The 288,358-nt window shown below is 45.9% G+C and overlaps 3 protein-coding genes across 6 annotated transcripts in view; all 3 read right to left on the reverse strand.

Moving 5' to 3' along the window:
• Positions 1–11,690: 11,690 nt before the first annotated feature.
• On the reverse strand, positions 11,691–220,708 carry LOC136626390 (alpha-2-macroglobulin-like protein 1). Of its 4 annotated transcripts, none has more exons than XM_066601391.1 (38): positions 220,484–220,708; positions 207,909–207,984; positions 206,825–207,008; positions 206,460–206,625; positions 186,781–186,833; positions 179,349–179,369; positions 176,946–177,099; positions 170,602–170,686; positions 170,280–170,403; positions 161,930–162,044; positions 155,917–156,029; positions 155,469–155,636; positions 152,103–152,321; positions 151,424–151,481; positions 151,193–151,335; positions 140,714–140,863; positions 132,541–132,711; positions 126,299–126,362; positions 105,464–105,526; positions 78,293–78,410; positions 77,817–78,042; positions 76,903–77,029; positions 76,344–76,465; positions 75,760–75,811; positions 72,099–72,182; positions 69,830–70,006; positions 49,252–49,333; positions 34,162–34,318; positions 27,152–27,226; positions 24,933–25,095; positions 24,536–24,747; positions 20,156–20,371; positions 19,940–20,049; positions 19,608–19,698; positions 18,749–18,817; positions 16,002–16,104; positions 15,487–15,528; positions 11,691–11,824 (listed from the first exon to the last, which is right to left on the reverse strand). In XM_066601391.1, the coding sequence occupies exons 2-37, from the start codon at positions 207,980–207,982 to the stop codon at positions 15,488–15,490; spliced, it is 4,350 nt and encodes a 1,449-aa protein (XP_066457488.1). In that variant the 5' UTR covers positions 207,983–207,984; positions 220,484–220,708; the 3' UTR covers positions 11,691–11,824; position 15,487. The 4 variants fall into 4 exon arrangements, 3 of the variants coding, with proteins under 3 accessions (XP_066457488.1, XP_066457489.1, XP_066457490.1); XM_066601392.1 differs by lacking the exon at positions 105,464–105,526 and adding an exon at positions 112,765–112,827; XM_066601393.1 differs by lacking the exon at positions 105,464–105,526.
• Positions 220,709–250,682: 29,974 nt separating this feature from the next.
• LOC136626394 (pancreatic triacylglycerol lipase-like) lies at positions 250,683–271,168 on the reverse strand. The gene is made up of 13 exons (XM_066601398.1): positions 271,150–271,168; positions 268,994–269,042; positions 263,556–263,710; positions 263,072–263,197; positions 262,857–262,991; positions 260,167–260,275; positions 254,562–254,681; positions 254,333–254,452; positions 254,117–254,235; positions 253,655–253,781; positions 251,835–251,946; positions 250,976–251,143; positions 250,683–250,773 (listed from the first exon to the last, which is right to left on the reverse strand). The coding sequence occupies exons 2-13, from the start codon at positions 269,040–269,042 to the stop codon at positions 250,710–250,712; spliced, it is 1,404 nt and encodes a 467-aa protein (XP_066457495.1). The 5' UTR covers positions 271,150–271,168; the 3' UTR covers positions 250,683–250,709.
• A 17,113-nt stretch (positions 271,169–288,281) lies between these two features.
• The window catches only part of LOC136626393 (pancreatic triacylglycerol lipase-like), a 20,821-nt gene continuing 20,744 nt past the window's right edge, over positions 288,282–288,358 (reverse strand). The window contains exon 12 of the mRNA XM_066601397.1: positions 288,282–288,358. This exon is cut by the window's right edge and continues 10 nt beyond it. Within this exon, the coding sequence (XP_066457494.1) occupies positions 288,305–288,358 (54 nt within the window). The 3' untranslated portion in view covers positions 288,282–288,304.

The following is a 288,358-nucleotide window of genomic DNA, read 5'->3' on the forward strand; positions in this document are numbered from 1 at the left end:
AGAGAACTATGCAAAATGGTGAACATATGTTTTTCCTCAGTATCTCTAAAGTAACCACGACTTCATAAGATTTTCCGTGTGAACACCAGATAAACACCAGCACCAAATTAACTCGGGCGAAGCCGGGTATATCAGCTAGTCATTAATAAAAATAACAGAATAACATGTTTAGAGTAACACATTTCTGAATAGAAACTGGCACAATTTGGGCGTAAGTAATGGTGTTTGGAAACTGGCGCATTTTGTGGTGCAAATGCATCATCAGGACAGGGTGGGGTTTTTTTCATGTTATTGCCCCCATTTTTGTGTTAAAATCAGTAATTAGACTGCTCGCTAATTTTATATGTTGGTAAATAAGGCAAAGTTTAATTTGTGGTGCAAAACATATTTTGGAAAGCTGATAAGTGCGTTTTTAGTGCATGCAGCCAAATTTACAAATCCATGCGCCACTTTTGTGAACTTGGAGGAATATATGACTGTTGAACACTAAAAAGAACTGCAGCAATATATGCCAATATTCATACATAAGGGCCGATGTGTTGTAGAAGGACTTCAGTCCCCATCTAATAGCAGCAGAGCTCCCCATTAGCCCTGCACAGGTATCTCAGAGCTCAGGCCAGGGGGTACGGGTAAGATCTGGAATCATTCTGGTCCTGATGAATTGCCTGCAGGCCAGAAGACATCGGTGAAGCCGTATTTACACGACCAATAAACCCGTACAACCCGTGCGTTTTGTGCATTGCGATACGCACGTAAATAGACCCCATTGTTTGCAACGGGTGCATTTACATGGGCAGTTTTTCTCTCAAGATGTCGCAAGATGGAAAGTTCACAGCATGTCCTATTGTTATGTGAGTCTTGCAGGAGAGTCATACGTGCAAGTGTGCAGTGTCCCGCTCATCACATGGATGGGGTGTCTGTGTGCTGTGAGCTGCAGGCGAGAGTCTCAGGCACGACCAGCTATCAGTCATGTAAAAACGGCCTCATTTATTGGGTTCATTTACATAGGCAATTTTCACAAGATTTGGTAAAAAGAAAATGCTGCATGCTTCTTTTTCGTGCAAGAATCAGGTGAGAATGCGTCATGTAATGGGTGGTGCCCACATTGGGTATGGACTGGGTGTTCGTGTATTATGCAATCTCGGTTTTCCCCAAAACTCACAATCCTCATGTAAATATTGCCTAAGGCTACATTCACACGGGTCGGCACAATATCTCTCCAGAGAAACTCGGAGCGATGCTGTGCTTGTAGTCCTGTAATCTTTCTACGCAAGTGCGTTGTAATTTGCAAGAAAATCGCATCACTGAACATGCAAATTTCACAAAACTTTCTTATGCATGAAAATCGTGCGCATTTTCAGTAGATGGAGAAAAAAAAGATTGTATCTCATTCACATGTAAATACGAGAGCTATGGGATTTTTTTTCACGCACGCTGGAAATAACGGTCGGGATTCTTATAAACTTGCAGAATAGAGCATTTCTCAGCATCGCTAAGAGAAAAATCGCCTGTGGAAATACACCCACCGCAAACAATGGATTATAGTTTTGTGCTTCTTGCAACACATAAAACTCATACGAGGATATCTGCCGTGAAAATCTGGTTTAAGGTGACTGCCCACTACAGTTTCTTTTCACTGCAGGGGTCTGTGGGACTTGTAATGTTAAAATCGCGATCGCGCAAAATCGCGGTACATTGTAAGGGGAGTCAGGTGTCTTATACCATCTGGTAAGAATTTTGAAAGAATTTTCCTGAATCCGGACACACCAGGAGAAACCATGTGAGTTATTAAAAACCATCTGAACCTCCTTCTTATTTAGAGAGATTTTTAGTTCCCTCTCCCATTCCCTAATGAGCCAAGGCTTCTCTGAGGACTGATTAAGTAGTAAACCTTTGTACAAGAGGCTCATGTTTTTCTTCGGAAGAGGAGTGAAAGATCAATAAGCCTCGGACCAGAGAGGGTCTCTTAATTTGTTGCAAAAAATTGATTGAAAACTCTTAATCGAGTGAACTACGTCTAGGGTCTCGATAAAATTGAGTGATTTATCTGGTAGCAATACTTTAATCTGAGATGGGTTGGTAAGGCGGCTACCTTTCAATATGTCGAAGACATGGAGCTAAGGTGTGTCCAGGCTCCTGATATCTCCATAGGTTTATTGGCTAATATAGCCGGAATTAGTGAGGCTGGAATCATTGGAGCTAGGTTTGCCTGAGGTTCTGTAGCGGGGTGAAGGGAGCGGGTTACCCTAATAGTACCTCTCCGAGTTGGGCTGGGATCTGAAAAAGTGGTTGTAAGGGGACCATCTGACCAGAAGAGACATTGAGCTTTGGACTGCAAGGCAGCTTTTTTGAGCCTTGTGTTGGGTGGGTTTGTGTATAAGTTAGACAATGATAACCATCTGGCTAAGTGTATGGCCTTGTAATAAACTAGGATATTTGGGAGGTTGAAGCCGCCTTGCGCTCTTTTCTGGGTTAGGTATGTGAAAGCTAAACGAGGTTTATTCCAAATAAAGGTGCTGAAGGTTTGGTTGAGTTTAGTGAAGAAATGTAGCGGTATTTCTATTGGCACTATCTGTAGGGTGTAAAGAATATGGGGTAGGATGTAGGTAGAAATTAGGTTTTTCCTACCCATCCAAGAAATGGAATATTAAATTGATGTAGCTGAGAATGGTCTTTTTAAGAAGAGGGATATAGTTAGCTTTGAATAGAAGGGAAGGGTTTCGGGTCAGGATGATACCTAGGTGTTTTAATCCCGAGGAGGGCCACATGATGGGGTGTTGTTTTTTTAAGGAAGTTTATTATGTTATTTGGGGATGAAATATTAAGGGCTTCAGATTTACTCTAGTTTGTTCTCACCCCAGAGGCGTAACTTGAAGCTCCCGGGCCCCAATGCAAAACCTGTAACCGGGCCCCCAACTATAATGCTTTATTCATAGTACTGGGCTAAGAGAGGTCTTATGGGCCCCTAAGGCTCCTGGGTCCGGGTGCAACCGCATCTCCTGCATCCTCTATAGTTACACCCCTGTCTCGCCCCCTTCGTCAGGCTAACGAATGAAACTAGTTTGGTTGGCACATAATTATAATATACAGATGCAGAGGGGAGGGGGGGCACTTCTCTTCATCTAAATAAATGTTCACACACAGACGGTTGAGACTGTTTTGCACTCAAAACTTAAAACAACTAACAGAGCGGAGACGTAAGTCATAAATCAGTCCACTTTTTATGATGTGTCTTATCTCTCCTTCAACCTGCACATGGAAGGAGATGCAGCACCCCCTAGTGGATGGCAACAGTGGACTGATTTACGTCTCCGCTCCGTTAGCTGTTTTAAGGTTTGAGTGCAAAACAGTCTCAGACTTCTGTGTGAACATTTATTTAGATCAAGAGAAGTGCGCCCCCCCCCCCCCCCCTCTGTATCTGTATGTTATAACTATGTGCCATCCAAACTAGTTTCATTCATTAGCCTGAGGAAGGGGCTAATGAATATCCCCAAAAGCTCGCTGTAACATCATGTATTTTTGTTAGCCATTAAAAGGGTCTCATATCTACAAGGTTACTTGGTTTCTCTTACTGGGAACAATCACACATTGCTCTACTGGCTAACACCGGACCAAAACTTTTTTTGGTTTTACCTAATTTCACTAAACACACATTAACAATGTTTTATGAGCTTTTACATTATTTCTATTGTATATTAGTTATTATGCTTTATAAATGTGATGGATTTTATGAGGTATGAATTTTATAGGGTTTTAACATAATTGAAAATATTCATTTTTAGTATTTTAATTTATTGTTTGACGTTTTGTAGTCATAATCCGGGTCTTCACCATCTGTGCATCATAATACAGTAAAAAAAAAAGCATTACAACTAGAGATGAGCGAGCACCAAAATGCTTGGGTGCTTGTTACTCGAGCCGAGCTTTTTGTAATGCTCGAGAGCTCGTTTCGAGTAACGAACCCCATTGAAGTCAATGGGAGACTCAAGCTTTTTTCAAGGTGACCCATGCTCCACATAGGGGAGTTTGTGTGAATCACCTGAAAACATCAGAAAGTCATGGAAACACCACAGAAACGGATAGGGAACAGCAGGAGCAGCATGCATGGGTGCATCTGAGGCTCCCAGGTCACACTATTAAGCCAAATTGTGGGCAAGAGCCTGGCGGTCACCCTCCTAACAATTTAGTTGGGCCAGACCATAATCAGCAAGGCACATGCGCTGGCACATCTTAGCTAAGCACCACATTAGGTGGAATGAAGGCCAATCACCGCCTGCAGGTGACAACACTGGCTCTTCTCCTGTGTTATATGCTGGCATTGCTGTCCAATCCCCCCAGGATGCAGACATGAGCCTGCATCCACAGTGTACTCAAATTTTTCCCAGCGCAGCGTCCAGCTGTCTCTATCCCAGACGGAGTAAAGCGCACCCCTTCGCCTACTCAGTAGTCCACAGCGTACTGAAATTTTTCCCAGCGCAGCGTTCAGCTGTCCTCATGCCACAAAGTTGCTTGATAGCCACACCACCATCATGTCTATTTATAAGTGCGTTTTGTATGAGGAGGAACAGGAGACACACACTGCAGAGGGTTGGCAGGGCCAGGCAGCGACCCTCTTTGAAATTGTGGGCGATAGCCCACAATGCTGATGAGAATTGCTGATAAATTAAGGTATGATCATAATTCCAATCCCATGCCACCTCCGTCACAAAATTTCATGAGCCACAAACGTGGGTATAAAGGGGACTCAGGGGACTCAGATGCCAGTACTTCTCCACAATTCAACAACCCATTCTCAATCAAAAGATTTGTTTATTAAGAGTATAGGCGAACCCCTGAAAGATTTGTTTATTAAGAGTATAGGCGAACCCCTGAAAGATTTGTTTATTAAGAGTATAGGCGAACCCCTGAAAGATTTGTTTATTAAGAGTATAGGCGAACCCCTGAAAGATTTGTTTACCAAGGGTGCAGGTAAAAACCTGAAAGATTTTTTGAGCGACAGCTTGTACTTGCTTAATGGGGTTCATGTGGCGGTCCACCGACAGGCAAGCTACCGCCTGTCCCAGCCCCTGCCTCTTCCCGAGGGGCTTGTAAACCAGTGCCCCAGGGAAAGACAGCATGAACTGTAAAGAAATTAGTGGCCAAAGATGGACACCGCGCTTGGAAAATTGTGCTTCATAGCTGACAAATCGCAGACAAATTAATGTATGATTGTAAGTGCCATCCCATGTCACCTCCATCGCAGCATTTCATTAGCCTCAAACACCAGCATAGGGGGACTCAGAGGCCAGTACTTCTACATTTTTAATGAGGAAAACAACCAATTTTTTTTTACTAAGATTGCAGGTGAGAACCTGAAAGATTTTTTGAGCGAGAGTGCAGGGTAATTGTTTACCAGGAGTATAGGTGAACCTTTGAAAGATTGGTTTACCCAGAGTGCAGGTGAACCCCTGAAATATTTTTTTAACATAGAGCTCATACGTGCTTAATGGGATCCAGGTGGCGGTCCACCGACAGGCAAGCTACCGCCTGTCCCAGCCCCTGCCTCTTCCCAAGGGGCTTTTGAACCAGTGCCCCAGGGAAAGACAGTATGTACTATGAAGAAATTAGAGTGGCCAAACCAGAACAATTCATTCTGTCTCGGTGTCAGATATCTGGACACTGCGCTGGGATACATTTGTGGACTCTGTGGGTGTATGAAGCTAGAACCAGCATGTTTGCTGAACTCTAGTGGTGAACCTCTTCACAATTAGGGGCAAGACCTGGAGGCGGCCCTCAGAAAAAAATGGCGACGTATTGTCATCCCCCATCTTCTGTTTTATGCACAAAGCGTCGGCCTTAATGCTTAGCAGCGACCTTCTCAGCAGGCACAGCAGCAGGATGGTTACGCTAAAAATGGCGGCATCACCGCTCACCATTTGTGTTGACTCCTCAAAGTTTCCTAACACCTGACAGATGTCAGACATCCATGCCCACTCCTATGTGAAGAAGTGCGGATTCTGACTAGCACTCCGACGGGCATGTTGCAGCTGGTATTCAACAATGGCTCTGCGCTGCTCATAAACCCTGGCCAACATGTGCAAAGTTGAATTCCAGCACGTGGGCAAGTCGCAGAACAGTCAGTGAACTGGCAGCTGGAAGTGATGTTGTAGTGTCCTGAGCGTGGCAGCATTTGTGATGGACTTTCTCAAATGTGCGCACACGTGACGCATCTTTCTGAGCAGCTCAGACAAATTGGGGTAGTTTTTAAAAAAGCACTGAACCACCAGCTTGAACATGTGGGCCAGGCATGGCACGTGTGTTAGTCTGCCAAGCTGCAGAGCCGCCACCAGGTTACGCCCATTGTCACACACGACCATGGCTGGTTGGAGGTTCAGCAGCGAAAGCCACAGATCTGTCTTCTCCGTCAAACGATGTAAAAGCTCTTGGGCAGTCTGCCTCTTGTCACCTAAGCTCAGGAGTTTCAGAACGACCAGTTGACTCTTCCCCACCGCAGTGCTGTAGTGCTTTGAGCTACCGACTGAAGGCGACGTGCTCACAGATGGTAATTGAGAGGTGGAGGAGGAGGAGGAGGAGGGGGAGGTTGGAAGAGGTGGCATAATAAGCAGGAGAAACCATGACTGAGGTAGGACCCTCAATCCTTGGTGTGTGTAGCACGTGAGCAGACCCAGGGTCAGACTCAGTCTAAGCCTCCACCAGGTTAACCCATTGTGCCGTCAGTGAGATGTAGTGTCCCTGCCCTCCAGCACTTGTCCACGTGTCGGTGGTTAAGTGGACCTTCCCAGTAACCGTGTTGGTGAGGGCACGATTGATATTCCGTGACATGTGCTGGTGTAGGGCGGGGACGGCACAGCAGGAAAAATAGTGGCGACTGGGGACCGAGTAGTGAGGGTTGGCTTCCACCATGAGGTTTTGGAAAGCCTCAGTTTCTACCACCCTATATGGCAGCATTCCCAGGCTCAGCAGTTTGGAGATATGCATGTTCAGCGATTGTGCATGCGGGTGGGTGGCTGCATATTTGCACTCTAATGTTTGTGTTATGGACTGCTGAATGCTGCGCTGGGACACATTGGTGGAGGCAGTGGAGGACTGTGCAGGTGAAGGGGTGGATGCAGGGTGGGAGACGCTCGTGCCTGCGTCCTGGGAGGGGGATTGCATCTCAGTGACACAGGAGAAGAGGCTGTGGTGTGACCCGCAGGAGATGAATGGCCTTCATTCCACCTCGTCGGGAGCTTAGCTATCATATGCCTGCGCATGCTACTGGTGGTCAGGCTAGTAGTGGTGGCTCCCCTGCTGATCTTGTTGCGGCACAGGTTGCACACCACTGTTTGTCGGTCGTCCGCGCTCTCATTAAAAAACCTCCAGACCTTCAAACACTTAGCCCTCTGCACGGGAGCTTGCCACGAGAATCTGCTGTGGGGAACAGTCGGGGAATTACTTGCTCTGGCCCTGCTTCTCCCTCTGGCCACCTCACTGCCTCTTCCAACCTGTCCTGTTGCTGCAATTGCCTCCCCCTCTGAAGCCCTGTCTTCAGTAGGCTTACCAACCCAGGTCAGGTCAGTCACCTCATCATCCACCAGCTCTTCCTCTGAATCCTCAGTCTGCTCCTCCCTCAGACTTACTGCCCTAACAACAACCTTACTGACAGACAAGTGTGTCTCATCATCGTCATCAACAAATACCTCTTGAGACACTACTTGAAAGTCCCCACCCTCATCACCCTGAGACTGTGAAATGTCCAAATTTCGGGCATTGGTCACGACAAACTTCTCAGGTGGCTCATGAACCGTTGTTTGCCACTCAGGGAAGGGACCTGACAACAGTTTCTGTGAGTATGCCTGTTCTGAATCTCTCCTTTTCCTGGAGTGACCAGGCTGGGAGGAAGGAGTATCAGCGTGAGGATTCACAGGTCTAGTTCCTTGGCTAGCGTGAGTGGACTGCGTGGAAGACTGGATGGTGGATAAATTACTGGACGCCTAATCCGCAATCCACGTCATCACCTGATCGCACTGTTGTGGTTTTAATAATGATGTACCACGCGGAGCTGCAAACTGTGAGGTGAAGCTAGGGAGCATAGATACACGGTGTTCTACTTTTCCCTCAGCAGCAGGCACTGTTTCACCGCGCCCAGGACCTTGGCCTCTGCCCACACCCTCATTCGGACGCCCACGTCCACATCCTCGACCCTTACCCCAGTGTTGATCATGCTGTACAATGCACTGCGTCAAAATGCTATGCAAACTGCGAGGTATTTTGTGTATGCTTTAAGCAAAAAATAGACAGTGTAAAATGAGTACAGTCTTGTTATATAGTGCGGATTGGCAGGACACACACTAAGGGCATTTTATATACGCTTTAAATAAAAAATAGTGTAACATGAGTACAGTCTTTTTATACAGTGTGGATCAACAGGACGCACACTTTGGCCTATTATGCAAATGCTTTCAGCCAAAAACAAATAAAAGAATGAAAAATGTGGAGTTTTGTTAGTTCCTATATAGTCTGTGTACACCAGTAGCAGCATACAGGATAGAATCGTTAACAGTATGCAGTATACAGCCAGGATGCTTGTGAATGCTTCGTGCGCACTACTGGTTCCAGGCAGCCAAACTGATGATGCACAAAAGTGGAGTGTTGGGTTCTTTGAAGATGGATCCCTGCCTAAACGCTCCTTCTAACCTACACTAATGCTCTACCTCATTCACAGCAGCTCTGTCCCTCAGCTAATCCAGCCTCCGTGTGAGGCGAGCATCAGGTGACCTGAGTTTTTATGGACCTAGGTCACCTGATCCGGCCAGCCAATCGCTGCTACAGACGTGCACAGGGTTGGCACGTCATAGCAGGAGGTGCCAAAGCCTTCCCTGCATGTTCATTGGCTAAAAAGGCCGCTAAACATGTGGGGAGGAGAAGGTGAAATTTTCTCGAACAGCACGTGGTGCTCCCTCGAGTAACAAGTACTTTCGAGTATGCTAATGTTCGAACGAGCATCAAGCTCGGACAAGCATGCTCGCTCATCTCTAGTTGGGACACCCCCCCATATGACGCGTCGCGCATATGAAGCGTTATGACGTCAGCACATTACCCAGCAACGCCACAACTCTCGGTTGAGTCCAGCTGTGTGTGTTTTTTACTACGACACATCTATTAGTCCTGGACATACATCGGAACGATCAGATGCGTGTTGGGTGACAGGAATCCCTTTAAGTTGGCAGCGATGAAAGGTTGGTATCATTTATTTTTCACTTTGTGATCACACACCAATGGATGGGAATACCTGGTCTTTGTGATCCACTAGCCACATCCCAGTTAGGGATGGGCTAGTTTTGGTGCACCATCTGATTGGCCTAGGATGAGATACACCCCCGGGAGGTGGAGACCATCCAGGGCATTTAAGAACTGACTTGGCAACATCCTGGTCATTCATCTCCAGCCTACCTTCAAGGCTGGTGATGCGCTGAATTTTTTTATTTTTGGTACTGGGAGGATGTGGGATAGAAAGGGACTAGACTAAAGCATTTTGCATCTAATGGTTCCTGAACCAAACCTAGTTACCTATTCAACTCTATTGATCAAGCATAACTGGATAAAAGCTCTTCTCTTTAGAACTTATCTATTTTATTTTGTTACTTTGGTTCCTGATGAAACTGTGCTACTACAGTGGAAACGCATTGAACCACTAGACCATTCTCAGTTAGAATGAGCGCACTGCCGCTCTACCAGTCACTACTATCTGCATGGTGACTGGTTTCCCTTCCCTGTTCAGCCCTTGAAAGGTTCTCTTTCTTTTCTGCTTCTTTTTTTGCAGACTTGCATGCCAGACATTAGGAACCACTGCATGTCTGTAGGCTATACGGGGATCATTCTCTAATAGCCGATTTCTTATTGCACACCCAGGTGTGTTATGGTACAATTTATGTCTGTTAGTTCTAGTCCAAACAATTTTTGGTTTTAGTATTGCCCTTAATAAAAGTTATATTTTAATAACAGAAAGAAAATCATCACAGTGAAAATTTCCTTTGTTAGACATTTACAATTGATTCTTCTGCTACAGTGAAAAGACTGAACACTGAGCACTTTTTCTGCATTTATACTGCACGATTATCGTTCAGGTTTATTTGTTTGAACTAATTTTGAGTGATACTTGTCCCTTGTAAACGGCCCGTTACATCATTCATTTGGTTTAAACTGGTTTTCCTTTGAAGTATAAAGAATGGTCATGTTCTGATGACTCATCTCTATACTGGCTTCATTGTGTTAATAGTCATTTCGTTTTTCTTGTCCCTTGGTGTCTTTTTGTCTCAGGTGATAAACATCATTAACATAATGTAAGGTAAAACTCGCCTGCTGTAAGCTTATCCTCAGTATATCTTTATGTCTAAATCAAGCATTACGCAGACAATTGTAAAATATGCCAGTTTATTGAATAGCTCATGCTTGATGATAAATCTTTTGCATGTTTAGACAGTCTAGTCTTAGTTTATACAAACTATTAGTTGGTTTAATTTTTCGATAGATTTTGCACCAAAATGAGTGCATTTTGACAGGAAAAGGAGCAATTAACCCATGTCCCTTTTCTGGATGCCACACCTTTGGGGTGTTTGCAGATCCCTGTGGCACAATAAGGATCTGTCACATCTGTCTCCTGAGACTTGTGGTTCTGCAGGTGCTCTGGAGCTTGCATGCTCAGGTGTAGGGGATTGTGCTGACTGGGCATGTATGTGGCTCCATTCAGCCAATCACTTTAAGTCAGAACACATAAAAGCAGTCTTCCCAGGTGTGGGTATGGTCAGCAGTCTTCCCAGGTGTGGGTATGGTCAGCAGTCTTCCCAGGTGTGGGTATGGTCAGCAGTCTTCCCAGGTGTGGCTGTGGTCAGCTTTCTCTGATCCCATTTTTATCTCTGTGTGGTGTGAAAAGGTTCTATGTGTGGTGTCTGCAAGAGAGGTTTGTGGTTTAGTTTGGTTATATCGCTGGACTCCTGTTTAGTGTAGAGACTAGCGATATTTCAAGGAGGCGTGATGTGACCTGCTAGCTTCCATATGTTGGCCAATACGTCAACAAATGCCTGGCATTTATATCATTAACATCTGCTACTAGTGATTGTGTGTTGGCTGCTGTAAGGTGTGATGATGGCTTATCCTGTTCAGTTGTTTCTGTCGGTGGTGGCATGTTTATGCATTCTAGCTTGGGTGCCTGGGCTTCTAGGGGCATTAAGGGCCCAGATCTGAAGCCCGCTGGGCCGCCCTTTATTAGGACGACCCCGCTCAGGTAGGTCCTTGATCATCTTCCTGTGTAGAAGATATATCTATAGTTAGAGGTATCAATGGTAAATCAATGGTTGTTTCACCCGGCCTTCCCTATTCATGGTAACGTTCATGTGGGATCCTAAAAACTGTCACCATATTTATCAATGTTTTGGCGCATAGTAGCTGTGATTCTCTGTCCTGTTGTTACTAAAATATGGCAGTTTTCTTTCAAAGACATCGTCATTTCAGTGCCAAGGTCGTGTGCGATATTGCAGCTCAGCCTCATTTACTTCAGTGGAGCTGGAGCACAATCACAGACCCGACTCAAGGACAGGAGTGGCGCTGTTAATGGAAGAAATCTGTCATGGTTTTTTTATTTAATTCTGGACATAATCTTCAAGGTCTACAAAATGCGTGTTACTTGCTGTCCCATTAATAAGACACAAGGGTGGATGAAGCACAGAAGGTTTATTCATGAACAGTAAATATGCAGCAGGTACATGAGGACAACACTCTGTGAAAAAGGGTGTGAAAGCTCTTCAGGGATGACTCTGATCCTAGAATCTCCCCGCAGGGAATGTCTCTGGGAATAAAAAAGATTAAATTAGAAGCTGTAGTACAGACAAGGTGATGAGTGCCCTCCGAGAGTGCTGCAGGGACTAGAGCCAGATTCCCCCACACATTATAGATCACTGGAGATCCAGCAGCAGGACACCCTGCAATTTGTCTGCTTTTGAGGCACCTTTCTAACAAAAAGGGATTGTAGAGTCCTATAAACTTTTTAAAGTCTTAATTTCTGTGAAGCAACAATTGCATGCATCCCTGGGGATTTAGAGAACTGAAGAGACATTCAACCCCCCAGACCTAGGGAACTAATTAGACACAGATCCCCAAGGACTTAGGGAACTGAGTAGGAATACATCCACCATCTCTGGGAACTAAATAGACAGTCAGCCCTAGTGACTAAGAGAATTAAGAAGACATTCATCCCTGCGGACCTAGGGAACTGAAGAGGCATTTACCACTGGAGATATTCATCCATGGGGACTTAGGGAGCCAAGGACACATTCACCACTGGAGATTTAAGGAATTGAGCAAACATTCATCCCTGAGGACCTAGATCCCTACGTAAACATTCATCTCTGGTGACTTAGGAAACTAAGTTGACATTCATTAACTTTATAAATTAAATAAGCTTAACAACTGAATAAATTCCTGAGGATTTAGAGAACTACATAGATATTCATTCCTGGGAACTTGGGGAACTGAGAAGACCTTCCCCCACAGGGACATAGGGAACTGTGTGGACATTCATCCTTGAGGACTTAGATCCTTAAAGGGGTTGTCTCGCGAAAGCAAGTGGGGTTATACACTTCTGTATGGCCATATTAATGCACTTTGTAATGTACATCGTGCATTAAATATGAGCCATACAGAAGTTATTCACTTACCTGCTCCGTTGCTAGCGTCCCCGTTGCCATGGTTCTGTCTAACTTCGGTGTCTTCTTGCTTTTTTAGACGCGCTTGCGCAGATGCATCTTCTCCCTTCGGCTGGTCTTGGGAGCATCGGCGTTTTGGCTCCGCCCCCTTGTACGCATCATCGCGTAGCTCCGCCCCATGACGTGTGCCGGTTCCAGCCTCCTGATTGGCTGGAATCGGCACATGACGGGGGCGGAGCTACGCGATGACGCGAAAAGGGGGCGGAGCCAAAACGCCGATGCTTCCAAGACCAGCCGAAGGGAGAAGATGCATCTGCGCAAGCGCGTCTAAAAAAGCAAGAAGACACCGAAGTTAGACGGAACCATGGCAACGGGGACGCTAGCAACGGAGCAGGTAAGTGAATAACTTCTGTATGGCTCATATTTAATGCACGATGTATATTACAAAGTGCATTAATATGGCCATACAGAAGTGTATAACCCCACTTGCTGCTGCGAGACAACCCCTTTAAGCAGACATTCAAAGCTGGGGACTAAGGTAACTGATGAGATATCTAGCCCCAGGGTTAATGGGAACTGAGAAGACATTCACCTTGAGAATTAGGGAACTGAGGATTTAGATCCTTAAGTAGATATTCATCTCGTGGGATTTAGGGAACTGCGTCGACATTCATACCTGGGGACATAGTAAAGAGAGGGGACATTCACTCCCAAGGACAAAGAGAACTAAGTAGACATACATTCCTGATGACTTAGATACCTAAGCAGACATTCACCCCTGAGGCATAGGAAACTGAGGAGACATTCACTGCTGGGGACTTAGGGAACTAAGAGACATTTATCCCTGAGGACTTAGATTCCTCAGTAGACATTCATTTCTGGGGACTTAGGGAAATAAGTCAACATTGATTTAACCTTATCACTTCAACTGTAATGAGACTATGCGATAAGAGTGTGTAATTGGGTGATGCTCAAACCCCAAGGTGGGTCTATTACAAGCTATAAACAACTTTGGTAAGTTTTTAAAAATAAAAAAAAAGTAGATTTAGGAATAATTTTTGTATTGCTCATTTTGGAAACAAGGAGTGAATCAATTTGTCTCAGTGGAAAATTCATTTGCTCATCATAAATAAATGTTTTTAATTATTGTCCTGTTTTGTAATAAAATTAATTTGCTTTAACTATTCTAAGCTCTGTGTGGATCATTTTTGTGTTCTCAAAGCTGGGAAAATGTGAGATTACATACCATTTACTTAAATAACTGTCTATACACATATGTCCTTCCTTAGAGGAGTTTCCAGGAAGGGAAAATACTCACCTGGTCCAGTGGTGTTGGAAACTCCAATCCTGCCTTTGTTGCAAGAGCAGGTCATGTGATATGGCCTTTTGTTGTTTGTAATGTCAACACAGAGGCTGGCTGTTCAGCTGTTACCTTTTGTCTCTGCTAATGCAGAGATAAAGAAGGAGGTTGGCTTAATTATTCAAATGAGTCAAACCAACCCCTTGTGATGACATCACAGGCAATGTAAGGTACTACATGACCATGTGTAAGAACTGGGCTGGAAGTGGAGGTTCCGACACCTCTAAGAGGAAGAGGGGTCCTCCTCCCTGGACAATGTCTTTAACTTACATCTCCCAAGAGGTCTTGCATAGAATAAAAAAAACAAAAAACTAATCTGTCTCCATAGGCTCCCATATAAAAAAGTATACTTTTTGGTTTTGTAGAGGTAACATGACAAATGGAGGGGAAAGAAGTTCAGAATGGAAGATGTTGAGATGGGTGAGATGTGAGAATGGAAATTGGGAAGACTCTGGTTAGAATCTGAAGAACAGTGAGCATAGGATTTAAAAGGATGCATTTCAGGTTACTAAATATAGAGTATCATGTGTCCAAAATGGAGAAAAGCATGGAAGTGTATTCAGACTGAAGGATAATTAAACTTGTATATCTGAATGGCCATTGTTGATATCACAGAGGTGATGTGAAAGAACTAAAGGTCAATCACAGTGGAGAACAGCACCCCCTATAGTTATACTTCCTGGTTGCCACCTCTGCCACTACACAAACCCTTCCATCAGCTTGAAACGATTGGTACCATTACTCATTGGACCACGCCACACCATGTCGGAAGTCCTCTAGGGTCCAATTAGTAACTTCACTAGCTCAACTGAGGCCCTGTAATTGATGTCATGGTGATAACAGAAACACTCTGGTGGTCTTCTGCTCCTATATCCCATGGAAGGTAAAGAATGCTGCACTGACCTGTGGGATATACGTGTGGGGTCTTCTGCATTGAATGTGAATTTGATTTCTGCTGGAGTTGCTTGTCTGCTCGAAAGTACAATTCTAGCAAGATGCTGCCAGTCATGATCACTAAGCACCCGTGGGTGGCCATTGTGGGTAGTAATGCCTTCAATGACATATTCCTGATACACAAGTGACACTGCGGGTCAAGGAATGTTAAATGCCCGCATAACTTCAGAAATTGAAAGTCCCATCTCTCTGGCCCCTACTACCATGCCTTGTTGGAACTCGAATAATTCACATTGCCTTGCTATGAGAACACTGGCCAGTGTTCAACTCCACTCACAAGATAACACCTCACAACTTACACAGGTGTGGGCGTTCCCAAGCTATCCAATGAGGTAATTCCACTTCATCAATTTACATACATTTATTCCAGGACTTCTGCCATGCCCGTGTCATGGGGAGATAGAAGGAAATGTGCCAAGAATGGAGGACAGTGAAGATGAAGAGCAGAAAGAACAGATTTGGAGAATGGAGGACCATGGATCCCACTCTCACCTCATTCACAGGTCCCCAAGTAGCTGATCGTCTTCTCCTCTTCTGCAATAAAACAAAAGAAAACACAAGTTAGAACACTGGGACCAGCAAAGCCGCAGAAGGCACCAGGCATGTCTAATGGACAGGACTGACATGACTATGGACTCCTCGTGGGCAGTGCCCAATAGTGCATCTCATGGTAAAGTCAGGCTACCTTCACACTATCATCATTGTGATATACATATATAGACCAGAACTCTGACCACTCCTGTTAATCTTGCAGGTAAAAAGGTAGTTCCCAATGGTGGCTGATGTTCATAGACACCACAGAGTGGGTACAGCAGTGTTAGCAAATAAGGGCAGCATGATCGTCCACTTGGCTCTTCCCCTAGATGGAATTGGGGTGGACAAACACCAGGTCCTTCATGGCTAACATAGTTTGTATATTGTGGGGTCAACCAGCTCTAGAGTGATGCCCCATAGATGCCAGCTAGGGGTCTCTCTAGGGTATGAATGCCTCTGCGGGTCTATGTTACCTTTCATGTAGTAATCATAGATTCTAATGATGGCTGGTTTCAGGTCGCTCACTGGAACCTTCCGTTCTGCATGAATCTCCAGGGTCTGTGTCTGATTGGTGACCTGAGAAAACAGGAGAGAGATGCTGAGGATTTACATGACTATACATTATTGTATCAGAAGACTTGGACATATCTGCCTCATGTTGTTCTGTTTATTGTCCTAGTTGCTACGGCGATACGATACGTGATATTTCCCTACATTTAACTTATATTTTATATCCTTTAGCGTTGATTGCTGTTTTTTCCTCTGTAGTCCAGGTGCACTTACAGCATAACAGAAGTCACTCCTGGTCCCCTGGAGAGCCAAAGATTCAGGCAGCAGCAGAAGAAAACCCCAACACAGATAAGTGGAGGGGTAATAATCCGAAAATACAAAAGTGAACTGCCTAGGCAGTAAAAAAATACTCCAGCGCTCCCGACTAAAAGCTTGAAAAAGGCACCATTGGAATGCAGAAACACGTTGCACCTGTACCTTTCCCTCTGTTCACATCCCGGCAACTTTTTTATGTCATTGTACTAAAAAATGGGGAGCGCAGAGGTTTTTTTTTTTTACTGTCTACGCAGATTTGTCCTCCTCGTACAGTGTTCTGTATGTCACACATAGAGAAAAGGAGATCCTGCTCCCCTATCTCTATTTCTCCCATACACCGTACACAGAGAAGAGGAGATCTTGCTCCACTATCCTTATCTCTGCCATACACGGCACACACAGAGAAGAGTAGATTCTTCTCCCGTATCTCAATCTCTCCCATACACAGCGTACAGAGGAGATCCTGCTCCCTATCTCTCCTATACACAGTACTTAGAGAAGTGGAGATCCTGCTCCCTTATCTTTATTTCTACCAAAAGCAGTACCCAAAGTAGAGGAGATCCTGCTTCCCTATCTCTATCACTCTCATGCTGCCCTTACTCTATCTCTCCTAAACACTGCAAACAGAAGAAGAGATCCTGCTCCCCTTTTTCTATCTCTCCCATACACTGCACACAAACAGAAGATGAGATGCCGCTCCACTATTTCCATCTCTCCCATACACTGCACACAAACAGAAGATGAGATGCCGCTTCACTATTTCCATCTCTCCCATACACAGCACACACAGAGAAAAGTAGATTCTTTTCTCTTATCTCAATCTCTCCCATACACTTCACAGAGAAGAAGAGATCCTGCTCCCCTTTTTCTATCTCTCCCATACACTGCACACACAGGAGAGGAGATCCTGCTCCCATACTCAGCACCCAGACAATTGGATATCCTGCTCCCCTTTGTCTTTTTCGCCCATAGACGGCACACACAGAAGAGGAGATTCTGCACCCCTATCTCTATCTCTCCTATACACGGCACACACAGAAGAGGAGATTCTGCACCCCTATTTATATCTCTCCACACACACATCACACAGAGGAGATCCTGCTTCCCTATCTCTCCCATACACAGTACACAGAGAGAAGAGAAGATCCTGCTCCCCTATCTATCTCTCCACACACACACATCACACAGAGAAGATCTAGTAGCATGAGACAACAGTAATCAATGACAGGCGGAGGGCCTGCTTCTGGTAATCTGTCTTGGTTGCCTGCTGTTAGAGACAGACTACACAAGGCAGCAGGCAGTAGACATCAAGTTATAGGGAACCACCCTAGAGAGATTTTTCAACACAAAAAATGTAATTTTAGGCAAGTAAAGGGATTTGCAGTTTTGTCTATTATCACATTGGCTATTATATAAGCACAGGTTTATTTACAAGTTAATGACCATTTAACGCATTTGGGAGCAGGCACAGTAAATATATGGTGCCTGGTCCTGGGTTTAAAGCCCAGCCGTATGTAAAATTATGGTGGGGATTTAAGTCTCTTGCTCTGCAATCAATCAGAGGTAGGACGGGTTGTTAGCTGTTAGATACAGCTGATAACCCAGAGGAGAAGGCAGGAGGGGTTTTCAACCCTTTCTGCCTTTTCTTTCCCAGAGTACACAGCGCTCAATGAGCACTGTGTACTGAAAAGTGGAAGTGTAGCTTTCACTACAGGAGCCAATGGGGTCACGTGATCGCCGGGATTCCCTGCTAAAGTAGAGCTGCAGGGTCGTACTAGACCCCGACCAGCTCTGCCAGTGACTGATGTTTTTCCCTGTAACTGGGGCTCCTATGGATGCCCCAGCTACAGTGGGAAAGTGTCAAATACAAAAAAAAAACATGTGAATGTCCCCCAGAGGTCTTATATGATGTCATGGGGGACATAGATAGTAAAAAACATAATTACATAAAAACAAAATTACAGAATAAAACAATATATACATAAGAAAATAACCCAAAACCGACGCTATAAGCGCACTGTAATCCAAAACCATACATATTATATATCAAAACATCCGGAACAAATAGAGGAACCCGTTCCCATACTTTATTTTAGCATACATATACTAAATTTTAAAAAAAAGAAATGCTAAAAATAATTTTTAACCCCAATAAAAATAAAACGAAAAAAGTCAGTGAAAAAGATATTTTTAAAAAATCACCCCATATGTCACGGGGAAAAAAAACGCAGTAAAATAATTTTGATAGCTAAAAGGAAAAAAGGGGGCAGTAAAACCACCAAATGGGTAAAATCCCTAAAGTACCTGGTCCTTAAGGGGTTAAAGTGACAAGGTGGAGTTTTTCTTTAAAAGTAACCTCCGGTTCTGCTGCTCCAGCATCAGGACAACGTCTCACCTTTTCTATGTAGATGGACACACAGTCTTCACCCTTCTCCACTCTGTTCACCATCGGAAGTTTCTTCAGCTGCAACAAATGACCAAATATTACATCTGAGATTGAAGAACGAGAGCTGCAGATACTGAAGTCTCCATGGTTGTTCATTAAAGCCTCTCCAATGAGTGGACATTATAAAGAGTGGCATACGTGGGCACTGTATATATGTGTAGGGGTGGGGTAGGCAGAGCAGAGAGGGTACATTCTAATACCCCTGCTTTGGTTACCAATGGAGTCTCCCTCACCCTGTGTAAGCCAAGACCAACTACACAAGTTATAATGGCTCCAGCATTCTATTCATGAATAAGGTAGCCCTGGATGATCCAAACTACAAATGATGAGGACCTGCACAGCTGGGAATAGTGGGAGGAGGCGGTGACTATAACCCCTGCGGTGATCATCTCTGGCTGGGATTCAGGGGTTGTAGCACTGGGATGACAGTCATAATGACTGAGGAGCGGAACCTAAAATATATATTATCACATCAGTTTATAGGTTGAGCAGGGAACCGGAGACCAAGGCTGCAGCTCAGGAGATATCAGACACAACCCAATCCTCCGGCTTCTGGATGAATGTGGACAGATTTGGAGGAAGAACCAAAGTTTAACTCTTCACACTGGGCCATTGTTAGCACCTAGCAAATGCGGGCAGATGCTGGGGCCCAGTGAACCTGGGGGCCACTGAGGGGTGGGATCAATCCGGTCTTCATTCTTTGAAATCAATTGTATGCGTCTGTAGACCACAGATACAATGGATTATGACAGAAGCACTGCAGGAAACCAACCACTTCCCGTTCTGCTACCCGACACCTTGAACTTACATCACTTGTCGACTTCTCCGCCAGCCCATAGCCAGACAAGAATTTGGCTTCCAGAAGAGCCATGTTAGTACACGGACGTCCTCCTTTATAGCTGCGGAATCAGATGAGAACAGGAACAGACTTATATACAACAATATCTGAAGGCCGCACTGACTAAAGGCATGAATGTAAGGAAAGGATTGTGTCTGCAGCTCTCGGTGTGATTGGAGTATATGATAGCAAGTAACTGCAAAATTATGATTGCAGCTCTGGATGTGACTGTAAGAGCTGATATAACTGGGTGGGCTGTGACGGTCTATAATATGGTCTTCCTTATAGATGACGTCTCTTACCTGAACTCCACCGCTATCACCATTTTGTCACCTTTCATGCACTGAGGTTTCGCTGACATGTCAAAGGCATCTTCCTTGGCGGCAGGTAGAGTGTTATGTACCTGAGTGACCTGTGCAAACGTAACAACAGGAGAGACCCAACAGGTAAGAAGAAGAGACAACATCCGACTCCCCCTCCCCAATTATATGAAGGGGTGGTCACTGCACAGTACGTACCTGCGCAATTACGGTTCCTCTCCCAGTCGCGGTTATCGTGTACTCTCCGGGGATTTCAGGTAGCTGAATCTTCTGCTGGAGCAGGCGGTTGTCGTCATCCACATGGAAGCGGTGGTGAAAGCCTTTCTCGTTCGTCACTTCTATGGTCGTTTTTCCACCTTTCACCATGGTACGACTTGCAAACATTGACATTGCTTGAAGAGCGACCACTGTGTCCTGAGGACGAGAGACGGGCGAAACGCTCAAACGTGAGGTGTGGGGAAAGAGTGTGAAATACACGGACTGTACGTCACTAATGATACTCACAGATGTAGGGCACTAAACACATTAAAGGGGTATTCTGAGACCAAAGTCAGATTCATAAATAACCATAAATCATCTCACAGGGCTCCAGTAACATAGTATGTAAGGCCGATAAAAATCCTATGTCCATCCAGTTCAGCCTATTACCCCCCAATGTTGATCCAGAGGAAGGCAAAAAATGATAGAAGTCAACTTTTGCCATTTAAGGAAAGAAAATTCCTTTCTGACTCTAATCTGGCAATCTGAATAATCCCCGATCACCGACCCTTCTGAAGTTATTAATGAATATGACATATAATATTGTATCGCTCAAGAAAGAGGTCCAGACCTCTCTTGAACTCTTCGAATTTGCCATCACCACGTCCCCACTGCTCTTACAGTAAAGAACCCTCTTCTTCGTTGATGTGGAAACTTCCTTTCTTTCCGTAAAGAGTGCCCCCTTGTTACAGTCACAGTCCTGGGTATAAACAGATCATGGGAGAGATCCTTGTATTGTCCCCTGATATATTATACATAGTTATTAGGTCGCACCTGAGCCGTCTTTTTTCTAAACAAAATAATCCCAATTTTGATAACCTCTCTGGGTATTGTAGTCCGCGCATTCTACTTAATACTTAACTGCCCGCCATTGTACCCGCTCAAGTTCTGATATGTCCTTCTTGAGTACCGGTTCCCCAAGCTGTCCACAATATCGCATGTGTGGTCTGACCAGTGACTTGTAAAGAGGAAGAACAATGTTTTCATCATGTGCCCCTGGACCTCTTTTGATGGACCCCATGACTGGTTGCTCCATTTAAGCTTACAGTTACACATTGGTGTTGGCCAATCAGAGAGCAGTGCACAGTGTACAATAGCTAGCTAGAAAATTGTGGCAGCCATCTGGTATGGCTGAAAAGGGACCCAGATTCGGTCAATCGAGGGACATTGGCATACAAGAAAAACAGCAGCTAATTACCTCACCCTTACCCCCCACAATGTCCAGTCCTGCGAGAGAGTTGATGGGAGCATTATCAAGGCCTCATACTGTAGTAGGAGCACTAGGGAGGCCTCATACTGTAGTGGAGGCACTAGGGAGACCTAATACTGTGAGGGAGCAATAGAGAAGCTTAATACTCTGGTAGAAGCCCTAAAAATGCTCTACACTATGGTGGGAGCACTAAGGAGGTCCCATGCTTTGGTGGGGGCACTAGGGAGGTCTCATACTTTGGGGGCACTAGCGAAGTCTCATAATATAGAGGGAACACTAGGGCGGTCTCATACTATGGTGGAAACAGTAGGCAGGCCTCATCCTTTGGTGAGGGCATTTGAAGGCCTCAATGTGGTGAGGGCACTAGGGTAGCCTCATATTATGGTGGGGCAATAGGACGGCTTCATACTCTGGTGGAGGTACTAGGGATATCTCATACTGTGGTGGGAGTACTAGGGACACCTGATACTGTTGTGGGAGTACTAGATACACCTCATACTGTGGTCGGAGCATTAGGAAGGCCTCATACTATTGATTGAGGCCACTAAGGAGGCTTCATATTGTGGTGGGAGCACTAGAAAAGTTTCATACTCTGGTGGGGGTACCAGGGAAGTTTTATACTGTGGTGGGGGCACAGAAGAGCACTCATACTGTACTGGGGGCACAACAGAGGTCTCATACTCTGGTGTGAGAACTAAGAAGGCCCTACACTGTGCTTGCGCCACTAGGAATGCCTCATATTATCGTGGGTACACTAGGGAGGCCTCACCCTTTGGTGAGGACACTAAGAAGGCCTTAACGTGGTGAGGGCACTAGGGAAGCTTCATATTATCGTGCAGCAATAGGGAGACTTCATACTATGGTGAGGGTATTAGAAACATCTCATACTGTGGTGGGAGCACTAGGGAAGCCTCATACTGTACTGATGGAAGTAGGGAGGCCTCATAATGTACTGAAGGCAGTAGAGAGGCCTCATAATGTACTGAAGGTAGTAGAGAGGGCTCATAATGTACTGGAGGTACCAGGGAGGCCTCATAATGTACTGTAGGAACTAGCTAGGCCTTATACTGTAGTGGGAGCATTAGGGAGGCTTCAGACTGTAGTGCAAGCACTAGGGAGGCCTCATACTGCAATGCAAGCACTAAGGAGGCCTCATACTATAGAGGTGCACTAGGGAGGTTTCACTCTAGTGGCCTCATACTCTGTTGGGAGCACTAAGAAGGTCTTATACTGTAGTGGAGGCACTAGAGAGGCCTCATACTGTGATGGGCCACTAGAGTTGGCCTCATTTTGTCAAGGGGTCACTATGGTGAAGGCACAACGAAAGTCTCAGTTTGGTGAGGTACACTAGGGAGGTTTCATACTATGGTGGCAGAACTAAAAATGCCCTACACTGTGGTGAGGGCACTAGAGAGGGCTCATAGTATGGTGGGAGCATTAAGAAGATCTTAAACTGTGGTGGTGGGGCACTAGGGAAGCCTCATACTGTCTTATCAGGCCACAGGGGGGACTTCATACTGTGGTGGAGGTGCCAGAGAGGCCTCATACTGTTGTGTAGGCACTAAACAGGTCTCATACTGTAGTGGGAGCTCTAGGAAGGCCTCATATAATAGAAGGGGCACTAGTGGGGTCTCATACTATAGAAGGGGCATTTGGGGGGTTGCATATTCTGGTGAGGTGCACTAGAGGCCTCATACTCTATTGGGAGCATCAAGAAGGCCCTATACTGTGGCAGGGGCACTAGGGAGGTCTCATACTGTAAAAAGGCCTCAAACTGAACTGGGCACTAGGAAAGTTTTATACTGTGATGGGAGCCCTAGGTAGGCCTCGTACATATAGTAGGGTCACTACTGAGTCCTAATACTGTGGTGGGAGCACTGGGGAGGCTTCATACTGTGGTGGGTGGTGGGAGCACTAGGGAGGCTTCATATTGTAGTAGGGATACTATGTAGGCTGGAAGGCCTCATACTGTGTTAGGGATAATAGGGAGGCTTCATACTGTGATGGAGGTAAGAGGGAGGCCTCATACCAAGGTAGGCATACTAGGGAGTTCTCATACTGTGGTGGGCACACAAGGGAGGCCTTAAACTGTGGAGGGGGAACTCTGAAAGGCCTCATACTCTGGTGGGAGCACTAGAGAGGCTTCATACCCTGCTGGAGGAACTAGAAAGGCTTTATACATTGGTGAGTGCAATAAGGAGGCCTCATACTGTGGTGGAGGCACTATGGAGGCCTCATACTCTGATAAAGGGACTAGCAATATAGAGGAAGCACTCCCCACTCCCTCAACTGAATGGACAGGGCGTCTCCTGCTACCAGGACTAGGATCCTCTCCCCGTCAGTGGCTTGGTCCAGAAGGAAGAGAGGACTACTGGTGCTCCTTGTGTCGGACTTAAGCACAACCAACCATTTATGATGCAATCGGGAAAGGGACTGTCAGACGCTTCAAGTGCTGAAGAGAGGAGGCTCTGCACCCCCGAGGATGTTGTGGTGACAAACTCGGGGAACTATTACTGTGTGCCACAAACAGAGCACTATGAAAATGTGTTGGCCAATAAGGGGACTGGGCAGGATTGCACATGGCTTAACGCAAAAAAATTGCCATGGTGAGCTATTCTCTGTTTTTTTATGCTCCGAACAGCCAGGTATAACAGCACCTTGGCGGCGTCACTGGCATGCATTCCTGGTCTAAATGGTTAGTGATAAGTTGCAGTTTCTGTTTATGGGAGGAAGAAAAGACACGTGGGACCATGTGTGCTATTTTCCTGTTACAGATGTAGCAAACGTTAACTGGTCACTTAAAAAGGAAAAGCCACGGAGAGTCAATGTATTGTTTGCTACCTCTAGAAGCATCATCCATCGGTTCTACTACATATATGATGTGCAGTATTCATGTCAGAAGAGCCACATTTTGCATTGAGAGATTTCAAAATGGAGTATGAAAAAAATGCTTTAATGAGGTCAGAGAGGTAGAAGACCAGTGGAGAAGGGGCTGCGATAGCCCCAACAGGAAGCATCAGGGTGCGAGTTGAAGCTTCGGTCTCTGCTTTCTTGCTTATTGTCAAGGTTTACTGAAGTAGTTTAATAAGATTTGATTCGCTGCCTCGTACCTGAGTGGAGCTAAAACCGCCTCTTGAGTTCTGTTGTCTGGATAACCAGCGGTTGATCGCCGCCATATCTCCGAGCTGCTGCTTTGTTGGGTTTTTAATAGAGGCCAAGCTCAGGAGGGCATAGGACGTCATCTCCACATCCACAGATTTTGGCTTTGACCAATAAGATTCTGAATCGGATTTGGTCTCCTGCGTCCAGTACAGTAAACCATCTGCAAAGAAAAATGGAAATACTCCTGAGGATACATGGAGGGGCACAGGCTAGACTGCAGGAACCACATGTGTCCCTGCAGAGACTGACCCAGCAGTGGATCTATGCCAGGAAGGTGGCGCTATGTCACTGCAGATCTAGAAGAGATGAATAAATGGGATCAGATGTAGAACATTTGCATTTTACCTGCTTTGCTGGCTTTTTCGTACAACTTCTCCATGACAGCAGCTCTGTTCTCCTCATTGTCAGCCAGTGTGTACGCATACGCCTTTAGTGCCAGCTTGTAGGTGGTGGCGTTCTGTAGAGGCTCATTCTGAATACACTTCAGTCCCTTCTCCACAACAGGATCCTACAGCAGAACACAAACAGCATTATTGATTGGGATGGGTAGAATTTTGCAGTGTTGTTCGGCAGATTACCCTCCAGCCGCGGCACACCTTGTTTCATACAATAAGGACCCTGTGATGTGATGTTATGAGGTGAGATCATATATGCCAGGATAATCCACGTCTGAACCAAGTTCAACAAAAGCTTCCATCATTAAAAAAAAAACCCTTTACTCATCTGACGCGTTTCCAACTAAAATATTTCCCTAATCATAGCACGTCATATCACACAGCGTACTGACTGGATGTAGATTCTCCCATTGAGGTCATTGCTTCCAACTTAGCTGCGTCACTCTTTCCAAACCAATACATCCACATCAAATAATTGATAATTTGTTATACAGTGAGTAGAGAAGGGCCAATAACAGGGGCGTAGCTAAAAGCTGATGAGCCAAAGTGCGAAAGTTCAGCTTGTTTCCCCCCCCCCCCCCCCCCCCGCCCCCCCTTCACAACTTCCCTTCATGGCTGCTGAAAAACTCTGCAAAGAACTTTACGCTGCGTCACTGGGTCTTTTAAGTGACATATCAATACAGTGCAGCACTAGCAGCCAGGGATGATACTAGCGGTATCACTTAACCCCCCGAAGTATAGTTCTAAATAATGCAGTCACCTTATAATAGTCAGATACCAGTTCTACGCAGTGATAGTGATTACAGTGCAGTTACCTCCAGTGATCACACGCGACGACAACTTTCCCTTCTTGTAAAAATGATTAATTTCTGCGCACCATCCTCATCCTGCCGCTCCCCCTGACACCCCTCTCAGTGCCTCCTTGTAGTAATAATTTTTGCATTTGTATCCCAAACTGTACAAGTGTCCGCAAAATAATAGTGCCTCGATACAGTAGGGCCTCCCTCACACAGGTGTTAGATACAGCGCTGCGATTTTGATCGTGGTGCTTTGCTGGGATTTACCTTAGTTTTCACTGACTTTTATCATTGATGAGGAGCGCTAAACAGCGAAAAATAGAACAGACTCTGCTCCAAAATCAGGGCACTGAAAAGTGGCGCAATCGAGCGGCTGTCTAAGAGGCTCCATTGAAAACAATGGGAGCGTTGTACCGCGATTACCGTGGCGCCAAAAGTGCCATGTTAATCTGTGTGAAGGAGGCCTTAGAGGGTGTTCAAACCTAGCAGAATTGTGGAAAATCACCACCAAAATCTGTGTCAATTTCTGCGTAAAAATCCACTACATGTTAACGTACCCTTATGTTTATTCCCTAGTACCAACCACAAGAACTAATTCCGCTCCTGAGTCTTCATAATGGTCGTAGTGTCACCCCTTGTGCGCCCCTTCATGCTGAGTGTGAACTGCCATCTGCAACCCTCCATGCCCAGTGTGGCCTCCCTTCTGTGGCCCCCATCACGATGAGTGTGAACCGCTTTCTGCAACCCCCCATTATGCTTAGTGAGCCTTCTCTTCTGTGCCCCCCCCCCCTTTTGCTGAGTTTAGACCCCGTTCTGCAGCCCCACATGCAGAGTTTGGCCTCGCTTCTGTGCCTCCACCATGCTGCTTGCGGTCCCACTTCTCTTCCTGTAGTCACACAGCCCCCTGTATCGCTCGGGTCAGGAAGATTACAGGTTACTGCATTACTCACACTGCTGCGTTGCATCTATCACAGCATCTCTGGGAGCATAGCCCGGATTGGCTCCTCCCACTCTCCACAGCATATGCACTGCACTGACAGCAGGAGAGGGGGCGGATCTAGTCCTCCAAGATGCTAGGACAGACTATGGCACAGAAGCGTGAGTAATGCAGCAACCTGTAATCTTCCTAATTGGAGCTTCGGGGGGACCTGTAACTAAAGATAATTGTTGGGAACTTGGTTCACATATGAATTGTCCAGGTCAGTGCAGCAGGTTTCCCCCTTGCACTACTGCTTCCCATGGGAGGATCAGAATATTGAGCAAGTCTCCAGGTGAGCTGGAATTGCCTTATATGTTATCCGTGAGAACGTGTATACCTAGTGACCTGAAAAGGGGAAGTCAGTAATTGTAAAATGAGCAATCGCACACTTACACTAAGATCTGAGCCAGACTCCAAAAAGGCAGCTGTAACATAGGAAGTTAGAGAAACCTCATCATCCACACCGCCCTGAGGAATCCGAAAAAGATATCATGTAAGTAAAGTATGCAACACTACAAAACACTGTACACCAGTAAGAATCAGCAGTGATCACCATGGGAGAGCTTCTTTACAGTAAGAGCGGGATATGTAACTCATATGGGCAGGATGCATACCTGATGATGAATGATGATGATTATGACATTAATACAAAGTATAGAGTTCTATATATTTTTAAAAACCATCCCCTACCCTCTCCCTGCAGACTGGAATCAGCCAGAAATGTTGTTTGTAACCTGCAGATTTGGGGTATTTCTCCTTCCTTCTGCTGCTTTCTGTATATTTTCTCTCTCCATGTGTTGACATCTTTTCTCTGCTGCTCTTCTCCTCTCACAGCAGGAGTCACAGATAAAGAGAGGAAGAATCTGCATCCCCCTCCTCCCCGACTACTATTTATAGTATTAAGATGGTCATACACATGATATAATGGTTGACCAAAATAGCCATTTCAGGTAACCATCATTAAAAAGAGGAATGCCAATGAATATTTACAATGGACGATAGTTGACAATCATTGTTTGCTTTAGACCTCATCCATCCTGTTGGCTGACCAAAGCCAAAACTGCAAGTGTACAGTATGGTATGATCTGCCGAAACCTTGGAGCTCACTTGCTATACTGGTCAAATCTCTCTCTAATAACATAAAAGTAGTAATACTCATGTGTCCCCACTCCCCCAGCACACTTGCTCCTCCAGTGGTTGGTCATCCGCTAGTCTTTACTTCCAGGCAAGGGCATGCATACCCTTATTAGAAAGTAGATGTTACCTCAACTGATCTTCCCTGTGCTATTGCGGGAATAAAAGGATGCAGGCTATCTATAAGCAGAGGGATGGTGAGGGAACACATAGATAACTTAAATTAATTCAAGTCTCAAGGCCCAGATGAATTATATCCTAGGATACTAAAGGAAGCAGCGGAGGTAATTGCTGAACCACTCGCCATAATCTTTGAAAATTCCTGGGGGATAGGAGAAGTCCCAGAAGATTGGAAATGGGCAAATGTTGTCCCCATCTTCAAAAAAAGGAAGAAGGTGGATTCAGGAAACTACAGGCCTGTGAGCCTGACTTCTATACCAGGAAAGATCTTTGAACAAATTATTAAACAGCATGTATGCAAGTACTTGGATAAAAATGGAGTAATTAACCAGAGCCAGCATGGTAACAAACAAGTCATGCCAGACAAATCTAATTTCCTTCTATGACAGAATTACTGACTGGGTTGATCTGGGAAATCCGGTGGATATAGTATATCTTGAATTTAGTAAAGCATTTGATAAAGTATCTCATACCATACTTATTGAAAAAATGACCAAATATGGGATTGACAAGGCAACTGTTAGGTGGATTCACAACTGGCTGAGTGATTTACTCAAAGAGTGGTCATAAATGGCTGCACATCCAAGTGGACGAATGTATCAAGTTGGGTACCACAAGGCTCTGTCTTAGGCCCAGTGTTGTTCAACATTTTTATAAATGATCTAGAGGAGGGAATTGATGGGAAAATGATCAAATAACACTATGGAAGAGAAAGCAAGTATTCAAAAAGAGCTAGAAAACCTTGAACAGTGGGTGGCGATGACAGAATGGTATTTAACAAGGAAAGTGTCATGTCCGTGCGGCACACAAGCACATGCTTAGCACGGACGCAGGGTGATGTTCATGACTACTATAGGACATAGGCTTATGCACCATAGAGCAGTGCGCACCACAACTGAAATACGTAGCCCAGATGAAAAGCCAGTGCGACACAAAAGTATTACACACCGCACGGCAACAGGGAACGTACAAACAGTTGGAAAAAGCCACACACCACGCTATGCAGGACAGTAGCACCACTCCAGGGAGAGGGAAGGAAGCCTGGCCCTAACCTAGCAGGAAGGTGACAGGTTCCTCCCTAAAGCAGAGTCATTGCCTCGATAAAGGCGGCCCCACTGGTCTTCTTTCTGGGCCCTGGAGAGATAAACTGACATGCAAAGCAAAAACAGAAATGGAAAGGCAACAATACAACTGCAAAAGAACGTGCAGAAACTTATCTGCAAGTAGGAAAAGACACCCAGCACAGCAGAGCTCTAAACACCAACTTTTCCACTATGAAATGGAATAAGCAGCACTGCTCACCAGGAGGGGTGAGAATATATAGCCACTCTGCACCTGAAACAATTGCAGAGTGCAAAAAAAAAACACACCTCCATCCTACTCTCAGGCATGGCTAATCCAGCATGCATCCATGCAGCAAGGCAGACAGCACCAGCAGACTCTGCACATGATGCATTAAACCTTGACCTGCTTAACCAGGCAACAGGTCTTTGCCTGTGTTGAAGCCACCATGCCACAACGTTATTGAACCAACAAGCCATGTAGGAAAGATGCAAAGTCCTACATCTGGGCAAGAAAAATGAAAAAAGCACATACAGAATGGGAGGAATTGGGCTAAGCAGCAGCACATGTGAAAAAGACTTGGGTATACTAATAAGTCATGGACTGAACATGAGTCAACAATGTGATGCAGCAGCCAAAAAGGCAAACACAATTCTGGGATGTATTAGGAGAAGCATAGAGTCTAGATCATGTGAGGTAATTATCTCCCTCTACTCTTCCTTAGTCAGACCTCATCTGGGATACTGTGTCCAGTTCTGGGCACCCCACTTTAAAAAAGACATAGACAAACTGGAGCACGTTCAGAGAAGAGTTACCAAGATGGTGAGTGGTCTGCAAATCATGTCCTATGAGGAATGGTTAAAGGATCTGGGAATGTTTAGCTTGCAGAAGACAAGGCTGAGAGGAGACTTAATAGCTGTCTACAAATATCTGAAGGGCTGTCACAGTGCAGAGGGATCAGCCCTATTCTCATCTGTACAAGGAAAGACTAGAAGCAATGGGATGAAACTGAAAGGGAGGAGACGCAAATTAGATTTTAGAAAAAACTTTTACAGTGAGGGTGGTCAATCAGTGGAACAGGTTGCCATGGGAGTTTGTGAGTTTTCCTTCAATTGAATTGTTCAAACAAAGGCTGGACAAATATCTGTCTGGGATGATTTAGTGATCCTGCATTGAGCGAGGGGTTGGATCCAATGACCCTGGAGGTCCTTCACAACTCTCCCATAATATGATTCTAGGTATGCCCTATTTCCTTGTACAGTGCATCAGAGAAGAACATAAAATGGAGCAATTAGGTCTTGCTCCAGGACTCTCATGAAGGGAAGTAGCTCAAGAGTTTTATTGTAAAAAAAACTCCACATAATACAAGGCGGAACTATGTTATAGCAAATCACTCGAAAACAAAAGAGCGTTGGCTGGGCATGTTAACTAACCAAACTGGGTGTGCTGTCCAATCATATACTAAGAGAAAGAAATGTATCAAATATATTTCTGGGATGATTTAGTGAATCCTGCACTGAGCAGGGGGTTGGACCTGATGACCCTGGAGGTGATTTCCAACTCTACCATTCTATGATTCTAGGATAGCATTCTATGTATACCACAGAGGTGACCATGTAGCTGCTATGGGGTTTATGGAGAGAGAGGGGCCCAGCATTCTTCGGTTCCATGCACTTTTCTACTGGGTGGCTGAAGCCAATGCAGAACACCCCTCTCCAGATGAACTTAATGCCTTAAGAGTCATGGAAAGGGAGTGGAGGGAGAAAAAACAAACAAACACCCGACCCTGGTGTCCTGGGCACCAAATTCCAGCACCTTAATAAGGGGCACATTTGTTTTTTTATGCATGTCCTGACATTGAGTCATGTGATCTCTGCAGCAAAACCAGTGACTGCAACAAGCACAAGATTATCAGGAGGAGCACCAGGAAGTGAAGACCAGTGGCAGTCTGGCCACCAAAAGAACAGAAGCAGTGGGGGGGCGGAGCAGGGACAGGTGAGTATTATCTCTTTTATGTTAATCCACGACTCTGGAGCAGTTTATTTCCTCCCCGGATAACCTGCTTCACTGTCGTTCCTGGGATCGTTGATACAAATGTTCCCATGGACAATCATGGTCTTAAATGTATGGCCAGCTTTATAACTATATGCATCTTTTTAGAATTGAAGTGGCTTGTAAATGTTTACAGAGATGCTGCAGGAAAATGTGAACTACAGTCTGATGGGAGGGGAGGAAGATGTCACCAAGGTAGGATTGGTACACTTCCCAAGAAGCACTCTACCCACAAGCCAAAACTAGCACAGGTACCAGAAGCCTCTATTTTACTTCCCCTGAAATGAATGGCCAGAAGAGGGTGAATGAACATAAGGTCTATCCTGTAGCTACATTGAGATTATTCTCAGTGAGAGAAACCACGTAATCTTGTAGATATATCTTTTAATGACTAACAAAAATACATGATGTTACAGCAAGCTTTTGGGTGGTTATTATCGACCCTTCGTCAGGCTTATGAAACTGGTTTGGATGGGGCACAAATATAACACAAACGCAGAGACGACACCCCTCTTGATCTAAGCAAATGTTCGCACACAGAAATTTGAGACTGTCTCGCACTCAAGACTTAAAATAACACTAAACAACCTGAGAAAAGAGATAAATAATCAGTCCACTGAGCTAAGGAATGTGACAGTTTTATGATGTCTGTTATTTCTCCTTTAAAGTCCAAACATAGAAAGAGATGGAAATACCAGCCCTGCATCACCACCTATTGGATGGCAACATGCTTACAAATCAATTCCCGAAATTTTATGAAGTTTAAATAAAACAAAATAAAAAACAATGATTGGAAAGAGGACACCCTTCTTGACCTGCATCAGACCTTTCATATTCTCCACTTATGCAAGAATCCCAGGCCGAAGTTGATTTCATTCTTGAGGGCATCAAACATGGCCATAAATTTTTGCTCCCAAATTCTTCCGTGACTTGAAGTTGCTCATCAGTGTGATAACTCTCATTTGCTCGATGCCATGTCCGTGACCACAAAAATGTTTTGCCATAGGTAATTCCGTCTTTTCCTCTCTAATTGAGTGGCGATGAGATCTCTTCCTGGCTCTCAGTTTTTGTCTTGTTTCCCCAATATAAAGCCCCTCAACAGAACATTCCCTGCACAGGATCAGGTACACAACATCGGACATGGAACATGTGAATGTCCCAGGGATCTTACAGTCCTGCTGTGTTGGGGATCCATATCCTGTTCGCGGTCAGTATATATGAGCAGATCTTGAAGTTCCTTACATTACAGGGATAAGTTCCTATTTGTGTGTCCAAGGGAATGCACCTGTAACTTAGGAGGGGAGGTTCCGGGAATATGGTTTTCAGATGGTCATCCTTGTGTAGGGTATGATGGAGTTTCTTTGCAGTCTTACTTAGAACCGCTAGCTGTGAATTGTAGTTCACTACTAGAGGCACATGTCTGTTTTATTCTTTCTCCTCGCATTGAAGTAGTTGATTTCTGGCTATCCTGATGCCTCTGGTGATTTGGTCATTAATTCAGGGGGGATAGTAGCCCTGATTTAAAAATGTTTTTTGTTTTTTTTAGATTGTGTAAATGTTCCTCTCTGTCTGTTGGGTTAGAGCAGACCTGGTTATATCTCATGGCCTGGCTGTAGACAATGGACTTTTGATGTGCTTAGGAATGATCAATGCATTCCACCCCACCATAAACCTTACATTAAGCTACCCATATACAGAAATCAACTTCTTGGACACCACCATAAAAAATTCAAACAACTCAATACAGACATCCCTATACAGCAAACCAATTGATAGAGCAACATACCTCAGATGGGATAGTTACCAGCCTAAGCATTCTTAGAGAATCCTAAGGGATTCTTGCATAAGTGGAGAATATGAAAGGTCTGATGGAGGTCAAGAAGGGTGTCCTCTTCCCAATCATTGGCTCTTTTTTTTTTTTTTTTTTTTTAAACTTCATAAAAATTCAGAAATTGATTTGTAACAATGTTGACATCCAATAGGTGGTGCTGCAGAGCTAGTGTCTCCATCTCTTTCTAATATGAAAAAAAAAAGATTGGTACCATGTTAGCCAGTAGAGTGTGAATGTTCTCAGTAAGAGAAACCAAGTAATCTTGTACATATAATACCTTTTAATGGCTAATAAAAATACATGATGTTACAGCAAGCTTTCAGGATATCGTCCCTTCCTCAGGCTAATGAATGAAACTAGTTTAAATGGCAAACAATTATAACATACAGATACAGAGGGGGTGGGTGGACACTCCTCTTGATCTAAATAAATGTTCACACACAGAAATTTGAGACTTAAAAAACAGAAGACAGTCTGAGCAGAGAGAAAAATACTAAATCAGTCCACTGAGATTAGGAATGTGGCAGTTTATGATGTCTCTTATCTCTAATGCACATAGAAGAGGGAAATATTACCTCAGCAGCACTATCTATTGGATAGAAACATTCTTACAATCAATTTCTGAATTTTTATGAGAGAAACAAACAATGATTGGGAAGAGGACCCCCATCTTGAACTCCTTCAGACCTTTCATATTCCCTATTTATGCAAGAATCTTTCTATGTTTGGACCTTAAAGGAGAGATAACCGACATCATAAACTGTCACATTCCTTAGCTTAGTGGACTGATTAAGTATTTATCTCTTTTCTCAGGTTATTTAGTGTTATTTTCAGTCTTGAGTGTGAGACAGTCTCAAATTTCTGTGCGCGAACATTTATTTAGATCAAGAAGCATTTGTGTTATATTTGTGCCCTATCCAAACCAATTCCATTAGCCTTACGAAGAGTCGATAATAACCACTCGAAAGCTTGCTGTAACATCATGTATTTTTGTTAGTCATTAAAAGATATCAAATCTACAAGATTACTTGGTTTCTCTGACTGAGGACAATCTCACTTTACCGGCTAACATGGTACCAAACCTTTTTTTCATATTCCTGTAGCTACATTATATTCTCCACTATATTGAGCTGTTGTTCCTCACCTTCAAGTCATTGTGTAGCAGACGACCTCTGGTGTTGAAGCAGCCGTTAGGCTTCTGTTGTTTTTTTAGCCAGTCCATGCTTTGTATTATAACCTTGTCATCAATATAGATAGTAGAAGTAATCTGGAGGAAGCACTTCATAACAAAAGCTGTGAGCCTGGAAATGGGACAGGCATAGTAATAGTCAGACAGAACAACATTAAGGAGATTCTAGCACTAAATTCAAGGTTATATCCCCCTCCGGGGTCCATTTCATACCACCACAACTCTCATCTTTGGACAGAGAGGAAGAAAAGTTATGTTAAGTGTTCACAACCTACATGTAATAAGGAATAGGTCACCTATATCTATAGGTCCATAGAAGTGGAAGATGTACAGAAGCCCATAGACAGACCAAAAGAAATGTGGTGCATTGGTGACCGATAGGAATAGAGCATGATATCTCAGGTCCTCTATGTTCTTGGGGTCCGATGCCATCCATTATCCAGAAAATGGGTCAGTGCCAGTTCGGCTCATCCCTGGAGTAGTGGCTACCCATGAATGAATGCATATGAGAGCTATGGAAATGTCCATGTGCCTCTGCTCATAGATTTCCATGACTTGTATTTTCATACTTCTTAATTGATGGCTGGACTGGCAGCATCTGCCAGGGAAATAATTTTTTTGGTAGAAGCACAAATACCAAAATATTTAGTGGAATGATTTGTAGAATTTGGGCAACATTGGAGTAGGATGAGGACTCTACCCTACAGGGAATAAAAGCATATGGTTAAGCATATGCAGATTTTATATATAACATACATACATATATATATATATATATATATATATATATATATATATATACACATATATATATATATATACACACACACACACACACACACACACACACACAAGCACTCACTGACTGACTTGCCACTAATTCTCTAACTTCCTGGTGTTGTACGGATGTGAAATTTGGCACGACCATTCTTTAGGTCCTAAATAGGAAGAGTAAAGGAGTCACAACTCGATTATTCAATGCTAATTGCAAAAGGAAGTGCACCCCTATGTAACTTCCCAGTGTCCTACAAGCGTGAAATTTGGCACAAGCATTATAAATAGGAAAAGTAAAGAGGTCAAAACGCGATTATTCAATGCTAATTGCTAGAGTAAGTATACCACTATGTAATGTCACTTCCTGGTGTCATACAAGCGTAAACTTTGGCACAACAATCTAACTAACCTCTATGTGTATATACGGAGGAGAATCTACCTCACCTCTATGTGTATATACTGAGAAGAATCTACCTAACCATTATGTGTATATACTAAAAACAATCAAACTGACCTCTATGTGCTTGTACTGAAAGGCTGTAAAGTACATAAGGCAGCGGCCATGCACTGAAGGGATGGAGCATGCCTTTAAGGCTAAGATAGGGCTGCAACCTCCAGTCTGGGGTTAAATTAGAATAAAAGGGTATTACCTTTAAAGGGTAAAAAGTGAAGAGAGTGGGAGGGGTGGCACATTCTGCAGAGGGACATCGGTACATGCAGCCTGAGGAGAATCTAACACTTCTCTATGTGTATACATCTTTTATTTCTCGATTCCTCTAAAGTAACAACAACTTCATACCATTTTTTGTGTGAACAACAGGTAAACACCTGTACCAAATTAACTCGGGTGAAGTCGGGTATATCAGTTAGTGTATAATTATTTATATATATATATATATATATATATATATATATATATATATATATATATATATATACACACACACATATATATATACATACATTATATATATATATATACACACATATACACATACATATACATACACCTGTTTTTTTGTTTTATCGTGCTATTCAAACTCTGTGCCATAGCGTGCGAACTTGAAAAAACCTGTGGGAAGATAGTAAATGCAATGTGTGGGAAAGATAGGGCAAGTTCTATGTTTTCTCGCCCATACTATTAACGAATGCCAATATTGCTAATATATACTTAATAGAGATGAGCGAACATACTCGTCCGAGCTTGATGCTCTCTCGAGCATTAGGTTACTCGAGACGAGCACCACGCGGTACTCGAGTCAATTCCATTTCCTTCCCTGCATGTTTAGCGCCATTTTCTGACCAATAGACATGCAGGGAAGGCATTACCATTTCATCTTGTGACGTGCCAGCCCTAGCCCACCCCCCTGCAGTGAGTGGCTGGCGAGATCAAGTGACCGCCGAGTAATTAAAGCTGCTCGCCTCAAACACACGCTGGCAGAGATTAGGGAGGGTGCTGCTGGTGCTATAGTGAGAGTGTTGGCATCTCCAAGAACCCCAACGGTCCTTCTTAGGGCCACATCTGACCATGTGCATTACTGTTGTGGCTGCTGGGAGCAGTTTTGCACAAAAATTTTTTTTTTTTCATCTCGGGCTGTGCAGGCCATTACAGCTATAGCGTTCTCAGTCTGCAGTCAATTATACAGAGTATAGGGGCAGTACTGGTGAGGCAGGGACAGTGGTAGTGTAGAATCCTGTCTAAAAGAACCCCAACGGTCCTTCGTTGGGCTACCTGTGGCCGTGTGCATTTTACTCCGTGGCTGCTGGGAGTTGTAGTGCCTGACTATTACCCAGCTAGGCCTTTTTGCAACCTTGCATATAATTATTTTCTGGCTGCAGTATGCTTTACATAACCACTGTCAGCCTCCAACTGCACGCCAATAATTCCATAATTTTTTACACCGCTCTGTGTGTGCTCTATTCGTAATACACCATGCTGAGGGGTAGGGGTAGGGCTATAGGACGTGGACGTGGACGTGGGCGAGGACGCAGAGGTCCAAGTGAGGGTGTGGGCACAGGCAGAGTTCCTGGTCCAGGTGAATCACAGCCAGCTGCTGCGGGATTAGGAGAGAGGAACGTTTCTGGGTTCCCCAGCTTCATATCACAATTTTTGGGTTCACATGGTAGACCTTTATTACAAACAGAGCATGGTAAGCAGGTCCTGTCATGGATGGCAGACAATGCATCCAGTGATGTATCGACCACCCAGTTTTCTACGCCGTCCACTGCTGCAACTCTGAATCCTCTCGCTGTTGCTCCTCCTTCCTCCCAGCCTCCTCACTCCATGAAAATGACACATTCTGATCAACAGACAAACTCCCAGGAACTGTTCTTGGGCCCCTGCCTTGAGTGGGAAAAAATGGTTCCTCTCTCACCTGAGGAGTTTGTCGTGACCGATGCCCAACCTTTGGAAAGTTCCCGGGGTCTGGGTGATGAGGCTGGGGACTTCCGGCAACTGTCTCAAGAGCTTTCGGTGGCTGAGGAGGTCGATGATGATGATGAGACACAGCTGTCTATCAGTGATGCAGTAGTAAGGGCAGTAAGTCCGAGGGAGGAGCGCACAGAGGATTCGGAGGAAGAGCCACTGGACGATGAGGTGACTGACCCCACCAGGTTCACTAAGCCAACTGAGGACAAGTCTTCAGAGGGGGAGGCAAGTGCAGCAGCAGGAGAGCTTGGAAGAGGCAGTGGGGTGGCCAGGGGTAAATGCAGGGCAAGAGCGAAGACTCCACCAACTGTTTCCCAAAGCACACCCTCGCGCCAAGCCACCCTGCAGAGGGCTAGGTGTTCAAAGGTGTGGATGTTTTTCAGTGAGAGCACGGACGACTGACGCACAGTGGTGTGGAACCTGTGCCGCGCCAAGATCATTCGGGGAGCCACCACTACCAGCCTCACCACCACCAGCATGCACAGGCATATGATGGCCAAGCACCCCACAAGGTGGGACGAAGGCCGTTCACCGCCTCCGGGTCGCACCACTGCCTCTCTCCCTGTGCCCCAACCTGCCACTCAGATCCAACCCCCCTCTCAGGACACAGGCACGAGCGCCTCCCGGCCTGCACCCACACCCTCACCTCCGCTGTCCTCGGCCCCATCCAGCAATGTCTCACAGCGCAGCGTCCAGCTGTCGCTAGCGCAAGCGTTGGAGCGCAAGCGCAAATGCGCCGCCACGCACTCGCACGCTCAAGCATTAAACGTGCACATTGCCAAATTGATCAGCCTGGAGATGCTGCCGTACAGGCTTGTGGAAATGGAGGCTTTCAAAAACATGATGGCGGCAGCAGTCCTGCGCTACTCAGTCCCCAGTCGCCACTATTTTTCCCGGCGTGCCGTCCCAGCCCTACACCAGCACGTCTCCCGCAACATCAATCGTGCCCTCACCAACGCGGTTACTGAGAAGGTCCACTTAACCACAGACACGTGGACAAGTACTGGCAGGCAGGGCCACTATATCTCCCTGACGGCACATTGGGTGAATTTGGTGGAGGCTGGGACTGAGGCAGAGATTGGGACCGCACACGTCCTACCCACACTCAGAATTGTGGGTCCTTCCTTGGTTCTGGTATCTGCGGCGGTCTATGCCACCTCCTCTAAACCCTCCCTCTCCTCCTCCTCCTACGCAACCTCTACCTCTCAATTAAGAAACGTGAGCAGCACATCGCCAGGAGTCGGTGTGGCGCGGCATGGCAGCACAGCCGTGCGCAAGCGTCAGCAGGCCGTGCTGAAACTACTGAGCCTAGGTTACAAGAGGCACATGGCCCCAAAGGTGTTGCAGGGTCTGACAGAGCAGACCGACCTCTGGCTTTTGCCGCTGAGCCTCCAACCGGGCATTGTCGTGTGTGACAATGGCCGTAACCTGGTGGTGGCTCTGCAGCCTCACACACGTGCCATGCCTGGCCCACGTCTTCAATCTGGTGGTTCACCGGTTTTTGAAAAACTGCTCGCACTTATCTGACCTGCTCGGCAAGGTGCGCCACGTCTGCGCACATTTCCGCAAGTCCACCACGGACGCTGCCACCCTGCGGACCCTGCAAAATCAGTTTAATCTGCCAGAGCACCGGCTGCTGTGCGACGTGCCCACACGGTGGAATTCTACGCTCCACATGTTGGCCAGGCTGTATGAGCAGCGTAGAGCTATTGTGGAATACCAACTCCAACATGGGCGGAGTAGTGTGAGTCAGCCTCCCCAATTCTTTAATGAGGAGTGGGCCTGGATGGCAGACATCTGCCAGGTCCTTAGAAACTTTGAGGAGTCTACCCAGATGGTGAGCGGCGATGCTGCAACCATTAGCGTCACCATTCCTCTGCTATGCCTGCTGAGAAGTTCGCTGCAAAGCATAAATGCTGACGCTTTGCGGTCGGAACAGGAGACAGGGGAAGAGAGTATGTTGCTTGATAGTCAGAGCACCTTCATGTCTATATCTCTGCGCGTTTTGGAGGAGGGGGAGGAGCAGGAGGAGGAGGGGGAAGAGACAGCTGGACCCACTGCAGAGGGTACCCATGCTGCTTGCCTCCCATCTGTTAAGCGTGTATGGCCTATGGCCTATGGACAAGGAGGAGGAGAATCCTGAAAGTGATCTTCCTAGTGAGGACACCGATGTGTTGCGTACTGGTACCCTGGCATACATGGCTGACTTCATGTTAGGCTGCCTTTCTCTTGACCCTCGCGTTAAGACGCATTCTGGCCACTACGGATTACTGGGTGTACACCCTTCTCGACCCACTGTATAAGGAGAACCTTTCCACTCTCATTACCGAAGAGGAAAGGGGTTCGAGAGTGATGCAATACCACAGGACCCTGGTGGACAAACTGATGGTAAACTTCCCATCTGACAGTGCTAGCGGCAGAAGGCGCAGTTCCAAGGGCCAAGTAGAAGGGGAGGTGCGGAGATCAGGCAGCATGTTCAGCGCAGGCAGGGGAACACTCTCCAAGTGCTTTTGCCTGCTTTATGGCTCCCCAGCAAGACTGCGTCACCACTCCACAGTCAAGGCTGAGTCAGAGGGAGCACTGTAAAAAGATGGTGAGGGAGTACGTAGCCGATCGTACCACCGTCCTCCGTGATGCCTCTGCTCCATACAACTATTGGGTGTCAAAGCTGGACACGTGGCACGAACTTGTGCTGTATGCCCTGGAGGTGCTGTCTCTGACATTACTCCTCCTCCTGCTACTCCTTCTCCAGCAACAACATGTCATCGCGCTGAACGGCCAATTTTTCTGCGGACCAAAAGGCTTATCTACATCTACCAATGTTTTCACAATTTTTCAAAGTAACATGAACCAATTTCTTCAACAGGGCTGCCTACAGGCTCTGTTACAAATTAAGCAACAGTGAGCTGTATCTTTAAAAAAATATTTATGGGTTTCACCTGCCCTCTCGGTTGATAAATTTTTCAGGGGTACACTTGTACTCTTGGTACACTAATTTTTGGGGCCCACGCCTACACTCTTATCCAACTAATTTTTCCGGCCTTCGCCTACGCTCATGGTATCCCAATGTTTCAGAGGTTGGCCTATACTATTACTACAGAAATTTTACTTGGCTCTGTCTATACTGTTACTATTACAGAAATGTTGCTGGGGTCTGTCTATACTGTTACTACTGAAATGTTACAAATACTGGGCTCTGCCTGTACTTCTGCTACTGAAATGTTACAGGGGTCTGCATATACTGCTGCTACACAAATGTTATAGGGGTCTGCCTATACTGCTGCTACAGAAATGTTACAGGGGTCTGCCTATACTGCTGCTACAGAAATGTTACAGGGGTCTGCCTATACTGCTGCTACAGAAATGTTACAGGGGTCTGCCTATACTGCTGCTACAGAAATGTTACAGGGGTCTGCCTATACTGCTGCTACAGAAATGTTACAGGGGTCTGCCCATACTGCTGCTACAGAAATGTTACTAGGGGGTCTGCGTATACTTCGGCTACTAAAATGTTACTGGGGTCTGTCTATACTTCTGCTACAGAAATGTTACAGGGGTCTGCCTATACAGTTACTACAGAAATGTTACTCGGCTCTGTCTATAGTGTTACTACAGAAATGTTGCTGGGGTCTTTCTATACTGCTACTACAAAAATGTTACTGGGGTCAGCTTATATCTTTGCTACAGGAATATTACAAGGGTCTGTGTATACTATGGGTGCACTAAGTCTTCCCATCGCAGTGTTCTACCTATCCGGCCACCCAAAAAACCCAGACTGACTAGGGCATGGATTGTGGGCCGAGGCCAACATGTATTTTCTCTCACGTAGCCTCAGCTATCCGGGGCACTGCAATGGGATTTCTTTATGTACCGTCTGTGGGTTCCTGGGAGTCACCCATGCTGTGGGCGCACACAGACTTGCCATAGTGGAGTTGTACCTGCCTGGCACTATTAAAAAAACCCAGACTGACTAGGGCATGGAGTGTGGGCCAAAGCAACTTGTATTTTCTCTCACGTTACCTCAGCTATCCGGGGCACTGCAATGGGATTTCTTTATGTACCGTCTGTGGGTTCCTGCTAGCCACCCATGCTGTGGGTGCACACAGACTTGCCATAGTGCAGTTGTACCTGCCTGGCACTTAAAAAAAAAAAAAACAGACTGACTAGGGCATGGAGTGTGGGCCAAAGCCAACATGTATTTTCTCTCACATAACCTCAGCTATCCGGGGCACTGCAATGGGATTTCTTTATGTACCGTCTGTGGGTTCCTGGGAGCCACCCATGCTGTGGGTGCACACAGACTTCCCATAGAGGTGTTTTACCTGTCTGTCCCCAAAACACTGACAGACTTGGGTAGGGTGCAGAGTGCAGATGGTTTACCCCTTGCGTTGTCGATGAGGTATCCGACACCCAAACAGAATGAGTAGTGTGTGGACACATGGATTCCTCATTGCTATGTCACTCGCAGCACCTTGGGCCACACAAGGTGTTTGCTGGACAGAGGCTGACCCAGGGCCCACTCACATACTTCCCACACTGAGTATTGCTGCATTGTGGAGATGTGTAGAAGTGCTGGGCTGGCAGTGGAGTCCCCTTTATGCCCGCGTTTGCAGCTCCTGACGGAGGTGGCCCAGGATTGGAATGAAGATCTAACATCTATCTATTATCAATTCTCAACACCATTGTGGGCTATCGTTCCCCCCCCCCCTCCCTTTTAAAGATGGTCGCTGCCTGGCCCTGCCAACCCTCTGCAGTGTGTGCCTCCGGTTCCTCCTAATGGCAGACGCACGTGGAAATAGACATGAGGGTGGTGTAGCTATGAAGCGAGCATGTGGCATGAGGGCAGCTGAAGGCTACGCAGGGACACTTTTGTGTGCGCTGCGGACACAGGGTCGTGCGGGGTTGGGGAGGTTTGGGCAGCATGTAACCCAGGAGAAGAGGCAGCGGTGTGACCCGCAGGCTGTGATTGTGCTTGGTTGGAGGTAGTGTGGTGCTTAGCTAAGGTGTGCTTTGCTAATGAGGGTTTGTCCGAAGTAAAAATTGTTAGGGGGGGGGCACTCTTGCCACTATTGTTGCTTAATAGTGAGACCTGGGAACCTGAGATGCAGCCCTGCATGTTGCCCCTCGCCTGCCCTATCCGTTCCTGTGTCGTTTCCATCACTTTCGTAGGTTTTGCAGATTTTCACAAATGAAAACCTTAGCGAGCATGGGTCATATACAAAAATGCTTGAGTCGTCCATTGATTTCAATGGGGTTCGTTAATTGAAACGAACTCTCGAGCATCGCAGAAAGCTCGACTCGAGCAACGAGCACCCGAGCATTTTGGTGCTCGCTCTTCTCTAATACTTAATATAAACATCTGTATATATAAAGTATATATAAATGCGAAAGCCCACACTGATTCACTCACTCACTGACTGACTCATCACTTCTTCACAGTAACGCAGGCAAAGCCGGGTATGTCAGCTAGTACTGTGTATACACTATATTAACAAAAGCATTGGGCCCCTCACCAATCCTGTGCTGTCAGATAAAGGGGATAAGCAAATCGAATGTGTGAGCATTAGGTATAAAGGAGAGCATCACACAGGTATATCCCAGTACAGAAACCGTCAGATGTAGAGCTGACAGTGAGGTCTGCTGGTGGGATGTCACCAACCAATCTGTACGGGATATGGCAGCACTTTTGGACCTTCCAGAGTTCCCCGTTGGTTGTGTTATTGGGAGATGGAAGCCATCCGGTGTGTGTGGTACAGCCATGTTCAGAGGGACCTCGTAAACTGACAGAACGTGGATAACGAAGCCTTGTACCAGCTGTGAGGACATCACACACATCATCTGCCCTCGTTTAGGAGGTCTCACAGGCCATAGGACATCCACCAGAACCCTCCGAAGGGTACGGCATGTGATGGGTTACCATGGATGAGCGGCTGCATACAAACCCAACATAGTAGCAGTGAATGCATAGAGGCGCCTGCGATGGGACTTGGAGCATTGTTCTTGGACTGTAAATGAATGGAAGCAAGTATTGTGGACAGATGACAGTACACCAATCAGACAGCTGCACTTGGGTGTGGAGGTTGTCTGGAGAGCAGTTTCTATGTGACTGCATCATCCCAACAGTGAAGTTTAGAGGAGGTTCTGTTATGGTGTGGAGGTGTTTCTGCTGGGCAGGCCTAGGGCCATTATAGTGACGTCCACCTTCAACACCATTGCATACAGAGACATTCCAGACAATGGGGCATCACCTACCTTGTGGCAATACTTTGAAATAGTTCCATGTCTCTACCAACACAACTGAGCACCATGTCATATGGCACGCTGTATGGGGGAGCAGAACGTCTGCAGACTTCATTGGCCAGCCCAAAGTCCGAATCTCAATCCCATCATCTTTGGACAAACTAGAACACCATATCTGTGCACGCCCAACACGCTCATCATCCCCCGCATCACTATCTGTAGCTCTCCTAGAGGAATGGAGACAAATTCCTCCACACAGTTATGGAAATTTGGTGGAAAGCGGCCGTGGAGGGTTACTGCAGTCATTGAGGCTAAAGGCAGCCCAACACTGGACTGGAAAATGTCAATAAAATTGAATTTCATCATCTTTTATATGTGCCCCAGTACTTTTGTCAACATAGTGTATTGCTTATACTGGTGGTCCTATCAAGATAACCTTTTCTATATGTCCTGTTAGTGCACATAGTTGTCACATGGGGGTAGAAAGAATGATTTGACTGAGGAAGAGAGGCCGCTGCGCTTTTGGACAGGCCCCAGCATCAGACTCTTCCCAGTGACGATGGCCAAATGTTAGAGTGGCTTCATCCACAGTTCCATCACCCAAGTAATACGCATAGAGGCTTGTCTTTTGAGCCCACCGGGTCCTGTATATTACACACAACTCACTGATGTGAATGTTCTCTGTATAATATTTCATTACCCTTGTCGGGGTGCTGCAGGGAAATTGATGGACACTGTGGTCATATGAAAGGTAACATCAAAAAGGTGACCCATCACTGCAGCCGATTCCTTAAATGGGTGGTGACAATATGCAGAACGCTTTCCAGAATGTAGAGCAACATCATGCAAGCGATCATCTCAGGCCCCACTCTGAGCACCCTCTTTCAAACATCCGCAGAGTGAGCCAGCTGTCACTGATAGCCGGGGTCCTGATGCAGATAGAAGAGAGCTCCAATCCCTGCCTAACCTCTTACATGCTGTGATCAATGTTGTGGTGTGTAAACAACCTCCCACTGTGACATCATGGGCTATCCAACTCTGGAGGGCCAATGGATTGCCATGGACACAGGATGCCTAGCAATGGCCTCCAGCTTCGCCATGGCTTTGATGGAAAACATAAGATATAATACATTGTAGTACTTCTGTATGGCCGTCTATTATCTGAGTAATTATAGGATGGCAAGTTCAAGTCCCCTACAGGGACAAAAAAAAAGGCAAATAAAAAATAGTCAAAAAAATATCTGATTGAAAAATAAAAGTTAACCCTTCCTTCCCCTTTTCTAGCACAAGTTTGGTATTATTACATCCGTATGACTTGTAGACCCGTACAAAAAAATGTGACACACTTTACTTTTTAATACGAATGGCAAATGTAACAAAATAGTGCAGCATCCGAGGAGCGGCCCTCAGCCTAGGAGACAGCGGGGTCGAGTTTGAGCCTTGTCACGGGGCTCTACCATCTCCCACTCTGAGGGTAGCATGGGTCCCGTCCAAGCCACTGAGGGGAGGTCTTGCACGAAAAGGGTAACCCAATATGTGATTTACCTTAACAGCCTGTTGTCACGGGTGACGCCACCGTTCCTTCCTCTGCAGTGAATTCGGATGATGAAATAAATGGTCCACACTAGAGATGAGCGAACGTACTCGGTAAGGGCGATTTCGCAATCGAGCACCGTGATTTTCGAGTACTTCACTACTCGGGTGAAAAGTACTCGGGTGCGCTGTGGGTGAGCGGGGAGTTGCAGAGGGTAGTGGGGGGCAGAGGGAGAGAGAGAGGGCTCCCCCCTGTTCCCCGCTGCTACCCCCCGCTCCGCCGCGCCTCCCCCTGCTCCCCGGCGACCCCGAGTATTTTTCACCCGAGTAGTGAAGTACTCGAAAATCGCGGTGCTCGATTGCGAAATCGCCCTTACCGAGTACGTTCGCTCATCTCTAGTCCACACACACACACGGAACGTTTAAATAGCAAAGCCGGGAACGGTCAGCAGTGCTCCTTTACAGTCCAATCACACGTATAAACTCACGTCAGCAGGAACACGGTCCATAAATCACAAAATGGTGTGACAGGGAGGAAATCACAAGTTGACAAAGAAATCTACAGTCCCAGTTATCTGCAGGGTTCTGTTCCCGGTACCAACTCCTTTTACTCTCACCGGCACTCTACCGGTCAGCACTCACAATCGGCAGGCACTCCATACTGCGATGGCGGCTCCACTCTCTCTCCATTCATCAGTGGCTTAGGGCACTCCTGAAATCTCCTGGGTAAAGCAGACCCAGGGAAGGCTGAGGATATCTTTCAGCCTCTAACATCCCAGACCACACAGAACTAAAGGTGTCCATGTGGGTCAATTGCAGCTCCACCAGCATTCCTCTCGCTTGCAAGTCCAGAACTAAAGACCCTTGCAAACACCTTACATTCACATATGTAAAGCAAGATCACGTGACAAACAACAAGATACATTTCTCAGACATCTCACATACCAGACAGTTGCCTCATTAGGTGCTGCAGAAGTGCAATACTCATCATATTCATGCGACATGAAAGACACTAGCAATACAAAGCACGAGACAAATGCATGCATAGATTATGGAGGAGCCTTGTTAACTCCGGGCCACTACAACAGCACCAATAAAAACTATAGCTTGTCATGCAAAAAACTCGATCAATAGAAAATTGTTAAAAGTTCTGGATTTTTGAATGCAAAATTTTTTGTTCAAAAGTGGAAAAAAAAAATTGTATTAATTTTATCATTTTAATCATACCGACCCGCAGAAGAAAAAGTTGTCATTTATGCTGCATTATGGACGCCGTAAAAGAAAAACACACAAACACACACACACACACACACACACACACACAATAGCAGAATTGCTACCTTGTCACTCACAAACATTAATAAAGGTTATGCAATAGATTATATGCACCCCAAAATAGTAACAATAAAAACTAGGTCTCGTCACACAACGAGCAAGTCCATATATGGCTATGCAGATGGAAAAACAAAAAAAGGTTTGGCTTTTGTAGATAAAGATGAAAATTGTGTCTAGATCTAGATGAAGATGAAGATGAAAATTGTGTCCTTAACCCCTTCCCGCTCCATGACGTACCGGTACGTCATGGAGTGGCGGGGTATGTATGAAGAGAGGTTGCGTGGCAACCTCTCGTCATACAGTGCGGGCGTCAGCTGTTTATAACAGCTGACACCCGCGGGCAATAGCCGCAATCGGCCAATCGCGTTTGGACGATCGCGGCATTTAAATCCCTCGAACATCTTCGGGGGTCCCGCACGCCTCCCCGCGGTGAGATCGGCAGCCGGGGGCCTAATGAAAGGCCCCAGGGCTGCCTTACCAGACTGCCTATCAAGCCATCCCCGTGGGGTGGCTTGATAGACTGCCTGTTAAATTGCAGTATGACGTAATGCTATAGCATTACATCATACTGCCGGAGCGATCAAAGCATCGCATGTTAAAATCCCCCATCGGGACTTCAAATAAAGTAAAAAAAAAAAAAAAATCAATACAGTTTTTTTTAATTGTAAAAAAAAAAAATCTAAATGATAAAATAAAAATATGTATTTGGTATTGCCGCGTCCATAAAAGTCTGATCTATCAAAGTAGGGCATTGTTTTTCCTGCACGGTGAACGTCGTCCGAAAAAAAAAATAAAGAACGCCAGAAATGCACTTTTTTAGTTACCCTGTCTCCCAGAAAAAAACTCAATAAAAATCAATAAAAAAGTCATATGTATTCCAAATTTATACTATCGGAAACTACAGGACATCCCGCAAAAAAAGAGCCCTTGCTCAACTACGTCGACGGAAAAAAAAAAGTTATTGGCGCACAAAATGACGGCAGAAAATAATTGAAAAAAATTAAATGACTTTGAAAAAAAAAAAGTGTAGTATAGTAAGAAAAAATCTATAGAAGTTTGGTATCGTAGTAATCGTACCGACCCATAGAATAAAGCTATCATGTCGCTTTTGTTACCGTTTGTGCACTGTAGAAACTAGACGCACTAAAAGATGGCGAAATGTCGTTTTTTTTTTTTTCATTTTACTCCACTCAGAATTTTTTTAAAGTTTTTCAGTACATTATATGGTGCTTTAAATAGCACCATTGAAAAAAACAACTTTTCCCGCAAAAAACAAGCCCTCATACAGCGACATCGATGGATAAATAAGGGAGTTACGATTTTTTTGAAGGGGGGAGGAAAAAACGAAAATGGAAAAAGAAAAAGGGGCCGCGTCATTAAGGGGTTAAAGTGGTTTTCCGGTGGTCTATCCTCAGGACAAGTCATTAACAGTAGATTGGGAGGGTTATGTTGCCTAGACCCCACCAATCAGCTGTTTGGTGGTGTGATGCACTCCTTTAGCGGAACTGATTTCTGCAGGTAGCAGACAGCTCTGCTCTCACTGCAGTGGTCATGCTTATAGTTGCAGGCCAAGTTCCTATGGAAATTAATGGGTAGTTTGCCTGCAATACCAAACGACCACTACAATAAAAAGGGAGCATTCTGCTTCCTGCAGAAATCAGAGCAGTGCACATGTATGCCTGCCTGGCAAACAGCTGATTGGTAGGAGAGCCTCGCCAATCTACTATTGATGACTTATCCTAAGGATAGGCCATCAGTTCATCGGCCCGGGCCCACTGATCAGCTGATCGGGCGCCAGCTTACAGCGCCGGTATACACTGAAGGTGGAGCAGAAGCCACTGCTCTCACTCCCTATCTAGTGGTCGGCACTTGTAATTGCAGCTGCAGAGCTCATTGAAATCAACTACAAGCTTCGGCCACTGTGCGGCAGCTGGAGCAGCGGCTTCCGCTCCGACCTCTGTGTATACCGATGCTGTCAGCCCGCGGCTCAGTACCTCAGATAATCAACTATCCTCTTTTCCTGAGGATAGGCCAACCCTTTAAAGGGTTAAAGGGGTTGTCTCGCGCCGAAACGGGTTTTTTTTTTTTCCATAGGCCCCCCCGTTCGGCGCAGGACAACCCCAAAGGATGTGTTAAAAAAAAAAATTCATTACTTACCCGAATCCCCGCTCTGCGACGTCTTCCTTCTTCCTTCTTCCTTCACCAAGATGGCCGCCGGGATCTTCACCCACGATGCACCGCAGGTCTTCTCCCATGGTGCACCGTGGGCTCTGTGCGGTCCATTGCCGATACCAGCCTCCTGATTGGCTGGAATCGGCACACGTGACGGGGCGGAGCTACGCGATGACGTGTAGAAGGGGGCGGAGCCAGAACGCCGCTCGTGCCGGGACAACCAGAAGGGAGAAGACCAGACTGTGTAAGCGTGTCTAAAAACGCCAGAAGACAGCGAATTTAGACGGATCCATGGCGACGGGGACGCTAGCAACGAAGCAGGTAAGTGAATAACTTCTGTATGGCTCATAATTAATGCACGATGTACATTACAAAGTGCATTAATATGGCCATACGGAAGTGTATAGACCCACATGCTGCCGCGAGACAACCCCTTTAATACAGCATATTCGTAGTATAATTCTGCTCTTTACTCTGAACTCTTGAAAGACATTTAGGACATTTTACCAAAATCCAATTTTGGGAAAATATAGGATGGAACGGACGTCACTCTCCACGCTCACCATGTGTTGCCATCTGGATCACTCTGTCCGAAGGCGCTGTATGACCCATCTGAGCGCTTATATGCCAGCTGTCGGGCGCTTCCTATGAAATAAGGGACAACAGTAGAGATGAATGAGCACACTCGTCCGAGAATTAGGGTACTCGAGATGCTCGTTACTCAAGATGAACACCATGCGGTACTCGAGTCAATTCCATTTCCTTCCCCGCATGTTTAGTGCCATTTTCTAGCCAATAGACATGCAGGGAAGGCATTACCACTTCCTCCTGTGATGTGCCAGCCCTATCCCACCCCACAGCAGGAGTGGCTGGGCCGATCAGGTGACCGCCAAGTACTTAAAGCGGTCCCGCCCGCCTCAGACACATGCTGGCAGAGGTTAGGGAAAGTGCTGCTGCTGATATAGGGAAAATCTTAGCGTAGGTCCTGTCTTCAAGAACCCCAATGGTCCTTCTTAGGGCTACATGTGACCGTGTGTATTACTGTTGTGGCTGGCTGGGAGCAGTAGTGCACCATTTTTTATTTTTTCATCTCGGGCTGTGCAGGCCATTACAGCTATAGCGTTCTCTTTCTGCAGTATATTACGCAGAGTATAGGGAAAGTGCTGCTGCTGATATAGGGAAAGTGTTAGAGTAGGTTCTGTCTTCAAGAACCCCAATGGTCCTTCTTAGGGCTACATCTGACCATGTGCATTATAGTTGTGGCTGGCTGGGAGTTGTAGTGCATCCATTTTTGTATTATGTATCTAGGCCTGTTCGCAGCCTTTCTGTAATAGTTTTTTCAGGCTGCAATACCGTACAATACCGCTCTCACCGTTAAACTGCACTTACATAATTCCTAGCCTGCTGCGAACGACTTCATTTATACAATTCTGTGTCTGCAGTGAATTATACGCAGAGTGTTGGGCCACAGCCACTTCTATAGGGAAAGTGATATACACTATACAGTCTGTATCCTCCGTGCAAAAAACCCAAAGCTCCTTTGTTGGGCTACAAATGACCGTGTGCATTATACTTATGGCTGGCTGGGAGTTGTAGTGCATCCATTTTTGTATTACGCATCTAGACCTGTTCGCAGCCCGTCAGTAATAGCGTTCTCAGGCTGCTGTGCCGTACAACCAGCTCTCACCGTGAAACTGCACTCAAATATTTCCTAGCCTACTGCAAACTAGTTCAGTTATACCGTTCTGTGTCTGCAGTGCATTAGACAGAGGTCAAACCGCTAAACAGTACTCTAATATTACCGGGGCCACTGCAAAGTATTTTAGCTCTTCCGCTGTGCAGAGCGTCTCACAATACCATTTCCGTTGGTGGGGTTGAGATCGCAGCAGTTACCAGCACTATCCACTGGCTTTACAGTCTTCTCCCACTCCACACAACCTCTATTATCTACAAGTCTCTGCGAGCGGTAAATTACCCCTAGGTATCAGCGCAAGACGGCGGGTTACTTTTTTCAAGTCACAGCATAGAGCCTCCACTATCTACAAGTCTCTGTGTGCAGTGAATTAAGGCCCAGTTGTCAGTGCTGTACAGTGGGGTAATTTATTTGGGCCCTGCTCTATTCTTAATCCGCCATGATGAGGAGTAGGGGTAAGGGTCGAGGACGTGGACGAGGACACGGACGTCCAAGTGAGGGTGTGGGCACAGGCCGAGTTTCTGGTCCAGGTGAATCACAGCCGGCTGCTGCGGGATTAGGAGAGAGGCAAGTTTCTGGGGTCCTCAGCTTCATATCACTATTTATGGGTCCGCGTTGTAGACCTTAATTGCAAACAGAGCAGTGTGAGCAGGTTCTGTCGTGGATGGCAAAAAATGTGTCCAGCAATGTATTGACCACCCAGTCTTCTACGCAGTCCACTACTCCCGGCCTAGGGACTGTAACTCTGAATCCTCTGGCTGCTGCTCCTCCTTCCTCCCAGCCTCCTCACTCCATGAAAATGACATATTCTGAGCAGGCAGGCTCCCAGGAACTGTTCTCAGGTCCCTGCCATGAGTGGGAAAAAATGGTTCCTCTCTCACCTGAGGAGTTTGTCATGACCGATGCCCAACCTTTGGAAAGTTCCCGGAGTCCGGGTGATGAGGCTGGGGACTTCTGGCAACTGTCTCAAGAGCTTTTTGTGGGTGAGGAGGATGATGATGATGAGACACAGTTGTCTGTCAGTGAGGTAGTAGTAAGGACAGTAAGTCCGAGGGAGGAGCACATGGAGGATTCAGAAGAAGAGCAGTTGGACGATGAGGTGACTGACCAACCTGGTTTGCTAAGCCTACTGAGGACAGGGCTTCAGAGGAGGAGGCAAGTGCAGCAGCAGGACAGGTTGGAAGAGGCAGCGGAGTGACCAGGGGCAGAGGCAGGGCCAGAGCAAAGAATTCCCCAACTGTTTCCCAAAACACCGCCTCGCGCCAAGCCTCCGTGCTGAAGGCTAGATGTTCAAAGGTGTGGATGTTTTTCAATGAGAGCGCGGACGACCGACGAACAGTGGTGTGCAACCTGTGTCGTACCAAGATCAGCCGGGGAGCCACCAGTACCAGCCTCACCACCACCAGCATGCGCAGGCATATGATGGCCAAGCACCCCACAAGGTGGGACGAAGGCCGTTCACCGCCTCCGGTTTGCACCACTGCCTCTCCTTCTGTACCCCAACCTGCCACTCAGATCCAACCCCCCTCTCAGGACACAGGTACGAGCGCCTCCCGGCCTGCACCAACACCCTCACCCCCACTGTCCTCCACCCCATCCAGCAATGTCTCTCAGCGCAGCGTTCAGCTGTCGCTAACACAAGCGTTGTAGCAAAAGCGCAAATACGCCGTCCCACACCTGCACGCACAAGCTTTAAACGTGCACATTGCCAAATTAATCAGCCTGGAGATGCTGCTGTACAAGCTTGTGGAAACGGAGGCTTTCAAAAACATGATGGCTGCGGCGGTCCCGCGCTACTCGGTCCCCAGTTAGTGTGTCCTACCTCGGTGCTGGTATCTGCGGTGTTTTATGCCACCTCCTCCAAACCCTCCCCCTCCTCCTCCTCCGCCCCCTCTACCTCTCAATTAAGAAGTGTGAGCACGTCGCCAGGAGTCGGTATCACGTGGCGCGGCAGCACAGCGGTGGGCAAGCGTCAGCAGGCCGTGCTGAAACTAATCAGCTTAGGTGACAAGAGGCACACCGCCCCCGAACTGTTGCAGGGTCTGACAGAGCAGACCTAGCCCTGGCTTTCGCCGCTGAGCCTCCAATTGGGCATGGTGGCTCTGCAGCTCGGCAGCCTCACACATGTGCCATGCCTGGCCCACGTCTTCAATCTGGTGGTTCAGCGGTTTCTGAAAAACTACCCCCACTTGTCTGACCTGCTCGGCAAGGTGCGCCGCGTCTGTGCACATTTCCACAAGTCCACCATGGATGCTGCCACCCTGAGGACCCTGCAACATCGGTTTCAGCTGCCAGAGCATCGACTGCTGTGCGACGTGCCCACACGCTGGAGTTTTACGTTGCACATGTTAGCCAGGCTGTACGACCAGCGTAGAGCAATAGTGGAATACCAACTCCAACATGGGCGGCGGAGAGATAGTCAACTGAGGAGTGGGCATGGATGGCAAATATCTGCCAGGTCCTCGGAAACTTTGATGAGTCAACCCAGATGGTGAGCGGCGATGCAGCAATCATTAGCGTTACCATCCCGATGCTTTGCCTGCTGAGAAGTTCGCTGCAAAGCATAAAGGCCGACACTTTGTGGTTGGAACAGGAGACGGGGGATGACAGTATGTCACTTGATAGCCAGACCACCCTCAAGTCTATATCTCAGCCCGTTTTGTAGGAGGAGGGGGAGGAGCAGGGAGAAGAGACAGCTGGGCACACTGCAAAGGGTACCCATGCTGCTTGCCTGTCATCTGTTTAGCGTGTATGGGCTGAAGAGGAAGACGAGGAGCCTGAAAGTCATCTTCCTAGTGTTGCGTACTGGTACCCTGGCACACATGGCTGACTTCATGTTAGGCTGCCTTTCTCGTGACCCTCGCATTAGACGCTTTCTGGCCAACACGGATTACTGGGTGTACACCCTTCTCGACCCACGCTATAAGGAGAACCTTTCCACTCTCATTCCGGAAGAGGAAAGGGATATGAGAGTGATGCAATACCACAGGGCCCTGGTGGAAAGAGTGATGCTAAACTTCCCATTTGACAGTGCTAGTGGCAGAAGATGCAGTTCCGAGGGCCAAGTAGCAGGGGAGGCGCAGGGATCAGGCAGCATGTCCAGCACAGGCAGGGGAACACTCTCCAAGGCCTCAAGGCCTTTGCCAGCTTTATAGCTCCCCAGCAAGACTGTGTCACCACTCCCCAGTCAAGGCTGAGTCGGAGGGAGCACTGTAAAAGGATGGTGAGGGAGTACGTAGCCGATCGTACCACCGTCCTCCGTGATGCCTCTGCTCCATACAACTATTGGGTTTCAAAGCTGGACACGAGGCACGAACTTGCGAGGATTGCCCTGGAGGTGCTGGCCTGCCCTGCCGCTAGCATCTTGTCAGAGAGGGTGTTTAGTGCAGCTGGGGGAATCATCACGGATAAGCGTACCCGCCTGTCAACTGCCAGTGCCGACATGCTTATACTCATAAAGATGAACAAAGCCTGGATTTCCCCAGACTTCTATTCTCCTCCGGCGAAAAGCAGCAGAGCCTAAAGATTCTTTTCGCTGCAACCGGAGAAAAAAAGCATTCTCTATCATCGGAAAAAAGGGGGAATTAGCTTTGTCAATCACTCTCGGATATTTTTACTCCTCCTAAAACAGCATGTCATCACGCTGAACTGCCAATTTTTCTGCGGCCCAAAAGGCTCTGCTTACAATTTTTTTACAATTTTTCAAAGTTTCAAAAGTATTGTATTGATACTTTAACCCCTTAGTGACAAAGCCTGTTTGCGCCTTAGTGACGGAGCCAAATTTTGGAAATCTGACATGCGTCGTTCAACGTGGCATAACTCCGTAAAGGCTTTACATATCCCAGTGATTCTGACATTGTTTTTTTGCCACATGTTGTACTTCATTTAGATTGTAAAAAGAGACCGATATAATTTGTGTATATTTATTAAAAGTACCAATATTGGAAAAATTTTGAAAAAATTGTCATTTTTTCACATTTTCAACCGTAATATCTCAAATATGTCCAAACATACTGTACAAATTTTTGATAAGATATGTATTTCCATCTGTTTACTTTATTCTGAATGCACACTTGAAAAACTTTTGTGTTTTTTTTAACCATTTAGAGGACGTACAAATTTAACATTACTTTTCAGCATTTTGAGGAGCACTTTGTTTTCCTGCACCAAGCCAAGTTTGCAGAGGCTCATAAGTGTCAGAATAATAGATACACCCACAAATGACCCCATTTTAAAAACTACACCCCTTAGTGTATTCACTGAGGGGTGTCATGAGTATTTTGACCCCACCAGTTCTTTTCAGGAATTAGTTCAATTTAGGGGACAAAAAATAAAATTTCATATTTTTGCAAATATGTCATTTTAAAGACATATTTTTTTCCTATAGAGCCCATGAAAATGAGGATTTACGCACCAAAATGGATACCCCCGTTTCTCCCGTGTTCAGAAACATACCCATTGTGGCCCTAATCTTATGTCTGGATGCATAACGGGAGTCAAAATGAAAGGAGTAGTCGGTGTCTTTCAGAACATAAATTTTGCTTGAAGGCGTTTTAGGCCCCATAGCACTTTTGTAGAGCTCTTGAGTGGCCAAAGCCAAAGAGAACCCCCACAAGTGACCCCATTTTGAAAACTAGACCCCTTAACGAATTTATCTAGGGGTGTACTGACCATTTTGACCCCACAGTTTTTGAATGAATTCAAGCCAAGCAAAAGGAAAAAATTGTGATTTTCATTTTTTTGTCAATTCTGTCATTTTAAAAACAGCTTTTTTTGTACAGCACACGCATGAATGAAGCCTTTCATCCCAAAATGGATACCCCTGTTTCTCCCGTGTTCAGAGACATACCCATTGTGGCCCTAATCTTATGTCTGGATGCACAATGGGGCCCAAAACGAAAGGAGTAGTCGGTGGCTTTAAGAACATAGATTTTCCTTGAAGGAGTTTTAGGCCCATAGCACTTTTGTAGAGCTCTTGAGCGGCCAAAATCAAAGAGAACCCTCACAAATGACCCCATTTTGAAAACTAGACCCCTTAATGAATTTATCTAGGGGTGTACTGCCCATTTTGAGCCCACAGTTTTTGAATGAATTGAAGCAAAGCAAAAGGAAAAAATTGTGATTTTCGTTTTTTTGGCAATTCTGTCGTTTTAAAAACTGCTTTTTTGGTACAGCACACACATGAATGAAGACTTGCACCCCAAAGTGGATACCCCTGTTTGTCCCGTGTTCAGAGACATACCCATTGTGGCCCTAATCTTTTGTCTGGATGCACAACGGGGCCCAAAATGAAAGGAGTAGTCGGTGGCTTTCAGAACAGAAATTTAGCATGAAGGTGATTTAGACCCCATTGCACACTTGTAGAGCCCTTGAGCGGCCAAAACGACAGAGAACCCCCACAAATGATCCCATTTTGAAAACTAGACCCCCTAACGAATTTATCTAGGGGTGTACTGTGTATTTTTACCCTACAATTTTTGAATAAATCTAAGCAAAGCAGTAGGAAAAAAATTACAATTTTCATTTTTTTGGCAGTTGTATCAATTTAAAAACTGTTTTTTGTACAGCACACATAGGGATGAAGACTTTCACCCCAAAATGGATACCCCTGTTTGTCCCGTGTTCAGAACCATACCCCTTGTGGCCCTAATCTACTTAAAGGACGCATGGCTAGGCCTATAATGGAAGGAGCACCCGTTGGATTTTAGGGTACAACGGAATAAATTCCAGGCCCTATTGCCCACTTATAGAGTCATTGAGCGTCCAAAACTATAAAGACCCCCACAAATATCCCCATTTTAAAAACTAGACCCCTTAACGAATTCATCTAGGGGTGTACTGCGTATTTTGACCACACAGTATTTGAATAAATTTCAGCAAAGCAGAAGAAAAAAATTACAATTTTCATTTTTTTGGCAATTTTGTCAATTTAAAAACTTTTTTTTTTGTACAGTTTACATAGGAATGAAGACGTTCACCCCAAAATGGATACCCCCGTTTGTCCCGTGTTCAAAAACATACCCATTGTGGCCCTAATCTACTTACAGGAAACATGGCAAGGCCTGTAATGGAGGGAACACCGGTTGGATTGCAGGGCCCAACTGAATAAATTCCAGGCCCCATTGCTCATTTGTACGGAATAAAAATTGACTCCCTAAAATCCCCCCCCCCCCCCTCCACGCCCTTTTCGGCGTTCCCCAAATCTTAGATAAAATTAATAATGTGAACTGTGTAGTATTTCCAAAGACGGGTAATTATGGAGGCTGGTTGGGATGGGCCCATGGGGCAATAAAACCGGGTATCCCCCCTCCTCTCATGCTTTTTGGGAGTCATTTTTTGACCTCAGTGGCGGGGATGGGGTGTAAAAAGTGGCGCTCGGTGAGTCTCCGTAAGCTTGACGAGGTGCGGCGGTCTCACACAGAAGGCGCTCAACAAGCTGCTCCTGGAACTGCATGAAGGCGAGTGTTCCCGGGGCTTCTTGTAAATTGCGTATTACAGGTAGCGGTCTGAATAACGCCGGGCTCACACAGCCGTAGGTGGATCCCGGCTGTGAGCCCGGCTGTGACCCTGCGTACGGCCGCGTAATGTACTGCGCATAACTGCGTACTTACACGGGCGGTCATGCGCAGTACACTTTTTTTTTGTTGTTTGTATTTCCCGCACCGTCGCTTAGCGATGACGCGGGTACCCGCAGCCCGTATGCAACGTAGTTGCGTATGGGCTGCGGGTATATCCGCGACCATGGAGCACAATGGGCTCTATGTTGCGGATATCCCCGGTAAAATAGAACCTGCTGCGTTCTCTTTTCTGCGAGTGGATTACACAATTCCAACCCGCTAATGTGAGCGGAATTGTGTAATCCAATGCGATTGATCTGCGTATTACCGCGGATCAGACGCATGCGGAATCCGTAATTCCTATCCGGTCATGTGAGACCGGCCTAAGGTAGATCGCTACCATTTTTTCACGTGACCGGGGACCGCTCAACGAGGCCACCCGTCACTGCTCCAGGCTCTCGGTGACCGTTGGTCGCTGGGAGCAAGGAGATATTAAGTTTCCTGGGCTCCCCGACTCCTGCGCATGTGTCCGGTGTTTTGCCAGCGGTCGCATGCGCAGAATACGGGAAAGTTCACGGAAGAAGATTGCGTCGGGGTGCAAATATGGAGGCCTCCGGTAAAAAATTTTATCTCCTCTCACCGATCGCATCAGTGAGGGGAGATGAACCTTCACCTTTTTTTAACTTTTACGTGATCGCCATTATTCTTTGGATAACGGCGAACACATGATCAGGAACCGCTCACCGCAGCCCCCGTGAAATCTCCAGGCTCTCGGCTAAGTTTTGTAGCCAGGAGCAGGGAGATTTTAAAAAACCACAGCTTTTGCGCATGCGCCTGCCACATTGGTGACGGGCGCGTGCGCAGAAGCTGGGGTGAGGTCCGCGGATAAATCCGCAGGCCTTAGGTACGTCATTTCATCCTCCCTCACGGATATGATCCGTGGGGGGAGATGAAACACAAGCTTTTTTTAACTTTTTAAAACTTTTTTTTTACTTTTTGCACTTTTTTTTTTTTTACCTTTTACCTTTTTTTTTTTTTTTTTTTTTTTTTTTACTTTTTGCACTTTTTTTTTTACTTTACATGATCACTGTCATCCATTGGATGACAGTGATCATGTCCCTGGTGACATCCCTCTGCTCTTGGCTACACATGGCAGCCAGGAGCAGAGCAATTTTGAATTTCCCGGGGCTCGAGCCCCTCTGTGCACGCGCCCGATGTCAATCATCGGGCGCGCATGCGCAGACGGGGATTTCGGGTCCCGGGACATCGGGACATCGCAGAGGACCGGGGGTGAGTATCTTCACCTCCCCTCATGGATCCGATCCATGAGGGGAGGTGAAACTTTACTTTTGTTTTACTTTTTAAACTTTTTCGCGATCACCGCTATCGCAATGGATAGCGGTGATCGCGGGCCCGGGGACCGCTCGCAGTGGTCCCCGGTAACACCTCCTGGTTCCCGGCTACCTTCAGGAGCCGGGAGCCAGGAGATTTTAAATTTGCCGGGGACACCCGGGCTTCTGCGCGTGCGCGTGACGTCATCGTCAGGCGCGCATGCGCAGAAGGCCGCCGGCGGGTCCGGGAGGACCAGATCTCCGGGGGACACCGCCGACAAGCCGTGTGAGTATTTTCAGCTGCCGTGATGGATCCAATCCATCATAGCAGCTGAATTACTACTTTTTTTACACTGTTTTATTTACTTTTTTGCGATCGGCGCTATTCATTTTATAGCGCCGATCGCAATGCCGGGGGGGACTGCCCGCATCCTGGGATGACAGCTCCATGCTGTCGGCTACCTGCGGGCACCAACAGCATGGAGCTGTCACGTCCTCAGGCCAGTGGGCATCAATCCAAAGAGGATGCATAAAACTACGTCCTCTAGGATTTAGGCCCACTTTCTGAGGACGTAGTTTCCCGATGGGGCCGTCGTTAAGGGGTTAAACCAATTTTTTTCACAGGGCTGCCTCCAGGCTCTGTTACAAATTAAGCAACAGCAAGCTGTATCTTTAAAAAATGTTTATGGGTTTCACCTGCCCTCGCGGTTGATCAATTTTTCAGGGGTAGACTTGTACTCTTGGTACACAAATTTTTCTGGCCTTCGCCTATACTGTTATCTAACAAATTTTTCCGGCCTTCGCCTACAGTCATGGTACACCAATGTTTCAGGGGTTCGCCTATACTCTTGCTACAGAAATGTTACAGGGGTCTGCCTGTACTTCTGCTACAGAAATGTTACTGGGATCCGCCTATATCTTTGCTACAGGAATGTTACAGGAGTCTGCCTATAATTCTGCTACAGAAATGTTACTGGGGTCTGCCTATAATTCTGCTACAGAAATGTTACTGGGGTCTGCCTATACCTTTGCGACAGGAATGTTACTGGGGTCTGCCTATACTTTTACTACAGAAATGTTACTGGGTTCCGCCTATACCTTTGCTACAGAAATATTTCTGGGGTCCGCCTATACCTTTGCTACAGAAATGTTACTGGTGTGGGAGATATCCTATATGTTCACCATTTTGTATGTATTTTCTGTTATCAACTGTGAATATACTGTATTTTGTCTATAATGGTCTGAACTTCTGGAGGAAGGGAACATCACCTCCCCCCCCACCTCCACAAGAATTGGAGGAGCTCAAGAACTGGTAAAACCAGTTCTAACTGGCCAAACCTTTTTAGGAGTGCTTTGTCTTGGACAGCAGAGAGGAGAAACAGGATGTTCTTCTCATGAGACCAAATTCAAGAATGAACTGAGCGTGCTCACTGAAGTTCCTCCCAGATGGATGACATCACAAGCTACCTCACAAATACCTCCCTCTGAGAAATGGCCTATCAGCTCACTGTAACTGCTAAATTGCCTGACTTCCTGTGTTGAAACTTATTTAAGTTTTACGCGCGCATAATAAAAGAAGACTCTTTTGGGAACACATGATGTAGGCTTGTGATCTTTGAAAGGCTCTCCAGGCCTGTACACATATTATTTAATTTGGAATACACGGTATATCTATAATAGCGAATTTGCACTAACAAATTTGGAGGCACCGCTGGGATAATGAAGATACAGAGATATGAAGATATTTCATCGTTATCCGGACACAAGGGGACTTCGAAGCAGAGACGGACAGATAATGAGCTCAAACAAGGTAATAAGTTATTCTTGTACCTGTCCCATCTCTCCCTCTCTGCTATGATCCGCCCCGGGCCGGGTGAGTTGAAATATGATAAGTCTATCAAAAGAACAATCAAGTAGATATACTGTGTGGTTTTAATGTTGTCTGTGAAGTATGTTCTGAGTGTAAGAAGGTGTGAGCTATGGGGTTTTATATTCTCTGTAGTAGTGAATGGTGTGAACAGACTGTGCAGGTTAATAAGGAAGAAAGAAAGTGTAGTATAACTTGTTAAAAGAAAGCAAAAAGGAAAGTTGATATAAGCAATTTTAGCTGAAGGTTATAGTAGTGATTCTGGTTAAAAACAGTAGTGTCCATGTGGTCAGAGAGTTTCCATTGTGCAACATGTGGCTGAAGAGGTCTCCCTTTGTTATGTGGGGGGAGGGGTTCACATGGAATGCTTGCATTTGCCATGTCTGCATACATCAACTCAAGGGAATTTGGGCTTGGAGTAGAGATGTGGGCTAGCCAGAGATTCTGCTCCGATTATGGCAGGCCAAACGGACTGTTGAGGTTCCACAATGTGGTGCCAAAAATACAGATCTGTGCCATGAGGTGCAGGAGTAGAGAATCTCAATTAATTAAGGATTTTTCCAATTACGACAAGATGGGCAGGGGTGAAATTGTAAGTGCTTATTAGTGGTAAGCCAGACCTGTGTCGTGAGGTGTGGGAAAAATCAATGACTCGCAAGCAAATTCAATGAGATGATGTTTGTAAACACAACTGGACACACAAAAATGGGTGAAGGAAAAAGCAAGTCAATGAGTTAAGAGAAAGGTAGAAGGTTTAACAATGAACGGTGATAATGGTTGCTATCTGGAGTGGTGAATATAAGTATGTGGGTGGAAATGGGCATAAGTTGTATTGTGTTTGTCATTGGATAGCCTATTCTGAACAAAATATGTAAAAACCGCGGTACATAAGAGTTTTTCTTATATATATACTTTGTTCAATATGGGGAGTTCTATGTACAGTAAATACAATCCCAGTTTCTACTTCACATGAGATACTTATCAGTCTGTATATGAGTGAGTGAAAAACCCCAGTGAGTGTGAATTTGTGTGTATAAATTGAAGGGCCCGTATGAGAGTGAAATTGTGTTATATGGTGTGTGTACTGTCCGGTGGCTAGAAACTAAATGAGGCAAGAATGAGCAAACGCTGAGCCAGACCACAGGGGGTGGAGCGAGGTGATGTAAGGAGATGGGAGGGAAGAACAATAGGAAGAGGTTTTGCTCCACCCTCCACACAGACCAGCCTAGGAGAGAAGTGTGTCTCCATTTAAGTGGATGTTGGTATAGATATGTATATTGTGGTAATGTATAGAGGGAAGGTCACTCTTAGACTCCATGTTAAGTCTCTCACTTGAACAAATGTAGGTGACTGTGTGAGATAATAGTCCAGGATTGCCACAGTGTATATATATATATAGGTTCTTTGAGTATGTGTAGAATTTAAAAATATTGAGTTGTATTTATTTTAAATATTATTGAATTAAGATACTAAAATGAGGTAATTGTGTACTTGAGACACCTGATAAGTACTTTAGTCAAATTAGTAACAAAAGTTCTATTTTATAATGTATCTCATTTTCAATTAACAACAGTATTTTACATGAAAATAGTTACATTTGAAAAATAAGTACATTTTTGATGCCAGTAATTGAGTATATCCCGAATGGTATCAGGGATACGAGTCCCTTAGTAAACCAGTAGTTAACCATCATTTGTGCAGTTGTTATGGTTGCAGATTGTAATAACAATATTTCCTCTCCTGTTTGCAGTATGTTTTCGTACAGGTACCAGAGATGGTGTGGGGCCCCTTAATATCATGCTCCCTCAAGTGGTCATAAAATACTGCATAGAGTGCAAACTAAACATCTTTCAGCTTCCAGGCTATGTATGAGACTGCCCTGCTAGCACCCTCACATATCGCAATCAAGAGGGGTATAGTTCCAAAATGCCATTTCATGTCTTTTACTGAATTCAGAAGGTTGAGAGGAGGGGCAGCAGGCTCAGACCATGACATTTAATAGCAGGCACATGATAATGATTGTTGGAAGATTAATGAAGAGAGAAACTAGGGGTTCTAACAATAATGTTGAAACTGCCATGATTAATGTAAATCTTGAGTTTTACCCATAGATGGTTCCAAATATTGTGGAAATGGACAAGCAAAACAGGCTATGCAGTGGTAACCGACAGAAAGAGGTAATTATACAAAAACCACTCTTTTCCTCATGAGACACTCAGTTACGCAGGAAATAGAGGTGATGGCGCTCACTGAAATATGTAAGCTGGCTGCAGGTAAGACAGTTTGTGTCTGCACCGACTTAAGGTACACATTGGGAATCGTACACGATTTCACATCTATGTGGCACAGTGGAAGTTTCATGGGGTCCTTGAGTAAGCCAATCCAGAACGCAGAAGAAGTGTTTTTGTTCTACAAGGTTTTAGCTCTTTCCGCACAGGTGACTTATCATCAGAGTCCAGGCTTATGCCACAGAGACAACAACTGAGGCTGAAAGGAACCAGAGAGCAGGCACCGCAGCAGCCTGACTTCCATTGAATGAGGTAACGGCTGGTAACCTGCTTGCACCTGAAACAGGTGTAGATATTTCTCTGTCGCTTGAATTACAGGAACAGGCCTCAAAAGAAGAAAAAGGAGGAGTGGAAAAGCGAGCGGAATGCTACTGGGGTCTGGCAGAAAGGTAAATGCCTGTGCCTCCCCTGCACGCTGTGCTCCATGATGTCACACCTGATCCCTGAGCTAACCCATTCATCCAAGGAGGTAATGTGTGGTATGGTGTCTTCTGCTTGGCTTACCCCAGGGTTCAACACTGCTGCAATAGGGTTTATACAGGGATGCATGATATGCGCCCGTTACAACCCAGGCCAATTTGTCAAGGTACCTTCTCGGTGCGAGCCAGACTATCTGTATCAGTGACTGCAGGATGATAGCAAACAGCTATCACAGGTAGGTGTTTGGAGTTGTTGGTTTGCATAGACCTCTTTTCATGTTATTTGGAGGCGTGGCTTGAGAAGAAAAAAAATAAATAAATAAATAAAAATAATTTTTAACACGCCAAAAATATGACCTAAGAATATGTTTTATGAAAGTAATTTTGAATATTTGGGTACACCAGAAGTAATAATAAATAATAAAGGTAAACATTTTATTAATCATCCACTCGGTTAGAACCACGCCCAAATGTAAGACTAAGTTGAGTCCCTATGAAGGTTTTGTTTGGTAATGCTGCTGTAATAGGCCTATGCTTATTCCAGGCCACAAAGGAGGGTCTCACCTCCCAAGTGAGTGCCTTATATCAGGAGTTATATCATCTGTCACTCATAAATGTGTATTCTCCGTGTTTCCAGATCAAAATACAAAGAACCCTTTCAAGTGCTGTTAACCACTACGATCACAGAAAAACCTCAAGAAAAGCTCATTTGGGTTCATGTCAGACATTGAATAAAGGTGATCAAGGGAGGAGACAAATGTGGCCCATATCCTTTGTTATGTAGGACCCTTGGGGTCATTGGGCTGTCATTTCTCTTCTTCCTCATAAGGGTAACAAAAGACGTACATCCTATGAAGAGGGTTATTACTGTTTCATATGTAATGTGTAGAAGCGTAACTTGAAGCTCCCGGGCCCCAATGAAAAACTTGGAACCGGACCCTGAACTATAATACTTTACTCATAGTACTGGGTTCCCTATATGAAGAAGAGAGGCCTTATGGGCCCCCAAAAGGCTCCTGGGCCCGGGTGCAACCACATCCTCTGTATACTCTATAGTTACGCCCCTGGTAATGTGTCAAAGATCGGAAAAATGTCAACAGATACAATAAGGTAGCAGTAAGTGTACCAATGTTTCAGCCATATTGTGTAATCAGACCAATGTTAACATGTAACAAACAATATAACCTGAGATCACACTTGGAAAGCCAGTCACATTCAACATGTTGTATGTCATTTAAACTATGAACAAGGTGGCTTATGCAGAAAACGTGAAATAAAGATAAATCTTTCAGGAGCCATCTACCTAGAATACCGTTGGGAAACTGTAACGTGTTGTGAGGTATTTTCCTTATCCTGGATATCACCCAGCAGTAGGCAGGGATAAGGAAGGTGACAGCTAGGGTCCCCTGTAGGCCGTAGGGAAAGGCCCGAGAACACAAATAGGAAGGAAAAACTATCCAGGAGAAGGAAAATACGCACAACAAAGGAGGGAATTGTGGGAGATATCCTATATGTTCACCATTTTGTATGTATTTTCTGTTATCAACTGTGAATATACTGTATTTTGTCTATAATGGTCTGAACTTCTGGAGGAAGGGAACATCACCTCCCCCCCACCTCCACAAGAATTGGAGGAGCTCCAGAACTGGTAAAACCAGTTCTAACTGGCCAAACCTTTTTAGGAGTGCTTTGTCTTGGACAGCAGAGAGGAGAAACAGGATGTTCTTCTCATGAGACCAAATTCAAGAATGAACTGAGCGTGCTCACTGAAGTTCCTCCCAGATGGATGACATCACAAGCTACCTCACAAATACCTCCCTCTGAGAAATGGCCTATCAGCTCACTGTAACTGCTAAATTGCCTGACTTCCTGTGTTGAAACTTATTTAAGTTTTACGCGCGCATAATAAAAGAAGACTCTTTTGGGAACACATGATGTAGGCTTGTGATCTTTGAAAGGCTCTCCAGGCCTGTACACATATTATTTAATTTGGAACACACGGTATATCTATAATAGCGAATTTGCGCTAACACTGGGGTTTGCCTATACCTTTGCTACAGGAATGTTACTGGGATCTGCCTATACTATGGGTGCACAAAGACTTCCCATCGCGGTATTTTACCTATCTGGCACAAATACACTGACTGACTAGGGCAGAAATGTGGGCCGAGGCCAAGGTCCTTGGCGGGGTGAAACTATCCCATGTTTGGGCACTCTGATTTCTTCCTGTGTAATACCATCTTTGTGCACTGACAGCATAGGCGAACCCAAGGAACTCAAAGACTTCCCCTTGCGGTGCTGAGCTATCTGTGTGGAGACAAATGGATTTCCCATTGCTATGTAACTCAGGGCACCTTTGGGTCACACAAGGTGGAGGCTGAGACCGAGCCTGACCCAGGGCCCGCTCACATACTTCCCACACAGACTATAGCGGGTCCTGGTCATCTTTTTGGCCTTGTAATGCCACCTCCTCCTGCTTGGGGTCAGTGGATCAGCACTGGGCAACATGTATTTTCTCTCGTGTTACCACAGTTATCGGAGGCACTGGTTTGGGCCAAACAAAAGGAACGTTGCTGCATTAATGAGACATTCACTGCTGTACTAGCATCGGAGTCCACTTTATGCCCACGATTGCTGATGGTGTGGGCAGAGGTCGAGGTCCTCGGCAGAGTGAAAGTCTGCCATGTTTGGGCACTGTAATTGCTTCATGTTTAATATTTTCCTTGGGTTCCTCTGGCTCGCCTATGCTGTGGGTGCACAAAGACTTCCCATAGTGGTGTTTTACCTGTCTGGCACAAATACACTGACGGACTTGGGTAGGGTGCAGAGTGCAGATGGCTTTCCCCTTGCGGTGTTGATTGAGCTATCTGACACCTACACAGAACGAATTGTGTGGGGACACATGGATTTCCCATTGCTATGTAACTCAGGGCACCTTTGGTCACACAAGGTGGAGGCTGGGACCGAGCCTGACCCAGGGCCCGCTCACATACTTCCCACACAGACTATAGCGGGTCCTGGTCATCTTTTTGGCCTTGTAATGCCACCTCCTCCTGCTTGGGGTCAGTGGATCAGCACTGGGCAACATGTATTTTCTCTCGTGTTACCACAGTTATCGGAGGCACTGGTTTGGGCCAAACAAAAGGAACGTTGCTGCATTAATGAGACATTCACTGCTGTACTAGCATCGGAGTCCACTTTATGCCCACGATTGCTGGCCTTGTAATGCCACCTCCTCCTGCTTGGGGTCAGTGGATCAGCACTGGGCAACATGTATTTTCTCTCGTGTTACCACAATTATCTGAGGCACTGGTTTGGGCCAAACAAAAGGAGCGTTACTGCATTAATGAGACGTTCACTGCTGTACTAGCATCGGAGTCCACTTTATGCCCACCATTGCTGAGGGTGTGGGCAGAGGCCTATGTCCTGGGGGAAATGCAACTGCGCCAGGCTGGGCCTGTGGAACTTCTTCCTGCTTAATCCTGTCTTTGGAACGGTGAAATCAACCGTAACGGATTTAATGAGACGTTCACTGCTGTACTAGCATCGATGTCCGCTTTATGCCCACCATTGCTGAGGGTGTGGGCAGAGGCCTATGTCCTGGGAGAAATGCAACTGCGCCAGGTTGGGGCTGTGGAACTTCGTCCTGGTTAATCCAGTCATTGGAGCGGTGAAAGCAACCGTAACAGATTTAATGAGACGTTCACAGCTGTACTAGCATCGGAGTCCGCTTTATGCCCACGATTGCTGAGGGTGTGGGCAGAGGCTTATGTCCTGGGAGAAATGCAACTGCGCCAGGTTGGGCCTGTGGAACTTCTTCCTGGTTAATCCAGTCGTTGGAGCGGTGAAAGCAACCGTAACAGATTTAATGAGACGTTCACAGCTGTACTAGCATCGGAGTCCGCTTTATGCCCACGATTGGTGAGGGTGTGGGCAGAGGCTTATGTCCTGGGAGAAATGCAACTGCGCCAGGTTGGGCCTGTGGAACTTCTTCCTGGTTCATCCAGTATTTGGAGCGATGAAAGCAACCGCAACTAATTAAATGAGACATTCACAGCTGTACTAGCATTGGAGTCTGCTTTATGCCCACGATTGCTGAGGGTGTGGGCAAAGGCTGAGGTCCTCAGCGGAGTGAAAGTCTGCCATGTTTGGGCACTGTAATTGCTTCATGTTTAATACTTTCCTTGGGTTCCTTTGGCTCGCCTATGCTGTGGGTGCACAAAGACTTCCCATTGTGTTGTTTTACCTGTCTGGCACAAATACACTGACTGACTAGGGTAAAAATGTGGGCCAAGGTCCTTGGCGGGGTGAAACTCTGCCAAGTTTGGGCGCTCTGATTTCTTCTTGTGTAATACCATCTTTGAGTTTCTTGGGCTTGCCTATGCTGTCGGTGCACAAAGGCTTTCCATTGCGATGTTGAGATATCTAACACCTACACAGAATTAATTGTGTGGAGACACATGGATTTCCCATTGCTATGTAACTCACGGCACTTTGGGTCACACAAGGTGGAGGCTGGGACCTAGCCTGACCCTGGGCCCGCTCGCGTGCTTCCCACACAGAGTATTGCTGCATTGTGGAGATGTGTAGAAGTGCTGGCACCTGAGTCCCCTTTATGCCCACGTCTGCGGCTCCTGACAATTTTATGACGGAGGTGGCACGGGTTTGGAATGATAGTATTACCCATGGGAGAAAAGAAATAGATATGGGAAAAGGGAAAACACCACATTCCTTGAAGAAATATATGAATTGCAGCACGACTTATGTAATTTATCTGATTGAGTGTCCTTGCGGACTTAGGTTGTGGGCTGCACTATAAATGCATTGACGACTAGGGTAAACAAACATAGAACAAATATCAAAAACGGATTCACGAATCATAGCGTATCGAAACATTTTTGAAATCATCATAATAAAGATTTTACATTACTAAAAATCACACCGTTAGAGAGCATACAATCAGGGCTATTTTCAGTTTTAAAAAAATCGAGAGATGTATTGGATATTTAGATTGGGAACTATTAAACCGGGGGGTTTGAATGAAGTTTTAGAGAAAATTTAATATGTGAAATGTATATAATGTGTTAGTTGTATATAATTGATATATCAATTGATGTAATAATTTTTAGTATGTAATTGATATATTAATTTTTAGTATTTATTAGAGTATAATAATATGAAATTTAAATAAGGATGAGTGTAATATGATTATAAGTATTTCATTAGTGAAGCAATACTAGTTTTATTTTGTTAGAATGGATATTGTCCTTTACAATAGTGTTATATTGAATATGTGATTAAGAAAAGTTCATTTAGTAACACATTAACATTGATCCCAATAAGGGAATTTATATGGGAGAATACGCAGAGGAATGAGTATAGTTAGATAATAATTTAGAAGATTAGCTTGTAATACACATTCTAACAACATCCACATAGCGTTTCAGAGTGAAATGCACTTGTTTAGTCCGTATTGAGTGATACGTGATGATGTAGGGATGTTGTGTAATCGCCGACACTCCGGGTACCACGTGATGTGGGTTTGACCGCAAGAACGTGTAGACGCAGAACGTCGTGACGTTGCCTGCCACACGTGACCACGCCATCTAGGATTACACCACGCAGTGACGTGCACCCAAACGGGATGACGTCGTATGTCGGGCTTATCAGAGTCGCAGCGCATGACGATGGAAATGCGCCGATGACCTTTCAACCCCCCCCCCGGAAGGGTATTAGGAATCACCAACATCAAAGTGTAGAAGGTAATACTTCTCTATATAAATCGTCCATGTTTTAATGTATGTATAACTTGATAAGGGTACAGAGTGTACCGAAACGCGTTGTTATCAGATTGTTTGGTGGATGTGTCATACCACTATCGGGTTGACTTGTTACACCATTGTTTGGCTGAATTTTAATAAATTTAAAAGGAGAAAATTCTGGACTGGAAGATCCATCTTTTGCAGTCACTAAGACCGGTGGGACGCAGGAGGGGGAATATTGGGAATCATAACCCCCTCCTCCAAAGTAAGTCTCCTTCTTTTGAAGGATTTTTTATTGTATGTTTTTCTTTAAAGTTCTGTGAGTGCAGGAAAGAATTTTTACTTAATGAAAAATCTCTTTGGGATTGGAATGATGATCGTATGTCAATTTATCATCAATTCTCAACAGCATCATGGGCTATCGCCCACACTTTCAAAGAGGGTCACTGCCTGGCCCTGCCAACCCTCTGCAGTGTGTGCCTCCGATTCCTCCTCATCCAGTACGCCCTTATAAATAGACACGAGGGTGGTGTGGCTATGAAGCGAGCATGTGGCATGAGGGCAGCTGAAGGCTGGGCAGGGACACTTTTGTGTGCGCTGCAGACGCAGGATCGTGCGGGGGAGTTTGACAGCAATGAGCAATGCCAGCATGTAACCCAGGAGAAGAGACAGCGGTGTCACCCGCAGGCAGTGATTGTCCTTGGTTGCAGGTAGTGTGGTGCTTAGCTAAGGTGTGCCTTGCTAATAAGGGTTTGTCCGAAATAAAAATTGTTAGGGGGGTGACGCCAGACTCTTGCCCCCATTTTGGCTTAATAGTGGGACCTGGGAGCCTCAGATGCAGCCACGCTATCCGTTTCTGTGGTGTTTCAATGACTTTCTGATGTTTTCTGGTGTTTGACAAGTCATCAGCTATGCAGAGCATCGGTCCCATACAAAAATGCTCGAGTCGCCCATTGACTTCAATGGGGTTCGTTACTCGAAACGAGCTTTCGAGTATTATAGAAAGTTCGACTCGAGCAACGAGCACCCGAGCATTTTGGTGCTCGCTCATCTCTAGACAACAGCCAAAAAGTTTAGTGCTAATTTTTCATATGACCAAATTATGTTTTCCACAGAGCGTCGGTCCCTACTGTACTTCCGTATGCAACAGATATTATATGATACAGCTTGGTATACCATGGCATAGAACGTCACAGACTCCATAGAACAATGCCACGCACTCACCACTCTGCAGAAAATCTTTGGCCTTCGCTAGCACATCGGGGTTTATTAGATTCGATTTCTGTAAATACTGGAGGATGTAGACATTCGGGGCGAATCCAGCCATGTTCTGCTCACCGCAGCCATACGACATGGCCAGGAGATCACCGATGTTACTCATGGCCGGTCCCATGATGTCGCCTGGTCAACAGAAAAGACGCAGATAAAGCAGATGGATTTTTGGACATTTCACCTTGGTCCAGGTTGCCATAGAAGCGAGAAAATTCACCTCAGTTCTGCCATTTGTTTGGGTTTTTTACAGCGTTAATCCTGCATCAGATTTGAAAACGGTTACAACCAGGGAGGAGAAATTAACAAACAAAAAGCATTTGGGCTCAGTTTTTTTAATGTTTAATAACTTTGCCATGTACGATAAGAACGGTGTTCAATGTATTGTACAGGTCATTAAGGATGTGACAATGCCAAAGGTGTTTTTTTTCATTCATCTTTTTTAAACATAAGAGGGGAAGCGCGTAATTTTTTTAGACTTTTTTTTTACCTGATTTTTTTTCTGTTTTTATTTTTTTTGTACATTTTTTATGTCCCTGTAGGGAACTTGAATCTGTGATGTTATGATCGCTCTGATACACTGCAGTGTGTTTGTACGGGAATGCATTATCAATTACATAGTTGTCCCAGGCCATAGCAGACCTGGACACCATATTGACTGGTATTTGGTGCGCAAGGCAACCCATCCGCCCTCTGCGATTACATGGAAGAGGGTCGATGATGTCACAGAGGGAGCGCCCTTTTGTTTGTGGACCTTTACCATGCCACAAACAATATTGACCACTGCATGTAAGAGGTTAACAGGGATCAATGTTATCACTGATCCCCAGAACCCTTTCCCACCCAGATAAATAAAATATACAGAGGTCAGCGTAGCGCTCCTGCGGTCATATATAGTGAGATATAAAATTTTTTTAATGAGGACTTACCCGGTACTGCGCAGGGTCTTAATCCAAGACAGGCCCTGCCAGCACCTCTCGGTCCAAGATCGCCTTAAGATATTAGATAAAAATTCTTCCTCCACATCCACAGATTAGGAGAGCTGCAGGGTTCCTTGAGTATCCCAGGAAGGGGACCCAATAAATTCAGGAAAATGAAAAGAGAGAAAAATGGCCCCAGCGCTCGCTGGAGAGAAATATTCCAATGTATATGGAAATAACTAGTTTATTTTGCAACGCGTTTCAGCCACTAAACGTGGCCTTTTTCAAGCATGCTTGAAAAAGGCCACGTTTAGTGGCTGAAACGCGTTGCAAAATAAACTAGTTATTTCCATATACATTGGAATATTTCTCTCCAGCGAGCGCTGGGGCCATTTTTCTCTCTTTTCATTTTCCTTTCCCACCCAGGGCATACATTAATCCCCTGGGGCAGGAAGGGGTTAAAATGCATTCTAGTAAGACTTGCCAAAGGCATGCCTTAATAGGTAAGACTGCCATGACACATGTTTGTGTCAAAATGTTTGAGTTCTCTCTGATCGCGGCTGTTGCAGGCGAGTTAGTCTCAAGTCCACTCCATACTAGGAGGCCGACATGCATCAGATATGTACAGCTTGGGAAAAGAGTGATTCCTAGTAAGTGCGTGAATACAGTAATGAAGGAGAACAAAGTGTACTAGAAAGTGTTGCATATAAATGGAACTATAATTATACGTTATTCTTGGAAAGTCAAAATTGGAAATTGTGTGAGTAAAGGTCAACCGTGTACCTCCAGTTGTTTGAAAAGCTGTTTGAACTGTGGACCCTTTATTTCATGCGGGGTAACCGTACAACTCGGGAAGAGGTACTGGCGTCACATGAGAACCCCGTTTTCTGGCAGGGGACAGTGTTCAACCCGTTACTCCTCAATTTTGCACTGAATGCCACCGAGCTGGGCCATGCGTATGCTGCTGTCACGAAAAGTCACAGAGACGCCAGTGACAACCGCCATAATTTCTCCGTGGCCTCCCCCGCAACAGTAAGCCTCACTAATATATATATATATATTTAGATATATCAGTAACAGAAATGTTAATGTTGTGGTCCCTCTGGGTGACCTAAAATATCTGTACATTACATAGACAGTCTATTGATTTCAATGAGAACTGTGTAATGCTTTATTTCTCCTGTGGGGGAGCTACAGGAAAAAGGAACTCTCATTGCCTGGTTCTTCCACAGATTACAGCTGATCACTGGGGGTCCCTGCAGAAGAAACCCCCTTATAATTTTTAACCATTGCTCTGTGCTCACCGCAAACACTGATGAAGGCTTTCTGTGACCCCGGAACAAATGAGGACGGGAGCTCAAGAGTCACCTTCTCCGTTACAGAATTACCTAAAAAACACAGTCTTGTTAGGTTGCCCTTCTGGTTGATACAAATGTATCAGACTGCTGATGATCGACAGTGCGGATCTCACATTATGGTCAATAGGTGATGGACTAAGTACTGATTGTGAACAGGTTGGGTGTTGAATTCTGGTCTTGAGGGGGTCATATAAGATATTATTGACACTAAAGAGGAATCGGAGGAGGGGGGGGGGTGCCAGCTTCATTCCCATTGAAATCAATGGTAGTGCAGTGCTGCTTCCTGCTCCTCTCATTGTTAGAACGTCACATCCTGAGCAGGAAGTGTATGAGAAGCACAGCGATCCCAGTGATTTAAATGGGACTGAAGCTGGCACTCTTTGTTTCCTCTGACCATTGATGACGATCAACTAATAGACGGGGGTCTCGAGCAGCAGACCCCCATCCATCAACCATTGATGACTTATCTAGGGGATAGATCAGTTAAAAAAGACCAGAATACCCCTTAAGGTTCCCTTTTTAAACCCCAGACTGGAGCTACTACATGTTCATTTCAGAGAAGTTAGCTACTTCCTCCCTCCATGATGTCACCATGATGTCACCACTGCCCCTTTAACTCTCATAACATTCTAGGATAGGACTGAGGCGGAAGGCTTCAGCTTGTCTGACACATCCTCGATGGGCAAACAAACCAGATCATGTCACAGTCTACAGCAAGAGGTTCAATAATGCATGTGTCTGCATAGAAAGATGGACAGATCACTCTGATGGACTGCCAGGGAGAGGGATGACAGTGCTCTCTAACTGTAATTGGCTGCCAAGCAAAACCCAGCCTTCGGTACCAAGTGACAGAAAAAACAGACAGTCAGCTAAATTCTGTCCTAGAAACTGAAGGCAGAAGCACAAGCACATCAGCGTCCAGGAGGAAGAGACTGCTAAGCAAGAAGAGACTGCATAGAGCGTCTGTACAGGAAGAAAAGTCCAGGAAAAGCAGGATGCCAATTTATATGGTCCAATAGGAGGAAGAGAAGATAAATGGGCGGGTGTGCATGACGAGGTGGAGGCAGCCAACATTTCTACTACATACTTGTCGAACAATAAAAAAGAAAAAGTCAGTGTTACGTTCATGTGGGCAAGTGAGCACCGGGCGCACACAAATGTGACCCAGATTGATCGTTTCATCTGATGTTCCCTATCACAAATTAACACCTCTCCCTATCTTCTACTAGGGTTAGTGACACTGACCTACCTGAGCGGGGACATCGCCTCAACAAAGGGCAGCCCAGCGGTCTTCAGATCTGGGCCCTTGCTGCCCCTAGGAACCCACGCACCCTGGATAGGACACATACACATGCCACCACCGACAGGGACAACTGGAAAGAGTAAGACACACAGAGCCGGAATCACACCATACAGCAGCAAACGTGCAACCATTAGTAGCAGATGTAAATGCTATAAATGCCAGGTATTAGTTGACATTTTGGCCAAAATGTGGAAGCTAGCGCACCATGTCACGGTTCGCGGCAATACCGCTAGTCCCTACACTAACCAGGATTGCAGCGATACAGCCAAACAAAACACAAACCACAAACCTTTCTTGCAGCCACCAAACATGGAACCTGCTCACACCACAGAGAGAGAGAGAGAGAGAATGAGAACAGAGAAAGCAGACCACACCCACACCTGGGAAGACCGCTGACCCCACCCACACCTGGGAAGACAGCTGACCCCACCCACACCTGGGAAGACAGCTGACCCCACCCACACCTGGGAAGACAGCTGACCCCACCCACACCTGGGAAGACAGCTGACTCCACCCACACCTGGGAAGACAGCTGACTCCACCCACACCTGGGAAGACAGCTGACTCCACCCACACCTGGGAAGACAGCTGACTCCACCCACACCTGGGAAGACAGCTGACTCCACCCACACCTGGGAAGACAGCTGACTCCACCCACACCTGGGAAGACAGCTGACCCCACCCACACCTGGGAAGACAGCTGACCCCACCCACACCTGGGAAGACAGCTGACCCCACCCACACCTGGGAATACAGCTGACCCCACCCACAGCTGGGAAGACAGCTGACCACACCCACACCTGGGAAGACAGCTGACCACACCTGGGAAGACAGCTGACCACACCCACACCTGGGAAGACAGCTGACCACACCCACACCTGGGAAGACAGCTGACCACACCCACACCTGGGAAGACAGCTTTTATGTGTAGTGACATACAGTAATTGGCTGACTGGAGAAACACACACACACACACACACAGCCAGCACAATCCCCACACATGAGCAGGAGAACTCCAGAGCACCTGCAGAACCACAGGTCTCAGGAGACAGACGTGACATTACTCCCTCTGGACCCTTAAGGGCATAATGTTTTTTTTTAAGCAACTCCTCCAAACCACGTACATCTACAGGATTAATCTAAAAAGGCCCTGACACCAAGGCAAAGATGACAAATAGGAAGGAGTAACAAATTGTGCACCTCTAAATAGAACCTCTGCGCCTTATACAACCGGTCTCAGTCACAGAAGTCTGCAAAAAGAGTGCACAGCCCAGAGGGGAAAAAAATGGAAATCCCTCCTACTGACAGTGTGCACAGGACCTATCCATACAGGCCTAGTGCAGACGCCAGCCAGTCAGCAGGAGAAGGGAAAACTAATACAGACAGTGACATACCCAGGAGAAAGTCAGCACAACACAAAGACAACATAGTGCATAACATAACAATGAACACCACTCAGAAGTCATGCATGCCACCAATACAACCAAGGGAGCATGGAGCCACCAAACCCACCGTTCAAGGAGAAGGAGAACTTCAGAGCACCTATAGAACCATAGGTCTCAAGAGACAGACATGACAGTCAGCACTTCCATTAGAACCCATCTGAAAGCCTGGTCACCTGGACGTTGGTAGATGGACCAACATGATTTGATCAAATTATATACCAATAACCTTGCATTATTTAATGTGGTTAGAGGATTTATTATAGGTATGTATATTTCTGATAAAACACTTTTTGGTTTCTGCTTCTATAGTGATTGTTTCCAGCAAGAGAAACCAAGTCATCTTGTAGATATGATAGCTTTTAATGGCTTATAAAAATACATGATGTTATAGCAAGCTTTCCAACCTCCCAGTCATTCTTCCTCAGCCATTCTATAGAATGTTGCAGCCATAGGTTTAATGTGCACCTACAGATTTCTGGGAAGTATTGACTTTTTTCTTTTTTTATTGTACGACATGCATCGGAAGAAGAGACTACAGAGAAAGAAAAGACTGCACACAGTAACTGTACAGGAGAAAGAGACTGCACATGGCAACTACACAATAAGAGACTGCACAGAGCAACTGCACAGGGGAAGAGATTACACACAATGATTCTGCAGGAAGAAGAGACTGCATACAGAGACTGTACAAGAGAAAGGAACTGCACACAGGGACTGTGAAGGGGTAAGTGACTGCACCAGAGGAAGAGGCTACACATAGTGACCACATGGGAAGAAAAGATGACACAGGGGGAGGAGACTGCGCATAGTAACTGTGCAGGGAGAAGAGACATCTAAGTAGATATCTTCTGAGGATTACCATCCATGATCAGCAGAGAATTGTGCGTCTTCTCCACTGCAGTCCCCTCAGGCTGAAAGGAAAAAAGTTAAGTAATTGGTCTTTAATGATGCATTTTTGTGCCGGCCACCTCTGGAAAGTGACAACAGGAAGTGCGGCCATATTGGTTGCCCCTTTTGAATGCTATGTCAGAGTCTTCTAGAAGCACTATCTTTTTGTCAGCCTGTTTAATGTCCACCAAAGTGATAACCTACCAAGAAGGTAATTGATTAGTGACAACCAATATAGCCGCACTTCCTGTTGATACTTAAAAGTGGTCACTACAGCTAAATAGAAAAAATGCCAATAATGGACAACAACCGGAGAGTGGCTGCAACTGTAACTTCTCATTTACTGATATATGGAAGGTGACGGCTTCTCGTTGCGCTCTGTTAATATCTGCTGTCTATAGACACAAAGGGCAGCGGAGGGGTGACATGATGAAGAGGCGCCTCCTGGTGGCACCATCCGCTCATCTCTATGCCTGCACAGCATCTATGTGACTGCACAACTCCTTACTAGTCCAGCATGAGACTCGTCACGGCCATCCCCTCCCCAATACTCACCACCACCAGCACCGACTGGATTACTACATCCCTTTGGCCCTTCTTGGGGATCACCGTCTCCTTGCCCCCGCACAACTCCTGACTCTTCACAGCTTTAGCTATCACGGTAATATTCATGTGCCCTGAAATAAGAGCAAAGATCAGTGATATCATTACCAGGGGGCAGGGCTGAAATCAGTTATAACATCATCAGGGGCAGGGCTGTGATCAGTGATATTATTACCAGGGGGCAGGGCTGAAATCAGTTATAACATCATCAGGGGCAGGACTGTGATCAGTGATATCATTACCAGGGGGAAGGGCTGAAATCGGTGATATCATCAGGGGCGGGGCTGTGATCAGTGATATTATCACCAGGGGACGGGGCTGTGATCAGCGATATTATAACCAGGGGTTAAGGCTGTGATCAGTGATATCATCACTAGAGGGCGGGCTGTGACTACCTCTCCGACATGATACATAAAGGCTGGTTGTCAGCAGTAATAGATGTTGTCACTGTAGTATAAGATGTGTTGATTTCATGGACATCTTTGCACGGAGGAAATACCCGTATCCTTACCTATTACACTTGGAGTCACAACCCAAGAAACTGTCTTTTTCATCCCTCCGGGAAGACAGAGGATTTTCTTGCTGGTTTTGCTGTTCTCAGTCTTGAAATGCTCAGAAGATGGAAGAGAGGCTGCGATCTGAGGGGTAAACAGTCACATATGTGCAGTGGCCCAGGACGTCTATTCCTGGCCCCTCCATAAATGTCAAACATGTCATGTCTTTTGTGTAGATGCACTGTGCAAATTGTCTTGTCTGCTGTTATGTGTATTGCACAGGTGCAGGAAGTGAGAGGTTAATGTTTGCATGAGACTAGGAGATGCCAGCAAATGTATCAATTTATGTCCTGTAACGTGGTCTTCTAGTGACTATAAGTATAAATTCAGTTCAGTTCTTCTGGGTTTCTGAGTGAGAATGCCAGCCACATGGGAGTACCTTCAACCCTCATGCAGTGAAGAGGATGGAAAAGAAAGAGGTTTCCTGAGGTCCCCAATTCCAGGAACCATTAAGAGAGAGAGAGAGTGAAAGAGAGCTAAGTGAAGAACAGTGACAAGTCCACAGTACTGGGTGTCCAGAAGAGGCCCAGCGATGCTCTGGCCAAGGCAGCGTGTGTCCCTCTGGGGAGGAGTCTCGTAAGTCCCACCGTGTCAAGTGACAGCTTTACCCTCCCAGCTCCTCAGCGTGTGCCCCGTGTCCTGAGTTACCCTACGGGACGCTGCATTTGTACATTAATATAGAGTGATATAGGGTGATATTAGGAGTTACAGACTGCAGGAAACAGACAGTATTGTCAGCCATCATTAATAGTGTGGACACTCCTGGACAGAACCATCCTAATAGAGTCACACTCCGCATTCTGTCTCCTTGGCCCTGGTTTCCTTCACTTTCATGAAGTCTCCAAGTCTCGTACAACAGAAGAATACTTACCATCATCGGATCAGTCTGGTAGTTGAACACAGAGACTTTAAGATTAAAGCTCTCTCCTCGCTTCACGGAGTAAGGAAGGGTCATATCTACAAAGAACGGCTGGAAAGCTTTGAGAGAAACAGGCTGAGAGAGACCGAAACCTCCAGGTCCAACGCAGAAGGTCTGGGCGCTCCACTCCGTGATGGTGTGAGGGACGCTCACCGACATCTCAGCAGAACCATTATCCCTGCAGATAATGAAGGGAGAACATGAAGAACCATTAAATGTCCAGGTCTGATGCGACATAACTAGATTACGTGCTCAATGGACGTCTGGCAGTCATAGCTAACCCTGCATTATTTCTGGAGCTCCCTCTTGGGATAAGATTGGAGCCGCCACAGCAGAAAACCTAAATCATATTTCCAGGTGGTTTGATGATGAGAAATTAAAGAATCACATGATAATAAGAGGCAAACGTTTGGCTCTAACATACTCACGGCATTTTCTGCAGTCCCCACAGCCAAGTCTCCGGGAACAGAGTGCGAGGCTCCAAACTGCTTCCACCATCAACAGCAGATAAAGGGTCAATAACGGCTGGAGCTATATTAAAAGCAACTATACAAATAGAGAAGGATTGTCACTCATCAAAGGGAGATACACCAAGGTGCTCAGTGAGAAGGTAGTATGTAGAGGATATATCAGGAGGGTCAGTATATAGGATGTAGTGTGTGGAGGATATATCAGGAGGGTCAGTATATAGGATGTAGTGTGTGGAGGATATATCAGGAGGGTCAGTATATAGGATGTAGTTTGTGGGGGATATATCAGGAGGGTCAGTATATAGGATGTAGTGTGTGGAGGATATATCAGGAGGATCAGTATATAGGATGTAGTGTGTGGAGGATATATCAGGAGGGCCAGTATATAGGATGTAGTGTGTAGAGGATATATCAGGGGGGTCAGTATATAGGATGTAGTCTGTGGAGGATATATATAGAGGGTTAGTATATAGGATGTAGTGTGTGGAGGATATATCAGGAGGGTCAGTATATAGGATGTAGTGTGTGGAGGATATATCAGGAGGGTCAGTATATAGGATGTAGTGTGTGGAGGATATATCAGGAGGGTCAGAATATAGGATGTAGTGTGTGGAGGATATATCAGGAGAGTCAGTGTATAGGATGTAGTGTGTGGAGGATATATATGGAGGGTTAGTATATAGGATGTAGTGTGTGGAGGATATATCAGGAGGGTCAGTATATAGGATGTAGTGTGTGGAGGATATATCAGGAGGGTCAGTATATAGGATGTAGTGTGTGGAGGATATATCAGGAGGGTCAGAATATAGGATGTAGTGTGTGGAGGATATATCAGGAGGGTCAGTATATAGGATGTAGTGTGTGGAGGATGTATTAGGAGGGTCAGTATATAGGATGTAGTGTGTGGAGAATATCAGGAGGGTCAGTATATAGGATGTAGTGAGTGGAGGATATATCAGGAGGGTCAGAATATAGGATGTAGTGTGTGGAGGATACATCAGGAGGGTCAGTATATAGGATGTAGTGTGTGGAGGATGTATTAGGAGGGTCAGTATATAGGATGTAGTGTGTGGAGAATGTATCAGGAGGGTCAGTATATAGGATGTAGTGTGTGGAGAATATCAGGAGGGTCAGTGTATAGGATGTAGTGAGTGGAGGATATATCAGGAGGGTCAGTATATAGGATGTAGTGTGAAGGATATATCAGGAGGGTCAGTATATAGGATGTAGTGTGTGGAGGATATATCAGGAGGGTCAGTATATAGGATGTAGTGTGTGGAGGATATATCAGGAGGGTCAGTATATAGGATGTAGTGTGTGGAGGATATATGAGGAGGGTCAGTATACAGGATGTAGTGTGTGGAGGATATATCAGGAGGGTCAGTATACAGGATGTAGTGTGTGGAGGATGTATTGGGAGGGACAGTATATAGGATGTAGTGTGTGGAGGATATATCAGGAGGGTCAGTATATAGGATGTAGTGTGTGGGGCATATATCAGGAGGGTCAGTATATAGGATGTAGTGTGTGGAGGATATATGAGGAGGGTCAGTATACAGGATGTAGTGTGTGGAGGATGTATTGGGAGGGACAGTATATAGGATGTAGTGTGTGGAGGATATACTGGGAGGTCAGTATATAGGATGTAGTGTGTGGGGGATATATCAGGAGGGTCAGTACGTAAAATGTAGGGTGTGAAGGATATATCAGGAGTAGAGATGAGCGAGCATACTCGTCCGAGCTTGATACTCGTTCGAGTATTAGCGTGTTCGAGATGCTCGTTACTAGAGGCGAGCACCACGCGATGTTCGAGTTACTTTCCCTTTCTTCTGAGAAATTTGCGCGCTTTTCTGGCCAATAGAAAGACAGGGAAGGCATTACAACTTCCCCCTGCGACGTTCAAGCCCTATACCACCCCCCTGCAGTGAGTGGCTGGCGAGATCAGGTGTCACCCGAGTAGTAAAATCTGCCCCACCCGCGGCTCGCCACAGATGCATTCTGACAGAGATCAGGGACAGTGCTGCTGATGCCGGAGCTGCTATAGGGAGAGTGTTAGGAGTTATTTTAGTCTTCAAGAACCCCAACGGTCCTTCTTAGGGCCACATCTGACCGTGTGCAGTAGTGTTGAGGCTGTTGGGAGCAGTGTTGGACAATTTTTTTTTTTTTGTATATTGGGCGTGCAGAGCATTGCGTCCTCAGTCTGCAGTCATTTTACAGAGTATAGGGGCAGTACTGGTGAGGCAGGGAAAGAGGTATACTGGCTATATAGGCAGTGGGCTTTTTCCCAAAAAGTTAAAAAAAATACTGTATTTGGCCTGCCTGTCACTGCCTTCAGTTTACTGCGTCTCTGCTGGGGGTAGTAGTTGGTGAATACCCAGCCTTGCACATAATCGTTTCCTTCCTCTACAGTGCGTTACGTACGCGAAGTCAGCCTCCAACAGGGAAATCGAAATACAGTGTATATCACAGGCAGTGTGGTTGTTCCCACCAAGTTTAAAAATATGCAAGATTTGGCCTGCCTGTCAGTGCCTTCCGTTTACAGCGTCTCTGCTGGGTGTAGTAGTTGGTGAATTAATACCCAGCCTTGCGCATAATTGTATCCTGCCTCTGCAGGGCGTTACGTACGTGAAGTTAGCCTCCAACCACAGGCCAATAAGCAGCACATTTAATTACAGCGTTCTGTTTCTGCTAATCTTGTAATACACCATGCTGAGGGGTAGGGGTAGGCCTAGAGGACGTGGACGCGGGTGAGGACACGGAGGTCCAAGTCAGGGTGTGGGCACAGGCCGAGCTCCTGATCCAGGTGTATCGCAGCCGACTGCTGCGGGATTAGGAGAGAGGCAAGTTTCTCGTGTCCCCAGATTCATCTCACAATCAATGGGTCCATGCAGTAGACCTTTATTAGAAAATGAGCAGTGTGAGCAGGTCCTGTCGTGGATGGCAGAAAGTGCATCTAGCAATCTATCGACCACCCAGACTTCTACGCCGTCCACTGCTGCAACTCTGAATCCTCTGGCTGCTGCTCCTGCTTCCTCCCAGCCTCCTCACTCAATTAAAATGACACATTCTGAGGAGCAGGCAGACTCCCAGGAACTGTTCTTGGGCCCCTGCCCAGAATGGGCAGCAATGGTTCCTCTCCCACCGGAGGAGTTTGTCGTGACCGATGCCCAACCTTTGGAAATTTCCCGGGGTCCGGGGGATGAGGCTGGGGACTTCCGGCAACTGTCTCAAGAGCTTTCAGTGGGTGAGGAGAACGATGACGATGAGACACAGTTGTCTATCAGTCAGGTAGTAGTAATTTCAGTAAGTCCGAGGGAGGAGCGCACAGAGGATTCGGAGGAAGAGCAGCTGGACGATGAGGTGACTGACCCCACCCCACCTTGTTTGCTAAGCCTACTGAGGACAGGTCTTCAGAGGGGGAGGCAAGTGCAGCAGCAGGGCAGGTTGGAAGAGGCCAGGGGTAGAGGCAGGGCCAGAACGTATATTCCACCAACTGTTTCCCAAAGCGCCCCCTCACGCCATGCCACCCTGCAGAGGCCGAGGTGCTCAAAGGTGTGGCAGTTTTTCACTGAGAGTGCGGACGACCGACGAACAGTGGTGTGCAAGGTTTGTCGCGCCAAGATCAGCCGGGGAGCCACCACCACCAGCCTCACCACCACCAGCATGCGCAGGCATATGATGGCCAAGCACCCCACAAGGTGGGACGAAGGCCGTTCACCGCCTCCGGTTTGCACCACTGCCTCTCCCCCTGTGCCCAACCTGCCACTGAGATCCAACCCTCCTCTCAGGACACAGGCACAACCGTCTCCTGGCCTGCACCCACACGCTTACCTCCGCTGTCCTCGGCCCCATCCAGCAATGTCTCACAGAGCAGCGTCCAGCCGTCGCTAGCGCAACTGTTTGAGCGCAAGCACAAGTACGCCGCCATGCACCCGCACGCTCAAGCGTTAAACGTGCACATAGCCAAATTGATCAGCCTGGAGATGCTGCCGTATAGGCTTGTGGAAACGGAGGCTTTCAAAAACATGATGGAGGCGGCGGCCCTGCGCTACTCGGTTCCCAGTCGCCACTACTTTTTCCGATGTGCCGTCCCAGCCCTGCATGACCACGTCTCCCGCAACATTGTACGCGCCCTCACCAACGCGGTTACTGCCAAGGTCCACTTAACAACGGACACGTGGACAAGCACAGGTGGGCAGGGCCACTATATCTCCCTGACGGCACATTGGGTGAATTTAGTGGAGGCTGGGACCGAGTCAGAGCCTGGGACCGCTAACGTCCTACCCACCCCCAGAATTGCGGGCCCCAGCTCGGTGCTGGTATCTGTGGCGGTGTATGCTTCCTCCACTAAACCACCCTCCTCCTCCTCCTACGCAACCTCTGTCTCGCAATCAAGATGTGTCAGCAGCAGCACGTCGCCAGCAGTCGGTGTCACGCAGCAGGGCAGCACAGCGGTGGCCAAGCGTCAGCAGGCCGTGCTGAAACTACTCAGCTTAGGAGAGAAGAGGCACACGGCCCACGAACTGCTGCAGGGTCTGACAGAGCAGACCGACCGCTGGCTTGCGCCGCTGAGCCTCCAACCGGGCATGGTCGTGTGTGACAACGGCCGTAACCTGGTGGCGGCTCTGCAGCTCGGCAGCCTCACGCACATGCCATGCCAGGCCCACGTCTTTAATTTGGTGGTTCAGCGGTTTCTGAAAAGCTACCCACGCTTGTCAGACCTGCTCGGAAAGGTGCGCCGGCTCAGCGCACATTTCCGCAAGTCCAACACGGATGCTGCCACCCTGCGCACCCTGCAACATCGTATTAATCTGCCAGTGCACCGACTGCTGTGCAACGTGCCCACGCGGTGGAACTCTGCGCTCCACATGTTGGCCAGGCTCCATGAGCAGCGTAGAGCTATACTGGAATACCAACTCCAACATGGGCGGTGTAGTGGGAGTCAGCCTCCTCAATTCTTTACAGAAGAGTGGGCCTGGTTGGCAGACATCTGCCAGGTCCTTGGAAACTTTGAGGAGTCTACCCAGATGGTGAGCGCGATGCTGCATTAGCGTCACCATTCCTCTGCTATGCCTCTTGAGAAGTTCCCTGCAAAGCATAAAGGCAGATGCTTTGCGCACGGAAACGGAGGCGGGGGAAGACAGTATGTCGCTGGATAGTCAGAGCACCCTCATGTCTATATCTGAGCGCGTTAAGGAGGAGGAGGAGGAGGGGGAGGAGCATGAGGAGGAGGGGGAAGAGACAGCTTGGCCCACTGCTGAGGGTACCCATGCTGCTTGCCTGTCATCTTTTCAGCGTGTATGGCCTGAGGAGGAGGAGGATCCTGAAAGTGATCTTCCTAGTGAGGACAGCCATGTGTTGCGTACTGGTACCCTGGCACACATGGCTGACTTCATGTTAGGATTCCTTTCTCGTGACCCTCGCGTTACACGCATTCTGGCCACTACGGATTACTGGGTGTACACACTGCTTGACCCACGGTATAAGGAGAACCTTTCCACTCTCATACCCGAAGAGGAAAGGGGTTCGAGAGTGATACTATACCACAGGACCCTGGCGGACAAACTGATGGTAAAATTCCCATCCGACAGCGCTAGTGGCAGAAGGCGCAGTTCCGAAGGCCAGGTAGCAGGGGAGGCGCGGAGATCAGGCAGCATGTACAGCACAGGCAGGGGAACACTCTCCAAGGCCTTTGACAGCTTTATGGCTCCCCAGCAAGACTGTGTCACCACTCCCCAGTCAAGGCTGGGTCGTCGGGAGCACTGTAAAATGATGGTGAGGGAGTACGTAGCCGATCGCACGACCGTCCTCCGTGACGCCTCTGCTCCCTACAACTACTGGGTGTCGAAGCTGGACACGTGGCCTGAACTCGCGTTGTATGCCCTGGAGGTGCTTGCTTGTCCTGTGGCTAGCGTCTTGTCAGAGAGGGTGTTTAGTGCGGCTGGGGGAATCATCACGGATAAGCGTACCCGCCAGTCATAAAGATGAACAAAGCCTGGATTTCCGCAGACTTCTCTTCTCCACCAGCGGACAGCAGCGGTACCTAAACAATACGTAAGCTGCACCCGCGGATGGAAGCATCGTTCCCTATCACCATAAAAAACGGGGACCTTTTAGCTTCATCAATCTGTGTATTATATTTATCCTCCTTCTCCTGAAACCTCACGTAATCACGCCGAACGGGCAATTTTTCTTAGGCCCACAAGGCTCAGTCATATTACTTTAGTAAACGATGTTTATACGTTTCAATTCTCATTAAAGCGTTGAAACTTGCACCTGAACCAATTTTTATTTCAACTGGGCTGCCTCCAGGCCTAGTTACAACTTAAGCCACATTAACCAAAGCGATTAATGGGTTTCACCTGCCCTCTTGGTTGGGCATGGGCAATTTTTCTGAGGTACATTAGTACTGTTGGTACACCAATTTTTTTGGGCCATTGCCTACAGTGTAATCCTACTAATTTTTATGGGCTTCGCCTGCACTCATGCTACAGCAAGGTGTGTGGGGTTGGCCTACACTTTTGCTACATAAATGTAACTGGGGCCTTGTCTATACTGCAACTACTGAAATGTGAAAGAGACTGTTATCTCCCTAAACTGCTGCAACGGGAATGTTACTGTGGCCTGTCTTGACTGCTACTACTACTGAAATGGAACTAATACTGTGCTCCCCCTATACTGCTGCTTCGGAATTGTTACTGGGGCCTGTCTGGACTGCTACTACTACTGAAATGGATCTAATACTGTGCTCCCCCTATAATGCTGCTAGTGATATGTTACTGGGGCCTGTCCCTAATGCTACCGCTGAAATGTTACTAATTCTGGGCTCTGCCTATACCGCTGCTAATGCTATGTCACTGGGGTGTGGACGGAGGCTTCCCAAAGACATGATGGTGGCGAGGCCATTTCCCACCAACGCGGTTACTGTTAAGGTGCATATAACCACGGACACGTGAAGAGGACACGTAGTGCCTCAAAAACATCCTGCTCCTCCTCCAACAATGAAAACATTCTTGGCAAATACCTTTGCATTGGTCCGTCTGGTGGCAGTCCAAGAATTTCACCTTTACCGACACAACAAGAGAGCCCCCTCACCATCCCGCCGCCACGGCCCACTTAATCCTAGCCACATTCCGAAAACCAACTAAATAAAACCGCGCTACTAGGTCCGCAGTCGCCACCACATTCCCACCAACGCGGTTACTGTTAAGGTACATATTACCAGTCTGACTGGGGCATGTACTGTGGGCCGAAGCCCACCTGTATTGTATGTGACGTTAGCTCTGCTGAGCAGGGCTCTGCAATGGGATACATTTATGTACCGGCGATGGGTTCCAGGGAGCCACCCATGCACAAGGACTTCACATTACAGATTTGTACCTGCCAGTGTCTATGTATTAAAAACCCCGGTCAGACTGGGGCATGCAGTGTGGGCCGAAGCCTACCTGCATTTAATCGGACGTTACCTCAGCTGTGCTGGGCAATGCAATGGGATTTATTTATGTACCGCCGGTGGCTTCCTGGGACCCACCTATGCTGTCGGTCCACACGGAGTTGTAACTGCATGTGTCTACTTATAAAGAACCCCAGTCAGACTGGGGCATGCAGTGTGGGCCGAAGCCCACCTGCATTAAACCTGACGTTACCTCTGCTGTCCAGGGCACTGCAATGGGATATATTTATGTACCGCCGGTGGGTTCAAGGGAGTCACCCATGCTGTGGGTCCACAGGGCCTTCACATAGGGGAGTTGTACCTGCCTGTGTCTACTTATAAAAACCCCAGTCTGACTGGGGCATGCAGTGTGGGCCGAAGCCCACCTGTATTTAATCTGACGTTAGCTCTACTATCCAGGGCACTGCATTGGGACAAACTACAGGAGCAATACAGCGCTAATGCGGCGTGCACAGCTACGCTAGCAATGGAGTCTGCTCTTGGCCCACGATTGCTGAGGGGTTGTGCAGAGGCCTATGTCCTGGGTGCAGTGAAAGTCCGCTTCCTGCCTACGATTGCTGAATCTGTGGGCCGAGGCCTATGTCGTGGGCGCGGTGCAAGTCTGCCATGTTTGGACGCTCAGATCAATTTTTTGTTCATGTCTTGGACTTCCTAGGACCCACCTATGCTGTTGGTGCAAACATAGTTCCCATCACGGTGTTTGACCTGTCTGGCACAATGGCACTGACTGACTTGGGTAGGGGGCAGAGCGCTGACGGCTTTCCCCTTGCAGTGTGGATTGGGATATGCAACACCTTGACAGAATGAATACTGTGTGGCACATGGATTCCCCATTGCTATGCCCACGTTTGCAGCTCCTGATGGAGGTGGCACAGGATTGGATTTCTCATTGCTTCTGTATAGCATTGTGGGCTATCGCCCCGCCCCTTTTAAAGAGGGTCGCTGCCTGGCCGTGCCAACCCTCTGCAGTGTGTGCCTGCAGTTCCTCCTCATGGCAGACGCACTTATAAATAGACATGAGGGTGGCGTGGCATGAGGGCAGCTGAAGGCTGCGCAGGGACACTTTGGTGTGCGCTGTGGACACTAGGTCATGCGGGGGGGGGGGGGGGGGGTGGGCAGCATGTAACCCAGGAGAAGTGGCAGCGGAGTGTCATGCAGGCAGTGATTGTGATTTGTTGGAGGTAGTGTGGTGCTTAGCTAAGGTATGCCATGCCAATGAGGGTTTTTCAGAATTAAAAATTGTTGGGAGGGGGGGGCACTCTTGCCGCTATTGTGGCTGAATAGTGGGACCTGGGAACTTGAGATGCAGCCCAACATGTAGCCCCTCGCCTGCCCTATCCGTTGCTGTGTCGTCCCATCACTTTCTTGAATTTCCAAGATTTTCACAAATGAAAACCTTAGCGAGCATCGGCGATTTACAAAAATGCTTGAGTCACCCATTGACTTCAGTGGGGTTCGTTACTCGAAACGAACCCTCGAGCATCGCGGAAAGTTCGACTCGAGTAACGATCACCCGAGCATTTTGGTGCTCGCTCATCTCTAATCAGGAGCGTCAGTATATAGGATGTAGTGTGGAGGATATATCAGGAGGTCAGTATATAGTTTGTATTGTGTGGAGGATATATCAGGAGGTCAGTATATAGTTTGTATTGTGTGGAGGATATATCAGGAGGTCAGTATATAGCTTGTATTGTGTGGAGGATATATCAGTAGGGTCAGTATATAGGATGTAGTGTGGAGGATATATCAGGAGGGTCAGTATATAGGATGTAGTGTGTGGAGGATATATCAGGAGGGTCAGTATATAGGATGTAGTGTGTGGAGGATATATCAGGAGGTCAGTATATAGCTTGTATTGTGTGGAGGATATATCAGTAGGGTCAGTATATAGGATGTAGTGTGTGGAGGATATATCAGGAGGGTCAGTATATAGGATGTAGTGTGGAGGATATATCAGGAGGGTCAGTATATGGGATGTAGTGTGTGGAGGATATATCAGGAGGTCAGTATATAGTTTGTATTGTGTGGAGGATATATCAGGAGGGTCAGAATATAGGATATAGTGTGTGGAGGATGTATCAGGAGGGTCAGTATATAGGATTTAGTGTGTGGAGGATATATCAGGAGCGTCAGTATATAGGATGTAGTGTGTGGAGGATATATCAGGAGGTACAGTATATAGGATGTAGTGTGTGGGGGATATATCAGGAGGGTCAGTATAGAGGATGTAGTGTGTAGAGGATATATCAGGAGGGTCAGTATAGAGGATGTAGTGTGTGGGGGATATATCAGGAGGGTCAGTATAGAGGATGTAGTGTGTAGAGGATATATCAGGAGGGTCAGTATATAGGATGTAGTGTGTGGAGGATATATCAGGAGGGTCAGTATATAGGATGTAGACTGTGGAGGATATATCAGGAGCGTCAGTATATAGGATGTAGTGTGTGGAGGATATATCAGGAGGTACAGTATATAGGATGTAGTGTGTGGGGGGTATATCAGGAGGGTCAGTATAGAGGATAAAGTGTGTGGGGGATATATCAGGAGGGTCAGTATAGAGGATGTAGTGTGTAGAGGATATATCAGGAGGTACAGTATATAGGATGTAGTGTGTGGGGGGTATATCAGGTGGGTCAGTAAAGAGGATGTAGTGTGTAGAGGATTAATCAGGAGGTACAGTATATAGGATGTAGTGTGTGGGGGATATATCAGGAGGGTTAGTATGGAGGATGCAGTGTGTAGAGGATATATCAGGAGGGTCAGTATATAGGATGTAGTGTGTGGAGGATTAATCAGGAGGTACAGTATATAGGATGTAGTGTGTGGGGGATATATCAGGAGGGTTAGTATGGAGGATGCAGTGTGTAGAGGATATATCAGGAGGGTCAGTATAGAGGATGTAGTGTGTAGAGGATATATCAGGAGGGTCAGTATATAGGATGTAGTGTGTGGAGGATATATCAGAGGGGTCAGTATATAGGATGTGGTGTGGAGGATATATCAGGAGGGTCAGTATATAGGATACAGTGTGGAGGATATATCAGGAGGGTGAGTATATAGGATGTAGAGTGTGGAGGATATATCAGGAGGGTCAGTATATAGGATGTAGTGGGTGGAGGATATATCAAGAGGGTTCAGTAAATAGGATGTAATGTGTGGAGGATATATCAGGAGGTACAGTATATTGGATGTAGTGTGTGGGGGATATATCAGGAGGGTCAGTATATAGGATGTAGTGTCTGGAGGATATATCAGGAGGGTCAGTATATAGGATGTAGTGTGTGGAGGATATATCAGGAGGGTCAGTATATAGGATGTAGTGTCTGGAGGATATATCAGGAGGGTCAGTATATAGGATGTAGTGTCTGGTGAATATATCAGGAGGGTCAGTATATAGGATGTGGTGTGTGGATATATCAGGAGGGTCAGTATATAGGATGTAGTGTATGGAGGATATATCAGGAGGGTCAGTATATAGGATGTAGTGCGTGGGGGATATATCAGGAGTGTCAGTATAGAGGATGTAGTGTGTAGAGGATATATCAGGAGGGTCAGAACATAGGATGTAGTGCGTGGAGGATATATCAGACGGGTCAGTATATAGGATGTAGTGTGTGGAGGATATATCAGGAGGTCAGTATATAGTTTGTATTGTGTGGAGGATATATCAGGAGGGTCAGTATATAGAATGTAGTGTGGAGAATATATCAGGAGGGTCAGTATATAGGATTTAGTGTGTGGAGGATATATCAGGAGGGTCAGTTTATAGTTTGTAGTGTGGAGGATATATGAGGAGGGTCAGTATATAGGATGTAGTGTGTGGAGGATATATGAGGAGGGTCAGTATATAGGATGTAGTGTATGGAGGATATATCAGGAGGTCAGTATATAGGATGTAGTGTGTGGAGGATGTATCAGGAGGGTCAGTATATAGGATGTAGTGTCTGGAGGATATATCAGGAGGGTCAGTATATAGGATGTAGTGTGTGGAGGATACATCACGAGAGTCAGTATATAGGATGTAGTGCGTGGGGGATATATCAGGAGGTACAGTATATAGGATGTATTGTGTGGGGGATATATCAGGAGGGTCAGTATAGAGGATGTAGTGTGTAGAGGATATATCAGGAGGTACAGTATATAGGATGTATTGTGTGGGGGATATATCAGGAGGGTCAGTATATAGGATGTAGTGTGTGGAGGATATATCAGGAGGTACAGTATATAGGATGTAGTGTGTGGGGGATATATCAGGAGGGTCAGTATATAGGATGTAGTGTGTGGAGGATATATCAGGAGGGTCAGTATATAGGATGTAGTGTGGAGGATATATCAGGAGGGTCCGTATATAGGATGTAGAGTGTGGAGGATATATCAGGAGCGTCAGTATATAGGATGTAGTGTGTGGAGTATATATCAGGAGGTACAGTATATAGGATGTAGTGTGTGGGGGATATATCAGGAGGGTCAGTATAGAGGATGTAGTGTGTGGAGGATATATCAGGAGGGTCAGTATATAGGATGTAGTGTGTGGGGGATATATCAGGAGGGTCAGTATATAGGATGTAGTGTGTGGAGGATATATCAGAGGGGTCAGTATATAGGATGTAGTGTGTGGAGGATATATCAGGAGGGTCAGTATATAGGATACAGTGTGGAGGATATATCAGGAGGGTAAATATATAGGATACAGTGTGGAGGATATATCAGGAGGGTAAATATATAGGATGTAGAGTGTGGTGGATATATCAGGAGGGTCAGTATATTGGATGTAGTGTGTGGAGGATATATCAGGAGGGTCAGTATATAGGATGTAGTGTGTGGAGGATATGTCAGGAGGGTCAGTATATAGGATGTAATGTGTGGAGGATATATCAGGAGGTACAGTATATTGGATGTAGTGTGTGGGGGATATATCAGGAGGGTTAGTATATAGGATGTAGTGTGTGGGGGATATATCAGGAGGGTCAGTATATATGATGTAGTGTGTGGAGGATATATCAGAGGGGTCAGTATATTGGATGTAGTGTGTGGAGGATATATCAGGAGGGTCAGTATATAGGATGTAGTGCGGAGGATATATCAGGAGGGTCAGTATATAGGATGTAGTGTGTAGAGGACATATCAGGGGGGTCAGTATATAGGATGTAGTGTGTGGAGGATATACCAGGAGGGTCAGTATATAGGATGTAGCGTGTGGACGATATATCAAGAGGGTCACTATATAGGATGTAGTGTGAAGGATATATCAGGAGGGTCAGTATATAGGATGTAGTGTGGAGGATATATCAGGAGGGTCAGTATATAGGACGCAGTGTGTGAGGATATATCAGGAGGGTCAGTATATAGGTTGTAGTGTGTGGAGGATATATTTCAGAAGGGTAAGTATATAGTATGTAGTGTGAAGGATATATCAGGAGGGTCAGTATATAGGATGTAGTGTGGAGGATATATCAGGAGGGTCACTATATAGGATGTAGTGTGGAGGATATATCAGGAGAGTCAGTATATAGGATGTAGTGTGTGAGGATATATCAGGAGGGTCAGTATATAGGATGTAGTGTGGAGGATATATCAGGACGGTCAGTATATAGGATGTAGTGTGGAGGATATATCAGGAGGGTCAGTATATAGGATGCAGTGTGTGAGGATATATCAGGAGGGTCAGTATATAGGTTGCAGTGTGTGGAGGATATATCAGGAGGTCAGTATATAGGATGTAGTGTGTGGAGGACATATCAGGAGGGTCAGTATAGAGGATGTAGTGTGGAGAGGATATATCAGGAGGGTCAGTATATAGGATGTAGTGTGTGGAGGATATATCAGGAGGGTGTATATATAGGATGTAGTGTGTGGAGGATATATCAGGAGGGTAAATATATAGGATGTAGTGTGTGGAGGATATATCAGGAGGGTCAGTATATAGGATGTAGTGTGGAGGATATATCAGGAGGGTCAGTATATAGGATTTAGTGTGGAGGATATATCAGGAGGGTCAGTATATAGGATGTAGTGTGTGGAGGATATGTCAGGAGGGTCAGTATATAGGATGTAGTGTGTGGAGGAGATATCAGGAGGGTCAGTATACAGGATGTAGTGTGTGGAGGATATATCAGGAGGTACAGTATATTGGATGTAGTGTGTGGGGGATATATCAGGAGGGTCAGTATATAGGATGTAGTGTGTGGAGGATATATCAGGAGGGTCAGTATATAGGATGTAGTGTGTGGAGGATATATCAGAGGGGTCAGTATATTGGATGTAGTGTGTGGAGGATATATCAGAAGGGTAAGTATATAGGATGTAGTGTGAAGGATATATCAGGAGGGTCAGTATATAGGATGTAGTGCGGAGGATATATCAGGAGGGTCAGTATATAGGATGTAGTGTGTGGAGGATATATCAGGGGGGTCAGTATATAGGATGTAGTGTGAGGAGGATATATCAGGAGGGTCGGTATATAGGATGCAGTGTGAGGAGGATATATCAGGAGGGTCGGTATATAGGATGTAGTGTGTAGAGGATATATCAGGAGGGTCAGTATATAGGATGTAGTGTGTGGGGGATATATCAGGAGGGTCAGTATATAGGATGTAGAGTGTGGAGGATATATCAGGAGGGTCACTATATAGGATGTAGTGTGGAGGATATACCAGGAGAGTCAGTATATAGGATGTAGTGTGTGAGGATATATCAGGAGGGTCAGTATATAGAATATAGCGTGTGGAGGATATATCAGGATGGTCACTATATAGGATGTAGTGTGGAGGATATATCAGGAGAGTCAGTATATAGGATGTAGTGTGTGAGGATATATCAGGAGGGTCAGTATATAGGATGTAGCGTTTGGAGGATATATCAAGAGGGTCACTATATAGGATGTAGTGTGGAGGATATATCAGGAGGGTCAGTATATAGGACGCAGTGTGTGAGGATATATCAGGAGGGTCAGTATATAGGTTGTAGTGTGTGGAGGATATATTTCAGAAGGGTAAGTATATAGGATGTAGTGTGAAGGATATATCAGGAGGGTCAGTATATAGGATGTAGTGTGTGGAGGATATATCAGGAGGGTTAATATATAGGATGTAGTGTGTGGAGGATATATCAGGAGGGTGAATATATAGGATGTAGTGTGTGGAGGATATATCAGGAGGGTGAATATACAGGATGTAGTGTGTGCAGGATATATCAGCAGGTACAGTATATAGGATGTAGTGTGTGGGGGATATATCAGGAGGTACAGTATATACGATGTAGTGTGTGGGGGATATATCAGGAGGGTCAGTATATAGGATGTAGTGTGGAGGATATATCAGGAGGGTCAGTATATAGGATGTAGAGTGTGGAGGATATATCAGGAGCGTCAGTATATAGGATGTAGTGTGTGTGGGGGATATATCAGGAGGGTCAGTATAGAGGATGTAGTGTGTGGAGGATATATCAGGAGGGTCAGTATATAGGATGTAGTGTGTAGAGGATATATCAGGAGGGTCAGTATATAGGATGTAGTGTGTGGAGGATATATCAGAGGGGTCAGTATATAGGATATAGTGCGTGGAGGATATATCAGGAGGGTCAGTATATAGGATGTAGTGTGTGGAGGATATATCAGGAGGGTCAGTATATAGGATACAGTGTGGAGGATATATCAGGAGGGTCAGTATATAGGATACAGTGTGGAGGATATATCAGGAGGGTAAATATATAGGATGTAGAGTGTGGTGGATATATCAGGAGGGTCAGTATATAGGATGTAGTGTGTGGAGGATATATCAGGAGGGTCAGTATATAGGATGTAGTGTGTGGAGGATATATCAGGAGGGTCAGTATATAGGATGTAGTGTGTGGAGGATATATCAGGAGGTACAGTATATTGGATGTAGTGTGTGGGGGATATATCAGGAGGGTTAGTATATAGGATGTAGTGTGTGGAGGATATATCTGGAAGGTCAGTATAGAGGATGTAGTGTGGAGAGGATATATCAGGAGGGTCAGTATATATGATGTAGTGTGTGGAGGATATATCAGGAGGGTGAATATATAGGATGTAGTGTGTGGAGGATATATCAGGAGGGTAAATATATAGGATGTAGTGTGTGGAGGATATATCAGGAGGGTCAGTATATAGGATGTAGTGTGGAGGATATATCAGGAGGGTCAGTATATAGGATTTAGTGTGTAGGATATATCAGGAGGGTCAGTATATAGGATGTAGTGTGTGGAGGATATGTCAGGAGGGTCAGTATATAGGATGTAGTGTGTGGAGGAGATATCAGGAGGGTCAGTATACAGGATGTAGTGTGTGGAAGATATATCAGGAGGTACAGTATATTGGATGTAGTGTGTGGGGGATATATCAGGAGGGTCAGTATATAGGATGTAGTGTGTGGAGGATATATCAGGAGGGTCAGTATATAGGATGTAGTGTGTGGAGGATATATCAGAGGGCTCAGTATATTGGATGTAGTGTGTGGAGGATATATCAGAAGGGTAAGTATATAGGATGTAGTGTGAAGGATATATCAGGAGGGTCAGTATATAGGATGTAGTGCGGAGGATATATCAGGAGGGTCAGTATATAGGATGTAGTGTGTGGAGGATATATCAGGAGGGTCAGTATATAGGATGTAGTGTGGAGGATATATCAGGAGAGTCAGTATATAGAATGTAGTGTGTGAGGATATATCAGGAGGGTCAGTATATAGAATATAGCGTGTGGAGGATATATCAGGAGGGTCACTATATAGGATGTAGTGTGGAGGATATATCAGGAGAGTCAGTATATAGGATGTAGTGTGTGAGGATATATCAGGAGGGTCAGTATATAGGATGTAGCGTTTGGAGGATATATCAAGAGGGTCACTATATAGGATGTAGTGTGGAGGATATATCAGGAGGGTCAGTATATAGGACGCAGTGTGTGAGGATATATCAGGAGGGTCAGTATATAGGTTGTAGTGTGTGGAGGATATATTTCAGAAGGGTAAGTATATAGGATGTAGTGTGAAGGATATATCAGGAGGGTCAGTATATAGGATGTAGTGTGTGGAGGATATATCAGGAGGGTGAATATATAGGATGTAGTGTGTGGAGGATATATCAGGAGGGTGAATATATAGGATGTAGTGTGTGGAGGATATATCAGGAGGGTCAGTATATAGGATGTAGTGTGTGCAGGATATATCAGCAGGTACAGTATATAGGATGTAGTGTGTGGGGGATATATCAGGAGGTACAGTATATAGGATGTAGTGTGTGGGGGATATATCAGGAGGGTCAGTATATAGGATGTAGTGTGTGGAGGATATATCAGGACGGTCAGTATATAGGATGTAGTGTGGAGGATATATCAGGAGGGTCAGTATATAGGATGTAGAGTGTGGAGGATATATCAGGAGCGTCAGTATATAGGATGTAGTGTGTGGAGTATATATCAGGAGGTACAGTATATAGGATGTAGTGTGTGGGGGATATATCAGGAGGGTCAGTATAGAGGATGTAGTGTGTGGAGGATATATCAGGAGGGTCAGTATATAGGATGTAGTGTGTGGAGGATATATCAGGAGGGTCAGTATATAGGATGTAGTGTGTAGAGGATATATCAGGAGGGTCAGTATATAGGATGTAGTGTGTGGAGGATATATCAGAGGGGTCAGTATATAGGATGTAGTGCGTGGAGGATATATCAGGAGGGTCAGTATATAGGATGTAGTGTGGAGGATATATCAGGAGGGTCAGTATATAGGATACAGTGTGGAGGATATATCAGGAGGGTAAATATATAGGATGTAGAGTGTGGTGGATATATCAGGAGGGTCAGTATATAGGATGTAGTGTGTGGAGGATATATCAGGAGGGTCAGTATATAGGATGTAGTGTGTGCAGGATATATCAGCAGGTACAGTATATAGGATGTAGTGTGTGGGGGATATATCAGGAGGTACAGTATATAGGATGTAGTGTGTGGAGGATATTTCAGGAGGGTCAGTATATAGGATACAGTGTGGAGGATATATCAGGAGGGTCAGTATATAGGATACAGTGTGGAGGATATATCAGGAGGGTAAATATATAGGATGTAGAGTGTGGTGGATATATCAGGAGGGTCAGTATATAGGATGTAGTGTGTGGAGGATATATCAGGAGGGTCAGTATATAGGATGTAGTGTGTGGAGGATATATCAGGAGGGTCAGTATATAGGATGTAGTGTGTGGAGGATATATCAGGAGGTACAGTATATTGGATGTAGTGTGTGGGGGATATATCAGGAGGGTTAGTATATAGGATGTAGTGTGTGGAGGATATATCAGGAGGGTCAGTATATAGGATGTAGTGTGTGGAGGATATATCAGAGGGGTCAGTATATTGGATGTAGTGTGTGGAGGATATATCAGGAGGGTCAGTATATAGGATGTAGTGCGGAGGATATATCAGGAGGGTCAGTATATAGGATGTAGTGTGTGGAGGATATATCAGGAGGGTCAGTATATAGGATATAGAGTGTGGATGATATATCAGGAGGGTCACTATATAGGATGTAGTGTGGAGGATATATCAGGAGAGTCAGTATATAGAATGTAGTGTGTGAGGATATATCAGGAGGGTCAGTATATAGAATATAGCGTGTGGAGGATATATCAGGAGGGTCACTATATAGGATGTAGTGTGGAGGATATATCAGGAGAGTCAGTATATAGGATGTAGTGTGCGAGGATATATCAGGAGCGTCAGTATATAGGATGTAGCGTTTGGAGGATATATCAAGAGGGTCACTATATAGGATGTAGTGTGGAGGATATATCAGGAGGGTCAGTATATAGGATGTAGTGTGGAGGATATATCAGGAGGGTCAGTATATAGGACGCAGTGTGTGAGGATATATCAGGAGGGTCAGTATATAGGTTGTAGTGTGTGGAGGATATATTTCAGAAGGGTAAGTATATAGGATGTAGTGTGAAGGATATATCAGGAGGGTCAGTATATAGGATGTAGTGTGGAGGATATATCAGGAGGGTCAGTATATAGGATGTAGTGTGTGGAGGATATATCAGGAGGGTGAATATATAGGATGTAGTGTGTGGAGGATATATCAGGAGGGTGAATATATAGGATGTAGTGTGTGGAGGATATATCAGGAGGGTCAGTATATAGGATGTAGTGTTTGCAGGATATATCAGCAGGTACAGTATATAGGATGTAGTGTGTGGGGGATATATCAGGAGGTACAGTATATAGGATGTAGTGTGTGGGGGATATATCAGGAGGGTCAGTCTATAGGATGTAGTGTGTGGGGGATATATCAGAAGGGTCAGTATATAGGATGTAGTGTGTGGGGGATATATCAGGAGGGTCAGTATATAGGATGTAATGTGGAGGATATATCAGGAGGGTCAGTATATAGGATGTAGTGTGGAGGATATATCAGGAGGGTCAGTATATAGGATGTAGAGTGTGGAGGATATATCTGGAGCGTCAGTATATAGGATGTAGTGTGTGGAGTATATATCAGGAGGTACAGTATATAGGATGTAGTGTGTGGGGGATATATCAGGAGGGTCAGTATAGAGGATGTAGTGTGTGGAGGATATATCAGGAGGGTCAGTATATAGGATGTAGTGTGTGGAGGATATATCAGGAGGTACAGTATATTGGATGTAGTGTGTGGGGGATATATCAGGAGGGTTAGTATATAGGATGTAGTGTCTGGAGGATATATCAGGAGGGTCAGTATATAGGATGTAGTGTGTGGAGGATATATCAGAGGGGTCAGTATATTGGATGTAGTGTGTGGAGGATATATCAGGAGGGTCAGTATATAGGATGTAGTGCGGAGGATATATCAGGAGGGTCAGTATATAGGATGTAGTGTGTGGAGGATATATCAGGAGGGTCAGTATATAGGATATAGAGTGTGGATGATATATCAGGATGGTCACTATATAGGATGTAGTGTGGAGGATATATCAGGAGAATCAGTATATAGAATGTAGTGTGTGAGGATATATCAGGAGGGTCAGTATATAGAATATAGTGTGTGGAGGATATATCAGGAGGGTCAGTATATAGGATGTAGTGTGGAGGATATATCAGGAGAGTCAGTATATAGGATGTAGTGTGCGAGGATATATCAGGAGCGTCAGTATATAGGATGTAGCGTTTGGAGGATATATCAAGAGGGTCACTATATAGGATGTAGTGTGGAGGATATATCAGGAGGGTCAGTATATAGGATGTAGTGTGGAGGATATATCAGGAGGGTCAGTATATAGGACGCAGTGTGTGAGGATATATCAGGAGGGTCAGTATATAGGTTGTAGTGTGTGGAGGATATATTTCAGAAGGGTAAGTATATAGGATGTAGTGTGAAGGATATATCAGGAGGGTCAGTATATAGGATGTAGTGTGGAGGATATATCAGGAGGGTCAGTATATAGGATGTAGTGTGTGGAGGATATATCAGGAGGGTGAATATATAGGATGTAGTGTGTGGAGGATATATCAGGAGGGTGAATATATGGGATGTAGTGTGTGGAGGATATATCAGGAGGGTCAGTATATAGGATGTAGTGTTTGCAGGATATATCAGCAGGTACAGTATATAGGATGTAGTGTGTGGGGGATATATCAGAGGCGTCAGTATATAGGATGTAGTGTGTGGGGGATATATCAGGAGGGTCAGTCTATAGGATGTAGTGTGTGGGGGATATATCAGGAGGGTCAGTATATAGGATGTAGTGTGGTGGGGATATATCAGGAGGGTCAGTATATAGGATGTAATGTGGAGGATATATCAGGAGGGTCAGTATATAGGATGTAGTGTGGAGGATATATCAGGAGGGTCAGTATATAGGATGTAGTGTGGAGGATATATCAGGAGGGTCAGTATATAGGATACAGTGTGGAGGATATATCAGGAGGGTAAATATATAGGATGTAGAGTGTGGTGGATATATCAGGAGGGTCAGTATATAGGATGTAGTGTGTGGAGGTTATATCAGGAGGGTCAGTATATAGGATGTAGTGTGTGGAGGATATATCAGGAGGGTCAGTATATAGGATACAGTGTGGAGGATATATCAGGAGGGTCAGTATATAGGATACAGTGTGGAGGATATATCAGGAGGGTAAATATATAGGATGTAGAGTGTGGTGGATATATCAGGAGGGTCAGTATATAGGATGTAGTGTGTGGAGGATATATCAGGAGGGTCAGTATATAGGATGTAGTGTGTGGAGGATATGTCAGGAGGGTCAGTATATAGGATGTAATGTGTGGAGGATATATCAGGAGGGTCAGTATATAGGATGTAGTGTGTGGAGGATATATCAGAAGGGTCAGTATATAGGATGTAGTGTGTGGAGGATATATCAGGAGGGTCAGTATATAGGATGTAGTGTGTGGAGGATATATCAGGAGGGTCAGTATATAGGATGTAGTGTGTGGAGGATATATCAGGAGAGTCAGTATATTGGATGTAGTGTGTGGGGGATATATCAGGAGGGTTAGTATATAGGATGTAGTGTGTGGAGGATATATCAGGAGGGTCAGTATATAGGATGTAGTGTGTGGAGGATATATCAGAGGGGTCAGTATATTGGATGTAGTGTGTGGAGGATATATCAGAAGGGTCAGTATATAGGATGTAGTGCGGAGGATATATCAGGAGGGTCAGTATATAGGATGTAGTGCGGAGGATATATCAGGAGGGTCAGTATATAGTATGTAGTGTGTGGAGGATATATCAGGAGGGTCATTATATAGGATGTAGTGTGTAGAGGATATATCAGGAGGGTCAGTATACAGGATGTAGTGTGTGGAGGATATATCAGGAGGGTCACTATATAGGATGTAGTGTGGAGGATATATCAGGAGAGTCAGTATATAGGATGTAGTGTGTGAGGATAAATCAGGAGGGTCAGTATATAGGTTGTAGCGTGTGGAGGATATATCAGGAGGGTCACTATATAGGATGTAGTGTGGAGGATATATCAGGAGAGTCAGTATATAGGATGTAGAGTGTGGTGGATATATCAGGAGGGTCAGTATATAGGATGTAGTGTGTGGAGGATATATCAGGAGGGTCAGTATATAGGTTGTAGTGTGTGGAGGATATATTTCAGAAGGGTAAGTATATAGTATGTAGTGTGAAGGATATATCAGGAGGGTCAGTATATAGGATGTAGTGTGGAGGGTATATCAGGAGGGTCACTATATAGGATGTAGTGTGGAGGATATATCAGGAGAGTCAGTATATAGGATGTAGTGTGTGAGGATATATCAGGAGGGTCAGTATATAGGATGTAGTGTGGAGGATATATCAGGAGGGTCAGTATATAGGATGTAGTGTGATGGATATATCAGGAGGGTCAGTATATAGGATGCAGTGTGTGAGGATATATCAGGAGGGTCAGTATATAGGTTGCAGTGTGTGGAGGATATATCAGGAGCGTCAGTATATAGGATGTAGTGTGTGGAGGACATATCAGGAGGGTTAGTATATAGGATGTAGTGTGTGGAGGATATATCAGGAGGGTCAGTATAGAGGATGTAGTGTGGAGAGGATATATCAGGAGGGTGAATATATAGGATGTAGTGTGGAGGATATATCAGGAGAGTCAGTATATAGGATGTAGTGTGTGAGGATAAATCAGGAGGGTCAGTATATAGGTTGTAGCGTGTGGAGGATATATCAGGAGGGTCAGTATATAGGATGTAGTGTGGAGGATATATCAGGAGAGTCAGTATATAGGATGTTGTGTGTGAGGATATATCAGGAGCGTCAGTATATAGGATGTAGCGTGTGGAGGATATATCAGGAGGGTCACTATATAGGATGTAGTGTGGAGGATATATCAGGAGAGTCAGTATATAGGATGTAGTGTGTGAGGATATATCAGGAGCGTCAGTATATAGGATGTAGCGTGTGGACGATATATCAAGAGGGTCACTATATAGGATGTAGTGTGAAGGATATATCAGGAGGGTCAGTATATAGGATGTAGTGTGGAGGATATATCAGGAGGGTCAGTATATAGGACGCAGTGTGTGAGGATATATCAGGAGGGTCAGTATATAGGTTGTAGTGTGTGGAGGATATATTTCAGAAGGGTAAGTATATAGTATGTAGTGTGAAGGATATATCAGGAGGGTCAGTATATAGGATGTAGTGTGGAGGGTATATCAGGAGGGTCACTATATAGGATGTAGTGTGGAGGATATATCAGTAGAGTCAGTATATAGGATGTAGTGTGTGAGGATATATCAGGAGGGTCAGTATATAGGATGTAGTGTGGAGGATATATCAGGAGGGTCAGTATATAGGATGTAGTGTGATGGATATATCAGGAGGGTGAATATATAGGATGTAGTGTGTGGAGGATATATCAGGAGGGTAAATATATAGGATGTAGTGTGTGGAGGATATATCAGGAGGGTCAGTATATAGGTTGTAGTGTGTGGAGGATATATTTCAGAAGGGTAAGTATATAGTATGTAGTGTGAAGGATATATCAGGAGGGTCAGTATATAGGATGTAGTGTGGAGTGTATATCAGGAGGGTCACTATATAGGATGTAGTGTGGAGGATATATCAGGAGAGTCAGTATATAGGATGTAGTGTGTGAGGATATATCAGGAGGGTCAGTATATAGGATGTAGTGTGGAGGATATATCAGGAGGGTCAGTATATAGGATGTAGTGTGATGGATATATCAGGAGGGTCAGTATATAGGATGCAGTGTGTGAGGATATATCAGGAGGGTCAGTATATAGGTTGCAGTGTGTGGAGGATATATCAGGAGCGTCAGTATATAGGATGTAGTGTGTGGAGGACATATCAGGAGGGTTAGTATATAGGATGTAGTGTGTGGAGGATATATCAGGAGGGTCAGTATAGAGGATGTAGTGTGGAGAGGATATATCAGGAGGGTCAGTATATAGGATGTAGTGTGTGGAGGATATATCAGGAGGGTGAATATATAGGATGTAGTGTGGAGGATATATCAGGAGAGTCAGTATATAGGATGTAGTGTGTGAGGATAAATCAGGAGGGTCAGTATATAGGTTGTAGCGTGTGGAGGATATATCAGGAGGGTCACTATATAGGATGTAGTGTGGAGGATATATCAGGAGAGTCAGTATATAGGATGTAGTGTGTGAGGATATATCAGGAGCGTCAGTATATAGGATGTAGCGTGTGGAGGATATATCAGGAGGGTCACTATATAGGATGTAGTGTGGAGGATATATCAGGAGAGTCAGTATATAGGATGTAGTGTGTGAGGATATATCAGGAGCGTCAGTATATAGGATGTAGCGTGTGGACGATATATCAAGAGGGTCACTATATAGGATGTAGTGTGAAGGATATATCAGGAGGGTCAGTATATAGGATGTAGTGTGGAGGATATATCAGGAGGGTCAGTATATAGGACGCAGTGTGTGAGGATATATCAGGAGGGTCAGTATATAGGTTGTAGTGTGTGGAGGATATATTTCAGAAGGGTAAGTATATAGTATGTAGTGTGAAGGATATATCAGGAGGGTCAGTATATAGGATGTAGTGTGGAGGGTATATCAGGAGGGTCACTATATAGGATGTAGTGTGGAGGATATATCAGGAGAGTCAGTATATAGGATGTAGTGTGTGAGGATATATCAGGAGGGTCAGTATATAGGATGTAGTGTGGAGGATATATCAGGAGGGTCAGTATATAGGATGTAGTGTGATGGATATATCAGGAGGGTCAGTATATACGATGCAGTGTGTGAGGATATATCAGGAGGGTCAGTATATAGGTTGCAGTGTGTGGAGGATATATCAGGAGCGTCAGTATATAGGATGTAGTGTGTGGAGGACATATCAGGAGGGTTAGTATATAGGATGTAGTGTGTGGAGGATATATCAGGAGGGTCAGTATAGAGGATGTAGTGTGGAGAGGATATATCAGGAGGGTCAGTATATAGGATGTAGTATGTAGAGGATATATCAGGAGGGTGAATATATAGGATGTAGTGTGTGGAGGATATATCAGGAGGGTAAATATATAGGATGTAGTGTGTGGAGGATATATCAGGAGGGTCAGTATATAGGATGTAGTGTGGAGGATATATCAGGAGGGTCAGTATATAGGATGTAGTGTGGAGGATATATCAGGAGGGTCAGTATATAGGATGTAGTGTGTGGAGGATATGTCAGGAGGGTCAGTATATAGGATGTAATGTGTGGAGGATATATCAGGAGGTACAGTATATTGGATGTAGTGTGTGGGGGATATATCAGGAGGGTCAGTATATAGGATGTTGTGTGTGGAGGATATATCAGGAGGGTCAGTATATAGGATGTAGTGTGTGGAGGATATATCAGAGGGGTCAGTATATTGGATGTAGTGTGTGGAGGATTTATCAGAAGGGTAAGTATATAGGATGTAGTGTGAAGGATATATCAAGAGGGTCAGTATATAGGATGTAGTGCGGAGGATATATCAGGAGGGTCAGTATATAGGATGTAGTGTGTGGAGGATATATCAGGAAGGTCAGTATATAGGATGTAGCGTGTGGAGGATATATCAGGAGGGTCACTATATAGGATGTAGAGTGGAGGATATATCAGGAGAGTCAGTATATAGGATGTAGTGTGTGAGGATATATCAGGAGGGTCAGTATATAGGATGTAGCGTTTGGAGGATATATCAAGAGGGTCACTATATAGGATGTAGTGTGGAGGATATATCAGGAGGGTCAGTATATAGCATGTAGTGTGGAGGATATATCTGGAGGGTCAGTATATAGGACGCAGTGTGTGAGGATATATCAGGAGGGTCAGTATATGGGTTGTAGTGTGTGGAGGATATATTTCAGAAGGGTAAGTATATAGGATGTAGTGTGAAGGATATATCAGGAGGGTCAGTATATAGGATGTAGTGTGGAGGATATATCAGGACGGTCAGTATATAGGATGTAGTGTGTGGAGGATATATCAAGAGGGTGAATATATAGGATGTAGTGTGTGGAGGATATATCAGGAGGGTGAATATATAGGATGTAGTGTGTGGAGGATATATCAGGAGGGTCACTATATAGGATGTAGTGTGTGCAGGATATATCAGCAGGGTCAGTATAGAGGATGTAGTGTGTGGTGGATATATCAGGAGGGTCAGTATATAGGATGTAGTGTGTGTAGGATATATCAGAGGGGTCAGTATATAGGATGTAGTGTGTGAAGGATATATCAGGAGGGTCAGTATACAGGATGTAGTGTGTGGAGGATATATCAGGAGGGTCAGTATATAGGATGTAGTGTGGAGGATATATCAGTAGGGTGAGTACATAGGATGTAGAGTGTGGAGGATATATCAGGATGGTCAGTATATAGGATGTAATGTGTGGAGGATACATCAGGAGGGTCAGTATATAGGATGTAGTGTGTGGAGGATATATCAGGAGGGTCAGTATATAGGATGTAATGTGTGGAGGATACATCAGGAGGGTCAGTATATAGGATGTAGTGTGAAGAGGATATATCAGGGGCTCAGTATATAGGATGTAGTGTGTAGAGGATATATCAGGGGCTCAGTATATAGGATGTTGTGTGGAGGATATATCAGGAGGTACAGTATATAGGATGTAGTGTGTGTAGGATATATCAGAGGGGTCCGTATATAGGATGTAGTGTGTGGAGGATATATCAGGTGTGTCAGTATATAGGAGGTAGTGTGTGGAGGATATATCAGGAGGGTCAGTATATAGGATGTAGTGTGTGGAGGATATATCAGGAGGGTCAGTATATAGGATGTAGTGTGTGGAGGATATATCAGGAGGGTCAGTATATAGGATGTAGTGTGTGAAGGATATATCAGGAAGGTCAGTATATAGGATTTAGTGTGTAGAGGATATATCAGGAGGGTCAGTTTATAGGATGTTGTGTGGGGAGGATATATCAGGAGGGTCAGTATATAGGATGTAGTGTGGAGGATATATCAGGAGGGTGAGTATATAGGATGTAGTGTGTGGGGATATATCAGGAGGGTCAGTATATAGGATGTAGTGTGGAGGATATATCAGAAGGGTCAGTATATAGGATGTAGTGTGTAGAGGATATATCAGGAAGGTCAGTATATAGGATTTAGTGTGTGGAGGATATATCAGGGAAGGTCTGTATATAGGATGTAGTGTGTGGAGGATACCTCAGGAGGGTCAGTATATAGGATGTAGTGTGTGGAGGATATGTCAGTCGGGTCAGTATACAGGATGTAGTGTGTGGACGATATATCAGGGGGGTCAGTATATAGGATGTAGTGTGTGGAGGATATATATGGAGGGTTAGTATATAGGATGTAGTGTGTAGAGGATATATCGGGAGGGTCAGTATACAGGATGTAGTGTGTGGAGGATACATCAGGAGCGTCAGTATATAGGATGTAGTGTGGAGGATATATCAGGAGGGTCAGTATACAGGATGTAGTGTGTGGAGGATACATCAGGGGGGTCAGTATATAGGATGTAGTGTGGAGGATATATCAGGAGGGTCAGTATACAGGATGTAGTGTGTGGAGGATATATCAGGAGGGTCAGTATATAGGATGTAGTGTTTTGGATGAGATATACAGGAGGGTAAGTAGGGATGATGTAGTGTGCGGAAGATACATGTTGCATGTATATATAATAATAAACCTCCTGATCCAGGCGCATTTAGAAATTCATACTTTAGGACTACTTCAAAATCTGTAGTGAAATCTAGACAGAAGGAAATACTGCGGTTACCATACTGATTATTTCCAGGAATATAGTGATAATGTAACACACTGTAAATTAACCACACTTAGGCCAGTAATAGGTGCCAGATAAAGGCCCATTTAAACACAACGATTATTGCTCAAAATTCGCTCAAAAGCCGTCTTTTGAGCGATAATCGTTGTGTGTAGCTGCACTGACATCGCACAGTTTTCGTTATCCTGTCACTCATCGTTGTCTGTCAGCGTGCTGACGATGATCCCCATCAGGGATTCACAGCAGGATACAGCTGATAACATTGTTTCTGCTCTCTGATAACGGGCTGGGTATGAAGAACAGAGCGGTGCAGCTCTGTTCTTCATACCTGGCACAGAGCGCTGGGCTGTATAACAGCCGGGTGCTCCCTGCAGAAAACATCGGGATGCAGAAGACAAGCACAGACACCACGCTTGTCTTCTGCATCCTCCGCTCCGGGTGCTCGGCTGTTTAACAGCCAGGCGCTCGGAGCAGAGAACAGCTGTATGCAGAAAACAAGCGGGGACACCCTGTTTGCCTTCTGCATCCTCCTCTCAGAATGCTCGGCTGTATAACAGCTGGGCGTTCAGAGCGGGGGAACAGCTGTATGCAGAAGACAAGCAGGGACACCCGCTTTATATAGTGTGCGGAGGATACATTTTGCATATATATATATTTATATATACACATATATATTAAAATAAACCACCTGATGTAGGCCAATTTTGTGATTCACTCATTGGGATTACTTTAAAATCTGTAGTGAAATCTAGACAGAAGTAAATACTGCGGTTACCATACTGATTATTTCCAGGAATATAGTGATAATCTAACACACTGTAAATCAACAACACTGACACCATTAATAGGTGCCAGATAAAGGCCCATTTAGACATAACGATTATCGCTCAAAATTCGCTCAAAAGCCGTCTTTTGAGCGATAATCGTTGTGTGTAGCTGCACTGACATCGTACAGTTTTCGTTATCCTGTTGCTCATCGTTGTCTTTCATCGTGCTGACGATGAGCCTCATCTGGGATTCACAGCGGGATACAGCTGATACCATTGTTTAAGCTGTATCCTGCTCTCTGATAACGGGTTGAGTATGAAGAACAGAGCGGTGCAGCTCTGTTCTTCATACCTGGCACAGAGCGCTTGGCTGTATAACAGCCGGGTGCTCCCTGCAGAAAACATTGGGATGCAGAAGACAAGCAGAGACTCCCTGCTTGTCTTCTGCATCCTCCGGAGCACAAGGTGATCGCTCATCTTGAGCTCATCTTGAGCAATCATCTTGCGCTGTAAATGACACAACGATGATCGCTCAAAAGTCACTTGAGCGACATCTTTTGAGCGATTATCGTTGTGTCTAAATGGGCCTTAACATGAGCGCCTTGAGCTGACATATTTGCTGAGAACAAACAGACAGAATATGCATGGGTTAATGTTAATTGCTTATATGCTAATAAGTTAAATGCTAAATAGATGGATATGAATACAAGTTGCAAGTAATGCAGATTTGGAACTTTTTGTTGATGGTTGTATCATGAAAATGGACAAGCAAAACCGGCTAGTCAGCAGTAACCATCAATGAGGTAACTCTACAACAACCACTCTGTCCTGGGAAATCTGCTCAGGAAGCAGAGCTGATGGCGCTCGCTGAAACATGTAAACTGGCTGTAGGTAAGACTGCTAATTTCTATATTGCCTCAAGGTTCGCATTTGGAATCACACACGATTTTGCACCTTTGTGGCACTGGAGTAATTTTATGGGGTGCTTGGATAAGCCAATCCAGAATGCCGAGGAAGTGTTTTGTTGCACAAGGTGTTAGCTTTTTCTGCACCAGTGGCTATAATCAAAGTCCAAGCTCATACCAAACAGACAATTCCTGAGGATCTAGGGAACTGGAGAGCAGACGCAGCAGCCCAACACCCTTGAATGAGATAGCGGCTGTTAACCTAGTTGCACCCGGGGCGAGTGTGGATATTTTTCTGTTGATTAAATTGCAGTTTCAGGCCACAAAGGGAGAAAAGGAGGAGTGGGAAAAAAGAACAGAACGCTGATAGGGTCCGGAGAAAGAGGAAGTTCCTGTGCCTTCCCTGCTCTACACCATGATGTCACACCTGAACCATGGGCCACCCCATGAATACAAGGAGGTAATGTGTGGTATCGTGTCTTCTGTTCAACACTGCTGCAATTTGTACATAATATGTGCCCTTCACAACTCAGGCCAATTGGTCAAGGCAGCTTCTCGCTGCAAGCCCCGGCCAGACTATCCATTTCAGCGACTCAAGATTGACTAAATACATAGGTAGGTGTTTTAGAGCTTAGGTTGGTTTTGCATAGACCTCTTCTCATATTATCTATAGGCCTGGCTTTTAAAATAAAATAAGTGAAAATGTCAATGCCAAGACTACGGTTAAGAAATTGCTGAACAAAGTAATTTTTACAAATAGTGTACCAGGAGTCATAAAAAATAATAGGTACACATTTAATTAGCTCTCTACTCAGTCAGAACCCTGCCTAATCATAACACTAAGTTGAGTCTCTATGAAGTTTTGTTTAGTAGGGCCCCTGTAACAGGCCTATACTTTCTCCGGGCTCAGCATTAGGACCGCACCTCTCACATGATTGCCTTATATAAGGAGTTAACTGTCACTCATAAATGCGTATTTTCCTCAATTCCAGATCCACACTCAAAACGGAGATTGGATAGTTTGCTTTCAGGTGACTCGGTTGTCCCCCTGGACATATCACGAAAAGTTTGGAACCAAAATTTGATGGAGCATACCATATGTTTCTGACAACCTCCACTTCTGTAAAGCTGGTAGGGAAACAGAATTGGGTCCACCACAGCAGTTGTATAAAGATCTTCACCCCAGAGAAAGAATCATTTTAGCAGCAAGAGCTAGATCTTCAGCAAGCCGCACCAGACCTAGCTAGGGAGCAGCGGAAAAGAATGTGGTTGTCACGGTGGCGCCGCTGCTCCTTTCCACGACTCTGGTGTGGTTCTTCAAAGGGCAATTGTCAATTTTGTGATTCCAGTCTGTATACAGGCCAGGGCCTGTACCGGACACAAAAAAATATAAAAATTAGAAAAATAAAACAAAACATTTCTTTCCCCTGAAGTGAAGGACCTTTCTTGCAATTCTAGGTTGTCTTTCTCTTGTTATCTGACTAAGGCTGCCTGCAATTGAACAGATTTGCATTGCAGAATCCACGGTCGGCGTCCGCACCGTGGATCAGCAGCAAATACTGTTCATAGCATGCGAAGGGAAAACTCTTCTTCCTGCACACTCCTGGCTGACGTTCTGGGACGTTCCTGACCCACATCACAAGCCTCTCACTAGCCACAAACCTACTACACACTGATAAGGGGCAAACACCCCAAAATAGATGTCTGTATATGGTATTCTGGCTTGGAATTCAATTCCCAGTCATTGTTATAAGGCTTGTACAAAGAATCTAACGTTGACTTGCAGGAAAACTGCCTTCCAATAGGTGGCGCTGCAGAGGTATTATTACATCTTTAAGTCATACCTCAGTTACAAAACCACCGAGAGGGGATGGCAACGACATAAGAAAAGGAGGAATGCTAATGAAAACGAGATCCACGAACCACTGAATTTCAGGAAGAACTAAATAGTAAAGACGAACTTGTGTTAAATATATCATCTAGGCCGCTGACAGTGAGTGAAACATCTGTGCCGTCAAAGGGTTTATCCTTCTGCCCTACTAATGAGATTGATTGGTTCCAGCTTGACATAGATCTAGTGAGATTTTTCAGAAATTTGCGCCTGAAGGCTAGGTTTTTGGGTGAATTGACTGTGTGTGCGACTGGTGCGCAGTCCAACCTGGTGAGGGTTTTTCCTTGATGCTGGTTGGACTGCCCAACAGGAGTCATTTCCAACCGCCCAATCACAGTGTGGAGTACATTGATTTTGTCAGAAAAGATGTTTGAAAAATTCGAACATTGCACCAAACAAAACCATGAAAAAGGATAACTTGAATCGAGATGAGAGAGCAGCCCTGACGTCATTAGCTAACGATAGAAATATTGTAATTAAACCAGCCTATAAGGGGGAGGGGTTGCCATCATGGATGAGAGTACATACTCCGCTGAAGTTATGATACAACTTAATGACCCAAATGTTCATAAGAGACTTAACTCGGATCCGACAACTAGATTTCAAACTAGTTTGAGGATTTTGTTTAATGAGCCTCTCGTTGATGGGATCATAGATGAGGGCCTTTTGAGATAGTTGGATATAGAATACCCTAGGATTCCTACTATGTACATCCTTCTAAAAATCCATAAGGATTTAATAAATTCACCCAGGAGAGCTATCATCCCCGGGTGGGATTCACTATTCAGCCATATCTCTATCTTTCTCGACAAAATACTGAGGACCTATGCAGTCAATGCGACATTGTATATTCGACACACGAGCCATTTCCTGAATACTATTACTGATTGTAAGGTTGCCGAATCTATGATATTGGTGGCTTTATACACTCTATCAAACACTTTATACGTCTATCAAACATTCTTCAGGCCTTGAAGCCGTTGACCATTTTCTCTGTGACTCTGATATGTCCTCGGGGTGCGTCGCCTTTGCCCTGTCACTGCTGAAGTACATTCTCATCAATAACTATCTTGTTTTTAGTGGGGTTTACTACCAGCAGCGACAGGGTACGGCGATGGGATCTAACGTGGCACCCACATATGCAAATATTTTCATGCAGCAGTTCGAAGAACATCATATATACACTTCTGGGTTTCATCGCAGCATCAAATGTTGGCTTCGATATATAGACGACATCTTTGTTGTGTGGGTTGGCTCTGAAAATGATCTCCATTTGTTTAGGGATTTCCTTAACGGCATTGACCCAAATTTACAATTTTCTCTAACCTACTCTCATAATAATCTACAATTTTTAGACATAATGGCTATTAAACATCTGTGTAAGCTTTCCATATCAGGAGGGTCAGTATATAGGATGTAGTGCGGAGGATATATCAGGAGGGTCAGTATATAGGATGTAGTGTGTGGAGGATATATCAGGAGGGTCAGTATATAGGATGTAGTGTGTTGAGGATATATCAGGAGGGTCAGTATATAGGATGTAGTGTGTGGGGGATATATCAGGAGGATCAGTATATAGGATGTAGTGTGCGAAGGATATATCAGGAGGATCAGTATATAGGATGTAGTGTGTGGAGGATATGTCAGGAGGGTCAGTATATAGGATGTAGTGTGTGGGGGATATATCAGGAGGGTCAGTATATAGGATGTAGTGTGTGGAGGATATATCAGGAGGGTCAGTATATCGGATGTAGTGTGTAGAGCATATAGATGGAGGGTCAGTATATAGGATGTAGTGTGTGGAGGATATATCAGGAGGGTCAGTATATAGGATGTAGTGTGTGGAGGATATATCAGGAGGGTCAGTATATAGGATGTAGTGTGTGGAGGATATATATCAGGAGGGTCAGTATATAGGATGTAGTGTGAAGGAAATATCAGGATGGTGAGTATATAGGATGTAGTGTGGAGGATATATCAGGAGGGTCAGTATATAGGATGTAGTGTGTGGAGGATATATCAGGAGGGTCAGTATATAGGATGTAGTGTGTGGAGGATATATCAGGAGGGTCAGTTTATAGGATGTAGTGTGTGGAGGATATATCAGGAGGGTCAGTATATAGGGTGTACTGTGTGGAGGATATATCAGGAGGGTCAGTATATAGGATGTAGTGTGTGGAGGATATATCAGGAGGGTCAGTATATAGGATGTAGTGTGAATGATATATTAGGAGGGTCAGTATATAGGATGTAGTGTGTGGGGGATATATCAGGAGGGTCAGTATATAGGATGCAGTGTGTGGAGGATATATCAGGAGGGTCAGTATATAGGATGTAGTGTGTGGAGGATATATCAGAAGGGTCAGGATATAAGATGTAGTGTAGAGGATATATCAGGAGGGTCAGTATATAGGATGTAGTGTGGGGAGGATATATCAGGAGGGTCAGTATATAGGATGTAGTGTGAAGGAAATATCAGGATGGTGAGTATATAGGATGTAGTGTGTGGAGTATATATCAGGAGGGTCAGTATATAGTATGTAGTGTGTGGAGGATATATCAGGAGGGTCAGTTTATAGGATGTAGTGTGTGGAGGATATATCAGGAGGGTCAGTATATAGGATGTAGTGTGAATGATATATCAGGAGGGTCAGTATATAGGATGTAGTGTGTGGAGGATATATCAGGAGGGTCAGTATATAGGATGTAGTGTGAATGATATATTAGGAGGGTCAGTATATAGGATGTAGTGTGTGGAGGATATATCAGGAGGGTCAGTATATAGGATGCAGTGTGTGGAGGATATATCAGGAGGGTGAGTATATAGGATGTAGTGTGTGGAGGATATATCAGAAGGGTCAGGATATAAGATGTAGTGTGTGGAGGATATATCAGGAGGGTCAGTATATAGGATGTAGTGTGGGGAGGATATATCAGGAGGGTAAGTATATAGGATGTAGTGTGTGGGGGATATATCAGGAGGGTCAGTATAGAGGATGTAGTGTGTAGAGGATATATCAGGAGGGTCAGTATATAGGATGTAGTGTGTGGAGGATATATCAGGAGGGTCAGTATATAGGATGTAGTGTGTAGAGGATATATCAGGAGGGTCAGTATATAGGATGTAGTGTGTGGAGGATATATCAGGAGGGTCAGTATACAGGATGTAGTGTGTGCAGGATATATCAGGAGGGTCAGTATATAGGATGTAGTGTATGGGGGGATATATCAGGAGGGTCAGTATATAGGATGTAGTGCCTGGAGGATATATCAGGAGGGTTAGTATATAGGATGCAGTGTGTGGAGGACATATCAGGAGGGTCAGTATATAGGATGTAGTGTGTGGAGGATATATCGGGAGGGTCAGCATATAAGATGTAGTGTGTGGAGGATATATCTGGAGGGTCAGTATATAGACTGTAGTGTGTGGAGGATATATCGGGAGGGTCAGTATATAGGATGTAGTGTGTGGGGGATATATCAGGAGGGTCAGTATATAGGATGTAGTGTGTGGGGGATACATCAGGAGGGTCAGTATATAGGATGTAGTGTTTTGGATGAGATATACAGGAAGGTAAGTAGGGATGATGTAGTGTGCGGAGGATACATGTTGCATATATATATATATATATATAAATAAACCTCCTGATCCAGGCCCAACTCCTAATGGACGTATTGCGATTACTTTAAAATCTGTAGTGAAATCTAGACAGAAGGAAATACTGCGGTTACCATGCTGATTATTTTCAGGAATATAGTGATGATGTAACACACTGTAAATTAACAACACTGACGCCAGTAATAGGTGCCAGATAAAGGCCCATTCAGACAACGATTATTGCTCAAAATTCGCTCAAAGCCGTCTTTTGAGCGATAATCGTTGTGTGTAGCTGCACTGACATCGTACAGTTTTCGTTATCCTGTCGCTCATCGTTGTCTTACAGCGTGCTGACGATGAGCCTCATCAGGGATTCACAGCGGGATACAGCTGATACCATTGTTTCAGCTGTATCCTGCTCTCTGATAACGGGTTGAGTATGAAGAACAAAGCGGTGCAGCTCTGCTCTACATACCTGGCACGGAGCGCTTGGCTGTATAACAGCCGGGGCGCTCGGAGCAGAGAACAGCTGTATGCAGAAGACAAGCAGAGACACCCTGCTTGTCTTCTGCATCCTCTGTTTTGGGTGCTCGGCTGTTTAACAGCGGGTGAACAGCAGGATGCAGAAGACAAGCGGGGACTCCTCCGCTAGCATCTTGAGCTCATCTTGAGCAATCATCTTGCGCTGTAAATGACACAACAATGATCGCTCAAAAGTCACTTGAGCGACATCTTTTGAGCGATTATCGTTGTGTCTAAATGGGCCTTAACATGAGCGCCTTGAGCTGACATATTTGCTGAGAACAAACAGACAGAATATGCATGGGTTAATGTTAATTGCTTATATGCTAATAAGTTAAATGCTAAATAGATGGATATGAATACAAGTTGCAAGTAATGCAGATTTGGAACTTTTGGTGATGGTTATATCATGAAAATGGACAAGCAAAACCGGCTAGTCAGCAGTAACCAACAATGAGGTAACTCTACAACAACCACTCTGTCCTGGGAAATCTGCTCAGGAAGCAGAGCTGATGGCGCTCGCTGAAACATGTAAACTGGCTGTAGACTATTAATTTCTATATTGCCTCAAGGTTCGCATTTGGAATCACACACGATTTTGCACCTTTGTGGCACTGGAGAAATTTCATGGGGTGCTTGGATAAGCCAATCCAGAATGCCGAGGAAGTGTTTTTGTTGCACAAGGTGTTAGCTTTTTCTGCACCAGTGGCTATAATCAAAGTCCAAGCTCATACCACACAGACAATTCCTGAGGATCTAGGGAACTGGAGAGCAGACGCAGCAGCCCAACACCCCTTGAATGAGATAGCGGCTGTTAACCTAGTTGCACCCGGGGCGAGTGTGGATATTTTTCTGTTGATTAAATTGCAGTTTCAGGCGACAAAGGGAGAAAAGGAGGAGTGGGAAAAAAGAACAGAACGCTGATAGGGTCCGGAGAAAGGGGAAGTTCCTGTGCCTTCCCTGCTCTACACCATGATATCACACCTGAACCATGGGCCACCCCATGAATACAAGGAGGTAATGTGTGGTATCGTGTCTTCTGTTCAACACTGCTGCAATTTGTACATAATATGTGCCCTTCACAACCCAGGCCAGTTGGTCAAGGCAGCTTCTCGCTGCAAACCCCGGCCAGACTATCCATTTCAGCGACTCAAGATTGACTAAATACATAGGTAGATGTTTTGGAGCTTAGGTTGGTTTTGCATAGACCTCTTCTCACATTGTCTAGAGGCGTCCGCACCGTGGATCAGCAGCAAATACTGTTCGTAACATGCTTAGCGAAAACTCTTCTTCCTGCACACTCCTGGCTGACGTTCTGGGACGTTCCTGACCCACATCACAAGCCTCTCACTAGCCACAAACCTACTACACACTGATAAAGGGCAAACACCCCAAAATAGATGTCTGTATATGGTATTCTGGCTTGGAATTCAATTCCCAGTCCTTGTTATAAGGCGTGTACAAAGAATCGAACGTTGACTTGCAGGACAGCTGTCTTCCAATAGGTGGCACTGCAGAGGTATTATTACATCTTTAGGTCATACCTCAGTTACAAAACCACCGAGAGGGGATGGCAACGACATAAGAAAAGGAGAAGAGGGATTAAGCACAACCTGAAACGGAAAAGAAGGAATGCTAATGAAAACGAGATCCACGAACCACTGAATTTCAGGAAGAACTAAATAGTAAAGACGAACTTGTGTTAAATATATCATCTAGGCCGCTGACAGTGAGTGAAACATCTGTGCCGTCAAAGGGTTTATCCTTCTGCCCTACTAATGAGATTGATTAGTTCCAGCTTGACGTAGATCTAGAGACATTTTTCAGAAATTTGCGCCTGAAGGCTAGGTTTTTGGGTGAATTGACTGTGTGTGCGACTGGTGCGCAGTCCAACCCAGTGAGGGTTTTTCCTTGATGCTGGTTGGACTGCCCAACAGGAGTCATTTCCAACCGCCCAATCACAGTGTGGAGACGTACATTGATTTGGTCAGAAAAGATGTTTGAAAAATTCGAACATTGCACCAAACAAAACCATGAAAAAGAATAACTTGAATCGAGATGAGAGAGCAGCCCTGACGTCATTAGCTAACGATAGAAATATTGTAATTAAACCAGCCTATAAGGGGGAGCGGTTGCCATCATGGATGAGATTACATACTCCGCTGAAGTTATGATACAACTTAATGACCCAAATGTTCATAAGAGACTTAACTCGGATCCGACAACTAGATTTCAAACTAGTTTGAGGATTTTGTTTAATGAGACTCTCGTTGATGGGATCATAGATGAGGGCCTTTTGAGATAGTTGGATATAGAATACCCTAGGATTCCTACTATGTACATCCTTCTAAAAATCCATAAGGATTTAATAAATTCACCCAGGAGAGCTATCATCCCCGGGTGGGATTCACTATTCAGCCATATCTCTATCTTTCTCGACAAAATACTGAGGACCTATGCAGTCAATGCGACATCGTATATTCGACACACGAGCCATTTCCTGAATACTATTGCTGTAAGGCTTGAGGGACAGTTAGGAGGGAAAGCCTCGTGGGATCTGGGAGCTTTATGTACATGATGGATGGATGATATGTCACTCTCTATGGAGCCTCATGGGATCTGGGAGCTTTATGTACATGATGGATGGATGATATGTCACTCTCTATGGAGCCTCATGGGATCTGGGAGCTTTATGTACATGATGGATGGATGATATGTCACTCTCTATGGAGCCTTATGGGATCTGGGAGCTTTATGTACATGATGGATGGATGATATGTCACCCTCTATGGAGCCTCATGGGATCTGGGAGCTTTATGTACATGATGGATGGATGATATGTCACTCTCTATGGAGCCTCATGGGATCTGGGAGCTTTATGTACATGATGGATGGATGATATGTCACTCTCTATGGAGCCTCATGGGATCTGGGAGCTTTATGTACATGATGGATGGATGATATGTCACTCTCTATGGAGGAGGTTTTCTGGTTAACCAAGATATGTTACAAAGGTCATTACTGGGTCAGATGAGATGGCAGAGAATGAGTTTTGCCCAGTGATGGACTGGTTGGCAGCAGCAAATGATTGGCTGTAGAAAAATGGCGGTAAATGCCTGTGGTTGTCAGCCAGAATCTGGTGGCCTGACAGTGGCTGGTGATTGGCCCAGAGGAACAAGCTGAGAGGAGCAGCAGTGAGATATAGAGGTGCAGAGATGTGGGCCATCATCATCTGGAAAGGAAGCAGCATGCAGCATCCAGGTGACAGCTCCCTGTTCCTGTCAGGTCCCCTCACAATTCCTGTCACAGCTTCAGATCATCTGTGAAGATGGAAGACCTTCTGCAGCGGCTGATTGTCGGCGAGGATAAAGTGGACGGTGAGGAAAAGCTGCGCAGATGTCTGGAATCCCCTGCATTTCAGCTTAGCACTTGTCAGAAGCGCAGGCCAGGAGGAGCAGAAAGGGCAGAGGACATAGCCGCAGTTACCAGCACTATCCACTGGCTTTCTAGTTTTCTCCCACTCCATACAGCCTCTCTTATATATACAAGTCTCTGTGAGCGGTAAATGACCCATCCGTATCAGTGCAAGACAGTGGTTTAATTTTTTCTGGTCACAGCATAGAGCCTCCGGTATCTACAAGTCTCTGTGCGCGGTGAATTAGCCACAGTTCTCAGCGCTATACGGTGGGGTAATTTATTTTGGCCCTGCTCTATCCTTAATCTAACATGATGAGGAGTAGGGGTAAGGGTCGAGGATGTGGACGTGCACGCGGACGTCCAAATGAGGGTGTGGTCGCAGGCCAAGGTCCTGGGCGAGGTGCATCACAGCCGGCTGCTGAGGGATTAGGAGAGCGCCAAGTCCCTATGCTCCCCAGCTTCATGTCACAATTTGTGGGTCTGTGTGGTAGACCTTTGTTACAAGCACAGCAGTGCGAGCAGGTCCTGTCGTGGATGATAACGCGTCCAGCAATGTATCAAACACCCAGTCTTCTACGCAGTCCACTACTCCCGGCCTAGGGACTGCAACTCTGAATCCTCTGGCTGCTCCTCCTTCCTCCCAGCCTCCTCACTCCAGGAAAATGACAGATTCTAAACAGGCAGATTCCCAGGAACTGTTCTCGTGTCCCTGCCATGAGTGGGAAAAACTGGTTCCTCTCTCACCTGAGGAGTTTATCGTGAGCAGCCTCATACACGTGCCATGCCTGGCCCACGTCTTCAATCTGGTGGTGCAGCGGTTTCTGAAAAACTACCCTCACTTGTCTGACCTGCTCGGCAAGGTGCACCGTGTCTGCGTACATTTCCGCAAGTCCACCACGGACGCTGCCACCCTGCAACGTTGGTTTCAGCTGCCAGAGCACCAACTGCTGTGCAACGTGCCCACACGCTGGAATTCTACGCTGCATATGTTGGCCAGGCTGTACGAGCAGCGTAGAGCAATAGTGGAATACCAGCTGCAACATGGGCAAGGTAGTTGTAGTTAGCCTCTGCAATTCTTTACTGAGGAGTGGGCATGGATGGCAGATATCTGCCAGGTCCTCGGAAACTTTGAGGAGTCTACCCAGATGGTGAGCGGCGATGCGGCAATCATTAGCGTTACCATCCAGCTGCTTTGCCTGCTGAGAATTTCGCTTCAAAGCATAAAGGCCGCCGCTTTGCGGCTGGAACAGGAGACGGGGGATGACCGTATGTCGCTTGATAGCCAGATCACCCTCATGTCTATATCTAAGTGCATTTTGGAAGAGGAGGAGCAGGAGGAGGAGGGGGAAGAGACAGCTGGCACACTGCAGAGGGTACCCATGCTGCTTGCCTCTCATCTGTTCAGCGTGTATGGGCTGTAGAGGAGGAGGATCCTGAAAGTCATCTTCCTAGTGAGGACAGCGATGTGTTGCGCACTGGTACCCTGGCACACATGGCTGACTTCATGTTAGGCTGCCTTTCCCGTGACCCTCACATTAGATGCATACTGGCCAATACGGATTACTGGGTGTACACCCTTCTCGACCCACTGTATAAGGAGAACCTTTCCACTCTCATTTCCGAAGAGGAAAGGGGTACAAGAATGATGCAATACCACAGGGCCCTGCTGGAAAAAGTGAGGCAGAAGTTCCCATCTGACAAGGCTAGTGGCAGAAGACGCAGTTCCAAGGGTTAAGTAGCAGGGGAGGCGCGGGGATCAGGCAGCATGTCCAGCACAGGCAGAGGAACACTCTCCCAGGCCTTTGCCAGCTTTATGGCTCCCCAGCAAGACTGTGTCACCACTCCCCAGTCAAGGCTGGGTCAGAGAGAGCACTGTAAAAAGATGGTGAGAGAGTATGTAGCCGATCGTTCCGCCGTCCTCCATGATGCCTCTACTCAATACTACTATTGGGTGTCAAAGCTGGACACGTAGCACGAACTTGCGCTGTACGCCCTGGAGGTTCTGGCCTGCCCTGCCGCTAGCGTCTTATCAGAGAGGGCGTTTAGTGCAGCTGGGGCAATCATCACGGATAAGCGTACCCGCCTGTCAACTGCCAGTGCCGACATGCTTACACTCATAAAGATGAAGAAAGGCTGGATTTCCCCAGACTTCTCTTCTCCACTGACGGAGAGCAGCAGAACCTAAAGATTCTTTTCGCTGCAACCGGAGAAAAAAGCATTCTCTATCACTGGAAAAAAGGGGGAATTAGCTTTGTCAATCACTCTCGGATATTCTTACTCCTCCTCCTCCTCCTCCTAAAACAGCATGTCATCACGCTGAACTGCCAATTGCTCTGCAGCCCAAAAGGCTCTGTTTAAAAGTTTTTAAAGTTTTAAAAGTTAAACTTAAATCATTTTTTTCAAGAGGGCTGCCTCCCAGTGGAATTTGGGGGAATTAGCTTTGTCAATCACTCTCGGATATTATTACTCTTCCTCCTCCTCCTCCTCCTCCTAAAACAGCATGTCATCATGTTGAACTGCCAATTTTTCTGCGGCCCCAAAGGCTCTGTTTATAATTTTTTTACAATTTGTAAAAGTTTCAAAAGTATTGATACTTTAACAAACCAATTTTTTTCACAGGGCTGCCTCCAGGTTCTGTTACAAATTAAGCAACAGCGAGCTGTATCTTTAAAAAATGTTTATGGGTTTTACCTGCCCTCGCGGTTGATCAATTTTTCAGGGGTACACTTGTAGTCTTGGTACACCAATTTTTCTGGCCCTTGCCTATACTGTTATCTAACTAATTTTTCCGGCCTTCTCCTACACTCATGGTACGCCAATGTTTCAGGGGTTCGCCTATACTCTTGCTACAGAAATGTTACAGGGGTCTGCCTAAACTTCTGCTACAGAAATGTTACTGGGGTCCGACTATACCTTTGGTACAGAAATGTTACTGGGATCTGCCTATACTTTTACTACAGAAATGTTCCAGGTGCTCGCCTATGCTGTGGATTCACAAAGACTTCCCATCGCGGTGTTTTACCTATCTGGCACCAATACATTATCTGACTAGGGCAGAAATGTGGGCCAAGGCCGAGGTCCTTGGGGGTGAAACTTTGTGCACTGACAACATAGGCGAGCCCAAGGAACTGAAAGACTTCCTCTTGCAGTGTTGAGCTATTTGACACCTACATAGAATGAAGTGTTGTTACGGCACTCTGCCCCCCGAGCGCCAAGTGGGATGCCCTGATCTTCCCGCACCCCACTGTCCCTGCCTACTTGCCTCGGCCCTGGCTAACCCCAGGCGGACAACTGGACGGCGGTCCCTGCCCTGGCTAGGGACCTGGCGGCTGACAAGCAGGAAACTACCTAATGGGGGGAACCGCAGACAGACTGGCTAGGTGCATGCAGAACCAATAACTGGCAATGAGCTCAGTTCACTGCCAGTCTTTTAACCACAAGGTTCCGCCCAGGGGCGGAGAGTGGGAGGAGGCAACTCCACCCACTGCTGTATAAGAAGCACAGAGGAGTGCGGGCGGCACCCTACGGGCGGGCACGCCCACGCTGCTGGGATGACCTCGACACAGGGCTCCAGGCTGCTGGAGCCGACGCCGGAGCGACGCGCGCCGACCGCGGGACCCCGTGCCGCGCTGTATGGTAACATTACCCCCCCTCTGACGGGGGACCTCCGGGCCCCCGGAAACTCGACCAGGCTTATCCAGGCAACGGCTGTGAAAATGCTGTACCAACCTGAGAATGTGACCCTCCTGAGCGGACACCATGGACTGATCCTCAGGTCCATGACTTCGGTAGTCTGTGGCTGCCCCATTTCCTTCAGGGCCAACCGTTGACATATCGTCATGTTTCAGGTCGTCTTCCGAGTCAATGTCCAACCATTCGCCACTGTCTTTTGACCCATCCTCGCTACCAATGACGCTGCCTTCAAAATCTGAGGCATCTCTAACTTTAAAATCACTGTCATCTGAGCTATCATACTCCAAAAAACTCTTCCGGGCCCCCAAATATTGTACGGTTCCTGGACCCCGGCAAGAATCCAGGACCTCCTGGGCCCTGTGTTCAACTTCATCACAGACCAGGGTGGGCGGCGGGGGACCGGAGGTGGGCATCACCGAAGAGACAACAGGTTTCGACAAAGACTTATGGCACCCCGTGCGACCCCTCCTTTTGCGATTTCCAGAGGACCGGTACCCCTTCTGTCCCACCCTGTACGGCTCAAATACCGACCGACTCTCCTCACAATGCAACTGCATACGAGACCCCACCCCTTTCTTCCGTCCCCCCTGCAGCGCACCGGCGGCGACATCAGCAGCAGGACGGGCGGACGGGGTGTGAGGGTAAGTGATACCTCGGGGACTGAGTGCGGTATCGACTGAGCAGGGAGGAGGGGGAGCGCGATGGCTATGGCAGGACGGCCCCCACTGGGTTAGCTCCCCAGTGGCCCAATCGAATTGGGGGTTGTGCAACGCCAGCCACGGCATCCCTAGTACCATGTCTACCGACATTTTCTCCATCACCAGGAATGATAGACCTTCCGAATGGCGACCCCCCACCGTGAGTTGTAACACTGGGGTCCTCCATAGTACCAAGCCCGAAGCAAGAGGAGTAGCATCAATGCTAGCAAAACGAATTGGCGTCTTCAGCGCCACAAATTCAGCCCTCAGGGGCTCAACGAGACGCATGCTTATCAGGTTAGCAGCTGCTCCGGAATCAATAAACGCCTGCCCTAGGCGGGAGAAGTTCCGGAATCTAACCTGGCAGGGTATCAGAAGTCTAGGACGTACCTGAGGTCCTAGGCGACCCTCCCTGCAATCGCCTAGGACTGGAAGTCTTTCTGCCGATTCAGACTGTGGACGCTGAGGCCTCCCGGGGCAAGTTATCACCCGATGTCCAGCTTTCCCGCAGTAGAGACAGAGATGATGTAGTAACCGAATCCGGCGTCGCTCCTTGGGGTCCAGCGGGTCCAGTTCCATAGGTTCGGGAACAGAGACTGGTACGGACGGGGAGGGAACAGGACAAATGACCTCCCTGACTCTATGGGTCGGTCTGTCTTGCTTCCCAGCCCTGAGCCTCCTATCTGCCTTCACTGCTAACTCCATAGCCTCCTTTAAGGACCCGGGAACGGGATGGGAAATCAACAGTTCTTTGACCGCGTCCGAGAGACCTTGCATAAAAACGTCTTTCAGGGCGCTATCGTTCCATGCAGTATCGCCCGCATAGTGTCTGAAATTGGAGCAATAATCCTCCACACAAAGCGACCCCTGGTGCAACGCCAGCAACCGCGAAACCGCCAACCCCACTCGGTCCGGTTCATCGAAGATACCCCCGAGTTCCTGAAAAAAGGAGTCCACCGACTGTAGGGAGGGGGAACCCTCGGGAATGGAGAAGGCCCAGGTCTGGGCAGAGCCCCGCAGCAGGGACATTATGAGCCCGACCCTCTGGACCTCCGAGCCGGAAGAATGGGGACGCATCCGAAAAAACAGGCGACACGCCTGTTGAAAAACAAAAAACTTGTTCCTCTCCCCAGAGAACACCTCAGGAAGAGGGCACTTGGGTTCGGGACAGGTAGAGGCGTTCTGCCCCTGCGACAACGCCCACTGCTCCTGGGCCACCATGCGAGCTGACAAATCCCGGATCACCGGCACCAGGTCTTGCAGCTGGTTTGCAAGGGCGCTGATCGCCGCCATGAAAAGAAAAACAATATTTTAAGGGCCAGTTATTCTGTTACGGCACTCTGCCCCCCGAGCGCCAAGTGGGATGCCCTGATCTTCCCGCACCCCACTGTCCCTGCCTACTTGCCTCGGCCCTGGCTAACCCCAGGCGGACAACTGGACGGCGGTCCCTGCCCTGGCTAGGGACCTGGCGGCTGACAAGCAGGAAACTACCTAATGGGGGGAACCGCAGACAGACTGGCTAGGTGCATGCAGAACCAATAACTGGCAATGAGCTCAGTTCACTGCCAGTCTTTTAACCACAAGGTTCCGCCCAGGGGCGGAGAGTGGGAGGAGGCAACTCCACCCACTGCTGTATAAGAAGCACAGAGGAGTGCGGGCGGCACCCTACGGGCGGGCACGCCCACGCTGCTGGGATGACCTCGACACAGGGCTCCAGGCTGCTGGAGCCGACGCCGGAGCGACGCGCGCCGACCGCGGGACCCCGTGCCGCGCTGTATGGTAACAAGTGTGTGGACACATGGATTTCCCATTGCTATGTAACTCGCGGCACCTTGGGTCACACAAGGTGGAGGCAGGGACCGAGCCTGACCCAGGGCCCGCTCACATACTTCCCACACAGACTTTTACAGGTCCTACCTCGGTCATGGTTTCTTGGCCTTGTTATGCCACCTCCTCCTCCTGCTTGGGGTCTGGGGATCAGCACTGGGCAACATGTATTTTCTCTCGTGTTACCACAGTTATCTGAGACACTGGTTTGGGCCAAACAAAAGGAGCATTACTGCATTAATGAGATGTTCACAGCTGCACTAGCGTCCGAGTCCGCTTTATGCCCACGATTACTAAGGGTGTGAGCTGAAGTGGAGGTCCTTGGCAGGGTGAAACTGCCTTGCTTGGGCGCTGTGATTTCTTTATGTGTAATACTTTCCTTGGGTTCCTTTGGCTCGCCTATGCTGTGGGTGCACAAAGACTTCCCATAGCGGTGTTTTACCTGTCTGGCACAAATACACTGACTGACTTGGGTAGAAATGTGGGCCGAGGTCCTTGGTGGGGTGAAACTGCCATGTTTTGGGCGCTGTGATTTATGTATGCGTATGTTACCATGCAGGGCGGCGCTGGGTCCGCGGCCGGCGCGCGCCGCTCTAGTGTCGGCGTCCCAGAGCTCTGTAGTCGGGACTCTCCCGGTGGCGTGGGGCAGCCAGCGTGCGGCGGCGTGGGCGTGTCCGCCCGTAGGGTGCCGCCCGCTCTCCCCCACCTTCCTTATGCAACAGTGGGAGAGTCAGCTCCTCCCACTCTCCACCCCTGGGCGGAGGCTTGAAGTTAAAAGGCTGGCAGTGACCTGAGCTCACTGCCAGTTATTGGTTCTGCTTGCATCTAGTCAGTCTGTCTGCTGCTAGTCTCAGCCAGTCCCTAGTTGTCTGTCAGCTTCCTTCTAGTTGCCTGTTGCGCAGTCTGTTCTCTGTTGGTCTTTTCCACCTGCCTCCTCTGTCGGCACTCTGTCCCCCCATTAGGTAGTTTTCATCTTGTCAGTCGCCAGGTCCCTAGCCAGGGCAGGGACCGCCATCCAGTTGTCCACCTGGGGTTAGCCAGGGCCGAGGCAAGTAGGCAGGGACAGTGGGGTGCGGGAAGATCAGGGCACCCCACCTGGCGCTCGGGGGGGTCAGAGTGCCGTAACAGCGTAATACCATCTTTAAGTTCCTTGGGCTCGCCTATGCTGTGGGTGCAGAAAGACTTCCCATTGCGTTATTTTACCTGTCTGGCACAAATACACTGACTGACTTCGGTAGGGTGTAGATGGCTTTCCTATTGCAGTCTTTTACCTATCTGGCACAAATACACTGAATAACTAGGGCAGACGTGTGGGCAGAGGTCCTTGGAGGGGTGAAACTCTGCCATCTGTGGGCACTCTGATTTCTTCATGTGTAATACTGTCTTTGAGCCAAGCATGAACCAAGGCGAGAGTCCTTTGGGGCTTTCTTGGACAGTTTAGGGCATAATGTCCCGAGCTCCCACAGTAGAGGCACAGATTTTTAGCCTGGCACCTTTCTTTTTCCATGATAGAGAGAGGTCCGAGGATGACGTCCACCTGCATGGGTTCAGGGATGGCTTCAGTCCTTGGGTGTGGACTAAATGTAGGTTGACTAAAAGAGTACAGGGTGCTGGTGCCTGAACCTCACGATCTCTCCCTTTGCCGCTCAGAAAGTCTCTGGTCAATCCGGATGCATAACTGGATGAAGTCCTCCAGGTTATCGGGAGTCTCCACTCTGGCAAGCTCGTCTTTTACCCACTCAGATAATCCCCAGCCAAATTGGCTCTGTTGTGCAGCAGCATTCCAAGTGGTATAATTGGCCCAGCAACGAAATTCTTCCATATATTCTGCAATGGAATGTTGCCCTTGTCATAGGCTATGCAACCTCCCTTCAGCTGTGGCATTAATTTAAGAAACCCCAATATTGGCGACTGTCACCTGCAAAATTCGCTGGCATCAGTATGCAAACATGGAGCACAGAGTTGTGCATCTCCAAGAGCTGTCTCTGTAGCCCTTCGATCCCCCGTTGCATAGCAACAACCTTCTCTTCATAGGAGGCACAAAATTCCTGAAGTTCTGTGACTTGTTTCCTGAGTGTGGTCACTACGGACTCCATTTTTGGACGTGATTATTTAAGTCTTACCGGTGCTGGATTGGAGCCCAGGTGTAGTAGCCAAGCCGAAGTGGAGAGTAGTCAAGTGGAAGCCAGGTCGTTTGCAGAGGGTCTCAGTTGCAGTACAGAGGATGAGGTAGCATTGGCGCTTGATTACAGGCTGGGGGCTCAATAATCACACACTGAAGGAGTGGCAGGGCAAGGCTTATATAGGAAGTGCAATCAGGAACAAAGGCGGGGTCTGGACCAAGAGGCAGGAACTAGGTAACTGGGAAATAAAGAACAAGGCTAGGTTTCAGCAATGAAACTGTCCAAGTCCTGATACCCTAACAGATAGAGCTCTCAACTGGCATGAAAGAGGTCACGGATGGGCCATTATGCTCACCAATAATTCCCTTTTATTACAGGGTTTAAAAAAATCTGGATGACTCTAAAGAGAGCAAAAGTCACTGGAGAACCCACCAGGAACACAAATGAGAAAAACGCAAGTTACAGCAGAAATAAGCCAAAATATCCTATACATTGTCCTCGAGATAATATCTTTTGTCCATATCACATATGGCTCCTATATTACACCTCCCCTTAATAAATGGAGTTTTAGCACAGAATCATGAGCAGTGATAATCTCTCATGTAATACTGCTGATAGTTTCTGTCTTTTCAGAAGTTTACATTTTGCCCTTTATCGCTCAAATATTCTTCTGGAAAGCTTTTCTCCAAGCTGCAGAGCATCTCCCCCAGTCCACAGCTTAATAATGTCTCTTTCTGCGACAAACCGTGTCCTCATTATTGCCCCTACCCACCATATTAGAGCGGATGTATGTGCTAATGCTTCCTTCAAAGATCGAAAATGCCTTTACAGCGCCACCTATTGGAACACAGCATTCCTGCAAGTCAATGTCAGACCTTTTAACAAGCGTTGCAACAATGACTGGGAATATGAGCCAAAGCCATAATCTTCTCCAGAAAAAGGTTGCTGACTTGGCTAGTGAGAGGCCCATAGATGTGGAGAAGTAAGGGGATGGTTTCCCCCCAAGGAGAGCACCTAGATGACTTATAAACACATCTATGGGCCTCTCACCAAGCCAAGCCAGCAACTTAATGCACAATGATGAGAGGCAAAAACTCCAAAACAATCTGTACATGGTTATCTCTTCCTTCTGGAGATACTATGGTGATACTGTAACATCACGACCACGGACAGCGATCAACTCACTTACCTAGTGATGACAGGAGAAGAACCCCACCGCCTCTGTTCAGTGCATCGCCATCAGGATCAGTCAGTGGAGAGATCAATAATATTATCCGACACATACAAAGATTACTTACAGTCAAATGTACAGGTGGTCGGAGCAACAATGTCCCAGCTGGTCAAAATGTGGATACCATTCTCCTGGTGAGAGAAGAAGCAGATCTCCATCATTGATATATAAAGACGAAGACCGGGAGAAATGTTGTGGATTGTTTTCCACTTGGAAATCACCAAGCTTAACAAAAACTGTAATGCACCAACGTTCTTCAAGTTTTTTCAGTCACTTTGTCAGAAGAGAAAATGAGACGACGTTCACTTACACTTCCTCACTCATTGGTTATCTGCTGGCAGGAAAAAAATTCAAGCATGCACCTGACGGTCGCCTAAATACGTGCTCCAAACCCCACCTCCCTAGCTTCATTTGTTTATGCACAAAAAATTAGGGTTGGATACTTTTTGAACATATCTCGTAAATATACTAGCTGTTATACCCGGCTTCGCCCAAGTTAATTTGGTACAGGTGTTTCGCCTCAGTATATACACATAGAGGTGAGGTAGATTCTCCTCAGTATATACACATAGAGGTGAGGTAGATTCTCCTCAGTATATACACATAGATGTGAGGTAGATTCTCCTTAGTATATACACATAGAGGTGAGGTTGATTTTCCTCAGTATATACACATAGAGCTGAGGTAGATTCTCCTTAGTATATACACATAGAGGTGCGGTAGATTCTCCGCAGTATATAAACATAGGGCTGAGGTAGATTCTCCTTAGTATATACACATAGAGGTGCGGCAGATTCTCCGCAGTATATAAACATAGGGCTGAGGTAGATTCTCCTCAGTATATACACATAGAGGGGAGGTAGATTCTCCTCTGTATATACACATAGAGGTGAGGAAGATTCTCCGCAGTATATACACATAGAGGTGAGGTAGATTCTCCTCAGTATATACACAAAGGTGAGGTAGATTCTCCTCAGTATATACACATTGAGGTGAGGTAGATCCTCCTCGGTATATACACATAGAGGTGAGGTACATTCTCCTCAGTATATACGCATAGAGGTGAGGTACATTCTCCTCAGTATATACACATAGAGGTGAGGTACATTCTCCTCAGTATATACACAGAGGTGAGGTAGATTCTCCTCAGTATATACACATAGAGGTGAGATAGATTCTCCTCAGTATATACACATGGAGGTGAGGTAGATTCTCCTCAGTATATACACAAAGATGAGGTAGATTCTCCTCAGTATATACACACAGAGGTGAGGTAGATTCTCCTCAGTATATACACAGAGGTGAGGTAGATTCTCCTCAGTATATGCACATAAAGGTGAGGTAGATTCTCTTCAGTATACACAGATTGAGGTGAGGTAGATTCTCCTCAGTATATACACATAGAGGTGAGGTAGATTCTCCTCAGTATATACACATAGAGGTGAGGTAGATTCTCCTCAGTATATACACATAGAGGTGAGGTAGATTCTCCTCAGTATATACACATAGAGGTGAGGTAGATTCTCCTCAGTATATGCACATAAAGGTGAGGTAGATTTTCCTCAGTATACACAGATTGAGGTGAGGTAGATTCTCCTCAGTATATACACATAGAGGTGAGGTAGATTCTCCTCAGTATATACACAGAGGTGAGGTAGATTCTCCTCAGTATATACACAGAGGTGAGGTAGATTCTCCTCAGTATATACACATAGAGGCGAGTTAGATTCTCTTCAGTATATACACAGAGAAGTGAGGTAGATAATCTTCAGTATATACACATAGATTCTCTTCAGTATATACACAGAGAAGCGTTATATTCGCCTCAGTATATACACAGAGAGGTGAGGTAGAGTCTCCTCAGTATATACACATAGAGGTGAGGTAGATTCTCCTCAGTATACACATAGAGGTGAGGTAGATTCTCTTCAGTATATACACATAGAGATGAAGTAGATTCTCCTCAGTATATACACATAGAGGTGAAGTAGATTCTCCTCAGTATATACACAAAGAGGTGAGGTAGATTCTCCTCAGTATATACACATAGAGGTGAGGTAGATTCTCCTCAGTATATACACATTGAGGTGAGGTAGATTCTCTTCAGTATATACACATAGAGGTGAAGTAGATTCTCCTCAGTATATACACACATATGTGAGGTAGATTCTCCTCAGTATATACACATAAAGGTGAGGTAGATTCTCCTCAGTATATACACACAGAGGTAAGGTAGATTCTCCTCAGTATATACACATAGAGGTGAGGTAGATTCTCCTCAGTATATACACATAGAGGTGGGATAGATTCTCCTCAGTATATACACATTGAGGTGAGGTAGATTCTCTTCAGTATATACACATAGAGGTGAGGTAGATTCTCCTCAGTATATACACACATATGTGAGGTAGATTCTCCTCAGTATATACACATAAAGGTGAGGTAGATTCTCCTCAGTATATACACATAGAGGTGAGGTAGATTCTCCTTTCGCATAGTTTTTAATGCTTAGAATGAAATATTGAAGTTGGGACCCTTTTACTTTTCCTATTTAGACTTAAAGAATGGTTGTGCCTAATTTCACATTTTGTGCGGTACAGATTTGTGTTATCACTTACATTACATAGGGGGTCACGTACTTTCACGCTTAGAATTGAATTATAAAGTTGCAACCCCTTTTTTTTTTCTATATACAACCTAAAGAATGGTTGTGCCAAATTTCATGTTTGTGATAGTCTGGGGGGCCATCACATATAACAGTCGGTCACCCCTAGTAGTGGTACAATGGACAAAGGCGGCTTCCAAGAGGCAGCAGGATAATGCTCGGCCGCACACATAAAGGAGTCACAGGAAACCCCCACAAGAGTGTCACACTTCTGTGGCTGCCCATTTGCCGGATTTATCACCAATAGAACATGCATAGGACCATCTGGAATGCCAACTTCTACAGCCTACGAGTTTGCACAATCTAGAGACTCCGTTATAGCAAATATGGAGAGATATGCTACAGGATACAATTGAGAATCTATATGCCTCCATGCCTGCCCGTATGACATCTTCTATCCAAGCTAGAGGCCGTACAACAGAGTACTAGAGCCTCCATGCCCACCCATATCACATCTTGTATGTGAGCTAGAGGTGGTACAACAGGGTAATAGAACCTCCATGCACATCTGTATCACATCTTGTATCCAACCTAGAGGTAGCAGAAGAGGGTACTAGAGCCTCCATGCTCAAATGTATCACATTTTGTATCCAAGCTAGAGGCGGTACAACAGTTGAAGCACCTTTGGCAGTGATTACAGCCTCTGGGTATGATGCCACAATGTTTGCACCCCTGGATTTGGGGATTTTCTGCCTTCTATCAGATTTGATGGGGGCCATCTGGGGACAGCCATTTTCAGGTCCCTTCAGAGATGTTCCAAATGGTTCAAGTCAAGAGTCTGGCTGGGCAACTGAAGGACAATCACAGAGTTGTCCCTAAGCCTCTCCTGTGTTGTCTTGGCTGAGGTCTTAGGGTCATTGTCTTGTTGGAAGGTGACTCTTCTGCCCAGTCTGAGGTCCCTTGCAGTCTTGATCAGGTTGTCATTATTTCTGTACTTTGCTTCATTCAGTTTAACATCAGCCCTGACCAGTCTCCCCTCCCCAAGCATGATGTTCCACCACCAGGCTTCACTGTAGGGATGGTATTGGGCAGGTGGTGAGCGGCGCCTGGTTTCCATCCTCCCTGACTGGTCATCCGTCCCCCACATGATACTCCACCACCAGGCTTCACTGTAGGGATGGTATTGGGCCAGTGATGAGCAGCGCCTGGTTTCCATCTACCCTGACCCACCTCCCCTCCCAGCATGATGCTCCACCACCAGGCTTCACTGTAGGAATGGTATTGGGCAGGTGTAGAACGGCGCCTGGTTTCCATCCTCCCTGACTGGTCTCCCCTCCCCCAGCATGATGCTCCACCACCAGGCTTCACCATAGGGATGGTATTGGGCAGGTGTAGACCGGCGCCTGGTTTCCATCCCCCCTGACAGGTCTCCCCTCCCTCAGCATGATGCTCCACCACCAGGCTTCACTGTAGGTATGGTATTAGGTAGGTGATGAGCGGCACCTGGTTTCCTCCAGATAGAACGCTTAAAGGCCAAAAACTTCCATCTTGGTGTCATCAGACCATAAAATCTTTTTTCTTGCAGTCTGAGGGTATCTTTAGGGTCTTTTTGGTAAACTCCAGTTGGCTTTCATATGTCTACTGAGGAGAGGCTTCTTTCTAGCCCCTCCGCCATAAAGCCCAGATTGGTGGAGGGCTGTAGTGATGGTTGACCTTCTGGAAGTTTCTCTTATCTGCACACGGGATCTTTGGAGCTCAGCCAGAGTAACCATTGGGTTCTTGGTCACCTCTCTTATGGAGACCTTTCTCCTGCAATGACTTAGTTTGGTGGGTCAGCGACTCTAGGAAGAGTCCTGGTCGTTCCAAACTTCTTCTGTGTAAGAATTATGAAGGCTGTTGTACTCTTGGGTACTTTCAGTGCAAAAGAAATGTTTCCTCCTTTCTTCCTCATGGCTTGGTTTTGGCTCTGATATGTATAACAGGGGGCACTGTGTGACCTACAATTCCCCTACAGGTCCTTAGCTAGGGGCTTCACCTCAGCTTGCTTCCTATCGGAGGTGTTTAGAACTGGCACAGCTAATGACAGTGGAATGTCTCCTTCCTCCCATTGGGTTGGCTCAGGGAGCCCGGATTCGTGTAGCTATGGGACCCTAGGTGTGCTGATGTGCCCGAGTACAACTTTGCAGCATAACGGAGAAGGCTTTGTGCAGAAACATCAGTAAAGTCCAATGAACACTTCACAAATTATGATTAAGTTCAACTATATCCAAAGTAATGGAGGCAATTTCTACTTGAAGAAAATGTTGTGTAGTAGCAGATAACACAGTTCGGAATAACATTTTATCCATGCCTTCGTCCAAAGGCTAATTAATTACTCGGCCATCCGTTACTCCCCAGAATTGTTGCCAAACAAAACATGCACTCACAGGTCTTTTCCTTCTGTAAGGAGAGCTTTCTGCAGCCAAAAGAAGACATGTAGGAGATGGAGGTTCCTGGGTGGACAAACATCTAGCGTAGGATAGGTGTGGGGATTCCCCGAAGTCACAACATGGTTCCGAAAATTACTGCAGAGGAGGTCGTAGGCTTGTTCTCCCCAGCCAAATCCATGGTTCTGACGCGGCACCCATCGGGCAGCTCTCATATGACTCTCAAAGCAGGAAGACTTTGAGGTCACGCAGATGCAGCTTTCTATATGGCGCTGTTGACCCTAGATGTCTCTATGTCCCACAAGCAGTCCTGCAGCCAATCAGAAGCCACCTAACAATAATAGTAATAGAGTATGAACCATGCTATTCTACAAAGTGATCAAAAGACGTCATAAACTAACCACACTATGCAATGAGTAAACTTAAGAACACATCACGCCAATATATTGTTTGCCCCTTTTTTCCTGGGCATCATTACTGCATGGCCGCCTTCTTCCATTTGCATTGTGAGCTGTGAAATCTTATATAGACGGGGGGGGGGGGGGGGGGGGTCTATTATGTCCAATCACCTGAATTTACAACCAGTGATTCCTATCAAGGGGTAGAAACATCTCAAAGAAGATCAAGAGAAATGGCAGGCCCCAAATCTAAATTTCAAGTGTCTTACCAAAAGGTGTGAATACTTCTATCAATGCCAAAGGGTAGTTTTTCATTTTTTAAAAATGTACAAATATTTCTAACATTCTGTTGTCACTTTGTCATTATGGGGTACTAAGTACAGAATGATGGGGAAACTGGATTTTGGTAAGTGTAGATGGGCCTTTCATAAGGGTGTATTTAGACTACAGGCCTATTTGCACGCAGCGATTATCGCTATTGTTGCATTTAAATGCTACCATCAGGCAACCTTCCTCTGAACGATGATTTTAAGGTGAACTTAAAATACATTGTTCAGCTGCAGAGAGATAAACTATCTCTCAACAGACCGCATGCTGTTTTCTCTGCGGGAGCCTGGAGATTACATTGAGCAGTGCAGCTGTGTGCAGAGCCAAACCCGCATGCAAACAGCTCCCCGAGGCCCTTTTACATGCAAATTAAGATGATAAAGTGTTAATGGACATTAATGCAAAGCGATCACTAAAACTTTCAATCTTCCAATCGATTAAAAGATTATCTTTGCATGTGAATGGGCCGGTAGTGCCTAGGTCAGCATCCGTTCTAAATACGTCCCCAAGCAAGTGCCCACACATATACAATGAGCCGTTGGGTGACTCTAACCTCAAAGACGTTCTTGATGTCCTTCTTTTTCTCTGGATTTGAAACCCAAATGACTTTGCTATTCGAATCATTTCCCGTAACGCCCGGCTTTGGTTTCTGATCATCGCAATAATGGTAGTCGGCTCCCTGAGAGCGTATATTGGAATGCTGTGTCGGCACCAAATTCTGGATCTGTAAACATGAGTTATAAAATACATCATTATAATTACTTTTATACTATCAGTAATTATTAACCCTTAATTTCCGCCGGCCTTTTTGGCCTTTTCTTCATTTATTCACACATTAATTACAAATTTTGCTTCAAACATTAAGGGGTATTCCCAAAATCAGCTTTGTGAAAATCAAGCCTGATCAATGAACATCTCACGGCTGAAGCCTCAACCAGTCCGGAGAAGGGGGTACCATGTCCCCCTCTTCCTCTTACTGTACTTCCTCCCCGACACAGACAGTGTGGAGAAGACTGAATGGAGCGGCGGTCGCACATGTGTCACTTCATTCATCTTCAATGGGGCTGCTGGAGATAGTTGAGTGCTTGTACCCAGCTATTTCCGTCAGCCCATTGAAACCAATGGAGCGGCACCAATCATGCGCGACCACCGCTCCATTCAATTACCACTTCACTGCGGGTTCAGAAATCCAAGTAAGGAGGAGAAAGGAGCATGAGTCCCATATTCTCAGTATCAGTGGGGTTCTCAGCGGTGAGATCCTCTCCCACCCCCCTGACTAGACTATCATGTGGATAGTAAATTTTGACATATATATTTTAAAGGGGCATACCGGCAATGGGGCATCTCTGTCAGTTTTAACCGATATACTGAATGGGTGAAAGATTAGTGGGGGTCCAACAGACAGATAATACAACACTTGTAACTGTCTGAATTGACAATGGCATTAAATGGTTAACAGTGCCAGATTGTAGCTGTTGTGGGCGGGTGACAGCCAACATCTACTGTCTATGAAGCGGGCTCACTCCATACAATGACACTTGATGTGTACTGTATGATGCATGTCGGGAAGAGGTTAATCTAAGGCTAATAGCACACGGCCCCATTATAGTCTATAAGGCTATGGACATGGGCATTTTTGGTCCATGGGAAAACACTCATGGCATGCAATGCAGGTGAATATCCATGTATATCGGATGGCACACGGACAGGTGCGAGTTATTTCAGAGTCCCTTATGCACTCCCCTGCTAATTAAAAATACCTGTACCAATTGGGTTGGATTGCTGGTGCCAAAGACCAGAAGCCGTACATGGCCAAACCTTTCTAATTGGCAGCGGCACGATTTTGCCAGTAAATCCGGTGGCCATTATTGTCATAGGTTGGCCGAGTGCAGCCAGCCGGACTGTGTGGCCGTAGCCAAATCAAGCCAAAGCAAGAGGAGCCTGCTGTTTGCCATATTATTATTCACTTGTGTTGGAGGCTTCACGCGCAGAATCCGACCCAAATTAGAACAGGTCGCAGATTTTTTCAAGCGCGTGAAAAAACGCGATACAAATCCGTCCCTCTGGGGACAACTGCGAATCCCCATAGAAGTATATTGGCTGCGGTCTGGGGCAGACAATGTGCATAAAATAACGCGCTAGAAATTCCGTTCGTGTGCAGGCACCCATAGGGTATCATTACATGGTGGAATCTGTGCCAAAAGCTTCCGTGGAAAATCCGCACTAAATCTGCTACATGTGAATGCATCATAAAACCGTGGCAGAAATTCGCGGATAGGTCCTTATCTATGGGCAAAATCCAAAAGTGGAACTTCCAAATCTGCTGCAGAAAATCCACAATGTGAAGATCGCAACGCAGCGTCCCATTAACATCAATGGTAAGTGGATTTTGGTGCAGTTTTTGGCAAAAATGAGCAGTAACAACATTTCCTTAGGGCTCATTCACACGCGCATATTCAGTTTCAGGGCAAAAACACGCGGCCGTAAGAGCGCAACTACGCTTGTCACTATGAAGCATAGTAGCGCACGAACGTTTTTTTCTTTTTTGTTCTTCATTGAATATTCAATCTTTAAGCTACTGTGGGTGAGTTGGAATAAAACATCGGGGAGATAGGTTCTACCCTATTTTTGCCGCACGTAGTATTAACTACATGTGGGAAAGATAGGGCAAGTCCTATCTTTTCTTGCCTGTACTATTAATGGGCAAGAATCCTGCTAATGAAAACGAAAATATTGAAATCAATGGTTTTGCTTTGTCCTGTTATGCGGCCATGATAATCATGGCTGCATGATGAGATTAAATCACTCCCATGTGAAGAAGCCCTCAGAGATATGCAGCATTTGCATTTTTTGTTTGCACATTCATTGCATTTTTTTTACACTTGTGGAAAAAAAGACCCAAGAAGGCCCTGTTGATTTCATACGTAAATATGCAGTGTTGTTGTAAATGGGCCGTTTAGTCATTCACTAAACTTAAAAACCCTAACGCTGAGCTCCCTCCATATTTTTTGGTTTTGCCTCTTTAAGTTGTGTGATATCCATGCCAATATCAGCTGTGACTGTATCAGCCATTGTGAGCCTGAGCTCAGTCATCTTGTCCTCCATGAGTCTGAGCCCGGCCATCTAGTCATCCATGAGTCAGAGTCCAGTCATCTTGTCCTCCGTGAGCCTGAGCCCGGTCATCTTGTCCTCCGTGAGCATGAGCCCGGTCATCTTGTCGTCTGTGAGTCTGAGTCCGGACATCTTGTCCTCTAGTGGAATATCAGGTCTTATACGATTCAGGACTTCTCTGTTTGCTGCTCTTTATGTCCAGGGCATACACAGCAGCTTTCGCCAGCACCACATCTCAAACACATCAGTCCTCCTTCTATCAGCTTCCCTTGCAGTCCAGCTTTCACATCCATACACGGCTCTGGGGAAAACTATGGTTTGCACTATCCTGTGTTTAGTTGCTATACGGATATCCCTACTTTTCCAGATTTTGTCCATGTGTAGCATCACGCTTCACCCCAATGCTATGCTACATTTTATCTCTGGCATAGATTCTCTATTATGGTCAATTGTCGTACGAAGGAAGATAAAGTTTCACACACATCCTATGGCCTCGTTGTCGATTTTGATTTGAATTTGGCCATTTTTTGCATTGGGCAAAATTTCTATCTTCTTTACATTCAGGCAGAGGCCCATTTTTTCACTTTCAGTTCTTCCATCCCAGCTGCTTCAGACCGGATTCTGTTTCTGCAAGCAGAGTTGTGTCCTCCACATAATGGAGATTGTTGATGTTTCTTCCACCTATTTTCACTCCAGTTTCCAATCCATCTAGGTCAATTTTTTGCATGATCACTTCCGCATATAGGTTAAACAAGAAGGGTGAGAAGATGCAGCCCTATTGGACACTTTTGCCGATCCCAATCCAATCTGTGTCCCCATATTGTGCTCTCACAGTGGTTTATTGATTGATATAAAGTAATTTTATTAGATTGACTAGATGTGCTGATATGCCCAGCTCTTGTAGGGCATGCCATAGCTTGGCATGGTTGATGCAGTCAAAGGCCTTGATGTAGTCCATGAAGCACATGTAGATATTCTTTTGGTATTCTCAAGTTTTTTTTTAAGGTCCATTACAGGTTTGCAATATGGTCTCAGGTACTGATGCAACGTGCAACAAGTGGGTAGATACCTGCACTCTCTGAGCAGTTTTTAAGAGGTGGCTGAGGAGCCATGTCAATGTGGTGATGAGTGCAGCATGCTCCATGTAATCTTGCTCACAGATGAAAGTAAACAGGATATAGATGACTAATGGAATTAGGTGAACATGACGCCAGTGTCTGTTTGAGAAGACCTTGGTAAAGAAATAAGACTAGCACACATATTTGAGTAAATTGCAGGCACACCATTTACTTTTGGAACGTGGCAGTCTGCAAGAATATAAAACAGTAGAATTTGTGTATACACAGTTTAACACTTGATACATCGATAAATAAGCCCTGGGGAGGCAGCACCTGAGATAAGGGGGAGCTATAGAGAGAACTGACTATGACTGAAACAAACGAAACCCCTTTCATCCGACTAACAGTAAATTGCCTCACCTGACACGTGAGCTAAAGTTCTCCAGTACTCTCTCTCCTGGTGCAGATTCTCTGCTCTCTGCAGCTTGCCTGTACTGTATCTGTGTTGCTGTTTGGTAGAAAACAGAGCTGGAAGGTTGGCTTGAACAGAGGTCAGGTTTTAAAGACAGGGCCTGGCTTCTCAATGTTGATTGATTAACTGCATACAGGGTTTCTGAAGGTGTCATTAAAACGTCTCTAGTTACAGGGCAGCCATTAACACACTTCACATGGCTGCTGGCATTCTCCCCCTCCTTCTCCATCACTGACTCCCCCCTGACTTCCGGCTCCTAACACTTTTATAATGACTAACTACTCCATAGATAAGCAAGACAGGAAGCTGATCCCTCCTTCTCAAGGAACCCATGTCAGCTCGGTCAATCATCCTTCCACTCAAGGATCTTATTTCAGCTTGACTGCGATTAGCTTCGCTGTTCGACCAATCAAGTGCCTTGGGTTGAGTGATGTACGACATTATCCCAGGTCCTTCAGCAATATACAGAGAAATGACTAAGCTAAAAATAACTATTTGCTTCCCTTTTCTCACTCTATCTTTTTATTGATGAAAGTCCAGCATAACTACCCTTGGCTAAAGCCTTGTAGTTAGGACAGTGACTCTTGACATGCATGTGAGTATTGTTCTTATTCTGCAGTGCCACACCTCTGGATCACTACACTGGCAGCAATGGAGGGCTCCAAGTCCACAGGCTCCGCCTCATGCAGTGGTCCAGGTATGTGGCTACAGGCATATAGTTCTTCTCTGTATTCCCTCCACCTATCCTTGATACTCTGTTGGTCATTCAGTTCCTTACCATTTTTGTCTTTGATTGTTCTGTTGTGTGCCAAGAAAGTTTTTCGAGCCATCTTGACCTGTGAGAATAGGCCTAGGATATGACCTTTCACGGCTTCTGTGGCGAGTTGTTTGCAATGCTCATTCCAGTCCATTCGGTTGTCCTTTTCCACTCTCTGAAAATCGGTATTTAGCTGCCGAACTTTGTCTTTGTTGCCGGCCGCCTTTCTTGCTCTTCTTTTTTGGCTATTCTGAGGGTTGGCTCGGTCAACAAATAGCTTCGTTTTTCATGCTTCACATAGGTGAGACGCTTACTGACTGTTTCCAAAACTGTGGACTGTATATCGTGCCATAGTTCTTCTGGATGCTTTTCTGATATGTCAAGCAGTTCCAATCGGTTTGTTACCTCAATAGTGTATGATCAGGGGATTATAGCGTTGTTGAATTTTCTTAATGGAGCTACAGAATGTAAGGTTAATCTTAGCTGCAAGGAGTTTATGACCAGATCCGCAGTTGGCGCCAGGAAAGGATTTTATTGCAACAATGATTACACAGGATGTAATCAATCTGATTTCGATGGAGGTCATTGGGAGATGTCCACGTGTAGAGCCGGCGTTCGGGGGATGTCCACGTGTAGAGCCGGCGTTCGGGGGATGTCCACGTGTAGAGCCGGCGTTCGGGGGATGTCCACGTGTAGAGTTGGCGTTCGGGGGATGTCCACGTGTAGAGTCGGCGTTCGGGGGATGTCCACGTGTAGAGCCGGCGTTCGGGGGATGTCCACGTGTAGAGCCGGCGTTCGGGGGATGTCCACGTGTAGAGCCGGCGTTCGGGGGATGTCCACGTGTAGAGCCGGCGTTCGGGGGATGTCCACGTGTAGAGCCGGCGTTCGGGGGATGTCCACGTGTAGAGCCGGCGTTCGGGGGATGTCCACGTGTAGAGCCGGCGTTCGGGGGATGTCCACGTGTAGAGCCGGCGTTCGGGGGATGTCCACGTGTAGAGCCGGCGTTCGGGGGATGTCCACGTGTAGAGCCGGCGTTCGGGGGATGTCCACGTGTAGAGCCGGCGTTCGGGGGATGTCCACGTGTAGAGCCGGCGTTCGGGGGATGTCCACGTGTAGAGCCGGCGTTCGGGGGATGTCCACGTGTAGAGCCGGCGTTCGGGGGATGTCCACGTGTAGAGCCGGCGTTCGGGGGATGTCCACGTGTAGAGCCGGCGTTCGGGGGATGTCCACGTGTAGAGCCGGCGTTCGGGGGATGTCCACGTGTAGAGCCGGCGTTCGGGGGATGTCCACGTGTAGAGCCGGCGTTCGGGGGATGTCCACGTGTAGAGCCGGCGTTCGGGGGATGTCCACGTGTAGAGCCGGCGTTCGGGGGATGTCCACGTGTAGAGCCGGCGTTCGGGGGATGTCCACGTGTAGAGCCGGCGTTCGGGGGATGTCCACGTGTAGAGTCGGCGTTCGGGGGATGTCCACGTGTAGAGTCGGCGTTCGGGGGATGTCCACGTGTAGAGCCGGCGTTCGGGGGATGTCCACGTGTAGAGTCGGCGTTCGGGGGATGTCCACGTGTAGAGCCGGCGTTCGGGGGATGTCCACGTGTAGAGTCGGCGTTCGGGGGATGTCCACGTGTAGAGTCGGCGTTCGGGGGATGTCCACGTGTAGAGTCAGCGTTCGGGGGATGTCCACGTGTAGAGTCGGCATTCAGGGAATGTCCACGTGTAGAGTCGGCGTTCGGGGGATGTCCACGTGTAGAGTCGGCGTTCGGGGGATGTCCACGTGTAGAGTCGGCGTTCGGGGGATGTCCACGTGTAGAGTCGGCCTTTGGGGGATGTCCACATGTAGAGTCGGCGTTCGGGGGATGTCCACGTGTACAGTCGGCGTTCGGGGGATGTCCACCTGTAGTGTCGGCGTTCGGGGGATGTCCACGTGTACAGTCGGCGTTCGGGGGATGTCCGCGTGTACAGTCGGTGTTCGGGGGATGTCCACGTGTAGAGTCGGCGTTTGGGTTGCATAAACCATGTGTTTGCGATCCTGAGCCGATTGTCTTGGCAGAACTGTACCAGGCGATCACCGGCTTTATTTCTTTCACCAAGCCCGAATCTTCCTGCGATGGTTGCTTCTGGCTGGCTGCCGACTTTAGAATTGAAGTTGCCCATAATGTAAATGATGCCCTTCTTTGGCACTTCATTTAGAGTTTTCTGGACATCGGCATAATGGTTTCCTCATTCGCATCCTCGTTGGGGCATAGACCTGTAAGACTGAGTTGTTCACTGGCTTACTACATATCTGGATAGCAATAATACGGTCGCTAATTGTTCTAGAACTTTCTACTGCCTTTGAGGTCTGTTTTTTGTAATTAAGGCTACGCCATTCCTCTTGATTTTCTCATGTCTGCCATAGTGCAATGTGAAGTCATCGGTCTGAAAATATCCGTTACCCGTCCAGTGCAATTCGCTAATTACAAGAATATCAATGTCAAATCATGACATTTCGCATTTCACAAATCCATATGTATCATGCTTATTTACAGCATATTTACGTGATCCCATTGGCTTGAATGGCTATTTCGGTCCCTTAAAGAACACCAAAATAGAACATACTGCACTTTTTTTTTTACACGCATGAAAAATGCAGGTCTGAATACCCTGATGCAAGTCAATGGGATTTCAGCTCTTTGTATTAGGGCTCACTCACACGTAATACGCACTGCTAAAAGCCTATTGATTTACACTGGGCCATTCAGACATGCATTATCACACATGTATTTCCTCGCTGCAAGACGAAAATCACACACGTAAATAGACCCAATGAAAACAATGCGCTCTATGTCTGTGCCGCTATGGTAAAATCATCGTTGTCAATACGCCCTAGAGATGCGTTTACACGGGTGACTTTCCTGTGCGAGTTTGTTGCATTGCACGGAAGCCTAATCCATTATTTTCAATGGGTCTATTTACATGTGCGATTCTCCTCTATCTGCTACGCTATGGGATACAGAAATTGCAGCATGCCCTATTTTTGGCTGATAATGCCCACTATTTTCAACGGACCTGCAAAAAATCATGTCGCACTCGCATGTATTGTGAGTTTTTTTCACTATTGAAACAATAGGTTGCAGCAATGCTATGTGCTTTTCTAGTAAAATGCATAGTGGTCACAGAAGAATCGCCGGTTCCTGAGCGCGATATCGCTCTGAGTTTCTCGTTAATATTGGACCCTTCAGGAAAGAAACCTCTGACAGAGCAGATTAGACTGGCGGTGATTGGCAGCCAATGACTGCGCAGATAGTCCGGGCCCTGTAAGACTTCTAGCACAATGTGACATTCGCCGGTACCTTGCTCTCGGTCAGTTCAGCCCCAGGTTTCATCATCACGACGCTCTTGTCCACCGCACGCAGCGCACACGTGGAGCCGCCATTAGCTTGAAGATGCAGCTTATTCTCTGAGCCAGGAAGAGATTCTGACTCCGCGAACTTAAGACTGACCTGGAAGAGACGAGACAACGGACACATTACAGTACAGACCCTCTTCATCATCCCAAGAGCCACAGCCGCGTTCATCCAGAAGAAGACATGGCCAAACATGAGCAGTGGAAAACTCCAATTAAGCAGTTAGGTAGGGGTTAAAAGCTTGCCCAGTTCTATGGAAAGCTTATAGTCGGTTTCCAGGCAGCGCCGGCTGTCAGTGTCGAGGTACACCGAGGTCAAAGCAGAAACTGCTACTCCGACCCATGTAGTGGACATCATTCGTAATTGCAGGTGCAGCTGTCATTGAAATCAATGGGACCCCAGCCTGCAATTACAAGCACCGGCCACCACACAGGGGTTGGAGCACTGGCGTCCAGTGCACCCTGACACTGACAGCGGCGGCTGCCTGAAAAACCCCCTTAAGGTAACTTTACCACTGAAAATGATACAGTAGGTAAAAAATATCTGACGGTTGCAGGTCCAGCCGCTGGGAAAACCAGCAATCCCAAGATCCCTCACTGCTCTAAACCAACAGGAAATTTACCATTAAAGGGGCTGTACTTAAAATGACTTTTCGCATCCATATCATTAGGGGACACAGCTAAAGACCATTGGTATAACTACTGCCATTAGGAGGTGGACACTAAGCAGAAAAAGCGTTAGCTCCTCCTACTAGCTATACCCCTCCTGCAGGCACTGGGGTGAGCACAACCGCGGGGGGGGAATGAGTGACATTTCTGACATTGGCGGTGGCTCCACTCCTCCCCTCATGGACGGTGATTACACACATATGAAAACAATAGAGTCTTAAGTAAGACATTTGGCACTACCTATTAATCGGGCAGGGTAAGGTGGTAGTTTGGTTTTATCAAGTTTGTGACGCCAGTCCACATACAGGCTGAAACCTGTGCTGGACAAAATAATTAAAAAAATGGATAAATAAACAAAAATCGGGGCCAGGCCTGTGGAGATATACCTTCTTCTTCCGGGATATACTTACCCCTTGAGAACGAAAGAGGAGGGCTCCCCAAATCCAGCAGTGTCCCTCCCTTGTGCTTGCCTGCCTTTAAGGAGTTGGGAGTGTTCCAGAAAAGGGGGGGGGGTGCACTATGACTAACAGGTCATGTTCAAGTTTAAGCTTGAATATGCCTCATTTTCTTCTGAGGTCAGGGCAATCAAAAGAACGGTTAACTCCATTCTGTTATGGAGTTAATCAGTAGGCCTGTCTCTGTTATGAATAACAGAGACAGGCCTACTGATTAGCTTGGTGCTGTAGTACCCTAGAGTTGGGTGCTACAGAATTTATGAGGTCACTTCTTAATTGGGTGTATTTTGCTTTAAGGTACTCTGAGTTCACTTGTTTTCCATTGTATTCATTGCATTCTCAGTGGTACTTCCAGCAAGCTAACATAGCCTAGGTATTGGCTAGCTAGCTAACAGGTTGTTAGGATGCCTGTTATTGGAGGATGTCTCACAGGTTGGTTGAAAGGATGCAGTTAAAAAAAAGAGGGAGTGGAGTTAAGTCAGACTTGGGAAAATGGAGATCTGAGAGAAGAAGCAAGATGAGAGAAGCCAATGCTGTGGGAAGGAGGAAAATGTGAGCACAAAAACAGGATTGCATCGAGAAAACAGAAAAAAAGTAGGAAAGAGATTTTATGTAAGAAGGAGAAGATAGAAAATAAGTATTGACATTCAAGAAAAGAGTAAAAGCCAGAGAGTAAAGCAGAAAGACAAAGCACTGTGTACAGATGAGAGCTCCTGTACTTATCTCCTGAATAGGTACAAAAAAGATTATTAACTACAACTGTAATCATCTACCTCGAGGAAATATTATGCAAATTGTATGAAACTCCTTAATTGAAGATCTCTCTCATTGAAAATGAATCTGTTCTATTGTTTTACTATTCAACCTGACTCCTGGAGTCCCTTCCCACCACTGCAACATCTGCCCTGAGGTACCACACTATAGTCTCCAGGGGACAGGACTACTACCCCCGATTTTTGTTTATTTATCCATTTTTTAAGGACTGAGGTATTGTGTAGGCCACCATGCTGCCTGAGCTGTTGTGTAGGCCACAGCATGGCCTGAGGTATTTTGTACGCCATCAAGCAGCCTGAGATTTTTGTAGGCCACCTCGCAGCCTGAGGAGTTTTGTATGCCATCCCGAGGCTTGAGGTGTTTTGTAGGCCATCCCGCAGCCCGAGGTACAGCTGTATGTACATGGGGTCTGGCTTTGCTTTTAATTCCCAGTCATTGTAACAAGGCTTGTATAAAAAGTATGACTTTGACTCGAAGGAATGCTGCCTTTCAATAGGTGGCACTGTGGAGGATTTATTCCATCTCCCTTATTTGCATATTACCCAGAGGAGCGTGCTTGACCATTTAAGTCTCCTCACTTAGTTTATAGTATATAGTTGCTCTCCCTAAAGAGAAAAGAGCGTTTCTGACCCCCGTCAGTTTCTATTGGTATCATTTTGGAGTACATACAGCTTTTTGATAGTTTTTTATTCAATTTTTCTTGGAGATTGGGTGACTAAAGAGAGCACAGTTGCTATCTTTTTTCTGACGACGTTCACTGTGCGGGGTAAATACTGTGTTACTGTGATAGAGTTACTGTGATAGATCGGGTGTTTAAGGATGCAGCGATACCAAATATGCTCTTGACGTTTATTATTTCAATTATTTTATTATAAATGTGGTAAAAGGTGGGTTTTTTACAACTTTTAGCACCTTTTATTTTTTTATAATTAGGAAAACCTTTTTTAAACTGATTTTTACTTTTTTTTCATCCCCATTGGGAACAAGAACTTGCGATGGTTTGATCACTCCTGCAATGATGTAATGCAAGAGCCTTACATTATACTGTGATCTGACAGGGAATCTATAAGCCATGTTGCAGGTATTGCTTGACAGCAGGCAATTTGCAATGGCAACCCTGGGGCCTTTCACAAGGCTCTTGGCTGCCATGGCAACTGCACGGCACCCCGCGATTTCATCACAAGGGGCAGTACAGGAGCTCCAAACATTGAACGAGGCATTTAAATGCCACTGTCAGAATTTAAAGTGTTAACAGCTCCCATCAGGGTTTACCATTGCATTTGGAAAAGTTTCTTTCTATGGTGCGAGCAACGCAACTTTTACCCTATGCGTTTTTCTTTATCACACCTCCTGTCCTTTCTACGGGAGGGTCTGGATATAGGCTTCCACCTTAGTACAATAAAAGGACAAGCATCCACTCTATCCATACTTTTCCAATGCCCACTGGCCTGAAAGTCAGCCATACATACATTCCTGCAAGGGATCGCACATGTCACTCCTCCATACTATTCTCTTGTGCCACCTTGGGACCTACAGTGTCATCCGTTTGAGCTGTTGAGGGAGGTTCCAGCTCGCGTTTTGACCTGGAAGGTCACCTCCATCCATTGGATTTCTGAGCTCACAGCATTGTCGACCAAACTAACGTTTGGTCTTTCATCAAGACAAGGTGGTCCTACCTCAAGTTCCCTTCTTTCTACCTAAGGCGGTATCGGCATTCCATTGCAATGAGGACATCATTCTGCCCTCATTTTGCCACTCTGCAGCTCATCTGAGAGAACGCACTCTTCACAAACTAGATCTTGTGTAAGCTTTGCAGACCTACTTTCCGCTGACGGCTTCTTCTGATGCTCTGACTCTCTGTTCATGATTCCTGATGGCCCAAGATGTGGTCTTGGTGTTTTCAAAGTGGTCCTTTCTCTCTGGATCCGATCATTGGTGATTGATGCCTACTGTATTAAGGGCAGAGAACCTCCATTCTATGTTCTTCCACGCTCTACTCAGTCAGTGGGGACTTCATGGATGGTATGAAACGCTGTTTTCGCTGTTTAAGTGTGTAAGGCCGCTACATGGACCTCTTTGAACACCTTTTCAAAATTTTACCGGATGCATGCTTTTGCATCAGTGGATGCCACCCTCAATCGAAGAGTTTTACAGATGGCTATAAAATTAGGCAAGGGTAAACCAGAAAGGGGGTTTTGTTGCATGTAGTAAGTTAAGCAGATAGAATTTTGCGGCAGTTGCATTTTATTAGTTTTTTTTCAGCGGAAGAACCGTGGCAAATTTGGATTTTTTTATACATTAGGCAGAGAGACGGGTGCTGGTTCAACCAGTCAGGGGAGGACTGGGTCTTAGGCCTTAGTCAGACGGGCATTTTTTCGCGCGATTTGCGCATGCGCATGCGTCCATCGATTTTTTAAAACCATTGCTTTGCAATGGTATCGGACACATGAGCGCTTTTTATGCGCTCATCCGATAAATTATAGAACAGAAATCGCAGATCGCACCTATCTGCGATCTGCGATTCCTGTTCTCTTCTCTATATGCGCTCAATGGGGCCGGCGGCAGCAGCGTCGACCCCATTGAGAACATATAGAAGACAAATCATTCTTCTCTGCGCAGAGAGGAACGATGTTTGCCCATTGAATTCAATGGAGCCGGCAATACAGCCGGCTCCATTGAAAGCAATGGGCTGCCGGACAGCGCTGGATGAATTGTCGAAAAGGGCTTAAATATATAAGCCCTTCCCTGCAATTCATTCAGAAATGTGTTAAAACAAAAAATATATATATACTCACCTTGTCCCGGCAGCCGGAGTACAGCGCGGCCGGCCTGCAGTGGGTGTGAAGGGGGTGTGACTCAAAGCTGCCCCTGATTGGCTCCACCTGAGCCAATCAGAGGCAGGTCTGACTCACACCCATTCATGAATTCATGAATGGGTGTGAGAGAGACCTGCCTCTGATTGGCTCAGCGCTGAGCCAATCAGGGGGCAGGTCTGACTCACACCCCCTTCACACCCACTGCAGGCCGGCCGCGCGGAACTCTGGCTGCCGGGAGCAGGTGAGTATATATTTTTTTTTTATTTTAACACAGTTCTGGATGAATTGCAGGGAAGGGCTTATATATTTAAGCCCTTCATGACAATTCATCCCACACTCGCCCGCAGCGCATTGCTTTCAATGGAGCCGGCTGTATTGCCAGCTCCATTGAATGCAATGCGCTGGACAGCTCCAGCCCGTTTCTAATGAAACGCGGCTAGGAGCAGATTTTCGGGCGATTTTTGGGCACCGGTCACGCAATTTGCGGATGCGCATCCGTCATGCGATCCGCAAATTGCGCAAAAAAACGCCCGTCTGACTAAGGCCTTAAGGGGACATCAGTGCACTGGCTTGGTATTCGAGGACTTCGTTGGTATAGTTTGCTACCAGAGGTAATTCGGATTAGCAAACATGCACAATGCCGGGTCATCCTGCTGATACGTGCGGGAGGGAATGACTTGGGCCATGTGAAGATGAACAAATTACTGGTAATGATGAAGCAGGATTTGCTCCGTTTCCGGGAATGCTTTGAAGAAGTGCGGTTCGTGTGGTCGGACATTGTAAAAAGGCAGGTATGGAGAGGAGCAAGACGATCTGAGCTGATAGAAAGAGCCCGTAAAGCGGTAAACGCAAAACTTTCTAAGTTTTTACAGGAACTCGGTGGGAGCTGGAAGATTTGGAATGGATTGCCCTGAGGGAGGATGGCGTCTATTTGAATGATGTAGGATTGGACATTTTCATTTCCAGGTTGTAGGACGGGTTAGAGGCAGCAATAGAGAAAGGTAGTGGGGTGGGGCAGAATGCGTCAGAGGGTATGACACATCCCTAGTGGCGGAAGATCTTCCCATGACAGAGGAGCAAGGCGGTTAACAGCCCAACTCCATCGGGGCTTACGTACGCTGTGTGGGTACTAAGTTAAAAGAGGTTTAGGAACATGGGAAGGGGGTTGTTTTTAGAAGTTTGAAAGTTTTCAAATTGTTAATATCGGTTATTTATGAAAGCTGTGGGCATCCCACTAAAAAGCCAGAAGTAGTTGTGTGTCTTTTATTTCAGGTAAAGGGAGCACGTAATGGTAGCATACCGCCAGGGAGGCTGGTCCTGAGCTGGCACACCCCCACAAGTTTGCAAAGTTGGCAGAGCAAAAATAACCCTAAACTATTTTTCAATTATATAAAGTGTGATATAGAGACGTGCAGGCCGTCAGCCAAATCTGGTATCTTTATTTTATTTTCTCCCCGCTTTATTAAAGTACTGTTTGTTGTGTATGCCTGTAAACCTTACCTCCGCTGTAGCATATTTTTCTGTATATTTATGTACTGTATATACTCGAGTATAAGCCGACCCGAATATAAGCCGAGGCACCTAAGTTTTTCACAAAAAACTGGTAAAACTTAGTGACTCAAGTATAAGCCTAGGGTAAGCTTATACAAGAGGACAAGGGGACTCCCCACGGAGAGTAAAGAATCCCCTTCCACAGCTGTCACAGTCGGCAATTTAATGAATGCCTGAGCACTGCCTGTGATTGGCTGAGTGTTGTGACCAATCACAGGCAGCGCTCAGTTGTCATTCAATAAATAGCTGAGTGCTGCCAGTTATTGGCTGAGCACTCAGCCAATCAGACACAGTCCTTTCAGCAGGTGGGGATTTTTAAATCCCCGCCCGCTGAAAGAACTTCATTACAGTTACGGGATGACAAGTGGCTAGACGCGCCGAGCCCCCGGCAGCAGTGGACAGGTTAGTATTTTTTTTTTTTTCATTTTTTACTACTGCTAGGGATGATTTTCAGGGAAGGGCTTATATTTAAAGCCCTTCCCCAAAAATCACTGCAGGGGTTGCTGGCAGACCATTGCATTCAATGGGGCCGCTGGCAGCAGCCACAGCCCCATTGAAAGCAATGATGCATGGGACCCTCACTCGAGTATAAGCCGAGGGGGGCTTTCATACTCGAGTATATACGGTATATATGAATATTTAGCACTGCTAGTGCTTTTGAGAATAAATCTGCAATTTATTAATCAGGATTTCTCAGAGAGATGCTTACCGATCAGGGGCCCCAGTTTTTGTCCAGCGTCATGCAGTGCCTGTGTAAAAAGATACAAGTGCAACATCTGGTAGCCAGCCCATATCACCCCCAAACTAATGGTCTGTGGGAATGATTCAATGGCACCTTAAAGCAGATGCAATTTGATTACAGAGAGGTACCTCAGGCCTCATCAGTGCTCTCCTCCTTTGAGCTTCTGTATGGGAGGTGGGTACGAGGACCCCTAGCATTGGTAAGAGAATCCTGGGAAGGAGAACTAGCCACCTCTGAAGTGTCGGTCATCAAGCATGTCTTGCGGCTCTGTGACAAGATGCAGGCATTTACACAGCTGATGTGTGGGAACATGGGGCAGGCCCAAGCCAGCCAGAAGCAATGGCATGACCGAAACGCAAGAAAAAAGGACCTATGAGGTTGCTCAAAAGCTGTGGGTCCTATTTCCATTGACCCAGGTTAAGCTTCAGGCTGCTTGGGAAGGCCCATATCTCATTCACCAGCAGCTAAATGATGTCAACTACATTGTCACGATCGACTATGCCCAGAAGAGTCAGAGGGTCTTCCATGTGAACATGATGAAGGTTCATGTGCCTTGCAAGTGTGCAGCCTTCCCAAAGAAGGTGAAGGAGAGATCCTGGTGGATCTGCTAGCCACCGCTCACATGGGAGGAACAATCAAGGATGCAGATTTCAACCTGCAGCTCTCTGGGCACCAGTAGTCCCAGCTGCATGATGTCCTGCTCCCCTTCCTATCCACCTTCACTGGGAAACCAGGGAGGACCCAGTTGATAGTTCACCAGGTGAACATTGTGTGCGGTAGCATACTTGAATGATATTGCCATCTTCAGCTCCACTTGGCAGGAACATCTGAAGCACCTGACGCAGGTGCTCGGGCTGATCCAGACTATAGGCCTGACCATTAAGCCTGGAAAGTGCCAGATTGGCATGCGGGAGGTGCAGTATCTAGGGTACCGAGTAGGGAGCCTGGCCCACCCCCAAAAACAAAGAAGTGGGTTATGTACTTCTTGGGTACCACCAGGTACTATCATTGGTTTGTACCCAACTACAGAGCCCTAGCAAAACCCCTCACTGACCTGGGCAAGAAGAAGTTGCCTCAGGTAGTGGACTGGACCCCCGGTTGCGAACAGTCCTTCGTGACCCTAAAGGCTGCACTCTTCGGTGCCTCAGTTCTGCAGACCCCAGACTTCACCACGAGGTTTGTGGTGCAGACCAATGCAAGTGCATGTGGCCTCGGTGCTGTTTTCAGCCAAGTGCATTCGGGCAGAGAGGAGCACCCCATGCTATACCTCAGTCAAAAGATCATGCCCAGGGAGGTGGCCTACGCCACCAAAGAGAAAGAATGTTTGGCCATTGTGTGGACCGTGCAGAAGCTGTAGCCATATCTCTATGGGCATACCTTCACTACTGTGACAGATGACAACCCCTTCAGCTGGTTACACCAGGTTGCAGGGCAAAATGACAAACTCCTCCAAGGGGCAAGGGACGAAAACATTATTCTTCTGCTATATAAGGTCCTTATCAGGCCCCACATGGAATACTGCATACAGTACTGGTCACCGGAGCTCAGGACAGATGTTACAGTGCTGGAGGGGGTTCAAAGAAGGGCAACTAAACTAATACATGGAATGAGAGGGCTGGAATACCCAGAGAGGCACCAAAACTGGGATTATTCACCCTGGAAAAAAGACGGCTAAGGGGTGATCAAATAACTGTGTATAAATACATTAGGGGGCGATACAAGGATCTCTCCCATGATCTGTTGATACCCAGGACTGCGACGGTAACAAGAGGGCATCCGCTACGTCTATAAGAAAGCAGGTTTCATCACCAACACAGAAAGGGGTTCTTTACTGTAAGAGCAGTGAGACTGTGGAACTCTCTGCCTGAGGATGTGGTGATGGCAAAATCAATAGAGGAGTTTAAAAGGGGACTTGATGTCTTTTTGGAGTGCAACGACATTGCAGGATATAGACATTTAATAACTAGCGGGGTTGTGGATCCGAGTCTTGCAGTCAGGTAGGCAACTTTCAAATGTTGATCCAGGGATTATTCGGACTGCCATTATGGAGTTAGAAAGGATTTTTTCCCTCCAAAATGGGGTAAATTGGCTTCTGCCTCATTGTGTTTTTTTTGCCTTCCTCTGGATCAACAAGAGAGGAGGAAACAGGCTGGAGTGGATGGACATTTGTCTTTTTTCAGCCTTGCATACTACGGTATGTTACAAAAAAGTTTAATAAAAGTTATACAATACATTATATGTACAAAAAATGGTGCCAATGAAAACTACAGCTTGCCATACAAAAACAAGCCCTCATACGGCCGTGTCGACGCATAGCTTTTGAAAGCGGAGGTGAAAATCCCCCAAAAATCGTTGCATCCTAAGGGCGCCCAGCCACTGGCATTTGCAATTTTCGTGCGTGAAAAACGCCGCGTTTTCGCAGAGTTTTTCCTGCTTTTTCCGCGCTTTTTCGCGGCATTTTTTGACGCGTTTTCGCGGCGTTTTAGCGGCTTTTCCATTAATTTCCATTGACTTTCATGGGTGCATTAGGAGAAAAATAAGGACACATATGCAACTGACAGTTCCTATGTTAAAAAACGCAACGCAACGCAAAAAAAAACGCCAGTGGACAGGAGTACATTCAATTCTAATTGCTCTTGAGAAAAAACGCAAAACGCAAAGAAAAAAAAAATCGCCAGTGGGTGGGCGCCCTTAGTATCAAAATAGTCACTAAAGAGTTAATTAAAATAATGATATCTAATAGTGTTTTCCACTCATTTAGTCCTCTTTCACATCAATGACAGCGATATCAGTGTGAGAAAATCGCGGCGATATCGCAGCTGCGTTCCCGTAATTTTTATGCCTTATCACTTCCTTTCTCACGGCGATATCGCTACCGCTCGCGATTTTCTCGTACGACTTTGTAGCATGTTTTTGCCTAATGTCAAAGTTGCATCGCACTAAAAATGTGATTTCATGTGTTGCGATGCAACAAAAACGTAGCCTCCATAGGGCTACAAAACCTAAAAAAATTAAAAATTGCAATTGCTAATGTGAAGGATCCCATTGGAAAGCATAGGCTTCACATACATGCGTTTTTTCGTGCCATCGCATCATGGAAAAATCACGCAATTGTGTCGCCTGTTTGAAAGTGGCCTAACTCTACAATATCTGCCATAAAATTGTTATCTTTGGAGGTCTGATTGCTGGGATCCCCAAAGATTCTAAAAATGGTAATTTCCAATACCTGCTCCACCATCTTTATACCTTCCCCATAGTGACCTGTTCAGTATCCGCCCCTATGGGCCTGCACCCTCCAGTAGCCGCCCCTATGGGCCTGCACCCTCCAGTAGCCTCCAGTAGCCGCCCCTATGGGCCTGCACCCCTCCAGTATCTGCCCCTAAGGGCCTGTACCCCTCCAGCCCTGGACTGACACTCACCTTATGTTTCAGAGCAGCCGGCACTCGGATTTCTGTTATATCGGCAGCAATTCCACCAGATTGCGACTTTGTGAAAACCACTAACTTTCCTGATGCAGAATTATCCTTAATAGGAAGAGTGAACTGGAAGGAGCCGGAGAGAGCTGAAGAATGGGAGAAGATGCACAAGTTAGATGTAGGAGGGAACGAGGACCAGGAGAGACATCAACCACATGCAGATGAGAAACGTACCGTCCGGCTTCTTCACTGTCTGCTGGCCTCCAAGGGTCAATCTGTTCTTGTCAAGGACCTGAAAGAAGAGGAGACGTTGAGATACCGAGGAAGACAAGGATGGAGACCAATCAAGAAGAGGCGCTGACATCATTCACATCCTCACTGTTCAGTCTGATATCAAGAAATTTTCCTCATTCAGGCGCAGCTATGCTCCGAGCTACTGAGCACAGTTGCACCTACAGCTCCATGAACCAACCACAGCCATTGTATTGAATGGCTGTGATTGGTTCATTGAGTGCTGCGGTGATTGGCTAAGCTGCAGAGCTTGAGAACCAATCACAGCCAGCACTTCTTGGCGGCGGGGATTTTGAACCTGCAAACCAGGAAGCGCTGACTGAAAACTACAAGGAATTCTGCTGGAGCTGCATTTTCGTGTGATGCAACAGAAAGGAAGGTTCCATAGGGAAACATGGGCTACAAAACATTGCTAATCGTGCTGTATAGAGCATGCCACGACTTTGTATTCTCGCAATGTAGCAGCCTACAAAACATCGCTAATGTGAAAGAACCCATTGGAAAGTACGAGCCTCACATACATGCGGCTTGTAGCGCTGTCGCATCACGAAAAAAATCACCCGCATAAAACCGGTCTAAATATGAGAGCCAAGACGTATTCTATTGTGTCAGCTCTCCTCACCATATAGTAAAACTCAATGTCGCCTCCGTCTTGTTCCTCAATGCTGAAATCCACAGTCGCGATGACGGACCCATCACTGATCGCCAAACGGTGAACTGGGCGGATAGACACAGAGCTATTAGTCGCCACATGTAGCTCTTGAAGCTTGAGACTGGCGCTGCCGTAGCGGGCGGACACCTTGTTATAGATGTAGGGTTCATCTTTCTCATCAGTTGAGGCCTGGAATAAGAAAGAACACAATCCACATCACAATCAAAAATAGAAGCCAATGAGCCGTCTACGGGGGAGCAGTACGATTACGCATCACACGGCATGTCAGCGCACGGTCTGGTGATGTCATACACCATCATGTACTATCAATACTGTATCTTCACCACTATAGTACAGTCTCCACACCCGGCCACCCATTTTCTCTATAACGTTTTCAATCAGCTGGTCGAAGTTATGAAGTACGACACCAGGAGATTCACCCATCTTTGTGTGTCAGCTAGTGTTCTCTGGTATCAGTTAATCTGCATGCCTGTGGAAGCTGGGTGAATGAAGTACAGGTGATCAGGAATGCATCCTGCCAAGGCTAAAGTTCACTCAATATTCACTAATATGTTAATTCCCACCTGTAACCTGTAGGGGGAGCTATTGATCCCATCTGCCCATTAGTGACAGACCAGGATGTCCTTTGTCCCATGACAGTAACATTAGTAAGTCACAGGAGGTAGCGTTTTTCCTCCTGTCCTCACAGGACACATTCCCTAGACTGAGCGTCTTGGACATTTAGCTACTGGAATTAGACAAAGAAAAGTTAACAACTTGGATTATAAATCATCTGGAAGTTTTAGTGCAACACAAGTTATATTTTCAGAACCTGCAGTCGGCCACAAACACAATGCATCCTCTCCCATCACTGTGCGATCCCCGGGACACGTGGAATCTCACACCCACTAGACTATGAATCTTTTACATGTGGTGGTTGGTGTCTATTTGTTGATAAATTCAGGTTATTAAATACGGCGCCTCCTAGGGACATATGGCCAAAATATTCAAAATCTATGCATCTGTGGTGCCCCACGGCGACCGAGACACGAGGCCCACGTTGAGGAGCTGGCGGGGGTAGAGTTGTCACTTGTCACGGTGGCACTACCAGACTCCTCCCCAGAGGGACACACAGAACCTTGGCCAATGCACTGAGTGGCGTTTACCTGGATAAGTGTAGTTGACTGGATGAGTTGTCACGCGTGACGCCACCATTCCTTCACACCGTTGATTACCCGGGGGTAGAATAAAGGGAGTCCACATACACAAATTGAACTTGAAAGTTCAATCACTGGGAACAGGGAATGACTGGTGAACTCCACTGTATACTTGAAGACAATACAGCTTACTCGCACGTGAAGGAAAGACAGCTTTTCAGTAGATGGTCAGGGAGGAGAAAGCAGTTTCGCAGAGTCTTTAGTGATGAAGCCGCATTTACCAAACGTAATGTCAGAATGTGGGCGAGGGTAAACCCACCAACCTACGTGGGGCGTATACGCCACTCCTTCCAGGTCAATGTGTTTTGCACTATAACTTTTAGGAAAGTGTACAGAGCCTTATTTTGTCACAGGGATTTTGTACCTTGACATCTTACAGATATGATTTTTTCCGCAGATGGAAGACGAAATCCCAACAGGACGGGTGCCCCCCATTTTCACATTGAAATCAGAAGTGAGCAGCGACTACCAAACAGATAGATTGGTCATGCAGGTGTTGATAGGGCACTTCTTCCCTGGCCTCCATGTTCCCCGGACCTTACACCTTGTGATTAGATAGAATCTACATGCCATCTTTATCACTCACCATGATCTGCAAGTCTGCATGCCAGAAGCCATTGCATCAGTCAGTCATGATCCGCTACAATGTCTATGGCAGGAACTTGATAATAGACTCCATGCATGTCGAGTGACAAAGGGGGCTCACATTGATCACCTCTGATGTAGAAAACATTTTGGATGTTTTGCAACAAAACTTTTTGAGCTTCTTTCTCCATTGATATCAGATTTGCCTATCTGAGTGCCATTAAACGCCTGTTCTGGGGGTTTATCATCGGGAAAATCGTCTGTAATGTTCTTGTATAAGCACTGCTAACTTTTTTAGAATAAAGCTTAAAAATATATTAGTCTGTCCCTGGGCTCTAAGTGACCCATAAACCCCAAAGGTTTAGTACTGGTGCTTGGGCTGCTGTAAACCAGAGGTTCGTAATCAACACCCGAGGTGACTAACCTACCTGTCAGTGAACACTCAGTGGTGGCAGGGAAGTGTTTTGGGGCATGCAAGACTGTTTTGATGCAATTTAAGCTCCATCTTGCATGGGTTCACCCTATGGTCTGCCCCTGGGTGCCGTATATCACAGATTGGTGACAGCGTTTACCGTGACAGTTGTCCTTTCTTATCACAACTCTTTACCTCCAGAATTTGTCCATCCTCTGATTCGAGGCATTGGCTTACACCCTAGGCATGCTGTAAAGCCTGTTAGAAGGTTGGAAATTGCACAGTGCTGCATTATTTCATCACTCACTTGCAAAGCCTTTTCCCAAGGAGCATTGCATGACCTCTAAGGCCTCATCTCCACGGGCAAAATAGGATTTAAAATCTGCAGCGGATCACCCATAGGGATGCATTGACCACCCGCGGGTAGATAAATACTCGCGGATGGTCAATAAAAGGGAATTTTAAAAAATGGAGCATGAAAAAAAATGGACATGCTCCATTTTCGTGAGGGTCTCCCGCAGGCTTCTATTGAAGCTTATGGAAGCCATCCGGATCCGCGGGAGACCTAAAATAAGAATAACTTACCCACAGCGGACCGGGCAGTTCTTCTCTTCTTCACGGTCGGATCTTCTTTCTTCGGCCTGGCGGATGTGGCGTGCCGAGCACATCCGCCGGCTGAAAAAAGAAGATCCGGCCGTGAAGAAGAAGAAGAAGATCTGCCCGGTCCGCTGTGGGTAATTTCTTATTTTAAGCGCTCATGTCTGCGGGGCAGGAGGGACCCGCTACGGATTCTCCATGGAGAATCCGTAGCGGGCCTGATTTTCCCCGTGGACATGAGGCCTAAGACTCTGTACAACTATAGTCCCCTGGACTATCTACCACCCCAAAAGCCAAGCACTCTGCCAGTGATAGCAACAATGTCTGCAGGCCTATACAAAGCAAGCTGCGAAAACTCCCACCTGCCATCAACTTACCTTTATCACCTGCAGTTGTCTTTCAGCAGAACTATAGGGCAAATAAGACGTAGAGTCGTAGACAGGTGGCCCCCAGTGCAGAGCCTTCTGTGAGGTGTGACTCACTGTCAGGTTGATAGATTAAGCTGAGCGGGTGCTCTAGACTTACCTGTAATGAAATGGAACCTTTGTTCCATTCAGAGGTAGGTAGCTGGAATGAGACCTTCCCTGCGGAATCCGTTATGTACGTTTCTTCACTGGTGCCTTCTTTCTTGGGGATGCTGAGATGAACCTTTTTACCGCTGAGACGTTTTCTATCATATGACTCCAGCACCAACTGTGGTCAACAAAGTGCAAAAACAATATTAGGACAATCCCTACTTCTTAGAAGGGAGTCTTGACAATAACCAAATCACAGTTCCTCTGCTGGGGTCCCCACCAATCAGCTATAACTGTGGGAAAACCTGACAGTAAATGTTCAAGTTGCCTGCAGCTCCCCCAGAGGGGAAACGAAGCATTGCATAGTGTTAATACACATTAATTAGTTATTTGTGAAATGCAGGACAGGATGGGCCCTCTAGAGCGGCATATGCTGTTTGTAGCCACTGTGCACTCACCTTACATGAATACAGGGCCCCCAGCTGGTAGTACTTCTTGCACCTTTGGAATGACAGCTTGGTGAGCTGGGATTGGATTTGGATTGTCTTTCTAGGAGCACTAAATTTTACTTCTGAGGAAAAGAAGAAGAAACTTGATGAAACAACCCAAACTTTACATATGGCGTCAACTAAGATGATATGGATAGATGGCCCCGCACCTGAGACCTCCTCGGACCCCTCCACCCCCCACTACGCTGCTGGCTCAGTAATGTGATGGTCCTATGATTAGATGGAAGGTCCTATGCAAGGTTCAGACACCGCCAGTGTTCAGTTTCCTGTAAACAAAGCTTTATCCTTGTAAAATGAAACATTCTGTAACTTTCTGTCTCAGTTTCAGACTGTTTTCAAGATATCTGCTTACTACAAGTGAATGAGAGTATTTTTATGCAGATCACTCTCCTACTGACATAGATGCGCAGCTCATGGATTGTATCACAGCTCTCCTATCTAATGAGACTTGCAAATTTGGGTGCAGTACTAAGTAAGAGTGGCATCTGGATGTATGTAATAATCATTTTACTCTGACAGCAAGCAGAGATCTTGAAAATGGCAAAGTCATATATTATAAAGTCTATGAGAAAGCAGCAGACATTTTTATGCTAGGGGTGAACAGGGCCCTGAACTTTTCTTACATGGGACAGTGGCATGTGGCTGCTCTAACTGGTGGCTGTCAGCCACAAAGTCAAGCTCCACCCCTTTTGATCCGGACCCTGGCCAGCAGGAGGACATGGAGCATTGAAGAGGAAGCTTGCAGGTATCATTGAAAAACCAGGTTGGTGCTGGCATTTAGCCCTGTACCCTGCCCAGAACTCAGCAGGCACGAGGAGCAGGTAAAGACACTGGTGCAGCAAATGGACGCAGTCCTTTGTGGAGAGACGGTGGGGAAAGTAAGATGTCAATAGTGGCTCTACTGTCCCACTCCGCTGTGACTAGATGCAGCCTGGCCCAGCTGCAGGCAGTGGCAAATAGAGATAACAGTAACAATAGCAGGTAACTGAATTGTTCTCATGGAGCCAGTACCTTTGAGTAGAAAATGATCTGGTCGGGTTGAACATAAAGAGTCCACACCAGCTTTCATAACGTAAACTGAAGGTACACAGTTTACTCCATGCTTTCAAATGATTTTGACAAACAGTTTCAGCTTTGTAGTTTCCGATCAGCAGTAATTCCAACAGTTTAGCAGTTAGCGGTAAACACATATAAAAAGTTTCTCCTTCTCTGTGTTCTAGAAGATGCGTACGTCAATCTAAGTTATCTCAGGATTCTTCTGTAAGATTACAATTGTGAAAACTTCTCTTCTCTGAGCTCCGAGGGGTCTGTCCTGTCTGGAATTCTTCCTCCAGCAAGAATGAAAAAGACTCCACTCTGGCTTACAGAGCTTGACTTGAGCCTGGCTTGCTTAGGCTCTACTTAAACTCTCCTCCATTATCCTAAGTCCCCTTTTTCCTTCTTTTTCTCTCCCCTCTCACCCCATGCTCTGGGTTTTTATAGTTGCTTCTACAACCAACCCGAAGCTATGGGGAGAGCTACCTAGCCAATCCTAGGCCTGCTATTGGTAACTGACAAGACACATGAGGTTAGGATAACAGGCACCAGACAAATGACCTAACATTAACCCAGACAGAGCCAATACACTTAATAACAGACAGTCTGTTACACTTACCAGTACAGACACATGCACACCACAGGAGACAGATATTGAAGTGCCGGAGAGCCCCCTACTCTAGGGCACTACACTGGTTGGCGCCATCTGCTGGCCCGGGGAGATATGGCCGGGAAGGTGAGGAAGAGAAAGGACGCAAGGCACCATTTTACTGAAGCCTCATGAAAGCTGTAAGAGGGGTTCCGGCCCTATAGTGATGCTGGCGATGATGTGGCTAGCATGTCACTGCCCATAAGTGCCCCCCACAATAGGCATAGTGAATGGGGATAATCCTCACCCACTGGGAGATGCGCATGGTGGCCATTTTGACTATAAGAACAGGAGGTAGAGTGTGATGGAGAAAAAACAGCCCAAGGACTGGAGAAGGGAGAACAAAGAAGAATCCGCAGAGTATGTTGCAGAGGCCAGTGAGCTCAGTGACCAGGGTGCTGTCCCTATGCTCGGAGAACAGTGCAAGAGGAGGCCACTAGCCCTGATGACCAGAGGGCCGACAGCAACAAACTACGTGGAAGGAGAAGGAGGCTCCCTTCCTGCCGGGAGGTGGTCCCAAAGTAGATGACAGCAACCTGGATACAGAGCTGCCAGATATGCAAGGTTGGCCTACAATGACTAAGTTTGCGTTTGAAAGACTTTATGGACTTTGCGGACTATGACAGTTAATATGGTTTACTACTTATGCAAGGGTTAATTATCAGGAAGAGTACAGGATGTGCTGGGTAACATATATGTAGCGGTGGGATGATGCACTTCATAGAGGCGCTGTGTGCAAGAAAAAGGTACATCAGATAGAAAGTTATATACCGTATTCTGTGTAGTTATTCCATAAACTCTGGCACTTATGGTGTAATGAAGCCGCGATGATAGTGTGATGCCGCGGACCTCCGGAAATAAAGTATGCAGCACTAGTGCAGCATGCTAGAGGGAGCTACGGATGGTGAGAGTGGTAGTAGGTAACTTGGATCACGTTGGTTATCACCAACACTCTTCTCCACCAATAACACCTGCTGCGGTTGAAATGGGAGTTTATGCTTTTTACTGTAAATGATAATGGTGACGCCAGTGCTGTGTAGCAGAATGAGAAAATCAATAGCGAGAATGCAGAAGCAGAGAGTAAGGTGAACCAGTAGGCCTCTATTAGTGATAAATCTGGTGACCGGGCAGGCCACGGAAGTGCGGAAATGAGGAATCATGGACAGAGAGTCAGAGCGTCTGAAAGAAGCCATCGGTGAAAGGTAGGTCCGCAAGGATCGCACAAGATGTAGTTTGTGAATAGCGCGTTCTCTTGGGTGAACTGGGGCAACATGATAGCAGAATGATGTCCTCATAAAGATGGAATGCTGATACCACTTTAGGCAGAAAGGAGTGGACCGAACGTAGGACCACCTTGTCTTGATCAAAGACGGTGAACGGTTGTTTGGTCAACAATGCTGCAAGCTTGGAAACCCAACAGATGGAGGTGACCGCTACCAAGAAGGCCACCTTCCAGGTCAAAAGATAAGCTGGAACCTCCCTCAATGGCTGGATGGATGAGACTGTAGCGCATCCGTACAGGATTAGTGTCCAAAGGTGGCACAAAAGAATGGTATGGAGGAGCAGCATGCGCGATCCCTTATAGGAAAGTATGTACGGTCGACTTTGAGGCCAGTGGGCCTTGGAAAAGTATTGAAGGAGCAGATACTTGTCCTTTTAAGGAACTAAGTCTCAAGCCCTTATCCAGATCCTTCTGTAGGAAGGACAGAAGATTTAATAAGGAAAAATGCTGTGGTGAAAATGTATAAAAGTGGCCATTTGCAGCCCGCCATCTTGTGTCTTTGCGGCCACTAATATAAACTATAATGATTGTATAATTTGATTTTCCGTGAGTGTATTATTATATGGCCTATAAACCTCTCTGTAAAAGACCTGTTGAGCCTGGTTAATCCTGTGATAACATCACCATTGTCTGAAGTAAGCTTTCATTTGATCAGACTTTATTCCACTCTAAAGCCCCATTTGTACGGGATGACTGTGAGGCAAATGATGCCCGACACTCGTCCCTGATGTACTCACTCCTGTGCTGTCACAAAGGAGCGAGTATCACTTGCTCACTCACAGAGTGGCCAGCTGGGGGGCGGCTGGAGGAGATTTCACTCCTCGCTCTCCTCTGCCCCCCTCCGTTCACTTAACATAGCGGCCATTCAGTACTAAACGTCTGCTATTTACACTGAACGATCATCATTGCTCATCGTTTAAGTTGCAGAAAATCCGGAACGATGATCATTCAGTGTAAATAGCAGCTGTTCAGTACTGAACGGCTGCTGTGTTAAGTGAATGGAGAGGGACGGGGGAGAGCGAGGAGTGAAATCTCCTCCAGTCACCCCAGCCCCCTGCTAGCCACTCTGTGAGCGAGCCAGCGATATTTCTGTGACAGCACAGGAGTGAGTATGTGCAGGGACGAGTGTCGGGCATTGTGCCGAGTGTCAAGATGATGAGTGCAACAGATAGGCACATGAAGATAGGTATCCTTGATGTCAATGGAGGACAGAAACTCCTACAGTTCCGTGGATGCAATGACTGATATCAGCAACTCCATGCGGAAGTGATGGACCTTCACATACTGATTAAACTTCTTCAGGTCCAGAACGGGTCTGATAGTGCCATCCTTCTAGGATACCATGAATAGGTTGAAATAGAAACCTGTAGAGCGTTGAGAAGGAGGAAATGGAACAATGATGCCTTGCAATGATAGGTTGTGTATTGCATGAGCAAAGGCACTGGCCTTTAAAGGAGACTTTAGAATTTGCGGTACGAACCTTGATCGCTTCTTCAGCTCCAGAATTTCATGGCATAACCCTCTGAAACAACCTCCCAAACCCAGGTGTCTGAAACGTAGGCTAACCAAGTCTAACTGAATAGGAAAAGTCATCCCCCCCACCCTGTATGAATTGGTTGGGGACAACCCTTCATATGGAAGACTTTGCAAAGAATGACTTTACAGGTTGTGTTTGTGGATGCCAGGAAGTGTTGGTTTAAAAGGGGGCTTCGAGATGCGAGGACTGGGACGGCGAATGGAACAAAATTGAGGTTGTTTTTTCTGTGGAGCTATCGGACGTCTGGATCTGTTCTGTCGCAGGTGAGAACTTTTTCCACTTGTGGGGTCAGAGATGATCTCATTCAGTTTAGCGCCGAACAGTTATGCGCCAACAAAAAGAATGCTTGTTAAGGACTTTTTGGAGGAGGCATTTGCGTCCTAGGATTTTAGCTACTGAAGCCACCGAAGCATGAGCTAAGAGCCTCACCGCATCCAGGGAAGCTTTACAGATAAACTTTCCCACTTGGCTTATCTGATGCGCAATGTCTGCTAATGTTTCCAGATGAAACCTGGAAGAATACCTTTGCTCAGTTGTTTGGCCTATTCTGTAGAGGCCTTACTGACTCAGGTAGAGGCGAAAACTGCTCTAACTGCCAAACCCACTGCCTCAAAAAAGGTCTTTGCTAGGGACTAAATGTCCCTCCTTGAATAATAAGATGAGGCCAGGTGAAACAGGAAGACGATGAGCCAAGAATGAAGAGCAACAGCGGGAGCCAATGGAAGAGCTGAAACTTTGGCATGCTGAGCACCGATTGGAGCAAGTTTCCTGGCCACTGAGTGCCATGGTTGTGCAATAGGACACAGCCCTGGGGAGTGGCCAAAGTCTGTCTGAAGTGAGGGGCTAAACACTTCAGTATTGTAATATACTTTATTCTATTCCTGCAGGCAACCCAATAAGTTTTGCTCCAGGCAGGGTTTAATAGGCCAATATTCATGGTCTGCGAAACTTCACAAGGCCACTAGCTGCCATGACACCTGAAAGGCACCTTGTGATCTTATCTCAGAGGGACTGTTCAAGCCATGTTACTGCTGATCGGGCCAATTAAATGCTGCTGTTAGAACACAGTGGCATTTAAATGATTAACAGCTGCAATCAGAGTTATTTCCAATTGTGCTTGTTGTGGCCAAATGTTGAGTATCAAAGGCAACTGACACCCACCCTATAGGATGCAGACTTGGCTCCCGAGCCCACTCCCTAAAAACCCTATACACATCTGATATACATGTATGCTGAACGTTGCCAAGAGGTGGAAATTAGAGGAGACACAAGTCTATAGCTATGATAGAACCAGAGCTACAGATGTTTGAAGTAGAATCTTCTCTGTACAAAACTGTAATGTACTTTTTCCTGTTGAACGAGCAAACCTCGGGATAAGCTGCAGAACGGCTAATGAAATTTTGATGGTAGGTTTCCTATAAGGAAGTCCATCCTGTGATCATCAATAGTAACTTATTACCTGTCCCTTCTTCCTCCAGGGATGCCACCACCTGAAGTTCTCTTGCGTAGTCTGAACTTCGCAGGTTGAAATGTGATAATTTCACCACTGACTGTAGCTTCCCGGAGCTGTCGATCTGTGGAGAGAAGAAATGATGTCAGGACTTCAGAGTCCATCCTCTGCACTGACTGATCTGGATCGATCAACAGCAATGATTCCTGAGATGCAGTATTCATGGAAGCACTGCAGCATTAGTCATGTGATCCTGACAACAAGATGTAGTGCTGACCACATAGTTGTCCCTTGTCAGGGCTGTTTTCCCCTGTAATTGCAGTTGTGAGCTCTTGACCTCACGGTTACAGGAAAATGTGCAGTTTTCTGGTGTCCTAACAGAATTACCAGATGACAGGCTAGACTCTTCTTAGGAAGGACCCTCCTCTACCTGATTTTTAGGGAATCCAAGAGTTTGCCATTAGCAGTCAACTCCTTCAGCTGTCAGTGCCCTATGTATTCTACCTGGCCTTTATCTTTGGAGCTTATCATTGTAGTGTAAGGGAGAAGTGCTGCATGCTTTTCCCTCAAGAAGACCATGAGAGCGACCTGAAGAACCGGGTGTCGTAAATGGAGAAGTGGTGCCTAATGGAGGACCAGCCAAACCACTGGGGTGAAGATTCCTACAGCATATGGAAGAGGAAGTCTCCCTCACTACAATTGTCTGACACCAAGGTGGAGGTGCCAAAGAGGTTCGAGTTGCACAGAAGGAACTGGATCTTGATGCTGGGAACATTTGTAAGTGGACTCGTTCCCCTGGGACGTTTTTATGTAAAATCCCTGGCTAGGGTGGGATGAAGTGGGACCTTTACGTACACAAAAAAGCCAATATTCCAAGCGGTATTAAATATGGCGCCATTAATTATGCAAGGCCTTGCAGGGTGGTCACTGTTATGTTGTTATGTTAAGTCAATAATGTTATATAAAATCTTATGCTGATGTGTAAGGCACAGGTTACAGAGCGGGGGGGGGGGGGCAGGCTCAATAAGATGTGGGACGACCCCTGTAAATGACACCTATTATGTAGAGTGTCCTGTCTGAAAAAGTGATCATCCAATGGAGTGTTAGAGGTCAGAGCCTGCGGATAAGTATGTCATGTAACCAGTGTTGTCACCATGGTCACAAAACAAATACCAGCCAAGATAAAAAGAAGTGTAGTTTGGGGCCGTGGCTCATCATGGCATATGTTTTTACCTCCATTATTCTAGTGGGCCACAACTAGTCATAGCACCTCCATCAGCGTCCCCAATAGTTATAGTGCCACTAGTAGCGGCCCCAAGAGTAATGGTGCCCCCAGCAGCATTCCTGGTATTAATTGTGCCCCCAGCAGCAGCCCCAATAGTTATAGTGCCCTCAGTAGTGGCCCCAATAGTAGTAGTGCTCCTAGTAGTATCCCCAAAAGAAATAGTGCTCCCAGTCGTAAAAGTGCCCCCAGTAGTAATAGTGCTCCCAGCAGTAGAAGGGCTCCCAGTTGTAAAAGTGCTCTCAGTAGCGGTAAAAGATCACAGCCGCTGATTACAGCAGCATGGGGAGAACAAGAGAAAGGGTGAATGACATACTAGATACAGTGTTGTTGCTGCCCGGTTGCAGGTGGTCTAGGCCAGCACCCCATATGGGTGACCCTGGGCACCTGGCTAATGTGTAGAGCTGGGAGGGATAAGTGCTGGCTTGTCATGGCGGCACTTACCAGGCTCTGATCCCAGAGGTATGACACAGCCAAGGCCAGTGTAGAATCGCAGGCCAGCTTCGACACCCCTATGATAGGAAATGCCAATAAACAGGATGGGGGGAGTAGAAGTACTTATCACTCGTGATGCCACCGTTCCCACACACCGGTATGCTACGCGGCAGAGAAATGAACACAGAGACTTGTGTATAGTACCTTGGGTCCCCAGGAACAATTAGGGCCTGGTATAACTTTTACTTAGGTAATAAACTTCTTACAACAGGTAGTGCAGGTACAATTCACTTTAACCCATTCCCGCTGCAGGGCGTAAGTTTACGTCCTGGGAGCGGGGTACTTCCCGCAACAGGGCGTAAACTTACGTCCTGGAGATAGCGCGGGATCACATATGATCCAGCACTATCCCGCAGCGGGAGCCGGCTGTCAGTCACAGCTGGCGTCTCGCTGCAACAGCGGGGGGACATCGGAGATGCGCCCGCCACTGTTAACCCCTTCCCTGCCGCGATCTAAGTAGATCGCGGCAGGGAAAGAGTTCACAGCGGGAGCGCGGCTCCCTCTGTGTCTCCGGCCGGAACTCGCGATGTCATCGCGAGAGCCCGGCCTGTCACCATGGCAACAGGACGCCAGACACTGGCGTCCTGTATTGCCTATGCCTAGGATCGCTGTATGAGCGATAAGGCATGGGAGAGCAGTAGCTCTGCCATGCCTTATGACAGCGATCATCAGGGCAGTGATTAAAGTCCCTCAGAGGGACACAAACAGTGTAAAAAAAAGAAAGATTTAAAAAATGAATTAAAAAAATTTTTTAAAAAAAGAGTAAAAAAACCATTTTTTATGCTTTTTCAAAGATTAGCATAAAAAAAGGTAAAAAAATAAAATAAAACCCCACATATTTGGTATTGTCGCGTCCGTAACAATGCGTACAATAAGTTGCACATGCTTTTGACTGTGCACGGAAAAAAACGCTAAAAAAAAAGCTAAAAAACTGAGGCAAAATGCTCATTTTTAGCATTTTGCCTCACTAAAAACGCAATAAAAGTGATCAAAAAAGCCGTATGTATGCCAAAATGGTACCAATAAAATCTACAGCTCATCTCTCAAAAAATAAGCGCTCATAGAGCTCTGTACATCAAAAAAAAAAAAGTTACGTGAATGCAGCAATTTAGAATAGAAAAAAGATTTCCAAAAAAAAGGGTTTTTATAGCAGAAAAGTGGGAAAACCTAAAAAAAATGTTAGAATTTTGGTATCGTTGTAACCGTACCGGTCTGCAGAAAAAATGGAAAGTCTCATTTATGCTGCATGATTAACGGTGTAAAAAAAAAAAAAAAAAAATCTATGGCAGAATTGATGCGTTATCTCTCTCTGCTATCATTAAAAAAAAATAAAAAATTTTACAATATAGTCTATGTACCCAAAATTGGCATCGATAAAAACTACAGTTCGCCACGCAAAAAACAAGCCCTCATACGGCCGCGTCGACGGAAAAATAAAAAAGTTATGGCTTTTGATAAACGGAGAAGAAAATCCGCCAAAAATTGTTGCGTCCTTAAGCCCAAAATAAGCCATGTCATGAAGGGGTTAAAACCTTAGCAGGCTAAAGCTCGGAGGTAGGGAGGATACATAGGATGAATACGGTCTTACAGTCCACGTTATCTATATGTCACCGATCCTGGATTGGGAGCACTCCAGAGGAGGAAGGAGAGTAGGGGTCACTCCGCAGACCCTCTGGCAGACAATTATTAAAGAAGGCTTAGCCAATAAACACCCCGCACAGCAGACGTGTGGGTGTCACAATAAAGTTCCTCTGTGTGGTGATCCTGACTATGGACGGCCGCACAGGACTATGGGGCTCTCGCTCTCTCTCTAATGACGCGACTCGCTCCTCCCACATCCACACTCCAAATGCAATGGGATGTCGCTCCTCTTCCTCCATCTTCACCTACATGGAAGCTGAAGGTGCTTCCATGTGTCTCTATGTTAGCACTCTGTAGCAGTCAACATGGATCTCTCCTTCCCGCTCTCAAGCACTCACATTTATAACATCACTTGTACCACATGACAAGACAAACAGACATCTACATGTTAATCTCTCAAGCACCGCAGCTGTGCAACACACACACTGGATATGACAAGACAAGCTTTGCACAGTGCATCTACATAGGACAAATCATATATGACATTTATGGAGGGGACCGGGATGGTGTTGTGGGCCACTACACCGTCTGGGCTGACGAGTTGCCGGCCAGGCAGCAACCCTAGATAAAAGGGTTATGCCACAGTCAAGTGATACCAGATAATAAAGGTTTGCAAACAGCACTTCTCCAAATACCGATATGGTGGGACCCAATAATAAAGTGCAGGCCGCAGCAAGAGTCTGGATCCAAAGACTCGAGGGAAATGCAGAGAAAGAAGTCCACGGCAGCACAGCAGGATGCAAGTAAAACCGTCTGTTTATTCCTCCATAGCACCCATGCATGCAACGTTTCAATCTCTATTGAGATCTTTGTCATGCATCCTGCTGTGCTGCCGTGGACTTCTTTCTCTGCAAGTGATACCAGATAGTCATGGGAAAAGTCACGCGCCTTGCTGCTGCCAAGATGAAGTGAAGGCAATGTATGTGTCGGTATAAGATGGATGTTTTGGGTTGCAGTAGATATTTAGAGTTCTGTCATTTTAAGAGAGTTTATGCTCAGTTATTATGCAATGTTTAAGTATTTTCCTCCACTTAAAACCTCTGTGCTGCTTGCTTGCTGTGAATTGTGTATTTTGCATTTCATCTGTTTGCATTGGAATGTTCATTTATGGCTAAATGAAACTTCACCTTTAGTCATTTCTGCCATCCACCTCCCTCAAATGGCATCTTTCACTCATCCTTGTTGAGATGCTTTCCTTATCTAAGGAGAGCAATAAATTTCACCCCCCCCCCCCTTTTGGTCACTAGGTTTGCAATGCTAAAGTCAGCTGGCTAGTCAATTGGAACCTGATTAGCCACTCCCAGCTGCTTCCTAGTCGTACCTTTAACTCTAACTATAATATCAGTGTAAGCATGCATGCCATGCGAATATGAGCTGTATTAAGTATGGCTGGATGAAGAATGATGCAGTTTGACTATGGCAGTTTGACAGGGTAGGAGACAGGTAGGCTACAAACTCTGCCTAACTGCTTTACACTTCCAAGCTATCGCTAATGCTGTCACCTCTGTTTTCATCCTTGCTTTCAGTTTCAGAACTTCTTTCAAGTGCCAACTTCTGGAGCACTCTATTCACATCAGTCCCTCCCTCCTGTCCTCACCTATGCACAGCTCGCATGGACTCTTTACCTTCTTGCTTAGCCTCAAACCCCCTAATGCCACTAACAAACATAATAGTCGCCCTCATAAATGTCCTAACCATCTGCTAACCCTCTCTATTCTGCTGCTACTAGCTGCTGGGGATATCTCTCCCAATCCTAGCCCACCCTCCACTGCTCCTAACTATTACCGCCTACCTGACTCACTAAGAAAACCCTCAAGCCCCACTGTTAGCCCATGCATGCCTTCCCCTGACTCCTTTAAATATGCGTTCTAGAAGTGCCAGTCAGCATTTTTTTAAAACTACCCACCATCCACGACTTTTTTACTGCTAAATCTTTAAATCTGCTCACTCTCACAGAAACGTGGATACAGCAGCCTGACACGGCCTCCCCTGCTGCACTGTCCTACAATGGCCTGCAGTTCTCCCATACCCCGAGACCAGATGACAGGCGTGGTGGAGGAATAGGTGATCTTCTCTCCCCGAAATGCACCAACCAGGTCATCCCCCCTGTACCCTCACTCACTTTTCCATTATTTGAGGTACATACACTATGGTTTCCACCCGCTGTCCATGCGAGTAGCAGTTATCTACCGCTCCCCCAGGTGCTCCTCGCTTGTTTTTGGACCACTTTGCTGCCTGGCACCGCCACTTCCTATCCTGCGAAATTCCAACCCTCATCTTAGGTGATTTTAACATCTCCACTAATGACCCCAACTCCCCATCTGCCTCTCAGCTTCTATCGCTCACCTCTTCCCTTGGTCTCTCTCAACTCACAGCCTCTCCCACTCACAGGGATCGCACAACCCTAAATGGCTCTTTGATACTTTTCACTCCCTTCTCAGCCCTAAAGCGCAGCCCCCTGTGGCGGATCTCAGTTCTGAAGAGCTGGCTGCTTACTTCAAAAAGAAAATTGATGACATCCATCAGGAAATAACTTCCCAATCCCATACTGGCCCTGACCCTAGTCTTGTCAGCACTGCATCTAGCTCCTGCTCACTGTCAGGATGGGCTGCTATCGGGATCGCCGTGCCCGCACAGCAGACGCTGTCACCCCTGCTGCGGGTGCGCGATGCAGGGGGACTCCTTCGCTGGTCATCACCCCTGGCCGCTCGGCTCCTATACGGTGCAGAGGTGCTAGGAGCATGGCGGATGCTGCCCGGCGCCGCGTTCCTGTTGCCATGGCAGCCTGCTGCATCTCCACTGACCTAGTCTGGTCTGCTAGTGCTGAGTCGCCCAGTTGCCTGCCTGGGGTTAGCCAGGAGTGGAGGCAAGTCGGCAGGAATAGGGGTTGTGGGATACGTTGCAGGGACCCCCGACTCCTGCTTTCCCTGGGGCCCTGCGCTCCCTCTCCCCAGTGGTCATCTCCCATCTCACCACTATATTCAACCTCTCTCTGACCTCTGGCATCTTTCCCTCTTCTTTCAAACACGCCATCATATCCCCGCTGCTAAAGAAGCTGACTCTGGACGCGACAGATGCTGCCAACTACCGACCAATCTCTAATCTCCCCTTCAACTCCAAACTACTAGAACGCCTGGTTTACTCCCACCTCGTAAGCTACCTATCAGAGCACTCTCTCCTAGACCCCTGCAGTCTGGCTTCTGACCTCAACACTCGACAGAAACTGCCCTTACAAGGGTATCCAATGACCTACTGACAGCCAAATTGAGGGGCAATTACTCTCTACTGATCCTCTTTGACCTTTCCGCAACATTTGACACTGTTGACCACAAATTACTCCTCAGTATGCTTCGCTCCATCAGCCTAAAGGACACTGCTCTCTGCTGGCTCTCCTCCTACCTATCTGACAGCTCTTTCAGAGTCTCCTTTGCTGGCTCTACCTCCCCTCCTCTTCCCCTTGCTGTTGGGGTCCCCCAGGGCTCAGTCCTCGGCCCCCTCCTTTTCTCTATCTACACAGCCCCTATTGGATAAACCATCAGGAGATTTGGCCTCCAATGCCACCTCTATGCTGACGACACCCAGCTATACACCTCTTCCCGTGACATCTCTGCACCTTTCCTCCAAAACATCACCGACTGTCTGTCTGCTGTCTCTAACACCATGTCCTCTCTCTACCTAAAACTAAACCTCTCTAAAACTGACCTACTGGTATTTCCGCCCTCCATTAACCGACCTCATCCTGACATCTCCATCTCAGTGTGTGGCACCATAACTCCCAGCACGCCCGCTGCCTTGGGGTCATATTCGACTCTGATCTATCATTTACCCCCTACATCCAATCTCTGGCCCAAACATGTCAGCTGCACCTCAAGAACATCCCAAGAATCTGCTCTTTTCTCACCGTAGACACGTTAAAAACGCTTACTGTTGCCCTCATCCACTCCCGACTCGATTATTGCAACTCGTTGCTGATCGGCCTGCCCTGCACCAGACTCTACCCTCTCCAATCCATCCTGAATGCGGCAGCCAGGCTCCTCTTCCTGCCCAGCCGCTACTCAGACGCCTCTGCCCTGTGCCAGTCACTGCACTGGCTGCCCGTTAAATACAGAATTCAATTTAAACTTGCTACCTTCATCCACAAAGCCCTCCACAGTGCAGTGCCCCCCTATATTGCTTCCCTCATGTCAATCCATCACCCAGCCCGGGCTCTCCGCTCTGCTAACGAAACCAGACTGAGCCCCCCATTAATTCAAACTTCTCATTCCTGCCTCCAAGACTTCTCCAGAGCAGCACCGGTCCTCTGGAACGTGCTATCAAAGGCTACCCGGGCAATCTAGGACTCGAAAAACTTCAGGTGTGCTCTAAAAACGCACCTCTTCAGGGAGGCATACCACATTCCCTAAACAAACCCCTCTGTACTCCGCCTGATAACATGCTCCCTGACCTACTGACTGCCATCCCTGCTAGCCATCATAAACCGCTCCTGCAGTCATACCGATTCTGCCATCACACGGCTAAATGTCTGACCATTGTCTGTGTATAGCATGCGTCACTCTCCACCCCGCCATACCGGGTCCATCTCCTGCCCTTTACCTTCTGTATCCTCCCATTACTTGTAGTATGTAAGCTCGTTGGAGCAGGACCCTCACCCCTATTGTCTCCATCAGCTGATTACTATGTAACTGGGGTTCTGTCATTTCTGTACTTTTGTCTTTCTGTATTCCCCCTGTCTATGTAAGCGCTGCGGAATATGTTGGCGCTATACAAATAAAGATTATTATTATTATTATTATTACATGTACCCTCCCATAGAGTAACACATTGTGAATTAGAGTTTATGTTCAGCAAAATGCATTTGTAAACAAATATCATCGCCATCAAGTAACCGGGCATGTACGAACAGACCATTACAGTAAAGCGGCCCACTCTTCGCCTTCTTACCTTGGCAGCATGAGTTTCACAGAGGTCTCCTGTATTATCATTCACACTTGAACTCCCCCATGAACTATACTTTTGACAGATTTTAAAGGTCGCGTTTCCCGGCACTCTTTCTCCGTATGTGTATCTATAACATAAATGAGGGGGAAAAGGGAAAAGGACAACCATTAATATAACAGCTGAGGACAACGATGGGCGTCCTGAAGACCCAACACAGAGAACAGCCTGGAGGAACATAAGGAAATATACAGAAGGAGGGTCGCAAGAAAAGACAGATCTGGAGAAATGACATTTCCTGGACTGGAATTCAAAATGTACAACTTACAGGCCCGACACAGACACGGGGACTTCTTCATCCAAGATCGAGAGGGAAGATGGAACATCAATATGTACCTCAAACTTAGGAAGGACTGAGGGGAGAGAAGAAAGAAACTGAAGAGAAAACACCAAGGAGAAGGGTATATAGAACTATAGTAACCATCTACTACATTATCTATCCTCTGACTTCCTGTGGGCAGGTGTGGTTCACCTGTGTGCAGTTGCTTGCAGCTCCAAGCCTCCCTCCAGGGCCTCAGACTTTTTCTCTTTCTTACCCAGGAAAGAGTGAGGTCCTGGGCTATGGTTAGAGGGAGGACCACTACCCCCACTTTCCAGGGTAGGCTGGCAGAGGGTAGGGATGTATTGCAATCAGCTACCCAGGAGGGATTGAGAAGATCAAGCCAGAGACACAGTGATGTGCCTTCTGCACCCCTGCCGTCAGACTAACCAGGGTGAGGGACAGTGGCCCTCCGGACCTTGCTTGCAACGAATTCCAGCAATAGCTCTCCTGGAGCCAGGCCAGGTGCTTCTGGGGGAGACCCCAGTCCTACCATCAAGGGTCTGGGGGACACTGTGGCCTCTAGAGGATGTAAACATCTTTGGCTTCAAGAACCCTGGAGTACTGTAAGGCCAGTGGTACCATCAAGAGGCTCCAGGAGCAGTTACAGGCAGCCAGGTCCCTGGCCAACAACTCAGGTGGGACAAGAAGGGCCCAATACAACCAGGCCATCCAAGAAGTAAAAGGAGAGATCCTCACCCTGGTTGAGAGAAGGATGGCCATCTTTAAGGCTGCAAATCCCTTTGCGGAAAAGCTGGGAAATGATAACTGGTTTGAAGGGTCCAAGCTAGGTATGACTGAAGCATGTGATGATATGAAGGACCCAGTGTCCAACATAGAGCAGGCCTCTGCCAGAGAACTGCAGACAGTGGTAATTCAACAGTCTCTATGCAGTGAGTTTCTGTCTGGGCACGTTACAGTAATTTCAAGCTTGACTCCTCTGGGGAAGAGGGCGACTCCGGGAGGAAGGCTAATGGTGTACATAAAATACTTGAAATCCCCTGGAGGCCTAGACGGTCTGTGTTTTGGTAATCACCTGATTGAATGGGTCTTATGGGCTAAAAACAAGAAATAATTGTGGGGTAAAGATCACCCAGGTGAAGTACAGGTATGTCAGCCTCACAGGACAAACCTCTGAGCAAAGGGAGGGAGGTAGCTGAATGGGTAGTCCCCTTGTCTGACCCAGTCACTAATGTGGGTTCAGTGCACAGGAAAAGGCAGAGTGCTAGGCATCCTGATCCAGACTGCCCACCCCCAGTTTATAATAACAGGAGGGTTGACGGGCACAAGCTGGTGGTGTCTAACAGCAGGGCTTTAAGTGTGGGGGTCATCCGGCATCGGATGACTTAATAATATCAAAAAGGACTGTAGAAAAAGAAAGGGGTCACAAGGTGTCAGGTTGCCCCCAAAAGGGCACCGCAGTGACCCTAGGGAAGGGGGGGGTTGCCCAGTATCAGGTCATCCCAAGCATTCCAGGAAGATGGAGGAAAAGGTGGGGGGGGGGCTCACCCATTTTTGGGTGGCCACCAGAAGGGCTCTGCAGTGGGCCCAAAGAAACTAAGTTGCCCAAAGAAACTAAGTGGGCCCACTGCAAAAATGACAGCATGGTGGATGGTCTGGCATTGGTAGTGGAGCTATAAATATGGTGATGGGGAACAGGGCTAAAGGCCATTCTGTGGGTGCAGCTGTAAGTCTCATTACTAAAGGGGGGGCTGGTGGCTTGGGGGAGGCTATCTTTAAGATGCCAACCCAGGGTTCCTCCCCTGTAGGCATGGGGAGAGGTGCCAGGGACACTCTGAGACGCCAAGTGCCTTTTACCTCCCCTCCCAAGAGGAGAGCTGTTACTGGTCTGGTTGCAGAGAAACTGTTACTGGTTGGTACAAGCTGCTACCGGCCTCTGGCTTTCCTCTGACCACATTACCTGCCTGCTACCTGTGTTTTGCAAACTCTGATCCACCGTTATGACCCTTGGCTACTCCTGACTACGCTATCTGTCTGCTCGGGTTACAATACTGAGACTTCAAACCAGATCCAGACCACTTACAAAGGCAAACTAGAGAGAGGTGTTGCCAAAGTAGTTTTCTGTGAAATTGAGGAAGTTGCTAGTAGCAATCCACTGTCCCCTGAGACTATAGATAGTGAAATTTCAAAGAAGAAGAAGAAAAGTATTATGTCGGCGTAAACTACTTTGCTGGGAGTTTGAGTTCTCTGTGCAGTTGTGTTCTGGATTACTGGTGGAGTGGTTTTGTCTCTGCTTACTTGTTAAGTGCACCTGGGGGCTAATTGGGAGGGTTCTTAATTCCTCCTCACTCTGGGATCTGTGCTATTCAATTGTTTCTGCAGTCTTCTGGATATGCAGGAGAGCATAGCTGTGAGCAGTCGCTCGTTTTACATCCTGGGTTTCTTCATTCTATTTAAGATAAGTTCTGTTTTTTGTTCTACGGTGGAGTGTGTTCATTGGGATAGTGTTTTTGGTATCACTAGGTCAGGGTGAGTGAGTACCCCAGGTTCTGGTGTGAGTGCGTCCTTATCGGGACGATCCGCTCATTATATAGGTAGGAACTTTTCATCTTTTTAGAGTTTTATAAAGAGAGTTCCCATTTACTTTGTTTTCTTGTTTTCCACTTACTGTTTGCTGTTCAGGTTCTGTGATGTGAACAGTCCCCGTGTGTTTATCCCAGAAAATAACCTTTACCATACGTGGTAGCAGAGACTACAAAAAGACTGCTTCTCCGATGACAGTAGATGTAGTTAGTGCAGACCCTGAGGTCCAAAATGAGAATGAAAGTGAGCAGTTGCTCAGAGTTCAAGAGTAACTTGTATAGATACAAGCTTGCGTAGTGGTTCTTCTGAAGACCAAGATGTGTGCAAGGGAGGAATATAAAGCTGCAAATAAGAGATATGATGCGCAGTTGAAAAACAAAGTTGCCAGCTTGTGTCTACTTGCCGAAGAGGCCAAGAGACAAACGCTACTGCTAGAAGAAGAAACAGGGAGACTCCAAAGTGAAAGGGAAGATGCTCTCAAAGAAACCGAGATTGTCAGAAAAGAGAATGACAACCGCACAAATGTAGTCAAAGATGAAACTAATCGCAGATTATGTCTGGAACCGCAAGCTGCACAGTGTAAACAGGGCTTTGAAAAAATGTAAATGAGAGCCCAAGAGTTAGAGATGATGCATTGCAAGTTAGAAGGAGAGTCTACAGATTTGTGTAATCAAAGGGCGAAGTTGAAAATGTAGTTAGCTAAGAAAAATGGGGAATTGGAGTCTCAGATAAGTGAACTCAAAGAAAACCTGGAATCAGAGAAAGCGGCTTGCAGCCAGGCAGAAAAACAAAGGTCTTGAAAGATATACTGGACTTCAAAGAAACCCAGGAAGCACTCTGTGAGCAAGAGGTGACCCAGTCGAAGAAAAGCTCAGTCGAGGAAGCTAAAAGTAAATGAAGCTCAAATCCAGGAGCTTAAACAGAATCAGGCTCAAGTTATGAAGGAACTGTCCAGACAGCTAGAGCAAGCTAAAAAGGCTCTGGAAAGGGAGTGTAGTGAGTTGAACAGTGAGGTAAAGGTACTTCTGCAAGACAGGAGTGACTCTGAAGACAAGAGAAAAAGGATAGAGACTCAACTTCAAGAGCTACAAGTAAAAATCACTGAAGGTGACAGATTACAGGGAGAGCTGTCTGAGAAGGTGAACAGACTGCAGGTGCAATTGGAAGCTGAGATGGAAGAAATTGTTGCAAGAAGAAATTAGTTAGAAGCTTGACCTTAGTGCACTCCTGAGGAGAATGGAAGATGAGAGGAATGTGTTCCGTAAGCAGGTAGATGAAGAAACAAAGAAAAATCTGTCATAGCAGATTTCAATACTTCAGAATATGGTTATAGATATGGCAAAGAAAATGGAGTAGAATACTGCATGCCTGGTCTCTGTTGAAAAGCAAAAGAGAGAAATGCTAGAAGAATCTACAAATCAATTGTATGAAGAAAAAGCAGCTACCTATGATAAGTTAGAGAAGTTTAAAATGAGTCTTCAGCAGGAACTAGAAGCTATGCCTGTGGAGCTTGGCCACCAACGTCAGATTGTGTCCAACTGGGAGAAGAAACAGAAGACATTTGATCAGTTGCTTGGTGAGGAGAAAACGATGTCTCCTAGATATGCAGAATGGTTCAGACACTGAGAAGGTGAGGGCTGAGCAACAGATGGAGGGCGAGCAATCCTCTGAAGTCCAAGAACCTGGAAAAAGGCCTCAGAAGCTGCGTGTGAAGAGAGCAAAACAGAAATCAGTAGAGGCAGACTCTACACAAGGACCTGAAGAAAAGCAACTGAAGAGCCAAGGGCAGCTCATGGATGAGCAAGCAATTGAATGAGAGCATGAGAGAGACAAGTTACAAGCAGCAAAGTATGCCAATTTGTGCTTAGAAGGTAGCCTGGGTGCTACAGGTGAACCGTTTGTGAAAATTGAGTCTTGAGGGAAGAAATCGCTTCGATAAATAATAGTAGAGAAGAAGTTGCTCAGAAACTGCATGAGGTGCAGGAATAGTTGAAGAGTTGCCTTCAAAAGTCAGAGTGAAGTGAAGATCACCGAGCCTGGAGTTCTGATCCTGAAGGATCAAGTGCTGTAATTAGACCTATGGCCTTTATCAGAGGGGGATATATGTAGAAGTGCAGTACACAAGGTGGCCTTTAGGGGTGCTTGAATGTATGTTGATCAGAGGGACAGCTGTTTGGGTGTTTCTGGAGGAGTTCAAATCTCCAGACACATTGAGTTCCCTGCTGGAGGCTGGAAGCCAGAGCTGTGGGGGCAGCTGAAAGCTGGGGGAAGAGGCTGCTCAGGAAGCTACAGGAGCTGCAAGCCTGAGGTCTGGTGTGGACCAGACTGTCTGTTATTAGTCTGACAGAGGAGGATGCTCCCTAGACACCATGGTGGAGTATAGCGACAGACACTATGGTTTGTCAACCCAAAAGTTATATTGTGTTCCGGTGTATATGCAGTGTGTTGTTGCTTCTGTAAACCTTGGCTGTGTGCAATAAAGCTGGCAGAAACCAGAGTTTTCAATAAACCAGTTGTCCAGAGTCTAAGTGAGAGAGGTGCAATCCATCCATTAGATAAAGAAGATGGCGGCCCCCGTGAGTGAGTAATCCCTGACTTATCATATTACTAATGTGTGGTTTTTTTTTTTAGAAGGATTGTTGGATAGGTTTTTCTTTATTTTTATATATACATATTTTGTATTTGATATAAATTATTTTCCATAAATGGAACATGTATAAATGTATATGCGGCCAGGCCGGTCTTCTTTTTTCTCTTGTTCTGTAATATTTTGTAAATATATCTATATATATATATATATATATATATATATATATATATATATAAAGGCGAAAGCCCTCACTGACTGACTGACTGGCCACTAATTCTCAAACTTCCCGGTGTCGTACAAAAAAGAAATTTGGCATGACTATTCTTCAGGTCCTAAGAAGGAAAAGTAAAGGCGTCACAACTCGATTATTCAATGCTTAGTGCAAAAGTATTGGCACCCCTGTGTAATGTACCTAATCTAATTCTCTAACTTCCCGGTGTCGTACAAACATGAAATTTTGCATGACCATTCTTTAGGTCCTAAATGGGAAAAGTAAAGGGGTCACAACTCGATTATTCAATGATAATTGCAAAAGTAAACGCACCCCTATGTAATGTAACTTCCCGGTGTCATAGAAGCGTTACATTTGGTGCGAGCATTCTTTAGGTCCTAAATTAGTAGAGTGGGAGGGGCGGAATATTCTGCAGAGGTACATTCATACATGCAGCCTGAGGAGAATCTAACGCTTCTCTATATGTATACATATTTTATTCCTCGATTACTCTAAATTAACCTTGACTTCATTAAATTTTCTGTGCGAACAACACGTAACACCTGTATCAAATTAACTTAGGTGAAAACGGGTATATCAGCTTATATATATGTGTGTGTGTGTGTGTGTTTTTGTTATGGATATTATATTTTGGCAGTTTTCCTGTTATTTTGTTATTATTCCCCATTATGCTTTTTTACTTTTAGAATAAAAAGTAAAAAGATCCACTGGGTTATCTGTTGTGTTACATGGGACTGCAAGAACCATCCACTGCATTATCTATACTCATAAAGTTATCACGTGTGTTATCTCTGGTATTACATAGGATTACAGGTCACTTCTACTACATTATCTGGCATTAAGGGATTATGACAATATGCAAACAGTTCATCCCCACCAAGTTGGACACATTCAGCTCTACTTCATTTGTGATCCATGCTTACTTACCATATTCCCCCACAATGAACGGCAGCTTTGCACCATCAGCATTTATAGTGTACTTTCCCAGCGCTGCATCCGGAGACAGCTGATATGAGATGTCTGTAATCCCCGAATCATCACTGACATTTTTCCATTGGGCCAAACGGTTTTTCTGGGAATCCTGTAGATCAGTAGTAATGATAGAACAAATGGAATATTGAGGGGTTTAGATGGAACAACTGCCCCCTACCCAGATAATAAAACTAAACCGGCCCTGCAGTGTATGGAGACAACTCTCAGCCCAGGAGCAGCTTTATCTGCCTCTCTCAGAACAGTAAATCCCAGCATGGCCTGAACCAGCAATCAGCTGCCTGCACACACACACACATTAACCAATCAGCTGCCTGTAAACCCAAAGCTCTATAGGGGGAATTTATCAAGTGTTGTGCACCATTTTTTTTTTGGCTCAGAAAAGTCACCGGTTTGACGTTTGTGGGTTTTGCTCAATAATGTGCAACTTTTAGCTGTTCTACACTCTGGCGGTGAGAACAAGAGATATGGTTTGTGTGGTATAAGTTTTTTAGACATATTTAAAAATGAAGAGTTTAAAAAGTCATAAGATTTGGCACAAAATCACTCCAGTAGTTAAGCGGCATAAAAATGGACCCAAAATATCTAGACCTAAAGATGCAACACTGTGATAAATTTGGCGCAAATAATGCAATGTCATAACTGTGTGCTAGGCTGAAAAAACACAAATGTCCATCCTGTTTCCACCACCCCATGTTGATCCAAAAGAAGGCAAAAAAAAACCCTCCAATGAGGTAGAAGCCAATTTACCCCATTTTGGGGAAAGAATTGCTTTCAGACTCCATAATGGCAGTAAGAATAATCCCTGAATCAACACTCTTCAGAGAAAGTTCCTTCCTGACTTCAAGTCTGCCTGTTGGGAGATCCCCAGATCAACAACCCTTCTGGCTATTTAATGTCTATATTCTGTAATGTTGTAGCGCTCTAAAAAGACATCTAGTCCCTTCTTAAACTCTTCTATCAATTTTTCCATCACCACAACCTCAGGCAGAAAGTTCCACAGTCTCACTGCTCTTATAGTAAAGAACCCCCTTCTGTGTCGGTGATGAAACCTTTTTCCTAGCCAGCCTAGAACTTACTTCGTTGTAGAAGCTGATCAAGTTGGTTTGACATGATTGACCCCTCATGAACCAATGCTAATGAGTTATACCATTGTTTTCCTGGAGGTATTCTAGGATGGCATCTCTCAGAAACCCCTTAAATAATTTTCCAATTATTGAAGTGAGACTTACTGGCCTGTAGTTACCAGGCTCTCTTCTTGACTCCTTTTTGTATATTGAAACCACATTAGCAAAACGCCAATCTAGTGGTACAAACCCGGTCTCAATAGAGTCCCTAAATATAAGAAATAACAGTCTGTCTATCATGTCACTTAGTTCCCTTAGAACCCTTGGGTGTATTCCATCTGGACCTGGCAATTTGTTGATTTAAATCTGTTTTAGCAAGTTCCGCACTTCCCCCTGTGCTAGGCAAGTGATATTTAGTGAGGGGTTCATTTTATCCCCTTGCATCTCGTGTGACATTTCTTTTTCTTACATGAATATACTTGAGAAAAAACTATAATAGATTTGCCTTCACCTCATCATGTTCTGTAGTTTTTCTTGCATTTTTTGTTAAAATGAAAGTACTTTCAGTGCAAATTCTTTTATCATTTGTATAAATGAAAAATAGTTTACGGTTATTTTTGCTCTATTTGGCAATCAGTCTCTCTGCCTCCTCCTTTGCAGTTTTTATCTTTGTCTTACATAATTTGTTTCTTTCCCTGTATGTTTTTAGTGCTTCTTCGCCGCCTTCTTGTCCTAATAATTTAAATGTTTCTTTTTTTTCCGACAACAAAATGACATGACAAAAAGCATGAATGACAAATGTTTACTTTTGTGTGCAGCGACGGTGGAGCCTACAACGATCACAAAAAAGAATCTATGATGTCTATTTCTCCTCAGTAGGCCCCCTCCTCTATGATATCTACATCCCTTGAGTCAAGCCCACCTCTATGATATCTGTGTCCCCTGTTTGATGTCTACATTTCCTGTGTGGAGGCCCCTCTGTAATGTCTATGTCCCCTTTGTGGGCCCCCTCTATGATATCTGTGTCCCCTGTTTGATGTCTACATTTCCTGTGTGGAGGCCCCCTCTGTAATGTTTATGTCCCTGGTTTGTGGGCCCCCTCTATGATGTGAACATCCCCTGTATAATGCCCCTCTCTATGACATCTATGTCTCTTCAGTGCAGCCCCCTCTATGACGTGTATGTCTCATCAGTGCAGCCCCTTTCTATGTCTCCTGTGTGTTATTGCCTTATATACAATAACATAGCCAAGACTCAGCTAATAATAACTCACCTGGAGCTCGACCAGCTGATACTGAGAAGACAGAATTAAAAATCACATTACACAGGAGACAACATGATCATCACATAGTCATATAAGCAGAGTCATATATAACATGTTTGCAGAGATAACAAGGTAATCTTGTACAGTAGGGTCTTACAGTGGTCACATTATTATGACCACCAGATAATATCCAGAGTAACCACCGTGTGCCACACAGACCACAGCTAGACGGGCTGGGAGTGACTCAGTAAGGTGCTAATAGGTGGTCTCATGTATCTGGAGCCATGCTGACTGCATCCAACAGTTGCTGGAGGGTGAGTGGGGGAGGATCCATAGAGCGAACATGACGATCAAGGTGGTCCAACAGATTCTCAATTGGGTTCAAGTCTGGGGAATTAGGGGACCAGGAAAGTCCATGGAAGTCTTGGTCTTCCAACCTCTGTTGGACATTTCCAGCCATGTGTCATTTCACATTGTCCTGTTGGAAAATCCCATTTGCCTTAGGGAAAACAAGCAGCATGTATTGGTGTATGTGATCTGCAAGAATGAATGAAAACCAAATTGGTTCAGAGTGCCTACCACATGGATGAGTGGTCCAGCGAACGCCACAAAAAATTCAAATATCGCTGCTTGTTGTCACATCAATTTCATACATGTAGTAACTGCAAACCAAAATGCAAACTCTTTGGAAATGTTCACGTCACAATACCAGGAACCCCTTTCAGTACAAAGAAAAAATAAAAAAGGGAGGGAAACTTTCCCTAAGGGGAACTAGAGGGTGACAACCTCTGCTTACCAGTGGATTGCCCATCCTGATAAGGATGCATCCACTCTTGTGCCTGTGCCACCCACTAATTCTGAAAAACGACAAAGGAAAAAACACCATAAGAGTAAACCAAAACCTTCAGAGATTTATTACTGAAATTTATTCTTGAACTTATCTGAAGAACTGCTGAAAGAACCATGGATACCAGATCCAATGATGTCCTCACTCCACAGCAGAAGGAGACTGAAATTGACCAACACAGAATCCAGGCGAGGAGGGACCTAAAAACTAATTCCCCCCACGTGTCTACCAACAGCTGACACACCCATCAGAGTTAAAGAAGACCATATGCACAGTCAAGCTCAAACTGACAAAACAGTACCTCCTCTTCTAGAAGGGGCCTCCAGACTCTTTGGCCCCGATCTATCAGCGTTAGGTTTATTATAAGCTTTTTATGGGACGGTTTGCATTAGCATCCACGGCTGAGACTCATGTCCTTTCCTCTGGCCGGTATCCCTGCCAATGTGTTCCTTACATGGTGGAAGTCTTAATGTGACTAATCTTAAATTGAAGATCTCCATTCACTTTGACTGGGGCAGAAGGGGATCAACCAACCTCAGGATCAATATATTGTATTAGTAGAGTTGTGAAACACATTAGCTATCCTCAAAGAGTCCAGGAGCTCCAACCTTAAAGAAACCGCATTGATCTTCTCAATGATTTTGAACGGCCCAATAAATCACAGACCTAGTTTGGAGAACTGTTGTTTAAGTTTAATATTCTTGGTAGACAACCAGACTGTCTCTCACCAAGAAATCAATCCCTACCGAATGCCTGCAATCTGCTACCTTCTTGTAATTACTTATGGTCCTCTTTAGATTTCTCCGGACTTCTTCCCAAATCATCCTCCCTTTGTCTTGCACCTCGAATACTACCCAGATGTATTTCCCTTGGAAAGTGGTAAATCCATAATCAAATCCATGAACAAATGAGTCCAAGATTTTTCAGAGACCGGCAGGGGTAACAACCTTCCCGCAGGAAGAGTCTAAGGCGTTTTGATTCTTGCACATACCTCTATGATATGTGCAGATTTTGTGCGATGCGATGCCATACCTCACATGCAGAAATAAAACTAAAAACATCCCTATGTAACCCCGGTCACCAAAAGGTTCTAGTTAATAGTTTCCTAGTATTATTTATTCTGGGATGACCTGTCAAGAAAGAACTGTATATCTCAGACAGAACCTGTAAACGCAAATGTACCATCACAAAAAGCCAGGAGGGAACTAAAAACTCTCTGTATTTGCCCCCAGGTGTATCCCAAGAGCTGACACACCCATCACAGTCAAAGACCAAATGCTCAGTCAAGCTCAAACTGACACACTTGTTTTTTTCCAGCAATGGATGCAGGAGTTTCTTCTCTGATGATTCTCATCTGACACACCAACGTTCATTCATTTGATGACCCAGAAAATGTGACTCATCGGAGAAGGCAACCCTTTGCCAGTCAGCAGTGGTCCAATTCCGATCTTGACGTGCAAATTTAGGCTTTTTCTTCAGCTAGGTGCAGTGACCAACCGTCGGCTTCGGAGTCCCATGCACAGTAGTGTTTGCTGAACTGTTGTGTTAGACATGTCTGGTAGCCCACCGGTTCGTTGTCATGGTCAGCTGCGCAACTGTAGCGTATCAGTTCACCCTCAGGTACCTTCATAGCCGACATTCACCTCTCACATCAGTGGCATGTGCTGCTCCAGTTTCCCAATGGGTATTCCCAATGTGGTCATTTGTCTGCTCAAGACACTGCGCTGTTAGAGAAATATGGCTACTGTTGGCCCGAAAGCCAATAATCATCCCTTATTTGCACCTTTTACCCCTGACAACGAGTGATATGTGAGCAGACGGCTTATTGCACATCTTATTGTATATACCCACCAAGCCAGTCCACCACACAGCACTTTCTTTATGGGCCATGCACTGCCGACGTCAAAAGTAGGAGGTGGTCATAATAATGTGATATGACTGTGTGTAACCAGACAACATGACATTCTTATAGTGTTATGGTCTCATTTATCAGAACTGTCTAACAGGAAGGCTGTCCTTGTTTCCCCGAGCAACCAATCCCAGCACAGCTTTCATTTTACCACAGCAGCTTCAGAAAATTAAAGCTGTGCTCTGATTGGTTGCTACAGACAACAAGGACTGTTAGACAGTGCAGATAATGGAGTCCCGTGAGGCAGATTTACTACAGCACAATTATTGTGCAAATAGTCCTAAGGGTTCATTGGTTTTGCTCGATTGTTGTTAGATGTAAACGTGTGCAGCGACCGAACGATCAGCGATAAATTGTTAGATCATCACCGATTGGCTCTTTCATGCGGACATAAAAATCATTGCTTGTCTGCAACAAATCCTCCCCTGTAAACAGGCGTCATTATCAATTTGCTGAATAGAAAGCAGCGGCAAAAGGGCTGATAAGAGGCGCAGCGATGATCCAATGAACGATCGGAAATACCCAATTATTATTTAGGGTAAATGCATGCCAAATGAATGATATACGCTCACTACTTCACCACTCATCACATACTCGTTCCAATCTACCTTGCAGTGTAAAGAGCCTTAAGTTTATTGAATGGATGGATATTGTACATGGATAAACAGGTGAGTACATGGATGCATGGATGGTTGGTTGGATGGATGGATGAGTACATGGATGGATGGATGGATGGGTGAGTACATGGATGCATGGATGGTTGGTTGGATGGATGGATGAGTACATGGATGGATGGATGGATGGATGGATGGATGAGTACATGGATGGATGGATGGATGGATGGATGGGTGAGTACATGGATGCATGGATGGTTGGTTGGATGGATGGATGGATGAGTACATGGATGGATGGATGGGTGAGTACATGGATGGATGGATGGATATTGTACATGGATAGAGCATGAATATGCTCTTTTTATTTACATTTTTGTATTCTAAATATGGGAAAAGGTGCATCTATAACATTTTCTACCTTTTATTTTAACTAAAGATGAGCGAGTATACTCGCTAAAGGCAATTGCTCGAGCGAGCATTGCCTTTAGCAAGTACCTGCCCGCTCGAGACCGAAGGTTCGGGTGCTGGTGGGGGGCAGGGAGCTGCGGGGGAGAGCGGGGCGGAACAGAGGGGAAATCTCTCTCTCCCTCTCTCCCCCCCGCTCCCTCCTGCTCACTGCCGCTACTCACCGCTCCCCCGTGCCGGCACCCGAACCTTCGGTCTCGAGCGGGCAGGTACTCGCTAAAGGCAATGCTCACTCGAGCAATTGCCTTTAGCGAGTATACTCGCTCATCTCTAATTTTAACCTTTTGCAATCCAATTTTGGATTCAGGGTTTCCTAGGGGGCTTTCTCTTTCGGCCAGTATGCAATGGCACCATCTGCTGGCTAGAGCCAGTACTGCGGTACAGGACATGCTGGAGAGGCCCCCAACAACAGAGCGGCCAGTAATCTACGGTAAGAATATCCTGCTGGACGTCTTCCAACATTGGAGCTGTACAGCCTTCAATCAGAATGTCTTTAGATGTCAGATAGTGGATTGGAAACGGTTAATATAAAAAAGCCTACGGGTTTTTTCTTGCACCACACTTTGACCCCTGTGCATGACCTTTGGTGGATGATTTTGGTGTCATTATATTGTTAACATCCTCACCACCGCCGTAAAATTATAAAATTTGAGTTTGATACATTAAGTGATCTGTTAGGCCAGGTCAAAGTTCCTATATTAAGCCTCTGTATGAAGGAACCCTTAAATAGTCGGTAGGTTGAATGGATGGATGAATAGATTGTTGGTTGAGTGAATGGCTGTATAGATGGATCTATGAAGAGTTTTTGGATGAATGTTTTTAAAATGGATGGGTGCAAAGATGATTGCACTTGTAGCCTAATGATAGCTATACTGCCGGTCAAAAGTTTTAGAACACCTTAATTTTTTATGTTGCTTTTAACATTAGTATAGTTCAAGTCCAGCAAATAATGTGAAATATTTCAAAGGTTCAAAAGCAAGTTGAAATCAAAAAAATATTCTGAAATTTTAACCTGAAACCTGACAATAGTCTGAAATTCTGATTTTTAAAAATGTGCTTTTTTCAGGGCTCACATGAAGGATGGCTGCTCTGCAACACAGAAAGCAAATTATGGTTTGCAATTGGCTGAATACTATTCCTACAGGTGTCTCAACTTTTGTAGATTACTTTCAAACCCTATGATTCTATATAATCAGTGTTGGAACAGACTTTTCTAAGGAAGGACTAAGGAAGAGTTTTGCTCTTCAGATCAGAGCAGATTGCTATCATAATCGCAAGAAAAAGGCAATTAACCAAGTAAGACAAACAATTATCATACTAAGAAGTGTACGTCTGTCCTACAGAAAAAGTGGCAAGAAAGTCTAGGTGGCAGTCTGCACACTTTCCCATACCATTAAATAGGCAATTGGAAACTGTAGGAAACTTTGACAGGAAGAGGTCTCGCAGACCAAAGGCCACTACTGTAATAAGTTGACAAGCTTTTGAGAGTCAACACTTTGCATGATCGGTGTGGCACAGCGCAAAATCTTCCAGCACAGCTTGAAGGGGTTCTGTCATTAAAAAAAAAATTATTATATACCTATTTCTCTCCAAGTAGTCTCCTTACCAGATCTTCTCCCCGATCTTATCCTGTCTCCTGCAGTTTCAGGAGGAGGGGGGTGTCACCTCACCTCCAGGTGGCTGATTATTCTGCTTCCATTCACAGGCAGTCTCCTTCCTGCCTGGCTTTATGCCACTAGTTCACAGCCCAGCACAGAGTGCCGAACTATTGCAGAGACTTCACACGTGTGCTGTCTCTACAGTAGATCAGCATTCCTTCCTAGCCAGTGAACGCTACATCACAGGGATGTGACCTTCACTGACCTGCAGGAAGAAGAATGCGAGGAATGCATGCTTCATAACAAACTGGCTGGTTTGCTGTGAGGTGACCTGTGGGGAGGGGGGAGGGAAGAACTGGACAAGATCAGCCAGAAGATGCGGTAAGAAGTCTGCCTGGGGAAGAAAAGGTGAGTATAGAACTTTTTTTTTAATGACAAAACACCTTTAATGCAGCAAAAAATAAACAAGTTTCGATTTCAGCAGTGAAAATACTTCTATCTCCAAGTCTGACAGCTAGAGTATCAGTAAGAAAACCACTGCTAAGATTGCAAAATACTTAAGATGACTTGCTTGGCCAAGCAGCAGCTCTGTTGGACTACTGAAGAGTGGAAGAAGGTCTTATAGACTGATGAATCAAAATATGGCATCTTTGGTACATGATGCAGGGTTTTGGTGCACCATCAAGTAAGTAAAAGGTTCCTGAGTGTGTGACACCAACTGTCAAACATGAAGAAGGAAGTGGAATGGCTGGGGTTCTTTTTCTGGATCCAGAGTTGGCATTTTGCACAGGGTGACTGGCACACCGGACAAAAAGGGGTTACCACAGCATTTTAAGACACCACGCAATACTCTCTGGCGTACGCCTAGTTGGTCAGGGATTCAAATTACAAGAGCATGATCCAAAACAATTCTGGGATATGTCAGATCTACTTTAGAAATCAAAAAGAAGTCAGTAGGCTACAAACAATGGAATGGCCTGCACGGTCTCCAGACTTTAACCCCATTGAGCTTGTTTGGGATGAACTAGACGGAAGGGTGAAAGCAAAGCAACCTACAAGTGCAGCACATTTGTGGGAACTTCTGTAACAATGTTAGGAAGAAATGTCTTAATAACTGAATGTAATTGTTTAAAGAATGCCTTGATGGTGTAACACTGTTATATTAACTAGAGGGAATGACTAGGAAGAATTAAAAATCTAGATTTCATTTGGAGAAGCAAAGTTAACCCTTTATGTGTATTCATCTTGTTTATTTGTGTCCTGCTTTCATTTCAAAGTGCATTTGATTCATTAAACTGTGTAAATACCAATAAAAACTGGAAAGCTTTCGACTGGTAGTGTAGGTAAATAGATGTGTTGTTGGATTTTTGGTTGAATCGAGAAATTAATGATTGGTTGGATATATGGACCAGTAGTCTGTTGTAAGGTTGTTCCAGGCTTCTGCCTTCTATGCATTTTACTTAAGGGAATCCCATCTCAGGTAACCTATTTCAGGGTGTTTGAAATTGCAAACGAATGCACTCAAACATTAGATGTTCATTTCCAAAATACTCCGTTCTCTAGATGTTGCAGCTATTGTTCCTCTGCCCTCTGCTTGTTGCCATGGAAACAGACCACATCTTCTACAGAAAGAACTAGCAGAGGAGGCCAGCACTTGTGTATTCCTTTCATCTAAATCTGATGGCCGGCATCTCAGCAACTCGTGCTTGAGCTTTCAGCCCAGCCGCCAGCTACCGTGGTGCTCTATTTTTTTCCATAGAAGACTTGGTCTGTTTCAGTGGCAACGAGCAGAAAACAACCAGAGAGCAAAGGAATCAATATTTGCAATATCTGGAGAACGGAGCATTCTGGAAAAAATATCTTAGGGGTGAATTATTATTTTGTGATTACGAATTACATTTAAATAGGATTCCTGAGATGGAATTAATCTGATGCGATATAATACAATAGATAATAAGTTCACAATCTAGTCAATAGAACACACTTTTATATAATATATTACACTTACTCTTATTTCTTTTACTTCCAAGTCCTGATCCAGTGTTACCATACGGATATTAACTGAGGGAGTAGATAAGAAATGTGTCAGATAAGTAGGACACGTTACAGTGCATTATGGGTAATACAATGTTTGATGTAGACATATAATACAGTCAGGTACCTTCCATGTGCTGAAGAGCAAGATATTCCTATCAATAAAAAATCCTAGTAATAGCAATACAGGGCCAGTACACCAAATCTCTGGAGACTGTAACAGTACTGGAGCGTTATAAAAGGAGCAACTGATATCACATATATTATGTAACTCCAGGGGGCGCCATAACTAGTAGGCAACATCAGAGGAATTCCAGTTGCAGAAAGTTTACTTTTTGCCTTATCTAAGGCCTCGGTCAGACGGGCGCTTTTTCGCGCGATTTGCGCATGCGCATGCGTCCAGCAATTGAATAGAACCATTGCTTTGCAATGGTATCGGACACATGAGCGCATTTTATGCTCTCGTACGATTAATTATAGAATAGAAATCGCAGATCACACCTATCTGCGATCTGCGATTCCTGTTCTTCTCTATATGCGCTCAATGGGGCCGGCAGCAGCAGCACCGACCCCATTGAGAACATATACTAGACAAATCATTCTCCTCTGCCACAGCTGTAACAGCTGTGGCAGAGAGGAATGATGTTTGCCCATTGAATTCAATGGAGCCGTCAATACAGCCGGCTCCATTGAAAGCAATGGGCTGCCGGCGAGCACGGGATGAATTTTCGGGAAGGGCTTAAAAATATAATCCCTTCCCTGAAAATCATCCAAAAATGTGTAAAAAGTAAAAAAATATATATACTCACCTTGTCCCGGCAGACGGAGTTCAGCCGCGGCTGGCCGGCAGTTCTCCTGAACTGCTCTGTGTAGTATTCAGCAGCCCGGGATTTAAAATCCCCGCCTGCTGAATGAGCTGCCTCTGATTGGTCACAGCCCTCAGCAATCAGAGGCAGCTCTCACTCACCCATTCATGAATTCATGAATGGGTGAGTGAGAGGGATGAATGATGATTTTCAGGGAAGGGCTTATATTTTTAAGCCCTTCCCGAAAATTCATCCTGAGATCGCCCGCAGCCCATTGCTTTCAATGGAGCCGGCTGTATTGCCGGCTCCATTGAATTCAATGCGCTGGACAGCGCTGCACTGCTCCGGCCTGTTTCTAATGAAACGCGGCTAGGAGCAGATTTTTCGGGTGATTTTTCGGCCCCGGTCACGCGATTTGCGGATGCGCATCCGTCATGCAATCCGCAAATCGCGGCAAAAAGGTGAAATCCCTCACTGACTGAGTGACTCGCCACTAATTCTCTAACTTCCCAGTGTTGTACAAACATGAAATTTGGCACGACCATTCTTTAGCTCCTAAAAAGGAAAAGTAAAGGGGTCACAACTCAATTATTCAATACTAATTGCAAAAGTAAGTGCACCCCTATGTAATGTAACTTGCTGGTGTCGTACAACCGTAAAAATTTGGCACGAGCATTCTTTAGGTCCCAAATGAGGAGAATGGGAGGGGTGGCACATTTTGCAGAGGACATCAGTATATACAGCCTGAGGAGAATCTAACGTTCCTCTATGTGTATACGTATTGTATTCCTCAGTTCCTCTAAAGTAACCACCACTTCATAAAATTTTCTGTGGGAACAACACATAAACGGCTGTATCAAATTAACTCAAGCAAAGCCGGGTATATTCGTTACACGTTTCAGCACAATTCAAAGTGCCTTTGTCAAGCTTTATACAAACTTAAAACATTGCATATATATATATATATATTATATATATATATACACTGTCATTACTTACAACGAGGGGCAATACGGCGTCCCCGTGTTCTAAATCATGACGTAATAGAAATGAGAGGCATTCCCTTCCCTCTAATGTGCTTCACCACCTGACCTAACTTGGACCGCAACGTGCGTCTCAATTTTCCTCTCAACTTTATTGACCAGACCTAGAAACCAACACTGGATTTCATATCATATCATGAGGTCCACATATTATACTGAAAGTAAAATTATTTTATAAGGTTTATATAAATATCCATTTCTAGAACTATTCTTATAACCATCTGGCAATTATTGAATAGATAATAAATAGAATTTAAAAAACTTTAAACAGGCATTATAAATGAGGCATTGTAAAAATGTATATTCATGCGTCTAAAAGTACTTGATAAATGACCATTAGAGATGAGCGAGCACCAAAATGCTCGGGTGCTCGTTGCTCGAGTCGAACTTTCCGCGATGCTCGAGAGCTCGTTTCGAGTAACGAACCCCATTGAGGTCAATGGGCGACTCGAGCATTTTAGTATGGGACCGATGCTCCGCATAGGTCATGACTTGTGAGACTCTGGAAAACATCCGAAAGTCATGGAAACACCACAGAAAGGGAAGGGCAGGGGCAGCATGCAGGGCTGCATCTCAGGCTCCCAGGTCCCACTATTAAGCCAAAATGGGGGCAAGAGTCTGCCCCCCCAACAATTTTTACTTCAGACAGACCCTCATTAGTAAGGCACATCTTAGCTAAGCACCACACTACCTGCAACCAAGGACAATCACTGCCTGTAGGTGACACCGCTGCCTCTTCTCCTTGGTTACATGCTGGCATTGCTGTTCAACCCACCCGCACGATCCTGCGTCCACAGCGCACACAAAAGTGTCCCTGCCCAGCCTTCAGCTGCCCTCATGCCACACGCTGGCTGCATAGCCACACCACCCTCATGTCTATTTATAAGTGCGTCTGCGATGAGGAGGAACCGGAGACACACTGCAGAGGGTTGCCAGGGCCAGGCAGCGACCCTCTTTGAAAGTGTGGGTGATAGCCCACAATGCTGTTGAGAATTGATGATAAATTGATGTTCGATCATCATTCCAATCCCGTGCCACCTCTGTCGCAAAATTGTCTGGAGCTGCAAACGTGGGCATAAAGGGGAATCAGGTGCCAGCACTTCAACACATCTCCACAATGCAGCAATACTCAGTGTGGGAAGCACGTGAGCGGGCCCAGGATCAGGCTCGGTCACATCCTCCATCTTGTGTGACCCAAGGTGCCGCGAGTTGCATAGCAATGGGAAATCCACGTGTCCCCACACAATTCATTCTGTGTAGGTGTTAGATAGCTCAACACCGCAATGGGAAGTCTTTGAGTTCCTTGGGCTTGCCTATGCTGTTGGTGCACAAAGATAATATCACACAAGAGAAAATCAAAGTGCCCAAACATGGCAAAGTTTCACTCCGCCAACGACCTCGGCCCACATTTTTACCCTAGTCAGTCAGTGTATTTGTGTCAGACAGGTAAAACACCACTATGGGAAGTCTTTGTGCACCCACAGCATAGGCGAGCCAAAGGAACACAAGGAAAGTATTAAACATGAAGCAACTACAGTGCCCAAACATGGCAGACTTTCACCCTGCTAAGGGCCTCGGCCTACATTTCTGCCCTAGTTATTCAGTGTGTTTGTGTCAGACAGGTAAAACACTGCAATGGGAAGTCTTTGTGCACCCACAGCATAGGTGAGCCCCAGGAACTTAAAGATGGTATTACGCATAAAGAAATCACAGCGCCCGAACATGGCAAAGTTTCATCCCGCCAAGGACCTCGGCCCACACCCTCAGCAATCGCCGGCATTTAATTATTTGCGGTTGCTTTCACCGCTCCAAAGACTGGATTAACCTGGAACAAGTTCCACAGGCCCAACCTGGCGCAGTTGCAATTTCCCCAGGACATAGGCCGCAGCCCACACCCTCAGCAATCGCGGGCATGAAGCAGACTCCGATGCTAGTACAGCTGTGAAGGTCTCTTTAAATCCGTTATGTTTGCTTTCACCGCTCCAAAGACTGGATTAACCAGGAACAAGTTCCACAGGCCCAACCTGGCGCAGTTGCAGTTCCCCCAGGACATAGGCCTCAGCCCACACCCTCAGCAATCGCGGGCATGAAGCGGACTCCGATGCTAGTACATTAATGCAGTAACGCTCAGCTTCTTTGGCCCAAACCAGTGCCTCATATAACTGTGGTAACACGAAAGAAAATACATGATGCCCAGTGCTGATCCCCTGACCCCAAGCAGGAGGAGGAGGTGGCCTTACAAGGCCAAGAAACCATGACCAGGACCCGCTGTAGCCTGTGTGGGAAGTATGTGAGCGGGCCCTGGGTCAGGCTCGGTCCTAGCAAGCACCTTGCGTGACCCAAGGTGCCCTGAGTTACATAGCAATGGGAAATCCATGTGTCCCCACACAGATAGCTCAGCACTGCAAGGGGAAGTCTTTGAGGTCCTTGGGCTCACCTATGCTGTACATGCACAAAGATGGTATTACACAGGAAGAAATCCGAGTGACCAGCCATGGGAGAAATTCACCCCGCCAAGGACCTTGGCCTCGGCCCACATTTCTGCCCTAGTCAGTCACTGTATTATTTGTGCCAGATAGGTAAAACACTGCGATGGAAAGACTTAGTGCACCCATAATATAGACAGACCCCTGTAACATTTCTGTAGCAAAGGTATAAACAGACCCCAGTAACATTTCTGTAGCACAAGTAAAGGCAGACCACTGTAACATTTTGGTAGCACAAGTATAGGCAGACCTCTGTAACATTTCTGTAGCAGAAGTATAGGCAGACCCCAGTAACATTTCTGTAGTGAAAGTATAGGCAGACCCCTGTAAAATTCCTGTAGCAGAAATATAGGCAAATGCCTGTAACATTTCTGTAGCACAAGTATAGGCAGACCCCTGTAACATTTATGTGGCAGAAGTATAGGCAGACCCCAGTAACATTTCTGTAGTAAAAGTAGAGGCATACCCCAATAACATTTCTGTAGTTAAAGTATAGGCGGACCCCTGTAACATTTCTGTAGGACAAGTATAGGCAGACCCCTGTAACATTTCTGTAGCAGAAGTATAGGCAGACCTTAGTAATATTTCGGTAGCACAAGTAGTAAAAGTAGAGGCGGACCCCAGTAACATTTCTGTAGCAGTAGTATAGGCGAACCCCTGAAACATTGGTGGACCATGAGTGTAGGCGAAGTCTTACTTTGCAACAGAGCCTGGAGGCAGCCCTATGAAAAAAATTGGTTTCTGTTAAAGTATCAATACTTTTGAAACGTTAAAAAATTGTTAAAAAATTGTAAGCAGAGCCTTTTGGGCCGCAGAAACATTGGCAGTTCAGCGTGATGACATGATGTTTCAGGAAGAGTAGGAGGAGGACCACTAATATCCGAGAGTGATTGACAAAGCTAATTCCCCCTTTTTTTCCGGTAATAGAGAATGCTTATTTCTCCGGTTGCAGCGAAAAGAATCTTTAATAGAGATGGGCGAACGTACTCGGTAAGGGCGATTTCGCAATCGAGCACCGCGATTTTCGAGTACTTCACTACTCGGGTGCGCCGGGGGTGAGCAGGGGGTTGCAGAGGGGAGTGGGGGGGGAGGGAGAGAGAGTTCCACCGTGTGGGCACGTCGCACAGCAGTCGGTGCACTGGCAGATTAAAGCGATGTTGCAGGGTGCGCAGGGTGACAGCGTCTGTGTGGGACTTGCGGAAATGTGCGCAGAGCCGGCGCGCCTTTACGAGCAGGTCTGACAAGTGTGGGTAGCTTTTCAGAAACCGCTGAACCACCAAATTAAAGACATGGGCCAGGCATGGCACGTGCGTAAGGCTGCCGAGCTGCAGAGCCGCCACCAGGTTACGGCCGTTGTCACACACGACCATGCCCGGTTGGAGGCTCAGCGGCGAAAGCCAGCGGTCGGTCTGCTCTGTCAGACCCTGCAGCAGTTCGTGGGCTGTGTGCCTCTTCTCTCCTAAGCTGAGTAGTTTCAGCACGGCCTGCTGACGCTTGCTCACCGCTGTGCTGCCACACCGCGCGACACCGACTGCTGGCGACGTGCTGCTGCTAACACATCTTGATTGCGAGACAGAGGTTGCGTAGGAGGAGGAGGAGGAGGGTGGTTTAGTGGAGGAAGCATATACAGCTGCAGATACCAGCACCAAGCTGGGGCCCACAATTCTGGGGGTGGGTAGGACGTGAGCGGTCCCGGGCTCTGACTCTGTCCCAGCCTCCACTAAATTCACCCAATGGGCCGTCAGGGAGATATAGTGGCTCTGCCCGCCTGTGCTTGTCCAAGTGTCCGTTGTTAAGTGGACCGTGGCAGTAACCGCGTTGGTGAGGGCGCGTACAATGTTGCGGGAGACGTGGTCGTGCAGGGCTGGGACGGCACATCGGGAAAAGTAGTGGCGACTGGGAACTGAGTAGCGCGGGGCCGCCGCCTCCATAATACTTTTGAAGGACTCCGTTTCCACAACCCTATACGGCAGCATCTCAAGGCTGATGAATTTTGCTATGCGGACGGTTAACGTTTGAGCGTGCGGGTGCGTGGCGGCGTACTTGCGCTTGCGCTCCAACAGTTGCGCAAGCGACGGCTGGACGGTGCGCTGAACTACACTGGTGGATGGGGCCGAGGACAGCGGAGGTGAGGGTGTGGGTGCAGGCCAGGAGACGGTAGTGCCTGTGTCCTGAGAGGGGGGTTGCATCTCAGTGGCAGGTTGGGGCACAGGGGGAGAGGCAGGGGTGCAAACCGGAGGCGGTGAACAGCCTTCGTCCCACCTTGTGGGGTGCTTGGCCATCATATGTCTGCGCATGGTGGTGGTGGTGAGGCTGTTGGTGTTGGCTCCCCGGCTGAGCTTTGCGCGACAAAGGTTGCACACCACTGTTCGTCGGTCGTCAGGCGTCTCTGTGAAAAACTGCCAGACCTTAGAGCACCTCGGCCTTTGCAGGGTGGCATGGCGCTAGGGTGCGCTTTGGGAAACAGTTGGTGGATTATTCGGTCTGGCCCTGCCTCTACCCTTGGCCACCGCACTGCCTCTTGCAACCTGCCCTGCTGCTGCCCGTGCCTCCCCCTCTGAAGACCTGTCCTGTGTAGGCGTTGCACACCAGGTGGGGTCAGTCACCTCATCGTCCTGCTGCTCTTCCTCCGAATCCTCTGTGCGCTGCTCCCTCGGACTTACTGCCCTTACTACTACCTCACTGCAAGACAACTGTGTCTCATCGTCATCGTCCTCCTCACCCACAGAAAGTTCTTGAGACAGTTGGCGGAAGTCCCCAGCCTCTTCCCCCGGACCCCGGGAACTTTCGAATGGTTGGGCATCAGTGACGATAAACTCCTCTGGTGGGAGAGGAACCGCTGCTGCCCAATCTAAGCAGGGGCCCGAGAACAGTTCCTGGGAGTGTTCCCGCTCCTGAGCAGGTGTCATTGTAGTGGAGTGAGGAGGCTGGGATGAAGGACGAGCAGCAGACAGAGGATTCGGATTTGCAGCAGTGGACGGCGCAGAACTGCGGGTGGACGATAGGTTGCTCGAAGCACTTTCTGCCATCCAGGACAGGACCTGCTCACACTGCTCATTTTCTAATAACCGTCTCCCGCGTGGACCCATTAATTGGGCGATGAATGTGGGGACGCCAGAAACGTGCCTCTCTCCTAATCGCGCAGCAGTCGGCTGCGACACACCTGGATCAGGAGCTCGGCCTGTGCCCACACCCTGACTTGGCCCTCCGCGTCCTCGGCCGCGTCCACGTCCTCTAGGCCTACCCCTACCCCTCAGCATGCTGTATTACCAGTGATTTGATTTCACAGGCAGGAAATAAATTGGCGCAAGACTGCAGGCCAAATACAATTTTTCCCTTTTTTGAAAACGAAAGGCCCCACTGCCTCTATTGAATGAATAATCTAAGTTTAATAACTGTGCTGTGTCCCTGCTAATGTGTCACAGAACTTGAGGGTAGCAGAGTTATTAACTCTGGCAGAGCAGGTATTTTTTTCCCAATTAAGGAAAGCAAATGGCGAAGCCAGCAGTAAACCGTAGCTGGGTGCGTCTGATTTTTTAACGTTGTACACGCAGCTCACACGTCTCCACAGCCCTTAGGACGGACAGAGGCAGGACAAATAGATTTCGTTTCCCTTTTTTTACACCAAAAGGCCGCACTGCGTATATTCAATGAATAATAACTGTGTTGTGGCCCTGCCTACACAATTCCTTCCCTGTAGTATCAATGGAGGGTGCAATGCTCTGCAGAGGCGATTTTGAGAAAAAAAAAATATGCAGCACAGCTAACAGCAGCCTGGACAGTACTGCACACGGTTAAATATGGCCCTAGAAAGGACCGTTGAGGTTCTTGAAGGCTACACTCACTCCTAACACTCTCCCTGCCTATCCAACACTTCTGTCCCTAATGCCGGGTGCAACGCTCTGCAGAGGCGATTTTGAGAAGAAAAAAAAAAAGGCACTGCTAACAGCAGCCAACACACAGGTATTACTGGCCCTAATAAGGACCTTTGGGGTTCTTGAAGCCTACACTAACTGCTATTTCTTTCCCTACAGCAGCTCCGGTACAAACCGCACTGTCCCTCATCTAACTCACAAGGCATCTGAGGCGAGCCGCGGGAGGGGCCGACTTTTATATTCGGCGGACACCTGATCACCCCAGCCACTCACAGCAGGGGGGTGGTATAGGGCTTGAACGTCACAGGGGGAAGTTGTAATGCCTTCCCTGTCTTTCAATTGGCCAGAAAAGCGCGCTAACGTCTCAGGGAAGGAAGTGAAAGTAACCAGAACACCGCATGGTGTTCGTTACGAATACCGAACATCCCGAACACCCTAATATTCGCACGAATATCAAGCTCGGAAGAACACGTTCGCTCATCTCTAATAATAAGTCTATTTCTCCTCGTTTTAGTTTTCTACTCGAGATGTTGAAAATTCCCATTTTTTCGGCTTCTTCGTTAGTTATTTCCTTGTTCGTATGAATTTTTTTTTTCTTTCCTTCATTCTTGGAGTATTTCTTTTTTTCCTCCTCTTTTCCCTCTTTTTTTTTTCATTATTGGAATGTTAGGGCAAAATTTCGCCCCTTTGTTCGCTAACCTTTACATGGGGTATTTTGAAAAAGATATATTTAAAAACGCTAACATCATATATCATGGACGTTATATCGATGATATTATTATTTGGGGAGGATCTATATTGAATCTAAATTATTATATTTCTATACTTAACAAAAATAATAGCATTTTAAAATGTACCAATTGTATTCAAAGAATTAATATTTCTAGATGTAGTTCTGTATATTGAAAATAATAAAATTCATACAAAAACACATTTTAAAAAAGTCAACAAAAACAGCTATCTCGATCATAAAAGTTATCACCAAAAGCAATGGAAAAAATAATATACCATACAGTCAGCTGCAGAGGATATATAGAAATTGTAGTATAAAAGAAGTATTCGAAGAACAAGCTGAAATAATAGAATCACGGTTTAAAGAGAAAAGATACCCTAATAAACTGCTAAAAGATGCATATTAAAAAGCCAAAAGGAACGGAGAGCAAATAGGGGAAAAAATAGACAACGGTAAAGAAAAAGAACATAAAAGAAAAAATAACAATCTAGACTCTAATCAAATAATAAAAAATGCCTTTTTGACAAAATATGTTAGTGACAATGGAGATATTAGAAAAATAATTAAGAAAAATTGGAGTATATTGAAAAAGGACCCGTATTTAGGTAAATTAATAGGTAACCAACCGAGAATAATATACAGAAAAAAACAAAACCATAGGAAAATTAACCCCTTAGTGACGGCCCCATCGGGATTCTACGTCCTGACCGGATAACGGCGATCGCGTTAAAGTCAATGTAAAGTTACACAAAGTTAAAGTTTCAGATCCCCTTACGGATTGGATCCGTAAGGGGAGCTGAGAGCACTCACCCCCCGTCCTCCGTGCCGTCCGACATCTTCTGTCTTCTCCCCGGCCCTGCCGCCGGCGTCTGCGCATGCGCGCCAGATGCATTACGACATGCGTATGCGCAGAGAGCCGTGAGGCCCAGGAAATTTAAAAACTCCCGGCTTGTATGAGTAGCCGAGAGCAGGGAGCTGTCAGCGGGAGCCGCTGTATACGGTTCCCGGTCACATGATCGCTGCTATCCAATGGATAGCAGCGATCATGTAAAAGTTAAAAAAGTGTAAAAAAAAAAAAAAAGAAAGTTTGTTTCATGTCCCCTCATGGATCATATGAAATTAGGTACCTTAAGCCCCCAGATTTATCCGCGGACCTTGCCCGGCTTCTGTGCACGCGTCCGTCGCCAAAATGGCGGACGGTAGGCGCAAAAGCCGCAGATTGGCGGGGTAATTTAAAATCTCCCTGTACCTGGCTACTAAATGTAGCCAAGAGCCTGCAGATTTCATGGGGTGCCATGGTACGCTTTTCCCAGTCACGTGATCGCCGTTATCCAATGGATAACGGCGATCACGTAAAAGTTAAAAAAAGCTCAATTTTCACCTCCCGTCATGGATCGGATCTGTGAGGGAAGGTGAAATTACTTAAATAAGGCCACCGGCAATGTCCCCTGATGGGATCCATATCCGCGGACTTTCCCCCAGTTTTGGCGCATGCACCTGTCACCAAAATAACGGATACAAGCGCAGAAGCTGGAGAGGGCAAGAGGAAATTTAAAATCTCCTTGCTCCTGGCTACTTAAGGTAGCCAAGAGCTTAGAGATGTCACGGGAGGCCGCGGTGAGCGGTCTTCGGTCACGTGATCGCCATTATCCAATGGATAATGGCGATCACGTAAAAGTCAAAAGACAGTTAAAGTTTGATGCATCGTTCAGTTTGGGCCACGTTGTGCATCCAGACAGAAGATTAGGGCCACAATGGGTATGTTTCTGAACACGGGACAAATGGGGGTATACATTATGGGGTGAACATCTTCATTCCTATGTATGCTGTACAAAACAAACTATTTTTAAAATGACATAATTGCCAAAAAAACAAAAATCGTAATTTTTTCCTTGTGCTTTGCTTCGATTCATTTAAAAACGGTGGAGTCAAAATACGCACTACACCACTAGATGAATGCGTTAAGGGGTCTAGTTTTTATTATGGGGTCATTTGTCTCTCTCTCGGAATCTCTGCTTAAGTTTGTGACTTTCCTTGTGGAAGTCTTGGTCCTCTGAGCAGTTGCGTCTAACCTTTAGGAACTGACCCTTGGGGATCCCCTTTTTCAATGAAAAGGGGTGGTAGCTATCCCATTTAAGAAGGCTATTGGTAACTGTGCTTTTGCGGTATAGGGTGGAGACCATTGCCCATTCCGTTTTTTTTTTAAATGAGCAGATCCAAGAACGGTACTGACATAGAGTTGATTTCCGACGTTAGTCGTAGATTTAAATCGTTAACATTAAAAGTGTCTATGAAGTTCTTGAAAGATAGTTCAGTGCCTTTCCACAAGATCAAGACGTCGTCTATATAGCGTAACCATAGCACGATGTTGTCCGACCACTCCTCGTTGGCATATATGTACTTTTCCTCCCACCAGCCCAGGTATAGGTTAGCGTACGATGGGGCACAAGTGGTCCCCATTGCCGTCCCCCTGAGCTGGTGGAAGTACTGGGTATCAAAGAGAAAGAAATTGTGCGACAAGATGAATTTAAGAAAGTCGAGGACGCATCCATTATGTGATCGAAAATGCGAGCCCCTTTGCTCTAGGAAGAGCTGAGTGGCTTTTATGCCCCCCTCGTGCGGGATGGAGCTGTATAATGATTCGATGTCGAGTGTGGCAGGAAAGGGCGTCGGGGCTGACTGAGATACCTTCCAGAAGGCATACAACATCCATTGTATCTCGAACGAAAGATATTAATGAGAGAACGAATGGTCTAAGTATCTTATCAGAGTAGATGCTCATGTTCTGAGTCAGGTTCCCGATATCTGAGACAATTGGTCTTCCGCGCAGAGGATTAGTCCCTTTGTGGACCTTAGGGAGGGCGTAGAAGGTTGCCACCGTTGGATGTATAGGGTACATGAACTCAAATTCCTTTTTATCGATATAGCCCAGATCCAGGGCTTTACGGAGCAGTCTTCCAAGGTCCGTCCAGTATCATTCTGTACGTGGCCCTTTGGGACCCTTCCTCCTCCTCTTATTCAAAATACGTGTCCCCATCCTATCCGTGGACCTGACAGGGTCACGAAAAAAGGGTTAGACCGTGTCTGTCTCGCTGTTGTTCGTTTATAAGTGTGTTTATGTCAGCCCATAGTTTTAATTATTTTCTAATAAAGTATAATTCTTTTAATCTATCTCTGTGAAGGGCTTCGTGCACCAGGTGAGTCAATTAGTCACCTTTCATATATTGTTATATGTAACCAATTGCCTGAGGCGCATTCTAATTTTATATAATTCTTGTTAGAGTAAATTAATACTGACTTGTGGGACTGACTGTATACAGTGTAATGTATCTATAACTCCTTGTCCCCTGTATACAGTATAATGTATCTATAGCCCCTCCTCCCCTGTATACAGTGTAATGTATCTATAGTCCCTCCTCCCCTGTATACAGCGTAATGTATCTATAGTCCCTCCTCCCCTGTATACAGTGTAATGTATCTATAGTCCCTCCTCCCCTGTATACAGTGTAATGTATCTATAGTCCCTCCTCCCCTGTATACAGTGTAATGTATCTATAGTCCCTCCTCCCCTGTATACAGTGTAATGTATCTATAGTCCCTCCTCCCCTGTATACAGTGTAATGTATCTATAGTCCCTCCTCCCCTGTATACAGTGTAATGTATCTATAGTCCCTCCTCCCCTGTATACAGTGTAATGTATCTATAGCCCCTTGTCCCCTGTATACAGTGTAATGTATCTATTGTCCCTCCTTCCCTGTATACAGTATAATGTATCTACAGTCCCTCCTCCCCTGTATACAGTGTAATGTATCTATAGTCCCTCCTCCCCTGTATACAGTGTAATGTATCTATAGTCCCTCCTCCCCTATATACAGTGTAATGTATCTATAGTCCCTCCTCCCTGTATACAGTGTAATGTATCTATAGCCCCTCCTCCACTGTATACAGTGTAATGTATCTATAGTCCCTCCTCCCCTGTATACAGTGTAATGTATCTATAACTCCTCCTCCCCTGTATACAGTGTAATGTATCTATAGTCCCTCCTACCCTGTATACAGTGTAATGTATCTATAGCCCCTCCTCCCCTGTATACAGCGTAATGTATCTATAGTCCCTCCTCCCTGTATACAGTGTAATGTATCTATAGTCCCTCCTCCCCTGTGTACAGTGTAATGTATCTATAGCCCCTTGCCCCCTGTATACAGTGTAATGTATCTATTGTCCCTCCTTCCCTGTATACAGTATAATGTATCTACAGTCCCTCCTCCCCTGTATACAGTGTAATGTATCTATAGTCCCTCCTCCCCTGTATACAGTGTAATGTATCTATAGTCCCTCCTCCCCTATATACAGTGTAATGTATCTATAGTCCCTCCTCCCTGTATACAGTGTAATGTATCTATAGCCCCTCCTCCACTGTATACAGTGTAATGTATCTATAGTCCCTCCTCCCCTGTATACAGTGTAATGTATCTATAACTCCTCCTCCCCTGTATACAGTGTAATGTATCTATAGTCCCTCCTACCCTGTATACAGTGTAATGTATCTATAGCCCCTCCTCCCCTGTATACAGCGTAATGTATCTATAGTCCCTCCTCCCTGTATACAGTGTAATGTATCTATAGTCCCTCCTCCCCTGTATACAGTGTCATGTATCTATAGTCCCTCCTCCCCTATATACAGTGTAATGTATCTATAGTCCCTCCTCCCTGTATACAGTGTAATGTATCTATAGTCCCTCCTCCCCTGTATACAGTGTAATGTATCTATAGTCCCTCCTCCCTGTATACAGTGTAATGTATCTATAGTCCCTCCTCCCCTGTATACAGTGTAATGTATCTATAGTCCCTCCTCCCCTATATACAGTGTAATGTATCTATAGTCCCTCCTCCCCTGTATACAGTGTAATGTATTTATAGTCCCCCCTCCCCTGTATACAGTGTAATGTATCTATAGCCCCTTGTCCCCTGTATACAGTGTAATATATCTATAGTCCCTCCTCCCCTGTATACAGTGTAATGTATCTATAGTCCCTCCTCCCCTGTATACAGTGTAATGTATCTATAACTCCTCCTCCCCTGTATACAGTGTAATGTATCTATAGCCCCTCCTCCCCTGTATACAGCGTAATGTATCTATAGTCCCTCCTCCCTGTATACAGTGTAATGTATCTATAGTCCCTCCTCCCCTGTATACAGTGTAATGTATCTATAGTCCCTCCTCCCTGTATACAGTGTAATGTATCTATAGTCCCTCCTCCCCTGTATACAGTGTAATGTATCTATAGTCCCTCCTCCCCTGTATACAGTGTAATGTATCTATAGTCCCTCCTCCCCTGTATACAGTGTAATGTATCTATAGTCCCTCCTCCCCTGTATACAGTGTAATGTATCTATAGTCCCTCCTCCCCTATATACAGTGTAATGTATCTATAGTCCCTCCTCCCTGTATACAGTGTAATGTATCTATAGTCCCTCCTCCCCTGTATACAGTGTAATGTATCTATAGTCCCTCCTCCCTGTATACAGTGTAATGTATCTATAGTCCCTCCTCCCCTGTATACAGTGTAATGTATCTATAGTCCCTCCTCCCCTATATACAGTGTAATGTATCTATAGTCCCCCTCCCCTGTATACAGTGTAATGTATCTATAGTCCCTCCTCCCCTGTATACAGTGTAATGTATTTATAGTCCCCCCTCCCCTGTATACAGTGTAATGTATCTATAGCCCCTTGTCCCCTGTATACAGTGTAATATATCTATAGTCCCTCCTCCCCTGTATACAGTGTAATGTATCTACAGTCCCTCCTCCCCTGTATACAGTGTAATGTACCTCTAGTCCCTCTTCCCCTGTATACAGTGTAATGTATCTATAGTCCCTCCTCCCCTGTATACAGTGTAATGTATCTATAGTCCCTCCTCCCCTGTATACAGTGTAATGTATCTATAGTCCATCCTTCCCTGTATACAGTGTAATGTATCTATAGTCCCTCCTCCCTGTATACAGTATAATGTATCTATAGTCTCTCCTCCCCTGTATACAGTGTAATGTATCTACAGTCCCTCCTCCCCTGTATACAGTGTAATGTATCTATAGTCCCTCCTCCCCTGTATACAGTGTAATGTATCTATAGTCCCTCCTCCCCTATATACAGTGTAATGTATCTATAGTCCCTCCTCCCCTGTATACAGTGTAATGTATCTATAGTCCCTCCTCCCCTATATACAGTGTAATGTATCTATAGTCCCTCCTCCCCTGTATACAGTGTAATGTATCTATAGTCCCTCCTCCCCTGTATACAGTGTAATGTATCTACAGTCCCTCCTCCCCTGTATACAGTGTAATGTATCTATAGTCCCTCCTCCCCTATATACAGTGTAATGTATCTATAGTCCCTCCTCCCCTGTATACAGTGTAATGTATCTATAGTCCCTCCTCCCCTATATACAGTGTAATGTATCTATAGCCCCTCCTCCACTGTATACAGTGTAATGTATCTACAGTCCCTCCTCCCCTGTATACAGTGTAATGTGTCTATAGTCCCTCCTCCCCTGTATACAGTGTAATGTATCTATAGTCCCTCCTCCCTGTATACAGTGTAATGTATCTATAGTCCCTCCTCCCCTGTATACAGTGTAATGTATCTATAGCCCCTCCTCCCCTGTATACAGTGTAATGTATCTATAGTTCCTCCTCCCCTGTATACAGTGTAATGCATCTATAGTCCCTCCTTCCCTGTATACAGTGTAATGTATCTATAGTCCCTCCTCCCTGTATACAGTGTAATGTATCTATAGTCCCTCCTCCCTGTATACAGTGTAATGTATCTATAGCCCCTCCTCCACTGTATACAGTGTAATGCATCTATAGTCCCTCCTTCCCTGTATACAGTGTAATGTATCTATAGTCCCTCCTCCCTGTATACAGTGTAATGTATCTATAGTCCCTCCTACCCTGTATACAGTGTAATGTATCTATAGTCCCTCCTCCCCTGTATACAGTGTAATGTATTTATAGTCCCCCCTCCCCTGTATACAGTGTAATGCATCTATAGTCCCTCCTTCCCTGTATACAGTGTAATGTATCTATAGTCCCTCCTCCCTGTATACAGTGTAATGTATCTATAGTCCCTCCTCCCTGTATACAGTGTAATGTATCTACAGTCCCTCCTCCCCTGTATACAGTGTAATGTATCTATAGTCCCTCCTTCCCTGTATACAGTGTAATGTATCTATAGTCCCTCCTCCCTGTATACAGTGTAATGTATCTACAGTCCCTCCTCCCCTGTATACAGTGTAATGTATCTATAGTCCCTCCTTCCCTGTATACAGTGTAATGTATCTATAGTCCCTCCTCCCCTGTATACAGTGTAATGTATTTATAGTCCCTCCGCTCCTGTATACACTGTAATGTATATATAGTCCCTCCTCCCTGTATATAGTATAATGTATCTATAGCCCCTTGTCCACTGTATACAGTGTAATGTATCTGCAGTCCCTCCTCCCTGTATACAGTGTAATGTATCTATAGTCCCTCCTCCCCTGTATACAGTGTAATGTATCTACAGTCCCTCCTCCCCTGTATACAGTGTAATGTACCTCTAGTCCCTCTTCCCCTGTATACAGTGTAATGTATCCATAGTCCCCCTCCCCTGTATACAGTGTAATGCATCTTTAGCCCCTTGTCCCCTGTATACAGTATAATGTATCTATAGCCCCTTGTCCCCTGTATACAGTATAATGTATATATAGTCCCCCCTCCCCTGTATACAGTGTAATGTATCTATAGTCCCTCCTCCCTTGTATACACTGTAATGTATCTATAGTCCCCCTCCCCTGTATACAGTGTAATGTATCTTTAGCCCCTTGTCCCCTGTATACAGTATAATGTATCTATAGTCCCTCCTCCCCTGTATACAGTGTAATGTATCTATAGTCCCTCCTCCCCTGTATACAGTGTAATGTATCTATAGTCCCTCCTCCCCTGTATACAGTATAATGTATCTACAGTCCCTCCTTCCCTGTATACAGTGTAATGTATCTATAGTCCCTCCTCCCCTGTATACAGTATAATGTATCTATAGTCCCTCCTCCCCTGTATACAGTGTAATGTATCTATAGCCCCTCCTTCCCTGTATACAGTATAATGTATCCATAGTCCCACCTCCCCTGTATACAGTATAATGTATCTATAGTCTCTCCTCCCCTGTATACAGTGTAATGTATCTATAGTCCCTCCTCCCCTGTATACAGTGTAATGTATCTACAGTCCCTCCTCCCCTGTATACAGTGTAATGTATCTATAGCCCCTTGTCCCCTGTATACAGTGTAATGTATATATAGTCCCTCCTCCCCTGTATACAGTGTAATGTATCTATAGCCCCTTGTCCCCTGTATACAGTATAATGTGTCTATAGTCCCTCCTCCCCTGTATACAGTGTAATGTATCTATAGCCCCTTGTCCCCTGTATACAGTATAATGTATCTATAGTCCCTCCTCCCCTGTATACAGTATAATGTATCTATAGCCCCTTGTCCCCTGTATACAGTATAATGTATCTATAGCCCCTTGTCCCCTGTATACAGTGTAATGTATCTATAGTCCCCCCTCCCCTGTATACAGTGTAATGTATCTATAGTCCCTCCTCCCTTGTATACACTGTAATGTATCTATAGTCCCTCCTCCCCTGTATACAGTGTAATGTATCTACAGTCCCTCCTCCCCTGTATACAGTGTAATGTATCTATAGTCCCTCCTCCCCTGTGTACCGTATAATGTATCTATAGTCCCTCCTCCCCTGTGTACCGTATAATGTATCTATAGTCCCTCCTCCCCTGTGAAGTCACCCAGAGTTAACGGGGCCCCTCCATAAGTATGAAATTGTTTCACTTGTGCCTATGTGTTGTCAGTGTCTTCTGTGTATGAATTTGATGTGTTTTGCACCTCTGCAGCATTAAAGGGGTTAATGTCAGGGTTTTGTCTGGAAAATGTATCTTGTGGTGTGTCATGTGATCATGTTTCATATATGTGTTTGCAAGGTGAGTGCAAGTTAGTCAGTCTTCTTGCAGGTGTACAAGTCAGTCTGCAAGTGAGTGAACCCCACAGATGCAGATCGGTCTGTGTGTGAACAGAGTGGAAAAAAATGCACGATTCCCTTGTGCTTTGCCTGGAACCAGCCTACCCAGGATATACCAGTGTTACTCCTACGCACTGAGTTTGAGTGAGAGAAGCCGCCATGCAGCGCTGAGTGTCCAAATGTGAGTGTTGACTGGTAGAGAACTGGAGAGAGAGAAAGAGCAGCTGGCAACAAAACCCCACAGATAACTAGGACTGTGGACTCGTCTGTCATCCTGTGAAACCTCCCTGTCACACCACTTCTGTGTTGGCACCATTACTCTGCTGGTGTATGTAAAGTTTGGACTGGACATAGTTCTTATTCTGCAAGTAAGGGAGCTCTACTGACCGTTTTCCCTGTGTGTGGACTACTTTATTACCAACTTCTGGATTCACCGCAGAGGACGGAACGGTGGCGTCACGAGTGACAAAAAGGACAAAAGGTAAACCACATACTGGGTTACCCTGTGAATCTCCCCCAGCAGTAACTTGGTTGGGTCCCATGCTACCCCCAGGAGATGGTACAGCCCCATGACAAGGCCTCAATATACCCAGCTATGTCCTTGGCTGTGGGCCCACTCCACGGACGCTGCACCTGTATACAGTGTAATGTATCTATAGTCCCTCCTCCCCCCTATACAGTACAATGCATCTATAGTCCCTCCGCTCCTGTATACAGTATAATGTATCTATAGTCATTCCGCTCCTGTTTACAGTATAATGTATCTATAGTCCCTCCTCCCTGTATACAGTGTAATGTATCTATAGCCCCTCCTCCCCCCTATACAGTACAATGCATCTATAGTCCCTCCGCTCCTGTATACAGTGTAATGTATCTATAATCCCTCCTCCCCTGTATACAGTGTAATGTATCTATAGTCCCTCCGCTCCTGTATACAGTATAATGTATCAATAGTTCCTCCGCTCCTGTATACAGTGTAATGTATCTATAGTCCCTCCTCCCTGTATACAGTGTAATGTATCTATAGTCCCTCCTCCCTGTATACAGTATAATGTATCTATAGTCTCTCCTCCCCTGTATACAGTGTAATGCATCTATAGTCCCTCCGCTCCTGTATACAGGGTAATGTATCTATAACTCCTCCTGCCGTGTATACAGGGTAATGTATCTATAATCCCTCCGCTCCTGTATACAGTGTAATGTGTCTATAGTCCCTCCTCCCCTGTATACAGTATAATGTATCTATAGTCCCTCCTCCCCTGTATACAGTGTAATGTATCTATAGTCCCTCCGCTCCTGTATACAGTGTAATGTATCTATAGTCCCTCCTCCCCTGTATACAGTATAATGTATCTATAGCCCCTCCTCCCCTGTATACAGTGTAATGTGTCTATAGTCCCTCCTCCCCTGTATACAGTGTAATGTATCTATAGTCCCTCCGCTCCTGTATACAGTGTAATGTATCTATAGTCCCTCCTCCCCTGTATACAGTGTAATGTATCTATAGTCCCTCCGCTCCTGTATACACTGTAATGTATATATAGTCCCTCCTCCCTGTATATAGTATAATGTATCAATAGTCTCTCCTCCACTGAATATATTATAATGTACCTATAATCCTGCCTTCTCACCTTTTTGCCCGGGTTTATACATAGCTTTGTCGGTTTGGATGAGGGTCCCGGTATTTTTCTTCCGGGCAGTCAGCTCCTTTGAGCTCAGCTCCACCTTCTCGCCGTCGCTCCTATGTCCGTGGACGGCGATGGTGACTTTCTCTGTGGAGCCTAAAGGTTCAGGAGGCTGCGGGACATTACGGTGTTACTTCAGTAGTGTTAGAGACGTGAGACCACCAGTTATATACATGTCTATATGTGTCTATCTATTGTATCTACAGAACAGATACACTGTACAGATCCATATAAAGCCGCCATATACTGCTGGGATGCGTTACAGTGCATTTCCTAGCATGTTAGTATGAGGGGCAGATGGGGCTCCGTACCTGGAATGATGTGCAGTGCCATGTGGGGCTGTCCGGCTGCACTGTATACAGGGTCTCACTTCCAGATGAGGTCTTCAGATCCACTGTCATCTTTGTGAACCCCTGCAGGTCCGGGGAGGAGTGCATGCAGAAGAGGTTGTTTAATCCGTGATACACGTCAGGAGGGATGAACAGCGCAAAGCTTCTGTAATGACAAGAACACAAGCGATTCCCTGACCGTCAACCAGAGCAGAGATCAGGACACAGAGGCCGTGACCACAGCCATCCCTGACATGTGCTCTGCACTGCACATAACAGGAACGTATCTGCACCAGACCCCCTTAACCCTCTGCACATCAGTGTCATCTCTGCACCAGACCCCCTCAATCCTCTGCACATTACAGGGTCACCTCTGCACCAGACCCCCTCAGCCCCCTGCGCATCAAAGGGTCATCTCTACACCAGACCCCCTCAGCCCCTGCAAATTACAGTGTCATCTCTGTACCAGACCCCTTCAGCCTTCTGGATATGACATTCCTCTCTGCACCAAGGCCCTTCTGTCTTCTCTACATCACAGTGTCATCTCTGCACCAGACCCCCTCAGCCGTCTGCATGCACATCACAGGGTCATCTCTGTACCAGACCCCTTCAGCCCTCTGGATATGACATTCATCTTTGCACCAGACCCCCCTCAGTCTCCTGTACTGCACATTACAATCTTATCTCTGCACCCCCCCCCCCCCTCCACTATCTGTGATATTACTTGTTCATTCTTCTTATATAGTGGGAGGAGCCTTAACAAGTCTGTGCAGCATGAAGATGCAGTCTCCTGTATATCAGATAATACTTTCCGTGGCAACCACACTGCATCTACAGGAATGGTGGTCATCGGGCCCGAGGGACGAAGTTTCTAGCATGCCTGCACTCAGACAACACAGAATATCATGATGGAACCGCAGGAGCTCACACTCTTCACTGTGCTGCGAGAGGCGCTCTATTGGGTGTGATCTAGCTAATAAATGGCTGAGGCAACGATCACACAGGGGTTCATTTTGTTTATTTAGTAGAGCCGCTCACACATATTGAAGCCACTGATTGCACTTACGGCATTTTGCTGGACTGTACCAGAATTCCGTCCATGCTGAGGAGCAGACACAGCAGCCACATCCTGGAGCCCATTCCTGGGGAGAGACACAAATATATATTACCGAAACCTCTCGCAGAAGACGCGTTTCAGGTGGATAACAATCTGTTCCTCAGTCTGGGTCCAAAACACGTTACCTCATCCGTAAAGTCATTAAAGCGTAATTCCCAGAATACCGATTGGCGCTGACTGTGCGGGCTTATCTGGGTTCTCACTAAGAGAGGCGTCTACACAAGAGCGTGCAGCACATTGTGATGTTTTATGGGGTGCGGAGCGTAAAGGGGGGTAAATACACGTCAGCTCAAAAATACATCCTTCATGTATACAAGGCTTATTATCAACTACTCACTACTTTAAAAAAAGGATGTATTCCCCCTTCAAGTGTGTGTGCCCCACTACAAAACTATGTCCTATTTAAAAAGTGTTTGCCCCCAATAAGTATGTTTGCCATCAAAAAAGTATGTGCCCCTGGAAAACCCCACCTCAAAAAGTATGTGCCACACAAAAAAAGTTCCCACAAAAGATATGTCCCTTCTGCTCAAAGGTGTATGTCCTTCTTTAAAAGTGTATGCCCCTGTAGAGATATGTGCTCTTAGAAAAGTATAGCACCCCCTTACTACACCCCTGAAAAGTATGTCCTCCATCCATAAAGTATATCCCCACCTCAGAAAAGTATGTCTCTTCCACCCAAATGTTTGTGATCCATCCAAAAAAGCATGTACCCCCAGAAAAGTATATGCTTTCAGAAATGTATGTGTCCCCCCTCAAAAGGATGTGCCCCATCCCAAAACGTATGTGTTTCTGGAAAAGGTATCCACCCCAGAAAAGTATTTGAACACCCCATAAAAGTAAATGCTCCCACAAAGAATGTCCTCTCTGCCCAAAATTATGTCACCCCTAAAATGTGTGTGCCCCCCCTTCCAAAAAAAGGTTGCGCTTTACACCGAAAAGTACCCACACCTCATGAAAAGTATGTGCTCCCCCCAAAGATTATGTGCCCCACAAAATTTTTTTTGCACCCACCATCCTGTAACCATGCTGTTACAGATTTTGGAATGTTGACCCACTACGCTAACAAACCAGTCTGGTTTTCATAAAAGACCAGGTGACTGGCAACTGACCCCAGCAGATAGGAGTACCTAAGAAGGGAAACTGGTCCTAAGGTAAGCAGGGAGATGTAAGGGGTCCTGCTACAAGCAGGGTGATCGCCCCAATAAGGGTGGCCCTGCGCTGGACCCTAGGGACTGACCAGCCCTGACAGAAAACAGAGATGAGGTACTGAAACAAAGAAACAAAGACACTGCACAGAACTAACTTACTACAGAGTAATGGAAATCCAAAATGCCAGCTCACCGCATGGGTGCACGGACAGGTGCAAGCACACCTCACAGCAATAGAAGAGAAAATCCTCCAGCACTTCCATGGATACCAGGATAAAAAACAGCATTTATTTTGACATCGTGGATAAACACATCTTCCAAAAATTTTTTTCTTTTTGCGCTTACATGTTTTGAACAGAGTTCTTACTCATGGCATATATTTTCACACAGTGACTGTTCCTAAAATATACAGAAGAACCAATGGAGGAGCCAGAACTCACAGCAATAACAAAGTCTTATGTAGATACGCCTCCATGCTTTTCTTGCAGCACACATTGACCCCTTTGCTTTACCTTTGGAGGCTGATTTTGGTGTCATTAGACGAGGCACAGGCTCACCACCGATGTTAAATCATTACACTTGAGTTTAATAGGTTCAGTGAGCAGTCAGGTGAGTTCAAAGTTACAATGTTACACCTATTGATGCTCTGCTGTGTTGGCTCCAGAGAGTGAAGGGTTGCGCTAATAGGAAGCTGTAGCCGGCAAACAGAGAGACACACACGGCAGAGAAAGACACACAAAGAGAAAGACACAGAGAGACACACACAGCAGACAGAGGCATACAAAGAGAGAGAGACACACACACACAATGCAGACAGAGACACTCAAAGAGAGAGACACACACAAGGCAGACATAAACACACAAAGAGAGAGACACACAAACACAAGTCAGACAGAGACACACAGCAGACAGAGGCACACAAAGAGAGAGACACACACGGCAGAGAAAGACACAGAGAGAGACACACACACACAGCAGACAGAGGCATACAAAGAGAGAGAGAGACACACACACAAGGCATACTGAGGCACACAAAGAGAGAGAGAGAGACACACACACATGGCTCTGCTGCGTTGGCTCAAGAAAGTGAAGGGTTGCGTTGCTAAGCCCTGTTGATAGGACACTGTAGCCGGCAAACAGTGAGGCTGCATGGGGGATGGAGAGACACACATGGCAAACAGAGAGAGGCCCCCTGCACACGAGTGGAAATTCCTATGCAGACGGCCGCGATTTGGCCACGCGAAATATCGCGCGGCAAACAAATCGTGGCATGTTCTATTTCTGTAGGGGGCTCGCAGAGCCCGGCACAGAAATGTCACTCACCCGCCGCCGACTTCGGTCTGCGCATGCGCATGAGAGAGACACAGACAGACACACACACGGCAGACAGAGACACAGAGAGAAAGAGACAGACAAAGGGAGAGAAAGATACACAGACAGAGAGAGAGAAAGAGAGACACATACACAGCAGACAGCACATCACAGAGAGGAGAAGACGCAGAAGCAGGTGAGCCGCACTGCTTACTGCAAGGGTGCAGGTTGTGTCCCACTGCGAGAATTCTCACACTGGGATCCGACCCGGCCGTTTGCAGGCGGCCAAAGAGAGAGACAGGGAGAGACACACGCAGACAGAGAGAGAGAAAGAGACACAGAGGGAGAGAGACACACACACAGCAGACAGAGGCACACAAAGAGAAAGAGACACACACAAGGCAGACAGAAACACACAAAGAGAGAGAGAGACACACACACAGGTCAGACAGAGACACACACAGCAGACAGAGGCACGCAAAGAGAGAGAAAGACAACACACATACACAATGCAGACAGAGACACACAAAGAGAGAGACACACACAAGGTAGACAGAGGCATGCAAAGAGAGAGAGAGACACACACAGCAGATAGAGGCACACAAAGAGAGAGACAGACAAACAGCAGACAGAAGCATACAAAGAGAGAGAGAGACACACACACACACAACGCATACTGAGGCACACAAAGAGAGAGAGACACACACACACAAGGCAGACAGAGACACAGAAAGAGAGAGACACACAAGGAAGACAAACACACAAAGAGAGAGACACACAAACACAAGTCAGACAGTGACACATGTAGCAGACAGAGGCACACAAAGAGAGAGAAAGACAACACACACAAGGCAGACAGAGGCACGCAAAGAGAGAGAGACACACACAACAGACAGAGGCACACAAAAAGAGAGAGACACACACACACAGCAGACATAGGCACAGAGAGAGAGACACACACAGAGAGACACACACAAGGCAGACAAAGACACACAAAGAGAGAGAGACACACACACAGCAGACATAGGCAGAGAGAGAGAGAGACACACACACACAGAGACACACACAAGGCAGACAAAGACACACAAAGAGAGAGAGAGAGACACACACAAGGCAGACTGAGACACACAAAGAGAAAGAGAGACACAAGGCAGACAGAGACACACAAAGAGAGAGAGATACACACACAAGGCAGACAGAGACACATAAAGAGAGATATACACAAGGCAGACAGAGGCACACACAGCAGTCAGAGGCACACAAAGAGAGAGAGAGAGGCACACAAAGAGAGAAACGCACACAACAGACATAGGCACACAAAGAAAGAGAGAGACACACACACAACAGACAGAGGTACACAAAGAAAGAGACACACACACACAAAGAGAGAGAGACCGACACACAAGGCAGACAGAGACACACAAAGAGAGAAAAACACACACACACAGGGCAGACAGAGGCACACAAAGGGAGAGACACACACACAAGGCAGACAGAGACACACAAAGGGAGAGACACACAGAAGACAGAGGCACACAAAGAGAGAGACACACACACAGCAAACAGAGGCACACAAAGAGAGAGACACACACAGCAGACAGAGGCACCCAAAGAAAGAGAGAGACATACAAAACAGACAGGGGTACACAAAGAAAGAGAGAGACACACAAAACAGACAGAGGCACACGAAGAGAGAGACATACACAAAGAGAGAGACACACACACACACAAGGCAGACAGAGACAAACAAAGGGAGAGAAACACGCACAGCAGACAGAGGCACACAAAGAGAGAGCCACACACACAGCAGAAAGAGGCACACAAAGAGAGACACACACAGCAGACCAAGGCACACAAAGAGAGAAAGAGGGAGACACACACACACACAAGGCAGATAGAGGCACACAAAGAGAGAGAGAGACACACACACAGCAGACTGAGGCACACAAAGAGAGACACACACACAAAGCAGACAGAGGCATACAAAGAGAGAGAGAGAGACACACACAAGGCATACTGAGGCACACAAAGAGAGAGAGAGAGACACACACAATGCAGACAGAGGCACACAAAGAGAGAGAGAGACACAAGGCAGATAGAGGCACACAAAGAGAGAGAGAGAGACACACACACACAAGGCAGACAGAGGCACACAAAGAGAGAGACACACACAAAGCAGACAGAGGCATACAAAGAGAGAGAGAGAGACACACACAAGGCATACTGAGGCACACAAAGAGAGAGAGAGAGACACACACAATGCAGACAGAGGCACACAAAGAGAGAGAGAGACACAAGGCAGATAGAGGCACACAAAGAGAGAGAGAGACACACACACACACACGGCAGACAGAGGCACACAAAGAGAGAGACACACACAAGGCAGACAGAGGCACACAAAGAGAGAGAGAGACACAAGGCAGATAGAGGCACACAAAGAGAGAGAGAGACACACAGACAAGGCAGACAGAGGCACACAAAGAGAGAGACACACACAAGGCAGACAGAGGCACACAAAGAGAGAGACACACACAAGGCAGACAGAGGCACACAAAGAGAAAGAGACACACACAAAGCAGACAGAGGCACACAAAGAGAGAGAGAGAGACACAAGGCAGATAGAGGCACACAAAGAGAGAGAGAGACACAAGGCAGATAGAGGCACACAAAGAGAGAGAGAGACACACACACACAAGGCAGACAGAGGCACACAAAGAGAGAGACACACACAAGGCAGACAGAGGCACACAAAGAGAGAGACACACACAAGGCAGACAGAGGCACACAAAGAGAGAGACACACACAAGGCAGACAGAGGCACACAAAGAGAGAGAGAGACACAAGGCAGATAGAGGCACACAAAGAGAGAGAGAGACACACAGACAAGGCAGACAGAGGCACACAAAGAGAGAGAGACACACAAGGCAGACAGAGGCACACAAAGAGAGAGACACACACAAGGCAGACAGAGGCACACAAAGAGAAAGAGACACACACAAAGCAGACAGAGGCACACAAAGAGAGAGAGAGAGACACAAGGCAGATAGAGGCACACAAAGAGAGAGAGACACACACACAAGGCAGACAGGGGCACACAAAGAGAGAGACACACACAAGGCAGACAGAGACACACAAAGAGAGAGAGACACATACACAGGTCAGACAGAGACACACAAAGAGAGAGTGGCCCATAAGCCAGACAGAGACACACAAAGAAAGAGAGAGAGACACACACAAGGCAGACAGAGACACACAAAGAGAGAGGGACTCAAAAGTCAGACAGAGACACACAAAGAGAGAGAGAGACACACACACACACGGCAGACAGAGACACATAGAGAAAGACAGAGAGAGACACACACATGGCAGACAAAGACACACAAAGAGAGAGAAAGACACAGAGGAAGAGACAGACAAATATGGCAGAGAGAGAGAGACACACACAGCAGACAGACACAGGCACACATGGAAGACAGAGGCACACAAAGAGAGAAAGAGACACAGACAGAGAAACAGAGAGAGAAAGACACACAACCACAACAGACAGAGGCACAGAGAAAGAGACAGACACAAATAGCAGACAGAGAAAGAGAGACACAGCACAAAAAGAGACACACACAGCATGCAGAAAGAGACAGAGAGAAAGACACGTGGCAGACAGAAAGAGACAGAGAGAGACATATAGCAGACAGAGGGAAACAGAGAGAGAGACACACACATACACAGCAGATAGAGGAAGACACATGGCAAACAGAGAGAGAGACACACACACTCGGCAGACAGAGAGAGACAGAATCACATGACAGACTGAGAGAGAGAGAGACACACACACACACTCAAGACACAGAGAGAGAAAGTAAACGACAGAGAGAGAGAGCTACAAGATATTGCCGCAGGATACACGGTATATACTGGGGGCTCCACTGTAACATGTACTATACTAAGTGGTGTAATATACACTAATTGACTGTTGCCATGCCCCCAAAATATGGAAGACCAAGCACTGCGAACTGTTCAAGCTAAATCCTGGCCTCGACAGTCCTTAAGACATTTACAACCATTCTTCCAAGCTTTTTATGTTCGCGTAGCGAATGTCGGGTCCATCTTGTACCATTAATTATGCTACATCTGTGAACAGCAAGGCATATAAAAGCCAAAGACACAATTACGTTTGTTGCCCTGTGTTTACAAATAACATTATGGTTAAAACCCAAATAAATGTTCACGGGGGTCAAAACACCAGACTAATATTGATATGACAAATCCCATTTTAGCTTTAAGGCCTCATGTCCACGGGCAAAAGAAGAATTAAAATCCGCACGCGGATCCGCACCCCATAGGGATGCATTGACCACCCGCGGGTAGATAAATACGTGCGGATGGTCAATAAAAGTGAATTTAAAAAATTCTGGAGCATGAAGAAAAATGGTCATGCTCCATTTTCGTGCGGCTCTCCCGCGGGAACGGGTCCCGCAGGCTTCTATTGAAGGCTATGGAAGCCGTCCGGATCCGCGGGAGACCCGCGCCTGAATTAAACTCACCTGCTCCAGGTGATGCAGATCTTCCTTCCTTCGCGGCAGGATCTTCTTTGTTCGGGCCGGCGGATGTGCCCGGCGCATGCAGCCGGTGTGCTGAGCACATCCGCCCGGCCAAAGAAACAAGATCCGGCTGCAAAGAAGGGAAGACACGCACGGCCCGCAGCAGGTGAGTTTATTCCTATTTTCAGCCCTCATGTCCGCGGGGCAGGAGGGACCCGCTCCGGATTCTGCATGTAGAATCTGTAGCGGGCCTGATTTTCCCCGTGGACATGAGGCCTGAACCCGCTGGATATCTAGAGTGCAAAGTAAATATCCAGAAGGCTTCACGTTAAAGGAAGAGTCTTCTTTTCTTATCCCCTCTCTGGTGACTTAACCCTTTCAATCCCAATCACCTGACAGGCTGATATGTCTCATTTATGCACCTCCTGAAAATGCTCTGAAACTACAGATGCATTAACTGTAATGCATCTGTAGTTTCTTAGCAAATGCACTGAGCTCCCGCCCCCTCTCCGCCCCTTGCCACTGTTTTCAATGGGAGGGGTGGGACGAGAGCAGAGCTTGGTCCCACCCCTCCTGCCACCTCCCATTGCAAATAGTGGCGAAGGGCAGAGAGAGGGCGGGAGCTCAGTGCACTGCTCCCGACCCGCCTCCTCCCCGTGCAGAAAGGGACACCGTATATAGGCCAGGCGTGAAAACCTGGCCGATATACGGACGTGTGAATAAGCCCTAAGACTGTCAAGTTCTAAAAAAAAGCTGGCGCGATATATGCCAATATTCATATATAAGGACGATGTCTGTTCGGAAGTTGTAGAAAAAAATCACAATATTCAGAGAAAAGAGACCGTAAAGCGACTCTAAGTGACTTATATTTGTGTTCAGGTGATCTTTGAGCCTCAGCAATGCTTTTTCATTGAAAGACATATCACATCGCTGCTGCCTGCGATTTTCTCACACGTAGACAACAATAGAAGATGGTAATGTTAAAAACGCCTCGTACGAACATCACAAGTTTGTACGTCGCGATTCGATAAATCAGAGGCTCCATAGGGAAGCATGGGCAAGAAAAAACAGCAAAACACAGAAGGATAGCAGCGTAGTATCTGTGTGGCATTAGGAAAGCTGAGCTGATATCCGCCACCTTGCCTCCCCCTCCCTTACAACTGCCAGGCCTTTGATGACCATGTGGCCTCAGGAAATCGCAATAAGGTTATTCAATTTGAATTAACCCCCTGCTGGTGAGGTGTGACACCTCGGAAAGGTTCCCAAAGACATCCTGGCTCCAAAAGTTTTATTAAGGGAAAATCTCTTAATAAGGGTTATTAGTCGTGTGACGGTCCTAGCCCAATATGAATTATATTTTTGGAATCAGGCGGGCCAGCTGAAAGAAACACATCAACACATGTTGCGGTATGGGCCCAAGAAAAACCCCAAATGGCGCATCTGCGTACCTGGTTATAATTTACATTTCATGTTTTACTAAAAAAGAGAAATTAATCAGGACTAGAAATATGCCCGGTATATATTCCCCGATCAAGGTACCCCCTGCGGAAATATAACCAAAGTGGGGAATTATGGTTTTTCAGAGTCATCCCCATCTGCCCACCCCTCTCTAAATTACCTCAAAGGGGGCAGGGAGAGGTGTGTTCTGGGGAATCTTTATAACTCAGGGCTCAATGAACTCCTGTTGTCAGACTTCAGAGATACGCTACAGCCTAAGACTTTTCCATTTGCTTTAGTGACTCCGCACAAAACAGAACCTTAGTGAATATCTCAAATCTGGTATGCTTCTTTATTTTTTCCTTGTTTTATTTTAAAATACTGTCTGTTGTGTGTGCCTGTCAAAGATTATCTCCATTTTCTGTATATTTTTGTATACATATACATATTTAGCAGTGCTAGTCTTTTTAGAATAAATCTGCAATTTATTAGTCAAGCCTTGTCCATTTTAAAACAAACCATAGCTTCAAATATTGTGCCCATAATTCATAGTCCGGGTTCCAGCTTACTGGTGACATACAAGCTGGTGGTGGCAGCGGTAGCGTGTGGGTATTGTAGGATGCTGGAGATGTTAGACTGACCAGGGGGTAACTTGAGCTTTCGCTCTGCATGTGTGCAGGAGCCTGGGAAAGCTGGGTACAAAGCCATCTGCCTTCTAACGACTTTGCGCTTACAACCCCTGCCAGAGTGATTGATCAAGGCTCTGCCGTGCCAATTGGTAGTGGCGAGTGTGCTCAAAGTTGTCAATCTGTGACAAATCGGTGACAGAGGTGGGATCAGTCGGGGTCCCCCTCTCTCTTCCTTACAGATAGGGCAGGCAGCGATTTCCAAATCTCACAACCTTGCAGGACAGAAAACATCACAAAGGGAATGAAGTCCATTGAAAAGCATGGATTTTATAATTCTTCATTTTCTCGCACGCTGAAGTGTGACGACAGCCTAAAGATACCTTAGAGTTGCTTTACGGCTAAGCGCAATATCGGACTGAGAAATTCGGCTCAATATCGTGCTTGGCAACGTGCATTTTTCACACCGATGCGAGGTGTTTTCGATTTTAAAAAATGTAAAAAGTGGGATCCTCATGCCTGTGTGCTAGAAGATCGCAAGTGTTTCCCACGGATTTCAATAGGAAACATCACATTGTACGCACATCACATGTAATGTCTTTAAAGGGGGACTTGTTATTTATATAGCACCAACTTATTCTGTAATTTATTTATCACCCCCCAACAAGCTGGGTTCTCATTTTACCGACCTCAGGATGAAATTCTCAGTCAACCTTGAGCCGGCTACCTGAACCATGCGGGGATTGAATTTACAAGCTTCAGGTCATGAGCGAGAGCTTAGGGCTGCATGCTGCTGCCGCCTTAACACTCTGCGCCACACAAGGTCCCATTAAAAACAATAAGTGAGGCTTTCTGTGGGAATGTTGAAAGATAGAACATGCAGCGACTTTTATCCTCGCAGCATTGCAGAATTGGTTATGTGAATACGTCCCTTCAAAAGAACGGCGTTCATATTCATGCAAGATTTGTGCATCTTGCATAAAACCTTGTCTTGAGTTCCTGCTACTAAACCCGCCGATCAACTGTTACTATGTGTCACCTGTGATGGCGTCACACAACAATTATAAGGGGCTGGAGAGTAATACAGAAGTAATGTATGTATACCATGACTGCAGAATAGTGAGTGCAGCTCTAGAAAAGGATGTGTGCGGGTCCGGAAATCAAATCCATATGCTTTATTTTACTTGTGGACGCCCATGTAACCCTATGCCTTGCTTGATTTGCAGATATTTCGTGCAGGTGATGTATGGATTTCACAAATCAGATCCGCATTGGGCCTCAGGATCAGCACAGAAGAAGTAATGTATGTGCGCAGCAAGCAGCAGAATAGTGAGTGCAGCTCTGGAGAAGACTGTATGCTGGGAGCTCTTCAAGATCCAGGGTGTTTTTTAGAGTCCCAGGTGAAGATCTTGCTGGGAACCCAGGAACAGTGCACTGTTCTGGGTGTTTGTTTCTAATGGAGTTCTATAGGAAAAAGGGAGGACAGAGATGGCAGCGGCAGCAGTGGTGTCACCAACGTCCATGGTGTCAAGGCATTCAGCAGCAGCAAAATACCAGCAACCAGGAGCTGCAGCTGAGCCGATGAAAAGAGCGGGTCCAGGTTGTGGCAGCGGTGTCACGGGCTCAGGTCAGGAGCGCAGTGAGGTGGCCCAGTCTGTCAGTGCAGTTGCATCTGACAGCGCTGCAAGCAAGATGGTGACTGACACCAGGCCAACAAGAAGGAAGGTAAGCCACAGAGACTGTCAGAGCAAGAAAAGTGGAGTGATAGACCAGATGGAGAGTGTGTAGTAGAGCTGGCCTCTAGGCTGGCAGAGAACATTACTGACTATGAGACTGTAAGCAAATAGTCTTGCAGAGAGAGTTTTTAAAAAGCTGCAGTATCTAAAGTGATAGAAGAAGGCATGAAAGTGTGGAAGGAGGTGAGAGGAAGGATTTGGGAGGACAGCGGTCTACTTAAAGAAAAACTGCTAAACATTATCGAAGTGCTTGCCAGCAGACGGATCAGTCCACTAAGGGTGGCAGTTCAAATGAGGAAGCCTATGAGGATGCACAGGAGAGTCTGGGGGAGCAGCCTGCGTGTTCAGCTAAACAAGCCCTGACAGAGAGCAGCACTACAAGCACCAGCAACCTCCTGACAGAGCAGATTGGGCTACCATCAACCTCTTGAGAATTTGTTCTGAAGGAAGGGAAGTGTAAGGTGGGACTCTGGTGCTGGAGCAATCACAGCTGCTGGAATCACCACTCCTTCCTATGGTGAGAACATATCAGAAGTGGATGCAAGGGTCAGGAGCAAAGAAGGAAGACTGCAGCAGCCTCGTGTGCAGGAGAAATATGTAAATTTTTATGGGGGAGCTGGTCTAGCTGCAAAGTCAGATCGAGGCACCCCAACCCTGAGACCCTTTGGTTCGGACTCTGCTGTGAGTTTAGAACATGGGGATAAAGGAGTTAAACTGGCCAGGTCCTCTGTTCTTGTTTCAGTTGGTGTTGTAACAAGAACAACCAGTAGGGGGCCAGCGCAAGACAAGGCAGAGTGACAAAGTCATGATGTTGTCGGTACTGTCAGTACCAGTAAGGCCCTCGGTGCGGAGGTGGCTGCGGGGTCAGGGTCTGTGGTCTACTGTGTGACTGGTCGGTCTGCAGGGGTCTCTCGGTCCCAGGCACCCAGTGCGGTGGAGGCTACGGGCTAGGGCAGAAAGAAAGCAAAACAAAAAGTATTTCTGCTGTAACACAGAGTGCGGACCATGGAGGGGGAGACACTTGGGTGGTTGAAGCTGCACAAGCTGGGCAGAAGTGTCTCCCCCCCCCCCAGGAATACCAAGGCCGAGTTAAAGCCTGGTGATGGGCCAAGATCTGATCCGGACGGTGAGGACTGGAGTGTGAATAGTGAGAGTGCTCGGAGACCCAGACTGCTCTCGGGGCTCCTAAAGGGGCACCTACAGCACAAGTGGTTACAGTTTCTGCGGCTACTCAGGAGGCGTCACAGGTTTCAGTCACCCCTCCAGCGGCGACAACATCTGGTAGGAGTTATGGTAGTGTCGCCCCTGAAGGGTCGGGGTCCTCCTTGTCTTTGGCCTCTAGGGAGGGCATTTTGCAACAGCACCTCCTGGGAACTCTATGGAGGGGGAAGAGCTTAACTACAGTTGGAGAAAGAGAAGTGGACCTATCTCAGCTTAGGTTCACACTGGCTATATACTCTGACTCCCATCTGCTATGCTACAAGGGGGAGATGAACTAGTGGATGATGGGGGGTTGAGGTCTTCTGTGCAGCACAGACAAGCCAGAGGCAGGGAACTTGAGAAAACAGAAGCTAGAAATTGACTGCACCTTTAGTAACATATTACAGACAATCTTTACCACAAATTATAATACATGCAACATCCACAGATTCTCCAGTCTGAGTATCTCGGCACAAGCCCAGGGAACTCCTCTATATATCTGCCAACAGCCTAGTCAGAGGAACTTACTTTATGTGGTCCCAGCTTCGTCTTGTACTATCACCGGCTTGTATCCAAGCCTTGGGGCCCACTTCAGATCCAGTCCAGATGCTCTTCACTCCTGCTGGTATCCACTCTCTCTCATCTCTTCTGTAAACTCTCTGTGCAGTTTATCCGCTACTCGCTCTAACACTGTCCAACTGGTAAACAACTCCTCTGATTTCCTCAATAACAACCGGATTCTCTAGAATCTGTGTGGAGTTATATGTAGATTCTAGGTCTTCCTCTGAGCATGGAGCCTTGGGATTGGACAGGGGCCTAGACTTTCCTCTAATGGGGAGTTGTTGGTCCTCCAATCACCAAACCCATTCTAAAGTAAACATAAATTAAAGTGACATGCATCCAATTAAATAAACTATATACATTCTTTATGTAGTCACATGTCTGAGTCACTACAATTGGATAGAAAGACATGTCTTAAGTGCCTTCTGAGAGCAAAGTGGGAAGACCATATGGTCCCTACTGACACACGGGCAGGATATAGTGCATAGGAATATAGTCAGTCTTTGCTGTAGAGACAATGATGCATGTCCCCCAAGGGGAAAGGTAGTGGAGCTTTTCCTGAAGATGGGCTTCAGGGCCTTTGACATCTTTGACATGATGCATTACTATGGCATATCTGAGTTTGACATCAATTTTGTTTGCTCGGAGGATCTAGAACACTGTTGGGGAATTACGAAGTGGTGAAAAGCAGTTCATGTGTTGTCTCACCAGAACAAGATCAAGAAGGTGATCGTTTTGACCGGTAACAAGTCACTTTCTTGCTTCGATCATGATGCATCTTGGTGGGTATGGAGAAGTGGGGGGCATGAAAAAAAACAACAGGGAAGAGCATGGCTTCTGGATCGATGCTTGGACGTAAATGTTCAGACAACTCAATGGCCCACACACCATCTGCAGCCTTATTCGGCAGGGATCGTATACTGGCCTTTTATTAAGGGCAGCTGAGGCTCTGGCACAAATGTAGAGACCTCTTGCACTTCAGCGCTGCTTGTAAGACCTTAAAGTGCACTCTGTGTGGGAGTGTTTGTCATCTAGTTGCCTACAGTGCAGAGATTCAGTGCCAGATGGGGGCCATGATGTAGCCTCCGGAGGAGTGGGAACTAGCAGAGGTGGGGGAGCGCAGGAGCCAGGGAAGAGCCGACAAAAGATGGCTGCTCAGCAAGGGCATTTGGAGAAGCACAGAAAATGTGGATGAGTGACCCAGATGCCACAAGGATAAAATGAAAGGGGGATTCAAGATCTTCTCCCACACTGGGCCAGGTGCTGGAAGGAGAAACCCGCTCGCCTTCTGTTGGAATTTCCAATGGGTTCCGAGCCCTCCATGGTATTTTTTTTCTCCCCTCTCCTGGGTGGGAGTCAGAGATCATGGTTCCTAGTATGAAGAAAGGATTAATGGGGGCTGCTGAGTCTCCTTCTAATGGAGGAATAGTTTCTTCCATGGAGGGGGTCTACTTTAGAAAATGGAAACAAGGATGATTGGGTCGGGGACCCCTTGCTCTGGACACATTTGTGTCCAAAAAAAGAAGCAAGGGGCTTTCCTCTGAGCCTGAGAAAGCAGGTGTAAGAAAGAAAGCCATCTAGTTTAATCATTCATTGTGGCAGCACCCACTCCACTGACGCTGGCGCGATTAACTTTGCCAGCATTAAGTGAGATATGGCTAAAATTTGTGGCCTTTTGATTTTCTTGACCGAGTTAGAAGCCAACATTTTATTTTTGCAGGAGACCAGGCTGTCTGATTTAAGAGTCATACATAACGCAAAAAGGGAGTGGAGGTCAGTTCCTTCCTACTGGTCTCTTGCGGCCGAGCCGTATAGCAGAGTATGGTCCTTTTTACAAATTTGGTTTAATGCAATTGAACAAGTTATTGAATTAGAAATGGAAAGGTGCCTAAACGTAGATGTCCTCATGAAGGGGCAAGAACTAAGACTTATCAACATCTATAGTCCCCAGATAAAAAAAAGGACAGGAAGAGTCTCTTCATGAGGCTCAAGCCCTAATTTTTTAAAAGCTATCAAGCTGTCTTTGAAGGTGAGTTTAATGCAGTCACAAGAGCCCGTAATATGGGAGGCTTCAGAGGCAGACGGTTGGTTTTTGACAGTGCTGCACTTTATAGCATAGCTAGCGAAGCTTGCCTGCTGGATGTCCACATTCGGAACACCCCGGGCTACGAGGGAATCACCATTTTTTAGAGGCAACAGCAGGGCTAGAAGAACTAGGTTTTATTTGAAGGAGGAAGCCATCTCTTCAGCAGTGTCCATTGCTGAGGTTGAATTCTCCGACCAGTCTCTAATATGATTTTCTGTGAATGTTGCAGAGACCCCCCCCCGGATGGGCAGAGGCCTGTGGAAACTGTATTTTTCCCTCCTGGAGGAAGCAGAGATAAGACAGTCCTTTGAGGATTTTCTGCAGAGCCCAGTTTCATTACTGGATCTCTGTAGTAGTAAGTCAGAGTGGTGGGAGATGCTCAAGATGCACAAGGCTCTTTCGAGAGCTTCCCGACCTCAAATCCTACTACTTACAATTCTTGGGAAAGAAGGATCTAGATTTGGACTACATGTTAGTTTTCCTGGCTGAAACTGTCGCTGAGCCAGGGGTAGATACATCTCTTGATGTTTTGTCAAAAGAGATTAGGGAAGAAGTTAGACTGGTAATTAATGAGCTTCAGCTCAAAATTCGCTAGGGCCAGATGGGTTAATATCTGAGCATTATAAGACCTTGAAGCATCTCTTAAGTCTCCTCTTGACAAAGGTGTTAAATTAGTTACTTTCCTCTGTGACTCTGCCTGGATCAATAGGGTCAGCCTTGATCATTCTGTGAAATAGTAAAGATTCAAAGCACATTGAGAACTGGCATCTCATAGCGCTTCTTAACATGGCCAGGAAGGTTCTACTAAAAGTGCTGTTTAATTGGCTGGTGAAGTTTGCACCCCGGATCGTCCATGCACCCCTGCACACCCCAGGCCACAAGGGATTCACCTTTTATAGAGGTATGAATAGGTCTTGAATAGACAGGTTTTATTTGAAAGAGGAAGCCATCTTGTCACCATTGTCTATCGAGGTGAAGTTTTCCGACCACTGTCTAATATTACTTTCTCTGAATGTTGCAGAAACTTTGCAGATGGGCAGAGGCCTGTGGAGACTCAATTAGTCACTACTGGAGAAAGCAGAGATAAGACACTCTTTTGAGAGTTTTCTGCAGTCAAGTACTATTATTGGATCTCTGTAGTAGTAAGTCAGAGTGGTGGAAGATGTTCAAGAGGAGGGCAGCAAGGTTCTTCCGAGAGATCTCTAGCCTCAGATACTTGGACAGGTACCGCATGTATTCGGGCCTAGGAACAAAACTTGTACATCTCGTTTTGACTGGAGGTAGCCGTGAGGAGATCTCCAGAAGTAGCTGTGAGGAGATCTCCAGGGTGAAATCGTAAAGGGGTTGTCCCGCGCCGAAACGGCTTTTTTTTTTTTTTCAATAGGCCCCCCGTTCGGCGCGAGACAAACACAAGGGATGGGTTAAAAAAAAAAAAGTTTAGTACTTACCCGAATCCCCGCTCTGCGGCGACTTCTTACTTACCTTACCAAGATGGCCGCTGGGATCTTCACCCACGATGCACCGCAGGTCTTCTCCCATGGTGCACCGTGGGCTCTGTGCGGTCTATTGCCGATTCCAGCCTCCTGATTGGCTGGAATCGGCACACGTGACGGGGCGGAGCTACGCGATGATGCGTAGAAGGGGCGGAGCCAGATCGCCGCTCATGCCGAGACCCAAGAGAAGGTAGAAGACCCTTCTGCGCAAGCACGTCTAATCGGGAGATTAGACGCTGAAATTAGACGGCACCATGGAGACGGGGACGCCAGCAACGGAGGAGGTAAGTGAATAACTTCTGTATGGCTCATATTTAATGCACGATGTATATTACAAAGTGCATTAATATGGCCATACAGAAGTGTATAACCCCACTTGCTTTCTCGGGACAACCCCTTTAACTCAAGAAGTGCCAACATGATAGACACACATGCAGCCTTGGTTTTTAAAAGGGATTTCAGGAAGTACCACTCGCCTGACCCTTATAGAAATTGTATTATGTCAGTGAATAGTAAAGTGATCACTGGTCTGATTAATTATATGGCATCCCTGAATCGATCCAGATCAGGGATTCTAGAGGTTGTCAGATCCTACTACTTACAACCTTTGGGAAAGAGGGATCTAGATTCGGACGGGATGTTGGCTTTCGTGGCTGAAACTGTCCCTAAGCCAGCGGTAGACACCTCTCTTAATGTTTAGCCAAAAGAGATTAGAGAGGAGGAAGTCAGACTGGGGATTGATGGGCTCAAGCCCCAGAAAATCACTAGGTCCAGATGGCTTAACATCTGAATATTATAAGACCTTTAAGGACCTCTTAAGGTCCGCTCTTGATGAAGGGATTAAATGAGTATCTTTTCTTGAGTACTCTGCTTAGGTCAATGAGAAAACTAGCATCCCTTAGCGCTTCTCAATACAGATAGGAAGGTTCTAACAATAGTGCTGTTTAATCGGCTTGTGAAGTTTGCACCCCGGCTCCTCTCGGGGGCCCAGCATTGCACTGTTCTAGGCCGTAGCACCTTTAGTGCTGTTCTCTGTGTTCAGGAGGCAGTGGAGCAGGGTATAGCTGGTCATTGGTAAGGGTACGTGCTGTTCCTGGATCAGCCAAAAGTATTTGATTGGGTTAATCATGAGTATCTCTTGTCAGTCTTTCTGAGATATGGCCTTCCAGGTGTGTTTGCCGATTGGCTTTGAACATTGCACACGGGCTGAGACTTTCCCGAAGGTTAACGGTTGACATGCTTGCCCTTTTGAAGTGAGTTCCATCATCTGTCAGATATGTCCTCTAAATCTCCTGTTGTATGTGTTTTCGATAGATCCCTTCCTTAGGACGGTGGATTGTGGACCTATAGCAGGGGTCAAGATAGACCGAGAAGTGCTGGGGGACACTCTGAGGGGCATATGTCATGCTCTTAGTGTCCTCAAGAGAGGGGAGATGAAGTTTCTAGTGTTGGAGGTGAATCGCTACTTGAAGGCATCTGGGACCAGGGTCAACTGGGATAAGTGTGAGAGTTTCTTGATGGGAAGGGGGGATCCCATGCTTGATCTCCTGGACACTTTTCCTGTGCCCCAGACTTTTGCAAAATTTCTCAGCATAAAATTTGGCCAGGTTGATCACCCCATGCAAAATTGGGTAGACAGACTGGATGGTGCCACTCAGAAGATGAATTAGTGGAAGGGATGGTCTTTGACCCTAAGGGAAAGAGTTAGCCTGATTATTCTTCTATCAGGGCAGCATATGCATGTCACCAGAACCTCTCTGAAACTGGGCCTACAAACAGTTCTTCCTAAAATTGTGGAGGAATAGGTTGAACCTAATCAGGAGAGATGTTATGTACCGCACGAGGAGACTAGGGGGGTTATCTGTGGTCAACTTGTGGTGTTTCTTCTAAGATCCTTTTTTTAAGATCAACATAGGTAATCTCTGGCAAGAGAGGGCTCCTCCGTGGGTCTACTCCTGCATGGGATGCTTTTGATCATTCTTCCAGGAATGGGAGACAGGAGGGCGAGTGAAGGACCTTTGCATGCAGCACGGATATCTTTCAGCTTACACTACCTTGGCCCTAAAGGCGGTATTCCAGTGGGGTCTAGGGATGTGGGATGACAGACTCCTATTGATCTATTTCCAGAAGCCCCTGGTGTTCAAGGACTGTCCAAGTTGAGACCTTAAGGGAGGGTTATATTTTCTGAATTCAACTTGGGTCCCATTGAAGTTTTGGGACTTGGTGTTGCTTACATGGGAAACTGTATGTAAGGTGTAATGTAAAGTGCACATCTCTTATTGGTAGGTGTGGAGCTCTGCAGGTATAGGGAGCTAATACGCTTGCGTGACATCGCTAAGCAATGCGAGACTTCGGCATGGAGTATGATACAGCTGGTCTCTTATTTGAGGGAAGAGATGAACCCACAGGTGAGGGGAGTGGAGATACGGGTATTAAAGCCCCATTGTGAGTATGACCTACCATCGCTGTCATATTTATCACAGCTGTAAAGGCTGCAGACTATATACCAGCTGTATACCATCTCTATGCTTTCTGAATAAGTTATCAGAGCCCTAATGGCTTCACACATGCTCTAAAACTCCATCCTGAGGAAACAGACTATATTTAATAAACTGTGGAAACGTGAGAATAGGGGGAAGGGGAACCAAGGAATGATATAGTAGGTTCCTAGTAAGATACACCAAGCTCCTAAGTGAAGAGCTATTAGGACAGTGTCTGAATGGGCATTTTGTAGTCACCTGCTATGAAACCAGTCAGGAATACGGAGAGATATTGTTGGCACTTCGTGACAATAAGCCACTAGTTTTACTATCCTACTCTATGCTTGGCTGTTGTTGTGTTGATGCCCACCATATTCCAATAAGTGCTTTAAGATTCATCAATGGAGATGATTTTATGACCACAGGGTAAAAGGAGACCTTTGTAGTGGATCCAAGAAGGTTTCTCCCTCTTATATACAGTATGTGCACAGTGACCAAATAACATATATACCGTTGAAAATAAAGTGTATGATGCTGCTATTTGAATAGGCAGCATCCTCACAATATGGTTAAATACTGACTCTCGGTCCCATCCGAATGTTGGATATTATCAGAATAGTGGGACAATTACTGCACTTATAAAATGAGGCATATGGACACCCCAACAGTGGGACCTAATATCTGATTCAGGGAATGGTCATTTGAGAATGGAGCTAGGTCTCACACCTAAATAAGATCCTTGTTCGATCTGAATACATGATTGAATAGGGTAGAATGGTGTCCTGGATACATGTTATAGTCACTTACCTGTGTTGATGTAGGTGATTAGCAAGGAACCAGTAACCTTGATATCATAGTAATGAGACCGATCAGCTCCATTACAATTAGTTATCAGTGATCATTAAAAATACACGAACACATGCCAAATTTTAATGTATCTTTAATAAAGGTTATCTTCTAATAAGTTCCTTTCGGTGAGATAAAAATCTACTTACATTTAAAATGTAACGAACTTTAAGTAAAATCCTTGTTATTAATTGAAAATGAGATACACTTTTCTTCTAGGCTGGTCTGTGTTGAGGAGGTCCAAAACCATTTAATACTCTTCTTCCCTCCCTCTTTTTACATCATCTAGCTCCGCCCCTTGTGGGCTGGCCTTCTGTTTTGCATTTCTCTCACATTTCATGTTCAGCAATCAAACAACACGAGCCCTTCACACTCACACACACACATTCAAAAGACTAACAGATACACATTATTTATGATCAGAACAGACTAATATTACATCCTAATTCTCTTGTGCAGCAAAATATAACACATTTTCAATTGACATATCTTGGCACAGACAAGCAGGCCCCCACAGTACCCCACTCTTTAGAATTTACCTTATCTCTCGTAGAACAAAGAAAACTTCTCTAGACACACAATAGAACTGTATAGCAGATTTCACAGTTAATTTTCAATATAACCATCATCTTCTTCTATGGACAAATAGTTGGGCAGGTTGGGTCATACATAGTAACATAGTAACATAGTTCGTAAGGCCGAATGAAGACAATGTCCATCTAGTCCAGCCTGTTAGCCTCCTGTGTTGTTGATCCAGAGGAAGGCAAAAAAAAACAAGAGCAGAAGCCATTTAGCCCTTTTGGGGAAAACAATTCCCGACTCCCTAATGGCAATCTGACTATTCCCTGGATCAACCCCTAATAGTTCCTACCTGCCTGTATACCCGGATTGACACTTAACCTAATATTTATATCCTGTAATATCCTTCCTCTCCAGAAAGACATCTAGTCCCCTCTTAAACTCCTCTATGGATTTTACCATCACCACTTCCTCAGGCAGAGAGTTCCACAATCTAACTGCTCTTACAGTAAAGAACCCCCTTCTATGTTGGTAATGAAACCTACTTTCCACTAAACGTAGCGGATGCCCTCTCGTTACCGTCACAGTCCTGGGTATAAACAGATCCTGGGAGAGATCCTTGTATTGTCCCCTCATGTACTTATACATGGGTATTTGATCACCCCTTAGCCTTCTTTTTTCTAGAGTAAATAATCCCAGTTTTGGTGCCTCTCTGGGTATTCCAGTCCCGTCATTCCATGTATTAGTTTAGTTGCCCTTCTTTGAATCCCCTCCAGCACTGTAACATCTTTCCTGAGCACCGGTGACCAGAACTGTACGCAGTATTCCATGTGAGGCCTGACAAGTGCCTTATATAGTGGGAGGATAATGTTCTCGTCCTTCGCCCCTATACCTCTTTTAATGCACCCCATTGCATGTGTCGGTGTGTGTTGTGTGTATCCCAAAATCCTATCCCATGTTCTGGTAATCGTATGTGGCAAAGGAACTATGGGAAGACTTAGAGTGTAATATACTTGAACCCCCTTTCAAACTGCAAATCCACACTACACAAACAGCAACAGTTAGCAACTATTATCTCTAAGCCACCCTTTCTTGTTCACTGTTAAACCTTTTCCATCTTTTAACCCTTTCCATTCCAATTTGTATCCTGGTTTTCCTAGGGGGCTTACTCTTTTTCTGTCGTTATACAACGGCACTATATGCTGGCTAAAGCCAGTACTGCATGAGGTGACACATTGGATAGCTCCAACAGCAGAGAGGCTGGCAATATACAGTAAGAGAACCCCGACAGACGTCTTTCAACATCGGAGCTGTACAGTCTTAAATCATAATGTCTTTAGAGGTCAGACAGTGGATTGGAAAGGGTTAATGATATTCAAACACCCATTGATCACATCTCTATCTTCTCTTTCCTTAACTATGTAGCTGTTTTCCGAGCATCACCCTGTCCACCATTTCCCTGTGAGTTCCCCATACCTCCCTATATCATTGAGCAGTCAGCGACCTATCTTTACGGTGCAGTATGATTTCCAAATTAATAGTCTGTTTGATCAACCATAAAACAGGTGACACCTCTCTAATGGCACGGTCCAGTCTCCAAATTAACAGTCCATTTGGCCAACCATAAGTGGGTGACACTGCTCTTAAGCCGGCACTCTCACCTTTACCAATTGGGGACAATCTCAGTGAAACAGCAAGAGTGCAACTTCACATTCAAGTTTCCATGTCATTTTCAACTTTCATAAAAGCCTTTTCATCCCTAGATATATTTTCTATTGACAGTCAGGACAGTACAGTTTACTAATTGAGGCTACAGGATAATTATGTACTTTCTGCAAAAACAAGTTCTCCATCTCTTAGTCCTAAGTCATCACTTACAGAGTCAGAACATCCATTCACTTCTTCAGAGACAACCTAGAAAAGCCCACATCAGCATTCACACAGAAGGGACATTACTTCACAGACAACATAACACAACCCCACAGTATATCTGCTTCATCTCCCAGACTTGGGGAGGATCATTCCAAAGAGGGACAGAGGACATAGGTGTAAGAATAAAGCTTCTTACCTTGTTGGAGCTCCTTACAATCTGTCCATCTCTGAATAGAAGTCCCCTTGAAGTCCGCTAAAGGTGAAAACGGCAACTGTGTCCATATTTAAAGGGGTTGTCCCGCGCCGAAACGGGTTTGTTTTTTTTTCAAACCCCCCCCCCCCCCCCCCCCTGTTCGGCGCGAGACAACCCCGATGCAGGGACTTAAAAAAAAACAGCACAGCGCTTACCTGAATCCCCGCGCTCCGGTGACTTCTATACTTACCGGTTAAGATGGCCGCCGGCATCTTCTCCCTCCGTGGACCGCAGCTCTTCTGTGCGGTTCATTGCCGATTCCAGCCTCCTGATTGGCTGGAATCGGCACGTGACGGGGCGGAGCTACACGGAGCTACACCGAGCCCCATTGAGAAGAGAAGAAGACCCGGACTGCGCAAGCGCGGCTAATTTGGCCATTAGACGGCGAAAATTAGTCGGCTCCATGGGAACGAGGAAGCTAGCAACGGAGCAGGTAAGTGAAAAACTTCTTATAACTTCTGTATGGCTCATAATTAATGCACAATGTACATTACAAAGTGCATTAATATGGCCATACAGAAGTGTATACCCCCACTTGCTGCCGCGGGACAACCCCTTTAAGTGCCAATATTTGTTAGCACTAATGCTCTCTTAGATATACTGTGGGTGCAATATTAGGTGTGGTTGGTACGAGCTCGGAGAAGCCAATGAATAACACACAGTGTAGTGTGTAAAACCAAAGGGCATCTGATTTAATAATGGCGGCAAAAAGTTTATATTGTAATGTAGACAAAAGAAGGTGCGACATTCAGATACATTACAACATGTCACGTGCTGATAGGTCATTCTTACGAGGAGTGTTCATGAGCTAATTAAAATGGAGGGACATTAGCAGACATGCTCAGTAGGGCTTGTCTACACATGACAAATTTAACCCTTTCCAATCCAATGTCGGGCCTGCCCCGACATCATCATTTCCCTCCACAGCTCCGATGTCGGGGCAGGCCCAACACTCCAGTGCATCTGCACCCGATCATCAGACACATCGGGTGCAGATGCACTCCTGCACTGGTCCTCATCGAGGACCCCCGAGGAGAAGGCAGAAAGGGTTTTTAACCCTTTCTGCCTTCTCCTTTACACATTGCATAGCGCTCAATTAGAGCTATGTAATGCACAGATTCCGGCCAGCGATCATGTGACCGCCGGTGTTAGCTCACCCCCAGCGGTCACATGAACGCCGAGCTGGGAGCCTGCACCGTGGGGAGACCCGTTTACCTGTCCGGCGTCTTCCGCATTCTCTCCTTCTGCCTCCCGGCCCGGCGATCATGTGACCGCCAGGTGCCACCTGACCCCAGCGGCCACATGATCGCCGAGTCGGGAGGCAGAAGGAGAATGCGGAAGACGCCGGACAGGTAAGCAGGTCCCTCCCTGCACCCTCCTGAACTCTGTCAGTTTAGGAGGGTGCAGGGAAAATGTATTTTTTCTCACCCATTCTTGCCAGCTCCAATTTATTTGGAGCTGGGGAGAATGGGTGAGAAAAAATAAATGAATTGGAAAGAGTTAAAAAAGCTACATCATTCTTTTGGTTCAAACTGGTTTTCCTTTGAAGTGTAATGAATGATCATGTTCTGTTGACTTGTCTCTCTGCTAGTTTTGTGTGCTTGATAGGAATCTATTTTTTTTCCTGTTTCATGTAGAAACTTCTCTAGATAAGGAACAATACATTGTACTCTCATAGTTTATGTGGGATGCTTGCTGAAATTAGCAGATTAAGGCCTTAGTCACACGGGCGTTTTTTCACGCGATTTGCGGATCGCATGACGGATGCGCATCCGCAAATCGCGTGACCGCTTATATATTTAAGCCCTTCCCGACAATTCACCCCGCGCACGCCGGCAGCCCATTGCTTTCAATGGAGCGGCTGTATTGCCGGCTCCATTGAATTCAATGGGCAAACATCGTTCTTCTCTGTCACAGTTGTTACAGCTGTGGCAGAGAAGAATGATTTGTCTTCTATATGTTCTCAATGGGGTCGGCGCTGCTGCCGCCGGCCCCATTGAGCGCATATACAGAAGAGAGCAGGAATCGCAGATCGCAGATAGGTGCGATCTGCGATTTCTGTTCTATAATTTATCGGACGAGCGCATAAAAAGCGCTCATGTGTCCGATACCATTGCAAAGCAATGGTTTTATAAAATCGCCGGACGCATGCGCATGCGCAAATCGCGGCTAAAAACGCCCGTCTGACTAAGGCCTAAGACTGAAATACAAAAGTAAATCATACAAGATATAATTTCCCTCACAAGTTTATGATATGATATGTTGGTTTATGGATATTGTTTTTTGGAGTTTATTATGTGCTTTGTATATATTTGAGTTTAAATAAATAAAAACCTGATGTGGCCTTGGACATCCTGAACTTTGAACTCTGGGCATAGTCAAGTGCAGCAGGCATTACCTCTGAGCCACACTGGGGACCCAGGAAAAAAAAATATATATATATATATATTAGGTAGCAGTTATTGTGTGCCGGTTGGCTTTGTGTATTTGGTTAGTTATTTATGCTTGTATTTGTTATTTAATTCGGTTTATTTGGTCTCAGTGAGATGCATCTGGACCTGAAGTCTTAGGCTCTATGGCTTTATGTTCTCCTTTAGATATATGAGTTATATGTTGTGTGCGTACGGCAGTGAGAGGGAGTCTGGATATGGACATGAACTGATTTTATGAGAATTCTTTTGTTTATGGATCATGGAGTGAAGGGCCTGATTGTTTTAAGTTTGTTCTTGTAATTGTTACAGTTTTGCTGATTTTGTTATGTTTTCCAATTTTTTAATAAAAGATCTACAGGATACGTAAATTGTGTAAATTATATCTGGAGGTTATTGCTGGTGATGGTTGGACATCAGTGTAGATTAATACAGATAGTCCCCGACTTGCGAACGTTCGAGTTACGAACAATCTGTCCGGCACAGTATGATGTAATGCTATGGCATGACATCATTCTGTGCAGGAAACGGACAGGCTTCTATCGAGCCTGTCCGGTCAGATCGCGGGACACTGTGCGGCTGCTAGGCAGCTGGGGCTTTCTGAAAGGCCCCAGGGCAGCCTATGCAGAGCATCTATCAAACCGTGCGCTTGATCACTGCGTTTTTTAGCGCGGTTGTCAATGGGACTCTCTAATGTTAAAAACGCATCACAAGTTGTTGGCGCTTCTGCGATTTTTGTGCGATGCGTTTTTATTAAAAAGTCCCAATGACAATCACATGTGCAGAAGCCCTTATGGGGTTTTTTGAGCCAAAGCCAGACGTGAGTCCAGCAGGAAGGAGAAGCCGACGTTCTTCCTTTATAGTTCCCATTCTTTTGTAATCCACTTCTGGCTTTGGCTCACAAAAAGGGCATCAAAAACGTTGTTGCTGTTTGTGAATCCCTTCCTGCCACAGGGTGTACGTTTAGGTCCTGGGTGGGAGGGGGTTCCTGCAATTGGATGTAAACTTGTGTCCTATGGATGGCACAGCTGGGGGAACCAGCTGCGATTGACAGCGGCCTCCTGCTGCAACACCAGGGATCCGTGAGAATGCTGATCCCTGCTGTTAACTCCTTACATGACATGATCAATGTTGATAGCAGCATGGAAGGGGTTAACAGAAAGAGGGCGCTCCTTCTATGATGTCAACGGCCAACTGCGATGCAATTGTAGAGGGCCAATGGGTCGCCAATGCAACTGAATACCATGGCCTATGATCGCTATGAATAGCAATAATACATCGCAAAACAGAAGTACTGCAGTGTATTACTAATGATGGGGCTCATATTAATGCAAGATGATTTGTGCATCCTGCAAGAAATGAGCCCCACACAAATAGGTCAGCTGGAAAATACAAAACTAACGGTGGTCAGAAGACGGCAGCAGGAAATAGTTTTATTGTTCCAAAGGTTTTATTTTGTCAAACTAGTGCAGCAAAAAACGAAATAAATAAATAAATCTGTATAATTTGTTATCGTTGTCGTGCCGACCGGCAGAATAAAGTCATGATACCAAATCTGCTGTAGTGTGGATGCTGGAAAAACCAGACCTCCCTCAAAGGTGGCGGAATCGTGATTTGTTTTTTTTTCTTCATTTCACTCCACTTAGAGATCCTTTTAAAGTATTTCAGTGTATTATATGATACATGAAGGCCTCCTGCCCACGGCCGGGTTGGATTCTGCCTGCGCAATCAGACCCGGCGCCCCCCAGAGTCCCCACATTCACATGTCCAGACCCGCCACAAAAGTGACGGCCGGCGAGCCGATGCGCATGCGCAGTGCAGTGCATGATGCGCCGGCGCTGGGGTATGACGCAGATTCTCGTGGTACTTCAGCAGTGCCCACAGCAGAAGTATCGCGGGACGGACGGCTTCCATTGACTGCAATGGAAGCTGTCCGGGCGTTTTTCTGCACAAATTAGAACATGCTGCGATTCTCCCTTGCGAGACGAAAATCGCAGCTTATTTCCGCTCGTGGGCTGGGGAGAATCGTTTTACACAGCATGTCTATGGACGGACATTGCTGCGGAAATCGTGGCGGGTGTCTGACCGCGATTTCCACAGCGATAATCCGTTCGTGGGCATTCGGCCTAAATAGAATCACTCGAAAATACAACTCGTCCCACAAAACAGAACCGCAGGCAGCGACGGCGATGGATGAATATGACTCGAAGGTGGGGAGGAATAAGCTAAAAGGAATTAGAAAGAAAGGCCGTGTCCTTAAGGGGTTAAGCTTTTCATTGCCGCACGTCCTCACACCACTGACCCCTGCAGAGATCTGCAGGACATCGCTCTCGTGAGTTATAGCCATCGCTCTCAGTAGTCAGATCACTCGCTCAGCCATTATCAGCCTACAACACCCAACTAACACCGGGAGCGTGCGGCGGTCAGAGGACGGTGGGAGTTGTAGTGTCTCACCAGGCTGATAACCTACTAGTAGGACACAGCAGTGACGGGGTTAACATCCTGGCTCCGGCGTGCGGTTCACCATTCAGGCTGTCATTTCTGCAGAAATTCGTTTTTTTTACTAATTGCGTTGATGTCCTGCGTCCGCCGCCAAGATAAACAAGAAGCTTTACACAGATACTAGAGGGATCGCCTCCTGGCAGGAGCCCATCGTCCTTCCTGGAAAACTGCAGACTTCATGCTAACATTCACGGCCCAGCTTATAGTCACAGACAAGACCCATCAACAAGGATCCGACGTCCCGCCGGGGATTAACACCTTCAGTTCTGAACCTCTAATGGGAAGATTAACCACTTCATGACTGCCGAACGACTATACACGTCCTCCGTTCGTGAAGTGTGTATGGAGTGAGCTCAGGAGCCGAGTCCACTCCATACCCGGCAGCTGTTAGCTGACAGCTGCCGGTCACTGCTGTGATCAAAGTATGCTCCAATCGCATCAGCTAACTGTTTAAGGGCCATGGTCAAAGTTAAGCAGGCAATGGAATCGGGGGGGGGGGGGGGGTCACATGGCAGTCCGGAGTCTACTGGGAGGGCTGCAGTCCAGGGCTGCCATGCATGGATGCCTATGAAGTTCTGCCCATAGCAGCATCAAAAATCACCATATACTGCAATACTGAAGTATTACAGTGTACAGTAAAAGTGATCAAGTTCAAGTACCCTGTGGGAGGACTATTATATATATATTTTCTTTACCATTTTATTAAAAGTTTATGACAGTTCAATAAACAACATTTTTTTTCTGTTTTTCCTATTTAAAAAAAACACTAAACAGTTAAAAAAAACAGCTATTTGGTATCGCCGTGTACATAAAAATCTGATTTAAAAAAAAAGGGGGGATGTCAGAATTGCAATACGTTTGTGGAATTTTGGCTCCCAAAATATTTGAATGAATGGTAATAAACCACAGCTCACCCTCAAAATCAAACCCAGCAAAAATATTAAAAAGTTACGGGTCTCAGAATATGGCGACTGAAGGCAATTTGTGTAAGGAAGAAAAACACCCCAACACCATGTAAATACGGCATCACTGTGATGGTACTGACCCAGAGAACAGAGTTCATATAACGATTTTACTGTACGATGAACGATGTAAGAACTAAACCCACCAAAAGTGGCAAAATACAACTCGTCCCTAAACAAGCCCTAATACATCCAGGTGTCAGAGGACAAAATGTAAAAGTCATGGCTCTCGGAAGTCAGGGATGAATAAACGAAAATAAAAAAAGCGATAAGCCCTACAAGGAAGCCCAGTAAGGGGTCACCAGTAGAGATGAGCGAGCACCAAAATGCTCGGGTGCTCGTTACTCGGGACGAAATTTTCGCAATGCTCGAGGGTTCGTTTCGAGTAACGAACCCCATTGAAGTCAATGGGCGACCCGAGCATTTTTGTATATCGCCGATGCTCGCTAAGGTTTTCGTTTGTGAAAATCTGGGCAATTCTACAAAGTGATAGGAACGACACAGCAACAGATAGGGCAGGCGAGGGGCTACATGTTGGGCTGCATCTCAAGTTCCCAGGTCCCACTATTAAGCCACAATAGCGGCAAGAGTGCCCCCCCCCCCCGCACTGTCAGCGTAAAGATCGTTCTCCTCTGCCATAGCTGTAACAGCTGTGGCAGAGAAGAACGATGTTTGCCCATTGAATTCAATGGAGCCAGTAATACAGCAGGTTCCACTGAAAGCAATGGGCTGCCGGCGATCGCAGGATGAATTGTCGGGAAGGGCTTAAATATATAAGCCCTTCCCTGCAATTCATCCAGAAATGTGTTACAATAAAAATATATACCGGCGTATAAGGCGACGGGGCGTATAAGACGACCCCCCAACTGTCACCTTATACGCCGGCAATACAGTGGAGCAAAGAATAAAAATCATTACTCACTTCTTCTGATGTTCTGCAGCGCTCCTGCAGGCTGTTGCTCCCTCTTGGTCCACGGCAGAGTATTGCTTTCTGGAGGCAGGGCTTGAAATCCCCGCCTCCAGAAACACAGCCAATCACAGCCATTCAATGACATCATTGTCATTGGCTGTGATTGGCTGAAGGCACGTGTGTTTCTGGAGGCGGGGATTTAAAGCCCTTCGTAGAGAAATCAATGCTCTGCCGGGAACCAGTAGGGAGTGACAGCCTGCAGGAGCACCGCAGAACGTCAGAAGAAGTAAGTAATGATTTTTATTCTTTGCTCCACTGTATTACCGGCGTATAAGGTGACAGTTGGGGGTCGTCTTATACGCCCCGTCGCCTTATACGCCGGTATATATTTTTATTGTAACACATTTCTGGATGAATTGCAGGGAAGGGGTTATATATTTAACCCCTTCCCGGCAATTCATCCTGCGATCGCCGGCAGCCCATTGCTTTCAGTGGAACCTGCTGTATTGCCGGCTCCATTGAATTCAATGGGCAAACATCGTTCTTCTCTGCCACAGCTGTTACAGCTGTGGCAGAGAAGAAGGATTTGTCTTCTATATGTTCTCAATGGGGTCGGCGCTGCTGCTGCCGGCCGCATTGAGCGCATATAGAGAAGATTTATGGCCTTAAGAAGGACCGTTGGGGTTCTTGAAACCTAAAATACTCCTAACACTCTCCCTATAGCAGCTCCAACACGATAGCACTTTCCCTGAGCTATTGTCAGAATGCATCTGTGGCGAGCCGCGGGAGGGGCAGATTTATATACTCGGGTGACACCTGATCTCGCCAGCCACTCACTGCAGGGGGGTGGTATAGGGCTTGAACGTTGCAGGGGGAAGTTGTAATGCCTTCCCTGTCTTTCTATTGGCCAGAAAAGCGCGCAAATTTCTCAGGGAAGAAAGTGAAAGTAACTCGAACATCACGTGGTGCTCGTTACGAGTAACGAGCATCTCGAACACCCTAATACTCGAACGAGTATCAAGCTCGGACGAGTATGCTCGCTCATCTCTAGTCACCAGCTCAAGAATGCCAGATTCCTTCTTCCGTCACCTCGCTGCCACACAAGTGAAATCTGAAGGGACACTCAAGATAAAGACATCGGCCCTTGTTTATGAATATTGGCGTATATTGTGCCAATTCTTCTTAGAACCTGCCCCCCCCCCCCCATACACACACACAGCTGTGGTTTGCCGCTACTGAGACCCTAAGCGAAGAAGAGTGCTCCTGTCTGTCTGCTCAGCACACGAAGAAGAGCTGGAAGGTGCCAAAGCAAAAAAAAAAAGCATACTTAAGGAACTTGAAGCTCTAGTTTTTATTGCCAAATAGTTTTTTGTTATTCTTCTTTCACATTTAACAACTACAGGACTGTTGCACCATCTAGTGGCTAATTAGATAACAGCAGCTTTAAAAAATTTGCTTTAACTACTTGGTCACTGCTTACTTACTTAGTAGTTATGCTTTGAACTGTGGCTTTCTTAGAACACAGAGGATACGTGAACAGTGGTGTCATGTGTTCGCATTAAATCCCAACGCAGTGGTTGGCATGTGATACCCAAAAGAAGCGATACTCTACCTAACAGAAAAGCAGAATTGCCCCTTTCTACACTATGGAACTAGATATGCCTAAGTCTGGGAAACAATCAAGGGATTCCCCTTTACATAACACCTCTCAGACAATTCCAGAAATACTTTGCTCCCAACTATCGCCGGCCAAGACTCATCTCCATCCTCCAACAATGAGTGCTCTCCATCACCCTCTTTACCTGGCATCTCTACCTCTGCAGCCCTAGTATTAAGGAATTGTAAGAGAACATTAAACAACTTTTTTAAAAGGAGCTCCATATTGCCATCTTGGAATTCTCCAAAAAAGTGCAAGAACAAGTTCAACCGGTTGATGAGGTAGAAACCAAAACTAACAACATTTGTGGAACAATGGATGCCGATCGATCCTGCATCATAATAATAATAATAATAATAATAATCTTTATTTGTATAGCGCCAACATATTCCGCAGCGCTTACATAGACAGGGGGAATACAGAAAGACAAAATACAAACATTACAGAACCACAGTTACATAGTAATCAGTTGATGGAAACAATAGGGGTGCGGGTCCTGCTCCAACGAGCTTACATACTACAAGTAATGGGGTGATACAGAGGGTAAAGGGGCTGGAGATGTGCACAGTATGGCGGGGTGGAGATGTGCACGGTATGGCGAGGTGGAGAGTGAGGGGTGATATACACATAGACAATGGTCAGACATTTAGCCGTGTGACGGCAGAAACGGTGTGACTGCAGGAGCGGTTTATGATGGCTAGCAGGGATTGCAGTCAGTAGGTCAGGGAGCATGTTATCAGGCGGAGTACAGAGAGGTTTGTTTAGGGAATGCGGTATGCCTCCCTGAAGAGGTGCGTTTTTAGAGCACGCCTGAAGTTCTGCGAGTCCTGGATTGCTCGGGTAGCCTTTGGTGGTGCGTTCCAGAGGACCGGTGCTGCTCTGGAGAAGTCTTGGAGGCGGGAATGAGAAGTTCGAATTAAAGGGGCGCTCAGTCTGGTTTCATTAGCAGAGCGGAGAGCCCGGGCTGGTTGATGGATTGAATAACTAAAGTAAAAGTGAGCAGCTTGAAGCTCGAGGACCTTGAAAACCGGTCGAAATGAGCCAACTTACACATCCATGGATTGCCCGAATGCTTCACTGCACTCAAGGATGCTGCTCTGAACAGATTCCAAGCACTGGTACCACAAGCCGATGCTGGCCTATACAGACTGTATCATATCCGTAGAGCCCTGACTAAACTACACAACCCCAACCAACCAAGGGACATAATCCTAAAGCTTCATTACCCTGAGGTGAGGGGCATGACCCTCTCTGCTGCCAGAAATCCATTGCTTCTCCCAGGCACTGAGCGGGGAGTTCAATGTTTTGCAGATGACAGCTGCACCCAATCACCATGGCCCTACAGAGGGCACAGATCCGTTACCGCTGGGGGTTTCCATTTATGTTATCTTTTCAGATATTTCTTTAATTTCATTAATTTACTCAATGTCGTCTTATATGAAGTCTTGGCGTCGGTCTCGCCTGCTAGACTCCTTAAGAGTATTAACCCCTTGAGTGGCGGGTTTCCTACCACCCTGTCGTGCCCACCAGGGCAGGTTTTTTAAAATGGTCTAATCATTGAATTTCAACTAATTTTGCAGTTGCGTCCCAAGAGCCATAACTTTTCCATTGACATGGCCATGTGAGGGCTTGTTTTTTGCGGGACAAGTTGTGATTTTTTAAACAGGGGGGAGGAAAAAAAGAAATGGGGAAAAAAGAAAAAAAGGGGCCGTGTCATTAAGGGGTTAAATAATGTATTAACTTCCTTCTCTGGGTCATTACGAAGCACACGGATACCACATGTGTGATTGTATTTTTGATTTTTTTACAAAGTAAAGGGAGACAAGTGTTTTTATTAATTTTTTTATAATTTTTTTACTTTTTTTTTTTTTTTAATTTTAAATTTTTTTTTGTCCCTTTAGGGGACTTCCACAGGGACCCATCAGGACCCCCTGATCACATTCCAGGGGTCCGATGGTGACAGCCCTTTACATGCTGCAGTGACAGCCCTTTACATGCTGCAGTCACATAGACTGCCGCATGTAAAGGGTTAACACAGCAGAGATCGGAGGTTTTCTCTGATCTCTGCTGTAAGAGCAGGTACCTAGCTGTCCTCTGACAGCCAAGCACCAGCTCTCCCTGCCACAGAGACCATCGACTTGCTTCTGACAAGCCGATGGTCTCTATGGCAACCTGTAAACAAAGCAGGAGATTGCCGGCATATCGGCAATATCTTCTGCTGGTTTTTCAAAGCCCTTGCTTTGTTCTCTGTGGGACTGTGCAGGCAGAGCACACTGTCACAGCTTGTGGCATTGTGATCTGCAGCTCCCATAGTGATACATAGCCCGGAAATCTTCCGGGCTATGTCGCTATGAGCAGTGGAGCTCGTCCCGGAAAATTTCCGGGCGTGCCACTCAAGGGGTTAGGGTCCGCCTTATTTATAACTGAAGGTCTGGCTCCGCCTCCTCTGATCTTCTCACGATTGTTGATTAGCATAATTCCTTCTTTACAACCATTATGTGTAGAATCTTAAGCAACAATGTCCGGGGTCTTAATTCCCCCATTAAACGTAAGGAAGCTTTTATGGACTTTGGAGGACACAAAACTGATATCATTGCATTCAGAAATCCCCCTTTACACCAACATCTCATATTACAGATTTTAACTGACACTAAAATAAATCTTGTTATTTGCCAACTTATTCCGCAGCGCTTAAAGTCATTTATTTATTACCATTCTATGTCTCGCACTGTGAGAAGGGGAGTATCCACGTTCAACAGAACTCCCCCCCTTTTATGGTCACCCACTCCATCACTGACGATCCCGGTTGATCACAATGTACAACAGATTTATTTTTTTTAATTTCATAAACGAAAATAATTAATCTGTTTCTGTAAAATGAAAACCTGCTGATCTCACTGCTAAAACAGAATAATAGCGGCCCGTCTCACCTTCAAGTTATTTAACCCCTTAGTGACCGAACTTTTTTTTTTATTAAAAAAATCGTAACTCCTTCATTTCTCCATCGACGTCGCTGTCTGAGGGCTTGTAGCTTTTTGTGGGCCGAGTTGTATTCTTCAATAGTGCTATTTAGTGCACCATATAATGTACTGAAAAACTTTTAGAAAGTTCTAAGTAGAATAAACTGGAAAAAAAATGCAAAATTCCGCCATTTTTCCGTGCGCCTTGTTTTCTACGGCACACAAACTGCAACAAAAATGACATGATAACTTTATTCTAAGGGCCAGTACAATTACTGCAATACCAAACTTATGGAGTTTTTTTTGTTTTGTTTTGCTGTACTACTTTTATTTTTTTTTTCAGACATTTAATTTTTTTTTTCAATTATTTTCTGCGCTCAATAACTTTTTTTATTCTTCCGTCCACATAGTTGTGCGAGGGCTCATTTCTTGCTTAACGTCCTGTAGTTTGCGTTGGCACCACTCTGGAATACATACGACTTTTTGATCGCTTTTTATTGCATTTTTTTCTTGCAGACACAATGACCAAAAAGCCAGCAATAAAGTAAGAAAAAATCCTCCGCGCTCCTCAGGTCCAAAAAGGCGCATTTCTGGCGTTCTTCATTTTTTTTTCTAGATGACATTCACTGTGCAAGGTAAATAGTTCATTACTTTGATAGATCGGACTTTTATGGACGCAGCGATACCAAATATGCATTTTTGTTTTATGATTTTGATTCTTTAGTCTAACCAATGACCTGTAAGAACACAGTTCAATAATTACAACTTACTGGCGGATGATCTGCAGTGTTTACGCCACGTGGAAACATACCCTATATGTTACATAAACCTACCCTTATAGTGTTCGGTCAGCACTCGGTGAGTAACAGTGACTGCAAAATCGTATTTTAATTTTCCTCTCAACCAAAAAAACAATCGTAACTTTTATTCATCTATCGATGTCGTTATCTGGCAAAATATAATGATGGATGTGACTGCTGTAGTGCCCATCCCCCTTTACTCCTCTCCCAGTAAGATGAGCAGGATACTGGGTTGTTCTAGAACATGGACTTAATGGCTTTAGAATCTTTTCTTCCAGATTTCACTTCTGTGGCAACGAGGTGATAGAATGAATCTGCCAAACCCTGGAGCCTTGTCCCACATAATCCATGTACCAAGTGTGAGTGCAGAATAAAGTCTGGATGAGATACAACCCTCTCTTGTCTGAGTCTAATCTGGAGATGTGACTTTCTTAGGTCCTGACAGTGGCGTAGGAAGGGGGGGGTGACAGGTGCGGGCCACTCTGTGTGCCATCACTAAGGGGGTGAAAAAAAAAACATTTGTACACCAGGTGACCTTGCTACGCCACTGCCTGAATGAGCTGCAGTTCCCTACAGGCTGCGGCTGCTGATGGATGGACAGAGCTGGGTTCACCTCCTCTGACAGCCTCTGTGGCTCTTCAGCCCATCCCTACCTCACCTGTCCACACGGGGTGAAGCCAGGATCTTCCATGACATCACAGTCACATAATCAATGTCCTGCAGAGGCTCCTTTCCCTGAGGAGGTAGCAGCCAGCAGAACAGTCGGTGTGCAGTGCTGCAAACTGACTGCTAACGGTAGGTGGAGCTCCGTGCCATGTGTTATGTGTGTGACTATGTAAATGTGAAGCTGTATATGTGAGTGTATGTGTGTGACTATACATGTGAGTGTATGTCTGTGAGTGTACATGTGCGTCTATGTGTGTGTATATGTGTGTAACTGTTAGTGTATGTCTGTGAGTATGTGACTTTGTGTGACTGTCGTACATGTGAATGTGTGTAACTGCACATGTGAGTGTACATGTGAGTGTATATCTGTGAGTATGTGACTGTGTGTGTATGCACAGTGCTCTATAGCTATATGTATATGGTTGCTGTTATAGAACTCTTCCTATGTTGGGGTCACACAGTCACTTCTACGGTATTTCTACTATTTTACACACAGTCTATATGTAGTCTGTAAGAACATCTGCACCCCCACCTTCTGACACCACATATCACATATACTCACTCACACACACACATGCGCACATATAAATACACACATACACTCACACACACACATGCGCACATATATATACACACATACACTCACACACACACATGCGCACATATATATACACACATACACTCACACACACACATGCGCACATATATATATACACTCACTCACACACACACACACACATGCGCACATATATATACACACACTCACACACACCCATACATGCACTAATTTTCTCTAAAATCTCATTTAAACCAAATGGTGTTAATGTATTTAAACGATAAACCCAGAACATCTCTTTTTTCGCAATTGACAATTGGGAGTGGGACGCCGCGTACTCTAATGGGGTTACTGTAAGATGTTTAATCCAGTGATTATGGAACACTAACGCCATTTGGTTTAAATGGGATTTTAGAAAAAAAATTTGATTGGTTTTATTATATTAAAAAATTGTTCATATCCAATTGTAATTTTTTTCATGTATTTTTCGCTCTTCTTGCACACATGTGTGTAGTTTTATTATATTTTTGTAGATGGCTAATATTTGGACTTTTATTCATTAAATTGTAAAGGAAGATGATTCATATTTTCTCTAAAAATATACTTTTATATATATAAAAAATCTTTGAGAAAAAGTAAGATATTGAGGAGATTTTAATTTTAATATTTCCATGATCCCTATTGTGAGGAGGTATATATATATACACATCTAGGATTCTAATTTTTCTTTGGTATTAATGAGTACATTCAGACACCAATAGGGTGGGGTTGCGTAGACAAATTGACCACCCCACTTTTGTTAAATGGAGCCTAACTGTAACCAGCTTTATGGAATGTGAGTGGGACGCATTATGCGTTCCACATATTGACCTGTGGCACATGGCTAGGTCATGGAACCGAATCTCCTCCCTAGGGAGGACGGGCATGTTGATGGGGTCCGTAGTGAACACGACACGTGTGAGTTTAATGCTTGTGATATCTTTATGTATAGAAGATTTAGTATTATGTGTGTGTATATTTTGCTTGAAAAAGGCGTAGCTAGAACGCCGAAACGCAAGAATAAACAGTATTGTAAATTTACGGACCCGAGGTCTGTATTCATACTGCAGCCATTGGAGCACGGGGAAGTTTTTAGCTTTTTCCTGTGGTAATATTAGTAAATTATAGCACCAGTGTTTCTGGTGGCACAGGGGTATAGTGAAAGGGATTGGAGTTGGTCACAGGTCCTAAACCAGCAGAGCCGGACAGCAGCCGTGTGCTTACAGGACCTGTGATGATGTCATGTGATCGAAATTGGCTGCTACAATCCTGACACATGACAATTTGCAGCTAATGGAAATGATTTGTGGTGATGATTGCTGCCATAGCAGATCTACAGTTTATTAAATTCAAGGGTTCACTTACTTTTTCTGCCTGCACTGTGAATGTTTCCTCAGTAAAAAAAAAAAAAGAGCCGTACAGCTGTGTGTTATTAGTTACATTCTGGTGGTTTATATTTGCGACCGCCTTGTATTAGTAACCAGAGCAGAGAATTCCAAAGGGTTCACTAACTTTTTTTGCAACTGTACAATAGGGCAATGATGATCCTATAATTGTCCTTACACATAATTATACCCTTAGTGATCAACTGCCAGCGATCATCAACAACTGCCCCATAAGCATCCCTGCAGATCAGAGGCGTACCTAAAGGCTCAGGGGCCCGGGTGCAAAAGTTCAGCTTGGGCCCCCCTCCCCCGGACGCTTTTTCCCCCTCGCCCCGTACCTATGCCTGAGGGCCAATGTCCACGTGCGGATTTTATTTATATAATCTGCGCGTGGCCCCCACATGAGAGATCTGTGCGTCTTGCTGCCCTTAGGGAGGCATTAGCATCAGTAGGGCAGCTAAAAGCATGCACATGGGATTCCTTCCCAGCGTGTGGGTCACACGCCCAGAAAGAAATCGCAGCATGCTCTATTTTCCTGCGGATCTGCCACACGGACGGCTCCCGTGGCATCCATTGAAGCCTATGGAAGCCGTTTGTATCCGCGGCACAGCTGCAGCTATTTTTGTGCTGTGCCGTGGATTCACGGGAGAACATGTTGGTGCGCATGCACGCGGCACGCTGCCGGCATGTCGAACACATCCGCCGACCGGAAGAAAGAAAATCCGGCCAGCACAGAGGGGAGCCCCGCAGCGTCCGGAGAGGTGAGTATAATGTATTTTCCCTCTCTATATACACGGGCATGTACGGATTTCACTGCGTGATATATGAGATAGCTAGGCAGATAGCTAGGCAGATAGATAGGCAGATAGATAAATAGACAGATATGAGATAGATAGATAGGAGGTAGGTATGAGATAGATAGATAGATAGATATGAGATAGATATGAGAGAGATTCAGAGATGGATAGATTGATAAATATGAGATCGATAGACAGATATGAGATAGATAGACAGATGGATAGATAGATAGATAGATAGATAGATAGATAGATAGATAGATAGATATTAGATAGATAGATAGATAGATAGATAGATAGATAGATAGATAGATAGATAGATAGATAGATAGATAGATATGAGATAGATAGATATGAGATAGATAGGCAGATAGCTGGATAAATAGACAGATATGAGATAGATAGACAAACAGATAGATAGATAGGAGATAGATATGATATAGATAGATAAATAGATATGAGATAGGTGGATAGATATGAGATAGATAGATATGAAATAGATAGACAGATATGAGATAGATAGATAGACGAACAGATACATAGATATGAGATAGATAGGCAGATAGCTGGATAAATAGACAGATATGAGATAGATAGACAGATGGATAGATAGATATGAGATAGATAGATATGAGATAGATAGGCAGATAGCTGGATAAATAGACAGATATGAGATAGATAGACAAACAGATAGATAGATAGGAGATAGATATGATATAGATAGATAAATAGATATGAGATAGGTGGATAGATATGAGATAGATAGATATGAAATAGATAGACAGATATGAGATAGATAGATAGACGAACAGATACATAGATATGAGATAGATAGATAGATATGAAATAGATATGAAATAGATAGATATGAAATAGATAGACAGATATGAGATAGATAGACAAACAGATACATAGATAGGAGATAGATATGATATAGATAGATAAATAGATATGAGATAGGTGGATAGATATGAGATAGATAGATAGATAGATATGAGATAGATAGATAGATATGAGATAGATAGATAGATAGATAGATAGATAGATAGATAGATAGATAGATAGATAGATAGGAGATAGATAGATAGATAGATAGATAGATAGGAGATAGATAGATAGATATGAGATAGATAGATAGATAGATAGATAGATAGATAGATAGATAGATAGATAGATAGATAGATATGAGATAGGTGGATAGATATGAGATAGATAGATAGGAGATAGATAGATAGATATGTGATAGATAGATAGATATGAGAGAGATTCAGAGATTCTCATATCTATCTATCTCATATCTATCTATCTAATAGATATATAGATATGAGATAGATAGATATAAAGATATATAGATAGATATGAGATAGATAGATATAAATATAGATATGTGATTGATAGATAGCTAAATAGACAGATATGAGATAGATAAATACATAGATATGAGAGAGATTCAGAGATAGATAGATATGATATAGATAGATAGATAGATAGATAGATAGATAGATAGGCAGATAGATAGATATGAAACAGATAGATTGATAGATATGAGATCGATAGACAGATATGAGATAGACAGATGGATAGATATGAGATAGATAGGCAGATAGATAGATAAATAGATAGATATGAGATAGATAGACGAACAGATACATAGATAGATAGGAGATAGATATGAGATAGATAGATAGGAGATAGATAGATAGATAAATAGATATGAAATAGATAGATAGATAGATAGATAGATAGGAGATAGATAGATAGGAGATAGATAGATAGATAGATAGATAGGAGATAGATAGATAGATAGATAGATAGATAGATAGATAGATAGATAGATAGGAGATAGATAGATATGAGATAGATAGATAGATAGGAGATAGATAGATAGATAGATAGATATGAGATAGATATGAGATAGATAGATAGATAGATAGATAGATAGATAGATAGATAGATAGATAGATAGTAGAGATGAGCGAACGTACTCGTTAAGGGCGATTTCGCAATCAAGCATCGCTATTTTCGAGTACCTGACTACTCAGGTGAACAGATTCGGGGGGGGCCGAGGGTTAGTGGGGGGTTGCAGAGGGGAGTGGGGGGGAGAGAGAGAGAGAGATTCCCCCTGTTCCCCACTGCTACCCACCGCTCCACCACGCCGTCCCCCGGCACCCCCTGAATCTTTTCACCCGAGTAGCCAGATACTCGAAAATAGCGATACTCGATTGCGAAATCGCCCTTAACGAGTACGTTCTCTCATCTCTAATAGATAGATATGATATGATATATAGATGTAGATAGATATGAGATAGATAGATAGATCGATCGACAGACACATAGAAAGAAATACAGACAGACAAGCAGATAGATAGATACATACCACTGGTGGCCAGACTACTTCTTTGGTGGGGAGAGCAGCTGTGTCAGCAGCTGGGAGATGACATCATTATCCGTGGTTTACTCGATGCTGTGCTGTGCTGAGCCAGTGAGTCTGTGTCCTCTCTGCTCCTTCCCCCACCCCCCCTCCTCTTCCCCTGTTGTCTCTCCAAGTCCTCCCCCCTCCCTTCTCCTACTCTCCTCTCTGCCTCGTGCTGTCGGCCGGACCGCACTAAGCACACGGCAGCGAGCTGACAGTGCAGTGCAAAGTGTATGGTGCAGGGTGGCCTCTGGGCCCCCTCAAGGGCAGGGGCCGGGTCGCCGTTGCGACCCCGGCACCCCCTGCCGGTACGCCTATGCTGCAGATTGAGCAAGGGTAGGAGGTAAGTGGCTAGCTGATATTTCTGATGCTACTTATAGGAGTTGTACAGTTGTAAAACTATTGATGGCCCTTCTCCAGGATAGCAGATCAACAGCCGCTGCAGGCAGTAACTCTGCTGATAGCCATTCACTGGATCAGTGTACTGATGTGTGCAGGAAGCAGACAGCTCTGTTCTCACTGACGTGACCAGGATTGGTAACACTATATAAAATAACTAAGAAAACTCCTTTAAGAAAACAGCTTTACATGAGTCATGGAGGCGGGCCTATCTCTGAACGAGTCCAAAGGGAGGAGTTTACACGCTTGTTTAAGGATGTATTTCAGCTGGTTACACTCATTCTGATAAGCCATTATCGGGTAGTAAAAAACTAGTAAATGTTGTCCGACATGAGGAACCGTTTGCATTAAAGGAGATTTCCAGCTGTAATTGATGATTTACGGTCAGTCGCTAATTGACTGAGGCTGCTGACCGGGGTAAGTCGCTCGCAGGGTGCTGTTACTGGCAGAAGCCACTGACTGAGATTAGCTGCTTGCTGGCTATTTTTGAAATAAAGCAGATTTTTAGTACTTTTCTGGGTCTCTGGATGCAGTGCAGTAGGAAGGGGGGTGCAGCAAGTGCGGGTCACCCCAGGTGCTATCACTGAGGGGGTGTGCCCACAAAAGTTTTCCACATCGGGTACCATATGATCTTGCTACACCACTGCTGACATTACCCAAGCCAGGGACCTATTATGGCTAGTCCAATATGTATAAACCAAACCTGGAGTTTTGTCTTCCACACTTCTCCAGTTCAGGCCATCTAGTCCAGCTAAACTTTTGGACACCCACACTTGTTAGCAGGCCTCCACTGCCCCAAATGGTGAGATATCAGTCTTTTGTACTGAGGCTTCATGATCAGCTGTACTAGTGAGGAATTAGCAGCAAGTGTTTGCTTTCCCTGCAGCTCCCCCACAGGGTAGACTAAGTATTACACAGTCCTCACAGTGATTTACAGGCCAGTATAATAGACACTGGTGTCACTATGGTGCAGAATTTCTGCAGTGATTCCTGCGTGTGAAGGTTTTAGGGTGTTTACATGTAGCAGAAATGCTGCCAGATTTCCACAGCAGAAAAATTTCGCAACATTCCCCCATCTAAAACAGTCAAAAGCCGTAGAATCGCAGCTGTTTTGGAAAAATACCGCTCTCCTCTTCACCTCCAAAATCATTGGGCTCTCAGCGCTTCCTTCACCAGGCACCTGGTGGCGTCTAGTGAGCGCAGCGCCACTGGTCAGGTGATGTGAAAGTGACCGTTGACGCTGAGCTCACCAAAGGCCGCTGGTTGCCTGGTGAAGGAGGCGCGGAGAGAGCAATGATTTGGAGGTGAAGAGGAGCGCAGTGTTTTCTCATACCGGTTGTGGAAGTGCAGCTGATTTAGAGTCAGGATTATTTTGGGTGTGGAGATTCTGCAGAATTTGCGCACCATTTCCGCTACGTGTAAACATACCCTTACTGTCCTACTGCAGTACAAGTGCTTCACAGAGGTGTGTGCAGCGGCAGCACCCCTGCTCAACCGCAGCGCTATTGATTCGGGAGTTCACAGGACCCTGTTCTTGCAATCCTTGGGGGTTCAACTTGGTACAACCCCTTTAGCCCTTTGCAATCCACTGTCTGACATTTCCAACATTCTGATTGAAGCCTGTACAGCTCCGACAGGGTATTCTTACTGTATATTACTGGCCGCTCTGTTGTCAGGGGCCTCTCCAGCATGTTCCATACCGCAGTACTGTCTCTAGCCAGCAGATGGAGCCATTGTATAATGGCAGAGAGAGAAAGTCCCCTAGGAAGCCCTGAATCTAAAATTGGATCGCAAAGGGTTAATACTGACTACTGATCCTGAGTTACATCATGTTTTGCACTCCTTTCCCACCCAGAGCTGCGATCAAAATTCTGCTGCCATTCTTTCTGTCAGCCCCTACTGGTTCAGTGTCTTTGCTGGGCTGCATTGTGGAAGATGTGATTACTCTGCATCACACATTAGTCTCCCACAATATGATGGAGAATACATGACAGTACATGATTTACAGCTCGGAGGTAGCAGAATGATGAATGCTGCTCTGGGTGCGACTGGATCTACACATCACGCTGCTCATGGCTTTTCACACTGCGGTCAGAACCGGTTGGAAATAATTCAGCTCAGAGACAATTTTCAGATGGCTCTTTATTTCTCGGGCCGCTCACAGCAGATTTAGCAGGGGTTCAGGGTCTGCAGGACCTCCTCTCTGACTGTATCGTTGCTGCAGAAGGTGGACCTGGAGGAGGAGATTACAAAGGGTTAATGTTGCCCAGATCACAGACAGCACAGGGGCCCATACTGAAAATCACAGGGGCCCCTAAGTACTTCTCCATGGCCCACACTATAGTTTTTGCCCTCTGGATCAAAGAGACCCCTGTGATATATACAGCAGGGGGGAACGCGGGCAGCGAGGAGGTACGGTATCACAGGCCACTTACGTTTTTCCATCTCTTCCATACTGGATGGTTGCGGATGAAGCCCCCAGGGTGGGGAAGAGAGGGTTAATCGTGTCGTTGTTCCAGACGAACTTGATCCTGTTGAGGGGTCCGACGTTGCTCTCTACATCGATGTGCGCCGTGTACGAGCTCCCCGGCTTGATGTAGCCCCTGCAGAGAGGAAGCACAAGAACTACAACCCCCGTTCTCCTGCAGCAGGCCTGGCCAGGGGAGGTGGACCAGGAATGCTGGGACATGTAGTTCAGCTGCAGCTATATCCTGGTTTATTGGTGCCTTATAATTAACCCCTTCCTGCTGCAACTTTTTTTTTTTTCCCTCCCCACTTTCAAAAAGGCCAGAACTTCTTGATTTTTGCGGTGGCGCATCTAATGGGGGCTTGTTGGGTTTTGTGGGCCGGCTTGTATTTTCCAGTGATACTATTGTATTGATCTAATGTAGGGAAGACTTCACACATTTCTAAGTGGGGTGAAACTGGGAAAACAAACCCACAACTTTGTATTTTTTTGGAAGTGCTGTTTTACGGCATCTACAGGACTTCTCTTTATTTTGTGGGTCGGTACGATTGCAGCAATAGCAAATTTATAGAGGAGTTTATGTTGTACGAATGGAAAAAGGAAAATAGTTTTATAAACTCCTTTCTGTTGCTAATTTTGACCGCCAGAACTTTTTTATTTTTCCGCTGATGGCGCTGTATGAGGGCGCGGTCTGTACAGGGGGATCTGTAGTTTCTATTGGAACCATTTGGGGGGTCTATATGGCTTTTTGATGTTTTTTTTATTCATTGTCTTCTTGGAGACGGGGCGACCATAGAAATCCCTCAGCGGGAGGAGTTTTTCCTTACTTGTAGACTTCATACTGACGGGTGTTCCCTTTGGACCCGAACAAGGAAACGTGGAAGTATCCCTGGACATTCAGGGGGCCGTCAATCTGTACCGTCACCTCATACCTCCAGCCTGAGGGGGCAGAAAGAAATGGCTTGTTATATTATGTGTATTACACAGGGTTATTACAGATGATCCCCCCCCCCCCCCCGATTTGGGACCCCAGAACTCCCCTTTAATGACTCTCAGATTTAATTGCGAATTAAACAGAAACTCAAAAGGCTTCATTTAACAAAACTGTCAGACAGTAAGACGTTCTTGGTTCCCAAATTTTTCCAGCAAAGTTTACTGAAGCTCCGCCCAGTGGCGCACAATTCATAAGCGGTGCTCCAATTTTAAGAAAAAACATTGCATCTGTAAGAGAAAATTATCCATCCGACCACCAGTAAGAATGGAAACAGCGGAGCGTCCGTGGAAATTTCACACAAAGTCCTCAGAAATCCACTATTAGAGCGAGCAGAGAACCGGACGTCCCACCGCCGACCGAGTGGGAGATTCTGCACAAAAGTTTGTAATGTTTTTCCTACTAAGTGCAATTGTTACCCGCCCTGAAATCGAAAGGCAAAGGGGGGCAACTTTCTTTCTGCTAGATTATGCAAACTATAATGCAGGCTCTAGTACCCTGCTGGACCACCTCTAGCTTGGAAACAAGATGTGATTCGGGTAGGCATGGAGGCATGCAGATTTCGTATGGTATCCTGCAGCATATCACCACATATTTTGTGTAACTGCGCCTCTAGGTCATGTAAACTCGTAGTCTTGGAGCTACCTGTGCTTGTTGGATGATCAGACGCTCCTCTCTACTGATGGTCTGTAGAGGGTTCTGAGCCCGGTCACCTTGTGTGCCTCCATCCACTGGTCCCAACACCCCCTAACAGTCTGGTCAGATGCTTCTCTCTACTGGTGGTCTGTAGGGAGCGTCCTGAGCCCGGTCACATTGTGTTCCCCCATCCACTGGTCCCAATACCTCCTAACAGTCCGGTCAGATGCTCCCCTCTACTGGTGGTCTGTAGGGGGCGTCATGAGCCCGGTCACCCTGTGTGCCCTCACACGTCCACTGGTCCCAACCCCCTCCTAACAGTCTGGTCAGACGCTCCTCTCTACTGGTGGTCTGTAGGGGCCATCAGGAGCCTGGTCACCTTATGTGCCTCCATCCACTGGTCCCAACACCTTATAGCAGTCTGGTCAGATGGTCCCCTCTACTGGTGGTCTGTCGGGGGTCCTGAGCCCGGTCACCTTGTGTGCCTCCATCCATTGGTCCCAACACCCCCTAACAGTCTGGTGAGATGCTCCTCTCTACTCTTGGTCTGTAGGGGGCGTCCTCAGCCCTGTCACCTAGTGTGCCCTCACACATCCACTGGTCCCAACACCTAACAGTCTGGTCAGAATGGCTGGTGGGGGACAATTCATCGATAGGACCATCCAGCTTCTTACATCCCAATAATGCGCCCCTCTCTGACTCTGGTAACGGTGAAATCTCTTCTCTGTGTCATAGAGGCGTCTAGTGGCCAACAAGCTCTACAAGCGGAAGAAGAGGTCACTACACACAAGGGGCCTCCGAGAGCCTCTTATAGGCCAAGGGGGGAACCACTTTTAGGGTCTCCCGTGACAAGACCGTTCATCTAATCACCACAATTCTCATCATTTGTATATCTGCCTGAGATGGAACTGCAGAATGGGGTCTGCAGAAAAACGACAACTTCTTCTGGGTACGGGGAGTTTTTTGACAGAGAGTGTGTAACAGTTGTGCTTCGTTACATATAATCGGGCTGACACTTACGGCCGTAGCTAGGTTGTTCGCCGGTGTTGAGGTACAACTTCTGGCCAGTGGAGATGCTGCCAGTGTAACCATCAGCGTAGTGACCCATTAATGGGCATCCATCACTGGGGCACGGGAACCCTGAACCCTGAAACAGAGGTGAATTGAGGAACAGTGCCGTAAGCTCAATGTCCTAACGTAACGAAGATCCCAGAACCAGTAATAACTGAAACGTCCTCATCTGTCACACTGTTATCTAATTCTGGGAAAGTTGGGTGACAACCAACATGGCCACCAGCGCAGCTTCCAGCAGGTTGTTCCCCAGCACTCTCAGGTGTGGAGATTACAGGAGAGCTGGATGACCGCCAGTCGGAGGATCCGCCATGAAGAGTCACCTGACTCTAACAGATACATACAGAGAGATAGATTACAGTGTAATGAATAATTAATGATCTGCCCCTCCCCCGCAGGTGTAAACCTTACTGTATTGAATGAGTCATAAGAAGAACTCGGAAATCCGACAAAGGCGTCCGGCGTCTGGATACTCTCCATATAATATTCGTAACTGCGCAGGTGATTACAGGTGACAAGATTCCGAGTGCCTGCTGGGAAAATACCAAGAAGATCGTTACATCTACTGTACAGAGTTATCACTGTGTGATCTGGGGGGTTACATAGGACTGCAGGTCATGTTTTTACCTTGCCAGATTCCATCGATGTCCACGATCTGGGAGAGGGCATTCTTCTGGCATCCTGGCATTTCCTCTCCGCCATTCGGGAAGAAGTCGAGGTGACCGACCAGCTGACTCATTCCAAATCCTGAAAGACACAACTTCTATGGATCAACTGTCAATGAAGTTGAGTGACGTCATCTCATGAAGATGATGGGGGTTGTAGTCTCCGGTATCACTTCCTAGAATATACCCACCGAGATTGGGGATCATTGGGGCCGCGTCTGTATGGATGACGTCAACGAATGAGGCATCTGAGGGGTCTAGACGCACCTCAACTGGGGTTCCCTGGAAATAGGGCTCAGCCGGATCCAGACCTGTGTCAGCAAACAAGGAGACAGTCATGTACTAGACTGCAGGTCACAATGAGGAAGAGACAGCCATGGATTCTCTACTTCAGGTCATGATGAAGAAGAGACAATCATGGATACTCTACTGGGGTCATGATGAAGAAGAGACAATCATGGATACTGTACTGGGGGTCAGAATGAGGAAGAGACAGCCATGCACTGAACTATAGGTCACAATGAAAAAGAGAAAATCATGCATACTCTACTGGGGGTCATGATGAAGAAGAGACAATCATGGATACTCTACTGGGGGTCATGATGAAGAAGAGACAATCATGGATACTCTACTGGGGTCAGGATGAGGAAGAGACAGCCATATACTGGACTGCGGGTCACAATGAAGAAGAGACAATCATGGATACTCTAATGGGGGTCAGGATGAGGGAGACAGCTATGAATACTGGACTAGAGGTTACGAGGAAGAGATGGTCAGATACTGGACTAGAGGACACAGGTGTAACTAAAGGCTCAGGGGCCCGGGTGCCTCGGGCCACCCCCCTTATTCCCGCTTTCCCCCGTACCCATACCCAAACTGTGCTGCATACAGCTGTAAACTGAATTTACATCCATGATCTGCCCCTTGTCATAAGCTTTCAAACATGACTCATTTCCTGGACTACATGAAGTTGTGTTTGTAGCTCCTTAGGCCCGGGCTCAGACGATCGAATGATACAACGTATTATACATGCGCTATATGTGTGTCTGATATGCGGTAATTCGCAGGCAATCAAATACATTGCAGCTCCACTCACAGGTGTGAGGAAGAATTGTGTAATACGCAAGCGCAAAAAAGAACGCAGCATGTTTTACTTTGTGATGTATTACACGCAGGAGAGCCCATTGTTCTCTATCAACGCCGTCATGTGTAATAACATTGTGTGTGGGCGACGTATATATGCGCCATTGTGAAGTGACTGTATGGGAAATATAAACAACCAAAAACAGGTGGACTGCGGATGGCAGCGTGCATGAGATCCGCCATCATGCGCAGTACCATCTCACTGCGATACGCAGCAATAGGGCAGGTCACTGACGGCTCCACTGCGGTAAAACGCTGCGTTACCCACCATGTTAAGCTTACGGCCGTGTGAGCTCAGCATTGGGCTGTCTTCATGGGGGTTTTTTGTTGCATTTTGAACCACAATTTAAAAAAAACACATTAAAAAACTGCACCGGGCATCCAAAAACCAAATATATTTTTTTAAGAAACTACATACGCTATTAAAAACCGCGGGTGGATTTAAACAGTACATGCATTTTTTAATCTTGTGGAAAGTGTGCGATCATATACAGGAGATCCCCATGTTATACCAGCATGCTCCATATCACTATATACAGGAGATGTATAACTTATACCAGCTGTACATATATAATTATATACAGGAGATACCCAGGTTATACCAGCATGCTCCATATCACTATATACAGGAGATGTATAACTTATACCAGCGGTACATATATAATTATATACAGGGGATACCCAGGTTATACCAGCATGCTCCATATCACCATATACAGGAGATGTATAACTTATACCAGCTCTATATATATATAATTATATACTGGATATACCCAGGTTATACCAGCATGCTCCATATCAATATATACAGGATGTATAACTTATACCAGCGGTACATATATAATTATATACAGGAGATACCCAGGTTACACCAGCATGCTCCATATCACTATATACAGGAGATGTATAACTTATACCAGCTCTATATATATATAATTATATACTGGATATACCCAGGTTATACCAGCATGCTCCATATCACTATATACAGGAGATGTATAACTTATACCAGCGGTACATATATAATTATATACAAGAGATACCCAGGTTACACCAGCATGCTCCATATCACTATATACAGGAGATGTATAACTTATACCAGCTGTACATATATAATTATATACAGGAGATACCCAGGTTATACCAGCATGCTCCATATTACTATATACAGGAGATGTATAACTTATACCAGCTGTACATATATAATAATATACGGGACATACCCAGGTTATACCAGCATGCTCCATATCACTATATACAGGATGTATAACTTATACCAGCTGTACATATATAATTATATACAGGGGATACCCAGGTTATACCAGCATGCTCCATATCACTATATGCAGGATGTATAACTTATACCAGCTGTACATATATAATTATATACAGGGGATACCCAGGTTATACCAGCATGCTCCATATCACTATATACAGGAGATGTATAACTTATACCAGCTGTACATATATAATTATATACAGGAGATGCCAAGGTTATACCAGCATGCTCCATATTACTATATACAGCATGTATAACCTATACCAGCTGTGTATATATATATATATATATATATATATATATATATATATATATAATTATATACAGGAGATACCCAGGTTATATCAGCATGCACGATATCACTATATACAGGAGATGTATAATGTACACCAGCTGTACATATATAATCATATTCAGGAGATCCCCTGGTTATACCACCATGGTCCATGTCACTGTATACAGGAGATGTATAACTTATACCAGCTGTACATATATAATATACAGGAGATACCCAGGTTATACCAGTATGCTCCATATCACTATATACAGGGGATGTAAACCTTATACCAGCTGTATATATATATAATTATATACAGGGGATACCCAGGTTATACCAGTATGGTCCATATCAGTATATACAGGAGATGTATAACTTATACCAGCTGTACATATATAATTATATACAGGAGATACCCAGGTTATACCAATATGCTCCATATCACTATATACAGGAGATGTATAACTTATACCAGCTGTAGATATATAATTATATACAGGAGATACCCAGGTTATACCAGCATGCTCCATATCACTATATACAGGAGATGTATAACTTATACCAGCTGTACATATATAAATATATACAGGAGATACCCAGGTTATACCAGTATGCTCCATATCACTATATACAGGAGATACCCAGGTTATATCAGTATGGTCCATGTCACTATATACAATAGGTGTCTCCTGTATACAGTGATACCCACCATGCTGGTGTAAGGACGGTTTCACCTTCGGTCGGACTTTCCATCACAGATCCGACTCAAAATACCGGAAGAAAAAGCGCTGCATAAAGCGCTTTTATTTGCATCCAAAATGCGGGCAGCTGGGAGGAAGCGGACGGACCCCAATATAGTCAATGGGGTCCGTCTGACGCTGTGCGGTTCCATCCTCAGACAGAGCTGTTCAGCTGCGGGGATTCCTCACCTGGGCGTCCATTGTATATAATTAGCTTGTAAAGCTATACATCTCCTGTATATACAGATAGTCCCCGACTTGTCAACGTTCGAGTTACGAACTTCGCAAGATGCGACCAATCTGTCCTGCACAGTATGATGTCATGCTATGGCATGACATCATACTGTGCAGGGATCGGGCAGGCTTCTATCAAGCCTGATAGAAGACTGTCCGGTCGGATCGCAGGACGCTGTGTGGTTGCTAGGCAGCCGGGGGGCCTTCTGAAAGGCCCTAGGGCTGCCTATGCGGAGTGCCTATCAAGCCATGCACTTGATAGACACTCTGCATAGGCAGCCCTGGGGCCTTTCAACAGGCCCCCCGGCTGCCTAGCAATCGCACAGAGTCCGGCGATCTTATCATGGGACACTGTACGGGCCCTATGGATGTCGGGTGCCAGCTGTTTCTTACAGCCTGCACCCGGCGGCAGAAGTTCCGACAAGCCGCATCGCTCGTCGGAACTGTCAACACTTCAAATACCGCTGACAGAACCTGTTCAAAAAGTAGGAGACCCTCTGTAGTGATATGCCAGCGTATACCAGTATGGTTGATATCACTGTATACAGGACATATAGCGTATACAAGTAGTACATATATCAAACTACTAACGACTGCTTGTCAGTTAGTATGTATGTGAGTGCTTCTGATGCTCCGCCCCTGGTGACATCATCGACAGTCCTACAACATATATAAAACACAGAGCCTGACCGATAGAAGAACAACACACTCTTGGAAGGGGAGGATAAAAATAACACAATGAGAATACAACTAAGCCGTTATTATCTCAGACACAACTCAGTGGTCCTGACAGAAGACACCGACCCACCGCCACCACACAGATCCGGTGGGCTGAAGGACCTGTGGTGATGTCACTGCTGTGGGAGGAGCCGTTGTGCAGTTTAGTAGAAAGTTCTGTATACTGGATAAACTGATAGCAGCTACCAGGACTTGTTATGACGTTACCATCATGTGATCACATGTGTGGGTGGAGTCAAGAATCATATGACATGGGGTCAGCCCTGTATCCAGGAGTCTGGTGATGTGTGGAATTGCAGAGCTGTGTATGTGTGTAATGTGTGTGAATCAGGATGTAGGAGAGCTGTGTGTGTCAGGTGCTGTGTGGGGGGTCAGGATGGATGTACAATGTAGTAGAGCTGTGTGTGTCATGTGAGGGAATCATAATCAATGTACAATGTAGCAGAGCTGTGTGGGAATCAAGATGGATGTACTACAGCAGTGTGTGGCATGTAGTAGAATTGTGTGTGTAATGTGTGGGGTCAGGGTGGATGCAGTAGAGCTGTGTGTGATGTGGGGGGATTATAATGCATGCACTATGTGGCACACATGTGTGGCGCATTGTGCCACCAGAAGCACTGGTAGTATAATTTCCTAATAATTACTAGTAATTATATACAGGAGATACCCAGGTTATACCAGCATGCTCCATATCCCTATATACAGGAGATGTATAACATATACCACCTGTACATATATAATTATATACAGGAGATGCCTAGGTTATACCAGCATGGTCCATATCACTATATATAGCAGATGTACATCCCCTGTATACGGTGATATGGAGCATGCTGGTATAACCTGGATATTCCCTGTATATAATTATATATGTACAGCTGGTATAACTTATACCAGTTATACATACAAGATAACATGCGGTATATACCTCGCTGTACTGCACCTCCGCACTCCTCCTTCACTCCCCGAGACTGTCAGGCCACGGCCAGCCGGACCAATCACAACTGCAGTCATTCAGTGGAAGGGAGGAGCATGCGCCCGGGGAGTCTGCAGACTCTCACTGCCTGTCTGCTCCCCGATAATGGCCCTCCACTTCCCAAGTCCTGTGCACAGCCCTAAGGGGCCGGGTTGCAATTGTGACCCCTTGCAACCCCTAACAGTTCACCGGTGCTAGAGAACACAGTGAGGAAGAGACAGTCACGGATACTGGACTTGAGGTTACAATGAGGAAGAGACAGTCATGGATATTAGACTGGAGGTCAGGAGGAGCAGAGAGAGCACTGTGAGGCTGATAAGATGTCCTAATTTCTGCCTGCACCGGCCCTTTAATTGATAACTTTTTGGATTTCATCCCTTTCATCTTGCTGAACTTTTTTTTTACCCACCTGTTATTCGTGCGATGCCACGGCTCCTCTTCCCAGCCTCTCCGGCAGCGTGAGCCCCCAGACTGTGCCCGATGACGTGGATGTTGGCAGGACTGTAATTAAACTGACTCTGAGAAGGACAAGAACAAAGAAATTATCACTAATGGGCCGTAATCTGGGGGCAACTTGGCAGCATGTAGGAAGGAGCATATGAGACCCCTCTGTAATTATGGGGGTCCCTGACAGTGGAAGATTCATATAACCCCCCCTCCCACGTTTTGAGCCAATGGTAAACTAATACATGATATAAGGTGATAGCAGATACAATGTGGGGGTCAGTCTACAATCAGCGGCTCCGGAGACGCACCTAGCGGAATTTTCTAGCACCTGGAAAGCCTTGGAGCAATTCAGGAAAAATTCTGTTTTCCACCACTGATATAAATGTATCAATCACTGAGGAATCCCTGTGCAGTGAGCGCCCCCTAGTGGCAGCTGCAGGAATACAGGATTATATGATACTACACTACGTCTTTGTGACGGCGATGGCGGATGTAATAGAGCTGAGACCAGACATGTAATAATATTACCGGTGCGCTGGTATGACCCCCACCGATCCCTGCAGCACCCCCACAATATCATATCATTACAATGTAGCCAGGATATTATATACATTTGTTGTCAGTAACATCCCTCCCCTAGAAGTTGTCGGATGGGATGAAACTTTCTGTGTGATTGTCACATTGATATAATTAAGTGATTACAATATCAGAGCAAAAGGGTCATTTATTGCAGAAAATCGGCCCCTTGTAGGGAGGCTCTAGTACCCTGTTGTACCGCCTCTAGCTTGGATACAAGATGTGATACTGGCAGGCATGGAGGCTCTAGTACCCTGTTGTACCGCCTCTAGCTTGGATACAAGATGTGATACAGGCCGGCATGGAGGCTCTAGTACCCTGTTGTACCGCCTCTAGCTTGGATACAAGATGTGATACTGGCAGGCATGGAGGCTCTAGTACCCTGTTGTACCGCCTCTAGCTTGGATACAAGATGTGATACTGGCAGGCATGGAGGCTCTAGTACCCTGTTGTACCGCCTAAAGATTGGATACAAGATGTGATACAGAGAGGCGTGGAGACATGCAGGTTCTGTATGATATCCTGCAGCATATCGCTCCATATTTGCTGTAATTGAGCCTCTAGATTGTGCAAACTTCTAGGTTGTGGAAGTTGGCATCCCAGATTGCCCCATACATGTTCTACTGGCGATACATCTGCCTACCAGGCAGCCATAGAAGCGTGACAAAATTGTGGGGGCCTCCTGTGACCCCTTTGTGAGTGCGGCCAAGCATTATCCTGCTGGAAGCCGCCATGAGAGGAACATATGGCTGCAGGATGTCCTGAACATATCGCTGATTTGTCATTGTTCCTCGTACCACCACTAGGGGGGACCGACTGTTGTATGCGATGGCCGCCCCAGACCATCACACCAGCAGGGGGCAGTGTGCCGCTCTACAGCAAAGACAAGATTGAGGCGCTCACCCTGAGGTCTCCAGACATGCAAACGGAGGTGATGGTGGGTGTCAGAAGCCATACATGAAATTGGGGCCATGAGACCAAATGTCCTTCAGCCAAGTGCCTGGAAATGGTTCCGACAGACACAGGGGTGTAACATTGATGTCATCTGTCTCTGTTTGGCAGCCAACAAAAGACTTGGAGCTGCTCATGCTTGTCAGATGCTCCTCTCTACCAGTGGTCTGTAGGGGGCGTCCTGAGCCAGGTCCCCTTGTGTGCCCTCACACATCCACTGGTCCCAACACTTCCTAACAGTCAGGCCTAATGGCCGATGGGGGACAATTCATCGATACGACCATCCAGCTTCTCATGTCCCAATTATGCGTCCCCCTCTCAGACTCTGGTAACAGGGTCTCTTCTCTGCGTCGTTGAGGCGTCTAGTGATCAACAAGCTCTACACAAGTGGAAGAAGCGGTCACTATACACAAGGAGCCTCTGTGAATCTTTTTATAGGCCAAGGGGGGAACCACTTTTAGGGTCTCAGGTGGCAGGGTCATTCATCAAATCACACCACATCATTTACAGATCTGCCTGAGATGGAACTGCATGCCAAGTTTTGTAGCTAAATGACAGCAACGTCTTCTAGGGGCCAAATAGTTTTTTGAGAAAGAGTAATAATCCCTAAAATTATATAGAATCCATATATTTGGCGTCTTCTTTATCTTAGGGGTCAGCAACTCATCAATCGCAATTAACAGGTGCTTAGTAGATCCCAGCCCAACGATCACTTTCATTTTCAAGCACGCAGACACAGATGTGTACAGCCATCAGGTAAGCGGCCTGTATGGGCTTCTACTTCGGGTGTCCGTATACTTCTTGTTTTCCAGGTGCTCAGGAGAGAAGTGAAGGAACCAGGAAAGGGCAATAGCTTCACATTCAGGGTCCATGTGGGCAAAATTATTGATTGGGGGCAATATCTGCAAAGAAGAGTCAAGGCTGGAAGAAGCACCATGGTGGTCTGGACTGGATGGAGAAGATGAGGAAAAAGACTGGCACCAGTAAAGCAGTTGCTTGTGATCACTGGAAGTAATTGTTATGCAGTGTTGTGGCTGACTCCTCAATATATTACATGTCTGACCATTTACTAGCCCCATCATCAGGTCTCAACCATTGTTCTGCACCAGGCAGTGAACTACTTACCGAGAGAATATCAATGAAATACGCGACTTCTGCCCCCACGACTCGGATGTTATTGGCTGACTGTGTGTACGTGGTCTGTGAGCCACCACTCCAGTCAATGCCGAAACAGTTGATGTCCTCGACCTCCAATATGGCCTGTAAGTATAAGAGGTGACACGTGTGAGAGTGGCGTGGTGAGTGGGGCCAGAAGCGTGTAGTGAGTGACAGTCACGCACCTTACACATGTCCATCGGCCAGCTGTCCTCCGCTTTAGCTGAGTAGCCGTGGATGATGAACCTCGTCTTCCTGCTCGCACCAAAGTTTGAGGCAGAGATGGTTGAGGGGTCCACGGCGTTCACCTCCTACATGATAACAGATAAGTCACAACAACTGATCAGTAAGTGGAGGAAGCGTGACATCTGCGAGGACACGGATGTGGCCGGCGATGAGTTGCCAGATATATCATGTGACAGGAGTGGCGCCATGACAATGCGAGGAGCAGGCGTCCATTTACGTTATAATTTGCTCCAGATACTGAGTGGAAATAATAAATCTATTGGACAGATGGAGACCCCGCCCCCTGCGAATAACCCATTCAATTTTATAGAGACTTTTTGAAACTGGCAAGGGGTTAAAAAGACAAATATGATGGTGCCAAAATGTTCACCTTTTTTATGCCAAAAACTGCAATTGAGTAAATTTGCTTTTCCTGTTTCTTACCTGGAAGTTGTTGGGATTTGATTTAGTGAAGAGCAAAAACCGAACATTAATGGTCTCCGGAGACCACGGTAACTTCGCAATCGGCCGCTGCAACGTTGATGCCCACGGAACACCATTTGTGAAACACCCGATCCTGTCGTAGCAGACCTCACCGCCTGCAGAGTGACCCGAGAGACAGATCATTACACCACTGTCCTGTCTAGAGACCTGCAGAACATCGCTCTGTGCCCTCTACCTCCTGACAAATACATAGTCATATTTTCTGCAAATTATTACACCACTGACTTTGCTTGTGATCTGCAGAACATCACTCTGTCCTCTCTACCCCCTTAGCTGTATATAAGTGATACATCCTGCAAATGATTATATTATTTACATCACTAGAGACCTGCAGAACATCGCTCCCTCCTCTCTACCTCCTGACATACATAGTCGTATTTTTTTCAGATTATTACACCACTGGCTTTGCTTGTGATCTGCAGAACATCACTCTGTCCTCTCTATCTCCTGATGCACATGTAGTGGCCCAGAGTTAATGGGGTCCCCTCAAGAACGTTCTATGTCTGTCTCATGTCCCTGTCTTGTTCGTAAAGTGCATCAGATTCATGTGTATTACTGTTTGCAGGACTGAAAGGGTTAATGTCTTGGTTATGTCTGGAAAATGTATCATTTTGTGTGTATTGTTTGTGGTCATATAATGATGCTTGATATATGTGTTTGCGGAATGCAATGTAATTGAGTCTAGCAGACAGTCAAGTCCGTCTTGCAGTCTGAGGAGTAGTGAGTGACAGACGCTTAGAGAAGGAGCATGGAACAGTCTGAGAGGTGGTCTGTTGTTCTGGTATTAGTGTAATATGTCTCTACCAGATGTATGGGTGGTGACATGGGTTGGTCGGTCTTACTGACTGGTAATACACAGGTAACACCCACAGCTTCCCATTGGTTAGAGTACACCTCATTCTATGTTGAGATATATATACATACTGCACTGCACACAGGCACTTCGTCCTGGGGATGGGACAGTAGGTGTAGAAGCAATATCACCCCAATCATCATTGACTGCACCTCCGGGAATTACTGAGCGGAACATGGTGAGTGTGTTACAGCTGTTGCTGTGCATTGTGCCGGCCCTCTTTATCTGCTCTGCCTTACGTTAGCCATGTGCTGATGCTGCTCTCCCTGTGTCTCCGTTCCAGCCGCTCATCATCTTCCCTGCCCTCCTTGTGTCTCTTCGGTGCTGGCGCTCGGCATGTTTCATGTGCTAGGTGAGCCATGTACTGCCCGTGTACTCCTGTTTTTCATTTTCTGCTGATTGTTCTCAGCAAGAGAAACCATGTAATCTTGTAGATATGATACCTTTTAATGGCTAACAAAAATACATGATGTAATAATAGCGAGCTTTCGTACCAACGCAGGGTACTTCTTCAGGCTTATGGATTGGATCTGAAGAGGCATGCATATTTATACACACTTATAACATACATACTTATGACAAGGCACAGATATGGATGGGATTGGTTCGCACTTAAAAGGAATTCTGCAAACCAGAAAACAAACTTTTTTTGTCTAGGCACTGATAGCGGAGTGAAAGTTTTATGGTCCCTAAATTACTGTTGGAGGGGGGGGAAAAAGTCAACAGGCTCGAATTGTTATAAGAGATACACAAACATTTTTAGCTAAATACTGATAAGGGAGTGAAAGTTTATGGTCCCTGAATTACTGTTGATGGGGGTCTTATCTGTGCAATCAAGTCTCACACTTCCCATTCACGCATAAATCCTGGGGAATAGTTTAACCCCGTATTCAGCGGGTCAAAGGTTGTTATCAATTTATACTCCCAAATTCTTCTGTGGTTTTGTGACTTGAAACCACCCTTCAATATCAAAACTCTCATATCTCCTATGTCATGTTCCCATATTCCCATATGGTGCCATATTCCCGGACCCTCCGCTTCTGTGTTACAGGCAACCTCCTAACTTGAGGAACTTTATAATCAGGAGTGTATTACCCTCTGACACACAAAAGGAACTTATCCCTGTAATGTAAGGAGCTGTAAGACCTGCTCACATGTACTGACTGCGGACAGGATACGGATCCCCAACACACAGCAGGACTATAAGGTCCCAGGGACATTTACATGTTCCTCGTCCAATGTTGTGTACCTGATCATGTGCAGTAAATGTACTGTTGGGGGGCTTTATGTTGGAGAAACAGGACAGAAACTCAAAGCCAGGATGAGATCTCATCGCCACACGATTGAACACAGAAGAAGAGAATTACCTGTGGCCGAGCACTTCTCTAACCGTGGACATGACATAGGAGATATGAGAGTTTTGATATTGAAGGGTGGTTTCAAGTCACAAAACCACAGAAGAATTTGGGAATATAAATTGATAACAACCTTTGACACGCTGAATACGGGGTTAAATTATTCCCCAGGATTTATGCGTGAATGGGAAGTGTGAGACTTGATTGCACAGATAAGACCCCCATCAACAGTAATTCAGGGACCATAAACTTTCACTCCGTTATCAGTATTTAGCTAAAAATGTTTGTGTATCTCTTATAACAATTCGAGCCTGTTGACTTTTTTCCCCCCCCTCCAACAGTAATTTAGGGACCATAAAACTTTCACTCCGCTATCAGTGCCTAGACAAAAAAAGTTTGTTTTCTGGTTTGCAGAATTCCTTTTAAGTGCGAACCAATCACATCCATATCTGTGCCTTGTCATAAGTATGTATGTTATAAGTGTGTATAAATATGCATGCCTCTTCAGATCCAATCCATTTAAGCCGGAAGAAGTACCCCTGCGTTGGTACGAAAGCTCGCTATTATTACATCATGTATTTTTGTTAGCCATTAAAATGTATCATATCTACAAGATTACGTCGTTTCTCTTGCTGAGAACAATCACATTTTGCTCTACTGGCTAACACGGTACCAGATCTTTGTTTTCATTTTCTGCTGCCACTGCCCTCCTGGGGTGTAAGTTGCCAGCAATCATCATCTGGTGTGCCGCTGTTCATGTGATGCGCGTTGGATGAACTGCTACCAATGCTGTTCGTATGATGTGTTGCCATTGCCCTCCCGTTGCTTCCTGGCATCAGAAAGCTTGTGTCCATTGTTTCATGTGTGTGGGAGCCACAGCCAATTGGGAGGTGTGGGCATGACCAGGGCATTACCTCCAGCTGAGCTCAGCCACAGCCACACTTCCGGTGGCGACATATTACACTAATACCCATAGTTCCCGCCTGTGCCTAGCCTCCAAAGAAGTGACTGTACCCGGACTGAGAGAAATGCATGGAAAACCGCATGAGTCTGGAGAAAGAGAGAGAAAGGAACTGCTAACAAGTGAGAAGTGTGAGTGACTGGCAGGAGAGAAAAAGAGAGTTACTGCCTACAAATAACTTGGACTGTAGAGATACAAATACCCTGTGAATCCTCCCTCCATTGTAAGAACTGTTGGACTGTTATCCTTATCACTTGTTCAGTGAACGAGAAGAACCGAACGTTCCCGGTTTCTGTTCAAAAAAGTATACATTGTGTTTGGACTACTTTATTTCTCTGGAAATTTATATCTCCAAAGATCCACCACAGAGGATTGGACATTGGCATCAAAAGTGACAAATTGGACTACGGGTAAAAATGGTTACTATCCCTGTGATCTCCCCCAGCAGTAATGAGGTCGGGTCCTGAGCTACCCTCAGGGAGGAGATGGTAGAGGCCTGTGACAAGGTTAACATCTCTACCACACTGTCTCCTCGGGTGAGGGCCTGCTCCTCGGACACTGCAGGATGGAGCTGTGGTGTCACGAACAGGATGATCCCTCCGCACAATGCCTAGAAATGGTGAAATGATGCCTCCACCATTGCCAGACACAGATATAATGTATGCCTGCTCCTAAGAAGACGGAAACTAAGTTGCCTCCGGTATCAAGCCCTCTGAGCTTTCCTGAAAATTCAAGGACAAGATCCCTCCAACCCTCTGAGCCTACAGGAAATAAAAAGGACGAGGTTGCGGGTCCTCTGAGCCTATAGAAAATTGGGCAGACCAGGAAATTGTCACCTGCAGAATGCAGAGGAAAACTAAGGACTCTTTATTTGAAGCAAGTTTGTATGTGTCCCAGATGTGTTACCACCTAGAAAGAAATCCAGTGTTACTACCAGACAAAGTAGAATTGTCAAGTTTGCATTACGAATCAATAGAAGACTCTAAGGACTCTCAAAATGGCGTGGATCTTACTGCACATGTGTGGGGAGATGACACGCAAATTGCGTGTCATTCTCCCAGAAGTCTATACTGCACATGTATGAAAAAATGTACAATGCGTACAGACAAGGAATGAATACTGATATCATGCGGACCAGCTACCCGGCACTGACAACACTCGTCTGCCACGGTTGTTACATGTAATACTGCTAATGTTCAATGAAAAATAGTGAAACTGAAATACTATATAATATATGGAAGTAGTCTAAAAATAATTTATACCTATATAATAGTATATAATCTATTCTAAATAGCACATGATTAACTACCCTATATCCAGATTATAAATTGTAGTGCCCATATAGTCTATCCTAATAATAAATATGCACAAAACTAATAACATAATATCTATATTGAATAATATTATATAAAATACACCAAAACTAAAACATGAATGGAGCTCATAAAAGTTGCACATGCACCATTAATAAATAATATTCAATAAATATTTAAAAAATTAATATTTCATTTTAATGACTCTTTTCTAAGGTCTCATTTAGGCCATACGGTGTCAATGTATTCAAAGTGTAAATCCAGAACATTTCTTGAGCGCGAAGTTTTGAAAAAGAACTGGAGGTTATATGCTCTAACGGAGTGATCCTGAGTTGTGTTGGGTCTTTCTGGTGTACCTCTGTAAAATGGCGTGACACGCTACGCTTCATATAGCCTGACGAAATGCTGAAACGGTGTTGATTTAAACGTACTTTCAACATATTTGTGGTGCGTCCAACTTATTTAAGCCTACAAGCGCATTCCATTTATTTGCATATTACCCAGAGGAGCATGAATGGCCCTTTGAGTGGACGACTTTCTTGAGTGATGCAATATTATATGTTATAATCACTAATAACCTCAGAAGGGTCGGTGATCCGGGGATTATTCCAATTGCCAGATTGAAGTCAGGAAGGATCTTTTCCCTTAAATGGGGAAATTTGGCTTCTACCTCAATGTTTTTTGGGTTTTTTTTGCCTTCCTCTGCACCAACATTGGGGGTAATAGGCTGAACTGGATGGTCATATGTCTGTTTTCGGCCTTACAAATGATGTGACATCACTCTGCCCTCTCTACCTCCTGATATATAGTGATATATCCTGCAGATTATTACACTTCTCTAGAGATCTGCAGAGTATTGCATAAAACACCATACCAACACATCAGTGATATCTCACCTTTCACAGCCTCCACCAAGAAGCAGATGGACAGTAAAGCTCCAATCATCTGTGAATGGATACAAGCAATATACAAATGGGTGGATTTCATGTTACTGTACAAAGTGCTTTAATACAATCTATCTAATCAAGAAAACTCATGGACATTTCTAACAGACTGTTTTCACTTTCCCAGCATTTTCCACGTCTCTGCTTGATATCAGTGAATGAAAACATTCCTGGTTTCCATTCAGAGGCTGATAAACAGACCTCGCTAATGTATCTCACAGCTGGAGAGGCTTCACAATGTATCCAGTCCAGAGAATCCTCTGTGACTCCAGACTGATACATTTACCTGCACTGATACATTGTAGCAAAGGACACGCTTTCAGATTCCAGATGGAAACTAGAATGTTTCCTTTTTCAGAAAGTGAGCAGAACTCTTGAAAATGGTGAAGATGTGAAGCACAAGTCTATTAGAAAGGTGCAGCATTAAAGGGGTTGTCCCGCGGCAGCAAGTGGGTCTATACACTTCTGTATGGCCATATTAATGCACTTTGTAATGTACATTGTGCATTAATTATGAGCCATACAGAAGTTATAAAAAGTTTTTCACTTACCTGCTCCTCTGCTGGCGTCCTCGTCTCCATGGTTGCCGTCTAATTTTCGCCGTCTAAAATGGTCGAATGGCCAAATTAGACGCGCTTGCGCAGTCCGGGTCTTCTTATCTTCTCAATGGGGCTCCGTGTAGCTCCGTGTAGCTTTGCCCCGTCACGTGCCGATTCCAGCCAATCAGGAGGCTGGAATCGGCAATGGACCGCACAGAAGAGCTGCGGTCCACGGAGGAAGAAGATCCCGGCGGCCATCTTCAACCGGTAAGTATAGAAGTCACCGGAGCGCGGGGATTCAGGTAAGCGCTGTGCTGTTCTTTTTTTCAGTCCCTGCATCGGGGTTGTCTCGCGCCGAACGGGGGGGGGGGGGGGGTTTGAAAAAAAAAAAAAAACGTTTCGGCGCGGGACAACCCCTTTAAGCAATAAATAAGCTACCCTGTTTCCCTGAAAATAAGACATACCCTGAAAATAAGACATAGCTTGATTTTCCAGAATTTTTGAGGATGCAAAATGATTTTTCAGGCTTTTTGAGGATGCTTGAGATATAAGCCCTACTCCAAAATTAAGCCCTGCTAACAGTTAATTGAAAAAGTCAATAGTGTCCAGGCAGCTATACATGTAAAAAAGTTAAACCTTTATGAACAAAAATTAATATAAGACACTGTCTTATATTCGGGGAAACACGGTATCAGTGAGCCGTACATGAGAAATACTCTATCGCACCACGACTGCCATCTGCCGCTTTCCTCTGCGTTGCGCTCTTATCACAGGCACTATGTCCATTTTCTATTCCTACACAACAGCCTGGAGACCTTTCCTGACACATGGGGCTTTTTGTTAAAGGGGTTGTATCAATATTGACTTTTATCACCTAGCCACCAGTGGTATGTGCTAAAAGTCTGATCAGTGAGACCCACACCTCTCCTGACAATAGGGGTCCCATCTCCTCCTCTCCTCTTGCAGTGAAGAGATTGAATGGAGTGGCGGTCGCTCAGCTATCTCCCACAGTCACTCTGACAATAAATGTAGTTCCGCAGTCTCGACCTTTACTCCATTCATTTTCCTCCTCACTGCAAAGGGTGCAGTGTACCTGCAGTGAGGAGGAGGAGAGGGGAACATAGGACCCCTACTCTTAGGGTGGGTTGGGGTCTCAGTGGTGAGACCCCCACTGATGAGATTTGTATCAGCTATCCTGTCCACCCAAGTCAATCTTGGTATGACTCCTTTAAATATGAAATTGTGGGCTGGCATTCCTTCCTTAAGTGAGAAGTGCTGCAGTGCAGAGAATGGAGTGGTTGCCAATGCAATCCCAAACTGTAAATCACAGCTTGAACCTCTTTTCAGATAAAGTCCAGGAGCAGAGAGCTGTCCTATGTACATCACCCACAGCCAACAGATACCGAGTAGGTGCCCAGGATGACCTGTGTGCCCCCACATGACATGGATGTAGCATCTCTATATCTGCATCACTGTGATCCAAATGGCCATAACTATGTATATAAATCATTGTACAAATGATGTGAATATTGCGCCCCCGATATCTGAGCTCAGCCGCCCATCACTTACCTTGTGCTCCTCGATTCCACAACTGCTGCTCTGTGAAATGTGCTGCAGACAGGTGTCAGCGACCACAAATACACTGTCAGCTGGGCGGAGCAAAACCTCCCCGATCACCTGCGGCCATAAATCACCGCAGGACTCAACTTCTTCAGAGATAACCAAAGCAGTTCTTCACCCTCATCTTCTGTCATCACCATTAATAGGACTATCTTCTCCGTCCTTCACTAAGTACAAAGGTCGTTAAAGTAACAAGCACAGAGTGCAGGCGGTACATCCCCAAGTATCCCAAATCCTGAATCATATCCTGCAGATGTTTTGTATTGAAAGATTATAAAACATTAAAAAACAGTTTGTACAAAAAGTAACAAACAAAAGCAGTAAAAATACAAAAACATAAAAAATGTCTTCAATATTACAACACCGGCAAACAAAAGCAGCAAGTAACTAAACAGGAGCAAACTAACAGCAGCTTTTGCCTCTCCTTTCCCCTCTATATATACAGTTTGTACAAGTGTTGGTCCAACCATAGATTATACATAATATAGAATCCCCCCACATAACGGTATGTACATAAAGTACACCCTTAGATAATAACAGAATATGCATAAATCACTGAGCATGATTGCCTTCCAAGTATTGGGTCCGTAGGCGACTATAGAGACCTTTTCTGGGGGACTTGTTATTTTGTATGGCGCCAACTTATTCTGTAGCATTTTCAAGTAATTTATTTATTACCCGCCAGCAAGCTGGGTACTCATTTTACCAACCTCAGAAGTCAACCTTGAGCTGGCTACCTGAACTGTGCGTGGATTGAACTCACAACCTTCAGGTCATGAGTGAGCGCCTAACACTCTGCACCACACGACCTCTGGCATCTTCTCCTCACTCAAACACGCCATCATATCCCCATTGCTAATGAAACCGACTCTTGACTCGACCGACGTTGCCATCTTCCGACTTCCGACTACCTATCAGAAAATTCTCTTCTCGACCCTCTACAGTTTGGCTTCCGCCCTCTGCACTTGACAGAAAGCGCACTGACTAAAGTGAAATGACCTCCTGATGCTAAATCCAGGGGCGACTACTCTCTACTGATCCTCCTCGACCTCTCCGTAGCATTTGACACTGTTGACCATAAACTCGCTCCATCGACCTAAAGGCACCGCTCTCTCCTGGTTCTCTTCCTACCTATACAACTGCTCCTTCAGTATCTGCTTTGCTGGCTTTACCTCCCCTACTCTTCCCCTTGCTGTTGGGGTCACCCACCGCTCCCCTCTCCCTCGCTGTTGGGGTCCCCCAGGGCTCAGTCCTCAGCTCCCTCCTCTTCTCCATCTGCACAGACCTTTTTGGAAAAACCATCAGGAGATTTGGCTTTCAGTACTATCTCTATGCTGACTGCACCCAGTTATACACCTCTTCCTGTGACATCACAGCAACATTCCTTCAGAATGCCACCGACTGTCTGTCCGCTGTCTCTAACACCATGTCCTCTCTCCCTAAAACTGAATCTCTCAAAAACTGACCTTCTCCTGTTTCCGCCCTCTGCTAACCGACCTCATCCTGACATCTCCATCTCAGTGTGTGGCACGACCATAATTCCCGGGCCAGCACGCCCGCTGCCTTGGGGTTATATTCGACTCCAATCTCTCCTTTACTCCCTACATCCAATCTCTCGTCCGAACATGTCAGTTGCACCTCAAGAACATCGCAAGAATCCGTCGTTTCCTCACCGTTGACTCACTAAAAATGTTCACAGTTGCCCTCAACCACTTTCGCCTTGATTACTGCAACTCGTTGCTGATCGGCCTCCCCTGCACCAGACTCTACCCTCTCCAATCCATCCTGAATGCGGCAGCCAGGCTCATCTTCCTGTCCAGCCGCTACTCGGATGCCTCTGTCCTGTGCCGGTCACTGCACTGGCTGCCCGGTAAATACAGAATACAATTCAAACTCACTATCCTCATCCATAAATCTCTCCACAGCGCAGCGCCGTCCTACATTGCCTCCCTCATCTCAATCCACCACCCAGCCCGGGCTCTCCGCTCTGCTAACAAAACCAGGGTAAGTGCCCCGTTAATTAAAACCTTCATTTCCCGCCTCCAAGACTTCTCCAGAGCAGCACCAGTACCTCTGGAATGCGCTACCAAAAGCTATCCGAGCAATCCCCGACACACAAAACTTCAGGTGTGCTCTAAAAACGCACCTCTTCAGGAAGCAAACATATCCTCTAAACCAAACCCCTCTGTACCCCTCTGATAACATGCTCCCTGTCCTACCGACTGCAGTTCCTGTTAGCCGTAATCAACTGGCACCTGCAGACATACCGATTCAGCCACTATACAGCTCAATTTGATTATTGTCTATGTGTATAGCATCTCTCACTCTCCACCCCGCCATATCGTGCACATCTCCACCCCGCCATACCATGCACATCTCCACCCCGCCATACCATGCACATCTCCACCCCGCCATACCATGCACATCTCCACCCCGCCATACCATGCACATCTCCACCCCGCCATACCATGCACATCTCCACCTCACCATACCGCGCACATCTCCAGCCCCTTTACCTTCTGTATCACCCCATTATCTATAGTATGTAAGCTCATTGGAGCAGGACCCTCACCCCTACTGTCTCCATCAACTGATTACTTCATGTAACCGTAGTTTCGTTTTTATTCCCCCTGTCTTGTAAGCGCTGCGAAATATGTTGGCGCCATATAAATAAAGAGTATTATTATTATTACATTGCAGTACTTCTGTAGTGCAATGCAGTATCGCATATCATAGCGATCACAGGCCATGGCAGAATCAGACACCATTGTCAACCATCCGTTTGTTATGGCAACCCATTGGCCCTCTGAGATTAAATTGGGGAGGGCTGATGATGTCATAGAGGGAGTGCCCTTCCTCTGTGAACTCTTTACGTGCTACAATCAACATTGATCGCAGCATGTAAGGGGTTAACAGCAAGGCTCAGTGTTCTCGACGATTTCTACTATTGTAGCAGAAGATTGGCTGTGAACTCCAGACTGATACTTGTTACCTGCACTGATACACTGTAACAAACTATCAGGACAGGAAGGAGATGATCCATGTAACAAGATGCTGGGGGCTGTAAAGGAAGAGAGTGGGAAAACATTCTGATTGTGTGAAGGAGGCAAAATTAAGTGTGACGGGTTCACAACGCCGATTACCATTTAGGGTCACACTGACCCCCACCAGTTGGAGCCTCAATATGTCAGATTAGAAGTTTATAAATCCCATAATGCATCATTTCTCTTACCTTGTATTTTATATCACCTAGTTGTCACATTACCAAGGCCACTGTCACAATTCAGAAACATAAACTAAATCCAAGATCTGATAAATATGAAAATGGCGCTGCAGCGAGCTGATAACCATCAGCAGAGGAAGGTCACTGATAACCTCATATCTCCCGATCAGGACCAACAGAAGGATTGAACAGACGAGCGTTGACCCGGGAGGGGCGGCTGTAAAGTGTCGTAATAATGTATAAAAAATGACCGCAATACCAGAAATGGTACAAACAGCAGAAAAGAAGAGCCGCCGCCATCCACACTGCACGTCGTCTGACTATAACCAGATCATCTATAATGGACTCCTTGTTTCTCTTCCACACTGTTTTCAGATCTTTATTGGAAGTCAGTGAAAAGGAACCTCCATTCTTTACAGATGATCGTGTTTGCGCTGAAGCAAAGCCATTGATTTCAATGCATTTGTTCTCCCTAGGGTGAGAAAAGATAGACCTTTCCCTATCGTTCTGCTGTTACATTCATTTTGGCTGGTGAGCACTGAGCCCACACAAATGTTACCAAGGATAAGGAACACCAGGTGAAACAATCACCAATTAACACCTCTCGCTATCTTCTACAAAGGAAGATGACCAAGGACCCACCTGAGCAGTGACATCGCCCCAAAAAGGGGCGGCCCAGGAGTCTTTGTATCTGGGCCTTTGCTGCCCCTAAAAACCCACGCACCCAGGCTAGGACACATGCACATGTCACCACCAACAGGGACAACTGGACAGAATAAGATGACACACAGAGCCATAATCCCACCGTACTGCAGCAAACACGCAACCATTAGTAGCAGATATTAAGGTTTTAAATGCCAGATATATATTGACATTTTGGCCAAAATATGGAAGCCAGCGGGCCATGTCACCGCTCCTGGCTATACCGCTAGTCCCTATACTAACCAGGAGTCCAGCAACATAAGCAAACAAAACCACAAGACACAAACCTTTCTTGCAGCCACTGTCACATAGCGAGGAGGAGACTTAGAAAATGGAGTGACTGGTACCCAACTTTTTGAGACTCTGCATGTCAATCAGACAAGTGACCATCACCTTCGACCAGAACTCTACAGCAATCCGCCGAAACCTGTGCCCAATATCACTGGGATTGCAAACTTGAAGTCATTAGAATACAGGCTGATTTGTACCCAGCTTTCCCAAACTTCTGCACTCATGCGAAGCAAAAGCTCAAATCCCAACCTGATCGTTCTGACGCACTCCAGAGCTCTTCAATGCCCACACAGATACCATTAAACGCTGCCACCCCAACTATCATAGGCGTTGGACCCAATTGCTAATTACCATTAGAGACGTGGTTTTGTGTTAACATGGATGAGGTTCAGTAATTAATTGAAAGTTTAATTCTAAAAAAGTAGCAGCGCTTATTTACAGAAAAAATCAAAAATGATGTTACAAAATAATCAGCAAGAGACATATGATATTCACGGACAGTAAAATAACAGGGATTAAAGTAAGAGGGTTAACATTGTTTGCGTGGAGTCACGCAGGGTAGGAACAGGGCAGTCCTCACATATTGTGATCTCCAAGGGGCTGACCCTGAGCACATGACCCTGTGCGATTTGTAACCCCCCAGCAAGGTAACTCCTTATTAGCTCATTCCAGCCCCCATGGGGGTTTGGCTTACATTGGAGCACATAATCCCTGAAATCCACATTTCCTTCATAACTCTGTGTGGGTGGGACCCATATGAAAATATGACAGCAAAGTTTCCTCTCATGATTTTACATATGGTTTGTGTCTACATACAAGTATCCTCAGGAATATAATTTTCCAGATAGTAGGCACAAAGCTTTTGGAGCTCTGTAACTTGCTTTCTCAGGGAGGTTACTAAAGACTCCATTGGGGTGTGATTATTTTGTACAGTTCAGGCACTAAGGTGGAGCCTCAGGTGGAGCAGCTGCAGGACTGGAGGATAGTCAAATAGAAAGCCAGGAGTCAGCAATAGGTAATCACAGTATGCAGAAAAAAGAATGAGGCGGGTAACTTAGGAGAGAAAGCCAGCAGTCAGCAACAGGTAATCTTGAAGCAATAACAGGCAGAAGGGAAGCTAGATCAAATGCTGTGGAACAGAAAAATCTTGCGCTGGATCTGAGGCAGGGTCAGGCTTTTATAGGAAATTCACTCAAGGCAGAGGAAGGGCAGGATCAGAAGACGGGAACAATAACATAGAAACACAGCTATGGTATGCAGGGGAATAGCTCAACAGGAAGAGCCGCCGATTTGGGAGCAGGAGTTTGTGGATTTGAGCCCTAACTACAGGATCGTGCCTGATAGATAGGTCGCTAACTGCTCAATGATACATCTATAATCAGTTATGGCGAACTCACAGGTAAATAGTACGTTCGTAAAACAGGTAGACCAGGGTGACAAACTCATTTTCACCGAGGGCCACATCAGGCTTATGGTGACCTTCAAAGGGTCGATTGTAAGGCCGCCTGCAGACGGCCAGGTCGGATCCCGCTGCGAGAATTCTCCCAGTGGGACCCGATCCGAGCCCCTGCAGGAACCAGCACAGCACTCACCTGCTCCTGCGGTTCCGGCTCTGTGATGTGCCGGCTACCGGGCAGCCGGCGCATGCGCAGAGCAGAGCCAGCGGCCGGAGAGTGACATTTCTGTGCGGGGCTCTGCGAGACCCGCACAGAAATAGAGCATGCAGCGATTTGTTTTCTGCACGAGATTTTGCGTGGACAAACCACGGCCATCTGCATAGGATTGCATTTTTTAATGCAATTCTATGGCAGCTTCCACAGGCGGAAATTCTGCGGAAAATCCTGCTGCGGGATTTCTGCCCGTGTGCATGGGCCGTGCAAATACGTGGTGAATGTGCAGGAAACCTCTGTATTCACTATATATTTGCGCACCATCTCAGTGGGCCCATCTGCGTTCATTTTTGCGTACACAAATATACAGGCCTAAGCGATTTTCGATTGCGCAAATACGCAGTGTATTTGTGCGACCAAAATACAATTACACCCGTGTGAATGAGCCCTAATAGTGACCCTGATGGTGGCCCCAGTAAAAATAACGACCCCCACAGTGGCCCAATTAGTAATATTAACCCCCTCAGTAGTAATACCCCCATAGCAACGTTAACCCCCCCTCAGTAATAATAAGCCCGCCTCAGTAATAATAATAAGCCCCCCTCAGTAATAGTAATAAGCCCCCCCTCAGTAATAAGCCCCCCCTCAGTAATAAGCCCCCCTTCAGTAATAAGCCCCCCCAGTAATAAGTCCCCCTCAGTAATAAGAAGCCCCCCTCTGTAATAAGCCCCCCTCAGCAATAAGAAGCCCCTCTCAGTAATAAGCCCCCCTCAGTAACAATAATAAGCCCCCCTCAGCAATAAGAAGCCCCTCTTAGTAATAAGTCCCCCCCAGTAATAAGCCCCCCTCAGTAATAAGAAGCCCCCCCCCCTCAGTAATAAGCCCCCTCAGTAACAATAATAAGCCCCCCCCAACCCATATACTTACCTCCTCCTACCGTAGCTGTCAGCGCCGCTCTCCTTCTGCTCGCGCTGAGCTCGGCTACACACTGACATCAGTGTGCGACTGGCACGCTTCCTCCCCGAGTCCTGTCCTGCGGAACTGATGAGCAGGGGACTCAGGGGAGGAGGATCCCGGCTGCACACTGACGTCAGTGTGTGCCGGGATCAGCGTGTCTTAGTTATATTGTGTTATATATACTATGTATAGTGTTTGATTGCTGAACATGAAATGTGAGAGAAACACTCAAACAGAGGGCTAGACTACAGAGGGTGGAGCTAGGTGATGTAAGGAGAGGGGAGAAGAGTATGAAATGAGTTTGCCCCTCCTCAACACAGACCAGCCTAGAAGAGAAGTGTATCTCATTTTCAATTAATAACAAAGATTTTACTTAGTTTGTTACATTTTAAATGTGAGATTTTTAATATCAGAGATCTGCTCAATCAACTTATTAGGGGCAGCGATATAAGCAGCATTTAATTATACCCCAAACGGTATTCGGTTTACTAGCCCCTTAATGAACCAACATTTAACCACCATTTGTTGTTGTTCTGGTTGCAGATTTTAATAACAATTCTTCCTTCTATTTGCTACAAGTTTTTGTGCAGGTACCAGGTGTGGGCCGCTTACCATCCTACAGCCTCGATTGGTCATGAAAATGCTGCATAGAGCACAAACCAAACATCTTTCAGCTGCCAGACTCACTAAGCATGAGACCGCCCTGCTGGCACCCTCACATATCGCAATCAAGAGGGGTAGAGCTCCAAATACAGTTTCATTTCTTCTGCTAAATTTGGAAAGGGAGAAGTAGGGAAAGCAAAGATAGACGATGACATTAAATCTCAAGCACATAAAAGTCTGTAGATTAATAGAAAGTGAAACTAGGGGTCTTACAAATGTTGTTGAAACTCCCATTACTAATGTAGATTTTGAGTTTTTCGTAGATGGTTCCAGATTAGAGATGAGCGAGCATTGTCCTTAGTGAGTACCTGCCCGCTCGAGAGAAAAGGTTTGGGTGCCAGCGTGGGGGAGTGGTGAGCTGCGGAAGTCAGGGGGGGGGCAAGGGGGGGGGGGCAAGGGGGAAAGAGAGAGAGAGAGAGATCTCCCCTCCGTTCCTCCCTGCTCTCCCCTGCAGCTCCCTGACCGCCGCCGCCACCCGAACCTTTTGGGCTCATGTCCACGTGCAAAATATGATTTAGGATCCGCAGCGGATCTCCCGCGTGCGGATCCGCATCCCATAGGGATGCATTGACCACCCGCGGGTAGATAAATACCCGCGGATTGTCAATAAAAGGGATTTTAAAAAAAATGGAGCATGGAAAAATCTGGACCATGCTCCATTTTCGTGCGGGTCTCCCGCGGGGACGGCTCCCGCGGGCTTCTATTGAAGCCTATGGAAGCCGTCCGGATCCGCGGGAGACCTAAAATAGGAATTTAAAGTATTTACCTATCCGGCGCGGGCGGGGAATGTCAGCTGTTCCTCACGGCCGCATCTCCCTTGCTTCGGCTCGGCGGATGTGCCCGGTGCATGCGCGCGGCACGTCGACGACGTGCCGGCGACGTGCCGCCGGCGTCAGGAATTCATCCGCCGGCCGAAAATGAAGATCCGGCCGTGAGGAACAGCTGACATTCCCCGCCCGCGCCGGATAGGTAAATACTTTTAAATTGCTATTTTCGGCGCTCATGTCCGCGGGGCAGGAGGGACCCGCTGCAGATTCTCCATGTAGAATCTGCAGCGGATCTGATTTTCCCCGTGGACATGAGGCCTTTCTCTCAGGCGGGCAGGAACTCGCTAAGGGCAATGCTCGCTCATCACTATTCCAGATATCATAAAAATGGAGAAGCAAAGCAGGCTATGCAGTGGTAACCACCAGAATGAGGTCATTGTACAAAAACCACTCTCTCTCCTGGGAAACTTACTCAGGAAATAGAGTTTATGGCGCTCGCTGACACATGTAAGCTGACTGCAGGTAAGACTGTTAATGTCTACACCGACTTAAAGGGGTTGTCTCGCGAAACCAAGTGGGGTTATACACTTCCGTATGGCCATATTAATGCACTTTGTAATATACATCGTGCATTAAATATGAGCCATACAGAAGTTATTCCACTTACCTGCTCCGCTGCTAGCGTCCTCGTCTCCATGGTTCCGTCTAAATTCGCTGGTGGCTTGCTTTTTTAGACGCGCTTGCGCAGTCCGGTCTTCTGCTCAGCACGAGCCGCTTCAGTGTGTTAGCCGCTACAGCTCTTCTGCGCATGCGCAGAAGAGCTGTAACCTCTCGGGAGCGCGCTGGAGCGGCCATTCTGCTACCATCCTCTGTTAGAGGAAGGTGCAGAGCCGCCCAGCCGAGAAGCCCAGCCCAGCCGAGCGGAGACGAGAAGCCCAGCCGAGAAGCCCTGCCTAGAAGCCGCCCATGTAAGTGAGGGGTCGGGGGTGATGTGTTAGCCTACCGCCCTGCCCCGTAGCCTGCCGCCGTGCCCCCGAGCCTGCCACCATGCCCCCGAGCCTGCCGCCATGCCCCCGAGCCTGCCGCCATGCCCCCGATGCTGCCACCGTGCTGCCCGAGCCTGCCGCCGTGCCCCCGCCGCCGTGCCCCCGATGCTGCCCGCCGTGCCTCCGGAGCCTGCCGCCGGGGCCTATACATACACACACACACACACACACACACACATACACACATACACATACATACATACATACACACACACACATACACACACACACATACATACACACACACATACACACACACACACACACACACATACATACACACACACACACACACATACACACATATATATATACACACACATATATATATATATATACACATACACACACATATACAAACACGTGTGGGTATATATATATATATATATATATATATATATATATATAATGTGTGTGTATATATACACTCACGAATACGCATATGCGTATACTCATACACACGTATACTATATATATCTATCTATATATATATATAGATATATATAAAATGTGTACACGCATATATACACACACATATATATTTAGGTGAAAAAACTATTTCATCTAAAACAGTGGAAAGTGAATTGCAGGGAGGCATTACAGTACCTTCTGCTGAGAATTCAGCACTGGACAGCTCCCTCCTATTAGGAAGCCTGGGTTACTTGTGCAGGGGGAAAGGATCAGCACTGGACAGCTCCCTGCTAATACGAAGCGTGACCGGCGTCTCGGGAGCGAGCACGTCGGGCTGAAGCAAGCGCAGGGAGAAGAAGCGGCGGCCATCTTTGGGAAACTTTTTATAAGTTCATGAAACGCCAGAACTGTAAGTAGGAACCGGCTTTAAAAGCCATTTACATTGGTACTTAGTAATGTATGCTGAAGAAGGGGGACTGGGCAAAAAAAATATTTCACTGCTGCCTCGAGACATCTCCTTTAAGGTACACATCTGGAATCGTACACGATTTTGCACCTTTTGTGGCGCAGTATAAATTTCATGGGGTCCTTGAGTAAGCCAATGCAGAATGCAGAAGTGTTTTTGTTATGCAAGGTTTTAGATCTTCCTGTACAAGTGACATCATAAAAGTCCAGGCTCTTATCGAAGAAACAACTCCTGAGGCTCTAAGGAAACCGAGAGCAGATACAGCAGACGTTAACTTGACCAATTGGATTGGGTTGTGACGGGTACATATCATGCATCCCTTTACAAACTAGGCTGCAGCAATGCTGAACCCTGGGAAATGCCAAGCAGCAGAAGCCCGATTTTCCTTGAATGAAATAATGGCTGTTAATCTTGTTGCCCCCGAGGCTGGTGTGGATATCACTGTGTTGCTTAAATTGCAAGAACAGGCCTCAAAGGGAGAAAAAGAACGAGTAACAAAAGTAAAGAGCAGAACAGAGACAGGTCAGGAGGAAGGGTAAACTCCTGTTCCTCTGATGCATGCTCTACTCCATGGTGTCACACCTGAGCCAATGCATTAATCCAAGAAGGTAATAGGCGATAGAGTGTCTTCTGCTTGGCTTTCCCCATGGTTCAACACTGCTGTGACCTAGTTTGTACTGGGATGCATAATGTGTGCCCATCACAACCCGGGCCAATTGGTCAAGTTAACTTCTTGCTGCCAGCCACGGCCAGACTATCCATTTCAGCATCTGCAAAATGACTACATACAGCTATCAAAGATAAGTGTTCGGAGTTTGTGTTGGTTTGCATAGACCTCTTCTCCCGTCAGCTAGGGGCACGGCTTGTAAAATAAAATAAAAATACAAACGCCAAGAATACGGCTAAAGAAATTGTTGAATGAAGTAATTAGTACAAATGGCGAACCAGAAGTCATAATAATTAACATTGTATTAGTCCTCTACTCCGTTAGAACCATGCCTAATTGTAAGAGTAAGTTGAATCCATATGTAGTTTTGTTTGGTATGGTTCTTGTAACAGGCCTTCACTTTCTCCAGACCCAGCATATGGACCTCACCTCCTACATGAGCGCCTTACATCAGAAATTAACGATCACTCATAAATGTGTATCTTCCTCTTTTCCAAATCCAGACTCAAAAGAAGAGTTGCAGAGTTTGCTTTTGGGTGATTGGATTATCCTCAAAGGACACATAAGAGAGAGCTTGGAACCAGGATACAAAGGACTAGAGATGAGCGAGTACCAAAATGCTTGGGTGCTCGTTACTAAAGACGAGCTTTTTGTAATGCTCGAGAGCTCGTTTCGAGTAACGAACCCCATTGAAGTCAATGGGGGACTCGAGCATTTTTCAAGGTGACCCATGCTCTGCATTGTTTTCAATGGAGCCGCGGCTGCTGCCGGCAGCTCCATTGAAAACAATGGTCTGCCTGCACCCCTGAATTGTTTTTCAGGGAAGGGCTTTAAACATAAGCCCTTCCCCAAAAAACAAGAAGAAATGGTGAATAAACTTTTCTGCACTGCTCTCAGTAGTATTCAGCAGCAGGGATGTAAAATCCCCGCTGTTGAGTGGGCTGCCTCTGATTGGCTGAGCACTGTGACCAATCAGAGGCAGCTGGGTAAAGAAGATGAATCAGCAGCAGAAATATTCTCCCCTTTCAAGGGTCAGACCTTCATGCAGTCGCCAGTGAGAAGCCTCAAACCAGTGCCTCCAAAACGCAATTCAGTCATATAGACAGGGGCTGGCAGCATATCAGGATGCAGAAAAACCAATGGTCTTTATTTACCCATCACCAATGACAGCCAAGTTTCGGCATGAGGAAGGCTTTTCATGCAGATTGGCCAAAATACGTAATCTTGGGTTGAGTTGAGTGGCTGCACATGTATTTTGGCCAAAATTCAAACTAACATCTGCATTTATCAGTGTGTTTTTGCATGCAGTGTGCTATAGATGCTGGTGGATCCCAGTGTCATGCATTGTGTTGATGCAGGACAATCCACTGCTTTGCCAGTAGGGGTTGTATTCCTATATTGTGTGGTGCATTTATCTATTGCTTGCATCCTTGGTAACACTTCATATGTGCGAACTATGTTGTCTGCAGTCACCCCTTCCGCAATCTAGAGGTGAGTTGAGTGGCTTCAAATTAGTCTGCACTGAACATTTAGCTCCCTCATATTGCAATCTGGCTTTCTGCATGCTACTAGGGGATGTGGTGATTGGACCTGTCCTGTAGTATCAGATGATGCATATTTGGCTTCTCTTTCTGTGACTTGTGTCTTTGTGTATTTTTTCTCTCACCTCTGTGATTTTAAGTACTGAAGTTAATATTGTTGATATCTTCTTCTCTGTTGTTTTCTCCTCCTCACCATAGGGTCTGCTAGTGCGGTGGTGTAGGAAGGGGGGTGCAGCAGGTGCCCCATTTAACATGTGTGGCAAGCAGCACCTCTCCATAGAAATCCCAGCAACTATGTGCTTCCTGTCTGACTTCTGGGCTGCAGCAGGTTGTTAAAAATCATGATGTAGCCAAGTCCTTGTAGCCATACAAAGAGGCAGGAAAAGGACACAGCGCTGCCTGTCTTGCCCGACAGCACCTGGTTTCCGCCATCCTCTGTGTGACTGAGGTTTCTCTTCGGTGACTGCTGTCTAAGAACTGATTCCCCTCCTGGGAAGTTCTAGATCTCCTCACACAGCAGCTGTGAACATGCAGAGGAGCCGCACGAGAGACTCGGGAAGCTGCCACTGGTCTTAGCCATGTTATTGGGAGCCCACAGAGTAGCTGGAAGCCTGCCAGGGATCTGCATCCTGATGCTGCCACTGACTAGAAGGTAACGTGTTCTGCCCCTCATATGTGTTGCTACATACTGCAGTGCATGAAGAGACTGCATGCTGCAAGGTAGCCAGCTGCCGGCACATTGATAGAAGATGTATGTTCATACTGAATACTGATACCCATTGCTGGCAGAGTAGGGGGACAACCAAAATGGCCTCTGTTACACTTATTTCAGGTGTCCTAGCAAGATCTTTCTAGACTTCTGAATTGCAAAATGCTTTGTCATTCAAGGAAAGTTGGGTGACAACCTGACAGAGCTGATTGCCACGCAGTGCTACTAGAACTAGAGCTATTGTACCACCATTTTTTGGATCTTGAAGGTTCTTGCTGGCTGTTGAATGAAGCAGGAGTGTGGGGCATGGAGGGCACGGGCCTTGACATTCCCCTTCTTCATGGTAACCAGCTGCCGCCCTTCCATAACTTTCGGCTGCATTGCAATGTTCCCTTCAAGCTTTGAAGCTCGTGAGAAGGTAGTGATCAGAGGACTGTTCTCTTTAAAGGAGTATTCTAAAAAAGACTTTTATCACCCACTCTTCTTGCATCCCCCTCTCCTTCTCAGCCATACAAATGAGAAAGAGATGCAATGGAAGCGCCTGTTGAGCCATGCATAGTGCTGCTTCATTTATCTTCAATGGGGGTCCCAGCGATAGCTGAGTGCTTGTAGCAGTGGCGTAGGAAGGGGTGTGCGGCAGGTGCAGGCTGCCCCGGGTGCTCCCACTCTGACAAAAAAACATTTCGTACCGGGTATCACCTAACCTTGCTACGCCACTGTGCTAGTGGCCTAGGTACATGGTCAGGTTTGTCCTTTTTAGGGCGGGTTATCTGTGCATAGGCAGGTCCCTTTCCTGGGTAAAGATTTTATAGTTACAGTGTTTTACGGGTGTCTGATTTCTTTTTTGTATACTACTGTTTTTATGGTAAGATGCATATTTTAACCGGATAATTTTAGTTACTCTATTGAATTTTACTTTCTTGATTCCCCAAAGAGGACTGAAGATGTGATAGTACACTGCATTACTTATGTAGTGCATTGTACTAAGTCTATGACAGCAGCCTATTAGACTCTACTCTGATAGTTGGAGTTGCATGGCAGACGTGGAGGCTTCCAGCTGCAAGTGGAACCCATTAGTAACTTGCGATCTCACTGCAGGGTACCGATGGGTGACGCAAAGAGCCCCGCTCCCTGTTATCTGCTTACATGCTGCCGATGCTATTGATTATGGAATGTAAGGGGTTAAACTGCTTGGATCTGAGGTTTCTCCATTTCTGGTGGTTAGAGCAGGAGCCGGGCTGTCAGCAGTCACACAAGCCACCGCCTTAGAAAGATGTATGTGCAGGTTTAAAGCCTATTAGTGACCTCTGTAAAAAAAAAAGTGTATTGAAGTTATGAAGGGGTTAATAAGGACACTGGTTTGTTCAGTAGACGCGTTCTTCCTTCTCCGTGCGGGGCGTTCATGAGGTGAACTTGGCTATCGGAGTCTTCATCTGATGGTGGTTTCTGTGTTGTGTAGGCGCTCGGGTTGTGCTGTGAGGACCTTCCTTAATCATAGCAAATGGTCCCTTATTGTATAACCCACAGTGATGTCCTGAACCGCCGGCCCGACCCGTAACTGACCGACCTGCATCATTTACCTGGAGCGCCCTGAAACACACTGATACCCCTAGAGGTACCTCTACACCAGTGTTTCTCAACTCCGGCCCTCAGAGACCCCCAACAGGTCCTGTTTTCAGGATATCCTATGGTAAGAACCCCCGTGGTAATGTCTGAGGGACCGACAATAATTACATCCCCTGTACAACACTGAGGAAATCCTGAACACATGACCTGTGGGGGGCGCTGAGGACTGGAGTTGGGGAACACTGCTCTACATGGCCGATAGCTGCCCGAGTAATCCCTCACAGTAGTGATGTCAGGTGACTGGCGGCCCGCGTACACGGCCCGCACCGGGACACAGCGAGAAGTCGCTCAGCCATTAGTCAGTCTCAGCTTGTGGAACGACTATTGAGCCTATCTCTATCTCGCTCAGGGCCCGTTCACAGGGGCACATATGTGCAGCGTATTACGGGCGCAGATTTTGTGTGCGAAATATGCAGTGAACAGAACAGTCACCTGACCATATTTTTTCCCGTGATGCGCAATTATGTGAGAAACTGTGCGGCATGACCTATATTTGCAGAAAACCTGCATATTCACTGCCCATAGATGCACAATTAATGGGATTTTGTGTGTATTTGTGCACACACATGCCAGAGAAGGCAGAATTTGCGCACAGACGCATTTCGGTCACAGTGTGTTTGTACGTCTGAAACGCGTTTCGCCTGTGTGAGGCCGGCCTTAATCTGTGAACAACTTCCTGTTTCCTGTGAATGGAGGCGGATGGAACAATCCCCGGCGCCCTCCGCCTCCGTTCACTGAACGACTATCGCTCCAGCGCTTTCACACAAGTTGATGGAACAGTCGCTTTCTCGATGTCGCCGCACTCTGATCCCCCCCCATAATTACGCTATTTATCTTCCTTGTTTCTTCAGACTGAACAATTATCTGAGACTTCGGGCTCACAGAGACGCTGAAAACCTGTTGGTCTATTGGGCCAGTCATATGTGGGAGCAAAGAAAATCGCCAGGGCCTCTTTTAGTGCGTATTACCTGCACTATAGGCTAAGGGGGATTTAACGTACACAGCGAATACGTATTTGCTCTATACGGTGGGTGAAAAATACAGGACACAAGCGCCCAGATGATTGACCCCAGGGCAAGAAAATGGGCTACATAACTGGTACAAGTTGCCATACACTGACAGCAGGCAGAGCTCTTTACATTTGAAGTCACAACTTAAAAGGGGGTCCTTTGGGTCCCTCCACCCCAATTCCTATCCTATAACAACTCCTATTGGTTTTCCATCATGGTGACCTCTAGTAGACTACTGCGATGGTCAGACAGGACTAATAATGACCACGGTGTAATGTAAATGAGAGGAGCACAAACCGTGTGGTACGAGGGGCCCAAAGAAGAGGCAAGGGCCGTACGGGTTAGAAGTGTACGAGATATTATGGAGGTGCTGCCGACCAGATACCGCTCCACCTAACTGGACATGGGTGAAACAACTGGTAAATCGGCACAATGCTCCACGAGCAATCAGATCCTGGGAACAATTAGGTTCAAACGTCTCCTTTATTTGGTAATATAGGCAACCAGCATTGAAAAACACAATTCGGGGGCAAAACCCCTTCTTCAGTTCAGGTAGCTTACATACAGTTGGAAGCCTGAAGAGCGTGAGACCCAACTGCCATGAGAAGAATACCGGGATATTGGCGGAGGCTGAAGTGGTGGGGCAGGAGAAGATACCTTGGAGTGTAGCAGACCTGCATTGGATGAGCAGCAACTTCTATTGCTGTGTGACTCTGCTCTTGGGGTGCTATTACACCACCATTAGCGCTCAAGTATTTCTAACATTTGTTGGGCGCCACCTGCACTCACAGATACCATTTGGCACTTGTCGGGGAGAGTGGGTGCTGGCACTCGTGTAATAGCTGCTTAAAGGACATTCTGGGACAACTATTGATGGCCCTGAGGATTAGGTCATCAAGAGTTGATCAGCAGGGTCTTCCACTCAGGCTCCATGTTGACCGAAGAGGTTGTGGTGCTTGGCATGTTCACAGGTCCCAGAGCAGCTCAGTCCTATTCAAGTGAATGGGATTGAGCTGCAATACCAGGCACCACCACTATACAGTGTACAGTGTTTTTGCACATCTAAATACGCTGTTCACATTTATGTGCGCAAAAAATGCAGAGGAGCCCCTTGTTTTGTGGCACAAATGCACAGATTGCCCCTGCTGGTTCAGTGTCTTTGCTGGGCTGCGTTGTGGAAGATGTGATTACTCTGCATCACACATTAGTCTCCCACAATATGATGGAGAATGTATTACAGTACAAGATTTACAGCTAGGAGGTAGCAGAATGATGAATGCTGCTCTGGGTGCGACTGGATGTACACATCACGCTGCTCATGGCTTTTCACACTCCGGTCAGAACTGTTTGGGAATAATTCCACTCAGAGGCAATTTCCAGATGGCTCTTTATTTCTCAGGACGCTCACAGCAGATTTAGCAGGGGTTCAGGGTCTGCAGGACCTCCTCTCTGACTGTACCGCTGCTGCA

This window comes from Eleutherodactylus coqui, chromosome 4 (genome assembly GCF_035609145.1).
Source record: "Eleutherodactylus coqui strain aEleCoq1 chromosome 4, aEleCoq1.hap1, whole genome shotgun sequence".
Classification (NCBI taxonomy): domain Eukaryota; kingdom Metazoa; phylum Chordata; class Amphibia; order Anura; family Eleutherodactylidae; genus Eleutherodactylus; species Eleutherodactylus coqui.

Bases quoted from the DNA above. Each gene is read 5' to 3' on its own strand.
- LOC136626390 (XM_066601391.1), bottom strand. From the start codon at position 207,982: ATGGGCTCCAGGATGTGGCTGCTGTGTCTGCTCCTCAGCATGGACGGA. The intron at 186,834-206,459 runs GTGAGAAGGCAG...CTACTCCCTCAG, and splicing joins GTATAAACCCGGGCAAAAAG to TTAATATCCGTATGGTAACA. The intron at 72,183-75,759 runs GTAATCCTCAGA...TGTGTTTTTTAG, and splicing joins TTCTCTGCTGATCATGGATG to GTAATTCTGTAACGGAGAAG.
- LOC136626394 (XM_066601398.1), bottom strand. From the start codon at position 269,042: ATGATTGGAGCTTTACTGTCCATCTGCTTCTTGGTGGAGGCTGTGAAA. The intron at 254,453-254,561 runs GTGGGTATATTC...TGTGTCTTTCAG, and splicing joins CCCAATGATCCCCAATCTCG to GATTTGGAATGAGTCAGCTG. The intron at 253,782-254,116 runs GTAAGGTTTACA...CCTCTGTTTCAG, and splicing joins CTTATGACTCATTCAATACA to GGTTCAGGGTTCCCGTGCCC.